The sequence below is a fragment of the Rhinolophus ferrumequinum genome, chromosome 19 (assembly GCF_004115265.2).
Source record: "Rhinolophus ferrumequinum isolate MPI-CBG mRhiFer1 chromosome 19, mRhiFer1_v1.p, whole genome shotgun sequence".
In the NCBI taxonomy this organism is placed as follows: Eukaryota; Metazoa; Chordata; class Mammalia; order Chiroptera; family Rhinolophidae; genus Rhinolophus; species Rhinolophus ferrumequinum.
In genome coordinates this window covers 8,072,025-8,342,958 of record NC_046302.1, presented here as the reverse complement: position 1 = coordinate 8,342,958, position 270,934 = coordinate 8,072,025, and the positions used below count along the sequence as shown (strand labels likewise).

Genomic DNA, 270,934 nt, shown 5'->3' with positions numbered 1-270,934 from the left:
CCCAGATTCAACAATTACCAACGTTTTTGTACTATTCATGTTTTCTGGTGCTTGTGGTATATATGAAGTCAGACAATTAAGTTCGCAAACTCATCCTACAAAAACTGCTACATACCTCATTGTTGAATATCACTATGGTCACCTTCAAAGTACTCCCCTTGAGCTATGCATCAATGCCAGTGCCTAGTCTACCCTTCAAAGCAATTTTGGAACTTTTTTCCTGGAATGACCATCAGAGTTGTCATCGTTTTACCCTTGATGTCCTGAATGCCATCAAAACATCTTCCTTTCAATATTTCCTTCATCTTCAGGTAAAGGAAGAAGTCATTGGGGGCCACATCAGGAGAGTAGGGAGGGTGTTCCAATACAGTTATTTGTTTGCTGGCTAAAAACTGCCTCACAGACAGTGCCGTGTGAGCTGGTGCATTGTCGTGATGCAAGAACCATGAATTGTTGGTGAAAAGTTCAGGTTATTTTCATCTAACTTTTTCATGCAGCCTTTTTAGCACTTCCAAATAGTAAACTTGATTAACTGTTTGTCCAGTTGTACAAACAGTTTGTCCAGTTCATAATGAATAATCCCTCTCATATCAAAGAAGTTTAGTAACATCATTTTGAGTCTTGATTTGGACTGACGGAACTTTTTTGGTCATGAAGAATTGACTGACTTCCATTGTGCACTTTGATGTTTTGTTTCAGGGTTATATTGGTACACCTGTTTTTCATCGCCAGTGATAGCATGGCCTGGCCCAAAACATCAACTTGTCTCTCCAAAAGGTCTTGTCAAACTTCAACTCTCCTTTGCTTTCATTCATTGGTGAGCTCCTTTGGGACCGTTTTTGCACACACCTTTCCCATGAGAAGATTTTCATTTAAGATTTTCCTAACTGTTTCTCTATTGAAGTTTACTTGGTCTGCTATGCTTCTCACAGTCAGCCAACAATTTTGACGCACAATTCGATGAATTTTTGCAATGTTTTCATCAGTTCTGCTCTTTACTGGCTTCCCTGACCTCTCTTCATCAGTGATGCATTCTCTCCCCTCAGAAAAATGTTTAATCCACTTGTACATTGCTTTTTTCTTCATGGCATTATTCCTATAAACTTGGACTAATGTGTTCCTGATTTCACTTCCACTCCTTCCAAGTTTAACGAGAAATTTGTTCATTGCTATAATTCAAGTTCAGACATTGTTGTGGCGGCACAGAAAAACATGCAGCAACAATAATGAACGCCACTCAGCAAGATACCGCCACATGTTGACATGAACATCACTATGAGACACTGATGTACCAAGGTTACGAAACCTTACTGAGCTGTTTGTACAGTGCTGCCAAGGTAAGCGCACAGTGGCAAGTTCGTGAACTTTATTGTCAGACTTCGTATTAAAACAAATAAAATGAAAATAATAATAAATAAATAATATGAAAATAAAATAAAAAATATGAAAATAAAATATATATGTTTAAGCCATACTACGGAACTGGAGTAAAAAATCTTTGGGTTGGAGCCAAGGAATCTGCATTTTAACAAATCTTGCCTAGTTGATATAATTTCCTTTTGTTTAAAGGACTTCCCTTAACATTTCTTGTGCTGCAGATGTGCAACTGATTATGTCTTCAGCTTTTGTGTATCTGAAGACGTCTTTATTTCACCTTTATTTTAAAAAGATATTATCATGGAGCAGGCAATTCTAGGTTGATAACATTTTCTTTCAGTATATTAGGAATTACTCAACTTTCTTCTTGCTTATATTGTTTACCACAAGTAATCTGCCATTTTTCTTATATTTGTTAACTTATATGGAGTACGTCTTTTTTCTCTTCTGGCTGTTTTTACCTTTTGTTTTTTATTTCTGGTTTGACTAATTTGATTCTGATGTGCATTGGTATAGAAACTATAGCCTAACCCAAGGTCATAAAGATGTCTTCTATATTTTCTTCTAAGAGGTTTATAACTTTAGGTGTTACGTTTAAGTGTATAATACGTTTTGAGTACATTTTTTTATGTATGGCATGAAAAAGGTGTCCGATTTCATTCTTTTGCATATGGATATCCAGTTGTCTTACTCAGCACCATTTGTAAAACAGAATATTCTTTCTCCATTGAGTTATCTTAGCACACTTGTTGAAAATCAATTAATCATAAATATGATAGTTTATTTCTTGACTCTGAATTCTAGTCCATTGATTTATATGTCTATCCTGTGCTAGTGTACACAATCTTAATCTGTAGCATTGTAGTAAGTTTTAAAATCGGGAAGTGAGATCAGTCCTAAATTTTTTTTTTCAAGATTGGGGTCCTTTGATTTTCCATATGAAGTTTAGAATCACCATGTTAATTTCTGGAAAGAAGTCAGTTGGGATTTTGATAGAGATTGTTTTGAATCTATAGATCGAATTTAACAAATGAGACAGTGTCATCATATCTTCCTTTATTTTTTTAGCATGGTTTCCTTTAGTTCTTTAAACACCAGGAGTGCCCAAAAAATGTATACACATTTTAAGAGATGTTAACACTTTGGTCAACGTTGCTGAAGCAGTAGTTCTCCGTAATCAGAAGTGTCTGGACTCTGGACTTTGAGCACTTCTTGTAATTGCAGAAGTCAAACGTGGTTTGTATTCATCTTTTGTTATCGAGATATATCGAGTATTACAATTTTAATATAGCTTCCCTTTCTTAAAATGTGTATACATTTTTTGGGCACCCTCTGTATATTTAGACTTTTAACAGGCAAGACTTATCCCTTCTCAACTATGGTCAGTTTTTGTCTATTAAGTCTGACATCTGGGCCTTCTCATAGGTAGTTCCTATTGTCTGTTTTTTTTTTCTTGTGTATGATTCATACTTCATTGTTTCTTTGCATGCATTGTAATTTTTTATTGAAAAAATGGAATTTTTAGACATTGCAACAACTCTGGATACTGAATCCTTACTTCGCCTCTCCACCTCCAGGTTTATTGCTGTTTGCTTATTTATTTGTCTTGTTGCTTGGTTGTACTGTTTTAGTGAAGTCTATTTCTCCCACAGTATGAAGCTTCTGATGTCATTCTTCAGAGTGTGCAGCTTTGAGCATGTGCACAGCAACCTTGGGATGACAGTGGTTTTAACAGAGTTCACTTGATTGTCTCTTTCCTTGATCTTTCTGTTAAGCTGTCTGCCTCTGTTGGAATCACAACTAGTGCTTAGGCCCGACTGATTGCCCGTTGATAGCGCTATTGTTTTAAGTACGCTGCTGAAAAAACAGGTTAATTGCTCCACTGTCTGATCAAATTAAATTTAGGTCCCCATCGCTCTCTACACAACTCAGGGAATCTATCCGGCTTTGTCTGTGTTTCCCGCTCTGCACCACAGACTGGAAACTGTGTCAAGGCAACCAAATGGGGCAATCATAGGGCTCACTCACTTTGTTTCTCATCTTAGAGGGATTACTGACTTTTGCTGACTAAATCTAGTGTTTTGAAACCTTTTTTTATCCTTTCAGGCAGGGACACAAATCTGGTCCTTGTTATTCCATCTTGGCTAGAAACAGAAGTCTAGAACCCCCTTTTTAATTTCTATATTTCTCTCTGAATTCAGTAAGTAAAAAGATATTACATGTACATGCTAAGAAGAAAATTTAAAAGCATACATAGGAGAGATCCTTTATGTACAAATAAGAAAAGCATATGGACACCCACATTATTTAAAGATATTAAAAATCAAATACAAATAGCTGCTCCAGATAAATTCTAACCTCTCCCTGTTTTGTTGCACTTTGTGGAAAGATCTCCACAACCAAAGGAAGGAAAGGGATTTTGTGATCACCTGGAACATTCAGGAGAAGGACATACGTAACTGTCTCAAATTTCCTCTTCATTTGTGGTGTGTTCTCTCTCATTTTCACTCTTCTTCCTTTCTTCCCTTCCTTCCTCCCTGCCTCTAAAATTGCAATACCTTGAACTGGTCTTTGAGCAAAAATGAAGACTAAAGTGTTTATGTTGGTGGCAAAATTTTGGTATCTTTAAGTAAAATAATGATATGAAAAAATAACATAATCAATATTTCAAAATGTACCTCTTTCAAAACCCAAACAAAAGTCTTTGACTGCTCTACTTTCAGTGTTCTGTTTTTACCAGACACTGGAAAACATTGAAACCAAACCAATTCCTCAGAAATGTGTTCTTAACCACAACTCCATGTAGGCAGACAAACAGAATTTATGTCAGTTCCTGGAAAAGAAAGGCTTAGGAGGCACATTTAACTATTTCACCTTCATAGTTCATTAGTTCTTGGTCCATTACTCTTCTTCAGAAGTAGTGAAGGCCAAGTGTCAGACGTATCAGTTCTCTTCCCACCTCTATTCTGATTGTGTGGCTGGATTCTCAGTGGTCTGCTCTTGATTTCCTGGAGGCATTTTCTGGCTACTGGACAGCACAGTTCTGGTGGCTTTAACTAACAGGAATGACTTCAACAGTGGGAATCTAAAATGCCATAGCAAACTTATCCCTTCTCAACTAGTCAGAAAAATTGGGTCTCTCTAGGTTCTTTCCATGATGACCCGATTCAAGCTGAGACAGAAGCTGTTAAGCAGGCAAACTGTTCCCTTCACGTTGTATTTTGGGACTCCCCTATCATTGTTCCCAGTTCTTGGTGCCCTCCGCTGTAAGTGTGCCACTCTGTAGGGTACTCTCTCTCAGCACAACCAACTTGCAGTACAGGGTAAGTTGAGGTCCTGCCTCTCAGTATGTGTGTAGCTATCATTGTAATAGATAAGATTCAGGGATGGTGTGCTGTCAGGTCCTGCTGTGTGAACAGGACAGGCCAAGAAGCCCAGCGTGCAGAGAGGATGAAGAATGAAGCAGATATGCCTGCAGAAGCCAAAAGGAAGGTCTGGATAACTTTGCTTTTCCAAGTCCAGTGCTTCCTGTGTCCCAGATGCATTCCCCATCTTGACTTTATGAGATATCTCAGAAACTGTTCAATCATTATCTCTCCATAGCTACCAGGTTTTCGGGCCTAAGCTACCTCCCCAGTTGGTTACTATTACATGATACAAAGTTGTCCCACATCTGTTTCACTTCAATGTGATCCTGGGTTATTAAAAAAAAAAATGCATGCTAATTTCTTGGGGTATGTTAATGATGTAGTAATTTTTATGTTTTGAAAGTTATGTTAGAGAAGTACCGTCTCGTAGAAATATAATGTGAACTTCATATATAATATTTATTTATTTATTTATTTATTTATTTATTTATTAGGGGAACAGGACTTTATTGGGAAACAGTGTGTATTTCCAGGACTTATTTTTATTGGGAACTGTAGTGTGTTTTTCCCAGGACTCATCAGCTCCATCCAAGTCAAGTTGCTGTCCTTTCAATCTTAGTTGTGGAGGGAGCACCTCAGCTCCAGGTCCAGTTGTTGTTGTTTGTTGCCGGGGGCAAGGGGGCAAAGCCCACCATCCCGTGCGGGAGTTGAACTGGCAACCTTGTGGTTGAGAGCCCATGCTCCAACCAACTGAACCATCTGGCTACCCGGGAGCTCAGCGGGAGCTCAATGGCAGCTCATTGATTTCATTCTAGTTGTGGAGGGTGCAGCTCGCTGGCCCATGTGGGAATCAAAGCAGCAGCCCTGTTGCCCAGAGCTCGCACTCTCACCAACTGAGCCACCAGTCTGCCCCTTCACATGTAATTTTAAACTATCTACCGTATTTCTCCGAAAATAAGACCAGGTCTTATATTAATTTTTGCTCCAAAAGATGCATTCGAGCTTATTTTCAGGGAATGTCTTATTTTTTCATGTACAATAATCTACATTTATTCATGTACAACAATCTACATTTGTTCATTTATTCATGTACAAAAATCTACCTTTATCCAAATACAGTCATGTCATCTTCTTCTGGAACATCATCATAACTCTCCAAACCCCGACTTGAATTTCTTGCGACTCCATTTCCTGTAGAACCATTGGCCCTAATCTCTCATGTCCAGCAATAGAGCTCTCCTTAAATGAGCACTTCCTGTCCATGTAGCCTGCTCATAGTGCATTGGCAACACAGCTGTCAGTGATTTTATCCCATGAATTCTTCACCCACGTCACGACATATTGCAGGCTAGGCTTCACAAAGTTTCCACGCTGATTTCTCTCCATTCTATTTTTAACGTAGTCATTGATTTCCATGATCAAATGGTCCTTGAATAGCTTGTTTATTGCAATATCAAGAGTCTGGAGATAGGCAGTCATTCCTGCGGGAATCATTATTTGATCTATTCTTCTCTCTGCAAGGAAGTTCTTCATGTCTTTAGCGCCGTAAGTGCTGGCTGAATCCCAGACTAGCAGGCCTCTTAGGCCCCCTCGCAAAACAAGTGGCAGCATTAAATCGACCCACTTCCTTATAACTACTTGTGTGCACCAGGCTTTTTTGATTTCGAGAACATAAATGCCTGAAACACATTCAACCTTAGTGAATGATTAGAGGTGTGGCTTTCTTTCCATCCAGATGAATTGCCAAAATACAGGTAACACGTGCACTTTTGTAACCAGTGGACTGAACGTAGATTGATGAGGCACCCCTCTGATCAATTGTTGTTTGAGATCCTTGGCCCATAAACACTGCAGTTTTATCCATAGTAATCACGTTGGAGAGTTGGTATTTAGAAAAGTCGATGCCATCAACAAAGGACTTGAATGCAAGTGCACGTTTGATAACTTCAGTATCTTCCAGCTTGAACAATGTTGTCGATCTTCTTAGAGACAGTTCATATTGCTGAAGGAAGCCATCCAGCCAGTATTGTGATGCTTTGAATTCTTCTGAGGATATTTCTATCTGTGGTGCCATTGAAAAGCAAATGCTTGAATATCAGCCTTGCTCACAATCAAAGCCTTTGCTCTACTGTCAGCAATCCATTCACAGATGATGTCTTCCAGCTCAGGAAATAATGGTTGCCGACCTGATCCACACTTGTGCTTCTTAGCATTTCCCTCGTCCACCTGTTGACTGAGGTTATCGTGCTCTGCTCGCCATTTTCGGACCATTCAGAAATCCAGCTTCTTTTATTTGCAGCAAGCCGTAAGATTCTTGCCCCGAGAGTCCTGCACGATTCCTTTCTCGTACTCGACGGAATAACTCTTTCTTTTTGCACTCATCTTATCTGGGGATTAAAATAGTATTCCCTTTAAATCTACCATTAAATCAAGTGTGAAATGAAGACTTACGAGACAGGAGTGATAACAAAAATGATGACAGTTAACAATGATGGTCCACACAAATGTGACGAAAAATGACAGGCACCAAAATTCAGAAAATGTTTCTTTATTTCACACGAGTGCATTAAGTACGTCCATTACAACACACAACGTATTGAATTGTAAAGATTCATGTTAGACACAACCACATCTGCTCGTTATCAAGTGCACACGTTATTCATGCATTGTGTCTGTACTCTGGTCATTCGGCAATAAGTCTCGAGTTCATCTGTTCACATAAGCATTTACCTCTTGTCCACAGGCCCCCGCTTGGGTATTTACAAACACTTAATTATAATTTATATTATAATTTATTTTAAGTATTAATGTCAATAATATTATTTATATTTAATTATATATTATTATTATTTTATAATTCAATATGTCTGTCGTGTGTTGCAACAGACATACTAAATATGTCTGGCTGACGATCTTAACTGGGGCTTATTTTGGGGGTAGGGCTTATATTACGAGCATCCTGAAAAATCATGCTAGGGCTTATTTTCCGGTTAGGTCTTATTTTTGGGGAAATACAGTAGTACTAGCTACATTTGAAAACTGAAAAAGGAAAAGGTTAAATTAATTTTAATAACATATTTTATTTAACCCACTATATCCAATGTATTATCTTCTCAACATATAATCAACAAAAAATTAATGAGATATTTTGAATTCTTTTTTTTCATACTAAATCTTGAGAATCTTATGTATTTCACACTTATAGCATACGTCAGGGTGGACCAGCTACATTTCATAAGCTCTATAGCCACACGTGGTTAGTGGCTGTTGGACAGCACAGTTCTGGTGGCTTTATCTAACGGGAATGACTTTAATAGTGGGTATCTAAAAATGCCATAGCAAGCGGGTAGACATCGTTTCAGGGGCGGTGGGGCCCTATGGTAACCTTCAAATGATACCATATTGCAAAGGAAGGCACCTCTACTCCTTCATATGGTGGGACCTCAAATGAGAGGGGGCTTATCCAAAACTAAGAAGATAACAGGATATCAATGAGGGTATTCATTACTGGTTCAAAAAATATGAATTATATGTCTATTAGGAGCTGAAATTATAAAAAATAAAACATTTTCCACATTGATGGAGATTACTATCTCTTGAGGGAGAGATCTATTTATCAGAATCTCACAAATAAATATGCTAAGCGTCATGGAGAAAAGGCCTCCAGAATGATGAGAGCAGATCCTGGAACTTGATCTACTCTGGAGTTAGGCAAACCATTCTGGGTGTGAGGATGTTGGAGCTAAGATTTGAAAGATGTGTAAGTGCATACAGGAGAAAAGGGGGGAAACATCCCAGGAGAAGAAAGAGCATGTGCAAAGGTGGCAGGAAGCATGGCACATTCAGGGATCTGAAAGAAGCCCTGTGGGACTGAAGTACAGAATGAGAGAGCAGTGCAGTATGGGACAGAGTATGTAGGCAAGGGCTAGTCCATGCCTAGTGTGTTAGACCAGGTTATACATGTTGGTCTTTATGCCAAGACCAATATAAAACCATTGTTGGATTTTAAGCAAGGGAGATGATGTAATAAGGCTTCAGTTTTGAGAAACCATTCTGACTACAATGTAGAAAGTGTCCTGAGGAGGAGAAGAAATATCTGTGGGAAGACCAATCAGGTTGCTAATTCAGTAATCTCAATAGGAGAATATGGTGGTCCGCATGACAGTGGTGGCAGTAGAAATGGAAGCAGTTGATTTTGAGAAATGTCAGGAAGGTAAGAGAGTCATAACTTTGTCGAGGGGCTTAGGGGATGGTTACCATGATTGCAGGATAACAAGAATAAAGAAGACCAGAGTTGGAGAGGAGTTTATATAGAATTTTAGGGGCCTAAGAGACATTCAAGGTTGAAATGTCAGGTAAGTAGTTACTCATAGATATGAGAACCTGGAGCTCCGAGGAAAGGTCAAAACTGAAGGTGATTTTGAGGTCATCTGTGGCCATTTGCAGGCCACTCTGACCTTTTACTTCATCAGGGATGTTATTCTCGAGTGCCTTCGGATATGTTGTTCCATCTGTCCAAATCCTTCTCCCTCTCCTCTTGCTTAATGACCCCCTACTTTTCTTTTAGAATCCAGATCAATTGTCACCTCCTCGGGGCTACATTTCCTGATACCATGCCTATAATAAACCCTCACAGCACCACATATGTGCACTTTACTTTTGCAGCACTTGAAGCAATTGCCAATTGCAGTTTTACATTTATTTGCATCCTGATTTGATTAAGAACTGTCTTTGTCACCAGAGTATAAGAACAGAACCAAGTCTTTTCTTTTTTCATTAGAATAGACTGTATTATTTTTAGAGCAGTTTTATGTTCACAGAAAAAAATAAGTGGGAAGTGCAAAGAGTTCTCATGTACCCCTTCCCCCCACCACAAACACAACCTTCCCCACGTCAACATTTTACACCTGAGTGGTACATTTGTTACAACTGATGAATTAGTACCCAATGTTCATAGTTTACATTAGGGTTTACTCTTGGTGTTGTATATTTTTTTGGTTTTGACAAATGTATAATGACATATATCTACAATTATAGTAACATTCAGAATAGTTTCACTGCCTTAAAAATCCCATGTGTTCCCCCTGCTCATGCCTCCCACTCCCCAACCCCAGCAACCACTGATCTTTTACTGTCTCCACAGTTTTGCCTTTTCCAGAATGTCATATAGTTGGACTCATACAATATGTAGCCTTTTCATATTGGCTTCTTTTAGTAATGTGTGTTTACGTTTCCTCCATGTCTTTTTATGGTTTAATAGATCATTTATTTTTACTGCTGAATAATATTCCATTGTCTAGATGTACCGAAGTTTATTTATGTATTTGCCTACTGAAGGACATCTTGGTTGCTTCCACGGTTTGACAATCATGAATAAAGTTACATTCATGTTCAGGCTTTTGTGTGGACATAAGTTTTCAACACTTTTGGCAGCACAACTGCTGGATCATAGGGTAAGAGTATGTTTAGTTTTATAAGAAACTGTCTTCCAAATTGACTATGCCATTTTGCATTTCTACCAGCACTGAATGAGAGTTCCTGTTGCTCCACATCCTTATCTGCATTTGGTGTTGACAGTGTTTTGGATTTTAGCTGTACTAACGGGTGCACCCTGGTATCTCATTGTTGTTTTAATTTGCAATTCCCTGGTAATGTATGCTGTTGAGAATCTTTTCACATACCTATCTGCCATCTGTACATCTTTGGTGAGGTGTCTGTTCGGTCTTTTCCCCAGTTTTAAATTGGGTTGTTCATACTCTTATTGTCGAGTGTTAATGGTTCTTTGTATATTCCAACTTTTTTTTTTCTTCATCATGTGTACCCAGAGCCTTGGATTATACTCAGTAGGAATTGAGTAAATGTATACTAAGTGAATGAAGAAGAGAAAGCAAAATGGCAGATAATTGACGCTGTGGATAAAGGTTAGTTTTTTAAATAGAGAATATAAGAGTGAGAGGAGACGAGAATACCTAGATTTTGAGGATTTCCCTCGATTAATGGCTGAACAGAAGAGACTATCTAAATGGACACAGAACATAAGGAAAGAGGCTCAACTTCATTAGCTATCAGAGAAATGTAGATTAAAACCATAGTAAAATGGTACTACACACCCATCAGAATGGCTAACATTCCTGAAAAGGATGGAAATACCGAGTGGGGGTAAGGATGTGGAGCAACTGGATGCTCATACTCTACTTCATACAACCAACTTGGAAAACTGTTTGGTGGCAGCAACTAAAGCTGAATATTTTATGACCTAGCAATTCCACTATTAGGTATGTATCCAACAGACTGATCCATAGAACTTTATGATTCTATTTATATAAAATTCAAAAGCAGGCAAAATGAATCTATTGCACTAAAAGCCAGGATAGTCATTACCTTTGGAGAGAGGTAGTGACTTGGAGGAGGGCCAAGGTAGGAATGATTCTAAGGTTCTGGTGTTTCGTGATGTTGGTTTTATGAGTATGCTTAATTTGGTGATGATTCATTGAATTATTCACTTTATGATTTGTGAATTTTTCTGCATGCATTATTATACCTTAATTAAAATTTTATTTAAAAAGGAAAAGATAAATCTGATTGGAGTCCTCAAAAGGACGTAGCAAAGCTCTTTTTCTATCACTTCAGACTCCAAAAGAATGTGAGTCTATTATAAGAGCAAAGGAATCTGTTTATAAAAACTTGTCACACATTTAAAATGTTTATGCTTTAAGTTGGAACCTAACACTGTTCTCAAAAATAAATTTAATTAATGGTCATGGAATGATAAAAATATTGTAGAAATGGTCTAAGATATTTAATGGGCCATGAGAGAAAACACTTTGGCTTCCAAACTATGTTCCACTATTGGTTCTTATCACGGTAAACTTTTTTAGCCATGACAATTATAATAGGGGCGGCTTGATGGCTCAGTTGGTTAGAGCGTGAGCTCTCAGTAACAAGGTTGCCAGTTCAATTCCTTCATGGGATGGTGGGCTGTGCCCCTGCAACTAAGATTGAAAATGGCAACTGGACTTGGAGCTGAGCTGCACCCTCCACAACTGGATTAAAGGACAACGACTTGGAGCTGATGGGCCCTGGAGAAACACACTGTTCCCCAATATTCCCCAATTAAAAAAAGGGGAAATTATTTATTTGCCTGGATGCTTACTCTGGTCTTTGTAAATCTATTGCTGATGAATATTAAAGTCATGAGTAGCTCTTAGCTGAGCTTTAGGTACTTGCTTAGAAATGCTGTGATCGTTTCCACCACTAAAACAGCTGAACATGGAAAGTTGTCCATAAGGCTAGTTAGTTTCTCATAAGCTCTGCCTTCACTCCCTGGACAGAAGAGACTAGATGACTGTTAGTGTCTTGATTTGTAGAATTAGGGTCAAACAATCAAATTCTATACTAGGAAGAAGTAATTTAGTAGAGTACAAAGAACACCAGAATTCTAGTCAGAAAAAATTGTCTGTATCCTAGTCCTGCTACTTACCGTGTGACTATGGACAATTACTAGTTAGACTCTCTGAACCTCGGTATCTTCATCTACAACATGGGGATGTTTACCTGGCTTGTTGGGAGGGATAGTGACCTCAGATGTTGGAAAGCATTTAGCCTGTGGCATGAGCTCAATAAACATCCTCTTTGTTCCTTTCATGATAACTGAGAAGTGAGAAGAAAAACACGTGTTATAATCTATCTTTTTTCAGTAAGCGTAAACTTTTTGTTCATGGAGTTGTTGAATATATAACGTATTTAATGATGTAACCTAGTGAAAAGTGTTCAACCTCAGAGGACCTTAGTTCAAATCCTGCCTGACATTTGCTAAAAATTTGGTCTTACATAAATTACTTAAGGTATCTGAAATTTAGGTTTCTCATTACAAAACAGCTAAATGTTCCTAGTTACCACATGGGCTAGTGTGAGGGTTAAGAATGATGTGTACTAGCCAGGGGCTTTTATTTGCAAGTGAGACTCAACCGCACCTAACCACGAGGGGGACTTTATTGGCTCTTGATACCAAATTTAGGCAAGGACAGAGATGATCTGGTCTTGGGGATAACTGCAACTGTGGACTGTGACACTTTAAGTCCCTCTGTTTTTTGGATCAATGTTGGTATTTCTATTTTTTTAAAACAGATACCACGAAAGGGGTTCCACTTAGGCTCTCCAGGCTTAAATCTTAATTATAAATGCTGTCTCCTTTGAGAGTTTTCATGGCTACCTGACCACATTCCTTAAAAGTAAAGTTTGTGACCCTGTGCCATCTCTCTTTTTTTCCTCTGTGGGTATTGACATGGTCATCACAGTGCTTTCCTATCTCTCTGAAATGGGGGAAATTGAAGCAACCTTGAGCTTTCTTGGACTGACTTGGATACAGCAATTCCTTGTCACCTAAGGGTGAGTTCTTTCTCCAAAGATGCAGTGCTGAGGGACTAAGATAAGGGGTACCTTTGTGGAGAGGGCTCTTTGTATTTTAGACTGGCCACCAATCCCAAAGCATTCAATTAAGCTCTCTCCCTTATGCAGTTAAATCTAAGTCACTCTGTTCATTTTCTTTATGCATATGAAAACAAAATATATACATGCATGTATTTATCTATTTTTATAAATGCATAGTGAATAGTTTTTCTACAGGCTCATTAAAATCCATGAAACTCTTATTAATTTTTATTAATTCTTATTATTTCTTGAAGCATATCATGGTATTTAAAAGCACAAGCTTTGGGTCTAGGAAAAATGTGACTTTCATCCTGGTTTCACCACTGAGCAGCTAATATTTCAGGTTAACCTCTCACTTAGTCTTGGTTTCCCTAAAGAATTATCTCATATTACTGTCTGATTTGCTCTAAAAGTATGATGAAGTATCAATAACTATAATTTATGCAGAGACATCTTCTTGCATATATACTTGCTTATTATTTTTATTATTTATTTGTATGTTCATTCTGGTCAGGACCACACTCTTCCAGAGAAGTAGACATCTCACTGTCCTATAAGAAATCAACATTATGTTAAAGAACAAAGCAAAATGTATTAGTCAAGTCAGTCTTCCATAACAAAATACCACAGACTGGATGGCTTAAACAACAGAAATTTATTTCCTCACAGTTCTGGAGGATGAAAGTCAGATCACAGTTCAGCTGGCTCAGTTTCTGTGGAGGGTTCTCTTCCTGGCTTGCAGATGGCCACCTGCTTGCTGCATCCTCATATAGGCTTTCCTCAATGCGTGCTTACAGAGAGAGTGAGTGAGCAAGCTCTCTGGTGTCTCTTCTTATAAGGGCACTAATCCCATCAGATTAGGGCCTCACCTGTGTGACTATTTAACCTTAATGACCTCTTTATAGGCCCTGTCTCCAAATAGTCACATTGAGGTTAGGGCTTCAACGTGTGAATTTTGGGAAGACAAAATTTAGTCTATAGCATAAAACAAAACAATATTAACCTAAAATTGAATATAAACATAAACTAATAAACCTAACTGTACATCAAATGATTATGTAACCACACAGAAAAACACAATTCAATTTGCTGTTGAATCAAGTGCCCTGATTGTATGCCTTTTGTATATATGAGGAAAAAGGAACTGTGGAGAAATCTTTAATTTACTTAGTACTAGTTTTGTTGTTGGAAGTTGTATTAATTTAGTGATATTGGAATTATTTTTTGCATATTTTAGGGTAGTTATGCCAGGTGTTCTTGGGAACCAGGTTTCTTATTGAGGAAAAACGAAATACAAATAAATTATAGGGGGAGGTGAGAAAAAGAGCTGTAATTGCCTAGAGTGAACTCGTGTTTGTTTGCTTAATCTAACCCATTGAATGGGCCTATATGCCCTTTCTATTCTCTTAAAAACCTAGCACCAAAATCTTGGTGTAAAACACTAGTCTCTATTTTAAAAAATCAAGGCTCCTTAGAAAAATAGTTGACTTCAGACAGGTAAAGTAAAAGATGAATCTGACACCATTATTGTGTTAAATTACTTATTAAATGCAAAGAGATACACCTTAATTGAGTTAGCATCACCAGTAATGGGATAAACTGACATCTGTGCCCCCTGCTATGGTGCAGTGGAAAGGATACATACACATCAGTTTTGTAGTATTCTAGCCAAATGTTTAACCTGACTCTAATTAGGAGAAAACAGTTAGGCAAGTTCAGATTGTGGAAGATATTCTAAAAGACAACTGGTTTTTCAAAATTGTCAAAAATCTTGGAAAATAGGAGACGACCAAGATGGTGCAATAGGTAAACACTGTGTTTACCTTCTCTCACAACCACATCAAAATTACAACTAATCTACAAAACAACCATTATTGAAAATTGCCTAAAATCAAGCTGAACTGAAGCCTTGCAACTAAGGACGTGCAGAAGAAGCTACCTCCAGACTGGTAGGAAAGTCAGAGACATGAAATAGGCTGCCCCCCAACCTGCATGCGACCATTAAAGATTGGGAGGGCTATTTCGGCTGTGGGGGTCCCCCTCACCCCCAAGAGGAGCAGGAGATCCCAGCCCCACCCCAGCCTAGGGTTCCAGTGCAGGGGAGAGGAGTCCCCATAATTTTTGTTTGTGAAAACCAGTGGAGATTGTGACTGAGTGTGGCTGCACTCACTGGTGCTCCTCTTAAAGGGACTGCATGTGGACTTACCCACCAGTGGTATCACTGGCTCTGAGCTCCAGCGCTGGGGCAGCAGCTGAAAAGGCGGCAGGGACAAACGGTGGGGAATTGAGTTGCTTAGCTTGGGACAGGGGCTGGAGAGGCGGCTTTCTCCTGGACAGGGGAGCTGGCAGAGGCCATTGTTTCTTTGTTGAGCCCTCCCCCTTCCCAGTGTACGAACATAGGCAGCTGCCATATGTGAGTCTCTGCCATTCGTTTGCCACCCCTGGCTATTCGAGACCCGGCCCCGCCCAACTTTCAGGCACACCCAGGCTGCTTCAGTGGCTTTTCGTGCAGCCCACCTGTGGTGGCTCAAGTTACAGACTTTCCTAGGGTCTCTCAAAAGTTCGCGGAACCCAGAGAAGCAGTATCTGGCTTGAGTGTGTCCTTTACCTCTGGCTGAGCTGCCCTAAGCTGGCACTAGCGGCAGCCGACCTTGGCTCTCGGCTTGGCCTCTCAAGTTGCTTCCAAGCACAGTATGGGCAGCAGCATCTGTGGATTTCTTTCTGGCTCCTGCTGGGTGGCCCTGGGTGGGGCATGAGCTGTGGCTGAACTTGACCCATAGGGGATCCCCTCCAACATGGTCCTGGGGCTGGTGCCCCCAGTGGTCAGCTTCAAAATGAGCTGGAGCATCACCCAGTCGCCTCGAAGTATGACACATGCAATGGGTGGATTGGGCAGGCACCAGAGTCCTGCTGAGGCAGATCCTGTTCTGTAGGATCAGCCCCAGCACAACAACTCTTTCACTAGTCAAGGCCAGTCCTCACAACCAGTGAGCCCAAGGGTCAGTCACTCCCATTGATATGCAATTATCAGCCAAGGCTCCTCTACAAGAGGAGGGCACACACAACCCACACAAGAGATACACCTGGAGTGCATGGCTCAGGTGACCAGAAAGATTGTGTCACTGAACCCCACAGTATACGTACTACATAAGACCACTCTACTAAGACTGGAAGACACAGCAGCCCTGCCTAATACATAGAAACAAACATAGGGAAGCAGACAAAATGGGGGAGAAAAGGAAACACTTTCTAAATAAAAGAACAGAGCAAAGCTTCAGAAAAAGAACTAAGTGAAACGGAGATAAACAATCTATCAGACGCAGAGTTCCAAACACTGGTTATAAGGTTGCTCAGTGATCTCAGGGAGAACTTCAAGAGAGAGATAGGAAGCATGAAAATGAAAATGGAAACCATAAAAAAGAACCAGTCAGAAATAAAGGATACAATAACGGAAATGTAGAATATATTACAGGGAATCAACAGTAGATTAAATGAAGCAGAGGATCCACCCAGTGATGCAGAAAATAAGGTAGCAGAAAACACCCAACCAGAACAACAAAAAGAAAAAAGAATCCAAAAAATTGAGGAGAGTTTAAGGGGCCTCCGGGACAATATCAAGCATACCAACATTTGCATTATAGGGGTACCAGAAGGAGAAGAGAGAGAGCAAGGAATTGAAAACCTATTTGAAAAAATAATGACAAAAAAACTCCCTAACCTGGTGAAGGAAATAGACATACAAGCTCAGGTAGCACAGAGAGTCCCAGACAAGATAAGCCTAAAGAGGCCAACACCAAGACATATCATAATTAAAATGCCAAAGATTAAAGACAAAGCATAAATCAAAAGCAGCAAGAGAAAAGCAGTTAGTTACCTACAAGGAAGCTCCTATAAGACTGTCAGCTGATTTCTCAACAGAAACTTTGCAGGCAAGAAGGGATTTGCAGGAAATATTCCAAGTGATGAAAAGCAACGACATACAACCAAGATTGCTCTACCCAGCAATACTGTCATTTAGAATTTAAGGACAGATAAGGAGCTTCTCAGACAAGAAAAAGCTGAAGGAGTTCTTCATCACTAAACCAATATCACAAGGAATCTTAAAGGGACTTCTTTAAGATGGGAGGGGATTTAACAATGGGTGAAAGTGGAAGGGATTAAGAAGTTCAAATTGGTTGTTACACAGTAGTCATAGGGATGTAGGTTATAGCATAAGGAATATAGTCAATAATATTGTAATAACTAGGTATGGTGCCAGATAGGTACCAGATCTACCAGGGTGATAGGTGGGAATAGGGTTCGGGGTAGGGTGAAAAAGGTGAAGGCATTAAGAAATACCAATTGGGAGTTAACACAGTAGGGAGAATATAATCAACAATGTTGTAAAGATCATGTAAGGTGGCAGATGGGCACTGGACTTTTCAGGGGGATCACGTCACCGACTGTGTAGATGCATGCCCAATGCGCTATACACCTGAAACTGAAATAGAATAATATTGCATGTCAACTGTTACTAAATATATAGGTATATATCATCACGGGATGTGGAGTACAACGTAGAGAAGATAGTTGATGGTATTGTAACAGCTATATAAGATGTCAGAGGGGTAGTAACGTAAGGGGTGGGTTACCTTACGTTTGTGAGGGGTATAAATATCTAACTATTACGTTGCTTTGTACACCTAAATCTAATAAAAAAAATAAATTAAAAAAAATCTTGGAAGATAGAACAAGGCATAAAACTTTGGACTGTATATTAGACATTAGTTAACTAATATAACAAATTAATTGTTATAATTATTAATATAATAATTAATGTCATTAATTAATTGTTTATCAATGTTAAATAACTTGGGAATGAAAATGTTATTTTAGCTTTATAGTCATGAGTCACTTAACAGCAGAGATATGTTCTGAGAAATGCATCATTAGGCAATTTCGTAGTTGTGTGAACATCATAGAGTGCACTTATAGGAACCTAGATGATATAGCTTACTACACACTTAGGCTGTATGGTATAGCCTATTCCTCCTAAGCTACAAACCTGTACAGTATGTTACCGTAATGTTGTATATAGACCATGATAGGTATTTATATATCTAAACACATTTAAACATAGAAAAAATATGGGAAAATATGGTGTAAAAAATAAGAAATGGTCCACCTGTCTAGAGCACTTTCCCTAAATGGAGCTTGCAGGACTGGAAGTTGCTTTGGGTGAGTCAGCGAGTGAGTGGTGAGTGGTGAGTGGTGAGTGAGTGGTGAGTGAGGACTTAGGACATTACTGTGCACTTCTGGAGACTTTATAAACATTGTACTGAGGCTACACTAAATTTATTACAAGATTTTTCTTTGCTCAGTAATAAATTAATCTTAGCTTACTGTAACTTTTTTACTTTATAAACTTTAAATTTTTTTACCTTTCGACTCCTTCGTAATAACACAGCTTAAAACACAAACACATTGTACAGCCATAAAAAAATATTTTCCTTCCTAATATCCTTATTCTATAAGCTATTTCTATTTAAAATATTTTTATTTTTATTTTTTACATCTTTTTATGAAAAACTAAGAAACAAACACACACATTAGGTCTACACAAGGTCAAAATCATCAATATCACTGGCTTCTGCCTCCACGTCTTGACCCACTGGAAAGTCTTCAGGGGCTATGACATGCATGGAACTACCATCTATGATAACAATGCCTTCTTCTGGAAGACCTCCTGAAAGATTTCCCTGAAGAGGTGTCATTCTTTTCAGAAATTTATTCATAGTATTTTGCTTCATTTTTTTTATCATAGATTTACTTTTAAGCAGATAATGCACCGTGAACAGTCCTCTCTATTAATGAAAACCTTTTGGTGATGCTGATGCTGTTGGTCCAGGGACCATGCTTTGAGAACCACAGATTTAGAGATGCAGAGATTGGGGCTTAGGCAAAGGTGCAGAGGCAAGAAAGGAAAGTAGGTTTGTGCAGATAAGATGGGCCATCAGGATTTTATAAAACAGTGAATACCACATGAAAGAACTCGGACTTTATTTCGGTATAAAGGGTAGAGCCATACAAGATTTTTGAGCCCAAGAATAGAATTTAAAATACTATCATACACACACACAAAAAAGAAATGAAGTGCTATACGTGCTGCAACATGGATGGACTTTGAAAACATTATGCTAAGTGAAAGAAGCCAGTCATAAAAGACTGCATATTGTGTGATTCCATTTATGTGAAATATCCGGAGTTGACAAATCCAGAGAGACAGAAAGCAGATTAGTGGGTGCCAGGGACTGGGGGGAGGGACAGTGGGGAAAGACTGCTTAATGGGTATGAGGTTTACTTTTGAGGTAATGAAATGTTCTGGAAATATATAGTGGTGATATTTGCAAAAATTTGTGACTATACTAACTGTCACTAACAGTAAATTTTATGTTAAGTGTATTCTACTATAATAAAAAATATATATATTTTATAAAACTAGGTTATATCACCAGAAAATACTTTGGATATAATGATAAGAGATAAAAGATGGAAAATTATGTAAAATATGTAAAAATGATTATAACTATTCCAAGATGCAACTTTATATATAGAAAAATAGATCAAATAACTTAATGTTAGCTCTGGGTGTGTGCATGTGTGTATGTGAATGTATGTATGTTTTGAATGGTAAAAATGTGATTTTCACCATCAGAGTTTTTTTAAATTTTCAATAAATATACAGATATAATGTTAAAAATTGTTTGAAAAGAAGAGGAAACGGAGAGGACCAGTTCTAGTATAACTTGACCAAGAATAACAATATTGTCTTGAAAGGCAGGACTGAGTCTGAGTTTTGGGACAAGTGTGTGTTTCAGATGCTGGGATTGGAGACCTTAGGCTGAACTGAGAGACTCAGGATGGCACCAGATGAGGAAGTAAGCTGTCCTCCAAGCAGAAGTGGTAACTGTCCACTATCCACCCAAGAGCATCACAGTTTTTTCTAGAGACCTCCTTCTCGATGTCCAGCCTCTCCTGTTTCACCTCCCCTTTGGTTTTCCTCCTTCATTCTGCTGTCAGCGTGTTCCAGGGATTTCATTCATTCATCCATTCATTTTCTCAGCAAATATTTATCGAGCATCTATCCACTCTGTGCTCCGGGGCAGCACTTGTGCTTGTGTAGTTAAGTTGTAAGCACACAGTCTTGTTCTTCTAGACAGCTGGGGCTGGTTTAACACACCTGACTTTTATATTGTTTCTCTTTCATTTTCTAAATACTATTGTTTTCTATTGCTGGTCTGAGCTGCAACCCTCTCTCTCCATTCCCTTGGACAGTGAGGAAGCGATGCCTTTTTTGTTTCACTTCTCTGGATTGTGCCCTGAGTCAGGCTAGATATTGCAGTCCAGGCAATGTTCTGGACATCCTGATGGTGTGGTCAGTGAAAACTTCCCCAAGTGGTGCCTTTCCTCTTTGGGTGCACACCCCCATGCAGTAGCTTTGCTATTGTTTTCTAAACAACTATCTTCAGCTTGGACTCATCTCTGCTCCTTCACCAGCTCCTTTTCTCTAGTTCTGCCACTTTTTGGTCACTGGCATAAACCTTACAGACCGTGTCTTTTCTGCTTTGGACCTGTATCTATTATTTCCAATTTTTGTTTTTTAATCATTATATCCTTCTCCTCACAATATTAATGTGGCCCAAACCCACATTTATATTCATGAGTTTTCACATTGTGGCCACAGCAATAGAGGTTTGGAAAACAGCCTATTTCTTCAAAGGGTCATAGTCAGAGGTAAACTCAGACTGTAGGCTTCTTGATGCCAAGGCTTCCTTGTTGACCTTTTGCATCTCTAGCTCTGGGGCTTGTGTCTGGTGTACAGTGGGTGCCTGATTAATATTTGGGAGAACAGAGTCAGGACCAGTGTGTATGCACATTGGATGGCAAATTCAGGACAAAGAAAAAGTTAGCTGAATATTGTATTAGTCAGGGTTCTCCAGGGAAACAGAACCACTAGAATGTATATACATTACAGAGAGCTTTGTTTTAAGGAACTGGCTTATGTGATTGTGGAGCTTGGCAAATTCCAAACCTGTCAGGTAGGCCGGTAGAGAGGAGCCTCAGGAAAGAGCTGCAGTTCACGTCTGAAGGCTGGCTGCTAGCAGAATTTCCTTTTCCTCCAGGGAAGTCAGTCTTTTTCTATTAAGGCCTTCAACTGATTGGAAGAGGCCACCCACATTATGAAGGGTAATCGGCTTTATTCACAGTCTACCGATTTGAATTTTAATCTCATCTTTAAAATACTTTCACAGAAACATCTAGAATAATTTTTGACTGACTATCTGAGTACCATGGCCTAGTCAAGTTGACACATGAAATTAACCATCACAAGTATTAGTGTCAGGTTTGTTGTTTAGGTAAGACGTCTAGGGCCTTAAGAATAATATAGTTGAGTGGAAAATGTTGGGTTTCATAGACATGATCTCATATGTTCCACAAATATTTATTACTTTTACTCTTTGGGAGAGATTCCTGAGGCCTGTGGAGAATACCAGAATGTTCAGGATATGGTCCTGGACACTTAAGAGCTTCCAGTCAGTAAGCAGAAATAGGGTCTGTCCAAATTATGCCAGCCAGCACTGACTCTCCTCTTTGCAGCTAACTCCTGATTCTGTACATTCAGCTCTGATATTTTACTTCCCACTCTGTTCATCATTTCTGCAAACTAAAAACCAAGTAAAGTTAAACACATTATGTGGTAATTAAAGTGCTCACTGAAGAGTCACAATGTCTGGGCTTGAAACCTGGCTGTGGCCCATAAAGACAAGAGACCTCTATGCCTCCGTTTCAAGAACAATAGCACCTTCTCCTAGGCAGGAGGACAGTGATGTAATTGATATAAAACACTTGGCAGAGTGGTACCCAGTACCTAGCTAGCAATTAACAGTTAGTGTTTGCTTTCATTGTTAAGAGTCATTCTTTCTTCTAGATTTTATATTCAAAAGAAGAGAGTATTACCAGTATTACCAGTTATTTAGACCTAAACCTTCTAGGTTTCTTTTCTTCCCCTCCTTATTCTCTATATGTTAAGTTGTATATTTGGCAATGATCAGAAAGTACTCAGATTCTTTATCTCCCCTCCCACTAAAACCTAAAACTAAGTGAATTTGCTCGTGGTCAGTAAAAAAAGAAAATAAACAAATATTTAATCAGAGAAAAGATGTGCGAAGGCACCTCATAAAAGAATGGCTGTGAGGACATTAGCACATGTCTAGAAAGACTGTGATTCAAAAAAGGTCAAACCAGTTTACCGTCTGCCCACCCTGAGCTTTCCCCTCCTATCCCACTCACAGCAGCGTGAAGCTTTAGGTTTTACGATCTTGCTAATTTGATAAGTAGAAAATTGTTTCTTGATGCTTTAATCTGTATCTTTACTTACTTGTGAAATTGAGATTAAATTTCCTTCATACATTTGTTTCCTATTTGTGAAATGCCTGATTGTGTCTGCATATTTTTCTTGAAAGACCATTTTTTTAGAGCTGTTTTAGGTTCACAGCAAAGTTGAGAGGAAGGTAAAGAGATTTTCCATATAACTCTGTATGTATAGCCCCACATATGTATAGCTTCCCCCATCATAAAAATCCTTCACTAGAGGTTACATTTGTTACAACTGATAACATACATTGACACATCACTAAGCCTATAGTTTACATTAGGGTTCAGTCTTTATGTTGTACATTCTATAGGTTTGGTCAAATGTATCCCTCATTATAGTATGATACCTCTGGCAACCACTGATCTTACTATAGTCGCCCTGCCATAGTTTTGCCTTTTTCAGAATGTTATATAGTTGAAATCGTATGTAGCCTTTTCTGAGTGGCTTCTCCTACTTAGTGATATGCACTTAAGCTTCCTCCATGTCTTTCATGGCTTAATGGCACAGAATATTTGTTTATCATGGAATAATATTTCATTGTCTGGATGCACCACAGTTTATTTATGTACAAGTATTTGCCAACTGAAAGACATCGCAGTTGCTTCTAAGTTTTGGAAATTATGAATAAAGCTGCTACAAATATCCATACGCAGGTTTTTGAGTGAACTTAAGTTTTCAGTTCTTTTAGGTGGATACTAACAAGTGTGATTTTGGGTCGTATGGTAATAATATGATTAGTTTTGTAAGAAACTCCCAAATTATCTTCCAAAGTGGCTGTACTATTTGGTATTTCCACCAGTAATTAGTGAGAGTTCCTTTTGCTCCATATCTTCCCCAGCATTTGATGTTGTCAGTGTGCTAGATTTTGGCCATTCCAATAGGTGTGTAGCAATACCACATAATCCGACAATCACGCTCCTTGGTATTTGTTCTTCTCCTTCAATATGGTGTAGGCTATTCTGGGTCTTTGCCTTTGCATATAAACTTTAGAATCAGTTTGTCAATATCCACAAAATAACTGTCTGGGATTCTGTTTGAAACTGTGTTGAATCATAGATTAAGCTGGAAAGAACTGACATGTTGACAATATGGAGCCTTCCTTTCCATCAATATTGGAATATCTCTTCATTTATTTAGTTCATAAGAGTTTTGTAGCTTTCCTCATGAAGATCTTACTTACTTTGTTAGATTTATATCTAAGTATTTCATTTTTAGTGGTGCTAATGTAAATGATACTGTGTTTTTAATTTCAAATTCCACTTGTTCATTGCTGATATATAGGAGAGTGGTTGACTTTTGTATGTTAGCCTTAAATCCTACAACTTTGCTATCATTGCTTATTAGTTTCAGGTTTTATTTTTTTGTCAGTTCTTTCAGATTTTCTACATAGACAATCATGTTACCTACCAACAAAGAGTTTTATGTCTTCCTTCTTAATTTGTACACATTTTTAATTCCTTTTCTTGTTTTATTGCATTAGCAAGGATTTCCAATTTCATGTTGAAAAGGAGTGGTGAGAGGGATGTCCTTGCCTCATGTCTGACCTTAGTGGGAGTGTCTATTCATTTTTTCTAATGGGATCTTAGTTTCTTTTTAAATATATTAATTACTTCTATATTAAGATCATTAACTGAATTATATTTATGCCAAGTAACCTTCTAGATTGCAGTTTTTAAAAAGTGTTTATATTTTCTCTATAGAGAAAATTAACTTTTTATTTTTAATTATTTTTAATTATTAGTTTCATGTGTACAAAACACCATAGCTGTTAGACATTTATACACTTCACAAAGTGATAACCCCAACAAGTCTACCCATCTGACACCGTACATAGCTATTACAGTACCATTAACTATATTCCCTATGCTGTACTTTACATCCTGGGCTATATATTTTTTTAAAATAATAGTTAACCTTTAATATTATTTTATATTGGTTTCAAGTGTACAGCATAGTGGTTAGGCATTTATATAATTTATGAACTGATTCCCCCAACCCCGAAAAGTCTAGTACCCATCTGACACTATACGTAGTTTTTACAGTATTATTTACTATATTCCCCACACTCTTTCACATCCCTATGACTATTTTATAACTAAAATTTTTACTTCCTAATCCCTTCACCTTTCTCACCCATCCCCCCAGTCCTCTTCCCATCTAGCAACCATCAGTTTGTTCTCTGTATCTATGAGTCTATTTCTGTTTTGTTTGTTCATTTATCCTGTTCTTTAGATTCCACATATAAGAGATCATATGGTATATGTCTTCCTCAATTTAACTTATTTCACTTAGTATAACACCCTGTAGGTCCACCCATTTTGTTGCAAATGGTAAGATTTCAGTCTTTTTTATGGCAGAGCAATAGTCCATTGTATAAATGTACCACAATTTAGTTTTTTGATTATTTATTGATGGGCATTTCAGTTGTTTCCATATCTTGGCTATTATGAATAGTGCTGCCGTAAATAAGAGTGCATATATCATTTCAAATTAGTGTTGGATTTCTTTGGATAAATACCCAGTAGTGGAATAGCTGGGTCATATGTAGTTCTATTTTTAATTTTTTGAGGAAACTCCACACTGTTTTTCATAGTGGCTGCACCAACTTGCAATTCCACCAACAGTGCACAAATGTTCCCTTTTTTCTATGTCCTCACCAACCCTTGTTGTTTGTTGATTTATTGATGATAACCATTCTGACAGGTGTGAGGTGATATCTCATTGTGGTTTTTATTTGCATTTCTCTGATAATTAGTGACATTGAGCATCTTTCCGTATGTCTATTGGCCATCTGTATGTCCTCTTTGGAAAAATGTCTATTCAGGTCCTCTGTACGTGTTAACTTTTATGTGTTCAAATCTATCAGTCTTTCTCTTTGTGATTTCCGAAAGTAAATTTGCATTTTCCTCCCTCCATTTAGGTGAAATAGAACCAGAGTCCCTCGGTTCTCAGACTCTCCACGGCTACCGTCAGATAATCTTGGCACACACTTTTGAACAACTGCTGAGAGCAGAACCAAGAGAGGTTCCATAGCCTGAAACTCAGGCTAATGTGGTCTAGGGGAATAAATGTTTGGAGGAAAGTCAACTTCCCAGAAATGTTTACCCAAGAAAGGATTCTGCCTTAAAATCCCCTCTACTCGAACTGTTGTTACTGAACTAAAGGTGTTTGTTTTGCCTGCATGCATCAAAGTCAACGGAGACACAAACAGGAGTTTGCAGCAGAGAAAGTAGAGGTTTATTTAAGGAAATGACACCAAGCCTGGAGACACAAGTGAGTAAGTGCTTTTAAGACCTGGCTCTCCGAAAACATGTAGGTTACAGATGATATAGGGCAAAATCACAAAACAGTGGGTTAGGGATTCAGGATCATGTTGGGAGCAGATTGGAGGTGAGGTAAGGGTAATGAATCATTCCTTAAGGTCTTGAGGACAGTTCTGAGGTCTTTTTAGAAGTTCCTCTGTCTGGTCTCATGGGAAAGTAGCCAGGGGTTTTTTCCACCTTAGGGCTCAGGAACTGAAACATAACTTATGTAGGTCAAAAATGTCATCTTTAGCCTGCCAGAGGTCCAGACCGTGTGCTCGTTAGTCAGGAACCGGCTACCATCTTCTGATGCTTCCGGGGTTGCTGATCACCCAGGGGAAAGGCTAGGTCTCTGAGGGGTGTAGAGAGAGAGGGATTAGAGAGAGGGATATTATTTCTAGAGCTAGTATTTAAAACTAAATTTAATCAAAGTCATAAGGACCCTTGGTTTCACTATGATGGATTGGTTTTGAAGAAAAGGTTCAGTTTAGTAGAATATAACATTCGAGGTGTGTGTGTGTGTGTGTGTGTGTGTGTGTGTGTGTGTGTGTGTGTGTGGTGTGGAGATCAAGAATGAAAGGGAGGGAGGGAGGGAGGGGGAGAGAGAGAGAGAGAAAGAAGGAGGGAGAGAGAAAAAGAGAAGAGAGAGAGAGAGAGGAGTTGGATTGTTAAGCACCAAAAGGGGGAAAGGGGCCTCACTAGGGGGCTGGGAAACGAAGCAATCTTTTCTTATTTCCTGTTTCTTTTTAAAAACCTGGTATGTCATTCAGTGAAACAGTTGTTACTTAGCTGAAGTTCTAATTTATATATTTAAACCTTCCATATGAACTGAGTGTAAGATGGAGAGAGGTGATAGATAATTCAGAGGTTTATAGCTATGTGTGAAATATTGATATTGTTTTCTAAGTCTGGAGTCTTTCTACATGAGGAAGGAAATGAGAATGTGTAGAAGTTAAACTTTCTTTTTAAGGGAGAATAGCAGCCCAGAAACAATTTTATATGCCTAGGGAAGGGAATAGGGTGACCAACTGGTGCTTTTTCACCTGGGACTGTGGGGTTTCGCAGGATGCAGGACATTCAGTGTTAAAACCTGGATAGCCCACAAACACTCACACACATCTAATTTAATCCTCCCCCAAAATAACGCAACAGCCTTTTTATATCCATCTTTGACAAAGTATGAAACTGCAGGCCTAAGAGATTCAGGAACTTCCTTAAATTCACACATCATGAAGGAGCCTAGAGTTAAACTTAGTTCTGTCTGATGTCAAAGTGCTCTTTCAACCCTCCCACATTTAAGATCATCTCTTGTACTGATACACTCTCTCATCCACTCACTCATTGCAGAATGCCGAATATGTGCTGTGCTAACGACTGGATTATAGATGATTTATAACAGGCACTATCATATCGGTACATCAAGCAAGTCAACCGATAACAATGAGAGTAATTGTTCCATAATAATAACCACCACAGTGGAAACAAAATTGAATGTCATTGGAACCTTAGGTCAACTCAGTTAACTCTTAAACTAGGTACAGAAGGCCCTTAAATAATACTGTTTTGCTCAATGTTTTGTTATAACTTTGATTAAAAAATATTCGATTCCTGGCTGGGGCCACCATCTATGTGGAATTTGCACGTTTTCCTTGTGTTAGCGTGGGTTTTATCTGGGTACTTGGATTTCCTCCCACATCCCAAAGAGGTGCACACTATGTGAATTAGAGTGTCTGAATTGTCCCAGGCTGAGTGAGTGTGGGGTGTGGGGGTGAGTGGCCCTGCGATAGAAAGCGCCCTGTCTAGGTTGGGTTCTAGCCACCTACAGCACTTATTCCAATAAGCAGATTGGAAAAGAATTATCTTAGTTGCTTTTATTAATCTTTCTTAAATGTATATATAGCACATGCTTATTTCAATATTTAATATAAGAAATGTTTTCAGTCTTTATTTAGAAGTTTGGTGGTGTTTTTGTGGCTAGAAATATGTCGTAGGAATTTAATTCTTGTTTCTATCAATTACCTTGTGGTAAACTTGGTTTCATTATACATCATTCACTTAAAGTTGCATTTCAGGAACCTACTGTGGGGGTTAAGTGAGGATTTACTATATTTAGATCTTCTGAGAGGCACTTAGTGAATTAGGGAATAGTTAGCATTAGGTTCTTCCTAGTCTAGGGCAATCTTGGGAATTCAGGCAGAACAAAGATCTCTGTCTCTGTCACACACACACACACACACACACACACACCCCTCCTGGTTGACTAGGTTCGAAGTCTAGCCATCTTGATCATCTCCCCCACCCTGCTTAATTGGGGGCTGGGTTTGATTGCATTCAAGGTTTGCTGACTCTGGAAGTTATATTAATTTTCCTAATTGAAAGAGTAAGAAAAATTGAGCAAATATACTAAGCCTCAGACACTTAATAGCATGTTATAGTTGCCTGTTTGTTTGTGTGCCTGTTTCCATTGCAGGCTCTACAACAGCAGGTGTCCTCTGTGTCATTTAGTTGCATGCCCAGTGTCTAGCACATAATTAGCACCTACTATTCGCCGAATGGGTGTGTAAATAATTAAAAACAGAAATTCCTGAAGATGTGAGAATTGTTTCTAACATCTCAAATCAGTTTTCTAGTTTGATAAACAATGTTAAGTATAAAAAATGTTAAACACAGCCACTCTTAAGAAAAAATTATATCCTAAACTCACAATATTACTCTAAGCAAGTGCAGTGAAATTTATATGATTAGTCAGGAAGATCAACCTACTGATGGCCTAAGAAATGAAACTGGGTTGGGTTGACTTTGGTCTGCATCATTGTAATTTTATCTTCCAGTTTTACAATTCAGTGATGACAAAGGGTAAGACTGACTGGGTTACATCTTGTTTATGGCTTTTGGGAGGTGGTCTCCCAGTTGAAATCATCCATTTACATTTTGTGGGTGATGTTAATACATATCTTAATATCTTCTTTTAACTCAATTCTTTCAGCTTAACTAGGGATTGGAAAGACTGTAGGCTGATGGGCAGGAGTGTCCACGAAGAGACCAGTCAGAGTAGGAGGATGGCTTGGTGCCCAGTGTTGAGAATCAGGAAAGTATATCTGGAAAAAAATCTAAAAATTGTCATCTGACAGCAAATCTTTTGAGAGCCAACAGATGCTTCCCTTGTTTTAAGAGAGGGAGATCTGCTTGCTCTCCAATACTTCTGAGTACTCCTGTTCAGGTGGTGATGGAGAAAATGAGGAAGGTAACTCCCCACCCTCCTCTGCTCCCTGTCGTCTTGAGCACTGACAACTCACCCACTTCTCTGGCTGCTGCTCCTGAGCTTCTAAGAGATGTCATTGATCTTTGCACACAAAGATGAAGACAACTGGGGTGGCCAATAGAGGACAGTCATCCACAAAGGGATTTGTATCTACTTCCCTCCCATGTCCTCAGCCATGCTGCCCCATTCTCAGTTGCTGGGACCATGTCTTCTCCACAGAGGGCGGCTCCTTCTGTTCTCAGGCGTTCCTAGTGACAAGAGAAAAATTCTGAGATGTTCTAAATTACAGCAGGCTGGAAAGAGGGAGAAAGAGACAGAATAGTTAGCCTGTTAATAGCTGGGGGCCAGCTAATAAGACTGCTCACATTCCTGAGTGTAATTTGGAACTTTGAACTAACTTCTAGGTGAATATTTCCCCATTACCTAAAAGTGAGAATAGCCAGGCACAATCAAAGTCCAGGAGCCTCTGTTTCTTATTTACATATGAACTTTCTGGACTGTTGCCCACAACCAATCCAAAGTAGCAAACACTTTCTGCGCCCATCCCCAAACTAGTCCTGTTTCACCTTCTCCCACTTCCTGTATTGATAGCGAATGCAAATTCTTTCAAAACAACTTACATCTTTCTTCACCCTACTTGACATTTAAACAAAGCCTGTCAGCCCCAGGACAGTGGACATGTTGCTTCCCCACCTGGTGCTGCTGCTCGTGGTTTAGACTTCACGCTCTAGGAGCTGGTGTTTTCCAATTTTTCTTGCTAGCAATGGCCCAATAAACCCTTTCTTTCAAAAAGACTGTCAGCTGTGGAAGTTAAGTTTATTATTTTACACTAGCAGCTCAGAATCCCTCAAGCTGCTTTCTTCTTCTCCAAGTCTGTGGGTGAATTATGGGGTCCTCTCACCTCTGCTTTCCTAAATCCTTCAGGTTCCTCCCTTATCGGGCTATGTCCTGAATTCAGGTCCTCATAATGTGTTTAGAAGGTCTGACTTATAAATAAGAGGCAGCAGCACATGCTAGTTAGAAGTGTACGGAATTTAGGGAAGAGAGGGAGGAAGGAAGGAAGGGAGAAAATTGTTCAGAAAATGAGAAATATTAAAAGCTATTTAACTGATACTGCAGACACTAAAGTTCTATAAACAAGATATAATTATTAAAAACAAGGTTTATAAACATTTTTGTTTTTCCTTAATTGTCCCTGGAGCAGAGCAGATGACTCACCACTGGTCTACTGAGGTGAACCTGCAGTCTGGGGAGTTGTAACAAATTTGTATGGTTTATACTGTTTAGCATGCAGACCCAATTTTGTGTCCTATTATTCTCATAGAAACTTATTTACTACAAACTTCTCTATAAATCTACTTAGTATACACATTTCATTTAACACCTAAGTGACATACACCATTGTACACCCTTGCAGAGACACCATAGTTGGCTTTAATCATTCTCCAAAGACTGAGAGATTTCAGTTGTTTCATCCCTTTGACATTGCAATTAATGCAACTGTTCTCTCTTTGTCTCAGTAGAGGTGGATTTTTACTTCTCTAATGTATTTCTTTGTTTCTTTGCATATTTATGCATGAACAGGCAGGCTTTATAATTGTTCATTGTTTTGTGTTTGTTTCTATGTTATTGTCCAAAAAAAAAAAAAAAGAAAGATTTGTTGAATCAAAAAGCTGATTAATTTTATGGCTGTTATTGGCTTTTGGCAGATTTTAAAGAAATATTGTGTTTGTTTTTTCCAGGCACTTTGCAATCACTTGGTAGACTTTCACTAAACACTTCTTGGTGAATTACTCTTTTCTTTTATAGGAAATTCCCACACAGAACCTTTCCAGATGAAGTCCCGGGATAAGGAGTGTACCAGGCTCAGCCATACTGTTAGGGGGATAGCCCCTAGACTCTGGGGTCATATCATGAAGACGACTCTGTGTTTTCCTAGACTTAGGCACCCATGAAACTGCAGGCTTGTTTGAATAGCATACAAGGCCAAAGATTCTGTTAGAAAAAGGTCTAGGTAGATTGACATAAAGAGATTCAATTCTAGTCACTTTTCTTTAAAAAAAAAACCACAAAAAATTCTTGTCATTTAAAAATCCTGATCATACAGAAACGATCCTTGCTTAATCTATGGGTAACCTCTCATGTAGACAGATAATTACATTTGTGTGTCTGTTTGGACTCGGACTTGTAAAAGGGATTTAGTTTCTAATTATTTATGTTGAGTAAATGCTAAGGGAAGTGTGAGCAGAATATGTCCAAACTCAGGGGGAGACTTTCCTAAGGAGGTGATATGGTGATATTTGAGCAGGTATTTGAAGGATGATTGGTTTTCACCAGATGTGCAGAGAAGAAGCTAGTTTGGGCAAGATATACTGAAGAGTTTGGATTTCATCCTATATGCTGCCATTGAAGACTTTAAAGCAGCAGAAAAGCAGAAGTCTGAATTAGTACAGTGAACTTTTATTTTACAAAGGCCTCATATGAAAATCATAGTAATCATTGAATATAGTAATAGCATTCATAGAGAATAGTATGCCTTTAAAAAGTTGAGAGCTCCCCAGGACATGTCACTCCCAAATACGTCTCATAGCAATCATCATTCCTCCTTCCTGGTGAGGGCCAATGTGTCACGTTGGGTTGATCGTGCAGACCAGGTTTTTCACGAGGCCAGTTTTTAAGTCCTCAAGGATGACCTGGCTGAAGACGGAGTATGAACCCATAAAGGCGGTCTGGTTGACAGACAAGTATTGACACTTTGTAAAGTAGAATGCTCACCCTGATCAAAATGAGACACAAATGAGGTGATTTTTAGTGGGGTTGGGGGTGGGGAGAAGGACAAGCAGACTAGGGTGCTTTATGGGGGTGGGTGTGGGGAGGCCTGGATAAAGGACTATTTTGGAAGAGCCTAGAAACCACACAAGCATCCCAGACACCTAGGCTAGTGAAGAAGAGTGTGGAATGAGGAGAATCATGGAAAAGAGTAAGGGAATGGAAGGGAAATTCTGTCAACTCATTTTTATTTGGGGTGGGCCTGTCCTCAATGACCTATTGTAATTTTATGAATTCCCACTCATTTTATAGGCTGTAGATAATGGAAAAAGCTTTCACCCTGCTTTCACCAGCTTTTGGGAAGTGAGAAGAAAGGCCAAAGGGAAGTACTACATGGAGATTCAAATCATACTGCTGGGGATGGTCTAGGTCCTGGGGAAGGCTGTGGAAGGCCTTGGTCAAGTTGTTGCTTTACCATGACGTCTCTGCACCTGTAGAGTACTTGTTCTCTGCTCAGCAAATCTGAAGACAGTGAGGGATTGTGGCCAGGGCTGGGTAATTCTGGGTAGGCCTCCCTTCACTCTGCCCACATGTAAGACTGTCCTTACTTTGGACACCAAGTGAAGGACAGATATTGACACAATAATTTCCCTGTTGAATAGGACCTGTATCTTGTCCATGGCTACTTTTTGAACAATTTAGTCCAGATTTGTGTGAGTAACCCTCCACAAACCTGTACCTGGCAAGGGGAATACCCTGCTGCTATGGGGAATTTCATTGCCACTTTTCTGTTTTGTGGCCTGTTTTGACTCCAGTGTAATAGGATTTCCTCTCTGGAGGCCTTGATTTGGAAGTCCCTATTCTATAGGACTACATGGGTGCTCCTAGCTTCAACCTGGCTCCAATGGGAACAAAGCCAGATGATCAAGGTAGGTGATCTGCTGGGAGGAATGGAAATGCCATTGATCAAAACTGGTGAGTAGGGAGAGAGGGCTGAGAGTTTAGGATAGAGCATGAAGTTTTTTTTAAAAAAGTCTTATTACTTCTAATTGGAAATGCCAGTAAGTTATTCAGGTAGCTATGTCCAAAAGGCTGACATTTCTTATAGCAGCAACAAATAAAGTTGTCTGAGCGGATGAGGTCTATTGGAGAAGGAAAGGGGGCAGTTCTCACAAGCTTCCCTTGACTGTCTCGTGCCAGAATCTCTCTTTATTTCCAGGTTAAGGAAGGATGCAGAACGTCTGTGGGGAGCTACATATTTCTAGCTATAGTTCTGAGGGCTGGGTGTGTGTCAAAAAAAACCATTTCCTAAAAAAAGAGCAGTGTAAGGGTATACTCATTCTTACTTGTCTCAAAGAAATGCTAACTCGTCTGTCAAGATGGATGTACAGGAAGCGTATAAAGAGGAAATGATTCTAAATTAGGATTGAATGGTAGCAGACCAACGGAGTCTGGGCTCTTCTGGATCCTTTGGCAGGACAGTGTTCTTGACAGTCTCCCATCACTGTCCTTTGCCAGAATGCTCTCATTTCCACTAGACTGCCCAGTTGGCCTACAATTCGAGGGCATCTGGCAAAGGCCCTTCCTTCTTTGTTTTCCGGGCACAAACTACCCAGTGTTCCTGCCCCCTGGCTGGCTCACAGCTAGGATCCAGATAGGATGCTGCCCTGGTCTTCCTCTGTTGACCTTTATCAATGTTGCAGGGGTGGGTTTCACTATCTGCCAGACTTTCTAACAGAGTCCAGAGATCAATTTCAGGAATCCCATGTTTTCCTTGTGAAGAATCATTTCAGCCTCTCAGAAGGCAAGTTTCAGCATTTTCTATACTGCGCAAGGCAGCTTCTTCACTAGAATGCGTGTTTCCTTTTCAGACACCGACACGCCTGTGTTAGAGGGAGGAATAGAACATTGCTTCTAGAACCATTTTCAACTTCATACAGAAAAATGAAATCAGGTGGGAAAGTGAAGAGCTTACATATGGGTAAACAGCCCCAGTATTAGAAACTGCCGGAGAAAGTGGGCTGCAAGGTTAACCCCTCCTTCTCATCCTCACAACTGTCTCTTGAATGGTTTCATTTCTGACGGGAACTTAGTGTGTCATTTAACGATGGGACGGACATACAGTCTTTGAAGTGCTCCCATATAAATGATCTCGGCTGACAGCATGCACTTTTCAGATGAGGAATGGAATCCTCAGTGATACAGCCAGTCGTGGGTCCAGATCTCCTCACAGTGAGTCCTGTACTCCTTCCACCCCACGGGGCATTTCAGCCAGCAGCGCTGGAGGGGCAATTGCCACGGAGGGCTCTGTAGAGCCGGGTCCAGCTGCGGAGTTGGCCTGAGAGAGGGGGCACGCTGCCAGGGCCACCGCAAATCCCGGGAGAGGCCCGGGGTGGCTGACGCTGTCCGGGGGCGTTCCTGGGAGCTAGTGGCCGAGGAGGTCAGACCCGAAGACCCGGGAGGAGCCGGCCGGCTGCCACGTGACCAACTGCGGCGGGGCGGGCGGCCCAGAAATAGCAGCGGCGGCGGTTCCGCCCGCGGGCGCCGCGAGGAAAGGCGGAGACTGGAGGACTCTGGCTCCGCGCGGACGCGGCGCGGCGCGGCCCCGGCCCCGGAGGATGCTGAGCCCCTACCCGGACCGACCCCGAGCACATGATGGCGATACGGGAGCTCAAAGTGTGTCTTCTCGGGGTGAGTCCTGAGCCGCCAGCCGCAGGGGACACCCTCATCCGTGCGCCGCCCACTTCCCCTGCTCCCCATCGTCCCTGCGCCCCTGTCGTCCCTTGCGCCCCACTAGTCTGTGTGTCCCCTCTTCTTCCCGCCACCCCCTCGTTCCGTGGCCCCCTTGGTCCGTGCGCTCTCCTCTTCCCCCGCATCCTCCAGTACGTGCGCCCCCTCTTTCCCGGCGCTCCCCTAGTTCGTGCGTTCCCCTGTCCCCGTGCCCCTTCATCCCTTGGGATTCCCCCCTTGTCCCCGCGACCCTGGGGTCGTCCGCGTCCGACTTCTGCTGGGGTTCGGATCCGAGCCTGTTAGGGCGCTTTCTCGATTCCTTCCACCCCGGCCGGCCGGTTTCCCGGGATCAGCTCGGGCCTCGCCGCGCTGGGGGGCAGCGCCAGAGCCGGGCGCCCAAGTCCCTGCGCGGTGACAGGAAGAGCGGCGGGGGGACCTGGCCACAGCCGCGGCCTCTTCGGCCGCGGAGGACTTTCTTCTTCGCCTTTGATAATTTCCTTCCGGCGGAAACTAAGTTACTCCGCCAAGGCGCGGAGTCCTCTTTTGCCTCCCGGGGGCAATTGGTTTATTCACTTTTAAAAAAGAAAGCCCAGCCGAGGGTGGGAAAGCTCGAGGGGATGATTGGGGTGGAAGGCGAAGAACGTGCTGTAGAGTTTGCCGTCTGGAGAACTTTTGTGACCCCGATAAAGGCAGGATGAGAAAGTCCTCTATCACCACTTCCCCTTCCAAAGTAGGTCTTCTGAGCCCGAAGAATCATGAAAGAAGCCAGAAACAAAGACAAAAACAAACACCCAAGCTGTGCGTCCTGGCAGACGTGTCAGATAACACGGGACAGCCCCTCGGAAACCGCCCCCCCGCCCCTCCCGGGGGAGTTTAGAGATTTAAGGATCCTTCCTTTCTTTCCTTTTTTTGGGGGTGTGTGTGTGTGGTGTGTGTGTGTGTGCACATCAAATAACAGAATTACTTCTTTTGAAAAAGCTAATTTTAAGCCGTTTTCAGCAGTCTTTTTGGCATTGATGCCTAGTTGTACTGCCCTTGGCAAATCTGGTCCCCCAAAAACCATTTCCTAAAAAAAGAGCAGCGTAAGGGTATAGTCATTCTCACTTGTCTCAAAGAAATGCTAACTCGTCTGTCAAGATGGATGTACAGGAAGCTTATAAAGAGGAAATGATTCTAAGTTAGGATTGAATTGTAGGAGACCAACAGAGTGTCCAGGCTCCATCTAGGCTCTTCTGGATCCTTTGGCAGGACAGCGTTCTTGACTGTCTCCCATCACTGTCCTTTGCCAGAACTCTCATTTCTGCTAGACTGTCCAGTTGGCCTAGAATTCCAGGGCATCTGGCAAAGGCCCTTCCTTCTTGTTATTCGGACACAAACTACTCACTGTTCCTGCCCCCTGGCTGGCTCACAGCTAGCATCTGGATAGGATGCTGCTTTGGCCTTCCTCTGTTGACCTTTATCAGTGTTACAGGGGTGGGTTTCACCATCTGCCAGACTTTCTAACATAGTCCAGACATCAGTTTCTGGAATCCCATGTTTTCCTTGTGTGAGGAATCATTTCAGCCTCTCAGAAGGCCTTCAAAGACTTGGAAGAAATGTCCTGTCCCAAGGAATCAAGATGCAACTTTGATGTGTGTTGTGCGTGTTAGGCCTGGCCTTGGGAATAAATGAAGTAGACAATGTTTTGCCTTTTTCCCCTTTGTCATCCACTTAGGTGGCACAGGCCCTGCCCCATCACAGGAATTATTTTCAAGTTCGTTATTTGATGAGTTCTCTATATCCTTCTACAAAGAAACGGATGAGGTAGAAAGAGCCCTGTACCAGAAGGCAGCAAAGCTGAGTTATCATTCTTTCCCACTCACTAGCCTTGCAATTTTCGACAAGTATCTCAATCGCCTCATCTATAAAATGGACATAATAACATCTTTCCTTTTAAGGCAGAGTACTATACCAGATGATTTCCTCAGGTATATAGTACCATTTCCTGTTAACATATGATTCCAGGGTAACAATTAGCAAACCTGGGAGATGAGAAAGCTGGAGGAAATCCCATTACTTCTTTTATCTTTGAGAATGAAACACACTCTTAGTGGCTTCCTGAAGACAGTGCCTCACCTTGTTTGCTAGTTTTTTGCAGTGGCTCTATTGGTCGGAGTTTGAGCTTGGAAGGGGAGAACAGTGCCAAAGCAGAGCAAGAAGATATTTCTGGGTAGACAGAGGCTTTGAAGTGTCAGCCATATCACACCATGTCCGTGGCCCTTTTTTTTTTTGAGTGGCTCTAGATTTTAGTCATTTTTAGATCAGAGGATACCTTATTTGAAAGGCCAGTGACCTTATTATCTACACTGAGTCATATTTGTTAAGTCCTCCAGTTTGGCTGTTCTTGTGTTGCTCATCCAAATAGGGTGATTTTGTGGGTGAGAGAGCATTTGGGTGAGGCCAAGGCCGTTGTAACTGCCTTGGGTTTGCTCTCTTGATTTGAGAGAGAACTCTCTGTGTCAGTGGCTGGACAACAGAGTCAATGCCAAGTCCAAAAACCCTTTCAAAAATTTAACAGGAGCCCGAGCTCCTTTGCTCTTTGTGTCCAGAGATCAATGAAGTTTTGCATGTGGCTACCACTCAACTTCCTGTTTTTTAGCCACTGCCACACCTCCCTGAAATCTCAGTCTGACCAAGACCCTAGCAGCCATACCCTCTGTTGGTATTACTTGCTGTTGGGCCCCATTGAAAAGGTGATGGAGAATGGCCACCTCCTAACTGGACTCTTGCTCTCTCACTGGAGAGGCTGAGGGGCTAGTCTTTTTGTGTCTGGTCATTTGCCCTGATTGCTCAGTGATCACTTAGGGACGTGCTTCCCATTTAAGGCACAAGGTTGTTTTAGGCATGGACAGAGCCAGCTTCTATCCCTATTAGCAGTAGTCTCTGGCTCCCTTTGTTCAAGGGTTCCGGACGGGTGGGTCATTTGCAGCAGATGGAAGTGAGAATGGGCCAGATGATATATCTTCTTTATCTGTACCTGTACCTTTCAGAGCCCTGATGTTAGGTATATCTGATCTTATTTTGGGGGGCAAGTGTTCCTAGATGGAATTGACAATAGTCTGTGGAACATTCTGTGAATGCTTTGTGTTCTTGGAAAAACTAAGGACTCAAAGAGCTTTGGGTTTTTTTAGTCTCCCTGTTATACATTCTTGGCTCTCATTGCTCTCATAGGTGGACTTTCTTGCCTTTATCCCAGAGACCTTTCCTGGGATAAGCCAAGCCATCCATGGAAGCTAGCCATGCAGGAGGGTGTGTTTGATAGGGGTCCTTTCTTAACACCTAGGGACCCCATGAGTTCTTGGCAATAGAGTGCCAATTGTCCCACTTTGTAATTTCAACTAGTATTATGAAACATGTAGCTTAAAAACAACTCCCTTAAAAACAGCAAAGTATGTTAAAAACCTAACAAAAACAATATTGAGGCAGCAGCTGTTCCAACCCCAAAGGTGGAAAGCTTCCCAGTATGCATTTTTAACACACATCATCACGTGGCAAAAAGCAAGAGGAGAGAGAGAAGGGAGAGGAGGAGAAGAGAAGGACGGGAGAGAAGGAGGAGGTGGAGGAGAGGATCGTTCTTTTATTATTTCCCCTGGGTGTGTATGTGCATGCACTTAAAAACTGCTTCCGGATGGAATCCCAAAGAGATTTATATTTGGACTTCGGTCGTCTTGACAACAATTTAGAGATTTCTGCCACTTCCTCAATAGCTGAGTGACATGTTTAAAAGACAACTGAAGGCGTTCCTGCCTCTGGTAAGGAGCTTGGTGAAGCCTCTCTTTTTGGCCTTTGTTGGAATCTATGGTGGTTCTTCCCTGAGCAGTCAAATATTTGGGATTTGGTGTGACATCTTCACAGTGGGGGCTTCAGATACATATGTACAGGCCTTCACATGAAAGGGCTATGTAGTTCCCAAGGGTACTAGCGCTGGAGTGGAACAGATTTCTGTTCATTCCATAAGGCAGATCAATCAGGAGCTGTGAAACCTCAAATGAACTGCTTTGAGCAATAGTGAGCTCCCATTACTGAAAGTATTTAATAAGGTTACATGAATTTGTTAGGGTCATTGTGGAAGGAATGAATGCACAGTGTGGGCAGGACTGGACCAGGCAACCATTGCATTTGCTTTCCAAGCCTGTGATTCTGTTAACGTACTCATTTCCCCCCCTTTTCTTTCTCAGAAACTAGCGTTCTCTTTGGGGTGAGAGGGTGTGCAGTGAGGCTAGCAATATAATGTATTTTTTTTTAAACCACACCTGATTCCTCTGTTAAATATTACCCCTTGTGGAAAGTGCAGTTCAGCGTTGGCGCTGGGTAGAGAATAAATGTAAATGATAGAGTGGGATGTCTTCCCAGCAGTGCCCAGCGTATAGTAGCCTGGAATACCCAGGCCAGGGTGATAGAATACACCAGGGTCCCTTTGTTCTCTTTTGTTCAAGATCAGCATCTATGCAGCTCCCCCTCAGATTTCAGAGCTCAATATGTCCCTAGTGTGTGTGTCCGAATCATTGTGGAGTATTTTCAGAGTTCTGTGGCCCCTCCCCATCCCTTTGTTGAACGCTCTCAGACCTGTGACCTCGCGTCTATCCCAGCCTAGGATCACTGTTTTAGGGATTGCGTTGTATCCCTCAGGTGTGCTCCAAAGCCATGGCCATTGGAAAATAGAAAACTTTACATTTTAAGGTGTTAGGACAGAAAAAGATTTCGAGTCCATGAATTAGAAAAGGTCTTCAAATTTAATTGTGTGCAACAGGGTAAACTAATTTTAGAGCTTGCACGTCTGTGCAACTGCTACACTTTCATTTGTCTTGGTTTTTATAATGTGTTTGAAAAGGGAATAGGCATTCATTCACCCAATCATTCACCATTTATTGAGTGTTTGTTTCATGCTGGGAGTTGTGGGTGGCTGCAAGTGGAAGGGACAGCTGTGATCTTCGTCTTCAAAGAGTGCTCTGCCTTTCCCAGGACATGGACACTTCTCTAGCAATGAGCTAAACTGCATGGGTTGTGTTCCTGTGGCAGCACTTACCACAGAGGCATGAACAAATGTAACAGAGTGGATAGGATAAATACTATCTTCCATCTTATTAGACATGAGGATAGGTAAGGAACAGAAAGTTTTTGCTCAAGGTCTTTTTGAGTATCTGCTGTGGATAAGGAGCTGTGCTAGCTCTGCCAGAGATAGAAAGTAGGGAGGGTGGTTCTGATCCCTGCTTATGGAGAAGCTCCTGGTTGGGCAGGAAAGATAGGCACATACACAGGAACTAGTATTCCCGGCAACTGTGATGCGTGGGATCCTGGCCATGTCACATGGTGCAGTGGGAGATGATAGAGTTTAAATTAAACAGAGTGGAGGCTGGGAAGGGAGCAATCTGGGAAGATCTCATGGAGTGGGAAGGATTTGAACATGCCTCAAAGGACAAGTTTGGTTCTGACAGGAAAGGAAAGGTGGGTGTGGACCCCAGGCACTGAGGAGAGTAAGTGGAGCTCTGAATCTCAGGTATCTTCTGCAGAGCTGATGTGGTTGGAGGGTGCAGGGAGGCAAAGGGCACAGCCGTTCCACTCCCGTGTTTATCCCTCTCTTGTTGACCCCACTGTCTCTCTGGCATGGGGGCTTTTAATTTTTAACTCCCCTTTCTCCATGCTTTATTTTGAAAATTTTCAAACTTACAAAAGTTAATTTTCAAGCTTACAAAGTTAAAAGGGTGGTACAATGAATGTCTGTAGACTTCTCACCTAGATTCAGTAGGGGTAATGTTTGCCATTTTTCGTTGTCTCTGACGTATCTAGATAATAGAAATTTTTTCTGAACCATCTGAAAGTAAATTGCAGACATAGCACTTAACCCCTAAATACTTCAGTATGTGTCATTTAGGAAAAACGGCAATCTCCTGCACCATAGTAATAGCATTATGTCACATAGATAGGACAGTAGTATCAAGCATAGAGTCTATTGTCAGGTTTTCCAGTTGTTCCCAAATGTCCTTGGTAGCTGATAAAAACAATTCAGGTTCCAGTCAGAGATCATGTATTTATTACCTTTTCCAGTCATGTCTCTCATCTAAAATAGTTCCTCTCCTTTTGTTCTCACCATGAAATTGATATTTTTGCAGAATCCAGGCCAGTTGTCTTGGAGAAAGTCCCCAAATCTCAATTAGTCTGATTGCTTCCTCACTGCTTCTTCCAAGTTAAGCATTTGGTGAGAAGACAACATAGATGATGTTAAATGGTCTTATTTTTTAGTGTAGTGCACGTGCAGCCTAGACATCAAAGGGCACCATACATCTGTTATTGCTTAATCTTGGGTAGCTGAACGTCCCTCTAAGAATGGTCTTATTTTGTATAGGCTCATATATAATATTAAAATAGTCTTTCCATTTACTTCTATAGAACTCATTCAAAAAGTATCTCTTCACTTCTACAAGTGCCAAACAGTGGTGTGTCTGAACTGAAAAAAGGGCTTTGACCTTACAGAACTTACGTTTTAGCAGGAAGCTGGGAAAAATAAAGTATATGGCGTGTCAGAAGGTCATAAGTGTTATATGGAGAAAAAGACATGGCAGAGCCAAGTGAGGGGCACAGGAGCTACAAGAGGTCCCGGGGAGCAGGTTCGTAGGGTGGTGAGTGATTGAATATGTTCAGTCTCTGTCAGGAACCCGATGAGGGCACTGCCTCTCATTTACGCAGGGGTTGACTTTGTTTTGCAACTTCAGTCTCATGGCGTGGTCTTTGAGCTGCTGACAGTCACATTTGTCCGGAGATGAGCCAGAGTTTTCTTTCTTGTTGCCTAATTTTGTCAGCATAAGTAAGGAAAAGAAAAACGGGATTTAACATTGGCTTCACTGAATGAGTTTCTCACTGTGAACTCTTCTGTTTCGTTGTGTCTTTTTCTGATGTGTTTCCTTGCTCCTAATGCCTCAGACCTGCTCCGACTTCTCTGGAGGTCATGAAGATTGCTTCTGCTCACTCAGGATTTAACCCAGAAGGTAGCCTAGACGACTTTCAGTTCCCCTAGAGGTTCCTAGAAAACTTGGGTTATCAGAAGATTGAATGGGCCCTGCAGGAGAGCAAGCAGAACCTAGGGGAAATCACCTTCCTCCCATTTTCTCTTTCAACAAGATACCAGAGAGCTGGATTCCTTTGCATGAATAGTATTCCTTTATCTAGAAGAAAAAGGTGACTGAGTTCTCCAGTATTACTTCCTTTCTGTCTTTATGGAATCACTGTTCTAATTAGGATCTGCAAATAGAATGTGCAATCTTTAAAAAGTGCCCTTATCGAAGACTTCCTTGGAAGGGAAGGACAGAGAGAGGGAGAAGGAGTGAGGGAAGAGTAGACTAGAAGAGAAGACAAGACAAGAGAAGAGAAGGAAGAGAAGAGAAGAGACAGAGAAAAGGAAAAACAGAGAAGAGGAAAGACAGAGAAGAGGAGAAAAAGAGAGAGAAGGGAAGGGAGAGAAAAAGAGGGAGGGAGGCAGGGACACACACATGATCAATAAAATTTGCCCTATGCTGGCAAGGAGAAAGAGCAAACTGTTCCTGTTTTTGTTTTTTGTTTTTCCCGGTGAAACTATTAGCCAGGATATTTACATTTATGGGAAGCTTAATTGTCGTTTTGTTTCTTTTTTTTTTTTTTAAAGAACATCTCATAGCATTATACTACATACTTCATAGACATGTTTCGTTTTAGGAACTAATATATTTTCTAAATTTTTTCATAACAAGCTTCTAAAAACCTATTTTTCTCATTGTGAAGTAATCCATTTTCATCTTAATTCAATTTGGAATCTAATAAGGTAGGAGAAATGATTAAGTAGTGAAATGGCAAATGTTGATTGTAGTTTGAGATCGCAAAGACAAGGAATCCAGGATGATGCCTATAACACCCTTTCTTTATAAGGACACATATAATTGTACCAACCTGCTGATGTCTTGTTTTCCTCTAGTTAGTTTGAAATCCTGCAGGTGTGAAGAAATCATCCTGCCTGCCCTCCTTTACTTCATGGCTCACCTGCTCGTATCTCTTCTTTCCCAGTCTATTGTTTTACATTCAGACGACTGCTTTTTTCATTTTATGATCAACATCAAGCTCACCATCCTACCCCATATTTCTTTTATGTCTCTGTTCTTGTCTTCCCTGCAGAATCATTTTCTTCCACCATTTTAATTTGTTTTCCTGTTCTCTCTACGTCTCACCGATGAATCATCAGTCTGTCCTCCTTTAAAGAGGCATCCTAGCATTTAGCTCTGAGGGGAAAATGTTTCTAACTCTGCTTTTCACTTGCTCCCTTCGTTGAGTGTGGAGCGTGCTGAGTTATGTGCCATGACCTTTCCTCCTGCTGCCAGTGTAGACCAGAAAACCTGGCCAGGTTTACCCTTTGGAGAGTAACGCAGACATTTTCTGAGTCTTGTTGTTTTAGTTCTAAAAACAATGAAATGGGTCAGTAAAAGTAAATGAGGATTAAGTAATACGTCTTGTGCTATGAGGGATGAATAGAGGTGCATGGCTGCTATGCGGTGGGCTCATAGAACAATTTCCCATAGACGAGGGTACTCTGTCCTTCACGTGTATAGTCCAGCAGTGTACTTGGTCTGATAGGGCATAAGTGGGAAAGGGTAGGTAAAACCACCAGACAACTCCATGGGATGTCACATGATGCTTAATTGCCAAATGTTCTCAAGGTAAGGGCCTGTGGAGTATGGGAGTGGCCAGGGAGGGATTGTGGGTGCCTGCAGAGTTAGGTTGGGTGCAGAGGAGGGAAATGTTTGGAAGGGGACAGGAGTGGCTCTGTTTACACAATGCACATGTAAACAGGAAAAGGTTCTGGAAATACTTAAATGTCAAAGTGGTTGTTGAAGTGGGACAGCAGCTGATTTGTGCTTATAAATAACTTGTTCTTTCTCTTTTGCTTCTGTGTTGGTTTATTGAGTACACATGCATTCCTTGGCTAATTAATTTAAAAAGCTACAAAAAAATCACTGCAGGGCACAAGGAGATGTTTGGTGGGTAAAGGTCCATTTGGTTGTTAGTGGAAATAACTGATAAACTGATAATAAAAGTGGGAAGTAAACTTGGCTCAGACTACAAAGGGCTTTGAAATGTGAAAGTTTATACCCTGGTTGAAATAATGGGTATCATCAGTGGGACATAAACTTTGAGTGGCTTATCAGGTAGTGCTGTGTTTTTATTTGTGCAAGGCTTTACTTGAGTTCCCTATTCCATTGTGCAGGGCAGCCACTTCTGTTTGGGGTGTGGTACATGACCTTTTCCCTGGTGGATACTGTTTTCTCACCATTTTCTTGTCTAGTATTTCTCAAAACGGGGTCTAAGAAAGTTATGGGTCTGTCATCTGTAGGGTCTGCAGGTTTTCTGTGCCTGTTTCAATGCTGTTCTTTAAAAAATAAGTAAAATTACATCCTGGATTTTGCAGGTGACCATTCTATAATAAAACTCTGTGTCACAACCTTAATGCCCATGAAAACTGACTAATGAGAAAAGAACAGAGGCAGAGTTAATACAGAAATAATGCGCTGGGGTCACGTGAACACCAGGTGATTCCATAGCACATGCCACACATCTTTACCAGGCACCGTTCTAGGGTAAGGCATACAGCAGGTGACAAACAGACCCATTATCCGTGACCTCGTGGAGCTGATGTTCTAGTAGAGGCAACAGACAGCACACAAATACCTAATATGACAGATGGTGACAAGTGAAGTAGAGAGAAAGAAAGCAGGCAAGGGCCTAGGAGTGCTGGCTGGGAGGGTGTGGCCTTAAGGAGGGCTGGAGAAAGGACTCACTGAGAAGGCCTTTCAGTAAAGACAAAGACAATATTCATGAGCTATCTGGGCCCTTCCAGTAGTGAAGACCCTGAGGCTGGGCTGAGAGGGGCTTGCATGCTGAGTTTGAGGACCCACAGTCAGGCCAGTGTGGCTGGAACAGAGCAACTATTGGACAGAGAGCAGAAGGAAGTTTGAGGGCCTGATTCTGTGGGGTCGTGAGTGCCAGTGTGGGAATTGTGGCATATCCTGGAAATGCAGTGGGGGAACCATTGAAGGTTTTTGTGCAGAGCAGTGATGCGATCTGACTTACTTTTTATGAGAATCTCCTTAGCAGCTGTGTGGAGTGTAGACCATGACCACAGGAGGATGCTTGCAAGGGAGCTAGCCTGAGAGAGACTGCTGCTGCTGTCCTGGTGGGAGACCAGGTCATGGTGACTTCCTCCAGAGGGCAGCAACCTAGGCAGTGAGTGGGATCCCATTTGGGCTGTTTTGAAGATAGAACTGAAGACTTTGTCCACAGATTGTGTGTGGAGTGTGAGGGAATTAAACCATCACAGGGCACATTGGCCGCAGAATCCAACATAGCCCTTAGCTGTTTCAGTTTAGCAGAGCAATATTGTCTATCATATTAGACTAATGCTGATTTGAATGTTATTGGATTTATAGTTTAATTTGTATTTAATTAATACATTGATCTATATTTTATTGTTTTATAAGAGCATAAACTGTTTGTGTGAACTTCCATTGTTTGTACTTATTTATGTAATAATTAAAATCTACGTTGGGGTCCATGGAATTGCTTTTCCCCTTAAACAAGCCTATACAGAGAGAGTTTTAAAAAGGTCTGAGAAACACTGCTCTCACACCATTCAGGTTGGCCGTGGCTGACAGGCTCTTGTTCCCTAATGAAGTGTCAGTGTTGGCAGGAGTCTGGGAAAGGAAGGCTGCGTTCCAGTGATCATTGGTCCCTGGGCACCACCAGGTGGAATGTGGAGGTATGTTCTAAGCGATGCCGAGTGTCGGCCTGCAGTGCTATTCTTAGAGCAGCAGACCCCAACTCCACAGTCTTACTGCTTTTTCTGGTGAGACACAACTAATGGACAACCTTGAAAGTCTTGGATACTCTCATGGATTATACATAGATTCTGTTGAAACCTCAAAGTGTATGTAACATCATAAAGCAAATAATGCATTAGGTTTTTAAAAAATGCTCTTCTCATAAAGGCATTATTTATATAAGCATTTGAGTCATGAACTCAAGTCATTTAAAGATCTTCCAGAACAATTCAATTTAAAAGGAGCTATTAATAAATGTGGCATATCAAATTTTTAAAAGAAAGATGAGTTGTTTAAAAAGATGAGTAGTTTATTTCCAGATTTCCACCTCATAGATTAATCTTAGTATGATAACCTAATATATAATGTTCAATTAAAAATATAAATATTTAAAATGTTAAAATTATAATTGATATAATTTACTGATTCGAATATGTTGTTCTTATTAATGTGAATTGCGTTATTGCACATTTCACTTGCAGAGGCCCTGTGCTTTGATTTGGTAATCATAACTATTGTGTCACAATCAAATGGGCACATCCTTGTACTTGCTTATGAGCAGTGTAGTTAGATACTTTATTTGTGTCTATATGTCCTCATATTTGTCTTCATATGTCCTTGACTTCTTTCTTATTAAAAAATATTCATGGGTAGGGGTAGGTTTGACTCTGCATGGATATAGACTTGCCTCCATTACCAGTGTCTGTAACCGTGCATTGTAAGGGATCTGATCAGCCCAGCACTGCCGCCGGCTTCAATGCCCTTGGGACAGTAGAGGAAAAGGAGTGGACCCCAACCCCGTTGCAGGACCAGCCCTACCCCTGAATATAAAAGCAGTAGCACAGAGTCATCAGACAGTGATGAGGACAGTCGCTCTTGGTATGAAGAAGGAAATCAAGAATCTGAAGAAGATGACACTGGCCCAACTGCAAGAAAACAGCGGAGAAATCAAGATGATGAAGCCAATGATGATGATGATGAAGGGTTTTCTGGATCAGTCCTTCCTCCTGGATTTAAAAAGCAAAATGATTCTCCCCAAGACCTATCATAGATCCTGCATTGCCACCTGGTTTTATTAAATCTACAAAGAAAAGTGACAAAGGCAGAGATGATCCAGGACAACAAATATCATCACATTTCAATTCTGAGGAAACAGCAATGAAGATGAGAACATTGTTGGACCAATGCCTGCAAAAGGACCGGTGAACTATAGTGTGACAACAGGATTTGAAAAAAGGCCCAGAGAATGAAAGAAAAACTGACTGAAGGAGATGATGATTGTTCTAAACCAATTACAAGGGAGTCATGGATGACTGAGCTTCCTCCAGAATTGAAATACTTTGGTCTTGGGCCCAGAACTTTTAAGAGAAGAGCCAATGACAAATCTGGAGATCGATCAGTGTGGACAGATACGCCAGCTGACTGGGAAAGGGAAACTAAGGAGACACAAGAAACAAGGAAGTCATTCAATAACAAGGATTATGAACATATATAGAAGGTGCCAAAAAAATGTATACACATTTTAAGAAAGGAAAAAACTATTAAAATTGTAATACTCAATATACACCGATAACAAAAGATGAATACAAGTCATGTGTGTACATTTTTTTGGCACACCCGATATTGTCAGGAAGGGAAAAGAGATTGGCTGAGCAGATATCCTCCTCATGCAATGAATCAAAAAGATCAGAATCTCTTATTGACATTCATCATAAAAAATTAAAGAATAAGGCTGCTGAAGATAAAAGTAAGCCCCAAGAAAGAATACCATTTGACCGTGATAAGGATCTCAAGGTTAATCGGTTTGATGAAGTGTAGAAAAAAGCCCTAATAAAGAAATCTAGAGAACTAAACACCAGATTTTTACATGGCATAGGCAGTATGTTTTTATAAGGGGATTTCCCTGTGCAATGAAGAAAAATTGAAGAATACTCTTTTATCTGTTTACTTTTATTTCTTTGTTTTGAGCTTCCTAAGATTAGAGATTACATATTTTAGTCTTGAAAACCATACAAATTTACCTTGTTCTGTTTGTTTTTTAAAGTCATGTGAAAACAAAATCAGTGTTTCTTATGTAGAAGAGAACTTGATGTGTCTTTGGCTTCTGAGAAAGCATGGGCTTTTCTTCAAATAATTAAGAGGATTTCCCCCAATGCTCTGATTTTTGTGGTGTCTCACTACCCTCTTCGACCTAGTCAGGACTACCTACTGTGTCTCTATCATGCCTGGACTTCCTCGTCAGAAATCAATAATCTGCCCTGGACAAGTGTGCCGGGTCCCTGCAGTAAACCCATGAATTTGAAATGATTTGGGTTTCCCTTCTAAACTGCAGCAGTCAACATACATTTACTTGAAAATAGAAGGTATGGAGGTCTTGACTGTTTTTTTTTTTTTTTTTAACAGTTTGCTTGTTTGAGCACTCTGGGCTTTTTACTTGTGGTTTGGGTTTTTAGGTCTGTTTTTAAGTCAGAAAGAGGGATCTCTATGTTATCTGCTAAAGAAAAACTATTTTGATTTTTTTCAACTTTCATAAGTATTTCTAGGGGAGGCAATCTGAGGGACAAGATGTGCCATTAACTGTTAGCAATGTGAAGTCCAAGGCTCAGCTCTGTGACTTTAACCAAAGCTTTCTAAGTCTTTAAACTCTGCTTGACCCTGATCTTACTTTTCTGATCTTACTTTACCTATTTATATCTAACAGATTTTAGCTAACTTATTGGGGACAGATCTTTTATGTCAATCATGAATAGGCTTTTTAAAGAAATGACACTCTGTAATCATAACCATCATAGTGGGAGCGTTATAAGTTAGGAATGCTATAAGATGTTAAATAGAAAATTCTAAATAGTTAAAGCCTGAATTCAAATTCTGTAAGTGGTATTTCCTTACAAATTGGTACTAATAGTTCTGCTAATCCTGTGTTCTAGTTTTGATGAAGCACAAGGTTTTAATGGGACAAGATTCTGATTCTAGTTCATTTGGGCTTTATGAAAAATTGAGTAAACTGTTCAAATAATGGCACAAATGATTCTCCTTCTCATAGCAGTGCAATGATATTTTCCATAACAAGTGTAAATAGTAGCCTAGTCAAGGGGTGTTGCTGTTGAAAAGATGAATTAGTCTCCTAAGCAAATGCATAAGAAGGCCTCTCATCTAAGCAGAATTAAACATTGCTGCCTTCTGACTAAAGATGTCATTTTTTGTGGGTGATGTTTTCTGGACACAAAACTTTACGCAGCAGCATCCATTGCTTTTATTTAATTTTTTAAATAATTTTTTCCCTGATGAAATGAAGAAATGTTTACTAGCTCTTCAATCTTCTATAAATTCCTAACATATTTTTGGAAAATTTGGTATTTTTTAAAGTAAAAATGTCATCTGTGGCTACTAAAAAAACAAATAAACAAAGAAAAAAACCATGGGTAAAGAAAAACAGTAATTAAAAACTCACAAGCACTGTAATAATTTGTAATTGTTCCTACTCCTAATCACGGTGACATTGGTAACAGTTGAGAAGGATTGCTGTACAGTCTTGGAATTGAAGCCAAAACTTGCTCTGTTCTTTCCCAATCAAGAAAGCACTTCAGAATGTCTTTGATTAAAAACGTTGTCACCATACAGAAGAGTTTGAAATCGCTCTAGTTTATGAGCACCACGTAATTATAATAGTTGACATGTACTAACGATAACTCATGTGTCAGACACTATGCTGAGGGTTTCAGTTATTCATTGCTGCGTAACAAACCACTGCAAACTTATTGGCTTAAAATAACAATTATTCTCTCCCACAGTTCTGTGTGTTGACTGGGCTCAGGCGGGCAGTTCTTGCTTGGGGTTTCTCAGGCAGTTTTCACTCAGATGGTGGCTGGGGCTGGAACTGTCTGAAGGCTTCCACACTTAAATGTCCAGTGCCTGGGCTGTGGTGACTGGATCAGCTGGAACTAACCAGGCATCTCTCTCCATGTGGCCTCTCCACACAGTTAGCTTGAGCTTCTTCATAGCATGGAGCCTCATGGTATTCAGACTTGTTATATGGTGGCTGGCTGTTTCCACAGTGAGTGTTCCAAGAGCCGTGGGCGGAGACTAAAAGGCTTCTTGTGACCTAGCATTGCAGATTCCACAGTGTCATTTCTGCCACATTTTATTACTCGAGTAAGTCACTAAGTCCAGCCCAGAAGCAAAGGCAGGAAAATTAGACTCTACCTCTTGAAGGGAGGAATAGCAAGAATTTATGGCCATCTTTTATCTCTCCTACTGAATAAGTGCTTTATATACAGTATGGCATTAAAGGACTTGTAAGGGCGAGTTCTATTATTATTGCTATCTTACTGCTGAGGAAACTGAAGCTTAGGGGCTTGAGTAACACGCGCAGACTCACTGCTAATACGTGATGCTTCACACATTAGAACTAGCTCTGTGTGACTCCAGAACCCAATGCATGTAACCACTTTGCTGTGCGGCAGACTGGGTTATTAGTCACAAATTACTTGTTCACAACTGGCATGTAGTAGGGAGAGCACCACTGAATCAATAGAATTGGATGTAAAAAACATAAAAAGTCTTATATTAATGATAATAGTTTAATAACATGATGGAATAATTTGAGCTAGGTATGAGGTACCTCCATGGGAGAAAAAGAGGCAAATTCCCACAAGAGCAGGCAGGTGTTTTTGGGAGGTAAGATGACTGTTTCTCACTTCTGGGAATGTTAGATGTGAAGAAGGCAAAATGTAATGTCGGGCAGGGTTGGATGTCGGTGACAGTAGAAGGCCCTTGATACATCCATGACAACACTAAGACATGGAGGCAATCACAGCCGAACATGCCTCGTATTTGTTTAGCATTTTACAGTTCACAGTGTGCTGTCCATATGTTGTTTTATTTAATCCTCAAATAACCCTATATGGCAGGCATTTTGTCCCTATTTGTAGGTGTGAAAGACCGAGGCTAAGTAACTGCTTTGCTCAAGGTTACAGAACCTGTGTCTGGGGAGCACCCTTGGGCCCAGGCTTTTTGGCTGTTCCTATTTCCCAGCTCGCGTGTCCAGGATGCAGATGTTTTATTTCAGTCATTTTCTCCCTTTATTCCCTCATAGGAACCGTTTGAAGTGCTATATTTGGGTTCAAGAAATGTCAGTTTGCGAATTGTGATTAATCAATCAGGAAGGCCAACATGCTGGATTATAGGGGACTGCTAGATTTTAGGTTTCTAGAACTGCCTTTACAACGGTTATCACAGCTGGACAGGCCTTCTGCCAGTACAGTGCAGAGTGGACAAGCCTGGGGCAGGCAGACATGGTAACTCAATTACCCTGCAAATCACATAACCTCCTTTGTAAACTGCTGACAGTTTGCATCTATAACCCTTCTAAGAGAGAACCCTGCCTAGCATATCACATTTGAAAAAGTCTCTTATCTCTTCCATCCCAAAACATTTTACATCCTGATAACCGCAAGGCTCAGAGGAGTTTAAGTAGATTTTTTTTTCCACAAGAGGGTCTCCAGCTTAGATCTTTTCTTTTCTTTTGTTTTTAATTCCCCTTCTTCCGCTTCCCCCCCCCCCACCAATACAATAACTGTAGTGGAACACCCTCCCTACTCACCTGATCTGGCCCCCAATGACTTCTTTCTTTACCTGAAGATAAAGGAAATATTGAAAGGAAGATATTTTGATGACATTCAGGACATCAAGGGTAATGGCCAGCTCTGATGGCCATTCCTGAAAAAGTTCCAAAATTGATTTGAAGGGTGGACTAGGTGCTGGCATCACTGCGTAGCTTCCCACGGGGAGTATTTCAAAGGTGACTGTAGTGATATTCAGCAATGAGGTAGGCAGCACTTTTTCTAGGATGAGTTCGTGAACTTAATTGTCTGACCTCGTATATTTGTTTACTTATAAATTCCTTGACTGCTCAATATATCAAAATAGTGGTATTCATCCTGGGAATTTTTTTGATTAATATTTGCTGGTTGTGTTATATGGTATGAGGTGTTCAAAGCTAATTTAGTAAATGTTTGTTAATAATTAGAATTGCCAAAGGCAAGAGAAGTCTTAAGAGGATTGTGCTTTCAGTTTCTAAAAAGCTTTCAGACTATGGTGATAATAAATTTGCTTTGAAAATGTTGTGTGATTTCTGTTAGAATACACTAATTTATTTTGAAAGCAGTACTCTTTCATGGTGAATTTCCAAGTTTTCCCCTAAAACTGAAAAACGTTTTATGGCAGTGTTTTGAGGTATTGTTGGATAAGAGGGGCCATGGCTCATTATTTTTGTTCTTAAATCTATGTTATCTTTAGTTTACTCTTTCCAATATATATTAAAATTTACCACCTATTTGCACTTATAAATGTTTCATATACCAATTGTAAGAATGGATAAATAGATTTATGTGTCTAGCAGAGGACTGGTTAATAACTTTTGAAAAGTGTGCCAAGGTGACACTGTCAGTTTTATGACTTTCCATAGATGATGGATTCTGCTCCTGTGACAAGGTCAAGCACATAAAAATTCCAATCAAATAACATAAAAAGCACAGTTCCATATGTCAGTTTAATTCTGTAGTAGTCTTTTTGTCAGCATAGCTGACGAATCCATCTGTTATAAGATTAGCCCCAGTCATGCCTTTGTAGCAGATGATCTCATACATACACACACACACAGCTGCTTTATATAGTATATATAAAAAATATATATATACACATAGTCTACTATAAATGTGTATTGTATGTAATATAAACGTATATTTATTTAGGTTAGAGTAGAGGCTGAGTTAGTGGTAGAGTATAGCATCTATAACTCAGATGATGCTGGTTTCTCTTAGTGAAACAATGTTTTCATTATACTACTTGGTATTGGGTGGCTAAATAATGCTGTTAATTATGTGCTGCCACTAATGAGTAGACATATGTTATCCTCTACTGCAGCTCTTCACCAGCAATGTAGTGGCCAAAGTCAATTGCTTGTGTTTATTATTCTGATCGTGGGATAGCAGTAAATGTCACAGCAAATCAATCTTGGATTGGTAATAGGTTGTCGTGGAGGCAGAAAACGGCAGGCTAGAACAAGCTGATCTATACCTGTTATATAATCTCAGGTAATTATGGTTGGGTATGTGTGGAGGGGCTGAAATCCTACATTGCATGAGGCGTCCAAGCCAGGGTCTCTAAATAGGTCAGATGGTTCCAACAGATACCCTACCCCCTTTCTGCTTCTCTTAAAAGCTCTTGTTACTGAATGGTTATAAAAAGAGTTTTGTCTGCCTTAACACTAACCACCAAGACAGGCCTACCAACAACTTGGTCCTGGCAGGCAGCCAGCCTGCCAGCATTTAAATGGTGCTCGCTGCCGTGGCAACCCACTAGCCTTTCGTGTGAAACTGGATGCAGCTGCTGAAGGACAAGTGCAACCTGACAGGGCCCTGAGCATACCCCGGTTCAAATGAGGTAACGCCGGCCTGGGCCACTGGGAAACCATGGTGGCAGACAGACCACCTGTCCAATAGCTAAATATGGAAGGATGGCATTTCCCAAATAAGGACGTTGGGAAGAATCTGGGTTTAAAGAAATGGATTGTGATGCCTGGTATAGTGTCATACTTTACAAATAAATCTTATAAATTTGGATTTAGAATTTGTGAGAATTCAGACTCAGAGACAGGGAGAATTTATCTGTATACCCCTTTTTAAGTGGTATGCTAAGCAAATAAATAGGCCAAAGAAGCTATAAGGATAATTCTTAGCCTAGTTAGAGGAATACACAGGTTTTAAAGTTTCTTAGGTACACTGTATTGATTAGGGTACAGGTTAAGGTACTGAAACAGAGATCCCAAAGTGTAGTGACTTAAATAGGATAGAAACCATTTCTTTCTCCTTTATCAGCCCTGGTAGCTGGTTCGAGGCTGGTTTGGTGGCTTATGGGGTCAGCATATTACCTGTGCTTCTGTCTTGTTTGCCAGAACTCAGTCCCATGGCCACCGTTACCAGCAAGGGTAACCAAGTGCCCAGCTAAAACTCAGGGCTCTTTCTAATGGATGAAGGGGAGAGTGGGTATCATGGAACCCTAACAGCTTCTCCCATATGTACCCAACAAGGTCACTGCCAGGCCAGCAATGTCTTGACTGGAGCTTTGAATCGATTCTTCTCTTAGACTGTGAACTCTAAAGAGAGAGAAGCAAGATGGGATCATGTGAAGAGCATGGTGATTCCAGTAAGACCAATCAAGTGACTGAATCCTGACTCTACCACTTGCTGGAGTTGGCCTAAAGTTGGGTTGTTGCGCCTGAGACCCAGATTCCTCATTTATAAAATGTTGATAATAATATCTATCTCACAGTTTGTTATAATTAAATAGCACAAGTAACATGAGAACATCCAGGATCATGCCTATAATATGGTAAGTTTTCAATATAAGTTTGTTATTCTCTAGGGAGAACCATAGAAATCATCTACTTCCTCAACTAGCACTTCTAGAAAAACAAGTTGATTTTCTCAGACACTTGATTTAATTTGCGTTTTTGCACCAGTAAGTGTAGTTTTACTTCTCCAAATGCAAATATAAAAATTCTATTGATGGGCTAATGTTTACCAACCCAGAGACAACTAATACAGTTATCACACATCTTTTTTGGGCTTTGTTATACCAATGCTAGAATGAAGGGGGTAAACAAAAAATCGGATTTCCTTGGGAAATGACACATGCAAGCTACTTTACAGAGGTTGGCAGTGGCAGCAGGTGGCCTTGAAGCGGTCGTGAGCAGCAGCCCTCGCTGCAGTGTGGCTGTGCTCCTCCTGGCCTATATGGCCAGTGGTCCCTCGGTCTTAAACTCAGACCATCATGCAAGATGTTGGACTTGGGCAAGCCCCTGGCAGATGCTGTCTTGGGGCAGGGGTGACTCCTGCTGGGGCCCTGTGTGTTTGAAGTGTGACACGTGGTCAATGGCACCCCTAGGATGTGTCAAACGAAGTCCGGAGTGAAGCAGTTCCAGCATTGGGTGCCAGCACTGTGAAAGACACAACACAAAGGCTGAAGTGGTGGGGTTGGAATTGATGGGGCTTTAGTGGGACTGGCTGCCATTGTCCTTCTCCAGGAAGCTGGCCCAGCAGGGATTCACGTCCCCTGGGGATTCAGGCCATGGGGAACATCACGTTCCTTCCCACCACTACTGGTGTACACTTGGGTGTGTTCCAGCACCCCCTCCCCAGCCTGGGTTCACACACGTGCATGCACACAGGCGGCTGTCCAGAGTGCTGTGCTGGCTTTCAGGGGGTTGTTAGAGGTAGTGGGGGTCACTGCCTCCTGCCTGGGTTTCCTGCAGCGGCTGTGCATGCTTTATTTAAGTCACTATCTGCCTCTCTGCACGTTGGTGGTCCCTCCTGCTGCTTCAGCCTTGGGAATTAACAGGGGCCTATTAGCTCCCTTAGATAAGGTTACTTGCCACAGGAACCCTGAGATTGCCATTTGAGGAGGATTGCATATGGAAATGCTCACCTCCTTTTTCCACGAGGCTCCTTTGTCTTTTATGTACTGAACCTCTTCCCTCATTCAGTGCCCACAGGTTTCTTGCTGCTACAGGGGTCCCTTGGGCCAGCAGGGAAAGTGAGTCAGTAGCCTCTCAAAATGGCTTCCAGCCCTCTGGCTCCCCACCGTCTCTCTTGTCCAAAGTCCCCAGACCTCACCAACAGCCTGTGGATAAGAGAGTTGAGTTCATTGCTGACCACCTGGCAGAGCCAAAGTGTTGGCAGATCTCCATAGGGGCAGCCAAGGTCTGAAGATTGAGAATTTCAACTTTGATTTAAGGCAGTCTTTCAAAGCAGGAACTTGGTTGGGATTGGGTAAGATTCATGACATAACAGTGCAGGATTGGTGGAAAATGAAAGGAGAGGTTTTTGAGGGTTTCAAAGAATTCTAGGCACAAACTGTGTGTGGATGCTTCCCATGGAAGAGCTGATGGGCCTTCTGGGAAGTTCCTGTCGTGAACAATCATCCCATTTGTCTGGGCAAGAAGAGTAAAGAAATGCTAATGGCAATAGAGGAACAGCCAAGTTCTGTTAAAGTAGTGAAGAGGGACACGTGGGGCCAACCCTTTGCTTTGCAACTAACTGTACATTCTCAGTGTGTTCTTTGTATAATTTTGTCCTCTAATAAAAGATGTGTTTTTATTTATAAACGTGGATGGGATTAGGGCTGGGGGGGCGGGGTGCAATTTGGGATTCACAGCTAAGGGGTGAGGGGTTTCTTTTTGGGGTAATGAAAATATTCTCGAATTGATTGTGGGGTGATGGTTACACCACTCTGTGAATATATAGTAAAAGCCGTTGAATTGTATGCTGAAAAAAAAACAAAAAACGGAAAGATGCCCATTTAAAAAGCAATGGTTAACAGTCTGCAGTCTTTACTGAGGGAAATGAAGACCAGGGACAATGCTTTAATAATTCATCCCCTAGAACTACTTCTGATGGAAATAGTTTTACTTGAAATAATTTATTTTCCTTGAATTGTGTAACTTTATCATTTCTTTGTGGTGACTTTCCCTGTACAGGCATTACTGGCATATGAGGAAAATAATTAACAGATACAGAAATAACTTGAATGCTATAAAACAATTATGATACCAAAAATAAACAGGAGAGATATAATATTTGAATTATACTATATCTCTCAATTCACGTGAAAACGATGTGTTGCCTTAAGCCAAATAATAAAACCTGATTGTTTATATATCTGAAAAATATTTGAAAGTTACTATTGTCAACAAAAAATAGCCAGCCTAAGAGAAAGCTTATAAGAGTTTGTTTGAGCCAAACTGATGACAGTTGCAGAAGCAAAATCTCAACAGATTGAGATAATGTTCCGCAAAATGGCCGTTTGCAGCTTATTTTATACGTAAAATCAAAGGAGGAAGGTTACATGAAAACCATTGGTGATAGTGATGGAAGAATATTTTTCCTGTGATTCCCCAAATGATGTAGACGATATTGGATCTGCCGGCAGTTTCTGAGTGTAGGCCGGGATCTTGTCTCGTGAGACCGAAGAATGGAAACACAGACCCAGGACAGGCAAATAGTTTTAAAGAGAGGATAGTTTATTGAAAGCAAAGAGTCAGAGCTCCCGAGCGGGAGGGGGTCCCAAATGGGGGTGGCCCGTTGACTGAGGCAAAAGCTCTTACTTTTATACCTTCCCTTGCCTGTTTGGGGAAGGGGAGCTGTTTGAAGAAGGGAACTGTTTGAAGAAGGGGACTGGCGCCTTCTAACGAAATTCGTCTACCAGGTTTGTTCTGCTTGCCCATCCTAAAGGAATTAGCAAAGTAACCCACTCTTACCTATCAGATCTGCTCCATCTGTCAGGCCAAAATGAATTTTATGATTAACCTCAAGGCCTTGTTTCATTATGTCTTGGAGCAGAAGGAGTGATTTCAAAACCTGGAGTTTTAGGACATGGCTGTCTTTGTTTATTCCACCAGGGACCTCCCTGTCTATCTAGAGACATGCTAACTATCCTGTCTCCATAGCTTAAGGGGATGGGACAAAGCAAAGTGGAGCAGTCTCTGGGATTTGATAAAAGTAAGTTGGAGAAACAGGTACTTCTTTCACACACAGGTGGTACAGGATCATTAATAGTTCTCATAGAGATGTTGATCAAGGGACAAGAATAATAATGAGGGTTTCTGTACTTTCCTGCTCTGGTCCGGAAAAAGGGATTACTGACATTCCAAAGATGTCATTTTAGGTGCAAAAAAGACTACCGACAGGCCCACTTAAAGGCACAGATTAACTTTATGAAGGAAGCTAAAGATGTGACTTCCCGCTATGGCTTACTTAGTTATGAAATTTTTTATGCTCATGACATCCTATGTGGTTATTTTCAGTCTCCTGAGCTTGTCAGGTTTAATATGTGGCTCCTTTTCCATCCACACTATTGTTTTCTAGATTTCTAGAAGGGCTGCTTCACAGGAGGGCTGATTGGTTAGGAAGGCAGTGCCAAAGCCGATCCTTTCCCGAGCTCCCAGATGGATGCCAAGTTGGGCCCTGGGTAGGTTTGGGAAAACTCCCTTCTCAGCCCACATACAATAGTGGTTCTGTTAGTCATCGCTAACACACTCTAAGCCTCCACATCCCCCTCTGGGAGGCAGTGACAAAAACCTCGAAGTGCCAGGTTTTACTGCCTTGCAGCCCAGATCAGTTTATTTGTCCTGTGTCCGGTGCCTTTTGGGCTCCTCTCTGTTAGGTCTTGGTCTCAGTTTGCAGAGAGATCCGGACCTTAGCCCACAGATTCTGCAACTGTGGACTCCTGTGATATGGCATGGCCCCCCTCCACCTGTGGGGCAGCAGATTCAGTTCACTGTCCATGCCTAGGGCTTCTTCCTTCTCCCCCAGGTGACCTCCCCAACTACACTGCAGGTGTGAAGCCTGATGGTATACATAAGCCCATTAATCCTTCCCCGTTTTAGTTCTCGTTTTTATATGGTGGAGTTGCCTCTGATAATTCCTTTTCTCATCCACACCTTTAGCTTTTCTCTTCTTTTTTATGTCATGTTGTGAGGAAATTTGGAATAAGCAGGAAAGATTAATGGATGTCTCCAATAAAAAACTATGTATCATGTAGAGAATACCCTTCCAAGGTAGTGATTCTAGCCTTTTCTTGCGTTTGGTCTGTATTACACCTCTGTAAGTTTTAGGTAACTGGTAGCAATACAAAATAATTACTGTCTGTAGATGTGGAAAAAAAAAAGTCTATCAGTGTGGTTAAAATGACTCCTGACAAGAACAGCTTTCTGAGATGTTCTAAATTATAGCGGTCTGGAGAGAGAGAGAGAAAGAGACAGAATAGTTAGCCTGTTAATAGCTAGGAGCCAGCTAATAAGACTGCTCACATTCCTGAGTGTAATTTGGAACTTTGAATTAACTTCTAGGTGACTGTTTTCCCATTGCCTAAAAGTGAGAATAGCCAGGCACCATCAAAGTCCAGGAGCCTCCGTTTCTTATTTACATATGAACTTTCTGGACTGTTGCCCACAATCAATCCAAAGTAGCAAACACTTTCTGTGCCCATCCCCAAACTAGTCCTGTTTCACCTTCTCCCACTTCCTGTATTGATAGCCAATGCAAATTCTTTCAAAACAACTTACATCTTTCTTCACCCTACTTGACATTTTAGCCTGTCAGCCCCAGGACAGTGGACATGTTGCTTCCCCACCTGGTGCTGCTGCTCGTGGTTTAGACTTCACGCTCTAGGAGCTGGTGTTTTTCAATTTTTCTTGCTAGCAATGGCCCAATAAACCCTTTCTTTTAAAAACACTTTCAGCTGTGGAAATTAAAATTTTTGTTTAACGCTATCGGTATTATGAAAAAAAGCCAGTTTACTGCCTATTTGTAAATTCATTTCAACCTTTTAATTAGATCATTCCTTTAATATATAAATTTGTGGTTCTCTGACTTCTCCTTTCAACTGGTTGTAACATCTTATTGATTCATTCATAACTAGGTCAGTAAAATCTTTAACACATGTTCATTTTTATATCTGTATGAGACTCATGATATTTTCTTTGGTAATTATATTTTTTAGCTTTTATATTTGAGTTTATTCTTCATTTAACTTTAAAAACACTGCTATAGTTGAATGATAATTATTTTTTTCAATTAAAATTTATTGGGGTGACAATTGTTAGTAAAGTTACATAGGTTTCAGGTGTACAATTCTGTAATACATCATCTATATGTCACATTGTGTGTTCACCACCCAGAGTCAGTTCTCTTTCCATCACCATATATTTGAGATAATTATTCTTTAACATAACATTTTATGGTCTCTATTAAAAATAACAAAGGTGCTGTGCTTCCTGGTTAACCAGTGACAAGAATTGACTCTAGTAAGAGGAACTTGGATCCAAAAGGTGGAAGAAATAATTAATCTTAAGGGGTTCAAGACATTAGAAGTTTTTCTCTTAATACTGTAACAATGAATATAGACTCATAAACAATCAATGAGTCAAAGAAGAAGTTATAACGGAATTTAGAAAATAACTTGAGATGAATGAAAATGAAAACAGAACACACCAAAATTTATGGAATGTTGCAAAAGCAGGGCTGAGACGGAAATTCGTAGCTGTAAATGCCTACACTTAAAAAGATTTCAAATTAATAACCTAACTTTAATGATATAGAGTATAGAAAAACAATAGGGAAAATCAATGAAACCATCGGATGAGAAAAGGGATTCTATGGAAAGTAACCTCACAGGGTGATCTAATCATAAATTCCTAACTGGGCAGGTCATGGTGGGTGTCATGCACCAGACCTATAACTTCTTTAGCAAGAGGTTTTTAAGCAAGCCCTGTCCATTCTTCTTGTGAATCTATGTTACACACCTTTGAGATATCAGACAAAATACCCCTAGAAAGCATAACCACCCTTAAGAAAGCACATACGCATGAGGCAGGGATTGGATTACAGGATAGTTAAGAATCCTGTAGTAATCAAATTCCCGCCGTGCTTTCTCCACCCTCATGTAATCTTCATCACCTTCTCTCCTTAATCTCAAGTGCATAAAATAAATTGCAAAACTGTTATTTTCTGGAGCATTTGAAAACTTGCTCCCCAGTGTATGTTGTCAGTTTGGCTCAGATAAACGCTTATAAAAATTCTCTACAGGTTTGGACTTTTCTTGTGTTGACAAACCAAAAGTTGGTGCTTTGAAGATCAACAAACTTGACAAACTTTTAGCTAGATTGTGAAGAAAAAAGAGAGAAGCTGCAAATAAGTAAAATGAAAAATGAAAGTGGGGACATTACTACTGACCTTACAGAAATGAAATGGATTACAGTAGAATACTTTGAGCAATTTTATGCCCAAAAGTTAGATAACCTAGATTAAATGGACAGATTCCTAGAAACATACAAACTACGAAAACTGTCCCAAGAAGAAATAGAAAATATGAACAGACCTATAACAAGTAAAGAGATTGAATCAGTTATCAAAAACTTCCCAAAAAAGTAAAGTTCTGGACCAAATGGCTTCCCCCTTACCTGTTTTATTGATATATAATTGTCATACATTACTGTATAAGTTTAAGGTGTACAGCAGAGTTTACATATACTGTGAACTGATTACTGCTGTAAATTTAGCATTCATCTCATATAGATACAATAAAAAGAAAAAGCAAAACGAGAGAAAAATTTGTTTTGATGAGAACTCAGGATTTGCTCTCTTAACAACTTTCACATATATCATATAGTAGCAGCATTAACTATGGTCATCATGGTCTACATTATATCCCTAGTAACTATTTGTCTTATAATTGGAAGTTTGTATTTTTTGACCTCTTTCCTTCAGTTCTCCCTCCTCCATACCCTGCTGCTGGTAACCACAATCTGATCTCTTTTTCTGTAAGTTTTGTTTTTTAGATTCTACATTTAAATAAGATCATACTGTATTTGTCTTTCTCTGTCTGACATAGTTCACTTAGCATAATGCCCTCAAGGTCCATCCATGTTGTTGCAAATGGCAGGATTTCCTCAATTTTTATGGCTGAATAATGTTCCATTATACATTGATGGTTGTGTCCATGTCTTGTCTATTGTAAATAATGCTGCTATGAAAAGGACCAGATGGCTTTACTGTGAATTCTGCCAAACATTTAAAGAAGAATAATATCAATCTCTTTCAAACTCTTCTAAAACATGTAAGAAGAGGGAACAATTTCTAACTTATTTTATGAGGCTAGCATTGCCCTGATACCAAAGTCAGACAGACACAAGAGAAGAAAATCACAAGGAATCCTTATGATATACAGATTCCTTATGATATACAAAAATCCTCAACAAAATAGCAGCAAACTGAATCAGAAACACATTGAAAGGACTATTCTGGAAAAAGAAGAACAAATTTGGAGGACCCACACTTCTGATTTTAAAACTTACTGCAAAGTTATAGTAATTAAAACAGTGTGGTAATGGCATAAGAATAGCTATATAGACCAATGGAATAGAATTGAGATTCCCGAAATAAACCCATGCATCTATGACCGGTTGATGTTTGACAAGAGTGCAAAGATCATTCATGAGAAAAAAATAGTCTCTTCAACAAATGGTGCTGGGACAACTGGATATCCACATGTTTTAATTGAACCCTTACTTCATACCATTTACAAAAATTAACTCAAAATGGATCAATGATCTAAATATAAAAGCTAAATCTGTTAAACTACTAATGGAAAACAGGTTCATGACCTCGTATTTGGCAATGGATTCTTAGATATTACAACAAAAGAAAAAAGTACATAAATTGGACTTCATCAAAGTTAAAAAATTGGCAAAGGATTTGAGTACACTTTCTCCAAAGAAGGTGTACAAATGGTAAAAAGCACATGAAAAGATTAGGGAAATGCAAATTTATTTATTTATTTTCATACAATATAATATTAGTTTCAGGTTTACAACATAGTGACTGACATTTATATAACTTACAGAGTGATCACCCCAATAAATCTAGTACCCTTGACACCATACATAGTTATTATAATATCATTGACTGTATTCTTTATGCAATACTTTATATCCTCATGACTATTTTGTAACTCCCAATTTGTACTTCTTAATTCTTTCCCCTGTTTCACCCATCACCCAACCCCCCTCCAATCTGGCAACCATCAAAATGTTTTCTTTCCTTTTTTTTTTTTAAAAGATTTTGTTGGGGAAGGGGAACAGGACTTTATTGGGGTACAGTGTGTACTTCCAGGACTTTTTTTCCAAGTCAGGTTGTTGTCCTTTCAGTCTTAGTTGTGGAGGGCACAGCTCAGCTCCAGGTCCAGTTGCCGTTGCTAGTTGCAAGGGGCGCAGCCCACCATCCTTTGCGGGAGTTGAACCGGCAACCTTTCGGTTGAGGGGATGCGCTCCAACCAACTGAGCCATCTAGGAGGCAGCTCAGCTCAAGGGCCGTGTTCAATCTTAGTTGCAGGGGGCTGAGCCCACCATCCCTTGCGGGATTCGAGGAGTTGAACCGTCAACCTTGTGGTTGAGAGCCCACTGACCCATGTGGGAATCGAATCGGCAGCCTTCGGAGTTAGGAGCATGGAGCTCCAACCGCCTGAGCCACCGAGCCGGTCCTGGAAGCAGCTTTTGGGCCCACAAGTTGGGTGGGGTGGGGTCTCAGTGAATTATCAGGGCGGGGCAAACGGTGTTAGATTGATGAAGACTCAGATATGGCAGCTGCCTGCGTCTGCACACCGGGATTGGGGAGGATTCAAAAAAGATATAATGGATTCTGCCAGCAATTCTGTCCCAGGGAAAGCTGCCCCTCCAGCCCTTGCTCTGAAGTCAGATAATTCCATTCTTCCTCGTATATCCCTGGCACCTTTTGAGCTGCTTCCACAGTGCTAGAGTTTAGAAGGAGTCCATCAGTGAGTAAGTCTGTGCATGGGCCTGTTAAGAGGAATGCCTGGGACTCCAGCCACCCTCTATCTCACTCAGCCACAATCTCCACTGGTTTTCACAGCTAGAAGTTATGGAGACCTCTCTCCCCAGCACTAGAACCCTGGACTGGGGAGTCTGGTGTAGTACTGTGACCCCTTGCTCCTCCAAGGGAACCTCTGCAGTTGAGATATCCCTCCTGATTTTTAAATACCACACATAAGTGTGGACCAGCCTGTTCTGCATCTCCACCCCTCCTACCTGTCACAAGGTCACTTCTTCTGTATGTTCTTAGATGTAGTACTTTTGTTCAGCTAGACTTCAGGTGATTGTCAATGATGGTTGTTCTGCAGTTCATTTATAATTTTGATCTGGTCATGAGACAAGGCAAGCACAGCATTTACCTACTCCACCATTTTGACTGGAAATGGAATCAGGGAAATATAAGTTTCCCAAAATACCATTTTACATCCACTAGGATGGCTGTAATTTTTTTAAAAAAGGGTGGATAATAAGTGTTGGGAAGGATGTGGAGAAATTGGAACCCTCATATATGGCTAGTGAAAATGTCAAATGGTGTGGCTCCTGTAGAAAACAGAAGTTTGCATATTTCTCAAAACACTAAATGTAGAATTGCCATATGACCCAGCAATTTCACTTCTAGGTATATGTTTCAAACAATTGAAAACAGGTACTCAAATACTTACACATGAATGTTTATAGCAGCACCATTCACAGTAGCCAAAAGGTGGAAATAACCTAAATGTCAATCAATGGGTGAATTGATAAACAAATTGTGGTACATACATACAATGAAATATTATTCAGCCTTAAAAAGCAATGAAGTACTGATGTCTGCTACAATGTGGATGAACCTTGCAAACATTATGCTGAGGAAAAAACCCAGTCACAAAAGGTCACATATTGTATGATTCCATTTATATGAAATGTCCAGCATAGATAAATCCATACAAAGTAGATTTGTGATTGCCATGCACTGTGGGTGGGGGAGAATTGGGAGTAATTGCTTAATGAGTATGGAGTTATTTGGGGATGAAGAAAATGCTTTTGAACTAGATAGAGGTGGTGGTTGCACAACATTGTGAATGTACTAATTGCCAGTGAGTTCACAGTAAAATGGTTAATTTTATGTTATGTGAACTGTACTTCAACAAAAACAAATAAATGTAGACAACTTACGTGTTTGATATAGTTTAAATGTGAGTAATTATTTTTCAGTAGGAAGCGGGTTTAGATGAGCAGTATTAATACTTTCCCACCCCAGACCCACAACACATATGGCTGGTGGCATCCCCACAGGAAACACACTCCAGGAATTTCTAGGATTATGTGCAATTTCCAGTGAGTTTCCTGTAATTCCACCTCATCGGCTTTGTTGCATTAACTCTGATTAATACAAATTACTTGTGGCATACTTCACAGAGGCAAGAATGTGTGATTTAGATGATCGTTATTTAAAATTTGGATCATATGAAGGAGGGACAGGAGTGTGGGGAGAAAATGGTAATGTAAAATGTTACATTTGTATAGAGAATCTTAAAGAAAAATATAAAATTTATATCTACTCTCTCCATGTAGATCACATTTATTCATTTTTAAAAATAAATTCAAGGAATACCTTGTTAGGGTAACAAAATTCAATGGGAAAAGCACAGAAAGAAAAGAGAAGGCTTCTTTACCTTGGATAATCACTGTGAATATATTCTTGTGGTTTTCTTTTTAAGGAAATGTTTCATGCTTGTGTGCATTTCCTCACACAGATTTTTTTTTTAAAGTCATTTGCTTATCGCTTTTCAACCAATACATTTTGGAGCCTTTTCCATACGCATCAGAACCTACAGATGTACTTTATTCTTTTTAAATGGCTGCATAATCATCATGATGATAATTAGCATTTATTGAACAATTGCAATGTGCCAACGCTATCCTAAGTGTTGGGGACATATTATCTCATTTAATCCTCACAACAATCTTACAAGATAGGCCCTACTATTATTCCTGTTTTACAGGTGAGGTAACTGAAGCACAGAGGGACCCAGGAAATTTAAATTCTATGTGTCTGACCCCAAACCCACCCTCTGACCACCACAACATTCTGCTCTCCAATGCGATTAGTTTGTGGGAGATTAGCCCGATGGAGGAGTAACTAAAAAGAGCAAAACAATTGTGATTAAGGATTGCAAAATTGTTCCCAAGAAGGACTACCAGATCTTGATACATTAGCCTGGAAAACAGAGTGTCTACAATTTTTATAGCTTGGTGTGCATACAAAAATAAAATTTTAGAGACTATTATTTTCTGTAGGAGGCAAGAACTGGTTGTTCCTCTGGGAAGCCACATGGGTGAGACACACTGAGACTTTCTAGGTCTCCTCTACCCACCCTGCTACACAGTGACTGAGTCCCAGAAAAGCAGTCTGGCCCGAGGAAGCTCCAGACCCTTGGTCTAGTGGGCCTTTTGCTGTTTCTTTCTTCCTTTTCTTCACACTAGGTCATTGTGTCTCCCCAAACTGAGCTCCAGATTGCATTGTAGCTGGTCGCCTAGCTAACAAACCAGTACGACATGAACAGGTCACAGGATAGGGGGTTGGGATGCTTTGTGAATCTGTGTCATCTCAGAGGACGGGATGTTTTGGAAATGTTTGTGAGTGAGAACATTTGTTCACTGGGGATGTATGTTATGGCTTTTGTGGAGAAGGAATGGAACAGATAGTGTAGTGATGCCAGCCAGTCTTATTGCTACTGTTTTGAGGGAGCATAAACAGCTAGCTTGTTTGGGTCTAGAATCAAGATTAAACGTAATAGAAAACTCAAGCTCCAAAAATTTCTTCCTTCAGTCAGCAGAATGGCAGGATGCGGCTGCCGTCTGTGTATCCTGGCTGACCCTGACAGATACAGCTTGCCATTTAGATCCATTTAACAGAAGAGGATCCCGTCTCATGGTAAAAATGCAGGCTTGGCATGCTGGGACTCTGGGAACTCATCCTTAAATATACTAATCCTTTTTGGGGAAAGGAGCAGGCACACAGAACGGGGACTGTGTAAGCACATTTACCAGCATGTTTTTATATGAATCAGACACTTGGGAAAGTCTTTTATGCCAGTTTGGGTAATACACCAGATTTATGGGTAGGAAACCTAAGTGAAATTAGTTGCTAAGGTCGTACGGTCAGATCACGGTGGAGCAGAAGTTTGCGCTCTGAGGTTCAGAGAAGGTCTGCAATCTCTTTCTTGACCTCTGAAATTGTCCAAACCACTAAGTGAAGAAACATACTTCCTTTGCTTCATCTGACCAAATTATTAGCGGTAAACCTTTGGGCTGGTTGCCTCAATCTAACTGCAGTCTTCCGGTGCCTGCTTGAGACAGAATTCGGTAGGGGAGGCTGGGGGAGCGTATTGTTGCTTCCTAGAGTCAAAATGTCAACAGACGAAAGAGACCAAACCAGAATGATGGTTTCCCTTCAGGAGCAAGTAATCATCTTCCCTAACACATTTATTTCTCTTTCATTTTTTTTTTTTTAAAATAAAGTCAATCGGTTGTATTTTTTTAAAGCTAGAATATAGAAATGAACATTCTGTGACAAATTAGAGGATGTACACAGATTCTGAGTGCAGGCATAGCAGTGCATGACCGTGGCCCACGATGCAGATGAAATATGTTCAAGTGTAAAATGTGGCCGAGTGAGTGCTCCTGATGCTGTGGCCAGAGGCAGATGGACTACTTGTTGCAACTAGCTTGAACTAGTGCCTGTAAAATAATAGTGTGTGTGACGGTGTGATGGCAGAGTGAAGAAGCCCGTGGTGACATGTAATATGACCAGGGCTCATCTATAAAATCCTTCGGAATATTTCCTCCTAGGGGTCAAGCCGCAGTGGACAGCAGGAGGTTCCAGCTGTGATGCTAGTGGCATAAAGAAGTGCCAACATGCCCCAAGGCCCAATTAAAAAAAAGATATGGACCGTCCCATGCAACCCAATGGCAAGAATGCAGCTGGGCCTCAGGAAGACAGGAATGAATGTACTAGGATCACTAGCAGTCCTGGGAGTGCTGTCTTTGGGTGTTTGACTTCATTCTCGCTGCACTGCTGTTTTCTTTTTCCCCTGGCAGGGGATTACAAGATGGTTGCCTCCAGCTTCACTTCACATGTGGTGGTTCTAGATTCTGAGTGGGGGCTTCTCCTGACCTCTGCTCAGAGGCTGCAATGTGAGGTGCAGTCTTCAGTAACTGTGATGTAGGCAGCCTTGTGTTTCCTCATCAAATTTCTTAAATATAATATTGTAGCATTTATTTCCAAAGAGCGTGGATTGAAAGGGAGAGTGGTAGTAATTTTCCTTGAGGTAGAAATTCATTGATGACTTTTATTCATATGTTGTAAAGTCTCTTCAATATTTGTATACATGCTGGATGACTGTAGAAACTTTAAACCATGAGACAGGCCAGCATGATATTTATGGATGATTTTTCTCACACTCTGTGCCCCAACCCCTCTTCCTCCTTCCTCCCTCCCTTTCTTGCAAGTCCCTTTCTTGACACTAGTGTGATATCAATTCTAGGCCTTGATACAATTGGCCTTCATAATTATGAGACGACTCCTAATATATCATGGGTCAAAAACTATTATTATATAACTGGAATGGTGATAGAGTAAGGAAGGTAGATAAGTTGTGAGTAGGCTGTAATAGCCCAGCTTATAAATAATGCGAAGCTATACTGACTGCTTGCTCTTCTCTGTATGGTTCACAAATGAGCACATGTCTTATGTGATTAAATCACATGGCTATAATCTAGTATTTTGATTAAAGGATCATAACAGTTAACTATGTTACACAGGATCTTGGCTTGGTGGTCTGCAAAATCGTGACTGTTAATTCATATTAATGAGTGGTCTGAGGATACTAACTTTTCAAGTTTATTATAGTCAGATGTATGAACTATTCTTTGTCTGACCTACAGAATTGGGCATAGATGGTAAGCTAAGCTCTTGTTGTAGAGTCTTAGCACCAACATGATAGACTCTGGCCACCATCATTTATGAGAATGCTTGGCACGTATTTCATGCTCAATAAACATGTAGTGAATGAAAGAACAGCCTTTTACTTGGCCTGTTTCCTGTTTTGATTTCCCTCCAGTCCTCTTGACAGTACACAACTGGGTAGATTTCATTGGTTGCCACTGCCCTCAGGACAAAGTCCAAACTCCCTAATAGAGTTACTGACAACACCGTTGGCCTTGGTGGTAGGAGTTCTGGGGCCTGTTCTGATTGACACTCTAGTGCCTGCAGTTGAATCATCCTGATATCATCCTGCCAGGCTCGCCTCTCTCTCTACCTGAAGCATAGTCATTTGCATGCTCCTGCTCTTTTGTTCCCAGGTTGCTTCTCCTTGGTGGGTGTATCAGTATCAGTCAGGGTTTAGTCAGGGAAGCAGAACTACTCTGATGGGAGAGGGATTTATCACAGTTGTCGCACTTGGTTCCAGTGTGGATGGCTGGAGAAGGGAAGGCCTGGAAGGAACTCGAAGGTCAGAGGAAACACCTTTAACCAGAGAAGCATCAGCATGGTGATCTGGCGGGGGCTTTCATATGAGCTCTGAGAAGCCACCATGGCCAACAGTGAGCGGCCTGCAGAGGAGCTGGGGCTGATGTCTGTGGGCAAGCACTGCTTCTGCACAGGGGTTTTGTGGCGGTAGGGACATATGAGCTTGCTGGCACTTATCAATAATAGCATTTTCTAACCTTCCTGATGTCATACCAGTGATAAGTGGCCTGGTCTTTCTCATTCCAAGTTCCAAGCTGTGTGTGTGTGTGTGTGTGTGTGTGTGTGTGTGTGTGTGTACACATGTGTGTGTATGTTATGGTTCATTCATCCCCCTGCCTCTCTCCCTGTAAGGATGACCACATGACCACCACTGCTAGAACCTCTGCTCTGAAAGTACGGCATGGAAGGCAGGCGCTTAAGACAGAAGTAACTTATACCATCTTTTGAAATCACCAGATCACCCTGGTGGATGGGAACAGGATGTAGGGCAGTAGAAGATTAAGCAGAATTTACAGTCTTTGAGATCAGGCAGTGTGTGGATTTGAGATGGATAAGCAGTAGCGTCTTTGTCTTTTCCAGGGATTGGACCAAGTGTTCATAGGCATTCAGAGATCGGGAAGGAAGCCTCAAAGGTGAATGCTCAGCTTCTTAGAATGAAAGGGACTTAGAGGGGTCTGTGATTTTTCGGTGGATCTTAAAAATATTTACGTCATAGGTGACACTGAGAATCTGTGGAGGGACCTTCTCTCCAGAAAAACTTGCCTACCTACAAGGTTTCCATACAATTTGGGGGGATATTAGATGCCTGACATCTATGCTCTCTTTCTGACCCTCGTCCTAGAGATGTGATGACAAGACCAAAGAGCAAGGTGCTTGAATGAGGTTGAATGGCTGGTGGAGACAAAGGAGAGGTTGGAGGGAGATGTCTCCTCGTCCTAATTCCAGAGCTCTTTCAGTTCATAGTCATGCCTCTCACTTGAATGGAAGGTACTTTTGCCTATTGTCGACACAATAACATCCAAATGTATAGAAAAAAATTTAAGAGTTTATTTGAGCCAAACTAAGGACATGGCCGGAAGCAAGATCTCAGTGGATTGATAAAATGCTCTGGAGAATGGCAATTTTGCAGTTTATTTTATACACGTAGAATGAAAGGAGAAAATGTAAGGAAGCTTATAGGAAACGCTATAAGGGTAGTAGATTGGTGGTAGATTAAGAAGGTGGAAGAAAGCAAACGGGGAAATTTCTGGAAGTGAATAAAAAGTAAAATGGAGAGATACCTACTTCTTTTACATTGGAAGTGTAGGATACTTAACATTTAACATTTATAGTTGATAGAGATGGTTGGTATAATGACAGCAAGATGACAATGAGCTGTTTCAGTGCATGTACTCCCATGAGGGTGATTACACCTCCGAGGGGTCTGGAAAAGAGTATTACTTTGGCATATAAAAGGTATGTTATCTTAGATGCACAAGAAAAATGGACAGGGCTAGGTTAAGGCAAAAGTTAACCTTTTACTGAGAAAGCTGTAGGCCTGCGGTGGGACTACCCACCATGACCTGCCCAGTTAGGAATTTATGAGGAAAACATCCCACGTGGTTACTTTCAGTCACTGAGCTTGTCAGGTGTGGAGCCCTCTGAACTTGTCAGGTTTGCTACACAGCCCCCTTTTCATTCACACTGTTTATGATGGTATAGAAATAATGGCAATGCCATTGGATTGTAATAAGGGGTAAACATCCCAAATGGTCTTTGACTTTGATGAGTTGATGTGTCAGTTATCAGGATTGTGTCTGCTCAGAAGCTCCCTGGCTGGAGGGGGAGAGTACAGTGAAAAGGGGGAGCATCAGTCTAAGGTGGTCCTGATGAACACATTCGCAGCAGGTATGAGGGCAGGCAAATTGTTGGGTTGCTTTTGCTTTGTCTTTTGTCTAAGACTTCACTATTACACATTTTCTCCACTGAGCTTTGGGTCAGTTTAATGGGTTGTTCTTTAGAGCAGTCTTCTGAGGTGGGTTCATAGGATTATTTAAAGCTGGGAGATGAGGAAAGGAGCTCCTGGATGGGTCCCCCATGCCTCCTTTCTCCCTCCTCTTTCCAGGTCCAGGCGTCAACCCTCCTGGCCATGGCCCAACTGCTGGATGTGACAACATTCCTACGGTTTCCCTGAAATGTGCTTTTATGGTTCCTAAGGCCCATGCTGGTGTGTGGAGGGAGGAGGTGACATAGGAGGAACCAAAACAGACCACCCATTGGGGTTGGATTCCCTGTTGACTCACAGTGTGTGGAAATGATACCAGATGAAGAATATTTCTAGTGAGATGAAAAGGTACTTAATAAAATGGTGCAACACTTCATAGGGAACCGTGTGAATGGTTACTCAAAGCAACTCTGAAATGTCTATGATGAGATCTTCACAGCAAATTCTGAAATCTCCAGTTCTCTGTTTTCTGATCTTGGATGCTGTGATATCTTCTGTAGAGATTTACCCTTAAGATTACTGAATTATTGTACTTCTTTATCCACACAACTTCCCTTGCTGACTTTAGCTGTATCCTCAGTGCTTAAGTCACTGTAAACAGGTTGTTCTGTTAAAGCAATGTAATATCTTTCTCACAACCCCGAGATTGGACTTTTGTAGTAATATTCAGAACCGCTGCTCTCAGGGCAGTGCCTCATAAGTCCTATACAACTTTGCCTTCATCAAGGGCCAACCTCTCTCACTGCTGACCTGCTCTCAACTTTAATTCATACTCTGCAAAATGGGGATAACCCTACTTCATTAGGGTTGCTGTATGGATTAAATAAAATTGGTTCAGAGTCAGTGCTTAATAAATACTATCTGCTACATCTGTAATACTTACCCATTACTGTGTAACAACTTGCCCCCAAATTTAATGGCTTAGAATCATTATGTTGTATACCTGAAACTAATACAATATTATATGTCAATTATTCCTGAATTAAAAAAAAATTAACGGCTTAAAACAACATGCACTTATTATCTGATGGTTTTGTGAGTCAGGAATCTACGCAGAGCTTCATGGGTCCTATGGCTTAGGGTGTCTAACAAGGCTACAATCAGGTGGCAGCTGTTCCTGCAGTCACCTTTTGGTAGAACTGGGATAGGATCTGTTTCCAGGCTCCCTTGGTGGTTGCCTGCAGGATGCAATTGCTGGGAGCCTGTTGTAGGTGTGACATGAGGCCCTGCTGGCTATTGACTGGAGCCCCTGTCAGTTCCTTGCCTCGTGGTCCCCCATGCGTGCTGTGGTCCCCCATGTATGACGGCTTGCTTCATTAGAGCAAACAGGTGAGAGGGCGCAAGCGGGAGTGTGAGAAAAAGGTCAGTCACAGTATCTTATACTCTAACCTTGAGAGTGACATTTATCAATTTTGCCTTATTCTGTCTTTTAGAAGCAAGTTGTTAGGTCCAGGCCACACACAGGGGATCATTAGGAACCATTAGTAGCTGCCTATTGCAATTATAATAATTATTTATGCTTATTTTCTAGATCTGCAACAGTGGATATTGGAACAGTGAATACTGAGGGTTTGTAAAAAAAAAAAAATTACAGAACATAACAATAAAATCCAATGTTTGGTGCTTGGTGTCTATGTAGGCCTGGTATTTCATGGGATCAGTTGATTTTTCCTCTAGGACAAGGGAGCCTGTGTCTTTGTCATTTGTCTAGTGACCTATCCTACCCAACCAAGAGCTCACACATGTGTTACTTGTGAGGAAAGAAAGGTGGCAAAAAGATGTTTCTTTTGGCAGGAAGTGTTTCTTTGGCAGGAAGTGTGATTTAAATAAAAGACTATTAAAATTTTTTTTAAACAGTTAAGGTCACACCTTCTAGGACCCACTAGATAAACTGAAATTTTTGCTTACTTGCACAGAGTTTGCACATCGGGACAAATTGCTCTCTGAAATGCCGAGAAGACATGGGGGCTATTATAAGAATAACGGAAGTGAAGGAGTTATGGAACTTCCTCTTCTTCTGCATTTAAGAAGTATCTTCCTTCTTTTTTTTTCTCCTTTCACATATCTGAGAAATAAGGCAGGAGGAGAAATAGTGACCAGGAGGATTTCTTTAAGAGCTGGAGTGAGGAGAGGGATGGAGCCTATGGCAGTCATCTTTTCTGACTCTTGATACGGAGTGACTTTGGCTCCTACGACATTCCTTTGCCACCAGCAGGGTAAAGAAGCCACCATTGGGGTCTGAGTGCTCCATGACTGAAATATCACTGAACTTCAGAATCCACCGGATCTGCCCAATCTAGAATAACCAGAGGCAAATTAATAGTAGAAGGGGACAGTGTTTTTTAATATTATAAATATTTTCTTACTAGCATCAGTTTTTTTGGGGGTGGATAATGTCCCAGAAGGAAAACCGTCTCTTCCTTTTAAACACTCATCGAAGAGTCAGAGAAGATCTGGGTGGAGTCTTAGCTTTGACACCCATGTCCTTAGACAAATTGCTGTGATTTCCTCCTCTAAAATGATGCTGCTGAGACTTAAATCAGACATGACCAAAGATATGAGGAGAAAAGCCAATTTAATTGAAAACCTTTTCACAGACAATAGACACAGCCCCACAGAAGATCTATATAATGGAATTACCAGACATGGACATTAAAATATGTATGTTTAATATGTTTAAGGACATAAAAGTCATGATGTCAGAATTTGGCAAGCAATTGAGAACTATACAATGAAAATTTTGCAATAGAAGAAATATAGTAATTGATATGAGGAAATCAATAAATAAATTACTCTCATATTCGATACATCTGTAGAAAGAACTAGAACATAGCTCAGAAGAAAAATCTCCAAACTGAAACTCAGACAAAAAGATGGAAAATGAAAAAGGGATATAAGAGATATATATGATAAGGTGAAAAGGTTACTACAGGCGTACTTGGAGTCCCAGAAGGATAGAAGAGATGTATAATGGAGCAGAAACAATCCCTGAACAGTAATAGCTGATGCTTTTCCATATATGAAAATGCTTAGCTGGATGCCTGGAACTTTTTATGTGCTCAATAAATGTCAGCTTTTGTCATTGCCCATATTACTATTTTGCCCACCTCTGTTCTTATGAAAGGTTTGTACTATTGGCAATATTACTGAAGTCCAAATCCAGACCATTTGTTCCCCAAAGATCTCCTTACTCTCCTGGGCTGTTCTCTTTGTACTAAAGGCCTGCGGGTCCGGTTCCCACTGGCTGAAATCCCCAGTTTGAAATTAGAGTAAGTTTCCTATAGAAACAATGTTATAAATGGATATTAGGTTCTTTCTTGTATAGTCACACGCAAGTTTGGGAAATAATCATTATTTATTTGCAGCATTATTTGAATGGAAGAATGCATATCTGAATTTCAAATGATTAGCCAACAAATGCACTTCGGAGCACAGCCATCAGTCATCCAGTTGATGTATTGGTCATTACTTGTGTGATGATTTCAGTCACCATCCCACTAACCTCCTGTCTGATTCCTTCGTAAAGTTTTTTTTTTTATTTGTTTCAGGTGTACAAAACAATGTAGTAGCTAGACATTTATACGCCTCACAAAGTGATAACCCTCCTCCCCCAGTCTTCTACCCCTCTGACATTGTATATAGCTATCACAATTCCATTGACTCTATCCCCTATGCTGTACTCTACATCCTGTAACTACTATCTATATTAAATTATAGTTGACATTCAATGTCATTCAGCTGCAGCTTCAGGTGTACACTGCAGTGGTCAGGCATCTACACCATCCATGAAGTGGTTCCCTAATGAGACAAGTGCCCACCTGACACCCTACAAAATCTTTTCCTTTGTAAAGTTTTAAGTCTGATGTACAAGTGTTCTGACTGCAGGAATCTTCTTATCTCTTGTCCTTGCATACTGCTGACTGCACATTCACTGAATAAATGAATGAATAAATGAGAGGATGGATGCATGCTTCCTGAAGATAGAGGGTTTGGCCAGCAAACAGAGTGCTGGAAATGGGCTAAGGGAAGTCTGAATCTTGATGAAGTTTTTACTAGTTATAGTACTGCTGCAATTTACGTAAACTTTTAGACCTTAGTTTCCTTTCATGGGAAATGTGCACAGTGCCATCTGTCTCCCCCGTTACAAAGGGTTGTGGTGAGGATTGAGTGAGATAAAGTAAGTGGACATGTGTGTCTTTGTTTCCTTTTGAATCATCTAATCATCTCTTTCTTGTGTCTTTTATGCTCATTTCTGCTTATTTCTTCATATTTTCTAGTAAGATTTTTTTCCATTTCTCCTGGTCATTTTCGCTCCTTAAACACAAACACAGCACCTTTGTTTCTTAATGTGGACTTCAGATTATTTTCACGTACGTCTAGAGGATTGTGGAATTTCCATGCTATGTTCTCTAATGTCCATGGGGTGTTAATATAAATGCTTAAATTTATTGATTTATATGCTTAAAATTAGCTGTTTTTCCACCATGAGGTAGATAGAGAAAACAAAGTCTAGTGACTCTCAGACTTGGGACAGAAGCCCCCTATTTCAGTGAGACAATTCAGTTCCATTTTTGTCAGATATGTAGTTAGTTCCCCTTTGTAAATGGATTTAAGACATTTGTTATAATATGCACCATTGCAATGTTTCAAAATAATCGTGACAGAAGGAATTGCAGGGTAGTTTCTGGGAATGCTCAGGAGCTTTTTATTTATATTGTAATTCCCGCAAATAAATTTGTGGTATGGTTTCCTAAATATAGTAAGATGCCTAGAGTTGGATTTTCTTGTATTATTAGGTCACTTTTTCCCTGAACATAGTGTGAAGGCTGTGTTTTACTTTGTTTGGATAGAGGTCTCACCACCACTAGAGGAAATTTGGAAGAATGTGTGGTAATAAAACAAGTATATTGTGGACTTGAGTTTAATGATGTTTTTTGCTTTTATGGCACTTTTTTTGGGTGGTGATTCCTGTGATTTATAAGTATGGAACCCTGCTAAAGAATCAGTGCTAAAGAATCTGATAAAAAGTGCTGGGGATGCATAGGAATTATTTTATTCCAGCAAGACACTATTTAGAGCTCAGGGGCCAACAGGCCCATTGCTTCTATAATTCCCATACACCCTTAAATGGTATCCAGGAGCAAAGTACTTCAGTCCTTCTTTGAGAAAGTAGATGTAGACACAGAATCAGAATGATACATTGGAGATCTCCAGGGAGCGTAGTTGAAGCTCTGGGAGTGACGTGCAATGTCTGATCTTGAGTCCTCAGGCTGGTCAATTTAGGTGCCTCAGAAGCAGTGGTCTTTGACCCTTGTAAAGGGTGTGTGTGATTGGGGTTTTCTGTAATTGCTTTATTAGAATTCCAGTGCAGAGGAACGGAACGCGGGTATGTGTCCTCTCCCCCTTGGCCAAAACTTAAAAAAAGGCTTGGTGGGTTCATAAGGAATTTGTACTGCATTTCTGTGGAGTTCCTTTGAAACCTCTAACTGCAGACTGCAGAGCTTCCCGGATTGGATTCCTGAGGCTGACAGAGACATATTCCTTTGTGTTGACTCCTGTTCTATTTTCTGTTCTGGGTGGATCCAGATTTTGGGCCATGGAAAGGGCAGATTGTGCCATCGAGGAGTGCTGACCCGGATGGCTGGGACCCAGCCCTCTGACATAGGGCAGGGTGGTGAAGTTCGCAGTGCCCTACAGATACAGGAAATGGAAACTCCTTTCCTCGTGACCTCCTCTTCAGCAGCAGCACACACTTTCTCCAATTTTCCCCCCATCTTCCGCAAAGTGGAACGAATAACCAGGTGTGCGTGGCACTGCCCTGAGTTACCAGCCACAGCTGTCTGCATCTGCCTGTGGTTTGTCTATACACAAGGCCACTGTGTGCAAGACCAGGGTGGTGGTGGGGTGGTGGGGGGTAGGGGGCTGGTGGCCATACCCGGTGCCCTTGACCAGACCTTTACTCCACTGAGTTGGACTCTGAATTGTTTTTGGCTTCCCTCCTCTTTGGGGTTAGAAAATCAAACCATTCACCATTCCATAGTTCTGCTTGTTTCTCTCCACCTACAAGATCTAGCTGGCCTCTACAGGTCTCCTAAATTCCTAATTTAACTCCTTATCAACACATAAGACACTTAAGACTTTGTAGAAGTATGTAAAGCTTAAAGTCTAAACAAATAAACGGATGACTGAGTGAAACAAATAAATGCAAAAATCCTTACCACATGGGTTCTTTCTGACGCCTAGACCAGACACAGATGATGGAGTTATCACTTCCATAATATATATTATGGGCAAATTGTATTCTGCCTCTTTGACATTTTGATAGCCATGAAATGGAAGCTTAAGAGATTACTGTTTATGGCATAATTTATTTAACGTATAGTTATTTTTAGGCCATTTCCAATGTTTATAAATAATACTTCAGTAAACTTTTTTGTGTTTATTTTTTTCTTCTTTTACCTGTACTCTTAGGAATGGCATTCCTGAGTCTGTGACTTGTTATGGTTTGTATTTTCCATTCCATAAGAAGTATGTTGATTTATAATGTTATCAACAATGTATATTACTTATTAGTTTCCCCAAAACCGTACGACCTATAAAGATACCTAAAACATCTGCAGAGCAGCACTTAATGAGGCGGAGGGGTCAGTAGGTGTGTTGACTGTCAGAAAGAGTCAGCGACGGGGGAGGATAGGCATTGTTCTGAGGTCCCACCTTGACTGAGTCCTAGTGGTTCTCTGCAGAGCTGGGTTGAAAAGAGTTGAGGCCCTTTTCACATTCAATAAAATAATGTGTCCTGAATTGATTAGTGAGGTCTTCCATTAGAGTAGGATTAGGTAGCAATGATGCATCTGCCTAGGATTTACTGTTCTTTATCTTGAAAGGTGGTAACCCCTACCTGAAGCCCATTGCAGTTCAAGCGATGCTTCAAGTTATGTGCCAGCAGCTGACAGTTTGTGGTTTGTGATTTTATAATTACATATGTACACATGATTAATACATGTGACCAGTTCAAACAGCAGAGATTCTTATGTCAGAGTAAGTGATCATTCTCAGAGAATTGTATTATTAACTCCAAATAATATCGAATATGGGAGGAATCTCATGAGGGATACAGTTCCCAGTAAGTGGAAGAGACCAATTGCTAAGTCTCAGTATACATCTGACATTAACCTTGCAAAGGAGAACACAATGAAACATTGGTTATCCCCCAGGGAGGATTTTACTAAACTTTATTCCTGGTTCGGGGAATCAGTTTTATTCTTATATCTCCCCAGTAGTTGGTAGTATGTCCCCCTTATTACAGGCAAAAATATATGTATATATATATATATATAATATATTATATATTATATATTATAAATTATATATATTATATATTATTATATATTATATATTTATAATATATTATATATATTACTAAAAATATATATATGTATGTATGTGTGTGTGTGTATATATATATATATATATATATATATATATATATATCCCAGCAGCTATATCTTGAGAACACTTGATGCTACTGTGAAGGTGAAATTAGAAAACAGTAATAAAAGTACTTGTTGTGAGTTGTAGAAAATAGACTTTTTTCCTTTGAAGAAATTTACATTTGGCAGGGAGGTTGATTTAACTTAGTAAGAGCCTTAAGAGGCTTTCACTGGGACTCAAAAAATTTGATTCTGACTACCAGCCAGCCAGCTGTGTGACCTTGAGGAAGTCACGCAATTTCCTCTTTTGCAAAACTAGGAGATTGGACAAGATGGGTTTTTATATTCTTATGAAATGGAAAAATATATGCATAGACAAGTTTTCTTGTACGGGTGTAAGTCCACTAAAAGTAAAGTGGCCTTTAAAGAATGGTGGACAGCCATGATCCTCCTCTTTCATGCTTTCTCTTTCTTCACAGACTCCTTTATTCGCCCAATAGGCTTTCTTCTTTTTTCCTGCTTTAAACTTTTATGTTTTTCTGTGTAATAGTCATGATTCATTGACGTTTTCCTCTTGTGTATGTGTGTCACTGTCCGAATGGGGTTCCTGCGGGAAAAGGAATCAGAAAGCTGAGTGATTCATGAAAATTGCCCAGTAACCCAGCTTCAGGCTCTCCTCTGCAATCCCTGAGCAGGGCCTTCCCCTCGTGGCCAGTTGGAGAACAGCAGTCCTCCTGGGAGAAGGAGGCCCTGGTGTCATTTTTTGGAGCCATCGTAAAGCCACTGGCCAGAGATTATTTGAAGTATTTCTTTGTATAGTGAATATTTTCTTTTCTGAGACAAACTAAAATTTTGTCTGTCCTTTTGTCCTGGTTATTTTTTTTCCCTATCAAGTGTCTAAATGAACGAGAGAGAAATGTTGAGAGTTAAGTTGTAAAAAGAAAAGGAATACTGAGTACATTTGGCTGAAGAATTAATTGTTAAATTTAAATATGAGCAGGTTTGCTGCTTTAACTATTTAGAAAAGCTGATATTTTAGCTTGATTTATCTATAGAAGATGAATAGAGGTGATTAAAATGGCTTTTGAATTTTTCATCTTCAAGGGCATTTTGAGGGTCGCTTTTGCAGGATCTGTGGGCTATTTTGGGGATTTGGAGCCAGCTGTTTTGAGCAGAGCTCTTGGGTAGAGTGAATGGATAGACTCCAGAATGTGCTTCGTAGAGCAGAGTCCTGGCTGTGAAGATGCCAGACTAGCCAAAACCCTGTTCACCAAGGGATGCTCACAGAGAGTAAAGGGTATGATGCTTACAGGGGCAGGGTCTCTCAGACCTGGGATGAGCTAGAGGCATTTCAGAGGCAGTTTCCTCAGCTTGGAAGCAGGGCGAGCCTGGGTATAAGCTGAAGGATGCCAAGGAAGGCCAAAAAGGAACAAAGAGTGGGAGGTAAGGATTTGTCTCCTGAGCTCTTAGCTGCAGGTACCGTATAGCCCTGTTCACCTCTGTGTGCTGGTACTTGCCTCTGTGAGGCACCTTTCATGGTTGTGGAACTCTGGGAGGCCAAGGAGGGGCCATGTTATCTCCTTTTGGTCAGGGCTTGCCTTTTGTTGGCATGTGAAGCACTGGATGAGTGAGTGCTTGCTGGACCAGTGAAGAATGGACGAATAAAGGAGCCCTGAGAAAGGGAATTTCCAAACTGTGATAGAGAGACCCGGAGAGGGACAAGATAGGCTCTCGCATTAACATGGCTTCCCAGTGTGGAAATGGCTTCCGTGGGTGCAAGAGAGGGCAGAAATTAATCCTTTAACATTTCCTGTGGGATAATACATTTGAAAGCTCTCTATCGGGGGTGGGGTGTGTGTTGCACTCCATGAGCATGCTGATATAAAAATAAAACTTGGTTTAGTCGGTGTTGGGGAGAGGTCCCCACCCTGCCTACTTGGCAATTTGCAGAAAACAGTTCACCTTATGAAAGAGTGTGTTTCCCTTGTCTTCAAGGCAGGCAGCACAGTTCATCAGTTTTCAGTTTCTCTGGGGTTGCACAGACCAAAGGAGGGCCAGGGTCTGCTCATCCACAGTGGGGTTTAAAAACCACTGAGATGGGGTGGCCGGTGAGCTCAGTTGGTTAGAGCACGTTGCTACTAACACCGGTTGCCGGTTGGATCCCCGCATGGGCCGCTTCGAGCTGCGCCCTCTTTGAAAACAAAATCAACAAACAAATTAAAAAAAACCCCAACTAAGATGAAAAGAACTGAGCTGTGGTTTGTGACAGTGTGGAGCACATCAGCTGGAATCTATACTGAAGGTGCAGCTCAGAAATAGCAGCATTGATTTGGAACCTGAGGCGCTGAGGTTTTAATTCTATCGTCTCCTTTTTGAACTCCGCACATCGATCTGCACACTGCAGATAAATGGCTTTTGGTGCAGTTGTTTTATTATGGCTCAGAACCCATGAAGGCAGCTCTCACTAGGAGGGGAGACCTTCTGGAGAATGATTTTCTGAGGTGTATCGCCAGCCAACGCCCCTCTTGCTCCAGGTTTGCTGGAATTGTTCCCCAAACACAGGGTAAGAAGGAGTAAAAGTAATTCAGATTGCCAGCTGGTATTTCAGATCTCATATCATATTTCAGTGTCTAAAGAAAAACATGTTTCTCTGAGTTTCAACTTTTTCTCTTTGATATTTAGGCTTTTAAAGTTATACCTTTAATATAAGAGAACTGTAGGATTATTTTTTTTCTTTTTAGGCTAAACATATCTTGTTTTGCTTTCACTGATACCGGGGGCGCCAAAAATATGTATACACATGACTTTTATTCGTCTTTTTTTATTGGTATATATTGAGTATTACAATTGTAATACAGTTTTTTTCCTTTCTTAAAATGTGTGTACATTTTTTTTGGCACCCTCTGTAGATTTCAAAATGTCTCCATGATCCTTTCAGATAAGCACACATTGACTGGGACTTCTCTGTGTTGATAATCTGTGAACCTCTTCTGGCCTTGCCACCCTTCTCAGAAGAGTAGCTATTGGCAACTATATTGCTCTTGCTTGTTCTACTTTCTGGGCAATCTCCTGACTTTGCCTTATAACTCTCTCTTTGAAATTTCCATTTCTGCCATCATATTTTTAACTTCTAAGAGGTCAGCCTTACTCTGAATGATCTTTTAAGATCGCATCCTACTCCTTTTTTGTGGTTATAAACGTCTGGTATTTCTTAACTGAGTGTTTCTTTTTAAAAGGTTAAAATGTGTACTGAAATCTCTGTTTGCACCGAGGCTTGTCGACTGATGCACACATTGCCTTTAGTTGGGAGACTCTAATGATCTGGATCCTCTTACCCAGAGGGGTATCCTCACCTCTTCTGTCTGGGCTCGCACAGGGAGGGGAATAGCACCGGGCCCTCCCTGAGCTGTATCTGAAGTACGTTAGCCCAGCCCTTGTCTACTGCAGGTTTCCTGGAGAGTCAACCTCCCTTGTTCTCCTGGAATGTGGGTGGGTCTGTCCTTTGGGGCACCAGGGGGATGCTTGTGTGAGCCTTTCACTGGCTCTGTTTTTAGCCTTGCCCTCCGATTCTTGATATGTTTGGGATTCTGTGGCACGAATTGATTGGCTTCTCATTGGCTTTCCTCCCTGCAGGCACATAAGGCTCCAGGTCTTCTTTCTCAGTGACCAAGTGCTTTTTGTTGACATCACTTGTCTGGTGGTGTCTCTTCTCCTATCTCTTTGACCTTGTATATTTGTACGTTCTATTCCTTAAACCATTTTGCAAGGGTTTTGGAAGGGAATGGATAGAAACACATGTATTTGATTTCCAATGTGTAACTGGACCTCTATCCTAATTAGTTTTAAAGAATTATTTAACGGAAGAAGAGCTGAGGTGAGACCTTTATATAATTAAGCAATACTGGAGATTATTATGCGACCATCAGATTCTAAAGAGAAAATGTTAGAAATACAGAAATTAGAATTCATTGGTCTCATAGGATGATACCTACAAAATAGATTACATATTTTTTGAGTGCTAAGGTTTTGAACAAAATCAATTCTATCTCTACTAAAACAATGCGGTGTGTTGCCATACTTCTCTAGACCACTCTACAAATTTCCAAATTTCTGGCAATACATGTGAACGAACATACCAGTTCTAGTTTAATTATTGTATGGGTGTGGGACACGTTTCTAAAACTTATTTTTATCATACTTCTTTTCTTTCTATGAAGCAATACAATTTCATTGTAGAAAGTACTGGTAAGAAACAGAAGAAAATATCCCCCTCCGTTCCCTCACTCCCATCAACTAGAAATGACCTGTCCTGTCCTCCTGTTCTACGTGTATACTCGGTCAGAACTGGCATCCTTGGTTTTCATGGCTGTGTCCTCATTCTCTTCCAGGACACTGGGGTTGGGAAATCAAGCATTGTGTGTCGATTTGTCCAGGATCACTTTGACCACAACATCAGCCCGACCATTGGGTAAGTTCCCGTATGTTCTTCTCTGTAACATTTCTTCCTTTCAAAGCACTCAGAGAGGTTACTTTGCTCCTGAGCCTTCTAGTGGTTTTCATCTCAGCCATTGAGAATCTATCCCAATGGTAAAGATTTTGACAGAAATTCAAGTACTTTTAAGGTGTATGTCCCTGTCAATTTTTTTTTTCTAGCCAACTGTTGTCATGCTGCAGCCTAAGGCTGGTTCCTTGATCTCCAAGAGCGTTATTCTGTAAATCCTGCCAGCTTTCTTTCCAGATGGAAGATGAGACACAGGAGAAATTCACAAAGGCTGTGGTGTAACTTGCCTGCCAGTAAACCTGGAAATGCTGTCCACTCACATGTCAGAGCTGTCTGCACAGGTTGTGGGGCAGATTGATTTTCCTTTTCTGGATTAATCGAATGTCAGCATTTCTGTTCTAATGCTTGGGGATAGAGAGGTGATTTTTCACTTGGAATGCAGACCTTGGAATGCAGAAGCATTTTCCTATTCCATTTTCCCCTTTTCCTGTGGATTCTTTCGCCATATGTGCTTTTGCTGTATCATTTTGCAGGTGCTTGATTTTTCACTCTCTTAGAACTTATTTTTCTTCTGAAGATAGCATGGTCTTTGCAGAGAGCAAGGATTCCTTTTCCTCAGGAGGGAAACAATGCATATATATGTTTTGGGAACTCTTGTAGGATTGATGATAAGGGTGATTATCTCTATCGGTAGTAAGTAGGAAAAAATTCATGGCAGGTTATAAACATGCTCAGGAGCAGTTGGTTGATAGGCCAGTGGTTGGAGCGGTGGAGGTGAGAAAAACCAACACATTTTGTAGTTAAGAAATGGCTTACAGAAACATGTTCACAAAAATATGTGTCAAGAACTGTGAAAGGTCTGCAGGCTAACAAACTTAACTGTCCCACTGTCATGGATGCTGGCAGAAGACACCTGGGATTCCTGGGTCAGAGACAGGGGAAATAGCCGTAGCCAGAGTATTATTTTGCATTGTTTCCCTGAACCCCAGTTTCCCATAGGATGATGTGAAGAGGGTCAGGTGACACCTTACATATAGTGGGTTGTGTTATAGGAGAGAAACCCCAAGTTAGGGTACCCAAATCTTTTATAATGGGCAATAAGCATGTCTGTGCTTTGTCTGTGCTTTGCTCCAGCGGGACACCTTACCTCTCCTTTCTAAGGCTATTTGCTATACAGACATCCTTGGAAACAGTCTGGGAAAAAGACAATGCCTCTGTTCGCAAGAGACCCATGGAGAATTATCTCCCAACAGGCACTTCATTAATTGGGGACAGTTATTGTAGAGGAAATTCTTTTCACTGTTCTTTGTGATATACTTTTTTCTTTCTTAATTTGCCACTTTGTGTTTCCTAATAATAAAAGTAAAACCCATAAGAGGATTACCTCTAAAGTGTGGCTCTAGAGATGGAAGAGAGATTTTTACTGTCTACTTTTTAAACTTAAAAAATTAAAAAAAAAAATTTTAAATCTGTATTTTAAAATCTGCATTTCTTTTGTAGTGACTTTTTTTTTTAAAATAAAAAGGCAATGTGTGCTCCTACCACAAATTACAGTAAATATATAAAGGTTTTAAACCATTGTTATGTGTAGGTATGAACATCATTATGCCTATACAATAGGTATATTGTTTTGGTTACAGTCTTTTGTTCAAACAAATCATAATGCCAGCCCAGATTCAAGGATGGGGAAATAAAGCCCACCTCATGTTGGGACGGGCAATGTAGGGAAACACCCGCTCACCTCCCCATGGGTCACTGGTAGCCATTATGGAGACAACCGATCAAACACTATTGACAGTGCTTTGTCTAGTAAATGCATTGTGGTGGTTTAGGGTTTTTAAAAAATTATGTATTATATTGAAACTCTCTGTACTTTCTGCTCAATTTTTTGGTAAACCTAAAACTTCTCTAAAAAATAGTCTATTAACTAAAAAAAATGTATCTATTCTTTAAATTATAATGTTCATTATACATACATACCATACATACAGACCATGCATACATGTATAAAATAAAAAGTGAAGTGAAAGGGTTTTATTAACTCTCCAGTCCCATATTCTTCAGTGTATATTACCAAAGTTTAGAGCCCAAAGTGCATGTTTAACAAATTTCTTATAAATATTTTCTATGGGTATGCAGGTATACAAATACATCATGTCTAAAACCAAAAATGGTATCACCCTACCTAATGCTTCAGCATGCATTCTCTGTCCATGTAGGTCTTCCTTATTCTTTTTCATGAATATAGATTTCTTGGAAGACGGCATATATGGAATACTTTAAAAAAGATTCTACGCTTATCCCTCATCTTATAGATTTGGTGGGCTGGCAGTCTGGCTTATAGAAGTGTTTTGTTTAGCCTGCTGTAAAAATTTTAAGCCAACAATAAAGAATCAAGAGAGTTTTACATAATAAACTTACATTTCTGGCTTCTCTTATAAAATCAGTAGGCTTGGACCACATGCTCACATGGCAGAAGCCAGCTGGACTTGACCCACAGGTGCCCGCTGTGGGTGGACGGGCTCTTGCTGCTCCATGTCGCTCTCCCTGTTTATTGTTACTATATTTTTTATCACAATTACCTTTATGCCTAGCATGCCTCACTCGTTTACATGTCTGACCTGGTCCAGTAGACTCTTCAGTTCTACACACAAGAGCGTTTTTCCCAGTAACCCTCCTGGCCCCAAGGATAAGCGCAGCTAGGTGACTTGTTTAGGTGTACTCAGCCTTGTGCGGCAAATTTATGACTCAAACCAAGTGAGTCCACTCAAAGTCCACCCTTATTCACACTATCATTGGGAAAAGTCCATAGGCTGTAAAATGTCATTGTCTCAGCATTGAAAGAGTTAATTCTTATCATCTCCTGTGACTAACACTGAAAAATCTTGGCTCTGCTATTCAAGCAGATTGTGTCAACATCTTGAAGATGTGTAAGTATATGTGTGTATCTCCCTGTCTGTTTCAACTTTTACAAGGAAACTGAGTTACTTCTCTGCCAGATTTTGGTTCCCACAGATAATGAAATCAGTTCAGTATTGCCAGTGTTAACCCCTCCACCACTCTGGAAGGAAATCTATAGAGAAGAAAAATACACCTGAGGATCTTAAGATTGAAAATGAGCAAAGAGGCTGAAAAAACCCCCAAACAACCAAAAGCTGAATGATTGTCAGTCTTCATTTCAAATATTGATCATCTTTCTCATAGTGGCAAGAAATCAGGAACAGAGAGGGGTGTGTGCATGTGCATGTACCTACATATGTGCGTGTATGCATATGCCTATGTATGTATGTACACACACACACACACACACACACACACACACACACACACCAGGGTGGCAAAAAAATGTATACAAATGAACACTTTGGTCAACATTGCTCAAGCAGTAGTTTGCCATAATCAGAAGTGTCTGGACGCTGACGGTAACCACTTTGAGCACCTCTTCTAAATACAGAAGTCAAATGTGACTTGTATTCATCTTTTGTTATCGGTATATATTGAGTATTACAATTTTAATACAGTTTTCCTTTCTTAAAATGTATATACTTTTTTTGGCACCCTCTGTATATATATGATATGCATTACTACTGTTACTAGTAAAGCTGTTCCTCACAGGTTTACTGTATATCAAGGGGAAATTTCACAGGTGTCATTTTGTCATTTGACCCTACAACAGCTCTCCAGATCACGTAGAGTAGATATTGGTCCTGTTTCACAGAGGAGGAAACTGAGGGGCTTTCTAAGTGCTCATTTCCACTCAGGCTGGCAGTGAGGGCCTCTGCATTCTTTCCTGACTGTGCCTTTAGATTCTTCTTCTACCAGGGTCGGTGCAGTCTTTTTTCACGCCAGCACCCCCATCTGTAAAGTGAAGGGGTTAGCCTGGATAGTTTAGGTTTTATCCAGTTCTAAAAGTCTATGATTCTAAGATTTCAAAGGCATGAACTTAATTTTCTAAATCTGAGAACTTTTAAAGGGGTGGATTGATGTATTTTTATCCCATTGCCTAGAATATAGGAATAAATGAAAATCTGCCATACATCAAAGTCAAAACAAAAACACAAATAAACACAAAAACAAAATATTGAGATAGCTGTCTACCTAAAATTTTAAAAGGCACTAATGGAAAAAAATTCCATAAACAAAGTTAAAGGGCAAAGATTAAACTGCAAAAAAATTTTTTAAGTATGCTGTTGCAAAGGTTAGTATAAAATACTCAAAAAGCGCACAAAAGAAGGTTGAACACCCCCAACTGAAAAGCAGGCAAAGGTCATGAAGTAAATATTTACAAAAGAAAAATAAAGTGAACAATAAACCCAACAATGATGTCCAAAGGTCTAAAAAGTACAACAACGACAGGACTGAGATAGCATTTCTACATACGTACCTGGAAAGATTCAAAGGATTAGTACTGGTTGGGGAGAAGGCCCTTGCATGCACCACCATGGGCGGGTCGGTTGGTACAGCCCAGTGTGATGAGCACAGCGATGTGGAGCGTATGTGCTTCTAAGAATTAACTACAAGGAAATAGTTGTAGAAGGACCCAGCAATTTAGGTCCAAGGATATTCATGTAATCATTGTCATAATGTGAAAAATAGGGTCAGGGGAGTAGTGAATAAATACATAACGTGGTGTATAATACTCAGTCATTTTAGATAATGTTGTTGATCTATATTCATCGAAATGGAAAGATGTCTGTCCATGATATATAAAGTAAAAGAGAAACAAAATTTATCTAGAGTATGATCAATTGGGGGGGTAAAAGTTGTATAAAAATAATTTGGAAGAGCATATACCAAGTTATTAGCAGTGACTGTGGCTAGGTGGTGAAATGAACAATTGATTTATGTTTTCTTCTTTATTTTCATGTTTTGAATTTTTTGGTGAAATACATCTATTGCTTTTATAGTTGGAAAAGTAATAAAAGTATTTCCAAGTTTGGAATATATTTGCTCTTATCAGTAGTCTGGGATGTATATTTTTAGCACTTTTAAAGAAATGAAATGTCATGGGACAGACGTGGTTTTGATAATATTTGGTCATATCACTTAAAAATACTTAGAATTTCTATTTAGTGCAATTTACACTGATAATTAGAGCTCTGTAACTCTTAACCTTTGGCGTGTGTATGTATGTTGTGGGGAAAGTGTGGGAGTTGCAGGGACATAACATTTTTCTCCTTGGGACTTCTGTAGCTTGTCTTTGGGAAAAATAGTAGAAGGTGAGGAACTGTTACTGGGATTCAGGGCTGGACTCTGCACTGGACTGGGTGGCCCAGCTTGGCCATATGAAAGTGAAGGAAGACATCCTGGTACTTTATCCCTAAAACCCTAGTATGCATCTCCTAAGAATAAGGATATCATCGTACCTAGAAAATTAATTTTGATTCAATGATAACATCTGACATATAATCTAAATTTAAATTTCTCCAATTGTTCTCAAAGTATCTTTTAAAGCTGCTTTCTGCCTCATCTAGCATCCAGTCAAGGTCCATATAGTGTGTTTGGTTGTATTATCGCTTTCTTCATTCTTAATCTAGATTCTAGAACAATCTCCCTGTCTTTTGTTTTGTTTGCTTTTCATGACATTGACTTATTTGAAGCATTCGGGCTAGTTGTCTTGTAGAATGTTCCACATTTTTTGGTCAGAATGCTGCATAGGTGATGTATGTACTTCTAATTCCATCACATCAGGAGGATTCTCATGCCTGGTTATCCCATTCTTGGGGATGCTTGCTGTTTTTTAATGAATGGGAAGCTTTATCTCTCTCACACACAAAAAAGTCAAGGGTATTAAACATTCCGTGTGTTAGATTTTTATATCTTTCATGAGCACAAAGAAAAAGCTTATTAAGAGGAAATATGCAAAAAAATCAAGTGTTTCGTTATCTACTGAGAATTTAAAATCCTTCCTATTTTTGTGGAGAAAGCATAAATATTTGTTAAGTTACCAATCTTTATCCCTGCATTTATGCAAGCAGGATGGGAATTAGATAGTATTCTATTTATTGCTGCATAGCATAGGTAAAGATGTAACGTAATTCTCTTCTTGTGCCATTGCGAGTTCCAAACTGTAACATGCTCAAATACCAGCTGTCCTTTTCACTCTTAATTGTTGTAATAATTGTTGTAATAATTGTTGTTTTTAAAATCTAAAGTTTTATTTTCTTTCCTGATTTTGGATATATTATCTTATAACACTTGAAGATAAATGTTTTTGCAAACAATTGAAGATAAATGTTTTGAGTGCGTTCCCCCAAACCTCAAATCTCCAGTTGGACTAAGAGAAAATGAAGAATATTTTCTTTTGTGTGACAGAACTTTAATAGCCCCTTTTTCCTTTGGTGGCCCCCCAAGGACAAGGGCAAGGCTGGGAGCTTTTGGAATCCTGCTGAGGCATAACATCAACTTGTTTGAAATGGAAGTCTTTGTGAAGATTGTAGAGGGTAATTGGTAATGTGGAGATGTTGATTCTGTTTTTCAGGGCATCTTTTATGACCAAAACTGTGCCTTGTGGAAATGAACTTCATAAGTTTCTCATCTGGGACACTGCTGGTCAGGAACGGGTAAGGATGCACGGTTGTTGGCTTCTGGGAAAATACTGAGGTCAGTTTCTGTGGGTTTCTTTGTATTTGGCAAGACTCCAGTGGTTGCAAGTGACAAAAACTCAGCTTGGAACGATTTAAGCAAAAACGGAAACCTACTCTTCTCTTCAATTATGAGAAAAATATAAGGGAGTGCCTATTTTAAGTCAGGGTTGAGTTCAAGTCCTCCAAATGCATTGTCAAAAGCACCCAACTCTATTCCTTTTCTTTGCTTATTTGCCTCTAGGTTGGCTTCATTTTTAGGCAGAACCTCCTCTTTCCCTTCCCCAAGGATGACAAGGATGGCCAAATAAGCAACTCTAGGCCTACATTCCGCAGCAACCTTAGCAACCCTGTGAAGGACAGTAATTCTTTCCCATGGGTTGTACCCTATGTCTTGGCGCCTGTGGGTTCTCATTGGTCATTTGGATCATGTGCTCACTCTGGAACTTGATGCTGTATTTGGTGCTCCTGCTGGTAGGGCCAGGTAATACACTTACTCCAGAGGTAAGGTCTGCTTATCAGCTTTACCTGAACCACATTGGCTGGAAGTCAGGTAGGCTTAGTTCCCCAAGCAAAGTGGGTTCTCTTCTGAAAAATGGGGGAATGGATGTTGGGTTACCAGGAACAGTAGATGATGTCTTTCTTATTCTTAATTATTTTTATTTGCTGTGTGGAGTTATAGAGATTATTAATTTAAGAAGCTCATGTCTTTAGATTTTAAAAAGTGAAATAATGAATACCAATAGATCGTGTGTATATCACAGGGAATTTGTGTAATAACTAGAGTGTATATTATCAAAGTTGAAAGGGGTGGTTGGAAAAATGAATGAAGCACAGGGATAACCAATACCTTGTCTTAACTGAGAGCTGTCAGCCTGATCGAAACTTTCATCAGAGCTAGCCTGTTTCCCCGAAAATAAGACCTAGCTGGACAATCAGCTCTAATGTGTCTTTTGGAGCAAAAATTAATATAAGACCTGGTATTATATTATATTATATTATATTATATTATATTATATTATATTATATTATATTATATTATATTATATTAATAAGACCCGGTCTTATATTATAGTAAAATAAGACTGGGTCTTATATTAATTTTTGCTCCAAAAGACGCATTAGAGCTGATTGTCCAGCTAGGTCTTATTTTCGGGGAAACACGGTAATAATTGAACTTTCCCTTGTCTGGTCCAACCACAAAGGTCACCTTCTCTACCGACCCCATTTAAAATGTCAACACTTCTTCCTTTCCCCTCCCTACTCCACTCACTTAATTTTTCTACGCAGCTCGTACCACTTCCTAATATACTGTTTAATTTACATATTGATTTTGTTTATTGTCTCTTTCCCTCAAAGGAAGAGAATACAGGGTTCAGGATAACCCATCATTTTCATTATCTGCTCCTAACAAATCAATGTGTGTTTATATAATTTTCATTTTATGTAAATCCCCATTTAAAACTAACTTTCCAGGGTTTGCAGATAGAGGCGTTTCAAAGATTTCTTCTTCTTTTTAATTAGGACAGATCTTCTGGCCTACAAATGCTAACCTCATTAGAATGTCTTCTATTTTGCTGCTAAATTGAGAGCACAGGCTTGCGTACAAGTGAAGCCACTGCCGGAAGCACCTCTTTAACTCTGTTAGTCAGCAGTGCATGCTGACTCCTGAAATGAGGATGGTAGATTGAAGGGAAAAATGTCTACTTAAGGATCTCCTCTTTACGTACTTTTTTTCTTTGTAGTTGTTCAACTAGTTTTTTGGTATTTTTGGGTTTTTGGTTGCTATTTCAACTTAAGCAATGGGGTTTTCTTGCTCCCATTTTTACTTCTGGCCATGAAATAGTTGCTTTTGCAGCTGCTATTAATAAGCATAATAAGTCAATTTTACAAATATCTGACTTAGTATTAGCAGTACTACTGCTTCACTACTGGCTGATATGCCCTGACTGGTTTGCTGTGGTCCGTGCACTGTTCTGAGTGCTTTCCTTGGACTAACACATTTAGTCCTCTCAGCACTCTGACGTAGGGATTATTTTTATCCCCATTTGCAGCTGAGGTTACTGAGGCACAGAGAGGTTAAGTAACTTGCTCAAGATCACACAGTCAAAAGGTACAAAGTTGAAATTTGAATCCAGCGGTTTGGGTTCTGAGCTTTATAGTTTTATTCTGATAAAAGAACCACACAAAATCCATACAATTAAAAGTAAACTTATCCAAAATCCCACTACCCAGATACTTCCACTGTTGACATTAGATGACCATTCTTCAGGTATGTCACTGAGCGTGTGTTGACAATTTCATATCGATGGGATCATGACTCTTTATAACCTGCTGTTTTCATTTGATAATACAGTGTTCCTATGGGGAGGTTTCTGTATGCTTTAAGCAGAATATTTGACATTTAGTTACCTATTCTATCTAATATAATATTCATGGAGTTGACTGCTTTTGATGAATTTTGGTACTCTAAAGTGACTATTGTGGTTTGTAGTTGGGTCCACTTACCATCTCAAAGCGAAATAGCAATAGAAAATTTTTTATAGGATAGTATTTCTAATTATTGTAATTGCTTTCCCTAAAATTTGACTAGTAGATGTTTTAGGCATCGGTGACTGTATTGCCCTGCCTGTATTTTTAAAAGTGCTATATGCATTATATCAGTATTATATGTATGCTTAGTGTTATATATTATTGTAATTATTAGTATCATGTGTGCAAGGTATGACTCCATAGCAGTGCTTCAGGGGAGAGTGATTGAGCTTTGGATGATAATTTCAGGTGAATGATTTTTAGAATTTAGATTTCTGGAGAGAGTGTGAGTAATACCTACATGGCCTTTGTGGTCATCGGATCACTCTAACCCTCGAAGGCCTGATTTAGTTATCCTCAGGCTGTCCTTGTCTCACGTCCCTTGGTGCAGTCTTTCATCTCTCCAGTGATGGCAATTTTTCAGTCGTTTTGGCAGCTTGTTGCTGGACTTAATCGTGCTTGTAATGACGTTGCCTAATGTTTGAGCTAAAAATAACTTCCCTGCTGTTGCTTGTGCCTATTCCTGTTTGTTCTGTCTCATTAATTGTTGGAGTACAGTGCGTTTTATTATCCCTCCTTATCTTTGTAGAAATATGCTACTGGTCTCCTTAGTTTTTAGATAAACAAAATCTCTTTGGATTCATGATTTGACAATATAAAGATGTAGATCTCTGTGTCCTCAGAGGGAGTAATGCTCAGCGCAATGCTTTGCATGTGTTAATTACTAAATACGTGTTTATTTGTGGAATGATTGAACAAAGTTCTGCCTAGCATACATGGCTTTCTGGTTAATGCCCTATTTACTGCCCAGTACTAAATTGTATGTTATATTTGTGGCACAAATTCATACTCTTGAAAAATTATTTTTCCCTCTGAGCACTGGAAATATGAAAGGATTCCCCGCCTCCTCCCTCTTTGTATAAGGGAACATTCATTCTTGATTTACTGTCTTAATTTTGCTTTTTATTCAACCAATTATGATGCGCTCCCTGTGATTCTTTGGATGGCAAATGCTAACCTGTAGAGTGCCTCTGTAAAAAAAAAAAATGTTTAAAAGAATTTAATCATTTCTAATTGATTGTTGAATCCAATTTGTTAAAAGCTTAACATTTTCAAGATTTGTGCATTTAATTTGCTACTGAGAGGGGTGTTGAGAAGGGAAGAGTGTGGGTTTTTATGGGTTTTCATCATGTCCTCTTTGGATGGTTTGCTGTGCTGGTTTCTGCTTGCTGTCGAGCTGTGAAAAAGCGCAGCAGTGGGTCAGAAGGATGCATGCAGAAACCACAGCTCAGAGAGGTCCCCAGGGGAGAGAAGGGAATTGATCTGCCCAGCTCTGTCCTTCCACCTTCCTTCCATCTGTCAGGATTTGTGATGAGGGAGATAAGACTTCGGTCCTAATATGTCAACCTGTCATTCTTTTCCATTGAGTTTCCTTTTGACTTCCTTCTTTGTTTTTCTGCTAAACTGGGCATAAGAATATCCTTATTGCTATTAAAAATGTCTTATCACATTAGGAAATGCAACCTTCATTTTCTAGATGTGTGCTTCCAAATCATTCTGTTTGTGCTTTGAAACACAATCGCAATCCATGGGATTTCTCCATTAAAAACGTCAGTATCTTGGAAAAATTTCAAATTTCATTCTCTTGTTCTGATCCATCAGAGCAACATTATTTTAAGAATCTCACATGGAAAACTATTAACATCATCTTATTCTTTTATTCTATTTGGTTGAAGCCAGTGTTATACTTGTAAATGCCTGTCTTTCCTAGTGGACTTCCTGAGTCACAACTGTTGCACTGATAAAATTTGGGTTTCAAATGAACCAGTTACAAATACCACGAAGGTGAAATTTATGGTTCCCTTATCAGCAGAAAAAATTTCCACTGCTCTACAAACACATCTGAAGTGGAATAGATTGACTTTTGAAATCAAACTCATTATTTTGTGCTTTTTAAAGATGACATTGGAGAACATATGTATAAACTAAAATATAGCATACTCCAAACCCTTCAGCCCTAATCCAAGAGATTTTTTGGATACACACACACACACACACACACACACACATATATTATATAAATTTATATTTAACTAAATTATGTTTTATATATACATATATATGAAATTGATGAGTTATATAGTAACTCTAAGTTTAGCATTTTGAGGACCTGCCAAACTGTTATCTAAAGTGACTGCACAATTTTATATTCCTATCAGTAATGTTTGTGATTCCAAATTCTACAAATTCTCATTAACACTTGTCTTTGCCTAACTCAAGGTCACAAAGATTTACTCTTGTATGTTCTTCTAAGAGTTTTATAGTTAGCGTTTACATTTAGCTCTATAATCCATTTGTTAATTTTTATGTATAAGGAAACATCATACAAAATCAGTTGTCCCTACACAGTTTGTTGAAGACTGTTCTTTGACCAGTTCATTGTCTTAGCACCTTTGTTGAAAATCAATTGGCCAAAAATGTGAGTGTTTAATTCTGGACTTTGAGTTCTATTCCTTTGACCTAAAATTTTATCCTTATGCCAGTACCACATTGCCCTGATTACTGTGATTTTGTAGTAAGTTTTGAAATTGGGAAATGTGAGTTCTCCCCCTTTGTTTTTCTTTTTCAAGATTGTTTTAGCTATTCTGGGTCCCTTGAATTTCCACATGAATTTTAGGATCAGCTTGTGAATTAAAAAAAAAAAAAATCCAGTTGGGATTTTGATAGGGATTGTACGGAATATGTAGATGAATTTGAGGTTACTTACTCCTTAAACCTTTATATTAGAAGTGGTAAGCAAATTGTACGCTGTCTTTCATCTCTTGGGAGATTATGTGTGGATTGGAATTGCAGCCTTGATCTCAGAGAGGTACGTAAAGAAAAAATTCTGAATGAAGTATTAAATCTTTTAAATGTTTAAATGTGTTCTCTGTAGTAAATTCATATAGAATGACAAACAAGGTTATATTTGTAATCACTTATAATAAAATTTACCAACCAATTATTAGACTTGAAATTTATATTTAACTAAATTATGTTTTTTTAAAAGAAGGAATCTTCTTTTAAATAGAATTATTTGTAACTGATTTAGTTTTCTTTTCAGCACTATTATCTAACTCAGGACTAGACTTTATTACCTTCATATGTACCGCTAAAGATCATATAATATTCTGAAACCTATTGATTCAAAAGGCTTACAGTCACTTTTCTAGTGAGTGCACAACTTTTTTTCCCCAATTGTGAAAGAGCACAGAAAGAGCTCCAATCCAGAAAGAGCACAGAAAATAATGTAATTAACATTTCTATCTGTACCACCGAGATTTGTTTAATCTTTACTTGCTTCTTCTGTTGGAAGTTCTCTTTGAACCCTGGATACCTGAAGAAGGAAAAGTCATGCTTATGCCCTCCAGGAGTTTAATGAATGAAGCCAGGAAATCTGGGTACCGTGTGCTGTTTCACCATAATACTTGTTTGCCTGCTTTGGCTTAATTTTGCAAGCGCCTATCTGTCTAGCATAATTTGAAAGATTAGGTGACTGGACAACCTGTACTCAGAGGGCCAGGATGTAGGCAAGCAAAGCTGGCCCTGCATGGGTTCATGAAAAATAAAAGAGAACCAAAGATGCCAGATATCTGAGGTCAAGGTCAGCATTTACAGACATCAGAAGAAACGTTTGTTCTCTTTCCTTCTTTCTTCAGGGTCCTAGAGTCTATGGTCAAGAAAGTGATTCTCTATTCCTATGTCATTATTAAAGCCAGAAGAACTTAACCTTTGGGGGTCCTTGAAGAATGGAGCCTCTTACAAGCTCAGAATGAGCTGCTCTTTGTTTTCTCCTTTACTTGCCCTGCAGCCACTGGAAATACAGGCACAGTTCTAAACACCACCAGCAAATAGCACACACTCAGAATCCGGCTCCTAACCCACAGTTGGAGGTGAATGCTTCACCCTATGGCATCTTCCTCACAAACCCACTAGAGAATGATTTTCGTAGGAACATCCCTTTGATGAGAGAGGGTAGAATAAATACACGATTTTGCTTCCCTCTCTTTCCCAAGAGAGCAGTGCTTTTAACTAGTGCAAATTGAAATCCTGATAAGAGAAATAAATATTCCCTTCGCCATCCCCATCCTTCTCCTCATGGCAAAGAGACAGATCAGAAGCTTGCAGACAGGGTGTGTGCTATTAAAAATGAGATAAACAGCTATCCATAGGGCTATGCCATGTCATCTCAATTTAGAAGAAGCCTCAGGAATCACCTTCAGTTAAAAGTGGTATAGCTGAAGAGGTGCAATGATGTTTAAAAATTGGTGACAGAAAGTACAGAAGGAAAGCATGACAGTGGTATTCGAGGAGGGGCATTTGCTAGCAGCTGTGTGGGCAGAGCTGGAGCCACCATTGCTGGCACCTGTTCCCAGAGTTGTGCTGTTTCGGGGTGCTGGTGTCGTTTAGGAAATTAGGAGGCGATTCTAAGGTGCAGAATTGCCCTCAGGTGTCAGAATGCCACTGACAGAAGAGAAACAGAAGATACGTCCACATGTTAAGATAAATTTAGTAAGTCCTTCAGGAAACACTTGAAACATTTCTGTGCTCAGCTAGTGAGATGGGAAAGCTGGGAATGAAGGAAAAGGAACGGGAAGTGGGAGACAGGAACAGCGAGGAGGAAAGTCTCAACTGTGAGTTGATCTTAAAAAGCAAGAATGAGCTTCTCATGCCTGAAAATAAACCCGGCCCTTTGCCCCTTCTGCATTTTCTGTGTCACAACAGACCCCACTATTTTCCTTTGTTCCCCAGTGGGCATTCCCCGTCCTCCATGTACCTTCCTCAGAGACAGGCATGTTCTGGGAGGGAAGGTGACTCCGTTAGAAGATTCTTCACAAGTTGGCCACGGCATTTCACTGGTGTGTATTTTAGTTTGGGAGGCCCTAAGTAGCTTCTAATTGTAAGGCCCTGCTTGTGCCTGCCTCTTGGATTGAGGCCAGTTTCCATTCTGCTGACTCTCAGAGGACATGTGGCAAAGATTATAGCAGCTGAGCTGAGGTGGGTGGCACTGGGGTTGCACTTATTAGAAATCTAACAAGCTCTCTACCTGGTTGTGTTTTCCCTTGTCCCCTCCTCTACCGATTCTTCTTTCATGCAGCTAATTCCCTAAATCTGGTTAACATATAGGTAAAGAGGTCTGTGAAGCCTGTGAATCTCATTCCTGGCAAGGAAGTTAGGTACATGGACTTCATGTGATTATCAAAATAGCGTGCTCCTGAGGTGCTAAAGGACATGTCTACACAGGACCAGCTGGAGTGTCCTCAGAGCATAGATCTCTCAGTTTGGAGACACTTATATCCAGAGCAGCTCCTCTGAAGGTGGCCTGACTCAACCCTTCACTCCAAGAAAGACGTTCGCCTTCCAAGGCCAGAGGTCTTTTTCCCTTTTTCTATTTGTGTCCTATGGCTTTTGTAACAGATGACCACACGTTTAGTAGATTCATCCTCTCACAGTTCTGAAGGTCAGAAGTGCAAAATGGGTCTTCCCAGGCCAATACCAAAGTACAAGCAGGGCTGTGTTCCTTTCTGAAGGCTCTGGGAAGAATTTGTTTCCTTGCCGTTTCCAGAGACCGCGTGCCTTCCTTGGTTAGTGGTCCCTTCCTCCATCTTCAAAGCCAGTCGCATCAGCCTCTTCAAATCTTTCTGACTCTCTTGCCTCCCTCTTGTACTTGTAAGGACTTGGGTTGACATTGGGGCCACCGGAACAATCCAGGTTAGTCTCCCCATCTCAAGATCAGTTGGTAAACAGCCTTAACTCTGTCTACAACGTTAATTCCCCTTTGCCATGTACCATAATGTATTCACAGGTTCTAGGGATTAGGACGTAAACATCTTTGGGAGCTATTTTACCCACCAACTTTTGTCTTCACATTGCTTAGAACAGTACCTGTCATGTACCAAGTGTTCAGTAGATACTTGTTGAATGAATGAATAAATTTAGCATAACCCTGTATCCTCATTATATCAATTTAAGCAATGTTTCACTTCAGAGAAGCAACTGAGGAATGGACAAAGCATGGAATTTGGAGTCAGAAGACCTGTGTTCAATGTCTAGTTCTACTATTTAAGAGCTATGTGTCTGTGGGCAATTTACTTTACCATTCTGAGCCTATTTTCTCATCTGGAAAATAGCAACAACCGTATTGTCCACCTGCCTTCACAGGGTTATTGATTCATCACGTGTGTTCAGTCATTAAATATTTGTTGACTCCCTGCTATGGCCCAGATAGGGGGGTCAGGGAAGGGTTCTCAGAGGAGGTAGCAATTGAGAAAAGGTGTGAGTGAAGTGAGGGAGTGAGCCTTGCGGATGTCTAACGGGGCTGGAAGAAAGTATGTGGGAAGGCCTTGAGGCTCCATCGGTTGCATGTTCAGGGAACAGCGAGGAGGCCAGAGGTTGGAGACAAGCAGGAGAGGGGCCTAGTGATCGAGTGACTAGAGCTTTACACACCATAGTACAGACTTTGGATTTTATGCTTTGTAAGTTATAAGGATTTTGAACAGAGAAGTGACCCAATTTAACTTATATTTAAAGGAAAGGAATCACTCTGCATTACAGTTAACACAGTATAATGTTAAATATTTCCTTCAGAAGACTCCAGTGGGGGCGGGGGGTGTGGGAAGTGAGGAGAGGGTAGGAACATGCCAGGAGCTGCGTGTTAGGGATGAGGCTCACCGATAAGAACATGCAAATGCATTATACTATGTTCTCTCGTTATCTGTCTGTTTGAAAATTTCTGCATTAACAAGTTAAAAATAAATTTGATGTTATATGTAAATAAATATTGTTAAGTCAGCAGTTAAAAACAGGATCCCTCTGGTGCTGTGTGGCCAGCGTGGAGGCCACTGCAGTATCTAAATGCTCTGATGGAAACTTCCAGACAAGCAGTTAAGGAAAGATGGCCTGGTCTTGGGAAAGACAGGAGGGGTGGATTGAGTTAGCAGCCTGCAGGCTGGGTCTGCAGGCTGTGCGATGGTGCTGTTGGCACTTGAGAACAGCACAGAGGCCTAGGCACCTGGCATACTGTGGGTGAATGAAATCACTCACTTGCAAGTGCGTTTTGTGGCTCCCTTCCTAGCAAGGTGCTGTCACAGACATGGGAGGCCCCCTGTGGCTGCCCAGCAAGGGTGGGCTTTCTTGTGGGCATGGTGGTGGCAGAGTGGAGGGGGCAGGCACCCCTGCCAGGGAGTGCTGGGTCAGGCTGTGCCGTGGGGCGGCACTTGGGCCAAATCTGTCCTGCTCCAGGCGTGATCCCGGGTGTTGTGTGCCTGCTGCCCTGTTCTGTAGGGAGACTTATCTTAAAGATGGACGTTTACTGGGAACAAGAGGGCGAAGGACAGGAGAGACTAAACCGACCTGAGCAGAGCAGAGAGAGGGAGAGACATGACTGACCTTCATGGCATTTCCTGCAAATGCACAAAATGATGGCTTTGTGTGATGAGAAACACCGACAACTTAGGGACAGGGTGTGTGTTATAGTTCTGGACTTGTAGGAAATTCCATTTGCTTGCCAATGGGAATTAGAGCTGAGGTTCCCTACGGTTGGGATTTATGGGTGGGAAAAAAATGTATTTCTATAGCATTTCAAAACCTTGACTTTGTCTTATACATTATTTTAGAGATCAGAATATGCCAGCTCGTTACCTTGTCTTTAAAAAAACACTAACGCATGCCCTGCCCCTCAACACCTTTTTTTATGGAAAAATGTTTGGAGTTGTGTTGGATCATTTTCTCTTAAAGAAAGATGTTTACTCAACATCTTGTCCCTTAGGAGTCAAGCGCATGTCAGGTCACCTCTAAACCCCGCTGCCTCCTGGTTCTTTTGCTTCACCCCTTTGATTCTTGAATGCTGAGGAAGCTATTTGACATTAATTGGCACATTCAAAGAAAAAAGTAAAAAGAAAGAAAAGAACAAAAGACCCCCTCTCATTGCAAAAGTAAGGGATCCAAAAGTAAAAGTTTTAAAAAATTATTCAGAGATATTAAAACAAGTGGTGATCTGCCTATTTCAGAAATAACCATTGTTAATAGTTTGGTATACTGTAGTCTCCCAGCCCTTTTCCCGTTCAGCTTTACATGATGTTGGGTTTTAGGACATCTGAGTAAGCATATGAAACAGGCTGCCTGCTTTTCTTTGGAGAGAGAGGGTTTGTATAAAAGTCAGAAACATTCTTCTGAATGGCACAGAGAGAACATTCAGCAGTGGTTTTTCCATTCAGTTTTTGCCAGCTGAGAATGTTGGGAATGGCAGGAATTTTCCTTTACCACTTTCCTCTTTGTTTAAATCCTAATGGACTGCTGGATATGTTTTGGCTTCTGTCCTTCACTGTCCATGGCCCCAACGTTCCGTAGGAGGGTGAGAATTTCTGACTGTGCTTTGGCACCCGAAACAGACCAGCACTGGCTCCCAGGCTGCATCGAATTGACTGACCAGGGACAGAGCGTCCTCTGAAAATCGTAATACAGAGCCAATCGTTGCAAGCTCCCAGACCTGATGTCAGAGCCTCTGGCTTGGATAATTCTCATCTGGGGAGGCTGAGGCCAGCTGCAGCCTGTCCTTGTTTGGAAACTTTGTGTATTTTCCATCACTGCTCATTCTTGACATGCTGAATATTGCTGCTATGGAATTTATGATGTCACAAACCTGCATTTAAGGAATTTTGCCTGAAGCAGGCTGGGTGGTCTGAAAGATTAGGGGATTTCTTGGAACAATACTTTCCACTGTCTGCTGAGTGTATACACACACACACACACACACACACACACACACACACACACACACACACATATCTACAGGAGGGGAAGAAAGGAGGTTTGTGCTGCAAGTAGGGCACTCCAAAGAATCAAGAGCAGGGCAAGGGAAGGAGGTTCTATTCAGAGCCTGTCTCACCTTGGCCATGAGTGTCGTCACAGAGCTGGAAGAACTTTAGCTATCATCACCGATGCCATTCCCACCACAGCGTCCATTTTACAAAATATGAAACCAGTATAGAGCCAGGCACAGGTATCTAGACTCCACCTTGAGTCTAGATCTCTTCATACTATGGCTGTATGATGGACAGGTTCTAGGCCCCTAGATGTTAATATGTGCTACTTGAAAAAGTGGTAAAAAAATACATGAATCCTGAGTTCAAACCAAAATCAATAGATGTCCTTACTATAAACATTTTCAGAACCTTTAAGGTACTAATAATACTTTTTAAACCTTCAGGGGAGCGTCATTATGTGTTTTTCAAACTTACTGGGTCAAGAAAGCTTTTTTTCCAAAAAGCACCTTCAGGGAACAGGGTTCTGCAGAAAACCTTTGGGAATACCAGACTAGGCCATCTTGCCTCATGTGCCATTTCATATTTTCCAGAAACTTGAGTTTAATTGCTGCCCAATAGTCCCTTACATGGCTAAGCCAAATTTATGTTTCTAGTCCCCTATGGTTAGATATTCAGGTTGGTTCCAATTTTTCAGAATTATTGATCATTCTAGAATGAATTCTGGTTGCTTTGTGATCATCTCTGATTATTCCCTTCAGAAGTGGAATTATTGAATCTAAGCATATGAACGATTTCAAGACTCTCAAAATACATTGTCCAGTTGCTTTCCAGAAAGCTTATGTCCACTTATCCTTCTACCAGTTGCTGGAAGTGGGGACAGGGTTATTAGCATCCATCTGTCAAAGCTGAGGAGTCTAAGAAGTTCAAAGGCCATTCCCTTTCCTCTTATTCTGTAGACAGCCAGCAATGAAAAAACAAGCATTCACACATACTAAGGACATAAACAGCCATTGTTTTTGAAGGGACAAATTGGCTTTTCAGAGTTCCCTGTGCTTCTTCTAAAAAAAGTGAATGTTATCTGAGAGTTATCTGAATAGTTTAATTTGCTATTACAAATATTCTGTTGGTTAGGGAAGAAAGGGTTTTGAATTGGCATCTGTTGGGCTAATTTTCAAATAGCCTTTCAAGGTGAGATTTTAAAAAAATTGTATCACCCTCCCATGATTGCGAATTTTGTTTCTAGAAGACTCTTTATGTGTTTATCAGTCTTCTGACCCCACGGAAATTGAATTATGTCATGTTTCAGTATTGATGCCTGTTGTGGTGCTTTTGTTTTATATTTGTGTGATGAAAAGTGTGCACATTGTAGGCTAGAAGTGATTTATCCTTTTGTCCTCCACAAATATTACCAATTGGTCGATGTGTTACTGGGTTTTGGAACTGAAATGTGAACTTTTAACTCATTAAAACTCCCGAGTCCCTGGCAATAAAGTCGTTTAAGTGGCTTCACCAACAGATTTATTTTTAAAATGATTCCATTTGGAGGAAGGAAAGAACAAATAATGCATTACATACAAAGATCTATTCAATAATTCATGAGACCTGCACACCAGTGACCATTTTAGATTCAGTTCATGGTGTTAACAGCTGAAAGTGAACTCTGTCTTAGAAGATGTCCACAATTTGTTCCTCTTTGTGCTTGAATCCACAAGTACCTTGATTTTTGAGATATAAATTTTGTACCTTATCTCCTACTTGGTATGTTTAAATGGACCATTCTTATATGGAGGTTATTTTGAAAAAAATGGACATTTTATAATTGGGCCAAAAGGACAGCTTATATGTTTTTCCTACCCATAGCAAAGCAGGAATATTTCAAAAATGCATTGCTTTTTTTCTCCATTTGGGCAGGATTTTGATTTTGTTTTCTACATGTGGAGTGAATTGCCACAGGATGGATTAAAGTAGATTTATCGATACCTATATTTTATCAAACTCAGTGTCGGGCAGTCAGTGACTATGGAAAGACATACACGGTAAATAGCTTGCCATTCTCCAGTGAGTCCTGGCAAGTGGGCCAGGATCTTTAGCTGGGAACTCTTGGGTTCATCCTGAGCTCCATCCAGTCTGATCCCTTTTCTGAAAACCACAGAGGCACTGGGGCAGTGTCTCTTCAAGGTGGAGAATTGCAGGAGAGTGTGGAGATGGGAAAGAGTTGCCTGCTTCCTTCCACTCTTGTGAGAGCTGCACTAGTATTCTTCAATGCAATACTAGGGAAAGCTCTGGAACTGATGTGCTTCAGATTTCCAAATAGGATCCTTTTAGGCTGGAAAGTGCTTATTCCACGAGAAGTATTGTGTGAGAAATAACAATGAATGAGTAATAGTTTTGTTGTTTGCCAGAAAAGCTTCAGGCTCCATCCTTCCTCCCTCCCTTCTTTCCTTCCTTCCTTCCCTCTTCCCTCCCCTACTCCTCAGTAAAAATGAATGCTTTTTTAAAACTTAAAACCATTTTATTTATTTAAAAACTGTACTGGCGTAGAATTAACCCCTGGTTATTCGCTGAAGGTGAAAGAATTCACAAGAAAAGTAGGAATTCAGAAAAGTAGGAAAGCAAAGAAAGTTTTATTGAAGGTTGGGCAGAGATAGAATAGAATGCCCATGGTAGTGTCTAAAGAAGATAGCTGCAGCAGGTAGTAAGGAGAGAAACACCTGAGGGGTGGGGGCGGAGGGGATGTCAGGGGCAGAGTCTTAGAGTGGACAGCTGCACCTAACTTCACGTTAGCTTTTTCTTATATAGGAAAGGGGAACTAAATTTTCTTACAGCAAGAGATGTAATGACATATATAACTAACACGTCATTTGATTGACATATGTTAGTTATATAACTAGTTTCTTTCTGTGCATGCTCTTACCCAGAGTCACACAGAAAAACCCATGGGGGGTGGGAGCCAGATGGCTCAGTTGGTCAGAGCATGAGCTCTCAACAACAAGGTTGCCAGTTCAATTCCCGCATGGGATGGTGGGCTGCACCCCCTGCAACTTAAATGTTGAAAACGGCAACTGGACTTGGAGCTGAGCTGCACCCTCCACAATTAGATTGAAGGACACGTCTTGGAGCTGGTGGGCCCTGGAGAAAAACACTGTTCCCCAATATTCCCCAAAAACAAAACAAAACAAAACAAAAAACTCACAGGGGGGTGGGGGGTGGGCAAGCCTTAATGTTCATTTTATTCTAATTGTATTATAATGAGGCTGGAGTTCACGTTGGGGGCAGGCTTCAGCGATCTGCACAGGCATCAAAAACTTGATTTTTCTGGTTGGGTCTTATCTCCTTTTTCTAAGGATGTTTCAGTAGGAAGATTTATCTCTAGGGGCTTCTATCTGAGTTTGGGTGGTCCTTCGGGAGGGGGATGCAGGCCTGGGCAGTGCCCCTTCAGACTCACTTTCGTTAACTCTTTTTTGCTTCATCAAAAAGCATTGTAAAAATTTATATTAGTCGGACTCTTATAAAGAAAATGTACAAACCACTAGAAATCCCACCATTGACATTTTGAGAAACATTGTGTTATACCTACACACACGCACATACACCCACACACATTTTACCTGAAGTTATATCCATGGTACATATGCTGCTTTGAGACAGTATGTCAAGGGTACCTTTTCTATAAATAAAAATCCTCATTGTCATTTTAATTGTTGCGGAATATTCCATTATATATATATATATATATATATATATATACACACATACATATATATATATATCATTAATGAATGCTCTATGATTAACCTTTAGGTTAATTTTAAATATTTGATCCCATTTACAACATAGGGGTAAGTATCTTTGTGTACGTGATGATCACTCCAGTATTTGTTCCTATAAGTATGCACATTGCAGCTTTTGATATATATATTACTGACAGTGTCTTTGAAAGACGGTCTCTCTTTTTTTAAACAAAAAATAAATATTTAAGGTGTACGACATAATGATTGATGTACATGTACGTAGTGAAATGAGTACTAAATTCATATAATTAACATCTTCACATAATTTACCTTTAAAAAAATGATAAGAATACCTGAAATCTACTTTCTTGGCAAATTTCCAGATTTAATCCAGTATTATTAATCACAGTCATCGTGTTATACATTAGATCTCTAGAATTTATTCATCTCATATAACTGCAGATTTGCCCCTTTTGACCAACATCTTCCATCCCACCCATCTCCCCAAGCTCCTGGTAACCACTGATGCACTTTCTGGTTCCATGTATTTGACTTTAGATTCCACATACAAGTGAGATCATGCAGTTTTTTTCTTTCTGTGCCTGGGTTATTTCACTTAGCGTAATGTCCTTCAGGTTCTTACATGTTGTTGCAAATGGCAGGATCTCCTTCTTCTATAAGGCTGGATAATATTCCATTGTGTATATATCTACCACATTTTCTTTATCCATTCATTTGTCAATGAATGCTTAGGTTGTTTCTGTGTCTTGTCCATTGTGGATAATACTACAGTGAACATAGAAGTATAGATATCTTTTTGAATTACTAATTTCCTTTGGGTGTATACCTTAAAGGTGAATTGCTGGATCATATGATAGTTCTATTTTTAGGTTTTTGAGTAATATCCATATTATTCTCCATAGTTGCTATGCCAGTTTAAATTCTCACCAACAGTGTACTAGGATTCCCTTTTTTCCACATCCTCACCAATACTTGTTACTTTTTTTTTTTATAACATCCATCCTAACAGGTGTGAGGTGATATGTCATTGTGATTTTGATTTGCATTTTTCTCCTGATTAGTGATATTGAGCATCTTTTTATAAGAGGGTCTTAAAATACATTCCTGTGTAGCTTATGAGAGTGCCTCCCTTTCCAAATCCACAATGACTAGATATGATAAATCTTTCAAATAGTTAATAAATTGATAAATGCCTCATCATTGCTTTTATTTTCATTTCTTTTACTATAATTGAACATGTTTTAAAATGCTCATTGACAATTTATATCTCTCTGTTATCTATCCTTTTTTCTTTTGAGTTGAGTTATCTTTTTATTACTGACTTTCAAAACCCCTCTACAATATATTCTTCAAATATATTCAAAGACATATTTTTCAAAATATACATGAGACCTGTGTGTCCTCAGAATAATTATCCTGCGTAGGGATAAATGATTCTAGTGACTGAAGAGACTTGCTTTGTTCACATTTTGGAATGAAGCTCATGTCTGTTACCATTTGTCATGCGCGCGAGGGTTGCAGCCATCCAGACCTGAGAGCAGTTGCCGAGGTGCCCTTGCTGCAATGTTCCTCATTAATGGCTCAGCAAGGGTCTTGTGATCTGTGCCAGTCTCCTCTTTTCCTCCCCTTGGCAAACATCTTTTTCTTACTGCTGTGTAATTCTAATGAGATTGCCCTAGGTTAACCATATTAAATAAATGATGAACAGTAGAGAAAAGAAATTTCATAGGATATTAGCATTTAAAATAAAATTTATTTTTGGTCTTTGCCCAAGAGTGAATTTCACAGTCCATAAACAACAAGCGTGTGTGCAGTGGAGGAGGAAAATTTATAATCTAATATGAACCCTGGGAAAATTCTAGGGGGAATTCAGGGATCTTATAGGGATGATGTAGGATAAAGTTTTATATTTAATTTGGGATTGCATAAAATGTGTTTACTTTGGCCTAAAACTAATCATTGTTTCTAAACAGTTTCATTCACTGGCTCCTATGTACTATCGTGGATCCGCTGCAGCTGTCATAGTGTATGATATTACCAAACAGGTAAGAATGACCCCGCTAGAATTTAGATCATTTATGGTGATTCTCTGTCTTATAAAGACCAAAGCAGAGACTTCACTGCTTGAGTCTTGACGGTAGCCTGGAATGAGATTTCATAATGTGGTGGTTGGGGATAATGAACACTATATATTGATTTTATTTCACCTATATGTAATGAAGCATTTCAGGCTTATCTGCTAAATTAAATAAACAACAATGAACATTCACTTTTAAAACTGACTGTCTGTTTGTAGAGTTAAGGTCATGCCTACTAATAGTATTCACCAGAATGTCAGCTCTTTAGGAAAAGGAAAATTATTTTTATGTTTTGTATGTTTTATAATTATAGAATATTTTCTATTAGTGTTTCAATCACATTGCTTAAAATGCCAAGGAAAATGTTCATGTATGTATAGTGTATCTGTGTACATATAATATAAATATATTTTTCGTGATCATGTTGAGGATCTTGGATATCCATCAGCAAATGACTACGGTAGTTTGCTGACATTTTTCCCACTGGAGTGCTGACTCAGTGCACAGGACCGCTACTTTAATGATCTATCACAGTTACATCCTTGAGTTCCTGACCACTTTTACCTAAATGTGGTATCTACCTGGCCTTGTTTCCTGAAGGACAGTTGTAAGTGAAGAGCTGAAAGGACAACAGGACTCTAAAGTGTGTGTGTGTGTGTGTGTGTAGTTTTTTCCTTTTTCTTTCCTGAAGTAAGTGTGAGCATTGTCTTAGTCCTATGACGAGTTCCTTTTTCATGTTAAGTCAAGGCTATACTTTTAAATTAATTTTATTTATAGGAGAAAATTACAAATAGGATTTTCTTCATTTTATCAAGTTTTAGTTTTAGAAAAGGGAACCTTTTACAGGCTACTGAAGTATAATTTAGCTAATGTTAAAATTTATGCCAACATAGATGTAGTGTGTTGATCTACGTTGAGTCTCCTGAAAATATTTTTTTCCATTAAATTGTGCTAGGTTTGTTTTCTACTTGAGTGAAATATATAGAGTTATGTATGAAATACATAGGGTTTATGTGCATAGGGTCATGTTATAAAACGTATAACTTTGTTATGTTGATGGGTCTTTTCAATGATTGATTTACACTTTGGGTTTAGGACTCATTCCATACTTTGAAGAAATGGGTGAAAGAGCTGAAAGAACATGGTCCAGAAAACATTGTAATGGCTATTGCTGGGAACAAGTGTGATCTCTCAGATATAAGGTAAGATGCATTTAAAAATTTTTGTGTGTGTTAATATCTTACATACCTGAATGTCTACATGCAAAAAGCTGCAATGTCTGTGTTCTCAGTGTAAGAATTTAATTTGTGTCATTCACTTGTGGTGGTCAAAGTGGTGTATTTATTCAACCAGAATAGAATTAAGGGAAAATGGTATGGAAATGCAAATTTGATGGACCACACAGTAATGAATATTAAAATCAAATCTCCTATACATAGCACAGTTACATCCCTGACTCTACATGTCTTTGGACTACATGGTTTTATTATTTTTGTTACCTTTTCTGTGATTATTGTCATTATTACGACTATCACCATTATAGTAACACTTTCATATGGTAAGGAGAGTTAGATTGTTAACATTTTCCGTAGCATCCCTATTTGTTTTAGTTCTAGACTTTAATTTAAGGATGTAGTCAAGACTATCTAATCTCACTATTTTGTGCTAAGATCTGAATATGCATCAGATATGAACACTTTGGCTTGTTCTGGAGACACTGAATTGTTGAATTCCTGTACCTGGACAGATGTTTGTAGGGACCCAGTCCACATGGACTAGAGATGTGATCTAACCTGATAAGCTAGCTATTTACCGAATAAAAATGTTGTAAATAAGGACAAAGTGAATTTGTGTTATCTCCATCCACCGGCTTAATTTAATTCTCAGCAATTCTAGTAGTTTATTTTCATAAAGACAGTGACATTCGGGTTTTGCTAATCTGAATATGATTAAACCAAAGTTAAATAACAATGAAAACAGATCTTTAAAAAGCTCTTAATGTGGCCCTTGACAAATTACTCTGTTTCTTTGGGATTTCAAAAGCTTTATATCACATTGCATCAAGTTGGTTTATAATAACAGCCATCAACACCACTTAATCATTTGTTCTTCTGGGAGCTAGACAAATCTTTAAACTCTCCAGACTTAATTCAGATCCCTACCTTCTTTACTGTAATCCTAAAACAGCTTGCTTGTCTAGTATTCCCAGCAGAATTGCTTTAACGTTTGTCATTGGAAGGGATGGGGGTGGGTAGAGAGGCCCTTTGCTGAGAGGAGGTGCTATCATCTGACACCACTGAAATGTGGTAAAAGGCGTGACTTTAAGTGAACTAAGCCTTGTGAATTGTGGGAGAACCGGTGGACTAGAATTGAAGGAGAAAACAATTTAAACTTGAATGGAATTATTAGGACTCTTGGTTACATGGAACTGAAAACCAGTTGAAATTAATTTCAGGAAAAAGAGGAATTTATTGGAAGGTACTGATATCCACAGGGTAAAAAACAGAGCTGCCTTTAGCTCTGGTATATGATATGTTCCATCTTGAGTCTCTGGAAAGATATTGGTCTGGCATTCTCTCTGTTTCCAGTCTAAATTGTCGTGGAAGGGTTTCCCACATTACGACAAGGCATTGTGGCTAAGGGCGGGGACTTGGGCAGTAGAAAATGATTTTTCCCACCTTAACCATGAGAACGGGAGGGTGGCTGGTTTGGAAGAGGGCAGTTCCTAGAAAAGTGCAGTCTGGACAGATAAAACATGTCTGTGACATGCTGGCTTGGCTAGTGGCACCTAAAGACACACGATTTCTCAGGGCGGAATTCTCCTTTTATGCACTGGTATAGCATTCTCCCCAGTAGGCAGTCTCCTTTTTGCCAGCCAATTCCTGTATATACAATTTGCAAAATGCCTATCCATCCATCTCACTTCCAACCGTAAATTCAGCCTCTCCATTCCCAGTGGGAGACAATCCAAGCCCACATCTAGCTACTACATCCAGAGGTGACATCATGGGGCCACTGTCCCATGAGTCCAGGTTCTCTGGGTAATAGCCTTTCTCCACTAGTTGGGGCTCAGTGAGATCTGAATGTGGCTTCTCAAGATCCTGCGGTTATGGTTTAAAGTGTGGAATATGTATCTTTTGTTATACTCAGATTTATTTTAAATGCTACCTGTTACTGAATCATGCAGGAAGAAGTGATTCCCTTTGCAATTCTCCTTTAAGCCTCTGTTTAAGTCAATGAGAAAAAGTATTTTGATGCTAGTAAATTTTTAAACATTTGTTAATATATAATTTAAAATTTTAATATATTTTATTGAGATAATTTACAAACCATAAAATCCAACAGATTTAAAAATACTGTTCAATGAACTTTAGTATATTTATAGAGTTGTACAGTCATTATTCCATCTCATTTTAGAATATTTCTATCACCCTACAAGGAAACATCATGCCCGTTACAGTCATTCCCAATTTCGTATCATTTCCTCTTGTGCTTGATTTAATCTCTTCTTGGTTTGTACAGCAACATTTTACTAGGCTTGTGGCCTCAGAGCAGTAGGTTATACCATATAGCCTAGGTGGGTAGTGGGCAATACCATCGAGGTTTGTGTAAGTGCACTCTGTGATGTTCACACAGCAATGAAATTGCCTAACGATGCATTTCTCAGAATATATCCTTGTCATTAAGCAGCACACGACTGTAGCTGTCTGCGGAAAGCCCTCAATATTAGGTCTGCCGTTTCTCTCTCTCTCTCTCACTCTCAAAGGGAGAATAGCAAGTATAAAAATAATTGTTAAAAACTTGTTAGCCTCAGCTCACATGGAACATTCTCCAGGATAGACCATATACTAAGCCATACAATAAACCTCAATAAATTTAAAATAATTAAAATCATACAAGTATGTTTTCAGATTACATTGGAATTAAATTAGAAACCATCAGCAAACACGTGAGGACGGGGAAAAACTGGATCACTCACACATTGGTGGTGTGAATATAAAATGGTGTAGCCACTCTGGAAAATTGTGTGGCAATTTCTTTTAAAACTAAATATGCAATTATCATATGGTCCAACAATCGTACTGTTAGGCATTTATCCCACAGAAATGAAAACTTAAACATTTACACAAAACCCGCACATGAATATTCATAGAAGTTTTATCTGTAATAGCCCCAAACTGGAATCAGCCCAGATGTCCTTCAAAAGGTGAATGGCTAAACAAACTGTGGTGCTAAACAAACTAAATATAATATGGATATACTATGGAATATTACTCAACAATAAAAAGAAACAAACTACTGATAACATGCAACTTGCAACTTGGGCAAACCTCCAGGGGAATTATACTGAGTGAATAAAGCCAATTCCACAGGTTTCATAATGTATGATTTCATTTATGTAACATTTTGAAATGAAAACATTTTAGAAATAGAGGACAGATTAGTGGTTGCCAGAGGTTATAGTTAGGGATGATATGGGCAGGGGAGGCGGAGGAAAGTGGGCATGGATATAAACGGGCAGCACGAGGGATCTTTGTCATGTTGGAACTGTTCAGCATCTTCTCTGCAGTAGTGGACATGCAAACCTACACAGGTGATAAATGGTATAAAACACACACACACACACACACACACATGAGTACCAGTAAAACGGGGGAAATCTAAGTAAGATAGAGTGAATTAATGTCAATATCCTGTTTGTGATATTATACTATAGTTTTGTTGCGTCCTGCAGACAAGAGCTGTGGGAAGCGAGAAGGGCGGTGCAGGGTTAAGAAAGACAGAATCCAAAAATAGAGTGCAGGCGGAGCCAAGGGACTCAAGCCTCAAGGACTGAGCCCCAAATCGAGCCAACGCATAGCTTTTATTGGTTAACAAATGAGGAGGAAAAGCTTGCTAATCTCAAGATCTGTGAATTATGTGCCTGCTGGCTGTCTTTCCGAAAGTCCCCATTGTGCTCCAGCACATACTGTGCCTTCACATGCGCGCATAACTCCAGGGTATCCATTAAAGAGGAGGGACCAATATTCCATCAGGTCTCAGTTTTCTGAGACATCCCCTCAATGAAATTTTTCCGATATCTCTCCATCTGGCCTCAGTTTGCTGAAGCTCTCCCTTGTGAAATCCTGGGAAGAGCTCCGGGGAACAAACGGTTTGGCAGCTGTAAGGCAACATAGTTTTACAAAATGTTGCCACTTGGGGAACTTGGGCAAAGTGACAAGGAGTCTCTCCTTACTAAGTCTTACAACTACCTGCATATGAATCTACAATTACCTCTATAAAATTTTCAGTTAACAAAAAACTGACTAACATAAAAACAACTAAATATTAAAACAGTGGTATATACATGTTATATATATTACATATACAGTTAAATAAAGTTTGGTAAACACACTGGGACAAATGATGAATTTATCCCCAGAACATACAATTTACAAAAGAAAAATCGGATAACTATATTAAAATTCCCTTTTAGAAAAGCGGGGAAGGGGAAACCTGATGTATTATTGGTCCCTTCCCAGAGTATAAACTTTCTCCCGCTAGACAGGAATAGTCTGGTAAATGATAGGGCCAGCGACCCTAATGGGCCTCGGCTTGTTGACACCTTTCCTTGGCAGTGGAATCTGTGGTCAGCCAATCTGTCTACTCCAGATTCTGTCTGCTGGACAATTGTTCTGGGGAATTAGCCAAGATCCCACACCTTATGTAGCACACCTTGACCTTCTTTTACTCTAACCCTAAAACACTTTGCTCTCCTGTAATTGTCAGAAGACTATGTTTCATTTTTCACTGGGTATTGGAAAGGGACAGTATGTAGATTTGGGTGTGTGTGTGTGTGTGAGTGTGAGAGAGAGGGAGAGAGAGAGAGAGAGAGAGAGAGAGAGAGAGAGAGAGAGAGAGAGAGAGAGAAACTGGTCTCATCTAACAGACTTTGGTTGTGTAAGCTTATAAATCCTTAAGAGCAGCTTTGTTTGCCTGGCATATTTTGAGAGGGTACTGGAATTTAAATGAAATTAACTCCCTGAGCTTGACTCAGCCCACTTGAGGCATTTGTGTGCAGAAGTGTTTCGTAGAGGAGATGCCTCATCATCAAGTCCGTGTGTTTCATATCCATGCATGTTCCAGAAGATGATATAAAAGTCTGACCACACTACTTACAGTGAAAGAAATTCCTCTGGTCCAGTGAATTCAGGACTTCTAGTGTAGATTTTTTTTTTTTTTTTTTTTTTAGGCTCCTGATCTTTGTGAGAGATTTTCCTGAATGTCTTGAAGAATTTGAGACAAAATCTCCCAGTGCCCAAATTATTGTGACATTGGGGTCATGTATAGTCTCTGAATCTGAGGGGAGGAAGCAAAGTGAAACTCCTGATACTGTATGTGAGAGGGCTGAGCTTGCACACAGTAGGTGCTCAGAGGATGTTACTTCCCAACTTTCCCACGGCTCATCTTCCTCCCCATTGAAGATATGCCTCGGAGAGAAGCTCTGGTAACAGCTCCCAGGGAAGAGAGTGTGCCATTCCTCATGAGGCCTGGGAAATGGGGCTACCCCCTTCTCCCTACCATCTGCTGATGCTGATGTAGGAATTGCAAAGTTGGGGACATTTTAGAGATGTACATGGTTGAAGGAAAATGAGAGAACCTCAACTGAAGTGATGATGTAGGAGCTGGAGTAGTAGCTGACTTGAAGAGCATAGACAGCTCAGAGCAGAGAGAGTAAATGGTGCAATTTGCCTAACTCAGATGGCACGAAAAGCTAACATGAGTCCGTGGCAGGTCACTGAGTTTCTGAACAAGTAATGCAGGACATTGGGATAATTCCGTTGGCTCTCAGGAGTGCAGACTTGGCCTGGGGTCTATATAGAAAAGAAACCTTCTTCTCAGAAAGTCTGAGCAAGAGACTGCATGGCCTTGTCTTGGGCCTGGTGGAAGAACTGGGGCAAAGAAGTCTTGAAACGAAAAAAATGCAATCGGTCGTCTTGCTTTGGTAATTTTAAAAGTTCCATGAATGTGAAAATCATGTAGGGCACTTGTTAAAAATTTAGATTCCAGGATCCAGCTTCAGAGATTCTGATTCAGTAGGTAATGGCAGGCTGAGGAAATACACATTTTAAAAAGTGATTCTTTTATAAGTGGTCCACGTGCCATACTTGGAAAAGCATTGCCTTAGGTGATAGGAGTTTATGGTAGGAAAGAAGGAGGAAGTCCTGGAATCTAGCTGGGGGTCTGTGCAGGTCTTTGACTGTGGGCCACACCTGCCTGGGCGCCCCTCCATCCTTCAGACCTCATGGAGAAGGGAAACAGTGGCTCATCATTCCTCAGGATCCAGAAGCAGCAATTTGATCTCTCCAAAACAGAAATTCTGCCTCACTTGCTTGATTATTTGGACATTGGCCTTCCTCAAATGGCTTCTGACTTGACCTGCTCAAGGGTCTCCTGTTGGCTTTTCCTTGGGATTCCGTCCCTTACTGGCATCTTTAGGGCTGTGAATGAATCAGTAGGGGTGAGGGAGGGATCATGTAGAAGTGCTGATGGAAGAAAAGCTCTCAGGCTTAATTTATTTTACCTTGCACATGGTAGTAGTGGGAAATTACCCAACAAAAGTGACAGTGAAGGGGCGGCTGGATGTCTCAGTTGGTTAGAGCGTGAGCTCTGAACAGCAGGGTTGCCAGTTCGATTCCCACATGGGCCAGTCAGCTGCACCCTCCACAACTAGATTGAAGATAACGAACTGCCGCTGAGCTTCTGGAGGGGTGGCGGATGGTTCAGTTGGTTAGAGGGTAAGCTCTCAATAAGGCTGCCGGTTCAATTCCCACATGGGATGGTGGGCTGCGCCCCCTGCAACTAAAGATTGAAAATGGTGACTGGACTTGGAGCTGAGCTGCGCCCTCCACAACTAGATTGAAGGACAACACTTGGAGCTGATAGGCCCTGGAGAAACATACTGTTCTCCAATATTCCCCAATTGAAAAAAAAGTGATAGTGGAAATTAGGGGTTTGAGAGTGGGGGAACCTTCTACTCAGAGGTGGTGGGTAATCACCTGGGGGCAGCTCTTCTATCACTGACCCTCTCTGCCCAAGTTTCCTCCCATCTCCCATAAACACAACCACAGGAGATCATTAGGGATGATGTGTGTTCTCTGACCTCTTCTGAGGAATGGACTCATGGTCCCTAAGATCATGACTTTGTTGATACAAAGTCATGACTTTGTTGTGCTATCTCTAGAGAAACAGTGAGAGAGATTGGTAAGGCTGCTGCTGGTGAGTCAAGGATTTTTTCCTGGAGTAGAGGTTGCACTCCAGGGATGGGAGCATCTGAGGATAGAGGTGAAACTAGGGTGGGACAGGAGGAAGGAAATTGGTCCTATTAGTTTTTAGTCATTCAATTAGCGAATAATCTTTGGTAGTTCTTTTGTGTGCAGAAAGTACTATGGGAAGTACAAGAAAAGAGAAGGAAGTATTTTCCTTTGAGCTTGGGGAGCCAAGAGTAGTACCCAGGGAAGGAAAATATCTAATGAATAATACAATACTATATTTAAGAGTTCCAAAAGTCATGGTGCAGAAAGGACAAAGGAATTCAGGAAGGGGAAACTAGTCATCTAGAGGGATTTGGAAAGGCTCATGGATGAAATGTGTCACAAGCTGGGCTGTTCAGGATGAGTCCAGTAGGAGGAAATTCCAGGAAGGGGAGATAATGGACAAAGGCATGGAGATGGGAGGAGAGTTTGACATGTGTAACGGGGGGTTGGGGGGAGGGACATCTAGACTATCTACTAGATGCTTTGCCTGGAGAATGGGGGGGGGAAGATAACTGGATAGTAAGGGGATAGTTTATGAATGGCTTAAAAGTATGCAGAGTGGTTTGGACTTGATGTGCTGGGCCAGGATGGCAAACACTCAATGCTCCTGCCTCCTGCTTCTCTCATACCCATGGCCCCATGCCCATCAGTCATGGCACTGTCTTCTCCTGAGTCTATTGTGGCCTCAGGCTCCTTCTTAACACAATGTCCACGTAGTCACCACCAGTTAAAGAGATGAAACCTACTTGCCAACCTCAAGGGAGGCTGTGGAAGCATTTTAGATTCTTGAGCAAGTAAAGGATTCATACAGTATCCTGTGCAATCTAGAGCTGGAAACTGGGGTGGGAGCTGGACTTTGCAGCCTAAGTGCCCCTTCTGCAGTTTCCTGAAGTACACTCTAATCAAGTGAGAAATTACCAGGCATCTGTGGTTTCAACTTTGGATAAAGTTGAGGTCTTTGGTTGATTAAAAATGTATTTTGAACTAAATGTTTTTTACTAAGAACGCATAAATTGCTTTCATTTCTTACATGTGACTCCAAAATTCATTCTAGTCTTAATAATGGGCCAAAAATGGGTATAGGAGTTTCTTTAAAATTATACAAGCCAAATAAGAGAACTTGAGATGCTAGATAGTTAAAATCCAACTTATTCCAAATACTAAAAGCACACAAGTCAATGAACATCAAAAGCCACTAAAAGGTCTGGAAATATCATGGGCAGTGTTAAAATGCACACAGCATTTTCTTTACGTGAGAGGAAGAGGCGGAGTAGACGGTGCACTATTACAATCTTTGTTCTGTGCTCTGAGCTGCGCCGTCAGTGTTTCTGCCTTCTTCCAATGCTGTGTTTGGGGCTGAGCGTGCATCTGCTCACTAATGTCAAGCCGGAGGCTAGGATCTGAAGACTGAGCTCCCAAAGAGCCAAGCAAGAGCTTCTGGAATCTCTCTCTCTTTCTCAGTCCTGAAGTTTTCTTCATGAAGAATCTGTAAAACATTTATATATATTTTAAAGAATAATAGGAGTTTTAAAGAACAAGCTGAACAGCTATGTAACTGAGTGAGCCTCCGTCCCTAGTTGTAGCCCCTTTTTTCTACCCAGAATTAACCACTATTTTGACTTGTGACAATCATTTTGTTTTCTTTATGCTTTACTATTCATGTTTGTATTCCTAAGTGATAGATTTAGGTTTGCCTGTTTTTGAAGTTTATATAAATGGAATAACCCTGTATATATTCTATGATGACTTGTCTCTTGCATTCCACATGCCTGGGAGGTTCATGGTAATGAATGTTAGCTGTAGTTTGCACATTTTCATGGCTGTATACTGTTCTGTTTTATGAGTGCGACGTAGTTTATCCATCTTACTGTTGATGGGTATTTGAGTTATTTCTGGTTTGGTGTAATTATGAACGTTGCTTCTTGAACATTCTCATGCATCTCATAGGGCCATGTGTAAGCATTTCTGAGTCACAGGGTGTTCACATGCTCAGTTTTACTAGGTAATGCCAGTGTTTTCCAAAGTGGATACAAGTGCTGCATGAGACTTCCTGTTTCACCAAGTCCTGTACTGTAAGATGTTAGGGTGTGGAGTGACAGCTGATAGTCATTGCAGTTTGCAATTTCCCAGTTACCAATGAAGTTGGCATCTTTTTTATATATTTATTGGCCATTCAAGCAAGTTTCCTCTTATGTGAAGAGTCTGTTCAAGTCTTTGCCACTTTTTCTATTGAGTTTGTCTTGTTTATTCATAGAATTTTAAAATATATATATATATATATATATATATATATATATATATATATATATATATATATGATGCTATTCCTTTATCATATGTGTGTGTTGAAATATCTTCTTCAAATTTATGTCTCATCTTTTCACTTTCTTTATATTGTCTTTTCATTACCCATAGTCCTTACTTTCTATGTAATAGAATTTATTAATTTTTTCCTTTATTCAGTTCTTGGACTGGAGGAGAGGGGAGAAGGGTGAGTCTTATTTAAGAAATCTTCCCACACCCCCAAGATAATAAAGATATTTCCCTATCTTGATAATCTTTAAAAAACTTGACAGTTTCATTTTTCCTATCTGTCTTTAAATCACTTGGAATTGATTATTATATATGCTGACTAATTTTTCCTATATAGATATCCATTTGTCTCAACAGTGTTGGCTACAAAGTTCATTCTTTTCCCAACGATGTTCCATACCATCTCAGTCATGTATCCTGTGTCACATGTGCACAGGCCTGTTTCTAGGACTCTGTTCTGTTCCATTGGCCTACTTATCCATCCTTAATACCAATACTACACTGAATCAATGATTACAACTTTACCGTAAGTCTTGATTAACGGCCTGGACTTACAATATGGACTGGAATCTCTTTAACCAGTGTTTGTTGGCCCCAGAGAAGATTGATGAGAGCGTATGGTGTAGAGGTGGATGTGTGTGCTGTGGTCTGGGAGAGATTAGGGGAGTGTCAGGCCGGTATCTACCTGTGGTGAAGGTGTGTGGTGGCTGTTTATTTTTATGACTCATTTAAAAAAATATTTAAATAAACTTATTTTAGAATAGTTTTATATTTACAGAAAAGTTGCGAGGATAGTACAGAGATCCCACACCCAGGTTCCCCTATGTTAACATCCTATATTACTGGGGTACCTTTGTCACAATTAAGGAGACAATACTGATTCTTTATTAGTAAGTAAAGTTCATACTTTACTCATATTTCATTAGTCCTCCTCCCCTTTTTTTGTTCTAGGATCCCATCTAGAATATCATATTGTATGTTGTTGTCATGTCTATTTAGGCTCCTCCAGGCTGTGACAGTTTCTCAGACTTCCTTTGTGTTTGATGACCTTCACAGTTTTGAGGAGTACAAGTCAGATACTTTGGAGAGTATCTCTCAGTTAAGGTTTGTCTGATGTCTTTCTCATGACTAGACTGGGGCTATGCAGTTTTGGGAGGAAGACCACAGAGATAAAGTGCTATTTTTATTACTTTATCGTATTGATATTTAAATATATCAAAGATTGACTTTGATCACCTGGTTGAGGTAACTGTAAAGTTACCCCGTCACTCTCTTTCCTTATTGTAGTCCTTGGAAGGAAGTCTCTATGCACAGCTCCACGTCCTTCAGGGAGAAGTAGCTACATAAATTATTTGGAATTTTGCAGGTGAATTTGTCTCCTTTCTTCCCTTAATTTATTTATTCAATCATATATTTATATCAGTATGGACTCATGGATATTTATTTTATACTTTGGGTTATAATGCAATACTGTGTTATTTAATTTGTTGCTCAAATTATTCCAGCTTTGGGATCTCTTTCTGTTGGCTCCTGTGTCCCTATGACATACTCCTATCATTTTGGTTTTTGAGCACTTCCTTACTTTTTGGTACAACAAGATGTTCCAGGCTCATCTTATATATTCTAAGCTATAGCCCTAGAATCAGCCATATCTCCGACTAGCCCTTTCACTGGAGAATGGCATGTAGAAACCCAAGATCTGGGCTGGGTGTGCTTGTTGCGACTGGGGTGTCATTGGGTCTAGGCCCTTTCAGTAAACAGGTAAAAAATATATTTATGTGTGCTAACTCGAGTGTACACACATATATGTAATTATTTCTATATCTATGCATGTGTATCTAGATTAAGATAAGCATAAGTTAATATTGATGCCTCTGACTCTAATCCAGAAGCACGTGGCTCATTCTAACTTTCATTAGTGTGGGGGGGGGGAGGATGTTTTAAAAAGTCATCAACTAATGTATGACTGAGCTAAGTGGTAAGCTTTTTGTTTGTTTTAAACTTTTTTAAAAAAAGATTTTATTGAGGAAGGGGAACAGGACTTTATTTGGGAACAGTTTGTACTTCTAGGACTTTTTTCAAGTCAAGTTGTCCTTTCAATCTTAGTTGTGGAGGGCGCAGCTCAGCTCCAGGTCCAGTTGCCTTTGTTAGTTGCAGGGGACACAGCCCACCATTCTTTCCGAGAGTCCAACTGGCAACCTTGTGGTTGAGAGCACGCATACCAACCAACTGAGCCATCCGGGAGCTCAGCGGCAGCTCAGCTCAAGGTGCCGTGTTCAATCTTAGTTGCAGGGGGCAGAGCCCACCATCCCTTGCAGGAGTCGAGGAATCGAATAGTCAACCTTTTGGTTGTTAGCCCACTGGCCCATGTGGGAATCGAACCCGCCCTTCGGCGTTAGGAGCACGGAGCTCTAACCGCCTGTCACTGGGGCGTGGTAAGCTTTTGTTCCTGGAGATTTTCTTATAAGATACTATAATCTTTTCCCTTTCACTTTACATGACACCCAAAATTTCAGAATTTCAAAATGTTAATTTCTGTTAAGGATTACAACTATCTCAGTGATTATTTCCAAATGGCACAATATTTACTTATATTTATATACTGTTGACATAGGTAATCAACTGAAAGCAAGTTAATCATCATCAATCATTATCCTCATTGCCAACCTGAATTGAATGCTTCCTATGTGCCAGATACTATTATAAGTAGTGTATGTTAACCTTCACCATCCTGTGAAAAAGTTACAATCATTCTATCTTATTGATAAGGAAACTGAGGCACAGAGGTTAAGGAGCTTGTCCTAGGTCCTGTGGCTAAGAGGGTGTAGGTCTCAGCTTTAAACCCAGGTGTTCTGTCCTAGACCTGATGTCCTTGACCATCATGCTGTTTTGCATCTGGTAAGAAGTGCGAACAGGATCCATGAGGGAGAGTCATTTCTGAATGACCAGGGCAAAATGGAAGCTGATTTGATTCTGCTCAGAGAGGATTTGGAGCTAATGATGCTTTCCAGTGGTTCTCTCTGGCCTCTTCAGGACTAGCCTAAATTTCTGTCTGAAAAGGGGGTGTTAAGAGGCAAAAGACTGTCCAGGTCCCCCTAGAGAACGTATGTTTTCTGTACAGTCCTCGTTAGATTCAAATTCTGACATTTTTCCTGAGAAACAATCCATTTAAGTCTGTGGCGAGAACCTGACACTGCTTGTTAGAACGTGACACTAGGAATTTGGCTGCAGGTGGAAAGCAGTTATGGACACACGTGAATAAGCAGGCAAGGTCCCATGGGAGCAGAAATTCTTCCCAGGGTACACATGTCAAGTGCTTTAACTGTCAGTGCTTAGATCATTGTAAAGTATTGTCCAATCAGATATTAATTGCAAAGGTGGTAATTATTCATTAAAAAAAAAAGTTCATTTTAATTTTAGTTCCACCTCACAGGTAAACCAGTGAGTATCTAAAAGAACTAGCATTTTAAACAGAGATTTTGCTGCTTTAATTATTGCTAAAATAGTTGCCTCATCTGTGTGTTACACAAATATCTTGGATAGTTAGAGAAAATATGAGCTAATGGGAGCACAACAAGCCCTGATTATTCATTTCAGTGGCTGCTTCAGGGAGTAGGGAAGACAGAGTGCTTCATGGCACACCTCAGCCTTTGCAAACAGCCTGCAGCCTTCCTTTGCTGGATTTTGATGGAATGTTGTGAATAATTTCCATTGCTTTTGGCTAGAATACCTTAAACATGTGGGATGGTTTTGACAAAAAATAACTCCACCAGACATTTAACAGCCGTCTCCTGCTCACTGTTGGCTTGCTACTTACTCACGGCTCACTTGATTGGTTGTTTAAGCTTGACCTTGGAAGGGGGCTATGGCGGGAGCAGAGAGTAAAAATATAGGGTAAACATTTTTTTTTTTTTCCAATTTATTTTTAATTTATTGGGGTGACAATTGTTAGGGTAAACATTTTTAAATGAAATGTTAACTGTTACGTTCCAGGAGCTTGGGAGAATATAAAATGCTTCGTTATTATTGTATGGTGTTTTGGAAATATAATATACCTGCTAGAACCTACCTGAGCCACTAGAAGATTTCTTCTGGGAAGAGCTCATGAGGCCACTATTCTTATATTTTATGACTTGTAAAATGGTGCCTGAGAAATGTAGAGTTGCGCGTTGCTTAACTATGGAGGTATGTTCGAGAAATGTGTTGATAGGCAATTTCGTCCCTGTGTGAACATCATGGAGTGATTGCCTAGACCTGATATAGCCTACTACTCACCTAGGGTCTGTGATACAGCCTATTGCTTCTAGACTACAAGCCTGTATAGCATGTTACTGTACTGAATACTGTAAGCAACTGTAACACAATGGTACGTATTTGTGTGTGTAAACATAGAAAAGTTACAGTAAAAATATGGTATAAAAGATTAAAAAATGATATAACTCTATAGGGCACGTACATGAATGAAGTTGCTCCGGTGAGTGAGTGAGTGAGTGAGTGGTGAGTGAATGTGAAGGCCAGGACATTACTGTGCACTTCTGGAGCCTTTATAAACACTATACTGAGGCCACACTAAATTTATTAAAAAACATTTTTCTTTCTTTAATAATAAATTAACCTTAGGTTACTGTAACATTATTACTTTATAAACTTAAAACATTTTTTTAAACTTTTTAATTCTTTTGTAATAACACTTAGGTTAAAATACCAACACATTATAAGCTGTACAAACATTTTCTTTCTGTATATTCCTATTCTATTAGCTTTTTTATTTTTTAAATTATTTATTGATTTTTGTTTCATTTAAAAACATTTTTTTGTTAAGAATTAAGACACACACACATCGGCCTAAGCTACACAGGGTCAAGATCACCTCCACATCTTGACCCACTGGAAGGTCTTCAGGGGCAATGACACGGCAAGGAGCTGCCATCTCAGATAATACCAATGCCTTCTGGAATATCCCCTGAGGATATTACCTGGAATATTATCTGAGGAGGTGTCACTCTTTTTAGAAATACGTCCATGGTGGTTTGTCTGACTTGTTTCTTTTTTCTTTCATAGATTTACTTGTAAGCAGATAATGCACCATGAACGTTCCTCTCTATTAATGAAAACCTTTCCATGTTGGGGGTCCACGTTTTCAACTTTTTAAGGAGCTTATTGAGGTCTCTAAAGACTTCTGCTAGGCCTTTCACTGTGAATTTTCTTGGGGATTTTATTCTTTTTCTTCTCCTGCAGTTTCCTTTGCTCTTGCTTTTCTTCAGCTATGCATTCCTGTTCCAGTTCCAACAACTCCTTAGTCAGTTCCCCAGGAGCCACCTCCAGGAGTTCCTCCATGTCACCGTCATCCACACCCAGATTAAAGCTGTTTGCCATCTCAACCACAGGCTTGTTGGTTTTTGCACTGATGTTACAACAGTTGTGACATCACTAGGTAATAGGAAATTTTCAGCTCCATTGTAATCTTATGGGACGACCATATATGTTGTCCATTGTTGACTGAACCGTTGTTATATAGAACGTGGCTGTATATTTCATTATGTCCTAGGTATAGTCAGTCATCTTAATACATATCTCCAAACTCTATTCAGATTATGAATAGACAGACAAAATGCCAAGCTCAATATTTTACAGACCATCCCCTAAAAGAGTTATTCTCAAGCTATAGAATGAAGCTGTTGGGATGTTGCTAAAATGTGTATTTCTGGGGCTTGCCCAATAGATATTTGATTCAGTAGGTCTAGAGCAGGGGTGTCCAAACTTTTTCAACGTTTTTCACCAAGGGCCATATGCGGTAAAATACACAAACAGCTGGGCCACTCACTCGAGGTGAAGTACGTATTGCCTCACCTGGTTTATTTAAGTAAACTAAATATATTTTTGGAGTTTGCTGCGGGCCAATTAAAAATGGATTGCGGGCCGCAGTTTGGACACCCCTGGTCTAGAGCATAGGGACCTTCATTTATAACAAGCTGCAAATAATCACTGGGATAGATGTCTGTAGAACATACCTGAGAATGCTGTCCTAAAAGATTCATGGGTGTCCTCTGAAGATGTCTGGAGAAGGCTTAGTAATGATTGTTATGTATCAGGGAGGAAGGCAGGAATCTTGGGTGATTGTCCTCATTTTGTCTCTTGGTTTTTAGCATCAAAGTTTTTTGTTTTTTTAACTTATGTTTTTAATTTTATGGGAAAATGAGGGCTTTTGTGCATCTATTTTAAGATACCTGAAAACTTCTTACATGTGGTTGTTCTGCAGGTTGTTAGCCATGACCTCTTTGGAATCACGTGGTTATCCTACTAGCATTATATGAGCATTCTTCTCTCTGCACATTCCAAGACTGCAGATATTAAACCTTTTCATCTTGGCCAATCTGACACATGAAAAATGTAATCCTCATTTTCATGTGGATTTCTTAATTGCAGGCAGGATTAGGAAAACCAAGATTGTCTACTGACTCAACCATTCTTCACTTACATACAAATAATAAACAATTTAAAAATCAAGTAGAAGTTAAAACCCTCTTTATAATAGCAATACAAATTTAAATTCCTAGTAATCAACTTTTTTTGATGTATGTATCATTTAAAAATTTTTGATTTTTAAATCCAAGGAATGAATTTAGCAAGAAATGAGCAAGACGTATGTAGATAAAAATTTATAACTCTATGCTAGGACATAAAAGAAGACTTAAATAAATGAAAATGTGTACTTAATCCTTGGATAGGAAAACTCAGTACTGTAAAAATGTTAGTTTGCTCTAAATGAAACCATGAATTCAATGAGATTCCAGTCAAATTACCAAAATAACATTTTAAAAGGGGTTATACAAAATGATCCTAAAATTCATCTAGAAAAACAAAACAGGCAAAAGTAGCTTGTATTGGAGGGACTAATAACAGCAGATATAGAAACATATTTTAATGATTTAGTAATAAAACAATACAGCATTGTCACAGAACTAGACAGAAAATCAATGAACAAAGTAGAGAATTAAGAAATAGGGTGAAATATATAGGAAGATTTAGTATATAAAATAAAATAGTGTAAAAAAGGAATAATTCAATAAATCATTTCGGGGTAATTAGCTAGTTATAGGGAAAAAATAGATTCAAAATGAAACAAGGACTTAAATATAAAATAAATCTATAAAAGTTAGAGAAAGCTGGTGAATTAAAAAAATAATCTTGGAATTGCAATGAATTGTTTAATCATGATACAAAACTCAGAAGCCAAAGAGGAAAATGATCAATAAGTCTGACTAGGTAAAAAGTTTTGTATGGCAAAAATGCCACAAACAAGGTCTAAATACAAATGATAAGCTGAAAGAAATGTGGAAAATATATTAGAAAGAGCTAGGTTCTTTAATATGCAAAGAGCACTTGCAAATAAATAAGAATAAATCCAAACAAACCAAACCAAAGTGGCAGAGAACATGCACAAGAATTTCAGAGAACAAGAAATATTCATGGTTAATGAAAAAATGCTCACCATCTTTGAATAAAAGTACTTAGAAATGTCAGGTTTCTCTGATGGAGAAAGGACTTTAAAATATGATGTAATTTTACTTTTGGGGTAATTTGTGGAAAATAATATATTTAACAAGTTGGCTGATATAGTTTGTGTTCCCTAATTCTTCCATGGAATAGTCATGACTGGACTGGGAGCCTTCCTGGGCCATGGGTTGAGTCAGATAAACTTATAAAAGGTCTTTAGACTGTGAAGTAAGTTGAGTATCCTATTTACTTGTTTCCTCCATTTGCATCATTTCCTCAATTATTTTGGCATTTTGTAAGAAAATGGTGCCATGACATCACCCTTGCTTATACAGCTTTGTAAAGATCTATTAAACAGATGCTGATATAGCACTTAGTATGTGCCAGGCATTGGTTTGAGTACTTTATAATATCAACTTACCTAACATTTAGAATTGTTGTAAAGCACTTAATCTCATCTAGTAGAATGAGGAGAATAAGACCTGAGAGAAGTGGACATTAAGGTGGCTGTCTATTAAAGGAGAAAATAATTTTACTTCTGGGAGCAGCACACTTGAACTGCGTTTCTCACATCAGCTACTTACTAGGCCATCTGTGAAAGATTCTCAACTGAGACCCATGGCCAAAACAAATCGTTCAGCACAGGTCAGTGGAAGTCATTTGTTTTAGAAGGAGCCTATGGAACCGAACCTTCCCAGTGAACCCCTAGAGGGGATAAAGCATTATTCTACCTTACCCTGCTGGTTTAATTCCTCTTCTTAACAGGAGGGGCTTCAGGAACTCTTCTTGGCGTACCTGTCCTCTTTTCTCCTTGCCATCAGTGGAGAAGAATCATGGAGAAAATTAAATAGCCCTGGAATTAGAATGACTCAGCTGCCATGTTGCCAGGTTCCACCCATGAACAACCAAACAAGGACACTTGTTAGGCAGCACAGCCTGTTGAAAAATCTGGGGCCCATAGGAATGTTGTTCCCTGACCCTCCCTCCCTTGCTGAGAGCCTCTGAGTGCTGTGGCCAGCTCAGGCTGTGTGTCCTAGACACACAACAGGCTGATATGTGGAGCACGCTGAAATACAAGCTGATTAACACGAGAGCCTGGGTCTGGCAGGAGACTCCCCCTGTCGTGTTGTTTGCACCCTTAAGCTTCCGTCCTGGCTCGTTTAGAAGGGTGGGAGAGCCTCTGCCTCTGGTGCCTTTCCAGGTGACATTCTCAACACTCCCTACACTTCCCCCTAAGTCCTCACAGCACTTCCCCTACCTGAGTCCTCCTTTCTGCTGCAGGCAGCTTGGGATGATTCTTGTCATCCAGTCATTCAACAGACATTAATTGATTGCCTCCTTGGTGCCAGGCACTGTTATGATCCTGGCACACTAAAACAAAAACCACGGTCCTGATACGAAGAAATCCACAGCCTATTCTGGGAGCCACACAGCTTCACAAGGATGATAGTATGATGCCAAAATATTCACCAGTGTAAGGGCAGAGGGGGAAGAGCATCTACCCTGAGAGAGGGCATGCTAGACTGAGCTCTCCGGGAGGTGATGGTGGAACATCGCCAAGTGAACGGGGAGGAGGGGACCAACGGAAGAGCAGGTGCATGACCCAGACGCAGACATGAGCACAAGTTCCCAGATGGCCACCCACTTGGAATGGCTGTGGCTTCGGACGTAAATGAGGGAGAAATGAGACAGGAAGCCTTGTCCTACTAAAGTTTGGGTTTTAGCCTGAGGCAACCAGAAGACACTGAAGAATTCTATTCACGTGAGTATTTGATAGATTTGCAGTTTTGAAACATGCCCGTGGTGGGCATGTGGATAGTGGACAGCAGGAGGCTGGAAGACCACTTAGAGGCATGGTTGATTTTTGGTTTGGGGAAGCAGCCGAAATCATGCTCAGAAACTGAGTTGTTTTTGCCCGCACTTTATTTAGCACAGGTTCACTGAGGGAATTATAATTATTTCATAGGCCAACAGCATACAGGATATCTCTTAATAGCCAAATAAAGAAATAAAATGCTCCAAACAAATGACAGATTAATCATACTATTGTTCCCGGCAAGGGGAGATGAAGGAATAAAATCCAAATTTAATATGTGTTGCCTTCTTTTTTTTATATTCTTTATTATTGTTATTATTAGTTTTAGGTGCACAAAACAAAGTAATAGTTAGACGTTTATCATTTATATCCCTCACACTGTGTCAAACCCCACCCCCCATCCACTATCCCTCTGACATCTCACACAGCCAATACATTTCCACTGTCTCTATTCCTAATGCTGTTCTCCACTTCTTGTAAATATATACATACACACACACACACACACACACACACACACACACACACACACATAAACTTGTAGTTGACATTCATTATTGTTCAGCTTCAGCTTCAGGTGTACAGTGCAGTGATCAGGCATCTACATCTTCCCTGAGGTGGTCTCCCTAATGAGACAAGGGTCCGTCAGATGCCCTACAAAATCTTTACAACATTATTGATTACGTTCCCCAGATTAATTTTCAAAACCCCGTGGCCATCTTGTGGTTACTGATTGTTTTCTAATCCCCTCACCTTCCCCCTTACCCCCACCCCCCCATCTAGCAACCCTCAGTTTTTCCTCTGTGTCTCCAAAACTGTTTCTGATTAGTTCATTCACTTATTCTTTTCTTTAGATTCCACATACAAGTGAGATCATATGGTATTTGTCTTTGTTTGACTTATTTCACGTAGCATAATGTTCTCTAGGTCCATCCATGTTGTTGCAAAGGGTAAGAGTTCTTTCTTATTTATGGCTGCGTAATACTCCATTGTATAAATGTACTACAGTTTCTTAATCCAGTCATCTACTGATGGCATTTTGGTTGTTTCCATGTCTTGGCTATTGTGTTTAGTGCTGCAGTAAACACAGGAGTGCATACATTTTTTTGAATTAGAGTTTTGGATTTCTCCGGATAGATACCTAGGAGTGGAACTGCTGGATCATAAGGTAGTTCCATTTTCAGATTTTTGAGATACCTCCATACTGATTTCCATAGTGGCTGCACCAATCTGCAATCCCACCAACAGTGCACAAGGGTTCCCTTTTCTCCACATCCGCGCCAGCACTTGTTGTTTGTTGATTTATTAATGATAGCCATTTTGACTTGGGTGAGGTGGTATCTCATTGTCGTTTTATTTGCATTTCTCTGATGGTTAGTGAGGTTGAGCATTTTTTCATATGTCTGTTTTCCATCTGTATGTCCTTTTTAGAAAAATGTCTCTTCATGTTCTCTGCCCATTTTTTAATTGGGTCGTTTGTTTTTTTGGAGTTGAGTTGAGTGAGTTTTTTTAATAAATTTGTGATATTAACCCCTTATCGGATATATCATTGGCAAATATCTTTTCCCATTCAGTAGGATCCCTTTTTGTTTTATTGATGGTTTCCTTTGCTTTGAAAAAACTTTTTAGTTTGATGTAATCCCACATGTTTATTTTTTCGCTTACTTCCTTCACGTGAGGGGATATATCAGTAAAAATCTTACTCCAGGTAATGTCTGTAAATTTTCTTCCTATATTTTCTTCTAGGAATTTTATGGTTTCAGATCTTACATTTAAGTCTTTAAGCCATTTTGATTTTATTTTTGTATATGGTGTAAGGACGTGGTCCAGCTTCATGGTCCAGGTTTCCCAGCACCATTAATTAATAGACTGTATTTACCCCACCGTAAATTCTTGCTTCCATTGTCGTAGATTAAATGGCCATATAGGCCTAGATTTATTTCTGGGCTCTCTATACTGTTCCATTGATCTATGTGTCTGTTTTTATGCCAGTACCATGCTGTTTTGATTACTGTAGACTTGTAGTATAATTTGATGTCAGGTATCGTTATACCTCCCACTTTGTTCTTATTTCTCAAGATTGCTGAGGCTATCCATATTTATATGGATAAATTTATATGGTTCCATATAAATTTTAGGATTATATGTTCTATTTCTGTGAAAAATGTCTTTGATAGTTTGATAGGAATTGCGTTGAATATGTATATTGCCTTAGGCGGTATGGATATTTTAACTATATTAATTCTTCCTATCCATGAACATGGTATGTGTTTCCATCTATTTGTATCTTCTTTCATATCTTTCTTCAGTGTCTTATAATTTTCTGAGTACAGATCTTTTACTTCTTTGGTTAAATTTATTCCCAGGTATTTTATAGTCTTTGAAGCAATTGTAAATGGGTTTGTTTTCTTAATTTCTCCTTCTGATGTTTTATTATTTGTATATACAAATGCAACTGTTTTCTGAATATTAATTTTGTATCCTGCTACTTTACTAAATTCATCTATCAGCTCTAATAGTTTCTTTGTGGAGTCTTTAGGGTTCTCTATATATAGTATCATGTTATCTGCGTATAATGGCAATTTTACGTCCTCCTTACCGATTTGGATGCCTTTTATTTCTTTTTCTTGTCTGATTGCTGTGGCTAGAACTTCCAGCACTATGTTGAATAGAAGTGGAGAAAGTGGGCAACCCTGCCTTGTTCCTGATCTTAAGGGGAATAGTTTTAGCTTTTCCCCACTGAGTATGATGTTAGCTGTGGGTTTATCATATATGGCCTTTATTATATTGAGATATGATCCCTCTATTCCCAGTTTCTTAAGGGTTTTTATCATAAATGGCTGCTGGATTTTGTCAAATGCTTTTTCTGCATCTATTGATATAATCATGTGATTTTTATTTTTCATTCTGTTAATGTGGTGTATCACATTAATTGATTTGCGGATGTTGAACCACCCTTGCATACCAGGGATAAATCCCCCTTGATCAAGGTGTATGATCTTTTTAATGTATTGCTGAATTCTGTTCACTAATATTTTGTTGAGGATTTTTGCTTCTATGTTCATTAGAGATATCGGCCTGTAGTTTTCTTTTTTTTGTGGTGTCTTTGTCTGATTTTGGGATCAGGGTGATCATGGCCTCATGAAAAGTGTTTGGGAGCCTTCCCTCCTTCTGGATTTTTTGGAAGAGCTTGAGGAGAATAGGTGATAATTCTTTTTTGAATGTTTTGTAAAATTCACTTGTAAAGCCATCTGGTCTTTTGGACTTTTGTTTGTTGGGAGATTGTTGATTACTGATTCAATTTCCCTGGTGGTAATCAGTTTGTTCAGGTTTTCTGTTTCTTCTTGAGTTAGCCTTGGAAGGTTGTATGCTTCTAGAAAATTGTTCATTTCTTCCTGATTGTCAAATATGTTGGCATATATTTGCTCATAGTAATTTCTTAAATTTTTTTTTTGTATTTCTGTGGTATCTGTTGTCACTTCTCCTCTTTCATTTCTGATTTTATTAATTTGGGTCCTCTCTTTTTTTTAATGAGTCTGGCTAAAGGTTTGTTGATTTTGTGTATCTTTTCTAAAACCCAACTCTTGGATTCATTGATCTTTTGTATTGTTTTTCTGGTTTCTATTTCATTTATTTCTGCTCTGATATTTATTACTCCTTCCTTGTACTCCCTTTGGGCTTATTTTGCTGTTCTTTTCCCAGATCCCTTAAGTGTGAAGATAAACTGTTGATTAGGGATTTTTCTTGTTTCTTTAGGTAGGCCTGCAGTGCTGTGAATTTCCTTCTTAGGACTGCTTTCGCTGCATCCATAGATTTTGGGTTGTTGCGTTTTCATTTTTGTTTGTCTCAAGATATCTTTTGATTTCTTCCTTGATCTCATGGTTGACCCATTCATTATTTAGTGACATGTTATTCAGCCTCCATGAATTGGTATGTCTTCCAGTTTTTTTCCTGTAGCTCATTTCTAATTTCATAGCACTGTGGTCAGAGAAGACAATTGGTATGATTTCAATTTTCTTAAATTTACCAAGACTTGTTTTGTGGCTTAACATATGGTCTATCTTGGAAAACGTTCCATGTGCACTTGAGAAGAACGTGTATTCTGCAGCTTTGGGGTGCAATGCTCTGAAAATATTGAGCATTCCTAATTCCAGTGGTCCAGTGTGTCATTTAAGGCTGTTGTTTCCATATTGATTTTCTGTCTGGAAGACCTGTCCCTGTTGTCAGAGGTGTGTTGAAGTCCCCTACTATGATAGTGTTATTGTTGATCTCTGTCTTTATGTCAGTCACGATCTGTTTTATATATTTAGGTGCTCCTATGTTGGGTGCATAGATGTTTACTAGGGTTATGTCCTCTTGTTGGATCGATCCCTTTATTATTATATAGTGCCCATCTTTGTCTTTCAATATATTCTTCGTTTTAAAGTCTATTTTGTCAGATATAAGTATTGCAACTCCAGATTTTTTCTCATTTCTATTTGCATGAAATATCTTACTCCAACCCTTTACTTTCAGCCTGTGTGTGTCTTTTGTTCTGAGGTGAGTCTCCTGTATACAGCATATACAAGGGTCTTGCTTTCTTATCCACTCAGCCACCCTATGTCTCTTGATTGGAGCATTTAATCCATTTACATTTAAAGTGATTATTGATAGGGACATAGTTATTGCCATTTTTTAAATTTGTAGTTAGATTGTTTTCATCTTTGTTTTGTTTACAGAAGTCCTTTTAGTATTTCCTGCAATGCTGGCTTGGTGGTAATAAATTCCTTTAGCTTATTCTTTTCTGGGAAGCTCTTAATCTCTCCTTCAATTTTAAATGATAGCCTTGCTGGATAAAGCAATCTTGGTTGTAGGTCTTTATTTTCTATCACTTTGAGTATCTCCTGCCACTCCCTCCTTCCTGGCCTTCAATGTTTCTGTAGAAAAGTCATTTGAGAGTCTTACGGGAGTTCCCTTGTATGTAACCTTCTGCCTTTCTCTTTCTGCTTTTAAGATTCTCTCTTTGTCTTTAACCTTTGCCATTTTAACTATAATATGTCTTGGTGTGGACCCGTTTGGGTTTATCCTGGTTGAACTCTCTGCACTTCCTGGTCTTGTATGTCTGTTTCCTTCACCAGGTTAGGGAAGTTTTCATACATTATTACTTCAAATATGTTCTCAATCCCTTTCTTCCTCTCTTCACCCTCTGGTACTCCTATGATGCGCATGTTGTTGCACTTGATGTTATCCCAGAGGTCTCTTAAACCATCTTCATTGTTTTTTATTCTTTTTTGTTGTTGTTGTTACATTTGGGTGATCTCTGCTAACTTGTTTTCTAAGTCGCTGATCCGATTCTCTGCTTCATCTAACCTGCTATTAATTCCTTCAAGTGAGTTCTTTATTTCAGTAATTGTGTTCTTTAGTTCTAAATGGTTGTTCATTATGATTTCTACATCCTTCTTTATGTCGTCTCTAAGCTCCTTAAACATTCTTATCATCAGTGTTCTGAACTCTGTCTCTATAGGTTGGTTACCTCTGTTTCATTTGGTTCCAATTCTGGAGGTTTCTTCTGTTCTTTTATTTGGGACATGTTTCTTTGTTTCCCCATTCTGGCTGACTCTGTGTTTGCTTCGATGTATTAGGTAGATCCCCTAAGACTCTTAGTTCTTGCTGGGTTATCTTATGTAGTATGTGTCCTTTATATTTGACTTGCACCACTTCCTTCTTCTGTGCGTGTGCTCCAAAGGTGACCCTTATGTTATGTATATTGTCCTGTTAAAGTTGATCTTTAATTGCTTTTAGCTTGTGAATAGGTGGGGTTAACTCCTAAGCTGACTAGTTGTGAGACTTGGCTCTGCCCACTGCAGGGTGTTCTGCTGCATGAGGGTTGACTGCTCAAATGAGGCTTGGCCCCTATGGGCTCTTGTGCCTGTAGAGAATTCCCTCTGGGTGTGTCACTTGTAGGTCAAACCTGGTAGTACTCTGGTTTGGTCTGGAGTTTGCCTCTGGGTGTGTTGAATCTTGTGCCTCTTAAGCTGGGCCCTGGTGTAGGGCAATTTCAGAGCAAAGCAAATCACCAAGCACAACAACAACAACAACAACAACAACAAAGAAAAAACCAAATACATTCACATGTGAAAACAACCGATAACCCACACTCAACACAGGCAAAGATATCAAAGATATAAAAACAAAACAAAACAAAACAAAACAAAGCAGCACCAGTCTTGGCTTAAGCCCACCAAGTAATCTCCAGGTTGTCCTCTGCTGTACCAAAGAGTCCACTGCGTATTGTGCAGGCAGAGCCAGTCACTGGTGCCCAGAGTGACCTTGGGACTACAGATTTAGATGCGTGGGGCTAAGGGGTCCGGATGGTAGTTTCTACAAAGTCAGTTCAGTTTCTGCTCTTGCGTGCACATATGCGCACTGAGATTAGCACCACCAGCCCTGTGCTCAGTTCTCCTGAGTCTAGGGCACTTCTTCTGTGTGTGTGTGTGTAGGGCACAAGATATCTGAGCTGCTGAAAGCTCAGAGCTGCCTCTTCCACCTGCTGCTGACCCCTGGGTTTGTCTCCACAGTTGTAATTGGCCTGCCCTAGGCAGGCCAGAAAGGGTGGGGGCTGGGGGTGGACGAGTCTCTTCTCTCCCAGCCCAGGCAAAATCACACTCTTCCCAGCCTCTTCCCTGGGTCAGAGCTGCACGCGGGTCTTCCCAGAACCTGAGCACTAAGTCTCCTCTTTAATCTGACACTACTCCTCAGTTCACGGGCCAGTTTAAGTCTCTGGAAGGGCAGAGGTAGGATTGGGAGAGTGGGGGGAGGGGCCCAGGTATGGAGTTTGTGTCCTTTGTCTGACCTAGGGCCCAGCTGGAGGTCTCAGCTGAGGTTACTGCCTGAAAGGCTGGTTATGCTGCCCTTTCGCCAGGAGAGATCAGCTGTGGGACGCCAGGAAAGAGCCCACCTCCTGGCTTTTGTGTTCTCTGTTCCATCCTGGGATCCCCTGTGTCTCTGCAGCCCCGGATGCGGCCTGCGTCTCCACAGCCGCAGATACTGGCCGCGTCTCCACAGCCACGGATGCAGCTGCATCTACACTCCGCTCCTTTCCCTCTTCCCCTGCTCGCCCAGTTTGCCCACCTTTGAGTAATCCTTGCACGAGTCTCTTAGCTGTTCTGTTCTGCGTGATTTGCAGAGAGTCCCTTGATGGGTTATAGATGTCCCGTTTGTGATAAGATCCAGAGGAGAACTCAAAAAGTCCGCCTCGCTTCCGCCATTCCTATCTTTTCTTCTGTGTTACCTTTTTTATATGAGGAGGCACTTGGGAAGAGTCTAGATCAACTGACTAGTTTCCAGATTTCCAGGGCCAAAAGCAAAAGTCCTCTGTTGCTAGAGTGCGTTGCTAGGGAATGAAGCTGCCAGTGTTGGTACGTGGGCTGATCTCTTTCCTGGGGCCACTGTGCTATCACCACTGTCTACAGGGAGTGCCTAGCCAAGATAGGAGTGAATGCCCCATCTCAAATAGTCCTCACAAACTCTCGATACTTAGAGTCTAAGTGTCCCCTTGCCAAAGTTGCTTCTCCACATGTTCTTATTGATAAGAAGAGGCCCCTCAGCAGCTGGCTGCTGACTGCTTATCAGTGACAACAGATGCAGAATGAGGACATCCTGACATGACTTACTTCATTCTTATAGCAAAGCAACTTTTTTTTAGTCATAAACACGTGGATTAAAAAAACTTCACTTAAATCATAAACAAGTGGATTTTAAATCATTAAATCAGTACACAACAAGGAAACTGCAGAAATCTGTAAAAAATGAGGAGGGCCTCAACTCAGGTTCAGGCAGGGCTGGTGGAGGGGAGGCTGCCAGAGAGATGAAGCTTCCTTACTTAGAGTTGAGGGGTGAGAGAGGAGAAGATTTAGGTGGCTCTATGGTTTCTGGCTTGGGAAGTAGCAGGTTTATGGGAGGCTGGGATGATTTGTGGTGAAAGGCTGTTAACAGGGTGTGACAAATAACATTTGTGAAGCCCATTTACTCTTCAAGTAGTGATGACCAGCAGTCAGCTAACTCAACAGGGAGATGTGTCTAGATGTAAAAGAGAAAAGGTAGCCTCTCTGGCCCTCTGAGCCTGTAACCACATGTCATGCACAAGTGAGTCCATAAAATGCCTTCCTTCACAGCATCCACTGTTAGAGGCAGTCACCGCTCCCTGATCCTGACTAGCATTGCTTTCACTCCCCATCACTCAGCTCTTCACTCTGACCCTGACTCTGGTCTCTTATCTGGTCCCTTGAAGGCAGTGTCTCCCTGGTAAGGGGACTGTCGCCTCTCCTGTGATCTCCCGCTTTCCCCACTTCTCCTGCCCTTTATGTCTCCCATTGGCTCCAGAGGGAATCCAGCCCCGGCCCTGAATCCCACCTTCCATCCTGACCACTTGACCTCCCTGTAGCTGGCCAGTCCCCGCTGTTTGAGGTGGGGGTAGAACTTCAGATAGTCAAGAAAGAAACCCTGGGTAAAGCTGACATTTAAGGGTCAGACAGAATATGATCAGCTCCTGAGAGGGTGAAGGAACAGTGGTGGGAGGAGCATAGGGGACTGGGTGAGGGGGAGGAGAGAGAATAAATCCAAGTCTATGGTTCCTGGCTAGGTCGCAATAACTCTTCTGGGTGATTTCTGGGAGTCCTGACTTTCTGTACATAGTTTAGTCTAGAAAGTATAAAAATAGTCTTTCCCATCAAAATTGACTGTGTGTTTATACCTTGGCCAGTTTCAATTTACCTGTTTCAATGCCTAGGGCACTGCTTATGGCAGGCACTTGATAAATAATTGTTGGAAAAAATGAACGGAAGTCATTAGATGCCGTAGTCTCATGCAATCATCATTACAGAAGCCAGTGATGGCAGCCTTCTAGCCTCACAGGTCTGTGCAGCGGGACTTTTTGCAGTGCAGCCCGAGGACTTCCCAGGTCCCTATTTTACATGTTTGCAAGTGGCCCTGAGGAAGTACATTCTTATCTTTCTAAGGCTCTTTTTTCAGATTATAGTTGCACCGTTCATTCCAACAGCAATTTTCTGATACCAATTGGGTGTCCTGCAATTCAATTAAATTCCAACGCCAACTACCCTGAATTAACACAGACCCCACAAATTAAGGACTCAGTCCCCCAAAACTGTTCCCCTCCTTCAGATGACACCTGCAAGTCTCGAGTATTCCCAAGTTACCCTCACTTCTGCCCCACAGTCTACAAATTTGAGGGTTCCCATAACCCCTCACCCTCTCAGGTTTAATTCACTAGAATAGACTCATAGAACTCAGGAAAACACTGGTCTTATGATTACAGTTGTTCTGTAAAGGGTACAACTCAGGGCCAGCCAGACGGGAGAGATGCATATAGCAAGGTATGTGGACAGGGGTGTGGGCTTCCATCCACACATCCACGTGGGTGCTGCCCTCCCAGCACCTCCGTGTGTTCACCAACCTGAAGCTCTCTAAGCCTGTGTTCGGGAGTGTTTATTGAGGCTTCATTGCTTAATCACGATTGGTTAAATCTCCAGCCCCATCCCCCTTCCCCAAAGGTTGGGGAGTAGGGCTGAAAATTCCAGCCCTCTAATCCGGTGGTTGGTTCCTTAAGGGACCAGCCCCCATCCTGAAGCTACCTAGGGGTCCCTCCTTATCAGAAACTCAGGTGTGGTCTAGTGGGACTCTATCATTCAGGAAAATCCATGGGTTTTAGGAGCTCTGTGCGAAGAACCAGGGACCAAAACCAAATACATATTTCTTATTATACCATAGCAACGGAAATGTATTTTGGCAAACCCAAGTGGTTGGTCCTTCTAATCTCAGTTCATATCAGAGAGATTTTCACTGGCCCTCCAGCCCTTAGAGTAAGAACTGTTCTTCAGGAGGGTGGGATATGCCCCTCCCAATCCTCCACCCCTGACTCCAGTTTGAGGATATTTTGAACCCATATATTCTTTGTCTATAAAGATTGAAAGAATAGCCTCTAGAGTGTGGGTGCCAGCTGGGTGGCTGTGTTGTCAAGGCCTGACGGGAGCAAACTAGGCAGAGCCAAGGCCTTGGGTTCCACCCTGCCTCCACCCCAATTTGCTCTGGCATCTTGAGCAAGTCATTTATCTAACGAGAAGTCTGAGGACACACTTTTCTTATCTCTCCATTTCAAGGCCCAGAATTGTGGACTGAGATAATTAGCCCATCCTAGTTAACTGCTATCCTCAGCATGGATATTTTGTGTTGTGTTGTGACTTTGTTCTCACCTTAATCCTGGCAAAACCTATTCTACTCCTCTTTGTCCCACAATGGGATTCATGAGAGGGGATCTAAGGAAGCGTTTAACTGTATATGTAACCTTCTCTCACTTGAGGGATCTCTGAAGCTTCCTTGATTACCAGTTGCGCCCCCACCCTTCTATTTGTAGTTTGACAAAGACTGCCACGAAGAAAATTTTTTAAATGAGGGAGCATGGCAAACTGAACATAGAAAAGCTCTTTTCTGGAATGTTTCAAGTATAAAATTAATCACCACCAAAAAAGTTGAAGTTTTGTTTGTTTGTTTGTTTGTTTGTTTTAATACCTGTGAGAGGCCTGGGGCTTGTCTGTTAGAAACAATAAAGAGAGTAGATTCAAGAGCATACTTTTTCCTAGTATGTCTTTGGTGAGAGAGACCGTGAAGTACAGATTCCCGCTGACATGGTTTAGGACTCTCCTCTGGCGTGGAATCCTGGGCCAGCTGTCTTTAATCTGGTAGGCTCTAGGTAGGCTCTTTTCCAGTTAGTACCTGAAAAGTCCTCCTCTTATATAATTTGGGGTGCATAAAGAATTTAAATGCTGTGGTAGAATTTTCCCAGTACTTTTATAAACCCGTTGTAACCATTCCTGAGGAATTCGGAGTAGGCAGAAGAAAGGGAAGGAGATGGGGAGATGGAGAAAGTCTCTTCATTCCCCCCCCAGTTGTGATTTTCTATCCTCCCGTTTTTCTTCTCCTATAGCCCTCCTAGTCCAGCATTGTGTTCTCGCGCCCTCAGCATTAGAGGAGCTTCCAGATTCTTCTCCTCACAGCCCCATGCTAGTCCATTTTGTGTACTGTGTTTTCCTGGAATGTGGAGCTGACCCTGTCACTGTTTTCTGTTGGCCACCAGGTGCTTTCCTGCCCATCTGCCACGATTCCTGCTGGACCCTCTTTCAGACACCATATCATTCATTTGTAAATCCACCATTACACCCAAGGCAGTGTTGGGGTACAGAATCGACTTTTAATATACTCTCTGTGGATGAAGGCACTCTTGTACCGTGGGCTTTGTCAGGCTGTTTGGAGAATTTGTATCACAATTCTCTTCTGTTCTCCTTACTGGCATGGACACACTTTAGATGACCTCCTCCAAGGCGTCTTCTTGGGTTCCACTGATCAAAATGCATTGCTTTCTACCCCTCTACTCCTGAAGCACTGTACTAGTGCCTTTATTATCTACTTATTGCAGATGTTACTCTTGTGGATTAGAGTAACCGTGGATGCGTTTGCCTTTGCTCTCAAATGTAGATTCCAGAAGGCAAGGACTGGTGTTTTCTCTAGCACCTACGAAAAGACTGGCATACAATAGCTGCTCAATGAGTATTTGTTGAATAAATAAACTTTTGGAGACTAGGAACTGACTTTTTAGTCTTTGGATCCACCACAGTATCTTTACATTAAAAGTAGATCAATAAATGTCTTTTTAGAATGTTCATTTAAATAGAGTTTATGTCCTAAAACCTTTGCAGGACCAGCCTTTTAAGGGTCAAAGTCCAACTATGTCATACTGCATCGTAGCTATTCTCGCTATAACCATGTTCATTTCCAAACTTTCAGATCGTCACATATTTTATCTGATTTGTCAAAGATGACATATGGAAAGTCTTATAGAAACATGTGTGCACACTTGCACACGCACACAAACACACAATTAAAAAAATATTTTTTTCCTCATTATTATGGGGAAAAATTTTTGAAATCAACCCTAACTCTGAAAGCTGGAATATATACTGGCATACTCATAATGATTTTTCCTACTGTTCTGGAATTCTTTCCTTCTGTGGGACCAGGACAATATTTTATTTATGCACATCTTGTCTCCATGGTGCCAGAGACCAGGTTTTAAACTTTAAAAAGTCTCATCCATACTAAGTTTTCAGTGCTTGCTGAGCAATGGAGTTGATATTCTACAGGAAAATAAAGGATCTATTTCCAGATAAGTTTTTTGTTTGGTCTGTTGGGGTTAGTTATATTTTACAAATAAGCATTCATATTCATTTCTATCTGGGTTTGCCTTCTTTTCCAGGGAGGTTCCCTTGAAGGATGCGAAGGAATATGCTGAATCCATAGGTGCCATCGTGGTTGAAACAAGTGCAAAAAATGCTATTAATATCGAAGAGCTCTTTCAAGGAATCAGTAAGTACATGAAATTGTGTTTTTAGCTTAGCTTACATTTTTATGCCTCTGATGAAATCGTAGAGCTCTGAAGTAGAACTTTTTCTCTGCGTGAATTTGTTTGATGCTGTGGATATAAAACCTACAAGTATACACTTGTCACTACTGACCTATATTGTGCCTGCCAATTCTAAATTTCCATAATTCTGTGCTTTAACCTGGCAATTCTGTTTTGTGAATCAAAATGAAGTAACTCTGTTATAAAATAAAATTTATTTTAATTAGAAAATTATATATTCTATAGTAGTTTATGTGTGCGGGCAGAAAAATTAATTTTCCTTCTACCCTTCTAAATTCTCTGGCTGGATTAATAATCAAATTGATATGAGACACATTAACAGGAGAAAATGACAAAATTTATTATGGACGTGTATATGGGGTCGATAAGAATGTGGGACCCAAAGATCTGGCAATTGAGGCTTATATGCCATCTTGAGCCAAGGAGAAGGGTCGGTTGTGGTTTGGGCCTTCAAAAGGCAGGAAGGCAGTTCACATGGAGATGGAAAAGCAAATGTTTGGTAAATAAATGTTTGCTGGGCCATCTTTAACAATGGGACACAGAAAGGACTTGAATCAAACAGGCCTTGCTAGGCTCCCCTTCTCTCCCCCACCCCTCTACCCCTAGTCTATCACACACTAGTTCCTGTTAAATTATTGTTATGTATGATGATAACTTTCCTCCTGGAGCAGGTCCTCTATCTAAATTCTTTTAGGTAGTTAGGGGGGAGGTCAAAGTTTTTTCCTGAGTCTTTCTTTTCTTAAGAATAACCAGCTTAAAATAATCCATATCCCAAAAGGCATGTTTTGGGGTGGCAAACTCTGCTTCTCCTCACATGTTAGTATGTTGAGGGGAGGAGAAATGAAACAGTGAGAAGTTGTAGAAAACTGAAGTCACCCATTAAACCGAATGACTCTAGTCAAATGAAATGAGAAACTTTTAGTACTTTTGCCCAATGATTGCCTACAAAAGTAGTGTCCCACATGGCTTAAAATTGGGAATTGGGTGGAGAGTCGATTTATAAAGATTTTCCTCATTTCTGATCACCCAGTTAATGGATGGTATAGGCTCCCTTCTTTATCTACACTGCTGGACAATGGTTTACTTCCCTTTCTTTATGCTGGTTCCCCATGAATAACCTTTATCCAAAAGCTGTTTCCTAGCTGATAGCCAGATTTCATCTTCATAACTTCTCTGATAATGATGGGTCCCCTCAGAAAGTGACCTGCTGATAGCTGTCTTGGAAAACTGTCCTGAGACAACTTCAGAGTATAATCGGGGACTTTGCAAGAGGTATGTGTTTAGTGAGGTGCTGGGACTCAAAGTCCTGGGGTAGTCACCTTAGAAAAAATTGAACTCCTGACCAGTTGGCAGTTATTCTCAAATATCTTGGCTCCAGACAGTTCCAGAAGGGAATTCCAGAAGGAAAACTGATAGTTTTCCAGAAGGAAAACTGAGATCATTGTTGGCGGTGCTCTCAAAGTCAGAGGGGCCATCGCTTCCCAGAACAGATTTGATTTCCTTTTAACTGGTTTTGGATCATTACTTCAGACTCTGAGAACCCACAGCAGGGAATGTTTTGTTTGTTTCTTTTGGCTTGACAGAGAATTCACTGGAGATGGGGAACTCTGACCGGGTTACTTGCACAATACAGAAATGCACAAAAGAATACAGCCAAGCCCTGCATAGCCTGGCCCTCCTTGTCCATTGGGTCTACACCACCTTCCCTTCCTGCCTCCTTCAGAAGGATTCGTTCTCCTGCCGTTATTTCACACTCTCAGTAGAATGGTGTTCTCCAAGCTCACTGACCTGAGTGGTTGAACTCTAGAATGCTAAGACTGCAATTTTATGTTGGAAAGCCCATATCCCCAGACTCTGGCTCCTTCCCAAAAATGGGCCATGGATACAGTGCTCTGCTGTGAGGAAACTGCTCAGCTGCCCTCCATAGCTGTGTGACTCTGGATGACATCTGAGAGGGTCTGGCTTGAATTCATTCCATTAATCTCATATTTCCTTAGATCACACTCATTCTTTTGTGTTGGCATTTGGCTTTCTGGTACATTAGGCTAATTGTATAGCTATTAAATTTTTTTATTAATGCTTTTAATTAATGAAGCTAGATAGCTCCTGATGACTGTGGCATTCGCAGCTTTCCTTTGTGCAGCTACTTGTATTTTCTAGAACTCTCTCTTCTGCATTAGCCCCTAGAAGGCAGACAGTGCAAACGGCAGTGCTCAGCGAGGGAAGCGCAGCGTTCCACATACTACCTGAAATTCAACTTGAGATTTCTGCACAAGCTAGGAGATTTTCTGAGGTGTATGTAAGTCATTATTAAAATTTAAAAAATGAAATAAGGACCTCAAAGAAGAAAACAAACCTAAGCAGTAAGAATTCATATCTTAACTTGAAAGACATTTCTTTGGTCCAGCCACTATAAATCCCTTCATGCATCTGAGGTCTTCATAGCTCAAAGGGATGGGGACTTTGAGAGCCTAGTGATCTGTTCATTTAAGAAAAAACAAGTGTTTTATTTAAAGCCCTGGGTGATTATGGTTTCAAATAATTAATTCCTATAGAAACCGTAGACTACGTGTGTCACCTCATCTTCTATGTCAAATAAACATCTGTTTGTTTCTGTTTCATTATACTTTTGCTGTAAGTGCCTTAGCAAAGAAGCCTGTAAATATACAGCACGGCAAGACCTCTCTTGGTCATATAAGTGCTGGTGCCTTCCCGGCCTCTTTATTCCTCCAGGTGAATTTCTTCAGAAGGGGGTGTTGTAGCCTAATTACAGGTTAACTTAAAAAACAGTACACCTAAATATATTGCAGCAGACATTTCATTTATTCTCCTTTTGCCTATTTCTGCTTGTATTAAATGTGGTTCTCTCTGAGCTCAAAATAGAATGAGATATCGCTGACACCTATGCTCCCCAAAACAATGTTCCAGAGGCAAACATGCCCAGGAAAAAAGATGCAATAAAAAAACAAGAATGAGCAGTGAGAATAAAAGCCCTTTTAAAAAGGCGTGCATAAATAAAATTAATTCATGTTGACTTGGATGAAGAGATAAATGTTTCTCTTTTACATTCCCAGAGTGTTCATAAACCAGAAATGAATCAACTGTGTTTTCTGAACATGAGTTAATATATTTTCTAACTGGAAATTGTTTACCAAAATATTATCTATTTTCAAAGACTGAAGTTTCCCTGGAAAGGATTTAAGTGCTGCCCAGTTTTGGGTGGTATGTGCACAGTCCTCACATAATGCACTGTCCTGGGATTGGCACCCTTTTGGAAATCACAGTTTCGGACCTACTTTACCCCCATAGCCTGGGGCTAATTCTCTTCCATGCATTTCCACCCAGCATTGTTCATTTTTTTTCTTGGGTTCTTATACCATTGAACATTAAAAGTTTCCTCTTTGAGTTAAAATATAAGAAGAATTCTTGGCCAAGAAAATTGTTATACATTTGAGTTTTTAAATTGGTGTAGGAAAACACAAAGAATATTCTGCTGTTTACTTATTACAGTGTTAAAAATCAAAACCAAAAATCCTGATGGTCTTCCTTATGAAACTATTCTCTCTGCCTGTCTCTGTAATCGTAACTTGAAAGGCAAGGTAAAGAGACTTAATGTCAGTTTTTGGTCCTCAACGTGCTTTGCCTTTGTTCCTTCCTTCATACATTTGCTCTCTCGGGCCCTATATGTGATGCTCCTCCTTTCTTCCCTGCAAGCCTTAATTCCCTCAAGGTCCAATTCAAATCTTTTCCCTTCATGAAGTCTTTATCTGCCCCAACTCTCACCAATGAGGTTACTTATGTTCTCCTGTATCATTTTGACATTTGAATGTATTCTCTGTTTAAATGATTCTCCAAGTGTTTCAGGTATACACCTATTCTCTTGTGAGACTAAGGTCTCTGAGAGTAGATCTTTTTCTGTCCTATTCCCCATAAAGCTGAGACTAGTAAATAGGATAGAGCCAAATTAAAAGTTTCGAATTTGGACCTTCAACCTTATTTCATGATATTGCAGGAGATAATATTTCAGAGGGTTCTCTAGATAAAAAATGTAGTCGCTTTTCTATGGGAACGTAAGTTTGCATAGGACCAGCCAGTTGGATAGGCCTAGTATCTCTCCTTTCATTTATTCAACAAATATATCCTCTTTTGTGGGTCAGGTGCCACGCTAGGCAACGGGAACAAAACAAACGGATAGTCAAGTGGGGAAACAGGCTTTGGGCACAAGGTCAAATAGATGTATAATTACACATTATAATAAATGCTACCAAGCAAAAGAACAAGGACTGTGGGGATAATGACAGGTGGGGACTTTAGATTAAGTGAGAAGATCTCCCCAAGTAAATGGTTTTAAACTGGACGTGAAAAATGAGAAGAGGACAGTTGGCCAAAGTGCTCAGGAAGGGCTGTCGAGCCGAGTGAACACCAAGAGCTGAGTTCCTGAGGAAGGAAGTGGTGTGATGGGTTTAAGGAAGAGAAAGGAAGGTGAGAGGCTGCAAGGTGGGGGCTTAGGGGCAGCAGTGGGAGGTGAGCTTAGAGACTGAGCCCTGTCCTTGCTTGGCCTGGTAATGGGAAGCAGGGGGTGATATTTTGAATGCAACTAGAAGCTACTCAAGTGTTTAAAGCATGAATGTGGCTTATCCAATTTACATTGACCAAAAGATCACCCTGGAGAACGTCTGGGAGGAGGAAAGCTTGGAAAAGGTTTACCCAGTTAGGATGCCATTGTAGTAATCTAGGAGAGAGGATTACTAGGGTAGAAAGAAGTGGACATGAATTTGAGAAATTTTGGAAATAGAACCAATAACACTGAGTAGTGGGTTGGGAATGGGGAACAAGGAAAAGTGACACTGAGACGCACTCCCAGCATTTCCTTTCCTGGAATGAGGAAGATTGGCACAGGAGCAAGTTCTCTTGGGGCTGGATTGATTCTGAGCCTGGCAGGCTGGATTCTGGAGTGTGAGGAACACAAGCTTTGGTTTGTGGATTTTAATCATTCAACTCAAATACCTTTTTTAACTCTCCCTGAGGGCTAAAAGAGGTGCTGCCGCAAGCTCACCAGAAAAATGTCTGGACTGGGGTGGGACCTCGGCCAGACAGCTGTGCTTTTGCTCCACCGAATTTGAATGCAGAATGTAAAGAAAAGAACACCAGGCTTTCTTCTGAAAAATCACACCTGGAGACATTGTTTGTTTGTTGTTAGTTTGAGAATTAGGTGAGAAATACTTATTTTTTAAAGTGAATATAATTAGAGGTACAAGCATATTGATTTGGAAAAATTAGAATAGGGTGTTAATCTGAGGGAGAGGAAGTTAAGACTCATAGGCAGTAATCATGTCTTGTTCTGGAATCATTTCTTGCAGAGTGTTAGCTATTTTAAGTGCACTGTACTTTTGAAATTCCTTAGGTAGTTACTTTTGGTTTAGAGCAGATTAAAGAAATTAAAAAACAAAATGTTTGCAAATTTCATAATACTGTAGCAGCTGTCAAATGAAGGTAGCTATTATTTGCTGACATAAAAAAGATACATTGTTCAGTGTGAAGCAGAAGTTAAACTAGTTTGTATTATATCCTGGTTTCATAAATCTGTGAACCATATAATACATAATAGTAAATAATATATGCTTCTGGGTAAAGATTGGAAAGATCCATGCACATTAAAATGTTAACAATGGTTGTTTCATGGTGATGACATTCCAGGGAACTGAGAAAAAAAGACTTTATTCTGGAAACATTTAAACATATACCCCAGTAAACCAAGTAACATAATAAACCGTCATGTACTCATAACCAACCAAGCTGGTTTCATCTCTACCTCTCACTCCCTCACACCCTTCTGCCTGTATTATTTTGGAAGGAATCCCAGACATTTCATCTGTAAATATCAGTATATAACCTTTTTTAATATAATAACAATTACATTATCACATTAATAATCTTAATGCTATTATATTAATATCAAATATTCAGTGTTCAGATTTCCAAATAGTTCATAATTGTCGTAAATGTTTTTTGTTTGCATTTTGCATTGCAGTCCAATTGTTGGAATCAGTAAGCAAATTAAGTTTCATACACAGCGATTAGTTGATATGAGGTATGATCAAAAAATACTATGAACATTTAAATAAAAAGAATTACAGTAAAAGACACATTGCCATTAATCCCCCTCAAAATACTCCCCTTCGCTTCCAACACACTTATCCCATCATTCTTATCACTTTCTGAAGCAGTTCTGGAGTCCTCTTTCGTGAGTGTCTTTACAAGCATTTAAGAAACGATGTGCATAGAAAACTGCCTGAGAAATGGGCAAACGGTTTCATCCTCCATCCTGACAACGCTCAATGTCACACACTGCTTCTGGTACAGCAATTTCTGTCAAATAAAAACATTACGGTGTGTCCTCATCCACCTTATTTACCAGGTCTGGCACGTGCAACTTCTGGCTCTTCCCCAAAGTCAAACTGACCATGAAAGGTAAAAGTTTTGAATAGATTCAGGACATTGAAGCAGCCATGACAGCACAACTAAAGACACTTACAAAAGAGGACTCCAGAACTGCTTCTGAAAGTGGCAAGACGATGGGATAAGTGTGTTTGAAGTGAGGGGGAGTATTTTGAGGTTGATTAATGGCAATGTGTCTTTTACTGTAATAATTTTTTTTAATTTAAACATTCACCGTATTTTGTGATCATACCTCGCATGTCATTTAAGCCTCTCTTAAGCAATAGGTTTCCTCTCCATCTTTCTCTGTTTTCCGTCATGCAATTTCTTTATGCGAGAAATTAGATCACTTGTCCTACAGAGTTTAAAATATAAATTTTGCTGAGTTCCATTTTATTGCTAAGTGGTTTCCCACTGCATGTATAAGCCACAATTTGTTAATCCCGTCACCTAGCATCTGGGTTGTTTTTAGCTTTTGGAAATTACAAGTAAGACTGCTCTGAGCGTTCATGTGCAAGTTTTGTGTGGGTACATAAATGCCTAGGGGTGGAATCGCTGGCCTATCTGGTAGGTAATGTTTAACCTTTTAAGAGACTGCCAGAATGTTTTCCGAAATGGTTTTAGCCTTTTACGTTCCTACCACCAACGTAGGAGTGCTCCAGGGAGTCCTTGCCAACACTTGGTATGGTCAGTTGATAAAATTGTAACCATTCTAATGGGAGTACAGTGGTATCTGCTTGTGGTTTTAATGAACATCATCCTAATGACTAATAACGGTAAGTGTCTTTTCGTTTGCTTAGTTGTAATCCTTGTGTCTTCTTTGGTGAAGTGTCTGTTCAAATTTAACCTGTTTTGTATTTAGTTGTTTGTCTTCTTATTGTTGAGTTCTAAAGATTATTTATGTATTTTGGATATATATTCTTTACCAGGTGTTTGTTTTTCAAAATTTTTTTCCAGGTTGTGGTTTGTCTTTTCATTTGCTTGACAATGAGTTTGGAAGAGCAGAAGTTTTTAATTTTGATGAAATCTAGTTTGTTAGATTTTTTTCCTTTCTGGCTTATGTTATTTTGTGTCTTATAATTTTTAAATATTAAAATAAATAATTAAAGAGATATATACAATGAAATATTATCCAGTGATTAAAAACAAATGTGCTATCAGATCACAAAAAAGACATGGAAGAACCTTAAATGCATATTACTAAGCGAAAGAAGCCAATCCAAAAAGGTTACATACTGAAGGATTCCTTCTATATGACATTCTGGAAAATGCAAAACTATGGAGACAGTAGGATCAGTGGTTGCCAAGGGCTTGGATATGGGAAGAGAGAGATTAATAGGTGAAACAGAGGATATTTAGGACAGTGAAACTATTCTGTGTGATACTGTAATGGTAGATACATGTCATTATACATTTATCAAAATCCATAGAATGTTCAACACTAAGAGTGAACCCTAAAGTAAATTGTGGACTTTAGTTAATAATAATGATCAATAATGGCTCATCAATTGGAATAAATGTTCCATACTAACGCAAGATGTTAGTAGGGAAATTGAGGGTGAGGAGCGTAGTAGATGGGAATTCTCTGTACTTTATGTTCAATCTTTTTCTATAAACTTAAAACTGCTCCAAAAAAATAGGCTGTTAATTTGAAAGAAAAAGGAAGGGTGGGGGAGATGTCTTTGAATGATAAGAAAGCCTAATGATTTTAGAGTCAGTCAAGCCCTCCATGTTGAAGATATTTGGCATTTCGGACTAACAGCCATTGGTGACGTTCCCCCTTACTTACTTCTTTGTTGGTGCATCACCTTCCTTCAGCTCCCTAGACATTTAACTTTAGGGGTTTTTTTTTTATATTTCTCTCTTCACCTTTCTACATGCAATCAGTTGTCACATTTGCCAAGTCTTTCTGCAGTGCTCTTTCCGTCTTTGTTTTCTACTTCCCTCAACTGCACCCAAATTAAGGCTCTCATTATCCCTGAACTGGACTTTCAGCAAGCCTTCTGATTGAATTCACTTCTTGTCTCCTAAGCTTTTCTGGTCCTATATGGAATGTTATCTCATTCCTCATGTCCAGACTCTGTACCAGTATCCAAGATCATCTAATAATTCCAGTATTGTCCTTTTTACAGCAACAAGAGGACATAACAGTGAGTGACCTCAAGTGTCACACATGTCTCCACCTGCCCCCATTCTGTATTCTTAGGGCAATGTTCCATGATTGTGAGCCACGACTGCAGTGTTCCGTAAAGACTCCCTCTCTAAATGGAGAGGCTTGAAGTTCATTATCAAGAGTAAATACTGTCAAGTCCTAATAAGCTTGGTCAATTTACTAATATGAACAATTCAGAAAATCAGGATCAAGAAATAGAAGTTACACAGCAACTACCAGCACCACTAACACGCAATAAAAGATAGTGAGCCAAGTAACTACTGGAACTGAAATAAAAGGAGAGAAGAATATAAACAACAAAACGATCAGGGAGGACTTTAAGTTCATGCAGGAAATGGCTGGTCCATCACACAAAGAAGGAACAGCAGCAGCTAAGCATTCTGTTTTACTTTGTTGTGTAAAAGCATTACAGCCTGCAGTCTAGAGCCATGATAAAATTTATAGACTTGGACTTTGTTTTTTCACATACTGCATTCCTGAGGAATCATTTATAAAACCTGCTTTTTCTCTAGGCTGTCAACTTTTCGGGAAAACTGAACTTCAAAAAAGAGCCTTAACTTTTCCCAAACTGAATCTTACACAATCCAAACCTTATTAAAATAAACACCCTGGCCTAGGCTTTATACTCAAGGATGACTTGTTACGGAGATTGCGTACTCAGAGGACATTTGGTAAGAGTGGAAACATGAAGACGATGCTCCGAGCCTTTTCAGATGTTTGTATATACATTTTTGTCCTATTCTATGCCCTGTGAAATTAATACTGATTCAACAGTGCTCCAAGGTGATCACCTTGGTACAAAACACTATGGCCATTTTCCAGAACTATTCTTTTGTCTCAGTACATTTAGCCTTTCAATAAGTTCCAAATCACTCAGGCCACAAGATCCTGAGCTGTTGTGTTTTCACAGTACTGTTTGCTTCCTTCTCTTTTTAAGGTGCTTGCCTCATTGGTATGACCCTTTCTTCTCTTTCTGCCTTAAAGTGGAAGTACTTACTTTCTTCTCATTGTTTGAAGTTGGAATGTGTGTGAGGCCTCCTAGGTTGAGGCAGGGTGGGTCCCAATCCTAGTAACTGAACCCTGAGTATTGACCATGGTGAGCCACTAGACAGGGGTTTCTCTCCGTGCAAACTCCATGTGAGCTGTGCCCAGAACCGTAACTGTTCACTGTCATTAGTTTTTGTCGTCTCAGTAATAGCCATATATCCGTATTGTGTAGTAGTTGTCAAGTTACTTTCCCATATTCTTTTTATAGGTGAGGAAAGAAAATCTTGGAGATATTAAATAACTTGACTGAGTTCTCTTAACTGGAATACTGACTTTCAGATTTCAAAACTCTTTCTACCAGATGAGCAAAATGAAATCGGAGGAAACTAGTAATTCTGTTTTTAGAAGTATTTTGTTCTAATGCATGAGATTTTTAAATATTCTGAAGATAAATAGAACCTGGTGACTCTAAGAAGCCAGATTCAACAACTAATTCAAAAACAGTTTAAAATGAGTAAGAGGGGAGTCTCCTTGAGGCATGGCTGAGGTCTTACTTAACTTGCATCCCAAACACTGTCTTAGGAGAGAAGTGAGAGGCAGGAAAGAGGGAGGAAGGAGGGGAAAGCAGGGAAGGGTGCTGGTGACGGGGCTGCCCCAGCATTACCATTTTGTTTTTTGTATGTTCCTTGGTTTTAGATTTTCACCCACTTCTGTGGCTGTAATGAATATCTTATGTGTACACTTTTTCTGTATTTGGGGTACTTTTCACAGGAAAAAGCTTATGACATGAGGCATGTAGAATAAGCCATGTATAGCAGGGCTAAAAGCCTAATGCTGTTTTGTAACTAACGTTAGAGTTAACAACATATGAGTAGCTTGAAGTTGATATTAGTAGAGATACTGATTTTGATATTGCCCAAAATACTCATTAGTAAATAATGCTTGTCTTAGTTAACTAGGGCAATAGCTTGCATTAATAGAATTATAATTTTTGTCCAAAAATATTTCAGATGCAAAAGCAAAAGTCCCTATACACACTCAGGAGGCACCTGAAATATTATTAATTTGAGTAACTTAAATAATGATATAACTTGACACTATCATCCCTCCAAAACCCATCACTTTATCACTTTCTTTCAAGGAGTAGCACTTGACTGGCAAGATCTGACCTAAATAAATCAGAGTATTGGTAGTCCCTGGGAACTTTCCCCTCTATTTGTAATTTAAGACTGACAAAGTAGAAGAAGCATTTTGGTTTTTTTTGTTGTTGTTAATTATAATTAATAAAAGAACACAACATGTCCAGAAGAGGAAAACACATACCTACGTTCTCATTTGCTTCTGGATTAGGAGTGAACTTTTTCAAGAATGACCCGCAAAAGCTTTGTGTAGCTTTGTTGGCAAAATGAAATGGCGAAGCAATAGCTGCAGAAATTATTACAACCTTCCCTTCTGCTCCATAATCAGATGAAGGGCCACCAATTTTGAATTTTGAATAATTGCCAATGACCTTAATTTTTATGTTTGAGCTTTGGTGATTGGCCACACCACCCAGTCCACACAGTGCATTAATACCTTTGAAATTAACTATTTCTGCCTATTTGTGGAAATAGGAACTATTTGTTGAAATGCACCTTTATTAGGGCATTTTGACTCCCTTTATGGGTCCTTTGGTAACCTCCACTTGCATTGACGGACTTAGTCTTTAGAACTATTTCCCTTCCATTTCTAATTGCTCATTATGTAGTGAACCATTATGCTAATTAGCTGATTAAAAAAGTCCTTATTTTAGAGCTAGCTTCATGCCTTTTTCATGGGGGATAGAAAAGTAGCATAGAGAGCTAATGTGATAGAGTGGGAAGAACACAGGCTTTGGGGTCCATCAGAAAAATCCAGATGTAGGATACAAAGGACTACCTGTGCCAGTAATTACTGATTTGACCTTCAGGACCTAACCTAAGGTCTCCGAGGCAAAGTACAATGGTGATGATAATGGCCATTCCATAACTTCACAGGCTTAAGTGAGGATAGTGCCTGTGAAAAGCTTTGAAAATTGTGATGTTCTAAACAAATATTTGTGATTTCCAGATTCTATTGCCTTTTTTAAGGACAACTTTATTGAGATAAAACTCACATACGTGACTACAGATAACAGTCCTGTATTATAAACTTCAAAGTTACCAAGAGACTAGATCTTAATTGTTCCCACAACAAAAAAGAAATGATAATTATGTGACATCATAGAGGTGTTCGCTCCTGCTACAGTAGTAATCATATTGCAATATATAAATGTATCAAATCAACAGGTTGTACACCTTAAACTTACATGATGTTATATATGTCAATTATCTCAATAACAATACATTTTTTGAAACTCATGTACCATACATTTCATCCATTTAAAGTGTACAATTCAATGGATTTTAGGATAGTCACAGATACGTACAACCGTCATAAGCACAGTCAGTTTTAGAATGTCTTTATTCTCTAAAAATGAAACCCCGACATCCATTAGCACTATCCTCCTCCATTGCCTTTTTAAATTCCTACTTTGTATTTATTTGCAGAGGTTCTGGAATAATTTTAAAAATTAAATTAATAAGATTACTTGTGGATGACATTAAAATACTGTTTCCTGTGAAGAGAGTCTCTTAGGGCTTTTTAGCTAATGCCCTAAGTGTATTGGCAGAGTGAAGGGTGGGGAGCTGAGTGTTAATAAATGATACTGTGAGGAAGATTACAATTCCCAATCCAGTTCTATTTTAAGAAGCAGAAAAAATGAGTACTCACTGTTACTATTGAAAGCCGGGTGCCGTGGAGCAGCTCATTGCAGTGGGGTACATCTGTGGGAAGGCTGGGGAGGAACCGTGGACTGATGTCTATACTGAGAAGGTGGATGAGAACTTCCCCCTTTTACTCAGAAGCAAGAGGTTCCAAATCTAAGGAAATCTGTGTTATCAGAAAGCTGATTTTACTTTTCCTTAACTTCAAGTCAAACATGAGTTTGACTTCATTCAGCAGAGCGACAAAGGAAAGAAAGAAAGAAGAGAAAGGAAAAGAGTTACTCCTGAAGCCCCTCTACTTTCCGTAGAGTGGAGCCGTTGAGGCACAGTCATAATCTGTGTGTGGTGTTGACTGGTAAAAAGAAACTCAAACTCGGTCTCCTTTTTGTTCCAGGTCGTCAGATCCCACCCTTGGACCCCCATGAAAATGGTAACAATGGAGCAATCAAACTTGGGAAGCAAACCACGCAAGCCAGCCGTCGGTGCTGCTGACCGGGGCCACAACCCACTGTACTTGAAGAAGCCAGAGCCACCTCCCCATGCACTGCTGAAGGACCCCCGTTCTCGGTGGCCCGGCACCTCAATTAGAGAGAAGTGAGCACTCTGGCTTGGCATCCTGGAAGACCTGCAGGGAATGAGACAGGAAATGTCCTTGGAAAAGGATTTGAGGAAACTCTGGAAAAATCCACCACATCGCCTTTCATGCATGAAATGCACACGGGAGGGAATGGAGTTAGGTAATAAGTATAGTTGAGTTTTTGTTAAAAACTTAAAAATATTCTCAATTTGTACAAAAATCTTACTGGCTTATTTTGTGTGAGATTTTAAACATAGGAAATCCATTCTGATTTCCTGTGTTCCCTAGCCAAATTCCAGTAACTTCTTCAGTGCCATTGCTTTTGTTACCTAACCAGCCTTCACTGAAAGGTTAATTTAATTTTATTTAATTTACCTTTCAGTGGAATATAATTGGACCATCACTCAAGCTGTAGACTTGAGCTGTTATAGAAGTGGAAAAAGGTGTATTAGAAACTGTTGTCTACATCTCTGACTTTTACTTGATCTAAGTTTTGGTCATTTATAAACAAACAAGCCAAATCTGACTAAAAATATTGCATGTAATTTTGGGATTGGGAGGTCTAGTTTGGAAGAGTCATTTAAGTAGTTACTGTATAAGCATGACAGATGTAGGATGTAAATATTATTCCAGAGACCACTTGGCATGTATCGCTTCCACGGCAATAAATCCCTACTCTCTTAGAGAGGTTTAATGCACAGAATATTATTTTACTAAGAGAATATGTGATAGTGTCATGTCTGGGGGAGGGAATTAACTGGAGGACATTTGAGTCTATATCGTAGGGCAAATTCTAATAATAGCAATTAATAACAGGTTACAGGAAAGCCAGCCAAGGAAAGTACCAGCACCTTAAGATTCTAGACCCCCAACTGCAAAATTGGAGAAAGGATGTGAGAAGATGCCAAACCTGGGGAGGTAGGTATTAGGGCTAATAACGGGTCTAACTCTGGAATGCCAATTAACTGACAATAGGCTTTAAGAAAACCTTCCTTTTCAAGTTCCCTGTCTGCTCAGTTAATAAAGATATAAGAATCCAAAGGCAGTAAAGGGAGAAAAGGCATGGAGAGGAAGAAAAGCTATTTCCATTCTGAATTCAAATCCTATTACTATTCTAACTTCCATAAAAACTTGATATCAAGAAGCAGTGGTTTTCCTATTATGGCTTATGCTGGGAGGTGATTCTTAAAGGAAATTCTGACCCGTGCCTTTTGTTGTGGCTAAGAAACTATAAAGAATGGTCTCAGAAATGGTTAATCATGCAGCGTGGTCCAGCCAGTACCTTCTGTGCTACGAACATTAAAGAGCTTGCAAACATTTATTGAAAACCTACAATGTAAAAGCCAGGAGAGAGACCGTGAGCTGATTACAGACCTCAAACTTGGAGTACTCAGTGCGAGTTGGCGCTTCACAGTCTTGTCAGGGCTGTGCCCTCTGTGCTCTTGACACATAGACACTGAGTCCTGCCATTGATAAAAAGGAAGAGTCCTTGGGAGACCAAGGCCAAGTTTATAGTTCTTTATGTGGACAGTAATCAAGAAAACAAGCGGAAATCACAGATTAAGGTTTTTTTAACTTAAGACTATGTTGTCAATTTGATGTTCTTACTGCTTCACCCAACTTGCAAGAGTAGTTTGACAATCTTAGAATGTGAAGGTTGGAAACATTTATTTTGGGTTCACGAGTGCCTCTGAGCATTCCCAGACGGGTACCTCAAAAAATGTTAGCAAGTGGCATTTAGATGTCTTGGCAGGGCCTTTGCAGGGGTTTTTAGGATTTTCTCCATATTATCAATATTACTTGCTAACATGATTCTGCTTGCAGGCCAAGCAATTATCATATCTCTTTCCAAAATTCAAAAATTTGGGATGAAAATTGAAATGGCCTTCCCAGGTGACATGCAAGCTTTTTTTGGAAACTTTCCTCATCCACCTGTCCACGAGAACCTGGGTTCATCTCTACACAGCCTTTCAGGTTGCCTAGCTAAGTTGGTATGCATCCCAGTGGAGTTACGCAGCTGTGGGCTGGGTCTCTGATGGTTGCATCCTGCATAAAACGTCTGGTCTTATCCACACGTAAGAGATAACTACGAACAAACCCATGGTTTTATTTCAGAAATACATGAGGGTGTGAAGCCACTCTTTTCTCTTTCTGTACTGCCTTCCCTATTCAAGCCAGTCAGCTGAGAACATATATAATAATGATTACTTGGAGCAATGGGTGAAGAAAGTAGGTGGCACTTGGGCACACAAGCCTTCATATAAACAGTCTTTTCTGCAGGTAGATGTTTGAGCCTTGTCCAGGCTTTCTTATCTTCCTTTATTCTGCCTTGAGATTACTTTCTGGATGTTCTAATAATTGAACTATAACCAAGTAATAGTATGTAAAGGCCTGGAAATTACTGTTGCTCCAAAATGTCTAGTAGCTTCATGTGATGTAGAATCGTCCACATAATTTCCCCAAATTTGCTTTTTCTTCTCTGTTTTTTTTTTCTTCTTTCATGTGCGGTATGTTTATATGTGTAAATATGTTTTCATATTTGTTACGCCAACATATAATCCATTTCACTGGCTGAGTTTGGCTCATGACTGTGTGTTATATAATGTAGGCGTAAGTTGTCATTGGGATTATTGCCCAGTGGAAAGCCATAAGATGGCAGTAGAATTATGCAGACTTTTTTTGTAGGTACATAATTGACTTGCCATTTTATAATTGAAAATGGTACACTAGGGTGCTGAATATGACGTTACCTTGTAGACTATGAAAGGTTGAAGACTTAAAACTATAACCTTTAGCCAACAAAAGGGCTGTGCCCCAATCAGAATTGAATTCATTTTCTGAGGGAGGTTTGGATGACTGAAGTACTTCCTCTAAGATCAAGGAATATGGCACGTGATGCCTCATTGAGGTCCTTGTAGGGACTCCACTTCTCATGGCTTTGTAATGCTCATAGCAAGTTGAATAATGAGCTAGCTTATAAAAGAAAAGTCTCTGAGCTGTATTCAGACCTGTTTGTTATCTAGTTTACTCTTTCAACCATCATCGTTGAAACCAGACCCAGTGATCCAATGTCAGTGCTCTGTTGTGTAAACCACTCCTTTTTTCTCGTGTTTTTATAAAGGGCTTCTGTCTGGGCTGGACCCAGTTCTCGCATATAGAAGATGCTGCTGCAGACAATTAGGACCTTTCCACCTTGTATTCTATAGTAAAGCATTGCCTCAACATCGCCCAATTGTATCTGTTATTTTTGGTTTAACACACATTGATTCATACTAATAAATATTTTAAGTTTTACCAAATTTGTCTTTTTCTTACTATAATGTTCAGTAGAATACTTTTTAAAAAAATTACAGCCACCTCAGAATAAAGAATGGTGATTCCTCAGAGAAACTTGTGTACCTATACATATAAAGACAGCTATAAAGATGTTCTCTGGCACTGTGCAATAGCAAAACATTGTCTTCTCCTAATGAAATTGATAAATAAAAGGTGGCACAGCCAAGTGATGGAAACAATAGGGTAACTAAAATGAGTGCAAGATCTATCATGCATCAATATATATCTCAAAACAGAATGTGAAGTGCAGGGCGACCATACTGCACACGCCTAGGGGAGCCACCCTCATAGTGGTCTGCATGAGTGGAGTCCACAGCCTGACCAACAGGGCTGTGCCCCCGGCTGAGTGAATAAAGCAAGCTGAATAAATACAAAAGCATGTAAATTAACACAAAACAATAATGTGTGTTGTTTACCAATATGTCTGTAAAAATAGAGGAAGAAGTAAAAGGAAAAACATCAGCTTCATGGTGGTGCTTACCTTTGGGGAGGTAGGGAAGTAAAAAGGATCAGGGAGGGAAACAGAGGGCATTTAACTATCAGTTATTTTTATTTAGTTCATGATAGAAAAACCTGATGCCAATATGACAAAATGATAGCATTTGGTACTTTCAACGTGTTTTATATTAGTCTTTATAGTTTGCTGTATTAAATTTTTTCAAAAAGGTAGGATATGGAGACAAACAATGAAGGATTAGACTGACTTCTTAAATATGCCAGAAGGATTTCGTAAGTGTAACCACCAACTTATGTACTGAGTACATTTTATGAGGTTACTTATTCCCATTCCTTCATCATTCCAGCTGCTCCCACCTGCCCCCCAGCACACACATCCTTTGTCATACACACTTGTGGATCTTAGGATTTCTATGACAGCTTCATTTGATGCCTACATGAACAAGGGAAAAGGATGTGGAGAGGGAGGAAAGCAGTGTCATGTCCTCAGCATTTGAATTACCCAAAGCACGTGCTGGGAAAGCATATGCTTTCCATATGCATAATCAAGCAAGAAAAAGAAAACAAAAACCCACAGTCACCAAGAGACCCAGTGTTCTGATTGTGTAGGAAAACACTAAGGAGTGGTTACCTATATATGACAATTTGGGGAACACTTTCTGTCTAGGTAAGGATTGTCAGGGCCTGCTGGTTAGCAGAGGAGGGAGACCTCATCCTAATCCCGTGAGTGTCCATCTCCAGGAATGTCTTCTCTAAAGTTTCAAGACACTACAGCAATGTGTAGTTTAACAGGCTGCTTGTACAGCTATGAAGCTATATTCCCCCCTCCTTTCCAGTGTTTATTAAAACCAAACAAGAATGCCACGCGTTGGCAGGTATGCTGAAAATGGGCACTCTCATACACGTGTAGCAGCATATAAACTGGTACAAGCTTTCCAGAAAGTAGTCTGACAATAGGTACTTAAAACATTTGAAAAGATCATATCCTATGACCCACTAATCCTGTTTTTCTATTTCTAGGAATTAAGTACATGTGCTTATGTGTGTGTGTGCGTGTGTATGTATATACACATATATATTATATGTATACATACATGTATGTACTTGTCATGCAGGGTCTCAGTTCCCGCTCCCCGCACAAGAACGCAGGATATGGTGCAGCCAAAAAGGAATACCTACGAAGCCATAGATAGGGGAGTCATACCACTATATTCTCCCTGGGGGCTGGTCGAGACACAAAAGCAAACATCCGCCAGTACCCCAACAAGGGGTCTTCCTGCACCCCAGTCTCACTGGCGGCCAGGCAAGACACAGGAAGTAGGATCCACATGATCCGCAATCCTCTATCCACGCTTGCTAACCATACTTGCTAGCCGCAATCTGCATCCACTTCTCTGCCAACCAACCAACCAACCCGACTGGCCAGCCGCAATCCGCGCTTGATAGCATAGCCATGGCAGTTATATTAGTGGCTATTGGCTAACTGGTTACAGCCGATCGCCATCTCGTCACAGCTGATGGCCATCTACTACCCGAGCCAGCACCTTTCCACGTGAGGTCAAGAACCTGGAAACTGCTCTCCTGGCTCTGTCCCCACAGTACTATATATAATATACATGTTATCTATTACTGCATAACATGTTCATCCAAAATTTAGTGGCTTAAAACAATAAACACCTATTATTTTACAGTTTCTGTGGGCAGGATTTTGAGAACGGCTTAGCTGAGTGGTTCTGAAGCAGGGTCTCTAATAGGTTGAATTGAGATGTCAACTGGGGCTGCAGCATCTTCAGCCTGGACTGACTCCCTCACATGGCTGTTGGCAGGAGGCCTTGTTTCCTCGCCAGGTGGGAACTCTGCATAGGTTGCTCGAGTGACCTCATAATGTGGTAGTTGGCTAGCACAGGTTTAATTAATTAGTGATATGCACATATTAAGGTGCTTGTCCCAGTATCATTTATAGTAATGGAAAGTTGGAATATCCAAATGTCATATTATAGGAAATTAGGCAGTGGAGTGTTTAACAGATTAATCTCTCTAAGCCTCAGTTTCCTCCCATATAAATGCAGAAAACAATTTATGTGCACACTTATCCACAATTCTGGAATCCAAAAAGCTTCCTGAGTGGAGAGATTTTTTTTCTAAGTTTGATACGAACTCATTTGGCAGTAAAACGAGACCTGAACTGATGTGATAGTCATTTTTTTACCCAAATAAGGGTGACTTTGCTGGATGTTCTGTAATAGATGTACTATATTACTTTAATAAAATTCAAACAAAATTCTGAATTCTGGAAACATCTGTCCCCAAGTTGTCACAATGAGAACATGCATGTGAAAAGGAGGTCTGCCTGCCCTGGAGCTCCAGGCAACCACAGGGGGCGCTGTTTACACGGATGTCAACACTTGCGCTGCTTCCTGTCACACAAAGAGTGGGCTGTAGAGGTTTCACTCTACAGAAGCACTTCTTATGGTCCTGGCACACAACACACGCTCAAAAACAATAATAGCTAATGCGAATATAGCAACTTGCTATATGCCAGGTACTGTCCTTGGTGTTTTACATTATATTACCTCTTTTTATTTTCACAACTCCCTTTATGAAGTAGATACTGTTATCTTCATTCTACTGATGAGAAAACAGAGACAGGGAGTTTAGAGACCCAAGATTATGGACTAGTAAGAAAGACAGAAGAAAAATGTTAGTTACTATTATTTTCTCCTTTTTTAAATTAAAAAAAACTTTTTATTGAGGTATAATTGACATATTAGTTGCAGACATACAGGCATACAACATAATGATTTGATCTTTGTACATATTGCAAGACAGTCATCACAATAAGTCTAGTTAGGGTGGCCGGTTAGTTCAGTGGTTAGAGCATGGTGCTAATAACACCAAGGCTGCCGGTTCGATCCCCACACATGGGCCACTGTGAGCTGTACCCTCCTTAAAAAAAGGAAAAAAAAAAGTTTAGTTAACATCCATCACCACACATAATTGCAAAGTTTTTTTCTTGTGATGAGAACTTTTAAGATTTACTTAGGAACTTGCAAATATACAATCCAGTATTATTAACTATAGTCATCATGCTGTACATTAGATGCCCAGGACTTACTTATTTTATAGCTGGAAGTTTGCACCTGTTGACCCCCTTTACCCATTCCATCCCCCCTCTCCAACTGCCTCTGGTAACAATCTTCAATTTCTTCTGGCTTTTTTCAATCAATATACCGTATTTTGGAGCTCTTTCCATGCATATCAGCATACAGATGTACGTTAGTCTTTTAAATGGCGGCATAACCATCATGATAATTAGCATTTATTGAACATTTGCAATTTGCCACACTGTTCTAAGTACTTCCATTTTATCATTTCTTTACTCTCATCATAAGTACTATAAATATAAAGAAATGAAGAAAAGGAAATCCTTGTTCACTGAATATTTCCTGTGAGCTAAATATTTTCAAATTCCACCTTATTTTATCCACGAAACAATCTGAGAAGGATGCACAATTGAAGGAGAATGGAGAGCTTAACTGACTTTCTCAGTTTTAAACTGTTAGTAAGCAGGGTATCCCCATTTATGCCCAGGCCCATGCTACCATTCTTTCATCTTAGGAGGAAGTGTTGGCTGGGGAGCTAAGGGTTAACCAGCTCAGGCTGACAGAGCTGAATCACTCCATTAACTAGATTTGCTGGTTTCAGTGAACTATTATCTGATCTCAAACTGCTGGAGTGACACTCCTGGACCCCACAGTTCAGGCAGCTTGATTTATCTTTTCCATATCACTGACCTCCATGTTGACACCATTGTTCAGCCTTGACTGAAATTCCTAACTGGCTCTTTGAAATGACTTCTGCATCAGGGTCCAGCAATTCTGACCTTGTAGTGAGACAGGTTAGTTAACATGTAGTTAGGCAGACAGGAATGTCCCTGGTGGAATAAACAAAAGACAGCCATTTTCTAAAACTCCAGGTTCTGAAGTAACTCATTCACTCCAGGACAAAATGTGCCTTGAGCTTAATAAATTATCTCATAAATCCCTTTTGGCTGGACAAACAGGAGCAGATCTGATATTTAGGAATGTGTTATTTTGTTAATCCCTTCAGGATGGGCAAACAAAACAAACCTGATAGATGAATCCCATTAAAAGGCGCGAGTCCCCTTCCCCAAACAGGCAAGGGAAGGTATAAAAGTAAGACCCTTTGCCTCAGTCAGGGGGTATCCCATTCGGGAACCCCCTTCCACTTGGGAGCCACATTTCTTTGCTTTTTAATAAACTATCCTCTTTTGATGGAGAAACTGACCTTAAAATGGTTCCCTGCCACGTGGAACTGAGCTAAAACGGTGGCCCCAGCGGAGAGAGAAGTCCCCAGCCTAAGCCCCAGCCCATTTCCGCATAACCCCTTCCAAGTCACACCTTGAGCCAATCACCAGATGACACCTACCCCTTCCCCAACTCAAGGAAGTCCCCAACCCATAAAAACTTGCTCAAAACCTTGCTAGGGGCTCAGTCTTTTGGGAAGGATCCCAGTGAGCCCGCTGGCGTAATAAAGCTGACTCTCCTAACTCTGAGTGCTGCTTGGGTTCTTTCCGGTCTTGGATTCTGCAACACTTTTACAACTCCTTGCCTCTCCTTGGTCCATGCTTCCATTCTTCGGTTTCACAAGACAAGATCCTGGCACTCACTCACAGGAAAAATCTCCTATATCACTTGGGCTCTCCTCACGGGATTGAAGGAGAGGTAAATATTGTCTGTACCTTTCTACTTGCCCACTGATGGGCCTTCGTCATTTTTTATCTCTTTCTCTTGTCACACAAATAGTGGGCCTCCGTCAGCCACTTAAATGCACATAGCGCGGTTGCCACTCTTAAGCCACGGAGGTAAGGCTTTGCTGAAGGGCTGGGGTCACATCCCCTCCAGCGCTGAGCTGGGAAAATGTCCCCAGTCTGACCATTTTCTCTTGTGAGGAGGAGGCTCCCTCCCCCTCACTGCTATTTTATCCTATCCCTCCACTGCCTTTTTCCTTTCTGCAAGGAGACTGAATACCCTCCGACTGGGGTTGTGGGCCTTTGTAGGCAACTGAGGAACTCTGGTCGTGGCTGCTCTATGGTGAATTCCAAAGGCCTTATATGTCCCTTCCCCCCCCCCCCCCCCCCCCCGCCCACGAGGGTGCCAGTCAGATGTCTCCTCCAACCATGCTGCTCTCTTCATCCTGTCATTATCTCTCCCCAACTCTTGAGATGTTGGTCTGGGGTCCCTTCCCCATGAGACCTCCTCAACACTCTCTGGTAACATATTTTGGCAAGCCAGCCAGGAGGTAAGCAAGCCCTTTTAGGGGACCCTAAAATCTCTCGCTCACTTTCCTATACCTCCTTTGTTTGCCATCCTCTGTGGGCATGGGTCGGACATTTAAATACCACCAGGGGGTCCACCTTTGATAGGATGACCTGGTTTTGGGACAAGTCATTTAGGACTTGTAGGGCTGAAGACAAACCCAAACACCTGTGAGGTCTGTGTTTGTACGGCATAATGTCTCTCTGGAGACTTGATTTTTCATCCCCTCTGTTCTTCCACGATCTCACTGTACTTCTCTGGGGACCTCAGGCCGCTGCCTCTCTGCTACCTGGCTCCACCCCCAGCTCAGCGCCACTGCAGCATAGCCGAGGGTGAGAGGCCACAAGAGCTCACCTCCTCCGGAACACCTGCAGCCACCGTCAAGCAAAGTTTTTAAGGTGGACAGACATATTCCAGACTCGCTTTTCCTTAAAGAAGCAGCCTTGTCCGAAGACTTTTGGGGCTTCAGATATCTTTCAGTCCCCCCTCACCTATTAGGCTTTAGGGCCTCCTTCCACTGCCTCTCACCTGGGCCGTATACCTTCCTTACAAGCTTTGAGTATATACTCCCTCCTTAAACACCTGTATTCAGAAGGCCGCTATTATATCAATTGTGCCATCAATTTTTGAGACGGCCAGAGTTAGGCCATACACCCTTCCACTTTAAAACACCCCATCGTTGGCCTCTGCCTTTATCTGCCTGTGGGCTGGCGCCAAGCATCCAGACCGGGACACACACGGATATGGACAGGCGTTACTTGGGGACACGGGTCGGGTAGCCCAGGTAAGTGCAACTAACCCTGGCGCGCCATCTGTCCTCAAACGCCTCAGAACCAGTCCCACAGTCTCCGTGGCTCAGGCTTCTGGGGGACACTCCAGACAAGGTTGTTGGGAGATGAAAAGTAAGAGGGACACCTCTTTTCCTTTCTTCTCCCGCACAGAATGGGCAATCAGCCCACACGCGCCTTCACCTGCCCTGGATTGCAGCTTAAAACATTGGGACAAATTGACCCTCAGACTCTAAAAACAAAAACAAAACGGTACCTGGTCTTCTTTTGTTCCGAGGCTTGGCCTAAATATAAGTTAAAAAATGGAGAGACTTGGCCTTCGGAGGGAAATATTAATTATAATACTATTATACCCCTAGATCTGTTTTGCAGACGGGAAGACAAATGGTCATAAATTCCATATGTTCAGGCTTTTTTTTCCGCTCTAAGGGAACTCCACCCGTCTCTTAACCCACCTATAACCAGGAATACCTGAGGTAACTGAAGGAAAAACAGTGACACTTTTAAAACCAAGTGGCCAATTTTTCAGCCAGACCCCTTCCCCTTACTTCGCTATGCTGATTGTAAGTCCTGCAGGGACCACCTGCAGTGGGATTCATTGTAAAAGGGAAATGGCCTACTAACATTCTAAATAAGCCTACTTTTAAAGTCATGTTACCCCTGTTACAAAATTTGTCAAAAAAAAAAAAAGAAAAAGAAAAAGCTTAGATTATTGCCCTTATATTATAGTAATTCTGACCCATTGTTACATCTTAATAAAAAGACACAGAGCCTAAGAAAGGCCAGGGAATTTGTTACAACATCTTTTACAATCAAGACAGGGAAGATGAGGAAAAAAAAACCAGTGAGGCCAAAGACGGGCCAGACTTTTAGCTACGGTTAATAGACAGGCCAAGTCCAGGGCCACCTCAGGATCACCCCGCCAGCTCCAGAAAACTAAAAATGCCAGATGAAGGAGCCTACTCTAGACATGCAAGCCCAGACCGCTGGAGTAAGAAATGTCCTAGTCCTCCAAAACAGCTGTGCACCCAGTGCGAAACTAAAGGTCACTGGAGGAAGGATTGTCCCCCTGTTCTGAAGGGAGCAGGCACCAACTCCTTGCCCACAAATAGCTGAGATTTACTAAAGGGCCTGACACTCCCAGTGGCTCCCAAGCTGTTGTCATCACAGGGACAAAACTACAGGTGACTCTTGACATGGCAGGTAAGCCTGTTAATTAGCCATTTATTCTTTCTTACTGCTCCTCTGAAACCTGCTTGGTTGTAAAGATAAAATAGAGACCCTAAAAAACAAGGCTCTGGAAAAAGCTTAGTCAAGAGACCTCTAAGCCCTAGCTCTAATTACTGCCAACAAGTGTTAATACAAACCTATGCTGCTAGAACAGATTTACAAGAAATACCCCATAGATAACCCAGATTGGATGCTCTTCACTGATGGGAACTCTTTTATAAGAAATGGACATTTATTCAGCCCTGCTGAGTACGTATCATTATCTCTTTTTATAGTACCTGCTATAATCATTGCTTTAAATGTACCTCTATTTCATTTTGTTCCAATTCTGGAGGTTTCTTCTGTCTTTTATTTGGGACATGTTTCTTTGTTTCCCCATTCTGGCTGACTCTGTGTTTGCTTCGATGTATTAGGTAGATCCCCTAGGGTTCTTGGTTTTTGCTGGGCAATCTTAGGTAGTCTGTGTCCTTTATATTTGACTTGCACCACTTCCCTATTCTCCTGTGCATGTGCTCCAAAGGTGACCCTTGTGTTGTGTATATTGTCCTGTTAAAGTTGGACTTTCATTGCTTTTGGCTTGTCAGTAGGTGGGATTGACTCCTAGTTTGACTAGTTGTGAGACTTGTTTCTGCCCACAGTGGATGATCTGCTGCGTGTGGGTTAATCGCTCAAATGAGGCTTGGCCCCTATGTGCTCTTGTGCCTGTAGAGAATTCCCTCTGGGTGTGTCACTTGTAGGTCAAACCCGGTAGTACTCTGGTTTGGTCTGGAGTTGGCCTCTGGGTGTGTTGAATCTTGTGCCTCTTAAGCTGGGCCCTGGTGTAGGGCAATTTCAGAACAAAGCAAATCACCAAGCACAACAACAACAACAACAACAACAAAGAAAAATCCAAATACACTCACATGTAAAAACAACCGATAACCCACACTCAACACAGGCAAAAATATCAAAAATACGAAAACAAAACAAAACAAAACAAAAAAAGCAGCGCCAGTCTTGGTTTAAGCCCACCAAGTAATCTCCATGTTGTCCTCTGCTGTACCAAAGAGTCCTCTGCATTCTGTGCAGGCAGAGCCGGCCACCTGGTGCCCAGAGTGACCCTGGGACTACAGTTCTAGATGAGTGGGGCTGAGGGGTCTGGATGGTAGTTTTTACAAAGTCAGTGCAGTTTCTGCTCTTGCCTGCACATATGCACACTGAGAGTAACACAACCAGCCCTGTGCCCGGGTCTCCTGAGTCTTAGGGCACTTCTTCGGCACGTGTGTGTGTGTGTGTGTGTGTGTGTGTGTGTGTGTGTAGGGCACAAGATTTCTGAGCTGCTGAAAGCTCAGAGCTGCCTCTTCCACCTGCTGCTGACCCCTGGGTATGTCTCCACAGTTGTAATTGCCCTGCCCTAGGCTGGCCAGAAAAGGTGGGGGCTGGGTATGGAGGAGTCTTCTTTCTCCCAGCCCAGCAGTGTCACACTCTTCCCAGCCTCTTCCCTGGGTCACAGCAGCTGCAAACCAGGTCCTTCCAGATCCTGAGCTCTACTGCTCCTCTGTAATCTGACACTACTCCTCAGTTCAGGGACCAGCTTGAGTCTCTGAAAGGGCAGAGGTAGGATTGGAAGAGTGGGAGGAGGGGCCCAGGTATGATGTTTACTTCCTTTGTCTGTCCTAGGCCCCAGTTGGAGGTCTCAGCTGAGGTTACTGCCTCAAACCTGAGTATGCTGCTCTCTCGACAGGAGAGATCAGCTGTGGGACGCAGGGAAAGAGCCCACCTCCTGGCTCTTGTGGTCTCTGTTCTGTCCTGGGACCCCCTGCGTCTCCGCAGCAGTGGATGCAGGCCGGGCGTCTCCACTCCGCTCCCTTCCCTCTTCCCCTGCTCGCCCAGCTTGCCCACCTTCAAGTAATCCTCGTTGGAGTCTCTTAGCTGTTCTGTGTGATGAGCAGAAGTCTTTTGATGGGTTATAGTTGTTCAATTTCTGGTAAGTTCTGGAGGAGAACTCGAGAAGACCACCTCGCTGCCGCCATTCCTATAATACATCACGAATAAATTGATGATGACTTTATATCATTGCCGTGTCTTTTCACCGAATCACCCACCTTTAGCCATTGCGTTAAATGTAGAGATTAGTCAAATAGCTTGCTGTCGTGCGGGGCGGCCTGCAGGGTCTCTGGTCCCGCTCCCCACGTAAGAACGCAGGACATGGTGAGGCCAAAAAGGAACACCCACGGAGCCATAGGTAGGGGAGTCATACCACTATACTCTCACTGGTGGCTGGGTTGGAAACACAGGAACCAGGAGCAACACAATTCTCAACCCTCACTGCGCCGCTTGCAGGCTCAGCCACCATCTTCTTGCTAGCTCCCCCCTTTTTCTGCTAGTGTAGCCACGGCAGTTATATTAGTGCCCAATGGCTCACTGGTTACAGCTGACGGCCAACTAGCCACAGCTGATGGCCATTTGATCACAGTCGACGGCCATTTACTACCTGAGCCAGCACCTTTCTATGTGAGGCCGAGAGCCTGGAAACTGCTTTTTGGGGCTCTGTCCCCACACTTGCTCAATGACGAAGGCCCTCAACACTATGTCACAGGCGATCTATACCATGGGACAAGAGTTAAGATAGGTCAGAGAAACAGCTCTCAAAAACAGAGCTGCCATAGATTATCTACTTCTCAAACACAATCAAGGATGTCAAAATTTTAAAGGGTCATGTTGTTTTAATCTCTCTAGTAATTCAGTTAATTAAAGATAAAGTTCAACAAAGTTTCCAATATTAAACAAAAAGCCCCAGGACTCTTTGGCCTGGATTTTTCCTTCCTTACTTCCTGGCTTCCCAGTTTAATGGGATTTAAGAAAACTTTTCTCATTTTTCTTTTATTCATTATTATAGGTATTACCTCATGCTGTTGCCTACAATGCATCTCAGCTTACAGACTACCCACTGGTTGGCTACGATGGCCTATAAGACAACAACATCCTCACCTGGCCTTGTTCATCTACCAGGGACCCTTAGATAGACCTCTGGACCAGCCCTAGCTGCCGGTCTCTCTCTACGCCCGTCCTCAGCCTGAGCTAGCCAGAGCAGTCATCGCCCCTGTTCCGTAATGGCAGTTAGGGTTACGTGTTCAGAGGGGAGATTGAGACAGGTTAGTTAGCATGTTGCTAGGTAGATAGGAAGGTCCCTGGTGGAATAAACAAAAGGCAGCCATATCCTAAAACTCCAGGTTCTGAAGTAATTCACTCACTCCAGGACAAAATGTAACCGTGCCTTGAGGTTAATAAATTATCTCATAAATCCCTTTTGGCTGGACAAATGGGAGCAGACCTGATAGATAGGAATGGGTTGTTTTGCTAATCCCTTCAGGATGGACAAACAAAACAAACCTGATTGATGAATTCCATTAAAAAGTGCCAGCCCCCTTCCCCAAACAGGCAAGGGAAGCTTTTGCCTCAGTGAGGGGACATCCCATTCGGGAACCCCCTCCCACCCGAGAGCCACATTTCTTTGCTTTTTAATAAACTATCCTCTTTTGCAACTTCTTTCCTCTCCTTGGTCTGTGCTTCCATTCTTCAGTTTTCACGAGACATGATCCTGGCACTCACATCTCACTCCTACATCAGTAGGGCCGGAGACCAGAATTCACTTCTGAGAACCCAGTGCCAAAACTGGTGTCCCAGAGTGGGCCTGGATGACCCCCAGAGTGGCCAGCTTTCTCTGCTTTCCTTCACTTCAAGTTTTCTCTGGATTTGTACCCATTGTCTCCTTTCTTGGTCCTTTGGAAAAGGATCCCAGCCCACTTAAGCACATCCAAAACTTTCTGTTTTGCTTCCATCTTAAAATTCTCCCTGTACTGTTTTTCCCCTCTGACCAACTTATATGAGGTTGGACAATTAAGTTTGCAAACTCATCCTAGAAAAAGTGCTACATACCTCATTGCTGAATATCACTATGGTCACCTTTGAAGTACTCCCCTTGGGAAGCTATGCACCCATGCCAGCACCTAATCCACCCTTCAAAGCCGTTTTGGAACTCTTTCTGGAATGGCCATCAGAGCTGTGGTCGAATTACCCTTGATGTCCTGAATGTAATCAAAATGTCTTCCTCTCAATATTTCCTTTATCTTTGGGTAAAGAAAGAAGTCGTTGGGGGCTAGATCAGGTGAGTCGGGAAGGTGTTCCAATACAGTTATTTGTTTACTGGCTAAAAACTTCCTCACAGACAGTGCCGTGTGAGCTGGTGCATTGCCATGATGCAAGACCCATGAATTGTTAGCTTCATGGCTCTAACTTGAAGGTCGTCTAACTTTTTCACACAACTTTTTCAGCACTTCCAAATAATAAACTTGGTTAACTATTTATCCAGTTGGTACAAATTCATAATGAATAGTCCCTCTGATATCAAAAAAGGTTAGCAACATCGTTGCAATATGTTCGCAAACTTAATTGTCAGACCTCTTATATGTGCTTAAATCTTCTCCAGTTTTGATCAACTGCCATCCATCTCGTTTTCCCCAACAAGCAACCCTCTCTGTTCTTTACATTAATGAAATTCTTGAAAGAGAATTATGATCTTCTACTTCTTTGATCTTTTTTTTTTTTAATTTATTGGGGTGACAATTGTTAGTAAAGTTACATGGATTTCAGGTATACAATTCTGTATCACATCATCTATAAATCCCATTGTGTGTTCACCACCCGGAGTCAGTTCTCCTTCCATCACCGTATATTTGATCCCCCTTACCCTCATCTCCCACCCCCCTCCCTCCTTACCCTCTGACTTCTTTGATCTTCTGTTCACTCCTCCCTTGAATTTAGTCGCTGTCCCTCATTCTGAGCTTTCAAAGGGTACTGGTGACTTACCTCATTGCCCTACTATTGACTTCCCTTTTCACATTCTCCCCACTTCCCTGTGGGCATCTGAGGCTGTTGACCTCTCTCGCCTGATGCTCCTTTCCTGGCGTCTGGGCCTGGGTGCCATGGTTCCCCTTGCTTCTTTCACTGCACCTTCAGACTTCTTATGTGCTTAAATGCAGGTACTCCTTGCAAATTCATGCTCCCGATCCTACTCAATTTATACCCCCTTCCTTATGGTCTCATCTAATTTTATGATTTCAACTATTGCTTCTGGCTTCCAAATTGTGGTCTGGCTTGGCTTCTTTTGAGAGATCAGACCTTGGTTCCCAGTTGCCTGCTGAGTGTGCACCGCGGGCATCCCACTTCAAGTACCGATATGCCCCTTTTGGGCCTGCAGACACTACTCCGTTTTGTTACCTGTGTGCTTCGTGCATTGCATTCTTTCAGTGGCTCAGGCTTCACATTTTAGAGTCAGTTTCAGCTCTTCCCAAGCATTTATCTAATAACCTAAATTCTATTTCTGGAATTTCTTGAGCTAGGAATGACCTTGAACTTTCCACTGTCCTTGTTTAGGCTTTAAATATTTTTTTCTCAACTCTTACGATAGTTTCTTAACAGATCTCTTTGAATTCTGCCTTTGACCCTCAAATCTATAGTTGAATCTGCTAACAGTGAATCTGCTAAAGTATGGATCACATCATCTCATTTCCTCAAAATTTCCTGGGACAATTTATTGCACACTAAATAAAATTCTAACTCTGCCGTCTGTGGTGAAATATCCCTCTCATCTGGGCCCAGCCTCCGTCTCTGCCAACCACTGGCTGGGGCTGCTGCTCCCGACCACGTTCACCTCATCGTTGCTCTCCCCACTAGAAGACCGTCTCCATTTGCTGCTCTCTGCCTGGCAGTGCACCATGGGGCTTCTGGAGACTGGGGAGCACTCCTAGGAGCTTTCCCAGGTCCCCCTGGGGGAATAACAGCTCCTCTTCTAATCACTGTAAAGTTTGGTGTAGCAGGTTATCTTATAAGTTAAAATCAAATAGTGTTTATCAAAGGTAATACATTTTTTTGCACTAAACATGAAAAGTCTAGCATTACATTATCGTTTTTATTTTCTACCCTCAGCATTGCAGTAGAAGACTAGGAAGTTAGTCAAGTATTACCATGGAGGGTCAGGAAACAAGAGAAACTCACATGACACTTTGATCCTACAGCGTAACTTTTCCTTGAGTGTTAGTGTGTTACACTCCAAGCTAAAGACTGGAGATGCCAGTGTAATGTCCCTTACCTTCAAAGTGTGTACTTGGACTGGGGAGAAAAGGTTTATGCTATGTGACATCATTTCACTAAATTTGTGGTGCTGACAGGACCAGGTGGCTAGGATCAAATGTGAGTATGTGACATTTCACTCTTTTTTTATTTAAACATTTGTTTTTCTTTTAAAGTATAATTTCCATTTTATTTTTTCCCCCAGAGAATATTTCTTCGGTCCTTAAGGACTTAGCTCCTTACATGGGCTTTGGTGGAGGTCGTGGGGCAGCACCCCCACGTCTAAATCAAGGTGGGGATGTTCGGCCCTTCTGGGCTTCACGGGAACGATTCCTGACTACCTTGCTGTGAATGGCACAACTCACACAGCAATGAAGTTTCACATACAGTGCGGAAGCACATAGGCGTCGAAGACACTCGCTTTGGAAATGTCCTTAAGGGCTGCAGCCTCTACTATGTTCTGAATGACAAACTTCTTAATGGCCTGTCCTTGGGCATGCATTGGGCGCAGTTGGTGCAATGAATGGGCTGCACATAGTTGTGGGCCTTTTTGGCACCACCATTGTTCCTTCTTTTCTTGGTCATCTTGGAAGCGAGGACCCAAGGGAGCAACATTTGTTTTTCAATATTCTGATTTTGTACTTGGTATGGATAGTTTGAAAAAGTATTACAGGAATAGTTTCTTTTATCTCTTTCCTATTTCTTTATTCAGGGCTCAAGTTAGGATGATGGTCTGCCAGATTCTAATAAAGGTAATTTCAGTAAAAATATTTTTTTAACTGTTTTCATGTAAACCTTCATCAACTGTTTCGCATTGTACTTGCTGTAACCCATCCTGCTTTTATCCGTCCATTCATCCAGCGCCCACTGAATGCCACACTCACTTTGCTGGACATGAGATTGGGCCCTTCCCGAGAAGTACAGTGTCATGGCTCTGAACATCAAAGCTACAATTAATGCACTGGAGATGTTCAATGGGGCCTGATGCTCTGCTCTACCCGCTGTGGGTGCCATTTGTTCTGGAGGCAGGTAACTGTAGTCTGTTAACTCACTTGTCTGGCTTCCTTTAGAAGGTGGGCATTGGGAGACTCAAGGAATCATGTGCAGAGAGCAACATCCCTGCACTAGGAAGGGTCATGTGCATTTTAAAAGTTTTTGTAGCAACCTATTGGTATTAAAACAACAAACTTACAACTAACCTGGATTTTACCAAAAGAGCGCCAAACAGAATTTTCCAGTAAATATTTACACAGGAGAAATTTAAACATTATGCTAGAAGTCTTCCCAGCCACAAAAATGTTGGGGGTTAAATATTAGAACAAAGGAACTGAGAAAAGTCAGTAATGTACCCTTCCTTGAGCAAAACATAGATACCATTGTGTCCAGAGCTGATGAGGAATGAATGGGATAATGAACTCAGAGAGCCAGGTACAAAGGCACTAGATCTGCACCTTTGATAAAATACCGATTATTCATGACAAATCCTCTGTATGATGAGCCATTTGGAGGTAGAAAAGAAAAGCATTGATTTAGCATTTTAAAAAAACAATGTGATTTTCCATTATAAATGTCTATTCTTTTTTATTTTTAATTCCTTTCCTCCTTTCTGCCCAACTCCCCACATTCTCCCTCTGGTAACCATCAGTTTGTTCTCTGTATCTGTGAGTTTATTTCTGTTTTATTTTGTTTGTTTGTTTTGCTTTTTAGAGTCCACATATAGGTGAAATCATAAGGTATTTTTCTTTCTCTGTCTGACTTATTTCAGTTAGTATAATACCCTCTAAGTCCATCCACCTTGTTTCAAGTGGCAAGATTTCATTCATTTTTATGGCTGAGTAATGTTCCATTGTAATATGTTCCATACTTTCTCTATCACATTCATCTATTGATGGACAACTAGGTTGTTTCCATATCTTGGCTATTGTAGATAATGCTGCAATAATAATTAACATAGGGGTGCATATATTTTCCTTAATTATTGTTTTCGTTTTCTTTGTAGAAATACTCAGAAGTGGAATTGCTGGATTGTATAGTCGTTCTATGTTTTAATTTTTTTGAGGAATCTCCATACTGTTTTCCATAGAATTCTATGAAAATTTGGAAAATCCTGAAAAATAGAAAGAATAGTAAGAAAATATTAGATTTTCCAGTGTTTGTCACTATGACACTGAGAAACTAGGTAACAAAAATAACCCTCCAGTAGTTGTTAAAATTGATCTATGGCTTTATTTATTTAATGTAAGACCACCACAATATCTTTCAGATTGGGGGGATGTTCTAAAGAAAAGTAGGATATGGTGAGTGAACCAGGTAAAACCCAGAGTTGTGCAATGACTTATACAATCAATTGCTTTCTGATCACTTCAGCAAAAAGTACTGAAACAGCAGTCATATCAATGAGAAAAAATCAGATGGGAATATGAAGTGTAGATATCTTTACACTTAGAATAATCACTACTGAAATGAAGTGTTTTATTGAAGATAAGCATTCTTATATTCCAATGGCAAGCACGAAGCCATGCTTTGTTGATCTGATTACAAAAGAAATTCTTAATAAAGAGTGATTTTCTGTGCCAAATGCTTCTCTATTCAAGTAATATTCTCTATCAGTTAACAAACACACGATCTAAACCACAGAGCCCTGTAGTTGAATCTTCCAGTCAAATTCCTTCAGAGGTGCCCGTTTTCAAGGAGCTGACATGTCACTGCAACATGAGTCACCTGCAGGAGGGACGTCATCCGCACTGTTCACCACCCTTGTCCAGTTGCTGATCGCCTTGCATCAGAATGTGCAATAACTCCCAGCTGGTTACCTCCTCTTTTATGTAGTCTTACAAATATAGAACACTTCAAAGATAATTGCAACAAACCCACCACCCAAAATTAACAAATATTAACATTTTATTTCTAAATATGTGTGATATACATGCACACACATAAGGAATGAAGCAAAAGGAAATTGAATATAATAAAGTGGAAGTCCTTTTTGATCTGAATTGGGGGGCTAAAACTGCAGCATATGAAATTTGGGAGGACACAATACAACCCACAACAGCTGTTTGCATGCTACAACACCAGAGCTGAGTAGCTATAATAGAGACTATGTGGTCTGCAAAATCTAAAATAGTTACTCGCTAGCCCTTTACAGAAAAAGTTTGCTGCCCTCTGCTATAGGTGAACATATTTTTACATGGAAAATATTCGAAATATATTCTTAAGTGAAAAGATTACAGAATACAGTTGACCCTTAAACAACACAGGGGTAAGGGACACCGACACTCCTGCACAGTTGAAAATCCGAGTATAAATTTAACTCCTCTAAAACGTAATTACTAACAGCCTGCTGTTGATGGGAAGCCTTACTGATAACATAAACAGTCGATTAACACATATTTTGTATGTTATATGTATTATATTCTTTATTCTTACAATAAAGTAAGCTAGAAAAAAGGAAATGTTATTAAGAAAATCGTAAGGAAGAGAAAAATACACTTACAGTGTTTATTGAAAAAAAAATCCACTTATAAGTTGGAACCGTGCAGTTTCAAACCCCTGTTGTTTGAGGGTCAACTATAGTGTCTTTTAGAAAATTGTCTCATTTGAAAATGTTTATATATGAATAGAAGAAAGACAAAGATTATACTTCACAATATTAATAGTGGTGATACCTGAAGATTGGCACTATGAATAATTTTTATTTTGTTTTTATTTATCTGTGTTTTCTAAGTTTTCTATTATGAATATATATTATTTTTGTAAGTATAAAACCAAAAAATTATGCCAGTATGATGTATAAAAAGCTAGACCATCAGGTCATCTTTGTATGTGGTAGAAATGAATTTCCATTCAGTGTTTATTCCAACTTCTAGTCTACTTTCCTGCACTGCAGAGGCTGGAAAACTAAAAACCACATTCCCTTGACTCCCTTGCAGCTGAGGTTCTGGATACAAATTTGATTCTACCAATAGATTAACCTATTGAGAAGAAGACTTGCAGCTTTGTCCCTTCCTGCAGGGGCCTTGTGGTGGGGACTGGTTGGGGACACTGGAGCAGAACTCCAGCTTTTGTCTCTAGTGCTGTGCTGAGAGAGAGTTGTGGGGTGGCTGACTCACCCCTGGATAGAAGCTATAGCAGAAAGTTCTTGAAGTCAATATTTCTTGCAGTGACTTTATGATTCCCTACCCTCCTGATATTAGGGACTCCTACCTTCCCTGTCAGGCCAGTTCTGCAACGTTGTTCATTTTTCTAGAATCATTCCCGGACACCTTGCCCAAAGGCAGCCTTTCCAGCTATTTTATAATCACCTAAAGCTTTCTATGCCTAAAATAGCTGATTGTTTTCTTGACAGAACCACAACTGACATAAGGATTCATGAGCAACTTGGGGAAAAGCTTGTGCTGAAAGAAAAAATATTTTATGATAAGATGAATGAAAATTATTCTGAGGCATCAATATTACAAGTTGCTTGGAATCCATCTGAATTGCAGAATGAAGAATAGAAATAATTGGAATAACTCTGCTGAACCAAAAACACAATTCAGGTCTCCAAGTGTAAGTGTAACAGTCACACTTCCTCACTTCCTCACTTTAATCAAGATGTGCAGATATAATGTGACTTCAAAACTTTTATTCAATGAATCTACTCTTCGCCATGAGCCTCATCGCAAATGGATTTGAGGAGAGATGGTGAGGAGCAGGGACAAAGAATTAAATCTGCCTGTTGGTGATGTTTCAGCCTAAAGCACACTTTTTCATTCTGCTAGCAGCTCATCTTTCCAGTTCCTCTCCTTTCTCCATAATACATGGGTGCACAGCGCTACGTGGACTAGTTGTGGCCGGGCCTTCAGCCTCTGCTGGCCCGGTCCCTAGACTGAGGACTACTGAGGATCACTGATCCCATCTAGGGGTTGGGGCACTGTGGTGCTACCTGCTGGTTGAGCCTTTGCCTCTAGTCCTTGCCTCTGGTTGCAAATCCCTCTACACGGTGGCTTCTTCGTTCTTTCTCGAGGCCTCTCCGGGTTCTCTGGTCCTCTCAGAACACTCACAGCCCCACTCTGGGGCATGCAGGACTTCTGGATTCCTAGCATGTGCATGGCAGGCTGTCAGGCCAGGAGCCTGTCCCAGGCCCAACAACCCCGTTGCATCCTCTGCTAGTGCCCCTGCTGCTGTGTTGATGGGGGTCCATGTGGATGTGGGCCCTTCCTGGCCTTCCAGTTGGAGCGTGAGGCAAATACTCCTCTGCTTTCAGCTTTCTTACGAACACATTTAACCTGCATCCATGCTAAAGTTTCAACCTGGAGAGAGGAGGCCAGGACATATGTGCATGGTGGAAAGTTTCTGAACTTAATAGTCTGACCGCGTATGTACCTGCCCTCTTGGCTTCCCGTATACTGGGATAGCAGGGGTGATGTTTTCACTTCTTCCTCTCGGTTACGGAATTGTTCTGTGTCACAATCTAGTCCCACCCAAATAGCTCGTACAGGATGGTACTTTGTAGGGGAGGGTAACGTGGTTAGCAGGAGACACTTAGTAGGTGGTCACAGTGGGTAAGTTATAAAGAAAAATCTGCAGCTGGCGAATCCTAGAGGGATATTGTAGGAAAGTTGGTTTCAAGTTACCATCCTGGACAGGGCATTTGGCAAATAGTACAGCGCAGTGTAGTACTCAGAGTGCGGGCTTGGAATCTGCCCCACATACTAGCTTTGTGACCTTGAGCGAGTTATATAACTTCTCCAAAGCTCAGTTTTCTCATTTGTGAAGTGGGGATCATAATGGTACTTACCTCAGTGGTTTGTTGTGTTATAGGAAATAATGACTATGAGTGCATATCAGGCAGTGGGCACAGGTCAGTGTGGCCAGCATAACTGAGGCTGTCACAAAGCTCTCAAACATTACTGTTGTGAGTACAGAGAGGGAAAACAATCTGTAAGTACTATGAGAATATAAACTGTTACTCCTTTTATGACGTGAGGTTGGAAAGGGTTAGAGGGCACGGCCTTGTCTTTACTATGAAGTAGAATACAGAAAGAAAACCGGAAATGGAAAGTGATGACACTGGAGCCCTGGAAGAGCTGGAACTGAGGCCAGACAAACGAGCAGAAACACATGAAGGCGATCCTAATGGTAAGAGGGAGGAAAAAGTGTTGCCTTAAGGGGACTTATGTGCTTAGAGAATAGGCAGTAGTGTCAGACTAAGCTGAGAAAGTTGTAGTTAAACAAAAAAAAAGGATACAGGATACATGTAATCACATGCTGCTTGGCTTTCTGTTGAATGTGATTATTCAAATTAAAACTTCATTCATAAGACTACATTTGTGAGCTCCAAGAATGACACCAGGCTTCCTTGGAGTATATGATCAGAATTTTTTTTTAATTTCTTTTTTTCATCTTTATTTTATTTGCTTTTTTTGTTCAGAGAATGCATTACTACGGGTTCTGTCCAACCATGTGACTCTCTTGGTCCCAGAGTTCTTGGTCCCAACACACACTCAAGAGAAGGCCTTTGCCAATGACGTCAGCAACATACAACACAAACCTGCAGAGGAGTCCAAAGTTCCACAGCGTGCGGACGCATTCCTTCCTGAGCAGGATAGTGACATCTCCAGTTCCTCAGCAAAAACCATGCAGCCCAAGGAAGGTGACAGCCCCAATTTCTCAACAAAAACCATCCCACCGCAGCAAGGTGACATTCCCAGGTCCACAGGAAAAACCATCCTGTTTAAAAAGGGTAACACCCTTCATTCCTCAGAAAAAAATGTCCTTCCCAAAGAGGGTAACACTGCTAATTCCTCAGAAAAACCCATCCCACCCAAGCAGGATGACACCCTCAGTTCCCCAGGAAAAATCATCCTGCACAAAGAAGGTAACACCAGTAATGTTTCAGCAAAAACCATCCTGCCCAAGCAGGGTGACATCCCCAATTCCTCAGCAAAAACCACCCCTCTCAAGCAGGGTGACACCCTCAGTTCCTCAAAAAAAACCATCCCATCCAAGCAGGGTGACATCCCCAATTCCTCAGCAAAAACCACCCCTCTCAAGCAGGGTGACACCCCCAGTTCCTCAAAAAAAACCATCCCATCCAAGCAGGGTGACATCCCCAATTCCTCAGCAAAAACCACCCCTCTCAAGCAGGGTGACACCCCCAGTTCCTCAAAAAAAACCATCCCATCCAAGCAGGGTAACATCCCCAATTCCTCAGCAAAAACCACCCCTCTCAAGCAGGGTGACACCCCCAGTTCCCCCAAAAAAACCATCCCATCCAAGCAGGGTGACATCCCCAAGTCCTCAGCAAAAACCACCCTGCCTAAGCAGGGTGACACCCCCATTTCCTCAGAAAAAACTATCCTGCCCAAGCAGGGCAATACCCCTAAGCTATCAGCAAAAACCATTTTGCCCAAGCAAAGTAATGCCTCCGATTCCTCAGAAGAAACCATCCAGTCCAAGGAGGGCAACACCCCCAAGCTCTCAGCAAAAACCATTTCACCCAAGGAGGGCAACACCCCCAAGTCCTCAGAACAAACCATCCTGCCCAAGCAGGATGACATTCCCAATTTCTCAGCAAAAACCATTTCACCCAAGGAGGGCAACACCCCCAAGTCCTCAGAAAAAAACATTTCACCCAAGGAAGGTGACACCCCCAATTTCTCAGAAGAAACCAAGAAGGACAACACCCCCAAGTCCTCAGAAAAAAACATTTCACCCAAGGAGGGCGATACCCAGAAATCCTCAGAAGAGACAATCCAGCCCAAGGAGGGTGAAACCCCCAAATCCTCAGAAGAAGCCATCCAGCCCACAGAAGGCAATATCCCAGCAGAAACAATGGAGCTCTCAGAGGTCAATATGGTGAAAGTGATCCTGAGCAAGGAGGATTTCGAGTTGGCCCTCAAGGAGGCTGGGGAGAGGCTGGTGGCTGTGGACTTCTCAGCCATGTGGTGTGGGCCTTGCAGGATAATAAAGCCTCTTTTTTGTTCCCTGTCTGTGAAGCATGAGGATGTACTGTTCCTGGAAGTGGACGTTGATGTGTGTGAGGAGCTGGTGAAAGACCTTGAGATCATTTGCATTCCAACCTTTCAGTTTTATAAAAAAGAAGAAAAGGTGGGCGAAATTTGTGGTGTCCTTACGGAAAAACTTGAAACAATCATTGCAGAATTAAAGTAATCATGTATTCTGAAAGCATTGTAAAGAGTCAGCTGTTTATAGCTTGTGATTTTCTATTCACAAAAGAGATATAACAAAAATGTATGTCCAAATGGCCCCTGTTTGTAAATTATAAATATTAACTACCTGTTTCAAAAAGTAATCAAAGCACTAAAGTATATTATGACCATGTTTTTGTTGATAGGAAAGTGTGATATTAGAATTTGCTTTGGTGGAGATTGGAAGTCAAGCTGTCCTCTACTTTTTAATCTTTTCTTTTTCCACTCACCCTTGGAAATACAGTTCATTTAGTGTTAGCGGCAACATTGGAAATTTAGAAAATTCTGTAGAAGTACATGATTTAAAGATGACTGGAAACTTCTTTTCTCATGCTCACATAACTTTGGGTTTTCTGATAAGATACTTTGGGGAACAAAGATTTTGAAAGATTCACATATCACATCTAACCTTCTTCTTCTGCGGGGAGTGCTATGGAAGCCTTGGGAAATTCCATGGTTTTGCCAACCCTGTATGGGATTCATTGGTGGCAGAGCTGAGACCAAGGTCATGCTTCCAGATTTCAAGTCCAGGCATCTTTCTATTATCCGTGCTCACAAAATCTGAGACAGAGTTCAAAATTTCTGGTTTCTCAGGCCAAGAGTTCTATTTATTATTCAGGTTTAAGTCAGTGTGCTCCTTGGTGCCATTGTGACATCACCTCCCTGGTGGCAAACATTTTGCTTTGTCTCTCTGGTAACTGAGTTTCTGATACCTACTCCCAGATGTCTCAGAACCCAAAGGCTCAGGTCTGGGCTACAGATGGTGGTGTGGTCTACTATTTTATCCACAGTGGATATGCTCCAAGACCCCCAGGAGACACCTGAAACAACAGATAGCACTGAACCCTATATATATACTATGTTTTTTCCTATACATACTTACCTTTTCATTGAAAGGCGTCTGTTTGGCATATCCAAATTGCCAGCATCACTACTCTTATGCTTGGGGCCATTGTTAAATGAAATAAGGGTTAATTGAACGTAAGCACTGTGTTCCAGGACAGTCAATCTGATAACCAAACGACTAATGGATGATTCACATCCCAGGTGGAATGGAGGGGGTCAGCACGAGACTTCATCATGTATTCAGAACAAAAACTTAATGAATTATTAAGTTTTCACAATTTAAAACTTGTGAATTGTTTATTTCTGGAATATTCCATTTAATATTTTCAGACTGAGGTAACTGAAACCATGGAAAGCAAAACCATGGGCTAATAGAGTTTTTTAAAAATGTGTATACAAATAATTGCATATATTCAATGTATGCAATTTGATGAATTTTAACATATGCATACACCCATGATATCATTAACACAATCAAGGTAATTAACACACCGGTCACCTTCAGAAATTTCCCTGTGTGTCTCTTTCCTTTTTTGTGTCTGGTAACAGCCCTTAACACGAGATCTAACCTCTTAAGTTTTTAAGTGCACAATACTATATTGTTAACACTAGGCACTATAGTTGTACAGTAAATAGTACAAATTTATGTGTACAGTAAATCTCTAGAGCTTATTCATGTTGTGTAACTGTAACTTTATACCCATGGAACAACAACTCCTCATATCTCCCCCTATTCCCTGTCAGCCACCATCCTATCTTTTGCGGGTTTAGAGTGTTTTAAAGAATTTGAACTAGTTGTCAACATTTCAAAAAACAGGATTCTCTTTAAAATATTGAATTCTAGTTTTTCTTGAAAAATTGTAAAACATAGCAATCCAGGTTTGTATTACCCCATGAAACCAATCTACTCTTAGGAGCTGAGTGGCAGCTACCTCCATTAGGTGAGACTTGCTTTCTCTAGTCCACCGCTGAGGAACTTGGCTGGCGTCTTCATTTATCCAGTTGAGTTGCAATCCCTATCTTCAGTCCCACAGGAGGGGGACTACTCCAACAACTTGCATCTTGTGTCTACCCTGACTCTCCTTAGTATCTCAATCATAGACTTCATTTGAGCCATTAAAAGCAAACACCTAAAAACAGCAAACAAAAGATCACATATACTTGACTTTTTTTCAAAAATATTTGGAATGACCTACAAAAAGCATTAATGATAAGCATAATAAACTAGTAAGAGGAAATTAGGAACATGAAAACAAATAATAAATCAACTCTGAGGGCTCATATCATTGCTCTGATTGAGTGGCGAATTTTGTTCTGAGGTTCTTAGCAACCGGGAGGTGGAGCAAGAAAAGGGAAACTCAATTAATATCTAAAAACATGCAAGCATCAGAATTTGGAAAAGGAGTAAAAGCTGTCCTGTAACTAAATGCCTGAATGAAAATTTTCATCTGGTAACTTAAGTTTGCGACATTGAACAATGGATAATATTCTTGACAATATTTATTATAATAAATTCAGAGAAAATTTTCATATGGCTATTCCTGGTAATAATCTTCCATAGAAGCCAAAGCTGTAATCATAAAGCATTTTCCAATGAACAGATTCCAGATTCAAGGTTTATAAGTATGTAGCTTTTGTACTTTCATATATATGGATGTTTACGAATGATTCATATAGCTGTTCTTTCACTATGTAGAGAGACCTTTCTCTGACTTGTTCACTGAGATTTGTTCCTATGTTCCATTTTGAACAAAAGTTGTGCTTTGCTTTCCTCCCTGACTTACATCAGGAATAGTACAAAATCACCTGAAAATAATAAGAATCAATGGAAAACCTGTTTGAATTGATAAGAATTCAACAAAGTGGCAGTGCTTAGAGTAATATACAAAAACCAATGACTTCCTTTTGCATCAGTGACAAATAATTGGGAATCATTATGGGAAAAGACTTCATTCACAATAGTGACAAAAAATAAAATATCTAGCAACAGTACTTAGAAGAACAGTAGGGATTATTAAGACTAAATCTAAAAATTTTGAGAGGTATACAATAAGAAGATCTGAATAAAGTGAGACACAGTTCAATTTCCCCACTGGAGAAAAACACTGAAAGCTGTTGATTCTTTCCGCTTAATTTAATAGACATAATGTAATCACAACCCATATCTCAATGAGAGCATTGGGAGAATTTGATAAGATACTTAAAAATTCACTGAGAATCATAGCCAGAAATACGTAGGAAAAAGTCTTAAATGAGAAGTAATGAAATCTGCCTTATCAGATAGTAAAATAAATAATTAGTATAGTAACTATAGTGATACCACGAATGGTATTGATGAAGGAAAGACAGAGCAATGAAGCGTCATAGTAACCAAGAATCAAACTTTGGTATGTAAGTAGTAATATATGAAAAAGGAATCATTTCAATTTAATGGAATGTGTGTGGATTATTTTTTTAAAAGTTGTATGGCAAAATTTGGATATTTGGGGGGAAAATCAATTTGTATCCTGTTCCCATGCCAAAATAAATAAAAGTTGGATTAAAGAATAAAAAATAAACTATGGAATCATTAAATAATTGAAGATTTCGTTAAACATTTATCTGATTCATGGATAGAAAATAAATTTTCTAAATAGAAATGCAGTTAAAGAAATAGGTTAGAACATGTAAAAAATATAAGCTTTGGCAAAGTTATATGCCAAAATATAAACAAAAGTAACAGGAAACAAAAAAAACCCAACAAAAATATTTGCAAAATGGATGACCTGAAATTAAATATATTTAGGATAGAAAGGATTCTTACAAATCAGTAGGAAAAAATATAATACTCCAATAGAAAAATAGGCAAAAGCCACAGTCAGTTCATATTAAAGAACAAATTAATAAATGTAAAAAAAATTCACTGATAGACAGGGAAATATAAACAAAAGTCAACCAGATGTTGACAGTACAGCCAGCAAGAATGTAGGGAAATGGTACTACTGATGAGAATCAAGACTGCTATGTTCTTTCTGGAACATAGCAGTATAACAAAAGTGCAGACAGCTTTGTGAACTTTAGCTTTTGTGTGAGTCTGCTAGGACTGCCATAACAAAATACCACAGACTGTGGGGGCTTAAACAACAGAAATGTGTTTCTCACAGTTCTGGAGGCTGGAAGTCCAAGGTCAAGGTGTCGGCAGGGTTGGTTTCTCCTGAGGCCTGTCTCCTTGGTTTGCAGATGGTGCCTTCTCACTGTTTTGTCTTCACATAGTTACCCCTCTGTGTGCTCACATACCTGGTGTCTGTGCATCCAAACTTCCCCTTCTGAGGATGCTGTCAGTCAGATTGGATTAGGTCCCACCCTAACAGTCTCATTTTAGCTTAATCATCTCTTTGAATACCCTATCCTCAAATACAGTCACATTCTGAGGTATTGGGGGTTGGGGCTTCAATATATGAATTTTGGGAGGGACACAATTTAGCCTGTAACAGTTTAAGATAACGCTCAGAGGCTGGGCCTGAAGTATCTTCTGGGGATGCATCACAGAGAAAACATTTTCTAAGGGAAGCTTAGGAGCCCCAGTAACACGTCAGAAAAGCTGGGAGGCGGTACCCTAAGAAGTGCTGCCTCAGAGCTCTATGGAGTCAGCCCTAAAAGTGAAAACAAAATGTTGGCAGGGTTGCTTTCTCCTGAGGCCTCTCTCCTTGGCTCTTATCCAAAGATCAAAGAGAAGACTGTGCCAGATGGGTCTGCAGTCTGTTTAACATAGGCCTTCAAGCGCAAATCAAGAAATAATAATGTCAAGGCTTCAGATGGCAGTGAGGCCAATGGTCCATTTCTCCAAGTGCTTCTTCTGCCTTGAAATAAATCTCAGAAGTCTGGACGGGTCTAGGGGGGTCTATCACCAAGCTGTTGTACCCCAGGGCAAACGGCATTCCACTGACTTCCTGCACCTCCTCCAGCAGACGAGATGGTTGGGAATGCAGTGTCTGTTGAATTCTCTTCTGCTGTCCCATCCCGGAGGGGGAGGAGAAAACTAAAAGTGGTTCAGGAATTGTATTTAAATCAGGGTTTCTCAAACTAGTGGTCGTAAAAACCGCATGGGGTGCTTGTTAAACATTTAGATTTCTAGGCCTCTGTACTTCAAAACCTGCACTCAGTGGTTGTAGGCTGGGGCCTAGGGATCTCTACTATAGTCCAAAGGAAAATCACCCAACAACTTAAACTGTCCCCTCCCCCATCCTGCACACACTGTTGTTCATAAATGTGCTGTCTTGCTTTCAGGACAATTACTCTATAGGACAGAATCACCTTTATCTAATCTCTACCCACCTTTCTAGAAACCCACAAGAGTTATCTTACCCTAAAATTGGTCACCGTCTCAGTGGCATTTCCTTCCTAAGTCTCAGCTACTCAGTTTGGAATACCACTGCCAGAGAGGAAAGGGCCACACAGCCTGTGAGGGCTTTTGTGGTCCAAGTTCCATTCAAGAGGCCAGGGCTTGGGTGGATCCAACTCCTTTGAGATTTCCCACTAGTATGAATCCCCCCTAACATGCCCTTATTTTTCTGATAATTCAGAGCATAACTGATGAACAAATACACACGCTTCCGTAACATAATAACTTCTCAGTGATGAATTGTTTAACCCCATAAGGACCTTCTTCCTTCAGGAACCTCTTCCTAACTGTCCCAATAGTTTGCAAGACTGTGGCTTTTCTAATGGAGTTAGGACTTCACATTATTATATGGGGAGCATTTTTACTTCAACCCCTTGTGCTCAAATTGGCCCCACAGTCCTAACAGGAATAAGATAATGGGTTCATTGCTGAGTCATATTTACAGGGTGTTAAAAATAAATTGAGGCATATGACAAATTTTAAGAGTTTATTTGAATGAAAATTGCCTCCAATCGAGTAGCTCCAAACTGGAAGTGGTCAAGAGCGCTCTGCTGACAAGAGCTAGGGGAAAAACTTACGTAGAGAAGGTGTGGAAGCACAGCAAGGAAATTGATTTACTGACTAGAGCTCAAAGCTGGGTTGGCTGTTTTGTTATTGGTTATCCTTAGGTTTTGATTTCCTAATCTTGATGCATTACAGGCGGAGCTTGTGGTTTGCTTAGGTAGGTCACTAAGGCATTCGGGCAATTTCATTCTAATGGCCTCCTCGTCTAATTAATTTAAAAAGGGCTACAGCCCACTGACTTCTCCTGGAGCATAGATGTGGGGGTCTTGGTAACATGCCTCTTAAAGGTCTGGCCAGATTTCTGAAATTCTTTTATTTCAAAAGGCCTTCTTTCTCCCAGTCAATGCTTAGAGTAGTGGGAGTGAGGAATGAGGACAGGAGTGGTTTCCTCTTCCAAATTCACTGAGAAGTGAAAAAAAAGAGAGAGAATTAAAGGTAAAAATGGTAAATTTACTTAATATTTTATTTAAAAATTGAATAAAAAGCATAAAGTGTTATTATTGGTTATCACTGTGTATGGATATTTTTTCTTTCATTCTATTTTTTTCTGCTTACTTATATAATGAAAAGAAAAAACAACAAATGTAATAGTTTGGAGAGTCCAACTGCTTGGAAATTGCTAGGAAATACAAAATCTGGGAGGTCAGAAGCAAGGGAGAGAGAACATAATGGCCCAAGGTCAAGGATGTTCTGGCAGAGTCTTTGAATGTTGAACTTAACCCGAGGTTTTCTGTTCTAGTTGCACATTCTGGGCATTCTTAACTTTATATTACAAATAGCCTTAGAGACTAAATCAGTAGAAGTTCTTCTGTTTGGAGATGAACTGCCTAAGTAATTGTGGGTGTCAAGGGGCAGGTGATATATTAGTTTTTTGGTGGCAAGTGACAGAAACCCAACTCAAACCTGATCCAGCAGAAATGGAGAGTGTATTGGATCTTGAAACTGGAAATTCTAAGGGGACAAACCGCTTTAGGCAGAAGTGGTGGTAAAGCAACATCATTAGGACGCTGATGTTTTCCACCTCTCAGCTTTGCTGCCCATCTTGATTTTATCATTGATTGTTTCCATGGCTTTTTATCACAGATAAAAGTGAGACTGTTTCCTTATAAATCCAACAAAAGTCTGTGGGAAAACTCTGATTGACTGGGTAATGTGCCAATCCCTGAACCTGTGTATTTGGGGGAGATGAGGTACTCTGATTGGTCAGGCCTGGGTCACTTTGTACCCCTGGAGCAGGGTCAGTGCCATCAAACCATGACTGAAGCAGGCTCCCACAGGGAGAGGGAGGAATGAAGAACTAGTGTGCAGACAGCATATCCATGGCAGGGGGTCACATTTGGCACCACTGCCTTAGACCAAGAGCTACACAGAAAATTTTGGTGAGAATCACCCTTATCTCCACTTAGCAATTCCCATGAAAAAACCCAACATGATATTCCCTTTAAACATACCTCATTTCATTTTAATCTAATCTGATTTTCTTAAGTCTGTAACTATATGACCAAAGAACTAAATAACACTCTGTGCTTTATTCAAATGGCAAATTATCTTATGGTAACATGTAACTTTCACGAATGATGACATATGGAATATGAATCAAAAAAGAATACAAAATACTTATGAAGTGGATGCTCAGAAAGATGCAAAGCATATGAACAGGATAAGACAATTTTGGGGTCTGATCTTCTAAGTGATGCTCAACACTTCTGTCTTTTTGAGGCAGAAATGTTTATTTCAAATAAATTATATTCAGTAAATACTTGAAAGTTATGGTATATTGTTGCCTGAAGAATTCCAGTATGATTTTGGGCAGATTTTGGGCAGTTTCTAAGATCTTGTAAGGGAACTGTGAAATGTACATTCTATGGAGATAGAAGTTAACTAAAACACAAAATGACCTAAAAGCTACAAGGAGAAGTTAGGTTACAAAATTTGAAGTAACAGTGGCATGTTAATCAGGACATTCTTTAACACTCACAGTGAAAATAGTTGCCAAGAGCAACAATTAAAAATATTGGGATGAAAATAGTGTGGAGCCAGAGAAAGCCAAAGGCTCTAGCTTCAAGGTTTAGAAAAATCGGTATTTTCAAATTCCAGAATGGAAAAAGGCAACTTATTTGAATATGAAAAAGCTGATAACAGAAAATGATAAACATGAAGTTAAGATCAAAAAGAGAGGCAGTGATTGAAATGAAGAAAGGTGAATTGAGAAAATCGGAAGAAAATGTGATCATTCTGTTACATATTGCTTAGAAGTGTATTACTTTTAAGCACTAAAGTTGAGAATCATATTCTTTTAGGTTAAGATGGCCATTTCAAGTAAGAGTGAAATCTGGCATGGGGAAGAATGGAGAAGAGCAGAGTTGTTCTTACACAGAACACGTCTGCAGGCCTTATTGCTATTTTCACTAAACGCCCCTGAATGGTTTTCGGCCTCTGGAGAGCTGTCTTACTGGTGTGGGCTGGAGGAAGATGGAAAGGTCTGCATCTCTCTCCTGTGACCCAGGAAGGCCACAAAGCCAGAAAGGCAAAGCTAAATGCAAGCCTAATGACTCATAGATCAATATCTGTCACTGACATTAGGAAGATCCAGGAGGAAGTCACCAGTTAGCTAATGATTCTTAGTTTGGGAGAGGAGGCAGTCACTTCCCAGAGAAGGCTTTAAAGAAGAGCTCCTTTAAATCATACCAGTTAACAATGGGTAGACTGTAGTGTGTTGTCATTCTATCAGAAACAGCCAAATAACTGGAGCAGTATCTTAATGAAACAATCATAATGGATTTTGATGATCTTGTCCCTATGTTCATTTCCCTAATAAATCTGATCTCTTCCTGTGAGCTTGAATTAGTTATATGATAAAGATACTTGCTTTTAAATTCTCTGTTTCAGCATCTGAGGGTTTTTTTTTTAAAGTATTTATAAATCCAAATATTAATGCCACTTCATACTTCAGTTTGGATATATAATTTTTCCTTATGTACTTAAAAAAAAGGCCAAGATTTATGATGTGTGGTTCAGACAGTATGTTTATTATTCATATTCAGGTTGAAGACAGAAAGATAAGTGCATATGTCAAGAATGAGCTCTATTCCCCCCCCCCATAGATAAACTGTTTTGAATGCAGTGAATATTCAAAGCCCATAGGCTGTTCTCTAGGAAAACTGTTTAGATGTGCATGTGAAACTAAAAATTCCTCCATTTTTCAGTTAATTAAGAAATTAATAAATAATTTCTAATACTTAGGATTCTTCTATACTTTATTGACTTGCTTAAATATCAGATCTCAATAACCCTAGTTGATCCTTTGGACAACGATTAGATGCCTTTTCATTAATTCAAGCGAAACTTGTCCAAATGTCCCCTCTCCAAGAGGAACAGGAGTTCAGCTGACCAGCAGGGAAATAGGGAATTCCTGAAAGTCAGGGCTGAGAGTAGAGATCTCGCTCATTTCAGATAGCAGAGAAGCCAACAAAGCTGAAAATGAAGCACTGAGGAAGACACCTAAGAAATCAGGAAGGGACTGCAGAAGTTGCCCAAGCCATAGGGGTGATCAGTGGGAATAAAAGTCAGAATCTGGTTACTGGTCATGAAGACAACATGCGCTCTGGTGAGATGATGTAGGGGAGGTGTGGGTAGAGAAGAAAGTTGTCACCTGCAACAACCACTGGTGAACGTGAGAGAGGTACAGAGCAGAGTTGGCTCACACTGACTTCAAGGACCATGGTCAGAATGAATAAAATCTTAGCGTTTGAGTGCCACCCAAGCAATACTCTTGCTGTTTCTTTTCTAGGTAGATCATTGGGCTGCACCAGAAATCTAAAATCATACTGCTTATGGCATTTTTAGAAACTGGATAGCTGTAACTAGATGATGCTTACCGATCTTGCTGTAAATGAGGTAATAAGATGGATGGCTAAAAGTCCCTCCGAAATACAGGATATTTTAATTTAATAATGGGGTTTGCTGTCCCTTGACAAAAGACAAAACAAAGTTTACTAAGGTGTGGGGGAAAAGTTAAGTATTTGGGTCTGAATCTGACTTTGGTATCTTTTGCGTTTCAACTTTTGATAATTTTTCAACCCTATTATTAAAAAAAGGAGAGATACCTAGATTTGTATAGTGATCACTGGCAAATTTACACATAATTTAGGTGGAATATTATTTTCACAAAACCTCAGTCATTTTTTAAGAGAATTGGAAATGGAATAATTTTCATTTTATGTGAAACAGTCTGTTGATTGAATGTTTTTTATATTTTCAACTAGTGGTAGTTATATAGGCACCTCTTTATATTATTGCATTTCTTTATGTTGGGTTATTTGTCAAAGATAATTTAAACCAAGTTCTTAAATTGATGTGAAGATTATTAATACCAACTGTAGTAGGTTGAATGTTGGCCCCAGATATATCAGATCCTAACCCCAGGAACCTGTAAATGTTACCTTATTTGGAAAAAGTGTCTTTGCAAATGTGCTTAAGTTTAGAATCTTGTAATAAGGAGATAATCCTGGATTATCCGGGTGAATCTAAAGGTCATCACAAGTGTCCATATCCAAGAGAGGTAGAAGGAGACGCAACACACACACAGAGAAGAAAAGGCTATGTGAAGACAGAGGCAGAGGTTAGAGTGAGGTGGCCACTAGTCGAGGACTGCCGGCAGCCACCAGAAGATGAAAGAAGGAAAGAACAGATTCTCCCCTAGAACCTCCAGAGGGAGCACAACCCTGCCCACACCTTGATTTTGAACTTCTGACCTCCAGAGCTGTGGCACAATAAATATCTGTTGTTTTAAGCAATAATTTGTGATAATATGTTACAGCAGCCACAGGAAACTAATATACTCATGAATGAAATATTTTTGCAAAAGGTGTGTAAACATAGAGTAGCAATGATAGGTCAGTTTTAGGATATACTTAAAAGTAATATGCTCCTGCATATGAAGTAAGTATTTCTAGTACGATATTTTCTTTAATGGTCTAAGAAATTCTGACCCATTGTGAGAATATTATTCACAGAAATATTTTAATTATTTTCATTCCGCATAAGATTGAGTAGTATGGAAAGTTGGTTATTTAAAAAAATAATCTATAAAGCACTGCATGCAAAAACCAACTGTATATTTTATTATATCTTTCTTTAGCTCCTATAACAACAGTGTTCTGAACAAAGAAGCAAATACCATATGACACATATGAAAGATGGCCTATGAATATTGATTAAAAAATTCATTGGAAGGGAAATGAGAAGTTTGAGGAAAATAAGAGACTGTGAGATTGTGTTTGAGCAGAAGGCTTTCTGAGGATTAAAGTGAGAGGTAATCTGGAATTTCACCTTGGATGGGTGAAAGAGTATGTGCAAGAATGCAGGAATAGAGAAGCAGTAAGCCAAGGGCAGTTATTCCAATAAAAGTCATGTTCCTTGGCTCAGTTCCCGGACCTAAGCCAATTTTCACATTCAGAACACATTGACTGAAGAGATGAGTAAATACCCAGGAGGAAGGATGCAGCAACAACATAGCAAATAAATACTGTGGTGATTCTCTCAAGACTACCTGGAAGAGACCTCTGGCCATTTACTTGAATTACTCACTATCCACGGGGAAAAGAGAATATCCAGACTTTTCCAGGCTTGTTAGACACAGAGTCTTTGTTGACATGGATACCTGGAGATCTGAAATGTCATCTTGTGCATGTTCTTCTCCCTGCCCCAATCTCACATTCCTGATTAAAGCCTAGCTTATTGTTGGCCCTGTTATGGCCACTTAATGGTCACTTCTTATGCCCTGAGTGTATAATTGGCAGTTAGAGTAATACCCTCTTTGGGTCCTTGGCTTGTAGGGTAAGAGCTATCATAGTGGAGAAAGCTAGGTACTAGCTTCTAAATTATCCCCAATCCCCGGGTCAAAATAATAAATTAAAGCAATATTGCATCGTAGCAACTAGTACTTCTAATAAAACCTGAAAACATACAGAGTGGTGATACCTCCTATCCTGTCTCCTGTTGACTAGCCAGTCTGGCACCTGCAGAAACCAAATGATAGAATACCTCAAGCTTACCCAAGCTGTAGCCCCATTGCAGTTGCTGAGCGGAGAAGATTTATAAGGCCTCAGGTACATGATCTGTGGCCATTGGTTTGGCAAATGTGTTCATTTCTATTCTGAAGAGAAATCATATGTATTCATGTTGAATGGACAATATTATTTATTGACTGTTTTTCTCCAGAGCATTGTGAACTTTTTTTTCTACCCTCTGCTATAATACAGTGTGAAGAAATTGGGACTGTCTGGACATCCTGTGAAACATCACAGTGATCCATTACATTGATGGCATCATGCTAATTGAGCAGGACAGCAAAATGGGCTAGTGTATTGGAGGTCTTGGGAGGATGGTGAGAGTCAGGAAATTGCCACCTCAGGAAAGTTTTTAAAGGTCCAGTGATCAGAGTGTTCCAAGATACCTTTTCCAAATTTTTGTTCTTGCATCTTCTATCACAAGAAGAAGTCACATGTAACACATTCTACCCTGGAAATACTGCTCCAGCTCAGATGACACAGAAGGAAGATTGCCAGCTTTGAGTGGGGCTTTGAGCTTTGTTATGTGGCCCATAAGATCCAGTACAGTCTCTGGTGTTGGAGATGTTGGTGGTGGGAAAAAATGCAGTAGCACCCTGTGGAAGTTGACGACAAGTCGTGATGTTCTAGAACATGACCATATTGTTTGCAGCAGAGAATTCAACACCCTTTGAAAAACAGATCTTGGTTTGTTACCAGGGCACCAAGTAACTATGCACCTGGGACTACTCCTTATGAACTGTCTAAAGATTTCTGTCAGACCCACCAAGTTGTAAAGTCAGACAGGTCACACAACAGTTCATCATGAAATGGGCATGACACATTTGGGTTTGAGCCCAAACAGGAAAAGAGAGCAAGTAAACATGAGCAGGTAGCCAAAACCCCACATCACCCATGGTGGTTACCCCAGCGCCCCTCCACCAGTTCATATCTATGACCATATGGAGGTTCTATACAACCAGGTGAAAGAGGAAAGAAAGAGCTCAAGCTTGGTTTACAGATAGTCAGCTCAGTATATGGATGCAAGGTGAAAATGGATGGGTGGTTGTGTTATAGCCATTTAGGGGTGGATAACAAAAAACAGAGGGTTAAAAATCCCAGGTGCGTCTCCTGTGTTCTAGCTTACATTCACCCACTGTAAGCCTTGTGGTGAGCAAAGAAGAGATGAGAAAAACTGCAGAGATAGGAGAAGAAGGGAGTTAGAAATGGGGTCCAAAGTTGATCTAAACCCACTGATGGTAAAACTACGTCCTCCCTGAGTCTGAAACTACATCTGGAGTTCAGAATATGGGCAACCAACAAGAAAATTTAAAATGTGCTTGTTTTGATGGAGTAGTCTTTGAAACACATAGCTTCTGATGTAGAAAATACGAAGCAAAATAAAAGGAAATTTGTCAATACCTACAACTACATTTATACTTGCCTTTTAGTCTAAAAATCCCACTGCTAGAAATCTATCCTGCACACACAATATGGAAATGTATATGTAACAACAATATGGAAATATATATGTACAAGGTTATTCATTGAAGCATTGATTAATTATTGCAAAATGTTAGAAACAGCCTAAATGCTCAAACATAGCAAAGCACGGTTGGCCCTTGAACAACATAGGTTTGAACTGCAAGGATCCACTTACACACGGATGTTTTTCAACAAATACTGTAATTGTATTTTCTCCTCTTTATGATTTTCTTAACAACATATTCTTTTTTCTGGCTTACTTTACGGTAGGAATGCTGTATATATATAATACATATGCCATCCAAAATATGTGTTAATCGACTGTTTATGTTATCAGTAAGGCTTCTGGTCAGCAGTAGGCTATCAGTAGTTAAGTTTTTGGGGAGCCAAAAGTTATACATGGATTTTTTGACTGTACAGGTGGCTGGCATCCCTAACTCCCACATTGTTCAAACGTCAACTGTAGTTGAATAACTACTACACAATGGAATACTACACAACTATACAAAAGGATGAGAAAGTGCCCTATGAACGGATATGGAGTGATTTCCAGGATATATCATGTGAAAAAAAGCAAAGACAAAAAAAAGAGTATTATATTCTACCCTTCAAGTACAAATGAGGGTTAGATAAGGAAAAAAAAATATATATGTATATATATACATATATATGTGTGTGTGTGTGTGTGTGTGTATATATATATATATACTCATTTGTGCCAAAGGAAAAAAAGTATATTTTCTACTGTTAGAACCATGTTATTGCTTTCCATATCCCCAAAATCATTAATTAAAGCAAAGGGGAGGGGCAAAATGGTATACAAACAGTAAAAAATGAACTGTATTGCAAGTGAATAACAACTGCAGTGAAGGCAGTGGGGAAGAAAAGCACTAACCTAAGTAACTTTGGAAAACAGTATTTTGACTATATGGTAAAGTAAAAGACAAAATGAACTGTACAAAAATATTGTACTCTAGTCAATAAATCTCTTTTTCTCTGGGATATGGGTTAGCAATTCTGAGATTACTTTGTATGCATGCTAGGATTGAGCAAATAAATAAACAAATGCTAGTTAGGTCTCTTACTATTGGAGAAAGGAGTTACAAATAAGGAAAGGGGGGAGAGGGCTGACATGAACTCTCCGATGTTGGATTGGAATGGAAGGTATCAGTATGAACGTAATGCATATACATATATGCATACATATATGTATACATGTATGCATATATATGTATGCATATATATATATATAAATAAGTAAATATACATGCGTATATTTTAGTATGTATGTTTCCTAGCTTTGTCCACTGAAAGGGCCTATAAGTGATGACACTCCAGTAGCATGAGTACATCTAATTGGCTAATCCTGGTTTCTAAATACCATTATCAAATTAAAGTGAGCAGGGCCCTCAGGGATCTGGCAGAGAAAGTATAGAATGATCCTAAAATATCTTGTGGTAACTAAAGTAAGGAAGTGTTCAAAAAATGGTGGAGCATGTTGAAAGAACACAGGAGTCAACCTGAAAAAGCTTGCAATGGTCAAACGTGAAAGAAGAAGAGCAACAACAAAAATAATGATGGTAGGAGATTATAACAAAGCAAATTTCCATGAGTCCATACTTACATAAATAAATAGATGAATAAATAAACAAATGGAGAAGAGACAGCTGTTTCTTACAGTAGACTCCAATGAATCAATGTAGAAGGAATGATGGAATAGATAATCACTATTAGGCAAACATCTCCATAATAATTGTAGGCAAGAATCATGGGTAGATGCTAAAATTAGCAAGTAAAAGTCTGATTAGGAACAGGGTATCTGTATAGTCTCAAGTATTTCGTCACAAGACACATATTACAAAGGAAAACATTGTGGCTTTACAGTGGAGAAAGCTGGCAGATACCACCTTAACCACATGAGCAGTTATCATGGCCAGTAATAAATTGGCATCACATATATCTCATACGGTGCATTGAGGAAGGCCAGACATCAGTCCTGCAGTATCCTTGTTAAAAGTGTGTAACCTCAACCCAATCAGGAGAAAACATGAAAGACAAAACTGCTTGAAGAGCTGTCACAGGGTGGAGGTTCCCACCTTCCATTTAATTGTCATGTCTCCTTAGTTTGGATTGGATCTTGGACAAATTAAAGGACATTAGTAGGAACACTGTAGAAAATCTGAAAAGGTCTATGGGTTAGTGAATAACATTGAATCAATATTTTCCTGTTTTCAAAAATAGTTCTATGGTTATGTAAGATATTAACTTTAGGGGAAACAGGGCAATGGTATAGAGGAACTCTCTCAACTCTTTTTGCAACTTTCTGTAAGCCTAAAATTATTTCAAAATAAAACAGTAGGAAACAATAAATATATGTTGAGAACCTTCTGAATCCCAGGCCTTGCTGGAGATACAGCAGTGAACAGCATGAGGTCCCTACTCCCAGGAAGTTTATTAAGTTATATGTCTCATGTTAATCACTGACCATTTATAATAAAGACAATACAAATTCGATTCTTTAGACTGAATGTTTACATAATTTATAGTGACAATCAGCTTCCATATCAAAGGTTTTGTAAAAGAGAATGTACCAATCAGAGGCCAAGCATCGTTTACTACATTGCCAAAGAGTTCAGAATTTATATACTCATTTCCAACTTTGCATGGTTACTAAGTCTTCTTGGTGAGCATAGTCTAATTTCAGCTTGATGTATTTCTTCTGAAATTGAACCATGCTGGTTAGATTGCTACGCGATAAACCACACATTATCTGGATTGCGCTTTATATGTAACTACAGAAACTTAAAGGAAAATTAATACATATTAAAATCCATGGCTCACATCTGAATTATGATTTCATTTCCATTCTTTAGCTTCACAATTACTCAAAATCTGTGATTCCATTGATCTTGGTCCAAATTTAAAATAGGAATATTTATATTCTGGTTGCCATGTACTCCGTTTTTCCCAGCTGTGTCAATCACCCTCTGTTGGCGAGGAAACTGGGCAAGGGGCAGCCTGGCAGGGCAGTCCTACTGCTGACTCTTGTCCCTGACCACAGAACGCAGTTGCGGTGAAACCCTGGAAGATGAAACCAGCTGGATGAGGGGATTGATCCGATAATTCTGGAGTTGGACTCTATGTTTGTGTGACTTTTATTCTTTGCCAGCATGCTCCAGCGTTGGCGGGGCAATCATTTAAAAGGAGGTGAGAGGACATAAATAGAATATAAACGAAAAAAAGAAAGGCAATGTGTGTGTATGTTCAAGGATTCGAGTATTTTCATTACAGCTGTAAGGAAATAAAAACTGGTGAACTGCTGAGGCTGTGATAATTAAATTTCTCGGAGCGTTTTAATTCCAAAGAAAGTTCTTTAATCTGAGGAAGCAGCTCCATGAATTCCTTCAACAAGTTTTCATGCCATGCCATGTAACTACACTGAAATAAAATTAAACCTAAATACTTCAATTTCTTCAAACATATTACAAACTGACAGTGGCTAACGCCATTGTACTAAGTATACTATTAAGTAATACTGCTGAGTAAAATACCAAGAATATTTACAAAGCTGAACTCTTCCTCTATCACATTGTGCTATCAACTTGACTTACGTATTTCATGGCAAAAACTCTCCAGATGAATGAATCAGTGGAGTCCCCGCACTCCTCTGGAGTGACTTGAGTGGACTCTTGACGCCATGCCTCCCAGCCCCACCCCACCTCACAGGTGCTCTGGTTGTGAGGAGTGAACTAATCATATCCAGGTTCAGACTGAACTTTTCAGGTTCCTGACTGGTAACTGGTTGGGTCTCACTAAGTGGATATCTATTTAATCACAGTGTCACCCAACCTTTATTTGGTCCCTAGGCTTAAACCACTGGTTTAGAACCATAGGTACTTACTCATCTCTGCAATGAAAAAGTGATCGCAAAATGGATTCATATTCTTATTTTTGATGTAATGCTTAAGAACTTACTTTATATGCTGATGAAGTATAGCCCAGACTTATGTGACAGTACTAGCATCAAGTTCAACAGGATGTCTAAAGAGAATTCCTTCGTAAATAACTGTTTGTCAGATTGTGCCCTTGAAACTCCAATGGTAACAATTCAAATTTTTGATTATTTTATTCAGATAAATTTATAGTCTTAGTTATCCCCAAGTTATATTGCCTCTAAAAAGGGAACCAGAAATGAACATTCATGCCTGCCTATGAATGAGCAATTATCAAGTAAATAATAATAATGGTAACATTTATTGAGCACTTTTTTTTTGTGCTCAGATATTTACAAGTAGTATCTCATTTAATTTAATCAACAACCCTGTGAGATAGTTTTATTATCCCCGTATAAGTGATAGAGTCAGGAAGTGACCCCAGATTTGAGTGACCCTAAGCTCTGATCCCCAAGCTATTTCTTAAAACGGCCAGGATAAGTGAGGTAAGAAGAGATGTTGAGATGGAGGTAGACAGCAAGGGAACTGTTACAGAATGACATGATTAACCGTTTGTGCTAAACAAAACACATGTTTTTATTCTTTTATTTTATTGTGGTAAAATATACCTAACAGGAAATTTTAAACATTTCTAAGTGTACAGTTCAGTGACATTTAGTACATTCACAATGTGCTACCATCACCATAATCCATCCACCGGACTTTTTTCATCTTTCCAGACTGAAACCCTCCACCCATAAACACGAGCTCCAATTTCCTCTTCTCCCCCAGCCCCTGGTAACCACCATTGTACTTTCTGTCTCTGAGTTTGACTGCTTTAGGTACCTCATATAAGTGGAATCCTACAGTATTTGTTCTTTTGTGTCTTTTATTTCACTTAGCATAATGTCTTCAAGATTCACTCATATTGTAACGTGTCAGAATTTTCTTTTTAAGGCTGAATAATATTCTATTTTATGTATCTACCTCATTTTGTTCTCCATGCATCTGTTGATGGGCATCTGGGTTGCTTCCAGCTTTTGGCTACTGTGAATAATGCTGCTATGAACATTAAATATTTTTGTTTCTTACCAAAAAACAAAACAAAGCAAAACAAAAAACACAAATAAAAAATCTTCCAGGAAAATAAATTAAATGTTCAATAGTAAATCTTAGAAAAGTGTGCGCGTGTGCGCGCGTCTGTGTGTGTGTGTGTGTGTGTGTGTGTATGTGTGTTGTGTGTACCTGGACATGAAAAATGCCATGATCTTGAAATGGTCATATATCTGCAAAGCATTTCCCAACTCCTTTGGAGTTAATCACTCCTATTCCTAGTCTTCCATAATTCTTTTCAGTTGCTTCTTTTAACCACATCACACATTATATTATGCTTGTTTAAGTCCATTTACACCATCACCTTCTTCAGGACTGAAACTAGGTATTAGTCTTCTTCATGTCAGCCTTTGCCTATGTAACTTGGCCCAAAATAGGTCATTAACCAACAATTGGAATAAATAAATACAACACTCCCCCAAAAAACCCAATCCTCAGTATTTTCAGAAAACCCTAGAAAATTATCTTCTGTATCTTCTGTAAGAAGATACCATTCAGTTGCGGATTTAAATATCTAACAACTTACATATATATAGTGTATATTTCAAAAGAGATATCAAATTTTGTGTACTATCATGTAACAATCACTTATTAAAAGGTTACTATTTGCCAAGCACTATGCTAAGCACTTTATTAACGTTATCTCATTTAGGACTCATAAACAATATTAAATATATGTTGTATTATTGCCATTTTATAAATATGGCTGTAGAGTTTAAGTACACAACTGGGCAAAAAGTGATGGAGACTGAAGTCCAGTCTGCCTGATGTCCAAATCTGTGTTCTTCACCCACATCTACTCTAGGTTTTGTCAGGGCTATACAAAGAAGCCTGTATGTTCAGAGACTATGAGAAGTCAGGCAGGGAGTCAAATGTGTATTTAATGTTCATAAGCACCTTTGGTTTCCTTTAAGAATAACTGTATTTGTGGGAGAAAACACATTATTAACTGCAGTGAATCTGTTTAGCTTACAGGTGCTGTAATCTATGTAGTCCAGAGAAGAAAAATGGAATATCAAGAGGAGAAGATGGGTTCAAAGAATAAGGATGGATTCAATGAAAATGTACAATTTTGGAGGCCAACACTATTGACCCAAACAATTTTGGATACTTATACGCAGCCCTTCTTCTGTTGCTGGTATGGGGTGGGATCTAGCACTTGGTGAAAATGGGAGAGATGGCCACCTTCATACATTCCTGATAGAAGTATAAACTACAACAACCCTTTGGATAAACAGTATGTAGTATGTATTGAAATAGGAAATGTCACTGATAGAGTGGTTGCATCACTGGGAATCTCCCTGTGGAAATAAAAGCATTCTGTAATAAGGAAATGTGTATAAGGATGTTTATTGCCGTGCTATTAGTTGTGACAAAAGCCTAGAACAATTTACACATTCATCAATAGGGAACAAATGGTACCATAGATGGGTATTTTCTGGATTCAGAATCTATTCTCTGTATTCAGCTGTTAAAAGACTGAGTTTGATGCCAGTCGACCTTGTCAGATATCCAGAATACACTGTTAGGTGAATAAAGCAATTGTGAAGTAATATGTTAGAATTCTTGTAAAACAAAACAAAACAAAAGCCCCCAAACCAAACTAGCTATGTTTTTATAAGTATGGATAAAGTTGGGGAGTGATACACAATCCAAGCAGTTAGCACTGATTACCTCCGGGGAGTGGAAATTGGAGGTGTACGAGGCAACTTTATTCATTTGCTTTTGGATTGTGCCACTTGTTACAATAAGGACATATTGCTTTTACAGTATAAAAGATTAATTGAAAAAACACATATTATTCAAATTATTTTTCATATACAAAGATGCTTAATCATATAGTTTTAACTGCTTTAAGCTGTCATACAAAGAAAAGTCCCAGGGTAAGTCTTTTTCCTAATTCTTCTTTTTCCAGACTTGATTTGATCTGGTGCAGCTTCCATCGGCCTTCTCTTGGAACCTATATTTCTCACAGAAGTTTGACATATATGCTACAATAAGCCCCACCAACATATCCACATTTATACAAGCATTGCGTCTCTGTGATACTTGTTGACCTTATGCATATTTCTGTTGGTTATCGCTCTAAAGCATATGTATCAGTTTTAGAAAGAGCTCTTCGTGTGCAGTGATTCTGTTTCATTCATATTTTACCTGCAGCATCATGTTACTCTGTCAAGTGAAAGTTTTCTAGTCCTCACCTTATAGTTAACAATTCAGCAGATTTTTACGCTATTGACCTTCTTGATCCATTCTTGGCTTCCATGACACCTGACTCTCTGCAGCACTCTAAAATCCGAAGCAGGAAGCAACACAATAAAGGGAATTAAGTGCTAATAAAATTTTGGGGAAGGGTGGAGGAGCAGGCTCTAGATGAAGAATAACTCCCAGGGCAAGAATAAACTGCCCCATCAGGGCAGCTGCTGCCTCTGAGGCTGCCCCTCTTACCTCTGACCCAGGGATCAGGAAGCTGGACTCAGGAAGGAACTACTTCTTCTGCTGACCCTGCAACAATTAACTGTGTCTTGACATCCAGGAAGCTGGTACATGGGCACTGGAATGCTAGGCAAAAAGCCTCAAGTCTCTGTGCTCTTGCTTCAGCAGAAAAATAGCCAGAAGGTGCAAAAAGCTGGCCTCCATCTCAGTTCTAACTTTCCGCTATCACATGAGTGTACTTCACTAGTTGAACTTATTTCAAGAACAGAATCCTAGCTGCAAATGGGCATTCATGTTTGTCTCTCCTGCCTGAATATAAGCCTGTAAGGGCAGAGACCATGTCCATTGGCTCATCACTGTATAACCTACCACTGTGCCCAGCACACAGCAATAATTTAACATTTAACATTAATAAGGAAACGGTCCTGGAATCAGGCAGTATTCTAAGCTCTTCATGTGTAATAACTCATTTAATTATCATAACAAACCTCAGATATAGGTATTATCATTCTCCCCAATTTACCAATGTAGAACAGGTACAAAGAGTTCAAGTAAGTTGCTAAGACCACATAGAGCAGAACAGGACTTGAACCCACCAGTTCAGATCCAAAGCCTGTACTCTTATTCAATACATTTTACTGCTTTAATATTTATTGAAAACGTGCCCATTTAAATGTTTACTGAATTGAATTATGCAGAAAATTGATCATAAACATATTCAGAATTATAGAACTCCTCTAAAGTTTAACATGTTTAACTATGGAGAAGATGGTATACATTGTTAATAGCATTTGTACTGGAAACTGGTAGTTTTTTTTTTTAATCCTTGCCAAACCCATGAGATAATCTGTCCAAAGGTGAATATTATTAGTAATTCAAGTAGGTCGAAGTAATATTCAAGGTCTTCACACCTCTTATACTCAGGAAAGCTTGAGAGCTAGAGAAATACGTTTGGATATATTTTGCTAATATCTCAGGAGAGCTGCGTTAATCAATGTAAAAAGAGTAATGAACATTAGGCTATATATCTTTCCATTCCTAGCTTAAGTGTTAAACCTTAGATAAGTCAATTACATTTTAAATGGTTGCTTTAATTACTCTTGGTTGTCATTTTATTGTGACTGAGAAGAGCAAAAATGCACAGAATGAAAAATTAGGTAACTTTCCATAGTTTAGCTCCATTACTGACGTGAGATGCTCTCACCTGTGTTTTCATTTTCATATTTAACAATAAATTAACACTTGTTAACTGTTATAAAGTTGTTCTGAGTAGTGTATGATGATGTTTGTAAAGTTCTTTGAACTGTTTGAGAAAGGTATTGATAAATATACAAGCACAAACCACTGAAATAGATTACCGTATATTTAAATTCCTATAGATTTTAAGATTGTACTATATGATTTTTGAAGCAATATCGAGAAGAGAAAAACAGTTGATTCCAAAGATGATGACTTAAATGGGCAGAGGTTTCTTAATGATACAGACTGGGAAACTGGAATACATCCAATTCTGGCTTCCTATTGAACTCTTGGTGAATGGGCAGCCATTGTCCCATAGGGGAGTGACTGGGAACTTCCTCAGCATGCTATACCTTCTAATTGGTTGTTTGCACAGTGGGGATTCATATGCTTTCTGGTAAGAGAAGTGTCATTCTCGCTGTGGAGGAACCACTTCAGCCACGGCTAACTTGCCCATGGATAAGACATCTTAGGCAAGCAAAAAATTGGAGTTTGTGTCAGTTTTAGGGCTGTCAGTTCATAACTAAAATTATGTGGAACACTATCTTGTGGAGTGAATGTCAACCTCGACTTTTTTTTTTTTTAAAGCTCTAAGCCCCCCCCCCCCCTTTTGGTAAACATACAATTTTTGTATTCTCCTTTAATGGTAATTGACATTTAAAATAAATTTTGTTAATAAATAGAAATCAAAGGAAAGGTAAATTTAGAATATGCTTTTCAAACTACTTAAGCACTCCTATCTTCTGAGATTTTTCATGACTGAAGATACATTCCTCTTGTGTAGCACAATCTTCTGTGAATGCTAGGCTATGTAGTCCAGAGAGCTATTCCCACATGGGCTCTGATACATGGATTGCACCTGAAAACTTGGACTTTGTGCCTACGCCTCCACTACTGTTCCCATTTGTCTCTCATTTATTTTCTAGACTACCTGGGCTGCTCTTTCATGGTAGTAACATCAGTATGTCTTTTGTTTCGTGGTACTTCCTAGGAATTTAAACTCAAGTAGGTTTATTTATAGCACATTTATTTGTTTCATTTAATGATTTTATCCCCATTACCTTGGCAATCGGTTAAAGATTTGTCAGCAACTTTGCTACTGAGATTTTTCTAATTTGGCTCAGTTTGCTACATGCCACCGTAAATGATGCAGATGGAATTCATTTCCTGTATGTTAACGTGACAATTGTTTTGGTTTGGGTCTACCATTAATCAAAACTGATGAATTGACTACAGCAACTGAACGCTGTAGATTTTGACTTTATTTTTAGCTTTATACGTGTGCGTTGTCAGATTTCCCCAACGACGCGTTTGCTTTTAAAATGAGGTTCGTTTCCTCATCTGCTTTTGCATCACTGGAGTATTCAGGAAGCAGAAGAGATTGGATTGGAATACGACACAGAATTTACCTCTACTAATAGAGGATCGGGTAGGATTTGAGAGAAAACCGACAAATCCCGGCATGTTTTCCAAAGAGAATATTTTTATTTCTAACCAGGGGACCTCAGGTCAGTCTCCAAAAGTTTTTGTTTTCTTTTTAGCGCAGACGAGAGGCCATCGGAGAGCCAAAAAGAGTGTCAGCACGCCCAAGCCCATTGGCCTCCAAGAGACCTTACTCTCCTTCCCGTCCACGAACAGCCACTACTACAATTCCCAGCAAGCATCGCGCAGTGCCGCAAAAGGAACAGGCCGTAGGCAGCGGCTCCGCCCTCCGCACAAAGCATGCTGGGAGTTGTGGTGAGTGAGTCTGACTACTCCTTCCTTCCGTTAGGTATTCCCGTTTGGGAGATGGTGATGCACTACCACAACGGGTTCTCCAGTTTTGTAATAGCAGCTAAGCGTGAACGAGCACTGTGCCCGCCTGCCTGGCAGTGCAAACCGCATTAGTTCCACGGAACTTGGTTCCGCCCCTCTCCACACCCGTTCCCTTGACAGCTGGGCTATGCTCCGGGCGCCGACGAGGCCGGGAGTGCGCAGGCGCAACAGCCCGCGCCTCTTAGGGCAGGACTCGAGGGCGGGACGAGTGCTAGGGAGTCCTGGCTCCCGGGGCGCGCACGTAGGCACGCAAAAGCTGTCACGTGGGGTGCCGAGGATCGCAGTGCGCGTGGCCGCGACGGCTGGTGTGAGGTTGAGTCAGTTGTGAGATCCGAAGCTGCTGACCCAGCGGGAGGCCTACCGACCCGGCGACAGAACGGCAAGCGTCGGGGTGCGGGAGCCGTGCGCTGGCCCCATCACAGAGCTCGGGTGAGCCGGCGCCACCGTCGTCCCCCGCCTCCAGCCAGCAAACCGCCGCCGCGGGCGCGCCCCCGCTCTGCGCTGTCTCCGATGGCGTCCGCCTCTGGGGCCATGGCGAAGCACGAGCAGATCCTGGTCCTGGACCCGCCCACAGACCTCAAATTCAAAGGTAGGAAAAAGGCAGCCCCTGACTGGGGTGGGGCGGGCGGAGGGCTTGATTCGGGGCGGGCGGTGGGTGTGGAGGGAAGGTCGGAGGCCGGGGCCTTAGTTGAGCGTCCCCTCCCCCACGCCCCAGCACTCTCGTTCTCCCGCGGCGCCTCGCTCCGGCCCTTGGCCTGCCTGCTCCGCAGCCGGGCCCAGTCCTTCGCTCGGCCGCTCGCGCCTCGGTGCGCGCGCCAGCCCGGGCGAGGCGGAGGGGCCAGGCCCTGGCGCCGCCGCCGCCATCTTGCGGTCCCGCGGGGGCGCCTCTTGGTGCTGCCCGCGCTGCTGCCCGCGTCTGGCACTTGTCCTTAGTCCTGGAGGGCCGTCGGGCGTTGTCTGGGAGGGCGTGGGTGGGCGGTGACCTTCGAGCTTACGCTCTGGTCTGCGGGGGAAAGGGGGGCTCTGGGGCTGGCGCAAGGGCCGCGGTCTCCCGCGCGGGCTGTCACAGGCGCTGGGAGGCGAGGCGCGGCGAGCCAGTGGCGCGGCAGCCCCTGGACTCGGTTCCGAGAGAGAACCACTCCTCGGCCTCCGCTGCCTCAGTCCGCCTTCTGAGGACGGGCTGGGTGGAGCCCGCCCTCGGCCCACGCCGAGGGTTTTGCTCCCTGCCTTTTTGCCCAGTTTGTAAGTCGGCTGTCAGGTACATCGAGCGCTAGGGAGGCGGAGAAGCCCACGAAGTCTTCTGGTTATGACTTACCCGGTTGTATTGGCAGAGACCCAAGCGCGTGCGGGCAGGAAAGCTCTGCGTCAGCCCGAGAATTGATAGTAAGTTAATAGGAGACGTCTTCCTGGTCCTCCGATAGGACATTTCAGCTTACCTTCCGCGTAGAGCAGACCTGGTATTTGCTCCTGTTTAGTCCTTTCATTTAGCTTTTTTTTGCTGCGGAATCTTAAGTGTTTGTGACTTTTGCCTTTACGTTTGCGGTTTTTCAACAAACGCCTGATAAGGGTGATAAGGTGTCACTCAGCACAATTATATTTTTCATAAGAAAAGTTGTAAATAGTTTTAGGAATTTTAAAAGAGTGTATTCTGGCATTATGTTAGAGTAGTATTATATAATTCCTTTATTTTGCAAGCTTTTTAGTGCATTTGTAAGTATCTTTGAATGGAAACGTAAGTGAGCTGCTTGTTAGGTCAGGATTGGTTTTAAGACAACTACGAAATACCTTGACGGGCACTAAGTGCATTTTACGTTTCAAGTTGGTGCGTGGGGCATGATTACACATAGTTTTAACTGGAAGAAAAAGAAAAGCCTGTGGGTAATTATGAAATTACCTAATTCAAATAGTCGTTATTTTAGATTGGAGGAATTTAGTGTAAACCTTTATGGTGTGTATTCTTTCCAGAATTTAAGTATTTTGCTTTTACTCTTTGACAGGCTGAGTTTATAGAGGAAATTTCCTTTATTGGATAACCGTGTGTGTTTTGCTGTTAGGGACTTGGAAGCCTTTTTAACTAGGTTTAGGCCAGGAAATACCGAAAGTTTGAAGCTTTTTCCCTAGAGAAGTTGTAATGTTGCCATAGTAAGAGACTTATAATAGAGAAGCAAGTTAACCAAAAACATTACACAATGACATCCGTATATTTTACTTATTTTATATATTGAAGAATTACTAGCTATGAGTATAGAATAGGCTGTTCTAGTGCTGTGGATGAAAGTAATTCACAAGGCCCATTTTTAAAAATTTGGACATCAATGACTACCTTTTAAAATTGACTGAAAAAGTGTTTCATTGAAAAGTTTATAGGGACACATTCAGTTGGGTCATTTATTTGGCAGACACTTACTGAAAGCTTGTTGCTGTCCCTGTATTCAGAGTATTTAAGCAATGAGTAATTCATTCAGCAGGTATCAGCTGAAGGGAGACATCAAAGGCATATAGATGTTATGTCAGAGGCAAAACAAGTGTGTATGAGGCAAGAAGCTCCTTGCTCCCTGCCCTCTCTTTCCTTAAGGAAGCATTCTGGGAAGAAGCTTGTTTTCCGTTGAGGAGCGGGGGAAAGGGTTGGGCAAGGGAGTAGTGTGGTTTGTTCTACCGCAGATGTGAGAGAATGTAGGGCTTATACTTAGATACCCAGGGGTTTGCTGTGTGTTTCTGTTTACAGGTGGGGTAATGGGGAGGATTGGGAAAGAGGAGGGATAGGATGAATTAGGTGACACTTGGTGGTATTTGGTTTCTTCCTCCTTAATGTTATTCTTTTAGTCAAAAGTAAGTACTTAGCTTTGACGGAATCCTCTCTGTATTCCAGTGCGCAGTTCAATAGTAAGTAAGGAGATTCATTCAGAATTAACAATCTCCTGATGTTCAGTTTGGTGATGATATAAAAACTCATTTAACAGACTTGCCCTAAATCACCTATAATTTTTAATTGAAGTAAAAGTCTGTCAAAGGATAGTTTGCAAAATGTCATCTTTTAGTACGTTTATTTGAATTATTTTGACTCTACATTTGACTGATAGGTTTCTCCAAAAGTGACTCATTTAATCATTCTGAGATTGGGTGAATTTTTCTGTTTATGCATAAAACACTCATGATATGAATTATCAGCACTTAGAACAATTGTGGAGAGGCAGATATCAATTTAATTCATTTTCTGCATATGTCAATATTGTGTTCAAAAAATTTGTTTGTTTTACATAATTGTTAATATGTGTAAGTGCTTTTATAATGATGTGATGAATTCTAAAGTAGCTCTTTTGTTACATTAGTACAAAAAAAAAATGACGTAGGTATTTTCAAATTCTGTTTAAACCCTGGCAGTAATTTGACCTAGAATTAAGATTTGAAATTTGTTATTACATGTGAGAGACTATTTTTTGTCCGTAAAATTTCTTATTTTTTGTTATATTACATTTTATTTTTACTACTTATTTGTAGTTTTGGAGGAAAGTTTGAAGAAGAAAGTCTAGAAAATACGAAAATAAATTGCAAATATATTCTTTCCCTTAATGATCAGAGAAAGGAAAATAGACCAAAACCATTGTTTTGAAGGTGGCCCATAACAATAACAAATCAGTGAAGAAAATTAAGCTCTTAGGGACGAAGGGGCCTGTGATGTGTCCTCGGTTTTTAATTAGCAGCACATCACTAAGAAGAAGCACAAGTGAAGATACAGAATACTGCTACGCTTGGATATTTGGCATGTTTTTAGGTGTTTGAGATGACCTTCTATTTCACAGTGGCTACAGCAAAACCTTGGAGTGATTCTTCCCCCACCCTCCCCACCCCTACGACATAGATGTCATCTTATTATTCCATTCCTTAAAAGCTTTCAAATAACTAGATTGCCCACTGGATAAAAGTCTGATTTTAGATTTTTTTTTTTTAATATGCCATGCAAACCCTTCTATGATGTGCTGTCTCCTCTTGTAACACTTGTTCACTTGCACATAATCCATACTTTCTTCCCTGAGAAAGAAAAATCTCCTATCCAAGCTTGTTATGCTATTTTTGCTGGTTAAGGTAAAAATCCTCATGATTCATACTTAGACCATGTTCCATCAGCAATTTTCCCACTCATGTTTTCAACCACTGGCTTCTTCCTTTAAACATATAAATACACCTAAGTCTTTCATTTCACAAGCAAACAAAATATTTCCTTGACTCCCAACACCTTCTGGTACATGTCCCTTCCTGATCTTCATTTCCTTGCAATCAGCTTGGAAAAATAGTCAGTGTTCACTGGCTCTCCTGCTCCTTATCTCCTGTAGCCACTGTACTGCCTTCTCTGTCCTCACTACTTACTGATTGCTAACTGCACTGATCGTTTCCAGTTTTTATCTCATTTGACCTTTCTTTGGTACTTGACATTATTGACACTTCCTTTTTTTAAAAACTAATTCTTTTGACTTCTATGATACAGTTGTCTTCTGATTTTCTTCTTTGCTCCCTTTATTGTCTGATTTGTGGTCTTCTTTTTCTTAAATGCTGGTGTTTCTGAGATTCTGATTTGGTTTCAATTTTATTTCTGTGAACTTTCCTTCTTCAGTCTCATTGTTTTGAGGGCCTCTCTTTCTCTTCCTTCCTCTCCCTGCACATGTTACACACCCAAATCTGTATTTTTAATTCAGTCAATTTTGGAATACATACTAATTACTTACTATCTGAATTTGAATGTTATGCAGGAATTTCAGACATACCAACTGGGTTTTCACTACCCACACCTACTCTTCTTCCCATATTATTTTATTTTTTAGTGGCATCATCATTACTTACATCAGAAATACTCTGCACATCTAATAATTAAAATGTGTATTTCTGCATCTCAGAGATAACCCTTGAACCTGTCCCCTTTAATCTGTACTTTTAAATTTATTTGTTTTAATTCATTCAGTTATACAGTAAAGATTTGAGTTTCTGCTATAGTAATGTGTGGTGAATAAATGTTGGAACTACGATTTTAAGTAAAACAGTCTTTATTTTCATGAGGGAATTCTAATGGAAGAGATAGACACTAACCAGATTATCAGCAGAAGAAAATTTAGCTATAAGAGATATGTAATGCTATGAGAATGTAAAATAATGGATTTCAATCTGGTCAGGCAAGGCTGTCACAATTGGACTAAGATTTTCCAAGAATGGCTGGAAGTTATCTTGGTGAAGAAGAAAGGAAAATGCAGTAGGAGCAGCATATGTAAAGATCTTGTGGCAGGAGGGAAAATATGTAAAATATTTATATATTATTTAACATGTTAAATAACGTTTCATGTTATTTATAAGGCTGAAAGAGTCAATGTGACAGTAGTGGAAACAGCCAAGATGAGTGTGATGTTGGTTTAAGTAAGGAGTTTTGTTTTTATCCTAACCCACTGAAGGATTTTAAGTGGGGGGAATGGTATTGGTACAGGGAATGGAGTGACATCACATTTGTTTTTTTGTTTCTTTCTTTCTATCTATCTATCTATCTATCTATCTATCTATCTATCTATCTATCTATCTATCCATCCATCCATCCATCCATCCACCCACCCACCCACCCACCCACCCACCCACCCACCTACCTATCTCTATCTCTGGTAGCAATTGAAGTAATATTAGAGGGGAGATATAGAGATGAATTAGGCAGTTGCTGTAGTCCAGGTAAGAGGTGACAACCCGGATCGAGGGAATGGTGTTGGAAATGTGAAGTTAAAGAGGGTCAAACCAATGAGACTCGGCAGTCTGTTAAATATGAGCACTGAGAATAGAGGTATCTTGGATATCTGAGATTTCTGGCTTACATAACTGGAGGAATGGTGGTGGTATGCACTCAGCTAAGAAACATTGGGTTTCTGGAGGAGGACCAAATACGTTCCTTTTATTTGGGGGTGTGGGGGAGAATGGTAGGAGGAAGAACATGATCTCATTATATATCTTAGATATGTTCAGGTCCTTTCAAGACATTAATGAAAAGCTGACTAGTAGGCATTTGGTTATAGTAGGGATGTGGTTCTCAGGGAGAGGTTTGGGCTTTGGATGATTCATTTGCTTCAGGTGATTATCTTTTATCTTTACTCTGCTGGTCAACAGGCTAGTACCTCTTCAGTGCTCCTCTCCAGCCTATTTTCCACACTGCTGCTAGAACTACCCTTTGAAAAATGCAAACCTGATACTGTTGCTCCCTTGGTTAGAGAAAGAACCTACAGTATTTTCTCATTATGTACTTGAAAAAGTCCAAAATTCGCTGCCTACCTCTCCATTTCTTTCTTACCCATAGCTTTGGTTATATATAACCATTTTCCCAAATACGTCAAGCTGTTGCTAGATTGCACATGCTCTTTACAGAATATTGTTCTCCTTTATTTCTGTTAGTCTCCAGTTTAAGAATCACTTCCTCTTGTGAAGGCTTTGATTCCCCCAATCTAAATTGGTCATTACCTTCTTCATGCCACTGTCGAAGTGTGTGTTTCCCTGTGATAATAGTGCTTACCCACATCATGTATTATTTATGCTTATTACATATTTTCCAGTACCAAACTGCAGTGTGAACTACATACCCATTTCTTTTATTTTTATATCAGTAGTAACAAGATTAGTCATGGGATGATTGCCCAGTAAACATCAATTGCATTAGTAAGACTAAGATGATTTCTGCTGTAATTCCCATGATTTTAGTCTTGGATGTCTTTCAGTAGGGTTTTTCATCTGTCATTGCAGGTAGGTGTGCTTTCAAAGTTTTGTAGTTCCAAGAAAGGGAGAGTAGGGTATTTTGTTAAGAGCTGACTAGCCATAGATAAATTGTTCTTTCTTTGTGCTTCACCTTTTTCATTTTTGAGGTGAGAAGTAGGACTAGGTGATTTCTTAGGTGTTGTTCTGGTCCTAAAGATTTGTGAATACATATGACAGTTGAGTCCAAAAAACATTTTTCTGTGAAATGGAAAAACAAAGAATTGGGAAACCTTGATTAAGTTCTTCAAGGTTTGGTATTTCGTCATTGTTAGTGTTGGTAATTTTGTTGGTTAACTGTACTAAGTTACCTTTTAAATTTCCTTTAAGATCTTTCTTAACCATACCATGCATAGATGGCCTGTGAAGAGAATCTAGTCTGTTAGCAGGCACCGTTTTATTTTCTCAGAGGCACTTTCTGAGCTCTCTTTTTGTTGTTGCTTTTGTATCTTGACTGACCCATTCAGTGAAATCTTGTCTTCCTTTCAGAGGTGATAGTAGTTAATATAGGATAGGATGAGTCTTGCTTTCCTTCAACCATAAAAAGTTGTTTTAAGAGAAAATTAAATGTTTGCTAGTTTATTATAGTGTACAGACCACAAAATGTAATGTTATTTTGTGTAACTACTAAAGGAAAATCCTTGTTAAAAAAATGAAGTGTAAGGGGAGGCTATTATTTGTGAATGCTTGTTTACTGGGTGTATTTTAACTGAAATGTGATGCAAATTACTCGATAAAAAGTTTGAAACTTAGGAAAACTTGCATTCATACAAACATAATAATGAACCTCTATACACTTAAATTTAATAACTTCATATACTTAAGTTTAATATTAGCATTTTACCATATTTGCTTTTTTTATTTATTTGCTGCACTATTTTAAAACAGATTCTGGATATCACAACATTTCAAGCCTAAATGTTTGACCTTGCATTTCTAATAAGTGAAAAAAGGGGCATTTAAAAGATGTATAATCATGACACCATTATCACTTAATAAAACCAAAAATAGTCCTTTAATATCTTCTAATATGTAATCTATTGAAATTTCCTCAATTGTACTCCTGATTTTTAGTTTGTTTGTTCAACCTATTGTATCCAAGTTTTCTTAACCTTAAACAGTGCCTCTCCCTACCTCTTTTTTTAATCATGCCATTTACTTGGTGAAAAGACTAGGTTGTTCTCCAGGAGAATGTCCCATATTCCTGATATTTCTGATATGTATTTCTTTTAAATTTGGAGTTAGATTTAAAGGGCTTGATTAGATTCAGGTTTCAATATTTTTTGCTAAAAATACTTCATAGGTGGAATTGTGACACATCAGGTGTAGATAATGTCTGGTTGTCTCACTTTTAGTGATGTTTGGTGGTGATAGCCTTATCCCTCCATTGGAAAGTTGCATAAATATGAGCCCATTTGTGGTAATATTTGCAACAAAAAAAGATTGGAAAGAAAATAATGTTCGCAATCAATAGCTCTACTTTAGGATTTAGGAATGTCTTTTGTTTTTATTTATATTTTAACTTTTCTGTATTTTCCAAGATTTCTACAATGAACATTCAGTGCTTTTTTTATAGTAAGAGAAAAAAATTACTTTGCTGTTAGACTTGATGCCTTTGGTTTCATTTGTTCTCCCTGTATCGCTTTATTCATTTGTCTTTCCTATATTACTTTATTCATTAGTAATTTACCGTTTTACACAGTCTTTTTTTTAAGTAACAAGGTAAGTTATATAGAGATAAATAGAAAACAAGTCTAATGTTTGTAACTGTGTAGGAATAGTTCACAAATCAAGGCATTTAAAAACAAGCAGAAAAACATTTATCGGAAAGTAAATTAATTTATAACCATTCTGTAACAGTTCACAAATAACAACTGTACACACATGTGTTAAGTTACATTGAGCTCTTTCTGACATGAATTGGACTTTCATACCTTTAAAGGTATAGAGTATCTTGTAGCCAAGAGTATTTTCTGTTTATTTTCTCTACAAAAAAAAATTTTACTTTTATAACTTGTAGGGAAAGATGATTGTTTGGTCTTGTTTTCTGAGTTCTGTTCCTACTACCGAAACCCTCAATGACAACGTCCTTGGAAGATACGTTTTCCGAATCTTTTCAGTTTTTCCACTATGACTTTACCAATAAAAGGTTTATGAACAAATTAAGCTAATGTGTATACCCATTTAAAAATCCCTTCTGATTATAAAGTCAATACTTAAATGTTTACCACTTTGCTATGCTACCACCTACCTACCACTATTAACATTTGATATTTCTTTTTATGTTTTCTGTGTGTAACTGCACATTTATAGCCTGTAATTTTTTTAGTTAATATAACTGTGATCATTTTTTCATGTTATAAATATTTGGCTTCTAATCTAATGAGAGTTTTAGATCTATAAATGGTGCTAGAAGCATTTATTTCACATTCTCCCAAAATGTCCATTTCTCTTGTTTCCTCACATCCTACACCTATCTGGATTTTAAAAACTAATCTAAAGTCTGAGATTTCAATACATTTGAAAAAATATATAGAAAAAAATACATAAATTAAGGTGACTTCATTTTTAAAATGTATAATGAAAATGTTTCAGGGCTTTTTTAGATAGAAATGTAAAATATTTTCTCAGTGTTTGATGCTTGTTTCAGGAAATGTTCATTGTTGACCTGTGAGACCAAGAGAAATACAATAATCCATTTAAAAATCTTTTTTCATATATTACTGATTTGACTGCAGTTTCATGCTTTAATGTTGCAGAACTCCACCTGGAGTGCTTATGAATTAGGAAATAAATATAGCTAGATAGTTTGCGTAAAATACATAGAATTTATGAGAGTTTAGGCTCTGGAGTCAGAGTTTGGATTTGACTCTACTTTCATTGCTTTGTATTAGTTGCATTGTATTTGTAATAGTTGTATGAACAAGTTGTTTTAACTTCTCTGAGTCTGAGTTGACTCATCTATAAAATGGGGATGATACATAGTAAAAGTATCTCATAGCCTTGTTATGAAGGTGATGTAATTCATGCAGTTACTGATACATGGTGAGTGCCCAATAAAGGCTAGCTTTTGTAAAAACTTGTGTTGTTATCACTATTTTTACTGTTAACTGCTGCTACCATGCTGCTATTACTGTGGTAATTCTTAGTAGGTATTCTGTATACTTCATATGCATGATTATTTAAGTTAGCATTAACATTACACTATTCAGCAACATAACCTTTATGTAATTGTAAAACTATACAGCTGATAATTTGCTTGTGGAAACACTGAAGTAGTCATTATCTTGGCATTGCTACAGCTACATTATATATTTGAGCTGAGCATCTAGCCTTCTTATTAGGATTTTTACCTATTCTATTTCAGTTAAGGCAGGATGAAGGAGTAAAAATACAATATTGAAATAAATGATTTATGAAGACCTAGAAACAATTTGAAACAAATTGAAGACCTAGAAACATTTGAAGCAAATATACATACTTCTGATATTTTTTGTTGTTGTTGCATGTTGATTAAAAATAATCTATGTGACTATTCAACCATACTTCCAGTGTATATTCATTCAACAAATATGTTATCACTTAGTCCGACTTAAGACTCGTGCCTATTACTCATTCAGGGATGAAGTGAATGTTTCTTAAGGGGCTTGTAGTTTAGTTGGGTGAGATAAGACTTGTACATCAATACATAATAAAAGAAAGTGAGAAGTGCCATGAGAGAGGTACAGATTATGCACCATGTGAATTATACTGTCAGCCATGTTTTTCCTCAGAGATTCACCCTGTGGTACTTTACACTTTCTGGTATTAATTATCCAGAGGTACCTCAGAGCTAAGAGCTCAGAAAGGCCTTGTCAAGAACTGAAGGGTCTGAAAATTCAGCCTGCTACAATTTTGTGGGTGTTGGTAGAAGACACTAGACTCCTGGGTTTAGAGACGAAGGATGGTACTATTATTCATGGCACAGCACGCAGGCAGCATAAGCTTCTTATTTGAGTTGGTTTCCTTTGCCCCCTCAAATTCCATGGTGGCAACACAGATGGGGTTCAGTTCAGGTGAATGCTATCCACATAGTGGGTTTGTGTCATAGCTGAGAAACCTTTGAGTTTAGGGAACCTGAATTTTTCATAATGGGCTGCGTGGAAACCTGCCTGTCCTTTTTTCCAGAGGAGGCTTATCTTTATTATACTGGACAGGAAACAAATCTATACTCTCCTCAGGAGGGAGACATTGTCTTTCAAGACTGTTCACTATTTAATACATCCTTGAAAAGATAGTCTGGATAAAAGCCCAGTGCCTCCACTTGGCAAAACATGCAGAAATGCTAGAGACCTATGGAGAATTGTCTCACAACAGGATGTCACAAGAGTTCACGAATTAACGTTCATGTACAGCCTGTTTATTCTTAAGCTGCATCTCAGAGGACTTGCTATTGCTGAAATGCTGCATGCCATATACTACTACTTATCCTGAATTAAAATTTGGTTCTCTTCACAGTAAGCAAATATTGCACTCAATTTGATGCGCCTGTTGAGGTGTTTAGAAGTGAGTGTACTGAGGTCTTAGCTTACTTTAGAATGCATCAAAGATAAGATGGATAGATGAACGGACAGGCAGAGATGGATAAATAGATTGTTATGTCTCAAAGTAAATAGAGCAAAATGTTAATTGTGGAATCTGGGTAATGGGTATATGATTGTTCACTGTACAATTATTTCAATTTCTCTGAAATTTTTCGAAATTTTAGGGGAAAAGCTAACTGCTCTCGTCGTTTCTCTCCCCCAAGTTAATTTTCTTTGCAACTAAACTCAGCTTGACATTTCAAGAAAACTTAATGGCAATTATCAAAATAAGGATGGATGATAACCATTTAAAAAATTTAGTCAGAGAGGTACCATTTTTAGCTTAATGTGAAGGTTCCTTTTAAGATTGAGATGTTTGGAGAAAAAAGGTCCCGCTATTTAATAGGAAATCATTGCTCTGAATGCTAGAATTTTCGGGATACTGCCTGAATATAAAGGGTGTTTCATGCTGGAAATACATCTTTAGGCAGAGGAGGAAGGGTCGCCTTCTGGGTGACCTGCCCTAAACTTTTCCTACCTTTTTTAAATTCCAGGTTCCAAGTTTATTCAAACATGTGTCCAAAGCTTGTTACACAGAGGCCATGTTTGTATATGTTACATTTCTGTTTGATTGTTAGAATTTGGGATTGTGAATGGGATTTTGGCTTACAATGACAACTGTAGTTGAGTTAGGGCAGAATACTTAGTGACAGGAAATGTTATGACTATTTAAAACTAGTCTCAGACTAAAGGAGGACAACCAATGTATAATAATTATGTGGTAGAGTTATTTTGATTGTAGGTCCCCCCTCCCCAGTAAAAGAGTGCAGATAAATGTGACCTGAATTATATGGAGTTTTCTTGTTTTATATGGAATATTATTACATCTGAGCAGTGAAATTTCTTTTCTAGCATAGAAAGTATGTATCAGATGGTACTTGTGGTTAGTGACTAGTATTCTTGACTATCAGGTGATCTTAAAATGGATTATTGCAATAATTGTTTCTAAATGTTAAACTGCATATATATTGGACAAATCGCAGGATTTTCCTCATTTATAGGGATTGAGTTTTAGAAATCTTGAAAACGTGAATGTTTATGTTCTGCATAAATTGGTTCAAATGCTCACTTTCTCATCAAAACTGCTTTTCATCTCAGTAAAATGGGGGGAAAATCCCCGCTTTCTACTGTTTTTTCAGTTTTTTTTTTAAAGGTTACATCAAAGATCAGCTTTTCTAAAAAAATAAAAACATTCATTGCCTTGCATAAAGGAAAAATATGTACAGTTTAAGGAATTAGCAAAAGTAAATGCTCATGTAATCACTGCTCAGGACAAGAAATAGAACTAGGCCAGCATCCCAGAACCCTCCTTGTACTTTCCCTCCTTGTACTCTCTCCCTGTTACCACCACTTTTCCCTGCTAAGTTAACCCTTATTCTGGCTTTTATTGTAACCATTTACTTGGTTTTTTTTTAATGGGTTAGCTACCTGAGCATTGCAGAGGATAAGTATTCAATTAGCAGATTATTGATATAATGTAGTGTTTTTTTTTTAACCCTATAGGATGCAATATTCTATTTTAATATTTTATATTTTGTAATGGCCTCTTAACCATCCTTAAATAAAATCGTGCCTAAAATTTCCTGCCAACATACATGATTAAAATTTTAACATAATTTCCTAACTATAAGGGAGAAATAAAAAGAAAGTTAATTTGTAGTGAAATATGCATTTGATTGTGTGTTTGGGCACGACTGTACTAGAAGATATAATGAAGTAGCCAGATGCTTGTAAGCTACTTATAACAAATAAGCTTGCATTTAAGAAAAGTAAGGCAAGAGTTATTTGAATAGAGGGCTGATCAGTTTTCTTTAACATTTTGAAATAAAGGCAAAATAATATTTATGCATATAGGTAGAATCATGTGAATGTGTCACCTACAAATATCTACTGATACAGGTTATGTTGTATTGTTGATTCAAGTATCCTGAGTGACATTGCTGTTGGTAGAATAATTTTCTGTAATGGTGAACTCACCTTTTAAAGTTTTGGAGGAAAGAACAATGTTTTCCTGTTTTACACAATAGATGTATTTCTGAAAAAGATATTTTTCATCAATATGTATTTTGGGAGGTGTACTTGAAAATTTGGTGAGATGGGGGCATCATGCTTTGCTGTGCCTCTGCCCTGGCTTTGCAGAATGTCCCACATCTTATTCCTTGTCTCCATCTCCCACCAACCACTGCATCACCCAGTCATAATGCTAGGCAGAAGTACGGGATAGGGACAGGATCACCCTGGGATTTAGGATTGTTTTTTTTTTTTTTTTTTTTTTTTAAGCAAATACAGTACATTGTTTTTCTTTCCCTCTGTTTTTGAGGCTCTGCACAGGTAGTTTTTATCAGGACTTTTTTTACCTTTGGGCTTCAGGGGTCCACGTCTCCCTCCCACCTCAACCTTAATCTCCCAACCTCACCTTTAACCCCCAACAATTCAGTGTAAAATTATTGTGAATATTAGTCTGTGTATGTTTTTCTGGGGTAGTAAGCTTTCATCCGATTCTTAAAAGGTTCTGTGACCCACAAGAGTGGACTGATACTCCTTCCCAGGACCCCTAAAGCTATTAAATCTGATTATTCTTATGCTAATGGTTATCAGTACTTTGCTAATTTTCCATTTTAACTGGAAAACAGGCTCAAACTGCTGGGAGCAACTCTTAATGAGAGGCTTGTTTAGAGGGACACAGTGGAGCAGAAAATCTCAAATTCATTTGTTAGGTGGGTTTATTATAGGTAATTTTATATTTTATTGATAAGGCTAACTATCCAGTTAATTTTGTTTTACGTTGGTGGAGTTTGTTTTTTTTTCTTTCGACATACTATCTTCATCTTTAGGTAGTCTGCATTTTTATGTCTAGAAGGACCACAATCTATTACTGAAGATTTATAGGCCCTGCTAAGCAGTATAAAGTTGAAGTACTATTCCAGAATTCACACGTTGATGAAAATTGACACGTTTATTTTCTAAATCAGTTTTAAAAATCAGTTATTTTACTTTATTTTGGATAATTGGTGTTTTCCCCTAAATTGGGAATAATTACAAAAATGCAATTTAAAATTTAAAAATGAAACGTTCACATAATTACGTTATGAAAATATAGGATTGTTCAAAATTAAAATTTTGTGAAATGTTTCTTTTGTCATGTTAAAGTTCTAGTTGAAATAGTCCTATAAAACTTTATACGTTTTCAATAATCTGTAGTAATTTATGGACTTTGAGACTTAAGAAAGGGAGTCTGTCTTTAAGACTCCTAGGTTTATCAGTAGTTTAAAATGAGTCTGTAGCCAACCATTTTGTGTATTCATGTGGCAAAATGGACAGATTAGTTTTCTTCTTTACTCATATGCTAATATATGGTAGAGTTGTTAATCTGTTCATTAAAAATTGCAAGCAATTGGGATTGAAGAGGAAGCAAAGGGTGTGAAATAATACACAAATTCAATGATTAACTTGACATGTAATTAAAGCAAGTTGTTCAGAAGATCGTACTTATATATATACCTTGTGTATGCTTTCCCCCCCAAAATGACGTGCATACCCGTTGATTTAAAGGGCTACTTTACATTAAAATTTTTTCTTTTCTATAAGTGGTTCTCAGTCTTTCTGTATATTCTAATGTTCTCTTATTTCTATCTCTGTCCTCTAATCCCAGTTTTAAATCTTCGTTAGAAAATATTTTGTAACTCTAAAACTTGAAACAGCATAAAATAATTTCCCTTACCAGGACTTCAAATAAGTACCTTTTAATGGCCCTTGTGTTTGAAATTTCTTTTCCTTTGGTTGCATTAGGCAGATCTGTTTGTTTTAAAGTTTTAAAAGACGAGCTTATTCTTGTTTATTTAAATAAAAGAAAGATAGCCTTATAATAGCTGTCTTTGATTTCTGTCTTCTAGTTTTTTTTAAAAGCGGTAACTTAAAACTGATTGTTTTAAAAACCATTTAAAATTGCTTTTGTGTTAGAAGTGTGTGGTTATTGCTTCCCATTGGGACATAGTTTTATCCTCTATCTCCAAATTAATGGGTATTTTGTCTAAATTGATCTGTATAATGTCTGGGATTTTCTTCAGCCAGGAGCAAAAATGGCTCTAATCTTTCTTTTCCCCTCCTTTAAAAAAATGATTTGGACTTATTTAATTCAGGCAGGACTGGATCACCATTTTTGGTTTCCTTGTTTTGCCATTTTATGTTGTTTGGGTGTAGAACCAATGCTTAAAAACTTTGTGCCTAGGGCAGGGCGTTTGACACAGTGGTCATAATAAATACTTAACAAATATGTGAGTGAATTAATGAGTGAATGAATCAAACCTAATTAAGGTAAAAAAAGAGCACTGTTGTCATTGGATTTATATATCTTCAGATATAGATCTTTGCATTTGGCTTAGTAAAATGAATTTGAAGATTGGCACTGGTTTGCAGACCATTGGAAAATCCTGATCTTTTCAGTAATGTACTAAACTACTATGAGAATGTAATTGTGAAATTATTTCATAAATTGAAACTTAAAATACTTTTTTTTTGGTAGAAATTATACATGCTCATGTAGAAATTTTGTAAAATATGGTAAGGAATAAAGAAGATAGTAAAACTCATTTGTAAGTCTACCACTTGGAGAAAAGTTCTGTTAGTCATTTGGTATATTTATGTACGTAGACTTTAATATATACTTTAAATAAAATTGAGGTTATTTACCTTTAATTTTGAATTCTGCTGTGGGGATGTGTGTGTGTGTGTATGTGTGTGTATATGTATGTATCCAATTAAAATTTTTTTTCCTGTTTTTGGTTTTTAAACCTCACAGGCCCCTTCACAGATGTAGTCACTACAAATCTTAAATTGCGAAATCCATCGGATAGAAAAGTGTGTTTCAAAGTGAAGACTACAGCGCCTCGTCGGTACTGTGTGAGGCCCAACAGTGGGATTATTGACCCAGGGTCGACTGTGACTGTTTCAGGTAGCAACTCATATCCTGAATTTATGCAGTTTGAATTTTGATATTTTATGATGTTTAATTTGGTTTTAATTAATAGGGTTTCATCCGGAGGGAGAGAAAAGTTTTTTAAGTTATTCTGGCTTTGCCTTCAGTGCTGTCCTTCTGTTCTCTTACTCTTTGCAAACTGTTGTAGAAACTTTTTCACCCTTAACATTGTGATGGGGCTTTCTTTATATGGTTGATTTATAAGCTACTGTCAATTTAAAATCTTGTATCGATTATTTCTACAGCTCACTACCACATTCTCTGCCCTTATTGTATCTTTGAAATAGTACATCATTTTCGTAATTGATCATTCTTACTCAGATTTCTAGCCAATACCGCGTTTCCCCGAAAATAAGACCTACCCGGACCATCAGTTCTAATGCGTCTTTTGGAGCAAAAATTAATGTAAGATCTGGTCTTATTTTACTATAATTTAATATATATATAATTATTTAATATAATATAAGACCCGGTCTTATTTAATATTATATAAGACCGGGTCTTATATTAATTTTTGCTCCAAAAGACGCATTAGAGCTGATGGTCCGGGTAGATCTTATTTTCGGGGTAACACGGCATTACATGTTGCATGCAGCTATAGAAATATTCCAAATCTTTTGCTTAAAAAATACAATGCCTCTTTTTTTGCTGGTTGTATCAAATTAGATGGGTATTTCTGCCTTTTATTGTAAATGCCAATGGTGCTCTGAACTTGAAAACTTCAGTTTTATTATTCCCTTTTGTGTTTACTTGGAGTCCAAGAAGTATACTTGGTTTCTCCCATAAATGGATTGCTTAATCTTGCTGTGAAGTCTGTGCTGGTGCCATAGTTAATGCCCTCTATAAAATATTTCTTTCTTCCCTCCGATTTTCCAAGACAGTACTCCCTAAAGGTCTTATCTAACATAGCTGGGAAATAGGAAACAAGTAAGAGAATGCATCTTACTTAATGGGAGAACCTCTCAGTCCTCACACAGAGACCATTTGCTCTTACTTTCTAGCAGTTCTCAACTCTCACTGTGTGTCGTAATGACACAGAGCAGGAACACACATGGACTTCTCCCAGATCAGAATCTCTAGGGCTATGGCCTAGACATGTGTACCTTAAAAAAAAAAAAAAATGCCTGGGTGCTTCTTATAAGATATTATAATAATTTTGTATCAGTTTTCTGGTTTTCAAGCCTACAGCAGATTAAAAATAGCAAATTATACAAAGTGAAAGCCTAGAACAGACCCATTAAGAGTGTTTAGAAGTAGAACCTGACTTCAAAGACAATAGAGGACATGTCATGATTAGAGTTCTTGATGACCCTAAATCCTCCCTCAGTTGTACGTCAAAAACTCAGAGGTAGAAGGCCCTAGAAAAGATGTTTTTAGTGAGCCTTGTAGTATGGTGGCCTGGGAGGAATGCTTTCGTATTTGTTTGTCCAACTCGTCAGTTCATGGGAAAAATGGATGGGAAATAGGAAGATAAAGCAATTAGGACATGCATTCTGGAAGTCGCTCTCTAAATCTTTAAGCCTTTAGCTAAATTGGAAGAAATGGAATTATTTCTCTTCATATGGTTAAAAATAGTTTTTGATGCAAATAGTTACATTCCTAGAAATGCATAAAACTATCCAGAATGACTTTTTCTTTGAGGGTTCTAGATTGTTGAAGTTTTACTGTATTAATGTTTCTTAAGAAAATGTATACTTTTCAAAGTACTTTCTCCAACATAAACCCCTTGTATTGAACATCTGACTTATTAAAAACTTATTTGCATAGCATGCCCTCATATTCTTCTCCTTCTATTAGAACTTCTGATTTTTAGTGCAGTGCCTTCAATATGAGGAGTCATTTAAACTACGCTCCCTCTAGCCACTTTCCCTGATTGACTATCTCCTTACTCATTTTTTTCCTCTCACCCTTTAGCACTTAGTTTTATGGATTTTTGTGTGTGTGTGCGCATGTGTATATATATCAGGTTGGTGCAAAAGTAATTGTGGTTTTTGCAATTGTTTGTAACCTTTTAAACTGCAATTACTTTTGCACCAACCTAATATTTTTAAGATTTGTCTTTTGTTACGTGGTTTGCAACCTTAAAGTATAATTGTCATAAAGTCACAACCATGTTTTAAGTTTTCTTTTTATCCATTTCCTAGTGATTAGCTTATAAAGATTGTTCAGTGAAGGGTATTAATAATGTAAGTTTATTGTGCTTTGTCTGGATTCTGGGCATTTATAGTGCATTTTCTGCTACTATGTATTTGGTGCTTAAATTTTTTTTTTTTAACTTTGATGGACTTCAGACGCTGTGCGCGCGCGCACACACACACACACACAGGGGTGGTGGGGGAGGTTGCCAAAAAAATGTATATAAGTGGACACTGATCAATGTTGCTCAAGCAGTAGTTCCCGTAATCAGAAGTGTCTGGACACTGATGGACACTTTGAGCACCTCTTGTAATTGCAGAAGTCAAATGTGACTTGTGTTCATCTTTTGTTACCGGTATTTATTAACAATTTTAATACAGTTTTCCTTTCTTAAAAGGTGTATACATTTTTTTGGTACCCTCTGTGTATGTTAGAAATAATTTAAGTATCAGAGGAATGATTTTCACAGTATTATATACATATCTTGTATAATGCTGACTCATTCATTATTAGATTTATATTACATAATTTAGCATGACTTTTAACCACATGGGACCTCTAAAATCCCTCTTTTGTAGGCTACTGAGAATCATAAATTCTTAGAAAAAATTTGAATGTAATTATTAGAATGCTAGAAAACTTCTAGACATCATGAGGCCATCTGGTTACCTTGTATACGTTATTTTCTTAGAATCAGGTTTAAACAAATTGATAAACTCTTGAATGGGTGTTTAACATCTATTTAAAAAAGTTTAGTTATGTTAGAACACTTAACATACAGTAGTGAGTTCTTAAGTTACTTAGAATTTCTCCTTTAAATACTTTCGTTGTCTAATTTTAAGAGGTAATCACTATTAAAATGAAACCTAAATTTATAGTTTTAATAGACAATTTACTAGATTTAGTCCAAGCTTGCAGGCATTAAAATAGTTAATGTTGACAAAGTTTTGAAAATTTTCTGAAATTTACATTTAGAGGGGACAATCATAGATTGAGATTTATTTTTTTTAAATAGCCATCAGTTTATTTTGTGGTTTGTTAAATACTTAGAAAATCAGAAAGGTGGACAATTTAAAAATAATTGGAAAACATAAAGTTGATTCTGGATCCTTAATGCCAGTAGTCCAGTGTTTGGTTCCTTGAACCCATCCTGGTTTTCTTTAAATTATATTAGTGAATGAGACAATAGGAATAAGAAGCAAACAAATGCAGAAGACAATGTAATGTGTCCTTTCTTCTTATTTAGTAATGCTACAGCCTTTTGACTATGATCCCAATGAAAAGAGTAAACACAAGTTTATGGTACAGACAATTTTTGCTCCACCAAACACTTCAGATATGGAAGCTGTGGTAAGTATGGAAGTTGAACAGAATTTATTTTGGGGAATGTTGCTTAAACTGGGATTTGTTTAGTTCTCAATTGAGAAACCTAATTTTAAAAAAATCCATAAATCTGTTTATTACAGATAACCCTAACTTATTTCAATGATGAAAGAATTTTGAAATAGTATTTCTTAGAAACAATTTAGAAATGCCATTAAGGAGAAAGTCCTGTAATATCTATAGAGATAGTAGTGTGATTTTAATGGGTGGTGATAGTAGCTCTTTTTAGGATTATACAGAAGTTTCTGTGGCATTGCCAGGTAACTATGACAGAGTGCAGCATTGCATCCTGGTTGAGCCAAACACTCCTGCTCCTAGCAGCGACACTAATCATTTACTTGTCCCTCGAGGTGAAACCTATTTGACAGGATCATATTTCTTCTGTCTCATGTTTGGTTTTGTTTGTTTTTAGTGGAAAGAGGCAAAACCTGATGATTTAATGGATTCTAAATTGAGATGTGTTTTTGAAATGCCCAATGAAAATGATAAATTGGTAAGTAGGAAAATTGGAAGCTGTTTTAACAAGCTCTCAGTTACTTTGAGATTAATTTTTCTTTTGACTTTTGTGGGGTGTATAATAATGGTTATTTCGCTTTATAAGACTCAGTGATTAAGTTTTAATAAAAACTTGATATGCCATTTTCATTTTATAACATTTGTTTGTTCAAGAAGAAAAATGCTTTTAGAAGCTGCATAATGGAGAATCATTTAATTCTACCAAATTTTTGCCACTTAAATTACTTGAAGTTCTTTTTATAAAAAAATGAGACGTGTGTACATAAATATAATTAAATGACAGCAGACATAAACCACTTTTTGGCAACTATATACCAGCAGTCTGGGGATAAGAGATTTGATTTACATGGATAAGCAGTTTATTCCAAATTTGGCTACCCCTAGGTGTTTTGCTTAGTTTTGATTTTGGCCAAAATCCATCTGATTTTATTCTTTAGTAAATAATTTTTAGGTTGCTTTTTGATTACTATGAGGTAAATATAATTTGGGGGATTGAAGCATATAAGTGTAGTTTAAAAAATAATCTTTGAATGTATAGAACAGGTTGTGGTCACTTTCCATATGTTCCTTATGAAATACAAATTTGAATCTTTTTCTATGGTTGTAGGAGGGACTTGAAAGGTCGGTGTTTTTCTTGGTGACAATATATAAAGTAATATGGATAAACAGTATTATTTGTCACAATTAGGTTATAGTCTGACATGACTATCCCCTTGATCTGGAGGCTCTTTGCCTTATTGAAAAGTAAACTTGCAGATTAAATACATGGGCTCAATTACTGTGTTAATACTCTTTAAGGATAAGCTGAAATGAAAAAGTCCCTGAATGGTAATTAGGTTTTGACTAAATTATGTTTTTAAATGCCCCCTGCCCCCATGTGAATGCATAGATTCTTACTGGAAAGTGAGGAGGGTTCAATGGCATGCTTATGCATCCCTTTTGGAATTTACTTTCTCTTTTGCTTAGGGTAGGAATCTGTAGCTTGCAGAGGTCTTTATTGGAACCAAGAAAACGTGACAGTATATTGTCTGGGTTGACTAATTTTATTTTATTTTAAAATTTTTTTTCCAGTTTTGAGATATAATTGACATATAGCACTGTATAAATTTAAGCAGGACTTGACATATATATTGTGAAATGATTGCCATAATAAGTTTAGTTACCATCCATCATCTCACACAGATACAAAAAGTAAAAGGAAAAAGTGTTTTTTCCCTTGTGATGAGAACTCTTAGGATTTACTTTCTTAACAATTTTCAAATATACCATAGTATTAACTGTAGTCATCATGTTGTATATGACACTCCCAGTTCTTATTTATCTTATAATCGGAAGTTTGTATCTTTTGACCACCTTTATTCAATTCTCCAGCTCTGGTAACCACAAATCTGATCTCTTTTTCTATGTGTTTTATTTTATTACGGATTCCATATGTAAGTGAGCTCATACAGTATTTGTCTTTCTCTGTCTTGACTTACTTCTCTTGATATAATGCCCTCAAAGTCCACCCATACTGTTGTAAATGGCAAGATACCTTCTTTTTTATGGCTGAATAATATTCCAGTGTTACATATACCATAACTTCTTTATCCATCGACGTCCATTTAGGTTATTTGCATGTCATGGCTATTGTAGATAATGTTACTATATCAACATGGGGTGCAGATATCTCTTTGACATAGTGTTTTTGTTTCCTTTGGGTATATTGCAGAAAGTGAAATTCAGTGGAATAAGGGTTGACTTATTTTAAAAACACGTTTGGATATTTTCTCAATGTTTATGTCATTTTATTACAATCATTTAATAAACATAGTCAGAGCTTTCTTTCATCTGAGCTTCTAGTATGCTCTGGATAGCAGACAATTTGAGATTGTAGTCTGAAAGGGGCTAGAACCCAAGTATTTGATATTGCTGATCAAGAGTAGCTCTCACTGCTTTGGAAACCAAACCAGAAATTGATGGAAATGATATGGCTATGGTAGTTGAGCCTAGCCATTTTGCCACGTCATAGAGGAGAGTAGCAGGTGTATCTACATATATTTATACCTGTAGTAATCCAAGAAAGTGGTTTTGGATCTGCAAAAGGGCGTAAACAAATACTGAATGGAGTCCCCAGAGTCCCACGCCATGGAACATGAGCAGAAGTGGTTTGGCCCTGGAACCATTTCAGAGCAGGTATTATTTGTAACCCGAAGTCTGTTCAATAATTTCAAAGTACTCGAGAGAATATCTGATTTTGAGCTGTATGAACTACTTGCAGAATGTATTTGCATTAATTGAACTACTTGGACTTGCAATATACTTACTGACTGATTAAGCTGTAGGGAATATTTGCTGAAGATACGATTTTTTTAAACATTTTATCTTGAAAAAATTTAAAGACTTAGAAAAATAGACAGTACAATGAAGGCCTGTGAACCTGTGATCAGCTTTCACAATTACCAGTCTATGGTTAATCTTATTTCATCTACCCCACCACTTCCCATTTCACATTATTTAAGGGAAATCCCACGTGTAATGTAGTTGCCTCTGTAACTGTTTCAGTGTAAACATTGAGATATAAGGACTTCAAGAAAAGAGAAAAATTTTAATGACAATATTACCAGTAAGCATTTACAAGCTTAATAGATAATATCAAACTATCCAGACAGCATTCAAATTAGTCTCACAAATGCATTTAAATTTTTTTTTGCAGTGAGTTGCAGTTTGTTGAGATCAAAATAAAGGCCACATACTGCTATGGATATGTTTCTTAAATCTCTTAATCTATAGATTCCCTTACTCTTTTTCTCTTGCAAATTATTTATTAAAGAAACTGGGTTTGTCCTATATAAACTTTTCCCAACAGACTAGATTTTGCTGATTGCATCCTTGTGGTGTCATTTAACTTTTCTTCTGTCTTTGGTATGTCCTACAATTGGAACTAGAAGCTTGATTAAATTGAAATTTATTTTTGCTGGTGTGGAGAGGCAAGACTGCTTTGTAGGTAGTGATATATTTTCTTAAGGAGGCACATAATGTCTGTCTGTTGTTTTGTGTGAAGTTAGCAGCCATTGGTGTGCAATGTGTAAATCAGTGGTGATCTGCCTCCTTCCCCCATCCCCCTTTGTGCCCCGCGAGGGGACATTTGTCAATGTCTGGAGACGTTTTTGGATGTCACAACTGAGGGAGAGAGGTACTGTAAGCATCTAGTTGGGAGAGGCCAGGGATGCTGCTTAACTTCCTATAATGCATAAGACAGCCCCTGCAACAAAATTATCAGGCCCAAAATGTCAATCAAGTTGAAATTTTTAAAAATATGGTTTAGGGTCAGTTAATTTATTTAAGGTTACATAATGGCGATATTTCTGTCATTCCTACTTCTTTATATTACTTAGAATACCTGTGTAGAGAGAAACTGGTGCTCATCTAATATTTTGTTACTCATTCAGTGATAGAGTTTATAAAGGCAGGATAAATGCCTTAGTCTTTCTCTTTAGTTATAGGCTTTCAAAAAGTGAGTTGGTTACAGGTGTCCCTCTGATAAGATGTACAGTCAACCTCCCTTCCTCCCCGTCTCCTCTTTTCTGTATTGTTATAAACTCATGGACTTAACATATCTGTGTTTCAACTCCTTGCGGTTATTACCATTATTGGTGCTAAAATTGGCCAGTAGGAACCTCTTTAAGTTGGTTCCCGAGTCCTTTTACCTTAAGTTGGTTTACCTTCTTAAGTTGGTCCTTTGGTAATTTTCTTGATGTCTAATATGGCAAGGTATTTCCAGACCCAGACCTGGAATCAGCCATTTCTTGAAGAAGCTCTGGCTGCTTTCAGTGGGAGATGGTATTTCAAGACCATAATCTGGGAACTGGGGTAAGACAATGATTTTTCAGAATTTTTATCAAACTTTTCTTTTGGCAAAGATTAGAACGGAGGCCTGATTGTCACTGGAAGGCACTTCTTCAAATGCTAAAATTTTAATGGTAAAATTATGTCTCCATTACATAGGATATTGTGTATCCTTTTATTTCTTGGGGTAGTGATTGCATTTTATGGTTGGGATATATTCTTGAATGTCTTGGATAATTCAAAAGTGTAAAATCCAACACTGGCCTTGAGAAGAATGGGCAAGGTATTCTGTGAACCAGCTGCAGTGCTGTTTCCATATAGCAACTCACATGGCTTGTTAGCTTTGCCATTATAATTCTGGATGGATATTTTTAAGTGTTTGGATTTACAGTTACAAGTTTTATACAGAAAATGAGACTTAATATTTCAATATATTAGTATTTCAAATTTATATAATACAAAGTATATACTATATACACGAGATGTGATCACAAAATACAGTAAATGTTTAAATAAAAGAAAATTATTACAGTAAAAGACACATTGCCATTAATCCCCCCTCAAAATACTCCCTCTCGCTTTAAAGACACTTCCCATCATTCTTACCACTTCTGGAAGCAGTTCTGGAGCCCTCTTTTGTGAATGTCTTTAGTTGCGCTGTCGTAGCTGCCTCGATGTCCTGAATCTCTTCATAACATTTACCTTTCATGGTCATTTTGACTGGTGCCAGATCCAGTGAATAAGGTGGATGAGGACACATCGAAATGTTTTTGTTTGACAGAAATTGTCATACCAGAAGCGATATGTGACATGGAGCCTTTCCCGTTGTGATCACAAAATACGGTGAATGCTGCTGTTGAGTGCCATCCTGTGGAAAGGCAGGGATCTTCAATATGGGAAGTGGCACATCGAACGTTAGTAACAGTGTGTGACAAGTTTCAACTTGCTCAGTGCAGTCGGGTGTGAGCTATAGTTGAGAGAAGGTGTGTTTTAAAGTGTGCTGTAAAGCATCTTCCATCGTGATAACACTGTGTCACACATCGCTTCTGGTATGGCAATTTCTGTCACGTAAAAACATTTCGGTGTGTCCTCATCCACCTTATTCACTGGATCTGTTACTGTGCAACTTCTGGCTCTTCCCAAAATCAAAATGATTCAGGACATCGAGGCAGCCACGATAGCGCAACTAAAGACGTTCACAAAAGAGGACTTCCAGAACTGCTTCCGAAAGTGGTAAGAACAGTGGGATAAGTGTGTTTCAAGTGAGGGAGAGTATTTTGAGAGGGATTAATGGTAATGTGTCTTTTACTGTAGTAATTTGTGTTTTATTTAAACATTCACCGTATTGTTTGATCACACCTCGTAGTCTGGAGGTGGCCTTAGTGGATTCATGTGCATGTTAAAAAGGACTGAAACACAGCTGTGTTTTTATAAGGCAGTATTTCCCAAAGTGTATTGCATTGGAAGGGTACTATGGTGAAATGAGTTTGGAAAAATGCTGCAAATACTTTCTCCCTATAAATAAGCACATTGTATGTTTGCATACCTTGTTTCCCCGAAAATAAGACTTAGCCAGGCTATCAGCTATAATGCGTCTTTTGAAGCAAAAATTAATTTAAGACCTGGTTTTATATTATATTATACCCAGTATTATGTTATATTAATTATATTATTCCCAGTCTTACGTTATATTGTATTATATAAGACTCAGTGTTATGTTATATATTATGTTTATCACATTATATTATATTATGTATTATATAAGACCCCGTCTTATAGTATATTAAAATAAGACCGGGTCTTATGTTAATTTTTTTTTTTTTTTAAAGATTTTATTGGGGAAGGGGAACAGGACTTTATTGGGGAACAGTGTGTACTTCCAGGCCTTTTTTGCAAGTCAGGTTGTTGTCCTTTCAATCTTAGTTGTGGAGGGTGCCGTTCAGCTTCAAGTTGTTGTCTTTTCAGTCTTAGTTGTGGAGGGCGCAGCTCACCATCCCTTGCGGGAGTCGAACCGGCAACCTTGTGGTTGAGAGGATGCACTCCAACCAACTGAGCCATCCGGGAGCGCAGCGGCAGCCCAGCTCAAGGTGCCGTGTTCAATCTTAGTTGCAGGGGGCGAAGCCCACCATCCCTTGTGGGACTCGAGGAATTGAACCGGCATCCTTGTGGTTGAGAGCCCATGCTCCAACCAACTGAGCCATCCGGGAAGCAGCTCAGCTCAAGGTGCCGTGTTCAATCTTAGTTGCAGGGGGTGGAGCCCACCATCCCTTGTGGGACTCGAGGAATTGAACTGGCAACCTTGTGGTGAGAGCCCACTGGCCCATGTGGGAATCGAACCGGCAGCCTTCGGAGTTAGGAGCATGGAGCGCTAATTGCCTGAGCCACTGGACTGGCCCCCTTATGTTAATTTTTGCTCCAAAGACGCATTAGAGATGATGGTCCGGCTAGGTCTTATTTTCAGGGAAACACGGTATTATAGGCCTTGAATAAAGAAAATATGTTTAACCCAGCATTTCTTTTTTATTTAATTTAATGTAATTTACTTCTCATGGAATATCTGGTATTTTGTAAAAGACACTTTTGGAAACACTGTTATTGCTTAAACTAACTCATCCTTGTAGTGCTACTAACCTGCAGATTCTATGAAAAAATTAATTTCTGAGAAATATATTTAAATTGAGTACAACCTGGCACACACCCAGTTCTTTCTGAGTTGTTGATTATGTGACTTTCTATCAAGTCATCAGTTTTATGTTGCAACTCTTTCTTTTCAGAAAATATGAAACCTCAACGTAGCCAAATCTGGACTGTTTAAAATAGTATAAAATACAGTTTTTGTTTATTTGTTTAGTACAATAATTACGGATGAAACCTTTTATATATATAAATACATATAAAACACCTCTTTTATAATACTTCATGTGGTAATTAGACTTTGTTAATAATTGTATCTTGTCACTTTCAGTTCAATGTTGTCTACGGTTGAAGTTGATAAAACTGCTTAAAAACCATAGTGTCTTTGACATATTGGTTTTTCTCTAGTACCCAGCTAGAAATTTAGTTAGAAATCATCTAGCGTTTATCTAGCATAGATAAAATTACAAAATTATTTAACATCCTTTTTATGTATGTTTATCTTTAGTGTGAAACTTGTTTGTTACGAAATGAGAGCATTATTGAATAGCGTTTTGTCTAGATAAAGTTTGTTAGTAAACTACAGAAAAATTGATAAAATGCTATAAAAAGCTGAATTCTGACTTACAATTTGATTAAAGGTGATATTTTCTTATTCAAGAAGAATACATTTCTAAATGTATCTTTTTAAGTATACTATTAGTTCTTGGGTACTTACATGTTCTAAAAACTGGGAAAAGGGTATGTTATTATTTTATAGGTTTCTTTGGTTCTTTTAGGACCTTGATACCAATTATATAAATAAGAAAATGATTGAAGTTTTGTAGTTAATCTTGTAGGGTAAGAAAGGTGTCAGCTTTAGAAGTACAGTGATTGAATCCATGTTTTTATTTTTATAGTTTAAAGAAGTCATTTTTTATGACAAAACAATTCTAATTTATTTGAACCATCATTACAATGTGGGCTGCTTTTTGAGAAACATCTGTCTAATTTGGATCATAGATAGAGTGACCTAGAAATCCAAGAACCTTTCTATTTTAGAATAAAAGGAGATACTATTAATAATTATTCCTGGACAATAGGCATTAACTTATGCTGCCTTTAAGCACACTAAAATACATGGTGTCGCCCTAGTCCTAGGTAGTAACTGGTCTTTGACTGGATATATATTTCAGGAAATTAATGGTCTATAAAGTTCAATTGAGTTGTGTTCAGCACTAATACTGAGAGCCATTCAGCATGTTGTTGATAGCTGGAGGCAGATGATACTAAAGCATTGACTATTTTATATTTTACAAAGTGGGGTTTTCTGAATTATTAACTCCTTTCAGTTATTATCAACTCTGTATTGTGAAATCTAAGGTCAGTTAGTGGTAGTGTTTTTTTCAGGATTGAATGACTTTAATTAACCTGTTATTTATGATATTTTATCACCTATTCAGTTCTTTGTGTTCAATTAAACCTTTTGTTTGTTTGCTTTTTTGAAGCCTCAAGCTCTACTTGACGTTTTCCAGATTTTAAAAATGTATTGTCCTGCGTATAACATATTTATGCCCTGTGTATAACATCTGTTAATGACATACTTTCTAGGAAAAAGTAATGATTTGTTTTAATGAAGGGCTGTGAAGAACAGGGCATTTCAGGAGTCTTATGTATAAATATCTTTTATGATTAAATATACTTTATTTTCTGTTGAGACAAAGAACAGATTGAGGACAATGCATTATTAAGATAGAGTTCTCTTAGTTATAGACAGTGATCTAGATATCAATAACTATTATTTCAGAGTCTGTTCCAACCTTTTTGGGTAATATTTTTATCTATATTAGAGGAGATACAGAGAACTGAGAAGATAGGAAGAGAACTGCGGAGATAATTGTATACTACAGTGTTACATGCATCTTTAAATTTGTTTATTGGTCTTGGGAGGGGTGTGTGTTTGTGTGTGTGTGTGTGTGTGTGTGTGTCTGTGTGTGTCTGTGTGTGTTTTGGGAGGGCTGTTGAGTATAGGAGTTTATAAATCATTGTAGATTTTGAACCTTGGGGAAAAATTCAATTAACTTAATTGTTCAGGTTGAGTGTTATCAAAGTTAAGAAAAATATGAAGTCCTTGTTCAGATATTGGCAAATGTTGATTAGTAACAAAAGTTAAGAGTCACAAAGTTAGAAGGTACTCATTTTAGGGTAACTTGAGGCTAGCATAAATTTAATAAGGTTTGTATATAATTTGAACATAATGAAAAATCATAGGTAATTTTGTTAGGGAAATAATATAAAAAATTCAGAAATTTTGTACTTTTTGCTTTAACATAGCTATTATTTATTAGCATTATTTCTTATGTTTAACATCTTTTTATAGATTAAAATGTGAATGTCTTAGAGTCTAATGATTTCTATGTTAGTCATTCCCAGTACCATGCAGGAGAACTCAGAGTTTGGTGCGAATCTGAGAATGTTTCCCATGCCACCTCAGGGTATTACTCCAGGGACTGCTCCGGCTGTCACTTCAATGAGCAGCATCAACTACACAGTTGCAACTTCTGCCAGTTATAACATGAAGAATGATCCCAGGGGACTCACTGTGTTCAAACAGGAGAAGCAGAAGGTTTGTTTTAGGGAGCTAACAGACATAGGAGTCTACTAGTGTTACTGGTTTTGTTAATGTAGTTACCTAGCACATATGTGGTATTGTGAGTGTGTTGGGTGAAGTAAAAAGAATTGAAATTTTCAGCTGTGTTTAAAATGACAGTAGAACTACAAATCACTTAAATGTCATATGCACAAACTATTCTCTATTCTAAAAAAACATTTAACAATAAAATCTCAGTATTGAGCAGGACAGATGTAAATTTGAACATTATTATGAAATTGCTATGATTTTTCCTGTCACTGAGATTTTGGGAGCATACGCTAGAAAGGGAGTAAGGAGCATATCTGAATAGACTAGGAGGCATAGCAGTAAAGGTAGGAGCTGGCAAACATTGCTTGCCAGGCAAGTATTTATGTTTATATATTAAAAAAAATAAGTGAAATTACTATTTTATGTTTTATCAAGTACAAATAATAGTAGCACCCGTCTTTAACTGTCTTTGTTATTTATAATGTCCCAGGGTAGGAGAATTTGTGGTATAAACCCTAAATGTCTTAGGTAATCTTTGAATATATTTGTGTGTGTGTGTGTGTGTGTGTGTGTGTGTACACATATGTACCTGTGTACTCAGGAAAAATGATGGTACATCAGTAAGACAGTGGTGACTTTAGGTGGTATAATGGCTGCTGTGTGATTCCCTTTACCATTTCTTGCCTTCTGGAAACTTCAGGAACCCCACAGTTTGGGCAGGTTGCTTATACTTTGATCTTGTTTCGCAGAGAATATGTATACTAAGGCTTAAAAAAATCTGGCCTTTTATCTAAATGTCAAATACTTTTTGATTTTGTGATTTTAGGTATTCTAGAACTGATGATCCTAGAGAAACAGTAAATTGGCTATTTAAAGTGAAAAGAAATCTTCAATAACCTTATTTTTTCAAATACTGTCTTTTCCCAGATTAATTATGCCTCTGACAGTTTCATGCTATAGCTCTTGGCTTTAGCCTTTAATTCTCTTGTTATATATTTATACCCTTTACTCATAATAGTCACAAGAATGTTGCCCCATATTTGTGTTCTTTTGCTCCTCTGTCCTTCCCAAGGCTTCATTGCAAAAATCTATCTTGCCTTGTTTATATTTTATCTTTCCCTTTCTGTTTCCAATCTCCGGCTCTGTCTAATTACCACCAATAGGAATAACTTACAATATTGGAATTGAAATTCTGAAGATTGTTAAAAAAGAATACAGAAGTAAATTCAACTCATAGATGGAGAGAGATTACTGCTTATAGGCTAAAATAAAACAGTGGGAAAAGTACAAGACATGGTATATATTCTTAATTGATTTCATGGCCTTGAACTTCCCGTTTATTCTAAGTTGCAGTGTTAAATACAATGTTAATGTAATGTTACTATTCATCAATTTCCTGAAGCAACTCTCAAGGAACAAGCTCTTTTCCTGGAGCCAAACCTCATTAAGTGGAGCTCCTAAATGGAAGCATATACTTAAAGTCACAGCAGCCTTAGTGTTTCCCATCAGGCTCTTCAGATTGTTACTACACAAATGACTCAGCCGCTCCCCCTACCCCCCTTAACCCTCAGCTAAGTTAGGTTATGTATGCTTATACTTTAAATATACATAAATAAATTAGATTTCTTTGTATCTACTATGTATGTTGACTGCTTTGTAGGGACCTGAATGGTACATAACTATACTCCTTGTAACTTGTTTCATGACTTAACTTGGCTCACTTGTGGAATGTGTTTAAACCTCACTGTATCTTTTGCATTCTAGCCTTTATGTCTGTGTTCCACAGATTGATAATAACATTTTTCCTCCTTTTTGTTATAAAAGTAGTATAACAACATTAAGAAAAATTACAATAAAAAAGAAAAATCTAACTCTGCCACAGTAAGAAGATATTCATTGACATGTTACTTAAAATCCCAGAGTGGGAAGCTACCCATCAAATGTCTATAACGAGTGAAATGTTTAAATTATTTTGGTAAGGAACAGAAAAGAATATTTAATGACATTGTGCCATTAAAATGATAAAAGATACAAATGAATAAAGATAAAAATATTACTTGTATGTTAATTATACAAAATATGCATATGAAAAAATATTGGAAGATAACATAAGTAATTGTTGTGTTGGGTTGATGAGATAATGGGAGGTAGGTAATTTTCTCCTTTCAAAAGTCTGAATTTTCTGGAATTTCATGAATTTATTTAAAAATAAAAATCCAATTATGAACATTTTAATGTTTTTCTCTTCAGTTATTGCCTCATGTGTTTCCTCTTAACTTTTTGACTTTTTGGTATGAGCATGATGTTTTCTCCCCAATTCTTAATCAAGGCATATTAAGGAAAAGAATAGGAAAGAATACTGGTGGAGAGCAAAATATATCTGAGACAGATTTTTAATAATAGAGGGACAGGGAAGGATAATGTGAAGAACAAGAGTAAGAGAAAAACTTAAAGAAGAAAATTGAAGTGGTCTTCTTAAAACCCCTTCACAATGTGAGGCTTTTAAAGAATAAAATAGAAAAATATGAATGTTCACAGGTCAAATATATAGTGTTGTACACTAGAACCTCATATAATTTTTACATGGATTTAGACATACTGATCAAATCACATCCCCTGCATAAGAAAATACTAGATTTCCCCTTGAACAATTTATTTGCACTTAATATAAATTCAGGAGCTGGGATGATGTTATACCGTGTTTCCCCCAAAATAAGACCGGGTTTTATATTAATTTTTGCTCCAAAAGACGCATTAGGGCTTACGTTCAAGGGATGTCATCCTGAAAAATCATGCTAGGGCTTGAAAATAAGACCAGTTAGGTCTTATTTTTGGGGCAACACGGTAGGTATGTAATCTATAATTAAAATCTAGACGTTTATATCTGAATTGAGCCGTTTATTTCTTTTTATCTAACAAGTTAAATTTTTAGCAAGTAAATTTTAATTAAAATGACGACTTGTTGCACTAATACTGTTATGTTGCATGTGATGGGATAAATGATGTTAGGATGGAAGGATGCTAGGCACTGTAGATCACAGGCTCGAGCGCTTGGCACTGCCCTAGGTATGCATTTCCATGCCCTTGCTACTAGTTTCAAATGGGTAAGTGTTGGTAAGAGTTAAGATTTGCGGGGCTTGTAGTTATAAAAGTGTCTTAACTACAGTGATTCCATACTGAATTTCATAAATTAAAGCAAACAGTGATACTGTTTAGTTTGAAAGAATCATTTATGGTTTGAATTTAAGATCATGAAATTAACTCCCTTCCCTCTTTTTTGCCATCGTATGTTTATGTTCATTATCTCCCCTTCAATGTTTATCTCCTTTAGTTATTTTTTCCCATAATAGGAGTTAGGTTTTAAGTGTTTTTCTTAGATAGTCTTCTAATTTTATTGGAAGGAATACGATAATATCTCCCAAACTCTCCTAGAACCTCATTTGAATTGCAGAATCAGAGCACTGAAAATGACCTTCATATTTGGATTTTGGTTGGCATCAGTCATTTAGCATACTTTCACTGAATAACTGTTGGCCAAAGTGCTGGATTAAGGAGGTAAATACAAAGAGAAATGACTCTTGATAACCCATCCTTTGAAGTACTGTAGGAAAGAACATCAAAAATGCATTGTTATGATAAGTGCTTTGGTAGAGGTAAGTGCAAAGGGTTATGGGAGTACAAGAGGGAGTGAGCTGCTTATTTTGCTTATCTAACTGCTGACATTTACTGATGTAGTCCTTCTAAAATTGTTCACAGGTACCAAATACCATAACATTTGGTATTAAAAAAATTTCTTAGTGAAACTGAAAATTGTCAAAACTTTTAAGTAACTTTTTTTTTTTTAAAGAAGGGTGTGGAGTTTAAATTTTTATTTGTTTAAAACATGTAAGGAGATTTGGTCAGTTAAAAAACTCCCACTGTCTTTGTAATACAGAATGATATGGAACCTAGCAAAGCTGTTCCACTGAATGCATCTAAACAAGATGGACCCATGCCAAAACCACATAGTGTTTCACTCAATGATACTGAAACAAGGAAACTCATGGAAGAGTGTAAAAGACTTCAAGGAGAAATGATGAAGCTATCAGAAGAAAATCGACACCTGAGAGTAAGTTACTTTTGAAAATAAGTGATTTAAATAAAGACATGGGATATGTGAATATTATTAGGCCATTTTATCTGTCAGCTTTTTAATGTATCTTTGGTCAATTCTTCTCTTCCAGTTTGATTATGTCCTGTCCTTTGCTCCCTACTTCCCATCTTTTTATAGTTTTACCGTGGCTTCTCATTGCCTGCAAGTTCTTATCCTAGAAGATGGCCTAGTTATTTGTGATCTGGCTCGTGACATTGCTAGCTTCCTCTCTTGTTTGTACCATTCACATTCTGTGCCCTAGTCATATGAACTGTCTAGAATGGTGCTGTCCCATAGAGTAGCCAGCCACTAGTCATGTGGAGCTATTGAGCACTTGGTGTGTTGTTAGTTTGAATTGAGATGTGATTGTAAAGTACACATCGATTTCTTAGACTTAGTACAAAAGAAGTAAAATACGCCTTTTTTTGTATTGTTACATGTTGAAATAATATTTTGGTTATATTGGATTGAATACAATATATTAAAATTAATTTTGCCAATTGTTTTCTACCTTTTCATCATGCTATTAGAAAATTTAAAATGACTTCTGTGGCTCACATTTGAAAATCATACTATGTTTGTATTGTACAGCATTGCACTGTAGTATCCTAAAGAAACTTCTGTTTTATCACCCTTGTTTTGCATTAGTTTAAGTTCTTCCATCTGACTGGAATGTCTTGAATTCCTTTCCCACCATCACAGCACATAAATACATGCACATTCGTCTCTTGGTACTTGGTTCTTGTCATCCTTTCAGTAGGACACTCTCCCTCCAAAAAAGAAAAGAAAAATTGCTTTGGAATGCTATCTCCTTTGTTTCCACCATACCTCTTTGTTGGAAGTATTTCTCCCTCTAGTGGGCTGTAGTTTCCTTGGGGGTGTAAGGACTGTGTTCATTCATCTTTGCATTCATAGCACATGCATATAGTAGCCATTTGTATATTTGAATGAATAAATGAATGGGCCGGTGAATTGAGGAATTTGAATATGTGTGAAGGTTATTAATAGCCTTTGACAAGTAATTATTTCAAGATCTGAGTACCTTTAAATTGCTTTTTAAAGGCTTTGTTTTTTTTCTTTTAATCAAAGTAGATGATACAAAAATGTATATAAGTAAATAAGCTAAATTATGGGACTTAATCTACATTTGGTTATTCTGTCTGTTAAACGTACGTAGTAACTGGGATCAAATATATGGTGATGGAGGGAAAACTGACTCTGGGTGGTGAACATACAATGTGATATATAGATGATGTATTATAGAAATGTACACTTGAAGCCTATATAATTTTACTAACATTGTTACCCCAATGAATGTAATAAAATAAATTTAAAAATAAAAATTAAACAATTGGAAAAAATGTACAAAGGAACCACACTCTGAATCAGAGGCACTATATCTTGAATTGATGTATGTTGAAATAATTTTTCTGGCTATCATCTCTTCATATCCTTTAATCCCCCCTGGGGACCCCCCAACCCCCTTCCCACAGCACCTGTCTGGATGACGGAAAGAAGATCTCCATTTCACAGCCACACACCCATGGATTTTTAAGGAGGCAGTGTTTTGTTACTTTTACTTGATCTGCCGTGACTTGCACAGTTGTGTTCTTTGATGAAAGACGTGCTCATGAGCATGCTCGGTATATTCAACAACCCACTGTTTATGTCTTGGCAGGGAGGGGAGAGAGGGAAATGGTAGGAAAGAATGGGTAGGGCAGGGCTGGAAGATAAGAAGCGGGAACAGGGAGCTAAGTGAGTGAGACTTCATTCCTGGTCTCTCCTCTTCAGGGGCTGATGCTCTCGAGGAGATGTTATTTGAAAGAACATTCTGCTGTTCAAACGATAAGTAAAAGATCACTGGCTTGTAGAATCAGTTTCAGGCTCTTTAGCATTTCATACATAAGGGCCATTATAATTTATTGCTAGATTAATTTTCTTGAGCATGTCTAATCACTACCCCTTTTTGTTCCTCTACCCCTGTTGTTCTTATTCCAGACTATGCCTCTGAATCTCCCCGAGAGCTTTTTAAAAATAGACCTGGTCAGTCAGTCCCTCCTCAGACCTACTGAATCAGAATCACCAGTGTTTTTTAAAGTTCTTGCTGGGATTAAGAATCACTGCTCGTTCCACACAGGACTAATTAGAGTAAAAGCAAAAAGACCCACAAACCCTCAGAAAATCCAGTAATGCAAATAAAGCGGTATGATAACAGGAGGACTCTTTTACTTGGTATTAATAAGCACCTAGAAAAATCAGTGTGAGAAAATAAAATTAGCTTGTACTGAGGAAGTAAAAATGTGCCCTGCCATTCATCTGGTTGGGATGATGGACACACAGATAAAGCCAACTCTCTAGGTCACAGATACAGATATCAGTATTTTTCCCAAGGTCATACTGCCACTGGTAAAGTGTCATAACAACTTCCTATTTTGAGTGACTACTACTTTCTTACTGAGAAACATTGCCCCTAAAATCATAGACTGTCAGAAGCGTTGCTGTATGAAACCATCATGTTAGAATGAAGCAGCCCATTCTTGTTGAAGCGCAGTCACTTTGGCGCAGAGAAGCAGCCTCCCTTTTCAGTCCAGGTGCAGAGTTTCAGATGAGAGGTTTCTGTATGCAACATTACACATCAGTTATAATTTGTAGATTTCAAAGAAACAGAATTCTGTGTCTACGTTGCAGTTCAGACCCAATGCTGAACCTTTTACACACAACCCTTCTGCTTTACTTTACCCCTTTTCACTGCATGCGTTGATTTCAAGTTTGTTCTTCAAAGTGTGTCAAAAATCCACAAAACAATTACAGTATTTATATTTTTAAGTAAATACAGTTAAGGTGCTACATTTTATTAAATGATTATTTTAAAGTATAAAAATTTACTATTATTCATTTTTGAAAAACACAAAAATAGAGAAAAATGTTCATCTACTTTCCTAAACTTCCTTTCTGGAACACTGATTGACAAGATTTTTTATAGTTTCAGCTCTTCGGGTAAAGTCAAACGCCACAGTCAGCGGTATGGAAATACCATTCGACTGTAGTTGAACTTTTCAGTGAAAGTGTTACTTTGAGTTTATCAAAACAGTGCATTATTTAAATTTCATCCCGAACTTCCCCCATCCCCCAAATCCTATAAAGTCCTGTCTCTTCTTTTGGTGAGATACTCCTTATGCCTCAGCTGTGTGGGTGCCCTGGTTGCAATGAGTCAGTAAACCAGTCAGATTACAGATTTGTTTCTGGTAGTCTTCGGCACTGATGGGGCTAGGACAGGTATAACAAATGTAAAAATACTGTGGTCCACAATGGAAATAAAAGGGCATGCACAGAATTGTTCTTTAATTGTATTAATTTTACTGGAATTTTTCCTTCTGTGTAAATACAACCATATCTGATTTTTCAGATTTTTTTAGGAGTATATTTCTGAGCTCCAGTTTTTAAAATCAGTTTTTATAATGTACATTCTATAAAGAAACTCATTGAAGGTACAATTCAGTGATTTTCAGTAAATTTATAGGATTGTGGAACCATCGCTAGAATCCAGTTTTAGAATGTTTGCATCACCCTAGAAAGTTTTCTTATGCCAGCTAACAGTTAATCTTTATTCCCATCCCCAGCCACATGCATACTGATCTGCTTTCTGTCTGTAGATTTTTACCTCTGTAGTGTAGTCTTTTTAAATGCGTGTTTGTTTTTAAAATCTCTTTGCGTGTATTTTTTTCTAGGATGAAGGCTTAAGGCTCAGAAAGGTAGCACACTCGGATAAACCTGGATCAACCTCAGCTGCATCCTTCAGAGATAATGTCACCAGTCCTCTTCCTTCACTTCTTGTTGTAATTGCAGCCATTTTCATTGGATTCTTTCTAGGGAAATTCATCTTGTAGAGTAAAGCATGCAGAGTGCTATTTCTTTTTTTTTTTTTCTCTTGACCAGAAAAAGATTTGTTTACCTACCACTTCATTGGTAGTATGGCCCACGGTGACCATTTTTTTGTGTGTGTACAGCGTCATATAGGCTTTGCCTTTAATGATCTCTTACGGTTAGAAAACACAATAAAAAAACTGTTCGGCTGCTGGACAAATTGTATATTACCAGATCCTCACTAGCGATGTCAGTTGCACATTCAGTCCTTTATGAAATTCATAAATAAAGAATTGTTCTTTCTTTGTGGTTTTAATAAGAGTTCAAGAATTGTTCAGAGTCTTGTAAATGTTATTTTAATAATACCTTTAAATTTTATCTGTTGCTGTTACCTCTTGAAATATGATTTATTTAGATTGCTAATCCCACTCATTCAGGAAATGCCAAGAGGTATTCTGTGGGGAAATGGTGCCTCTTACAGTGTAAATTTTCTCCTTTACCTTTGCTAATATCATGGCAGAATTTTTCTTATCCCTTGTGAGGCAATTGTTGACTGAGTTTTTCATCCTTACAATCCTGTCCCATGGTATTTAACATAAAAAAATAAAACTGTTAACAGATTCTTGCTCGATAGCTTGTTTGTGTCTGTTGTGTCATTAGACGGGGATACCAGGGAGGCTATACTATGATAATTTGAAATTATAATGCATAATTTTATCTTGCATTGAAACCTTTTCAGATATTACAATATTTGAAGGTTGAAAGTCCTCATCCTATTAAGGAAAGGGATTGATAAATTTCCAAGCTACTTTTGGTATTTTGGAAGATTGGAATCAATTTGTCATCAAGATATTACAAAATAAGCAAGTACCGTGAGAATAAAAGTGCTGTAATTTTTGTCAGTTTATGTGTATGCCTTGTGGCACTATTGTGTTTAATTTACCCCAGTCTCACTAGGTTCTTTTAGTATCTTCTCAAGGAAGACTCATTTTCCTTGGTTGTAGTCAAGTGCTTATTAACCAGGCTAATTCCTTTTATAACAATTTTATAATAATAGTTAAAAGTAGGTGTTTTTTCCCACCCAATTTGACACTCAAAGTAAATTCCCATTATGGAACTTTGGTATTACTGAGCAAGCTTTGGGAATCTTCTTTGTGAAAAATGACTTTGTCCTTTGCAAATCTGTTAAGCACATGAAACACATTTTCAATATAAATATGCATTATAGGGTCTGATACTCTCCTGCACTTAGTCTTATGTCTTATTCATTTCGTTTGTACTGGCATAGAAATTTTGCAACCATAGAAAAAATATTCCTTTTTTTTTTACTGAGTACAATCTAATACAAGTGACTTGATCTTGAAAATAGGTATTGGTTTTGTAAAAGATACACTTTTATCTGAAAGGGAAATTGGACTCGGACTTGATGTGGTGCAGTGAAGTGTTAGGCCCAAGTCTGTGTATACTTTTTATAAATGAGAGATGTTGTAAAGTATTTTGGTTGCCTTTTCATTTTAAGTATGTTTTCATTTGTCAGATCACATGTATCGTGCCATTGGCTCTATGGTATCTTTTATAAAAAACAAACCTCTTGTTGTGTGCAAAAGTTACTAAAAACAAACACAAGTAACACCTATCTATTACTAGCATGTTACTGCAGGTATGTATCCATTGTTGTATGCTTTACAGTCATTGTAAAATTTCCCTCCCTTTCTGATAACTGGAAAAGCATGCTAGAAAAAGTCTTGCATTTTTGTCCCATAAATGCAGAATCAGTAATTCCTTGGCTTAAAGCTCTCTATATAATCTATATTGTTGGTGATAAGTATCAAGTCTTGATATTTCATGGCTATCATTTTTTTTAAAATTGAAGTTCTCAAAAATTTGGCAAAATCCCGTTTTATGGGAATGCTCCTTAGAATTCATTTTGTTCAACCCCTTTGTTTTATAGTTGAGGAATCTGAGGCCTTTATGAGAGTTAAGAGAGCTTTTCCTATGTCTCACAGGTAGGTAGAGGCAGAGCTGGATCTAGAAATCTGCTCTCCTGACTAGATTGGTGTCTTTTCTGGTAACTACAGAGAAAAAAAATGTCTTAATTTGACATGACTTAGATAATGAACATAAGATGTTATTTAATAAGTGTATGTGAAATTTTCTATCATAAGATTGTTGAATAGTTTCGGGTATATGTTTGGTTTTAATGTTTAAGGCTAGAAATCCTCTCTTCATGTCGGTAATAAACACTATGAAATACAATGTATTTTTAGATAGGCATTCTACAAAATGCATTATGTAATGGTTGGTTTTGAGATAGATTGTATAGTCTGGGTAGCATCTGCAAAATAAAATGTACATCAGCTTCTTAACTGCTTTACATATCAGGGGATGTTCTGATTGTATAGGAGACAATTTCTATTCTTTTTAATTGCTGTATGAAATGCAATGAGATTATTTTACTACCAGTGGTAACATTAAAAGAGTCCAACTGTATTAATTGGCTGACAACAATATAGATTAAATTGTCTTCATTCCTTACATGTTTAGAAATTTTTGTTTGCCTGCTTACTTGTGTATGTAAGCATGAGGGAAATACACTCTTGCTAATACTGAAATCACAATCAAATAACTAAGGCCTTAAGTTCATATGTGACGCTTGCTAAATGCACTACCTTCTCCTTAATTCTTTCTATAACTAATGTACCCTAACTTTGCCCATTGTTGTATTAACAAGAAACAAATTTAAGAATTGTATTCTGGGTGTGTTAACTTAAAAAAAAAAAAAGACACTTGGAAGACTATGTATCAAATTTAGAAATTCTGGTCAAAGAAAAATAATCTTAATTTCTCCAAGTATTTTAGGTCAAAACTTTTCCTAAAATTCATATTATCTGTTGGGGGAATTACTTTTGGATTGTAATCATTCGAATTATGCCACTTCGAAAACAAGTGTTATCAATAAGGTAAAAAAACAGTTCTTGTCATCTACTACTTTAAAAACATTCAAGTAACAGTTTTCCTAGAGCTTTGCACATTCCTATTCAGTGATTTTGGTGTGTGCATAGATCTTTAAAAATTGACCTTTGTGAGAGTTAGGGAAAGATCAGTGTTTACCGTATGGAAAAACAACAAAGTAAGGTAATAAATGATCTTTATTTTCTAGCTTTCTAAGGAAATTAAGCTGTTACGTGAATAAATAAACTGATTTAAAATGTGATGCAGTGTCATTTTCCTTTCCAAACAAAAAAAGGAGTTTGATTTCAACAGATTATGATAGTTTGTTAATGTTCTGTCAAGTAATGATAGCTAGTCATTGACGGCGACTTGAGTTCTCTTGGCAGATAGCCTTTTGCTTAGTGACCTCGAGGTTAAGTGCTTTTTAGTGGGAAATTGAGAAAGTGCTTTTTAGTGGGAAATTGAGATCAGCTGGTCTTTTAGTTCCACATTTGACGGCCCACTGTTGGTAGAAGCCATGCTTCTGGAGAGTTCTGTGCAGGAACATTAGCCTCTTGGCAATGCTCAGCCTGTTGGGGATTGGTGCAAAGAAGTTTGAATATTCATCCTTAAAGAGAAAGAAAATTTTACCTTAGGTTTCTGATTTTAGAAATAATGTATGCATTTTAGAGAATTTGTAAAATACAGTATGAAAAAATAAAAAATAATGCCAAACCCTGGTATCCAGCAGCAGCATCAATTTCTGTGGACATTTCGCTATAATATTAATGCTCTTTAAGCATAGTCATACATGCAACTTTGTGTCTTATTTTTTTACTTAATCATTTGTCTGATTTATTGAAAACCAAGCATAAGTGACTGCAAAATACTTTATTTTTACAATGCGTTTCTTCATAAGGTTATAAACATTTAATTTATAATACAAAGCTTGATTGGCCAGATAATTTCTAGTTATGCATACTGTCCTATTTCCACCTTTCTTTTAAAACTCAGTTTATTGTTTTCTGGTTGTTCCTGTATATAACACTCATCTTGAAAGAATGTTCAGGGAAGTATTAAGATGACTATTTTTAGTGGTATTCAACTACCGCAGTACATTAACTCATGTGATGAGCCTAAAAGAAGATAATGATGATTGAACAGCACCTCTAGAGATACCGACTTAATTGATCTGTGGTGGAGATCTGGCATAGTTACTTGTTTTTAAGCTCTATACTCATTTTAATCTGTAGCCGGACAACTGCTTTATAGGTTTTTAAATGCCAAAGCCAGATACAGAATAGGTTTAAGCAAGACTTAAGTCCTACAATATAGGGCAGCTGCATTTTCAGAATTTTTTGTGTACTAATCTTTAAAACTATGTTGCAGGAGTCACATTTAGGTATTGCTTAATGTAAGAACTGTCTTTGTAAGGTTAGGATTGTTAGAACACCAGTAAAAGATTTTAACTTGTAAATGTGAGCTGTCTGTACAAAAATAAACAATTTGAGAAATTTTATGGGGCTCAGTTTTAATTACCAATTGGCTAATATCCAAAGGGATTATCTTTACCCACCTAAGAAATTTATTTTGCCCATCATATAGTTCTCAAAGTGTGTAATGGTTTTCAAGGTTCTTATCACTGATGCCATCAATTAAGTTTAATGTCAACTCATTTAGTCATCTCCCAGATCCCAGGAAATAGGTACTGTTCTTCATTGTATGGGCATGCAGACAGATTGAGAGCAGTTCAGGTTTACACAGCTTAAGTAACAGGACAGGAGTTGGATCCCGACAGTGTGGTTCTAGAACCCAGGCTCTTAACTGTTGTAATCTATGCAAAGGAAATGACTTGTACTCTGGTCCAAGTCAAATATTGTCTCCACAAAAAATTGGTATGGTAATTTTGTAATGCCTTTGAGTTCACTTTAAAGGCAGTGGTTACTGATATTTCTTTGAAAACTTTTGCTTTTAACTTCAGAGACTCTCCTTGCCTTTATCTCGAAGTGAGAAGAAATAAACATGCCCATTAGTAATCTCAGCTCTTAAACAAAACCAGCATGAACATTAGTAAACAAATTTATTAATGTATTATAATGAGGCTATTGAACTTATAGTTTGTGTAACCTTCAAAGCTGGAGAACAGTGACCTCTTCTGTATGGTTCTTTAATGATTAAAGCAAAGGTCTGAATTTTGATAATTGATCTCAATCTTTATGGTTCTACAAAGAACAAAGTATGTCAAGTAATAGAGAAACGTACGAACTTCGAGGAAAAATACGTTTTTTGGAGAGAAGCTATTGACACCTAAAGTCTAAAAAGATGTGATGGAGAGTTGAAATTGCGAGTAGTTGAAATCTTATACATCCTGAGCAATAAGAATTCCTCATTTTGGTACATTCTTTGTTTCAAGAAGTAGAAGTTTATTAGGAGTTAGAGTTTTAATATAGTGTTGGAGGACAAACTTTTTGTGAGCTATTTTAATCCAAAGTGTATGTCCCTAAATGTATAATATTTAGATAAATATATGAGGGTGTGTATCAAGCTACTTTGAATTAAATTTAGGGAAATACTTCACTTAAATTCAACTTAAAGATAAACTTGAGAATCAAAAGTATTTCTTAGGGTGCTTTTGTGTACTTTGTCATCAAGTCATGAAATTATTGAGATAAAATTCAGGTTTTCTTTGGAAAGTTTAATCATATTTAATTTATCAAATAAATGAATTCTCATCTCCCCAAGGGAAAAATTCTCTTGAACTTTTGAGAGACACACCCCACTCCCCATGGAATTTGTCAACTGGGAAATTTCCTTATACTTGTTTTAAGAAATGATTTCTCACCAAGAATTTATGTTCTGCAATGAAAAAAATGCCTTAATAAGAACCTTAATTTTTAATTTGAGAAAGTGGTTGCTTCGTAAGGTAAGTGGTGGGTGGAATGGGAATTTCAGGGAGATAAGTATATTGACTACATACTGAAAGGGTCCCAACATGAAATTTAAAGTGCTAAAAATTTGTTCATTTCCTTTTCTTAACGTTTGCATCACGATGCAATTTGAAGTGAACAACTACCGTTACGGAGTACTTAAGTCTTGTAGTAACATCTATGCATTTGGTTGAGGTAGTAAATGGTGTAAATGTTCCCAACAAACAGTGTTTAAACTACTTAAATATGTCAACGATTCTTTCCAACCAATACTTAGTTCTCTTTTAATTCCAAAAAAAGTGCATTGCAGATGCCAATAGACATTGAACTTTTACGTTTGAATAATGTTTCCTCCCCTCCCCCACGGTAGTGTGGGGATAAGATGGACTGTAATGCCTACAGAATGGTGTTTTCTTTCTCCTTTGCTTTTATTTCATGAAGTTTTCCTCAGCTTTCACAGAATTTATTTTTCTCTGTTTGCTTTGGATCTTTTGGTTTTTTTCTAAGGAGCAAATCATCAAAGTCTTAATACCCTTCCTGGATTACATTTCCCTGTCAAACCACTAACCTGCAATTTATGCGTTTCATTCTTGTCCATGTGTCAATATTTTAGTATATTGTGAAGTTTGCATGTTTTAAAATGTAATGTGTGTCATTTACACAGAATATTATTTCTCTAGTTCTACCCTCGCCTTAAAGTTCTTAGTTGGAGGCCCCCACACTTCCAAGTATATACCTTGGGGTGTCTTCATATGTGTTCCAGTAAACTAATACACCATTTTCTCTGCTTTACCAGCTTTGACCCATTGTCGTGATGTTTTCTGTTGCTGCCAATGCTAGAATTAAAATTAAGACACCAGCACCTACAAGGGCCCTGGCACTGCTGCTGAAGCCACTTGTGGTTCTAGGACTGAGATGAAGGCTGACCAGACGATAACTGGTCTGACAAATATTGCCCTAAAAGCCACCTGCTAGTATGGATGACTGGACATAAATGCACACGTACTTTCAGGAGTAAAGTCAGAGATGAGGTGCTTGAGTGCACGTGAGATCATGTTACTGTGCATCCTCACTCTGTTTATGTGTGTGGGTGTGGAGAAGGGTTTTCTTGCATGTTTTGGACATGGAGAAATGTCTCAAAAATCTGGAATTCCTGCGTGGAAAAATTCAAGAGTCGGAACACGGATTCCCACAGGTAACAAAAACTGCTACTTAGTTTGACCAACATTTCCTGTCCCTTCTTGTTTTTGTACTCTTATCCCTCTGTTCACCTGAATTTGTGATCCCTGGTTTAGATACTTATCACCTGTTACTAAAACTGAGTACTTGCCCTGTGCTGGACAGTAGTGGAGTGAACGTGGGGTAACACCCTATTGTTAGGAGGTGGAAAATACTTAAAGGCACTTGTACCTAGTCAACAATTTGATTTGGCCCAAAATGTCCAAAACATGGTCAATTGAAACAGGCGTAAAAGCTACTTTTACAGAGTACTTATATGTCAGGACACATACACACTATCTCCTTTTCAGAACAAACTTCCCAACTTTTTAACAGGAGAACTTGGAGAAATAAATTCGTCTAGGTTTACTGTGGTAGAGCCAAGTATTGATCCCAAGCTTTGGCCTATCACTGCTGGGCTGCCTTTGAGGAAAAGGAATGATATACTGTGAAACTGACTTAGTGGCATTCACTTCAATAACAATGACAGCTTACTTTGGACTCAGTCACTCTGAGTGCTGGGAACTTAAAATGTTTCTGCTTTTGGCATCAAGAATAATATATCTAAAGGTTATTACTGCACTAGAGACTAAAAGTTGGGGTATGGCTGCAATATGGTTTCAGAATTAAGGGTATTTTGAAATTCAGGCTCTATAGCTGGCCTTTCAACCAGTTAATCTAGATTAATGGCTATATAAATGGTATTTAACATTATGGTTTCAAATACTAAGCATAAGTAGCTTGAGGAGGAAGCATATAAAAATGGTTATTAGCCTGGGGTCTGGATTGACTGTAGGTTATTTTTGCTCAGTCACTTTACTAGTTAGGACTTTGGGCATTTTATGTCACTGTGTCCCAGATTTGTCTTGCAAGGCAGGATACTAACCATGCCTACTTAACTGGGTATGAAGGGGTTGAAGAGTATAGCACCTGTAGCAGAGCTTGGCATAAAGCAGATGCTTAGCAAATGTTAGCGATTATTATTTATGTACAAATGATGTGGAAAATTGGGCAGTTACCTGATTATGTGGGTTACAAAAAATAAATACAGATAGTGGATATTTTGGCTTGAAATTTTATTTTTGAATTCATTAACCAGTTCTGCCGCTGAAGGCATTATCTGAGTGTATGCAACAAAGCTCCAATAGAGAGACAGCAGGAGCCCTGTGAATTTCAGAGAAACTTGGATTATTTGGATTTCAGCTCTGCTCTTGACAAAAGACGCATGCCCTTGAACAAATGATGGAACCTCTCCAAAGTCCAGCTTTCTCGTCAGTGACGCGGTCTGATTTTTTGTAACCTTGTAAGATTGTAGTGAGCACTGTAAGACATTTTAAAGAACTTTGCATAGTTTCTGGTACATTATAAATATTAAAATTGCATTTTTATTCTGTCCTTTAATCATATGTCAAAAATATGGCAAGAATTTAAAAGTTTTAATAGCTGCTTAATGGCCAATGGATAATCTTGAGTTACAAAATGTATTAGTACTTTAAATTAAAGGAGGCTATTTTTGAAAGTAAGCAGACTGTTAAGTGTGATATACTTTTTAAAATTTTTCTTGTCTTCTGAGTATGAAGGTAACAGTGATTGATTATAGATGCTTGGAAATTATAGAAAAGGAAAAAAATTCCAATATCCTACTCCCCAAGAGACAACTTTCTAAATGTCTAGGTATTAAATATTTTTAGTGTAAATACATATTGATAGTATCAAAACAACATGTATTCATAAACCAATGAATAAAATTGTTATTTATTTATTTCACCTGGAAACAATTTTTGAAATTGTGAAAATAGTACCAAAACACCCTTAAACCCTTTAGACATATCCACCAATTAACACTTTGTCCCATTTGCTTTATCATTTACACTCTACACACACACACATAAAATAATAGTTTATATGCATGCACACATTCATGATACATAGGCATAAGCATGCATTCATAATGTACATGTGTACATGTACACATACATATATGTACCCATTCACACGTGCATATATACCTATACATATATATGTATACCCATGTTTTTTTGTGTCTTTAAACCAGTCAAGACTAAGTTGCATATAGCATGCATATATTACCCCTAACCCCTAATGTCATCTATAGCATTTCTTCTCTCCAAAACAAGATCCAGGCTGGGGGCACATGTTGCATTTAGTTGTCATTTCTCTTTAGTCTCCTTTAATCTGAAATAGTTCCTCAGCCTGCCTTTGTCTTTCATTACATTGCTGTTTTTGAAGACTACAGTAACCCCTCACCTTTTAAAATAGAATACCTCTTATGTGGGCTCTCTCTGATGTTTCCTCATGATTAGATTCAAGCAACCAATTGCTGGACTACTACAGAAGTGCTGTGTCCTCAGGGAAGCATGTCCAGAGGCACATGAGGTTCTGATCCTCATTTGTGAGTAGATACAACTGAAAGGTGGTTAAGACTAAAATCAGACTACTTGGGTTCATATGCTGTCTTTGCCATACAACATTTACAGCTTTACCATTGCGTCTGAGTTTCCGCATCTGTAAAAAGGGGATTTCAAAACAGTGCACCTGGTACCTACCTCATAAGGTTGCTGTCCAAATTAAATGAGTTCATATTTGTAGAGTTCTGAAAACCGACTGGCTCATCATTAACACCGTATGGGTACTAGCCATCATTATTGATCTTGATTCTCCCAATGATGTCATTATTACCATTATTTTGAGAAGTTCAGTAAGAAAAAGTTTCAGAAATGCTGACATGCTACATGCATTGTTTTAGCTCTTTACAGATAGGATTCTAAGTCTCATGAATCTAATGACTGAGCTCTCCTTATTCATGACATCTTTATTTGTTTTTTTCAAGATTCATTGCAAGCTCACCTAATTTCTCCAGAATAGATTTGAAAGACATCAGGAGAGTATATTGTGTCACATGTCGGTTGAGCCTCTAGGAGAGCAGGTCAGAGTCACTCTCATCCTTAGTCTGAGAAGCACGTTCTGTTGCTATGGCTCTGCCTTTGAGGAATGGAGAACTTGTTCATTTGGAATCTAGTGATCACTGTTGAAGTGGCTATTACCAGATAAAACAGATTAATTTTATTTTGATAAATCTTTGAACATTAGTGGAAAATATTTTGAGCTTTTTAGTGTAAAAGTGGTGCTAATTTCCAAATCGTCCCTCAGGCATTGTGATGAAATTTGAAATTTCTCTTTATATGACATTACAAGTGTGTTTGCATAGAATTGTGATAATTTGGGACCTACATACTTATTTTTCTTTTGTCATTTTGGACTGAACTTCCTTTCTGCAGGTAGAGAAAACATATAAGAAGCAATCTAGGCCTTCTCTTCCCTCATTTGTTTAGAACTAAAACTTAAAACTGATCTAGATCTCTAGGAATGTCAATCTTATTTTGGGAAAGAATTTGATTCCCTTGATTTTGTAGGGGGAAGAGCCAGCGATCTGGAAACTATTCTAAAAGGTGAAGTAGATATATAGACAGACTCAAGCCTCTTACAGGTGAGAGTTCGGATGATGTAACATGTGGAATTATGGGGGCCTGCCTGGTCGTGAATGTTTTCCTCATCAGGTTACAAGAACACCACCCATTTTCCACCTGTCTTGACTCTTCTCTCGAGTTATTAGTGTTAGGACAGTGAAGGTGAAGAGAAGGAAAAGGAGAACAACAAGCTGTGCTTATCAAGAGGAAGAACTGAACAAGGAAAGATGAATATAGATCATTTATTTGTTTTTGCAACCAGACTTCACCCTCTTCTTTTTGTAAAAAACCCGATTTTCTTCCAGGGAACTGTACTAATTTCCTATTGCTGTTGTAACAAGTTGCAGCAAATTTAGTGGCTAAAAACACAAATTGATTATAGTTCTAGAGGAGGTTAGAAGTCCAAAATTAGTCACCAGTTTTAGAGTATGAGTAGGGCTGCTTGCCTTCTGGAGGCTCCAGGAGAGATTCTGTTTCTTGCCTTTTCCATCATCTAGAAGCCACCTGCTTCCCTGGGCTGGTGGACCAGTCAGCAATCACATCGCTCTGCCCTGTTTCCAGCATCACATCTGTTTCCTTCACTATGCCCCTCCTGCCTTCCTCTTCTAACAACACTGTGATGATATTGGACTTACCTGGATAATCCAGGATAATCTCCCCATCTCAAAACCCTTCACTGAATCACATCTGCAAAGTCCCTTTCATGTAAGGTAACATATTCACAAATTCCAGGGATTAGAATGTGAACATCTTTGGGGGCCTCTATTCTGCAGTGGCTATCATTTTCTCCCTCTAAGTCTATGTTCTTCAGGTTGGACTTCACCTCCCGCAGAAGGGAAAGTAGGAGATCTAGCTGTAAACCAGTTAGTATATCCCGCTGGTTCAGAGAAATGTGACCCAGTCAGAACCAGCAAAAAAAAAAAAAAAAAGAAAACTACCCCTTAATTGGAACTCAGTTTCTTCCGGTTTAATCGGTCCGCGTCAGAGTAGTTAAGTCTCTCATTAAACTCAAGGTTCAAGTCATTAACACCATTCTCATCTCAAAGACTGGATCTCGCAGTGCTGCTGGTCCTCAGATCTCAGCAATACTCTGCATCGTACCCCTGCTCAGGGATCTCCTTACCGTCCACCTTTGTGTCCCCCCATGGCAGGGCCATTGGTTCTCAAGTCAGGACGACTTCCTGAGTCTCCAACAGGAACTTGTAGATCCTTCCATACACCAGGTGGGTGGAGGGAGACCCTTCAGCCTCTCTGGCTCTCTTTCTTCATAAGGGCACACCACTCTTTCTTTTCTCATTTCTCCAGGCTGCCCCTGGTTAGGAAGGGGCATGTTGGAAGAGGTCTCCAGTCTCCAACAGGAAGCAGAGCTTCGGCTTTTCTCCTCATCTGTATGAAAGTTTTAATATCTTTGCTCCTCCCCGCTTTTCTTCTCTCTCCAGCTCAGATAACTGCCCTGCATTCTAGGCTTATATAGCCAACCACCTCTCCAGCTAGATACGTCCTCACTCCCGCGCTTGCTCCATCCATCGACATCCTTCTGGTTGAACAGGCCACAGACCTTGGAGTTTTTCTGGGATTCTTTTCTTTCTTTCACTGCCACAACCAATCTTACCCAAAACTTCTGTTGCCTCTACTTTCAAAATACCCTCAGAATCCAGTTACTTTGTACTATCTCCATTGCTACCACCCCGGTCTGAGGCTCTTTATTTCCCTCAAGTTCCTCATAGTCTAAACAGGTCTCCCTCACTCTACTCCTGTCTCCCTTTAGCCTGTTCTTAGAACAGGAATCAGAGTGCACCTATTAAGTCAGATTACCTCTTTCCTATGCTCACGACACTCTAAAGCAGGGGTGTCCAAACTGCGGCCCACGGGCCAACTGCAGCCCGCAATCCATTTTTTATTGGCCTGCAGCAAATTCCAAAAATATATTTAGTTTACTTAAATAAACCAGGTGAGGCCATACGTACTTCACCTCGAGTGAGTGGCCCGGCTGTTTGTGTATTTTACCGCATATGGCCCTTGGTAAAAAACGTTGAAAAAAGTTTGGACACCCCTGCTCTAAAGCCTTCCTATGTCATTCTGAGTAAAAATCAAGACCTTACAATGTTCTACAAGGCTCCAAAGTCTCCCCGACCCCCCCCCCCCCCCCCGCCTTACCTCTCTAGGCTCATTTCCTGCTCCTTCCTTCTTTCCATCTTCTGGTCTTTGGATTTTTGTGGAACACTCCTCCAGCACATTTCAGGCTCAGACTACACTTGGTGCTACTTCTGCCCAAATGCTTTTCCCTCTGTGTCCACGCAGCTCGGCCCTCACTTCTCTCAGGCTTTTAACTCTGGGAGGCCTTTCTGGGCCTCTCTCACTGAACCTGAAACCCCCCACCCTCCACACTGTAGCCTCTTTCCCTGCCAGTTCCCCCCACGCCCTTCACTTGCACTGAATATGCTATATACTCTATTTATCTGCTATTACTCTATTCTCTGCTCCTCCACCAGAATGAAAATTCCACAAGAGCAGGATTTTATATGCTATGTTCAGTGTTGGATCCCCAGTGCCTAGAACTGATGGGCATATAGTAGGTGTGGAAGAAATTTTTGTTGAGAGAGGGATGGTGCATAATTGTGCATGCATACAGGTTAACAATATAAAATGCATTTTTACCACAGGTTTTAGTTCAAAGAAAGCTCTGACAGATCTGCTTCGATTTGATCCTATCTCTCACCCTTCTCCTTATCCTAATTTCTGCACAGAGTTCTGGAATTCACAGTATGTGATCAACACACTTCCTCTATCTTCACCTTCTAGGGGAAACATTTGGCCACCATGCTCTGACAGAAGTCTAGGTGTCAAATTGAGAAGGAACTTCAGAGCCAGGAGGAGGGGCTGCTTTCCTTCCTCATTTTCATGCCTATTCTGAACTACTGTCCTCTCTTCCTCTTGCAAAAGCTATACTCATTTCTAACTCACTCCATCCATAGTCTACTTGCCTCCTTGCTGCACTGTTGTTCTCTAGTCAGACCCTGTTGCTTCCCATTCGTGTAAGATGACAGCTCCCGACTCCCAGCCCTCCTTTTCACTCTGCACTTATGACTCCCGGTGACTTCACTGTGCAGGTTTCTAGTTCTTGACCTCCCGTCTTCAGTGGCCTTGTTCTCACCACTTCTGCCACCTACTCTCCCAGTCTCTCCCTGAAGGGTGTCACCACAGGACAGAAATATCTCGGGAATCTTGACTGCAGATTTACCACTTTGCTATCACACTTTCTATCCTTTCATCTTAGTTGCAGAAATATCCCCTATTGCCATAATTTTTTATCCTAACTCTTCCATACACAAATCTTACCATTTTCTTGTTAAGGACAGCTTTCCCCCTGGTTTCCTCATTCAGATTTGGTCCCGCAGTCGAGATCCTAATCCCTGCTGAGACAATACCCTTTTTTTTTTCCTTCTTATTTTATGCTCCTGCCTTTCTCAGGGGCCAGTGTCTCCTGAAGTCAGCCTGTCTGTCACCTGCTTTCGCGACCTGCATTCCCTTAAGCAGCAACCACAATCTGTCCCTATTCCCTCTCCCCATTCCCACCCACCCCCCAAATTTTTGGCACTTGGAAAGTACTTAGGGATCCTATGTCATTCACCATGTACCTACTCCCCACCCCCGCCACAACCATTGCTAGCAATAGGGCCTGGCCTGTATTAGGAGCCCAAAAAATATTTTGGGAAGGCATGAATGAATGATGAATGAACGAATGAATGAATACAACTATTGACAAAGTTAATGAGTCAGACGGATAAGATAATCTTACGTCGTGTTCTATAAGACAGGCATATTCTAAAGGCTTTCCCTAAGCTTAGAGTGTTCCTGATATAGAGGGTTTCTTGGTCTTTAATACCCAAACTTTCTAAAGGAGTATGAACTTCTCAGTTTGACACATTCCAGTTGTTCATATAAAGAAAAAAAATTATATCTCCCAAACTCAATACATTTTAAAGTAAAATTGTGTGGAAAGGAGCAAGAATGAGGGACCAGGATAGAGAGTTATAAGAACAGAGCTAAATCCCTAAACACTAGTGGAATAAATTTCCCCCAAAGAAGAGACTGTCATCGATGTTAAACTCGACTGTGTTCTCAGAGGAAAAGAAACCACAAACATTAAATTGATTTGTCACTTTCATGAGCGACGTAAAGGAAAACTTTTTGAAAATGAAATGATTTACCATATTCCTGAGAGATCAAATATTCTAAAGATATTTATTTATTTCAACCAAAATCCCATTGGAATTAATCTTGGGAGGAGGGAAGCAGAGAGCGAGGTTTTGATAAAATAATTCTAAAGTTCAAAATAAGTAAATGAGAATAATACTTTTTTCAACAGAGGACTTGAGGCAAAGCTTACCTGTTCAGATATTAGAATATGCTCTAAAGCTGCAATAATTAAAATGTACAGCTCAAAACAAAAAAATAAGTGGAGATGAAACAAATTCTAGCATATGTAAAAATTTTAAATATTATATAGGAAATTTCATCAGTGAAAGAGAGAAGGGGTATATTATGCAAAACTTATTTTAGTAAAATTAACAACTTAGGGAGAAAAAGAAATGAGAGGCTCACATCTTATCCTAACATTAATTCCAGAACTAAATTATGAAACAAAATGTAAGGGAAAAAACCCAACAAAACAAAACAGAAAAATAAGTGAATATCTGATTTATTGGGATTGTAGGAACAACTTTCCAAATTTAAAATCAATGGAAGTAATTTCTAAAAAAAGAAAACAGTACATCTAATTATATAAAAACTATGTTTCTAAGATGACCAAAATTTAAAGGTAAATAGAATGTGAATAAGAAAATTGAGTTTAAGATGACTACATAAAGATTTCATATGACTGCCACATCTGGTCAAGATGGAGTAACCGAGAGCAAATTTATCCTTGCACCAGAAATAACCAAAAAAATAGACAAAATCAAAAGAGCAACAATTTTCAGGAACCGGCCATTAGATGATGACTCCTGAGCACTAAGAGATGGAAAAGAAACTAGGTGACCCCCCATTTACCCCCGATACAGCTTTGAGAAAGTTTCCAGACCAAGGCACAGGGAGGGGTTAATCTAAATTAAGCCTGGAACACTTTCCAAATTGAAAAGATGTAGCTGAGTCAGGAGAGACCAACAGGAGATAGCAGGGTAGAATACCAGAGAGGAGAGAAAACTAAGGAGATCTGCGAAGAAGGTCCCTCAAGAATTTAGGGGGATATTGATCAGCGTGTGCTTGTGAGATACTCCCCAAGATCAGAAAGCCTCAGAGCATTCGCATATCCTAAGTGCCTAATCCGCACAACATAACACAATATTCTTTCATCCAATGAAAATGAGGTAGTTCCCAGAAGAAACAGACACCATTCTCACATGATAAAGAAAGGTACCTAGTTTGATAGGAAAAGAATATTGAGATGAATATGAGGAAAGCCGCTTTCTAGCCCTATTTGTATTCTTATAAGATATGAAATGTGGACAGTAGGATGTCTACCCCGCATCCATTCCTGGACAATACTCCTAACTCTTGCTTCCACTTGATACGGGCCAAGCGAGTGGCCCTCTCTCCGACCCCCTGAAAAACTAAGTTTTCTTTCCTATAGGGATTTTAAGTTTCCTTTTCTTTAAAGTTTCCTTAAAGTTTTTCCCAGTTTTTTTTTTTTTTTTTTTTTTTTAGCTCCTATACCCCTGCTTCTTAATTATTTTGCAATCATAAGAAGTGTTTTTACCCCCGGCTTTAGATAATTATCCTGAAATTTGTGATTTATACTTTTTGATTGTAATCATTGAAGCCTAATGTTCTTTCCAATCTATTCTGGGCTCAGCTCCTGGACAACTGACGCCACCCGAGTGACCGGTTGAATGGCCACAGGCTCCATAGGAGCTGACAGATTTTCCATCACTCATCAATAGCTTCAAGCTCTGCTCTTTAAGAAATTTATTAATTAAAATCTACTTTTCCTCATTCAGAGGGCTTCGGGATACAGATGATACCCCAGCAAGACTGAAGCCAACACGGTCTTCCAGGTAGGTCTTGAACTCCTTCCTCTCATCTAAGATTTAGATAGGGCGAGAGTTCTGTGAATTCCCCAATGTGTAGGGACAGCTCTACGCCCCAGCAGGAAGCAGATACAGAAGAAAAGACCCCGTGTCCCTCAACTTCCTATAGAGATTTTGTGGGGATCAAGTCTCAAGGGGAAAACAAGGCAGGCAGTTAGAGACAGTCATTTAGTCTCTGCATTCCTGCACGTCCAACACAACCCACAGAATGCGACCACCCAAAATTTCCCCTTTTCATGATAATTATCTACCGCTATGAGGAAACAAATGAGTACAAAATACCCAACTAATTTAAACCAGTCACACCTGCGCAGTAAAGGCTACAACGACCTTCATTTCACCTGGGCCTCATTATAGCACATTAAAATATCATACATATGCCCAGAAGTTCATTAATATCATTATAACAGACTGAATTCTGGGAAGGAACATGGCAGTCTAAAAAGATGAGGTAATAGCCTCTTGTCAATCACAGGTGTCAATCAAGTGGTTCCACCCCTGGAAAGGAACAGGCCATTTTAGAGAAAGGGGATGAAAAACTCCAAGTCCTCACCAGTCAGGGCCTTTTGAATCTCTTCATTTGGTCGGCCTGCTCCAGACTCTTTGGAGTGTACTTTTTCTCCTAGTAATGATGCCCTGGCCCTGGCTCTGGCCTTTTGCCTTTTGCCCTTGGCCCTTTGGGCCTTTGAGCCCTTTGGGCCCTTGGCCTTTGGCCCATTGAGCCTTTGAGCCTTTAAGCCATGGCCCACTCCTTACCCTTTGGAGTGTACTTTCTATTCCAATAATGGCCCTTGAGCCACGGCTTTCTGCTCGGGCCCGCTTCTACTTATTTGGAGTGTGTTTTTTCTTCTAACAAACTGCTCTTTCATCACTTTATTTCTGTGTCTTATTCAGTTCTTTGCTCGAGATGCCAAGAACCTGGACACTGTACCAAGGAGGGCCCATCCTCTGGCAACCGAGAGGCTAGGATTCCCAGTTTTGCATGAGGCCCGGATACGACCCCCGGTCAGGGAAACTAGCCCGGACACCACAGGGTTCCACCCCCGGTGTGGAAACAAAGCCTGAACATTGCTCCGAGAAAGATCCGCTCTCTGATTAACACACTCACCACCCTATTCTAGCAAACACCAATCCTCTATAATCCTGAGCATATAAGACCAAACAAACCTGACTTTAGGAAATGCTGGCTTCTTTGCAGTTGTTGGGATCTCAGGAGTGGGTTGAGACTTTTCTGGAAAGGTATTGGTGCGTCCAATATTAGTCACTCTGGGAAGTGGTTATGTGGAAATGAAGCAAGCCTTGAGTCTTGGAAAAGGAGGGACTTCCTCTGCTCTCTGGCCAGATCCAAGAACAGGAAGGCAGGGGCAGCTTGAGTGGTAGGCGATTTGCCTGTGCTCTTGTGGAACTTGGTTTCTTCCCACCAGGGGAGATGGTGGTGGCAGACCCCTGGAGGGTCCTTCCAGCCTAAGGGGACATGTATTTGTTCTGGTTCCACTCCACTCTCAAGCAATGAGAGGAAGATGAGGAGAGCAGGGCCCTTTCCCTGACCCAGGGGCATGTCGCTCAGGTGAGAACCTCTTAACTCAGCCACCAGAGTTCATGAGCAAGTCTTGGGGAAAATGGCTGCCAGTGTGCAAATATGAAGAGCAGATCTTGAAGAGCTGGTAGTTTTCCTGAGGGAAACCCTTGAATTTCTTCCTTCATCCTATGAGGATTTGCTGGCTGAATCTCAGGCCTCTGGGAAGGGCAGTGAGCAGAGATGGGGTTTGGAGACCAGCAAGTAGGGACTGAGTTTTCAGGGAAGAACTGGAGGGATTCCATACACCTGGAAACCCTTGCTCTCCCAGAAGATGGGCAGCAGGTGAACTCAAGGGGGACCGGGCACTGGCCAGTGAGTGCATTACTGGGTGTCCTTCTGAGGACTTAGGGAGTGAGCCCCAGGGAAAGGCTCGGTGCTTGGTGTTTGACTCTGTAATCTAATTATGAAGATATATGTGGCCTTAATTTGGATAAATGAGTCAAAATTATATAACTATAGTTATATATAAATTATATTAGTTTAAAATAGGAATCATCTTGTTGAGTTTTTTAGGATCATAAAGCTTCTGTCCTCCTGAGGAACAGCCAAGTCACTGACGAACCAAGACTGCCCCTCACAGTAGACCTTTCAGGAGGCTTCAGACACGTGCATGTTTTCCATTCCACCCTCACACTTTCCCACATAACAATAATGTGGGAAAGATGTCACTGGGTGTTCTCTCCTAGTCTATAAAATGTTGGCTATTGTGCTGAATCACTTTTTCTTATGACTGTCATGCGGGGTGTCACGTGGGGTCTCAGCTCCCACTCCCCACATAAGAACGCAGGATATGGTGAGGCCAAAAAGGAACCCCCACAGAGCCATAAATAGGGGAGTCACACCACTATAGTCTCGCTGGCAGCTGGGTTGGAGACACAGGAAGCAGAAGCCACACTATCCGCAACCTGCTGTCCACTTCTCTGCAATCCGCAACTCGCACTCCGCCGTGCTAGCTGCAGTCCACTCTTGCTAGCTCAGCCACCATCTTCTTGCTAGCCCCCATTTTTCTGCTAGCGTAGCCACGGCAATTATATCAGTGGCCTATGGCTCACTGGTTACAGCTGACGGCCAACTAGCCACAACTGATGACCATCCAATCACAGTTAATGGCCATTTACTACCTGAGCCAGCACCTTTCCACGTGAGGCCGCGAGCCTGGAAACTGCACTCCTGGCTCTGTCCCCACAATGACATTCTCTTTAATATCTCAACCACAATATTTTAACTATTGTGATGTGTTTGAAAAGGAAATCACAAGCATTTATTAGATTCAAGTAACACCTACACTTGGAGCTTCCTTTATGCTTTTTACAACTAGGTAAATAACTATATTTGGTTTCATAACCTCCAAAGCCTTACTGATTTTATTTTGGCTAGATGGCACTGCTGAATTTCAAGGCAAACAAAGGAGGGGTCACCTGAAGTGAGCTCAAGTGGAGTTCCAGGTTGTCCGTGGGGTGGGGATGTGTTCCACAGAAGGAATTGGGCTAATGGCTTTTCTAAGAAGATTTGGCACTTAAATAACATTTTCTTTTAATTCAGTACTGCCAACACTTTGTCCTTCAGCCCCTTTCATTTTTCTTGAAGTTAAAGGATAACCACCTAAGACAACATCCTTTTCACTTTTTAAGTAGAAATCTAAGGCTGGTGAGCTCTCAAAACGAAGTACTGCAAAATTTGATCCTGCCACCAGGTGGCAATGTGGCTTTATGTCTTGAGACTTTCTGGATGGGGAAACCCCATCAACAGATGGTTTGTTCCATCGATACTGATATGTGAATTCCTTTTAAAAATCCACATTTCAAACAACATCAAACTGTTACGGTTTTTATTCAAACTGTAATTACCAACTGAAGGAAGAGTTTGTCTTGATTCTAAGGATAGATGTAAAACTTTCCTCCTTTCCCTTAGAAGATATCAGATAGTTTGATATAAAGCTTCTTTTTCCATCATAAAATTGGGGTGACTATAGCAATAATGTGGGAAAACCCTTGTAGTATATTTGATGAAAATATGGAATAATATCTTTAATTTCTTTACTTTCTTCTCTGTGACTTATGTTGTTGCAAGCAATAATTTTTGTATAATGCCTTATAAGTGCATAAACTTTTATTTGTATCTGGTCCTTTACTCAAATATTGGATAACTTTTTGATTTATTAATTTAAATGGTTAAATTCTGGTTTCCATATTCCCCCTCCACCCCTGTTAACATGTAAATGGCCTGTCCTATCCATCAGTTTTCAAATGGAATCTCTGGCCAAAGGGGGAGCAAAGCTTGAATAAGGGATTAAAATAACAATAATTTATAAATAAAAAAACTCCTAAATTTTTTATCATTAAAAATGTTAACACATAATTGTTTTCAAGTTTACTGTTTTGGAACTCTAATGAGAGTAATTTCATTAACTTTATTGCTTTTGAAATTCAATTTAGTTCTGGCTTTTCTCTGCTCTCTGCAGACATTGTATATGTATCAGGTTTTGTGCACACCCATTTGGAATGAATCTCAATATTCACCAAGCCTATGCTTCAACATACTACCCTATAAGAGCCAAAGACTGAGAAGATGGTTAGCTTTCATAAGAATTCTTATTCTTGAGTGTCTGAGTTGTGCCTGGTAAAAAAGCCATCCAGTCTGGGCCAGGCAAAAACACGGGGGCAGAAGAAGGGATGAGCGCATAGATTAACAATCATGTGGGTGGATCAAGGGTAGAATCACCCAAGTACTGAATGAACGTTTACTCTGTGACTGTCAATTTATTTACATTAGCTCATGTAACTCTTCCAATAAGCCCATATCCTCCCCCTTCCACAGAGGAGAAGAAAGGTTTATCTGGTGTGGTAGGCAGAATATTGGCCCTCAAAGATCTCTACTTCCTAACCCCTGGAAATGGAATATGTTATGGTACGTGGCAAGAGGGGTAAAGTGACAGATGGAATTAAGGTTGCTAACCAGCTGACTTTCAGATAGGGAGATGGTACGGATTATATAGGTGGGCCCAATGTCATCAAAAAGTCCTCATCCTTGGAAGAGGGAGAACTAGTGAGACAGCAGTATGAGAGGGCCTCAGCCCTAGGCTCCTGACTTTGAAGATGGAGGAAGGGGCTACAAACCCAAGGAATATGGCAGCGTCTAGAATCTGGAAAAGGCAAAGAAACAGATTCTCTTCTAAACCCTCCCAAAGGGATACCACCCTGCTGATACCTTTATTTTAATCTAGTGTGACCCATTTGGACGTTTGACCTCCAGACTCATAAGATAATAAATGTGTTGTTTTAAGTCACTAAATTTGGTAACTTGTTACGGCAGCCACAAGAAACTAACACCCTGGTGTTATATAGTAGTGCAGGTTATACATGCAGTATAGGGTGAGTCCAGCTGTATCATGGTTTAGAGGACTGAGAAAATGCAATCTCTTTGTTTTATGGATAAAGCTATAGTTCTCACCATCCTCCCTCTACCTCCTAGGCAGTAGATGAGGGGAAATTCACTTTTAGTTCTTTTCCATTTGAAATTTATTCTTAATCCAATAATTAAAAAAAAATTCTTCCAGGCAATGCTGTGTTTTGTTTTTAATAATTGTTCACTTTTTTTATTTCCTCTTTAGTCACTTGCTCTATTCTAATGGAGTGTGTGGGTGTGTGTTTGTGGTGACTCAGTAGGGTGAGGGGCTCCTGGGAGCTCTCAGGCCTCTGTGGGTGGGACCTCAGTGCCTTGGCCTTGGTGGGCGGGGCCTCAGTGTGGCTGCTGCCCAGCCTTGCTTCTGTCTATTGCAGGTAGGTCCAGTCTGTGCCTACAGGGAGAACCTTCACACTTGGCCTTTCCGGAGCTCTGCAGATTCTTCCCCTGGAGGATCAGCACACCCTCCACAGATTCTGCCCTGGCCAGGTCCACATCACCCATGATCTGGGAAGGCCGTGCCGTCTGACTGCTGGGTTGTCCCAAGTTGGTGTGGGCCCCTCAGAGGGCCTTTCAGAGGGTCCCAGGGCCCACTGGCCTTGTGCTTCCTCCTTTCCGACCCCCAACTCTGCTACTGACTATAGTCTGACCCCCTGTCTTCCCCACCACCCCCACCTCCTAGTCTAGTTATAATAGACAGAGGGTAGAATTGATGTGAGTTTTCCAGCTTTGGTCCTTTATAAATTAAATTATAATACGTTTCCCTATAGATCAGCCAGTTTTTCAGGCCTCTTATCCTGCTAAAGGGCCAAGTACTTGCCTTCTCTTGCCCCAGGGCAATAAATCTGGAGACCACAGAGGAATGTGCTTTTAAAAGGGGCTGTTCAAATGCATACTTTAGGATTTGATTTAAATGTCTCTATACAGAGTGTTTTGTGTGAGTCTCAGTCTATCAGCAGTGATGCTATCAGCTAGGAATGCCTGAGGCACTCACCTGGGCCCAGCCTACTGGTGGCAGCCCCCAGTTTTTCCTCAACCAGAGCCAATGTTGTGTCAAGATGCACCTCATCAACAACCTTCAGAAAACTTTGAAAAAACAAGTTTTATTACTTATCAGTCAAGAGTACACAACATGCCTGGGGACATACAACCAGGTCACAGGTAGAAAGAGAGAGAGGGTGGGCAGACAAGGGGTTCTGCCTTTATTGGGATCGAGGGTGGGGTGCCTAAGGTTTCTTGGGTTCAATCTTTATTGATGAATTGAAAACATAAGAGCGGTATTTAAAGCGTAGGAAGGGAAAAGTTGGGTCACTCAAATGATCAGTTATCTAGGTTACCTAGGGCTTTCTGAAAGGGAAACTGCATGGGTAGGTTGGCCTGTTCTTTATCTATTTGTGTAGCCTCCTATGTTTTTATTCGAGGTGATGGATGTCTTTGAAATAGATGCTTTGATAATCAAAAGCTAGTTGTCAGGCACTTACCCTCCACAGAGGCTGAACTGGAATTGGAGTCTGGGTCTCTGTTCTCAAAAAGCAGGCCCCTCACATCCTGTAACTCATGGGTAGGTTGACTGAATCTGGAAAGTCTTTAGGTGAGGAAATCTGATCCTATGGCCAGTGTCTAGAGGTCTCCGTTCTGTAACTAAAGGGGCATCTTTCCCTGTGCCTGGCTTGGTTTTTCAGAAAGAAGGAAATTACCAGCATTCTCCAGAAATGGTTGATCTTTTGAAAGCTGTTTGCCTCAGAAAGGAGAGCAAAGGCAGGGGTGAGGGTACCACTGGGAATATCTGCTTCTCATTAGGCTGTGAAGGAAACGGGGCTAGGTGGAGTTCATTAGCCTCAGTAGATAGTTTATCCTAAGAATGAATGAATACATTTCCTTGCCCTACCTCAATGGAAAGGAATGAAGCCTCAGGACATTTTTAATTAAAAAAAATCTGATTTTAGCTTTTTGGAGAATAGTTTTATGTTTACTCTTTAGCCATACCATTTGTAATGGTATTCTTTGACTTCTAAGAGATTATTTTTTTGTTGACTATAAAAATAAAACAATATTCGTGGTGTTCAAACCATGTTCCACAAATTCAGTCTGGAAGCATCTGTGAAAAGCAAACTAACAAACCGAAAAACACCACACAGACTTTGAGAGAATAAAAACATAACTTTTAAGGAGACATTTACTGCTCTGAATAAAGGTATTTTGGAAATTCAAGCAGGCATTACAATGAATTTTTACCAAGTGAGGATTATGGATTTCGTGTGTACTTGGTGTGGTTGGAGCAGTAGCATTACTACTTCCCCAATATCCATTCTTTCTTCTTTACTGAGAGAACTCTGTATTTGGGGGGGGGGGGTTGTAACATTATGCCTCACTAAAAAAATGACATTTCTTGGCCTCCTTTGTAGTTGGGTGAAACGTCATGTGATATTATCCTCAACAACCAGAAGTAAATGGAACTGAGAATGAAGGTTGCCAAGGTGGAGTCATTTATGTCAAGGGAACTAAATTGGAGCTGGGAGGCCATAAAGAAGTTTGTCTTACACACCTTCCACCCGACATATTTTTCCTTGCCTGGACCTTACCTCTTCTTAACCATGCCTGGACCTTATCTCTTCCTCATCAGGGCAATCGCACCATCTTACTTTGAAAGGAGCCAATCTGTCTTGCCAACCAGCATTCTTCGTTTGTATATTAAAACTAACCAATGTCAATTAACCTAACCAGAAGTCTTCATTTACATGAAAAGACAAGATTGAGGACTGCACATGTAACCTGAGGCTTTATAGGGCCTGCTTTTTTTTTTGTTGTTGTTCTTCTGGAGTACACTTTAGGTTGCTACCTGAACCTATGTCTCCTGGTTGCAACTTCTGTATTCAAATAAGTGCTTTTTATTTCTCTTTCAGTTTAGTCCTCTTTCTTGGTTTACAGAACACTGCTGGAAATTTCTGGGATCTTTTACTCTCTTATTTCGGTTTCTACTACTTTTTCCTTGTGTTATTTTCCTTTTTTCTTCCAGACTGAAATGTGAATTTGGTTGGCTTTAACTCTAGTAGACATCTTGATACCATGAAGTAAAGACTAAGAGAATCACAGAACTGTCAGTCCTGATACATTTGAGTTGCTGAAATAATGCCAATTGACCTACTCATGGATTTCATGTGGCATGAAAAAAAAAATAACAACCCTAAGTTAAGTGAATTGTGGTTAAGTTTTCTGCATTTCTAATTTACATATGACATTTGCACACTACAAATGTAACTATGCTTCTATTTTCTTATGAAAACACTTCAGCTGCCATGTGCCCATATTTGTAGGAAGTCTAGTGTCTTCCTCATCAGGTCTCTTCTCCTGTCATCCTTTCACACCCCTCACAATTGACTAAAGGTACCCATTCTGCTTCCAAAACCAGGCAGAGAGAGAGAACTGGAGAACTTGATCGCCCACTAGCAGAGTCTATTGCTCACCACTTGATGTTGTTGTTTAAAAGTGTTCCTGAGCCGCCAGATATTTCATAGCCATTTCTTCTAAAAAATTTACCTGAAAATGTCATTATTTCACCTACATTCTTAAAAGATATTTTTGGTAGGTATACAATTCTAGGTTTGCAGTAATTTACTTTCAGTCCTTTAAAAATATCATTCCATTGTCTTTGGCTCCCAATCTTTTTGTAAGAAGTCAGCTATCAGTTTATTTATTGCTCCTGTAAAGGAATTTGTCTATTTTCTTTAGGCTTCTTTAAAGTATTCTTGTTGTGTTTGGTTTTAGCAGTTTTACTATGATGCAATGAGGTGTGGGTTTGTTTGTTTGTCAATTCTGCTTGGGGTTTGAAAGAAAGATTTCTTAAATTTTTGACTTGGTATTTTTTATCAGTTTTAGAAAATTTTCCTTCATTATCCCTTGTAATATATCTTCCACCCAAATACTTTCTTCTCCCCTAATGAGTTTCCATTTATTTGTATGTTAAACTTCTTTTTTGTATCCCCTATGTATCTTACCCTCTCTTTTGTATTTTTCTTCCTTTGTCTGTATATGCTTTATTCCTGAATATTTTCTGCTTTCTACTTTACTGTTTCTCTCTTTAGCTATATCTAATCTGTGGTTAAACCTTTATAGTTCTTAATTTTGCTGCATTTTTCAGTTCTAGAATTTCCTTCTTAAAATTGTTTTTAGTTTTCTGAAAAATTTAAAAATTTTATCTTTTATCTCCTGACACATATTAAGAATAGCTATTTTATATCCTGTGCCTTATACTTCGATTATCTGGAATTGAAAGGGTAAATTTCCTTTTTGTTGGTTTTCTTTTTTCTAGTGTGCTTTGTTGTTTGAATGCCAGACATAGTATATGAGAAAGGTTAAATAACTTGATCCCTAGAATGACTTTTATCATCTTACAAAAAAGATACAAATCAATTTAACCTTAGTACATTCTGTACAGTTAGAATCACCAGAGAGTTTTAAAAATTGCTTGGACTCCATATTCAAAGATTATGACTCAGTTGGTCTGGAACTGGACCCGGACATCAGTATTTTGCAAAACCTCCTTGAGTGATTTTAATGAGTACCAGGATCAAGACCTGCCCTAACATAAAATATGATAAAGTTAGTACAAAAAGGGAAAATAACAGTTTAATTACTTAATCTCACTATGAATATAGCTGCAAAATAATATATAAAATTCAACTGTTATGAAAAAAATACTGACTTTATTACAGTAACACTTGAATGATTTCCTCACAGAAAGTTTATGGGTATAATTTATTACATATCCTATAGAGAAAACTCACAGGAACATATCAATAGATGTTGAAAATTTAACTGAATAAAAACTTTTTAATGGGAATGGAAAAAACTTACTAAAATGCAATAAAGTCTGCTTGGTAGATATTAATAATGCTTACCAGTATCTGGTTTCTGTCTCCTTACAGGCATAGATAGCTATATTTCCCAGATCTATTGCTGCTAACTCGGTGGCGTCATGTGAGTAGTTTTGGATAATGAGCTGTGCTGCAGCATGGGAGAGTGGGTGTGAGAACACTGCATGCTCTCTTCCTCTGCTATGGTGATTCAGGAGGCTTTGCATTGTGATGGCAGAGCCACAGGATTGAAACAGCCAGCTTTGTGTCACTTCACAGAGAACAGCTCACCTGGAGGTTGTCCAGACCCACAGCTGGCTTTGTGGGAGTGAGAAAGAAATGTGTTAAACCACTGAGATTTTGGAGTTGTTTGTTACTACAGCATAACCTCTCTTGACCAGAGGTTGTTGGAAAACTTTTCCCGCAAAGGGCCAGATAGTAAATATTTTAGATAATACGGGTCATATGTTCTCTGTTACAACTACTCCACACTTCCATTGTAGCAAAAAGCTACCATACACAATACATAAGTAAACAAGCATGGATGTGTTCCAGTACAACTTTATTTACAAAAATGGGTAGCAAATTTAGTCCAGGAGCAGTTTACTGACCTCTGTTTTTGATTAATACTTTTGCCTACTCATATCTCATTACAAATATAATTCTAAGTAATAAAATCCTAAACCATTTCAATTACAAATAGGAAAAAGCAGGGTTGTCTACTATTGCCACTTAATAACACTATTTTTAAAGGGTGCAGTTAATGCAATATAATATAAAATTGAAATAATTGGTATATATATTTGAACAAGCATATCTTTTTTGCTGACAACATAATCATATACTCAGAAAATACAAGAAACACTAATAAAAATGATTGAGATTTATAGGACTATTTGGTAAAATGACTGAATAAGACACAAGATAAAGTAATTGACACACACACACACACACACACACACACACACACCCCTAATAGCAAAACCTTACGTAATAATGAAATGGGAAGAATGGGAAGTATTCACAATAGTAGTAAAAATTACACAATGATATGATTATGAGCAAATTTAATAAGAAAGATATAGTATCTATATGAAGACTAACGGAATCTAAACAAGTGGAACGACATCCCATAACGGAAAGATTTAATACCACAAGAATGTCAGTTTTTCCAAAATTATATTTAGAAAATAAAATGAGATTCGTTAAAATTTTTTTGAAAAATAAACTGGGAGTATATGTGACTTGACTAACCAAATATTAGAATGCATTATAAAATCAGCAAAATAAAAAATTTTGGTATTAGGCATAGGAAGGAGGGGGAAGAGAGAAAGAAGCAAACAAAACAAAATAGAACCCAATAAACAAACAAGACTCAGATATATTTTAAAAGTTTTCCTTCATATACCATTGTGTATGATGTGATTCAATTTTGTAACATCGTGTGTGTGTGTGTGTGTGTGTGTGTGTGTATGGTTATAGGTGTGCGTGTGTACGCATAAAGGTCTGTATGACAGAATGATTGCCAAACTGTTAATGGTGTTTATCTCAGGACAGTGGACTTTCAATTGAATTTTTCATTTGTCCTTGTATTTTTAGGTGTTATTAATGTATTGATGATGTATTACTCATCTAATCAGAAAAAATATAGCAGTTTTAAAATTAAAAACAAAAAATAACAAGAAAATAACAAGATACGAAATGAAGCCATAAAGCTGCCACATTTATGTCAATGTGCCTTGATCTCCTTTTATATATGGATAGCAGAAATCACTAGTGACTCACTGCGCTCTGACAGAATGAGTGCTACTCGTCAGTCAATTGAGCTGTCTGCCCTTCTGGATGAGGTGATTTTAGTAGTGAAACAAGGTAAGGAAGTGCATGGAACAACTGGAAGAATATGTCCTAGCCTAACGTGTCTAGGAAAGTAATTAAAGTATTTAAGCAAGAGACTCTGTTATTGGAGCTCACCAGAACCCCCAAAGTGCCAATTCTTTGTAAGCCCTGGTAACTCTTTCAGAGGGAAAATTGTTGATCTCTCACTCAGGAAAGTCTTTTTTAAAATTATTTTTTATTTTTCAATTATGGTTGACATACAACATTATATTAGTTTCAAGTGTACAACATAGTGATTAGACATTTGTATAACATATGAAGTGATCGTCCTGACTAGTTTAGTACCCATCTGACACCATACGTTGTCATTATAATATTATTAACTGTATTTCCTATGATGTACTTTACAACATTGTGACTATTTTATAACTGGAAACTTATACTTCTTAATCCCTTCCCGTTTTTCACCTATCCCTCCACCCCCTCCCATCTGGCAACCGTCAATTTGTTCTCTGTATCTATAAGTTTGTTTCTGTTTTGTTTGTCCATTTATTTTATTTTATAGATTCTACATATACGTGAAATCATACAGTATTTGTCTTTTTCTGACTTATTTCACTTAGCATAATACCCTCTAGGTCCATCCATGTTGTCGCAAATGGCAAGATTCCACTCTTTTTCTAGTGACTGAGTAATATTCCATTGTATATAAGTACCACTAATTCTTTATCTATTCATCTACTGATGAACAGTTAGGTTGCTTCCATATCTTGTCAGTTGTAAATAATGCTGCAGTGAACATAGCGGTGCATATGTCTTTTCAAATTAATGTTTGGATTTCTCTGGATAAACACCCAGAAGTGGAATTGCTGGGACATATGGTAGTTCTATTTTTATCTTTTTGAGGAAACTCCATAATGTTTTTCATAGTGACTGCACCATAATAGGGCAAAGGTTCCGTTTTCTCCATATCCACTAACATGTATTTGTTGATTTTTTGATGATAGCCGTTCTGACCGGTGTGAGGTGATATGTCATTGTGGTTTTAATTTGCATTTCCCTGATGATTAGTGATGTTGAGCATCTTTTCATGTACAGTAAGTCCTCACTTAACGTCATAGACAGGTTCTTGGAGCTGTGACTTTAAATGTAATGACATATAATTAAACCAGTTTCACCATAAACTAATTGTTATAAACAAGAGCTTAGTTTCTATGGCATATTTTTGGTTACAAAACATCACTGAACTTCTAAATAAAGACCTCAAACACTTCTAATATTAAACATTGAAACAAATGTGAGCTATACATACATTTTAGAAAGATCAATAAAAACAAGTATAATAATTCTTTTCCAACTCACTTATTCCAGTTCAGGGTCGAGGGTGGCTGGAGGCTGTTCCAGCAGCTTAGGGTGAAAGACGGGAACCCACCCTGGAAAGGACACTCTTCAATTGCAGGGCCACTCACACCCGCACTCACTCAGACTGGGACAATGTAGACACGCCAGTTCACGTCACATGCACATCTTTTCCATGTGGCAGGAAACCTGAGTCCCCAGAGAAAACACAGACGGGGGAGCATGTGTCAACTCCACACAGACAGTGGCCCTGGCCAGGAATCAATTTTTTTTTTCATCAACATTATAATGAAATGACATTGACTGAAACAACATTATCTGAGGACCTGCCATCCCCGTTGGCCATTTTTATATCGTCTTTGAGAAAATGTCTATTTAATTCCTCTGCCCATTTTTAAGTTGGATTACTTACTTACTTCTTTATTTATTTTTGCTCTTGGGTAGTATGAGTTCTTGGATATTAACCACTTATTATACATATATATGATTTTCAAAATTTTTCTCTTATTCCATAGATTGTCTTTTCATTTCATTTATGGTTTCTTTTACTATGCAGAAGCTTTTTAGTTTGTTGTAGTCCCGCTCATTTATTTTTGCTTTTGTTGCTCTAGTGTTTTAAATGAGAACAAAGAAATCTTTTTAGTTATAAGAGACATCAAGGAAACTGAGGGTTCAAGCTGCCCTCAATGGCACAGCTTGTTAGGCGGAGGCAGGTTGCACATACCTGGTAAATGATGGGAACACAAATAAGAAAGCATGCTGCTCGGACTGCAGGAGTTCCGGGCAGTGCGACGGTGGGGCAGGCATGTGCCTTCTGCCCTGGTGTTCAGGTCACTGCTGTCACTGGCTAATAATGATGGTGAATGAAGTCACTTTTTATTAAGTCTGTGACTGCTCCCCTGATAAGAGCCTGGAATGTGTACCCAGATGCTTTTATGAGAAAACTAATTAGGTTGTTTTGTACAAAAGAAGCATATGTTGCAAGTTTATGAAACTTCTGAGGTCCCAAATAACCAGCCTTCCTGGTGTCATTATCAAATGCCACCAGTTGTTTCTCATTTTTTCTGGTGGTGTTACTGCTTAATTAAAACCCATCAATCAATTCAATCAATTCGTGAGAATCTGTGAAGCTTTGACTGTGTGCTGTACACGGGGTTCAGAGCCTGAAACAACAGAAGCTACGTATGACACAGTCACTACCTTCAAGAAATTGAAAGTCTGTTTGGGAGAAATGGCAGTTGTGTGACAAATCAAGCTGTACAGGGCTGCACTAAGGACAGCAAAGGCTCTGAAATGGGAGTGATGCGTGGGGCTTGGAGTACCTTCGTGAGGCTTTGTGGAAGCAGTGAGAATGAGCCTGGCCTGAAAGGACGGCAGGAGTTGGACAGGTGGCAGTGAGCGGGGAGGGCATTCCGGGGGAGTGTGTGCATAGGGTGGGAAAGGCTGAGGAGGTGGGATGCAGCTTGATATACACTGGCGACAAGGAGGATCCCAGGTCCATTGAGGGCATGCTTTGGTGAGTGTGAAAGACCAACTCCTGTCTGCACTGTCAACAGAGGGCAACAACCTCCACCCACTGTGGGAGAATGAGGGAAGAATGTCACAGGACCTCTGGATGCAACAAAAACCCAGGGTTTGGGCCAGAGGATAACTCCTCACTCACTTCCAAACTTGCTTTTGATGGGGCATCTCCTCAGCTGGGAGGAGCAAGAGCTGACACCACGGCTTCTCTCTCCGCAGTTCTCATGGTAAGGGGTCAGGCAGAGTCTGGATGATTTAGAGCAAGTTCCTGAACCTCCTGCCTCAGTTTCTTCTTCTATATAATGGGGATAATGACATGTTGTTGGGAGTATAAATACCTAGCACATTACCTTACAAAAGCATTTGTGCTATATATATATATATATATATATATATACATATATATACATATATACATATATATATGTATGTGTGTGTGTATACATATATACATGTATAATATACATACATATGTGTATAATAACGTATTAAATATATATTTATATTTATAACATAATCTGTAATTATGAGGTATGATGAAAAATGCAGTGAATGTTTAAATAAAAAAATTTATTACAGTAAAAGACACATTGTCGTTAATCCCCCTCAAAATACTTCCCCCTGCTTGGAACACACTTATCCCATCATTCTTGCCACTTTCTGAAGCAATTCTGGAAGTCCTGTTTCGTGAGTGTCTTCAGTTGTACTGTTGTGGCTGCCTCGATGTCCTGAATCATTTTGACTTTGGGGAAGAGCCAGAAGTCACACGGTGCCACATCCTGTGAATAAGGTGGATGAGGACACACCGTAATGTTTTTAGTTGACAGAAATTGCCGGAGCAGAGCTATGTGTGATACAGAGACTTTCCGTTGTGATTGAAAAATATGGTGAATGCTGCTGCCAAGTGCCATCCAATGTAATTTATATTTATGAAACTATATATTAATATATAAATTATTAAGTGTATTTATATTTATAATTATTGATACAAATTATAAATACATTTATAATGATCCCAAAACTCATGGCTTGTCTCTGGTTCCTTTTTCTTATGCAACTTCTACTTGGGAAGAACAATGAGGAGATTTATCTGCAGGTGGATAGAGAAAAGGAAATCCTCTTTTGTAGTGTGCTCTAGTTTTTGGTTCCCTGCATTACTCATCTCAGCTCTTGGCTCTATTTTGAGGATGAGGCTGAGGCCACAGAAGTGAAGCTATTTCCCTTAACCCCACTTAGTTAGAGCCGCGCAAGGCCCAGCCAGCTCTTTTCTTCTCGCCTCAAGTCCTTGCCTGCTCCAGGACACCAGCCTGCGAGGGGAGCCCCGCAGAATTTAAACAGACCCTCCTCTTCATCACCTCTGGCCCGGAGTACAGATTCTTGGTCCCTTTTCTTTGACAAGATTCATCTCATGTGCATGTTCTTAGAGAATTCAGAGTC

General features: G+C 39.4%; 3 protein-coding genes and 2 pseudogenes across 6 annotated transcripts; 4 read left to right on the top strand and 1 right to left on the bottom strand.

The window, feature by feature from the left end:
- The first annotated feature begins 34,210 nt into the window (after positions 1 to 34,210).
- Positions 34,211 to 154,797, top strand: RAB31 (RAB31, member RAS oncogene family). Of its 3 annotated transcripts, XR_004421055.1 has the most exons (9): positions 34,211 to 34,614; positions 45,345 to 45,466; positions 82,288 to 82,367; positions 88,882 to 88,963; positions 106,046 to 106,117; positions 107,246 to 107,352; positions 138,378 to 138,487; positions 151,321 to 151,663; positions 152,320 to 154,797. XR_004421055.1 is itself a non-coding variant. In XM_033087328.1 (8 exons), the coding sequence occupies exons 1-8, from the start codon at positions 34,542 to 34,544 to the stop codon at positions 151,416 to 151,418; spliced, it is 744 nt and encodes a 247-aa protein (XP_032943219.1). In that variant the 5' UTR covers positions 34,211 to 34,541; the 3' UTR covers positions 151,419 to 151,992. The 3 variants fall into 3 exon arrangements, 2 of the variants coding, with proteins under 2 accessions (XP_032943219.1, XP_032943220.1); XM_033087328.1 differs by lacking the exon at positions 152,320 to 154,797 and having other exon boundaries at positions 151,321 to 151,992; XM_033087329.1 differs by lacking the exons at positions 45,345 to 45,466; positions 152,320 to 154,797 and having other exon boundaries at positions 34,289 to 34,614; positions 151,321 to 151,992.
- LOC117011725 (GPALPP motifs-containing protein 1-like) lies at positions 46,249 to 47,420 on the top strand (annotated as a pseudogene).
- Positions 154,798 to 168,963: 14,166 nt separating the features above from the next.
- Positions 168,964 to 169,348, bottom strand: LOC117011896 (40S ribosomal protein S26-like; annotated as a pseudogene).
- Positions 169,349 to 173,414: 4,066 nt separating this feature from the next.
- TXNDC2 (thioredoxin domain containing 2) lies at positions 173,415 to 176,920 on the top strand. The gene is made up of 5 exons (XM_033135575.1): positions 173,415 to 173,449; positions 173,918 to 173,984; positions 174,781 to 174,886; positions 175,179 to 175,976; positions 176,202 to 176,920. Exons 1-5 carry the CDS (start codon positions 173,415 to 173,417, stop codon positions 176,918 to 176,920), a joined length of 1,725 nt encoding a protein of 574 aa, XP_032991466.1.
- A 23,768-nt stretch (positions 176,921 to 200,688) lies between these two features.
- On the top strand, positions 200,689 to 238,927 carry VAPA (VAMP associated protein A). 2 transcript variants are annotated; one of them, XM_033087105.1, is made up of 7 exons: positions 200,689 to 201,408; positions 217,005 to 217,157; positions 220,564 to 220,667; positions 221,113 to 221,193; positions 230,152 to 230,283; positions 234,233 to 234,406; positions 238,159 to 238,923. In XM_033087105.1, exons 1-7 carry the CDS (start codon positions 201,330 to 201,332, stop codon positions 238,315 to 238,317), a joined length of 882 nt encoding a protein of 293 aa, XP_032942996.1. In that variant the 5' UTR covers positions 200,689 to 201,329; the 3' UTR covers positions 238,318 to 238,923. The 2 variants fall into 2 exon arrangements, with proteins under 2 accessions (XP_032942996.1, XP_032942997.1); XM_033087106.1 differs by lacking the exon at positions 230,152 to 230,283 and having other exon boundaries at positions 200,729 to 201,408; positions 238,159 to 238,927.
- Positions 238,928 to 270,934: the final 32,007 nt, after the last annotated feature.

What these genes read in the sequence shown, in the direction of transcription:
- RAB31 (XM_033087328.1), top strand. Translation starts at nt 34,542, where the DNA reads ATGCTGAGCCCCTACCCGGACCGACCCCGAGCACATGATGGCGATACG. An exon ending in TCAAAGTGTGTCTTCTCGGG is followed by an intron (nt 34,615 to 45,344) that starts GTGAGTCCTGAG and finishes CACACCATTCAG; the next exon opens with GTTGGCCGTGGCTGACAGGC. An exon ending in ACACTGCTGGTCAGGAACGG is followed by an intron (nt 88,964 to 106,045) that starts GTAAGGATGCAC and finishes GTTTCTAAACAG; the next exon opens with TTTCATTCACTGGCTCCTAT.
- TXNDC2 (XM_033135575.1), top strand. Translation starts at nt 173,415, where the DNA reads ATGAGCCTCATCGCAAATGGATTTGAGGAGAGATG. An exon ending in CCTGGCCTTCCAGTTGGAGC is followed by an intron (nt 173,985 to 174,780) that starts GTGAGGCAAATA and finishes ACTATGAAGTAG; the next exon opens with AATACAGAAAGAAAACCGGA. An exon ending in CTCAGCAAAAACCACCCCTC is followed by an intron (nt 175,977 to 176,201) that starts TCAAGCAGGGTG and finishes AAACCATCCAGT; the next exon opens with CCAAGGAGGGCAACACCCCC.
- VAPA (XM_033087105.1), top strand. Translation starts at nt 201,330, where the DNA reads ATGGCGTCCGCCTCTGGGGCCATGGCGAAGCACGAGCAGATCCTGGTC. An exon ending in GTCGACTGTGACTGTTTCAG is followed by an intron (nt 217,158 to 220,563) that starts GTAGCAACTCAT and finishes CTTCTTATTTAG; the next exon opens with TAATGCTACAGCCTTTTGAC. An exon ending in CCAATGAAAATGATAAATTG is followed by an intron (nt 221,194 to 230,151) that starts GTAAGTAGGAAA and finishes ATGCCACCTCAG; the next exon opens with GGTATTACTCCAGGGACTGC.